General features: G+C 53.2%; 9 protein-coding genes and 1 long non-coding RNA gene across 22 annotated transcripts; 3 read left to right on the top strand and 7 right to left on the bottom strand.

Annotated features, from left to right (window-relative positions):
• Window positions 1-2479: 2479 nt before the first annotated feature.
• Window positions 2480-9414, bottom strand: EMC10 (ER membrane protein complex subunit 10). Of its 2 annotated transcripts, XM_057533635.1 has the most exons (8): window positions 9226-9414; window positions 7729-7801; window positions 6769-6878; window positions 5745-5849; window positions 5246-5427; window positions 4984-5077; window positions 3884-3970; window positions 3546-3662 (listed from the first exon to the last, which is right to left on the bottom strand). In XM_057533635.1, exons 1-7 carry the CDS (start codon window positions 9337-9339, stop codon window positions 3884-3886), a joined length of 765 nt encoding a protein of 254 aa, XP_057389618.1. In that variant the 5' UTR covers window positions 9340-9414; the 3' UTR covers window positions 3546-3662. The 2 variants fall into 2 exon arrangements, with proteins under 2 accessions (XP_057389617.1, XP_057389618.1); XM_057533634.1 differs by lacking the exon at window positions 3884-3970 and having other exon boundaries at window positions 2480-3662; window positions 9226-9411.
• A 57-nt stretch (window positions 9415-9471) lies between these two features.
• On the top strand, window positions 9472-14963 carry GARIN5A (golgi associated RAB2 interactor 5A). 3 transcript variants are annotated; one of them, XM_007179926.3, is made up of 5 exons: window positions 9473-9751; window positions 9927-10045; window positions 10373-10503; window positions 13442-13722; window positions 14393-14963. In XM_007179926.3, exons 1-5 carry the CDS (start codon window positions 9682-9684, stop codon window positions 14431-14433), a joined length of 642 nt encoding a protein of 213 aa, XP_007179988.2. In that variant the 5' UTR covers window positions 9473-9681; the 3' UTR covers window positions 14434-14963. The 3 variants fall into 3 exon arrangements, with proteins under 3 accessions (XP_057389611.1, XP_007179988.2, XP_057389612.1); XM_057533628.1 differs by having other exon boundaries at window positions 9472-9751; window positions 13442-14963; XM_057533629.1 differs by having other exon boundaries at window positions 9473-9724; window positions 13442-14963.
• Window positions 14964-15064: 101 nt separating this feature from the next.
• Window positions 15065-39812, bottom strand: MYBPC2 (myosin binding protein C2). Its single transcript, XM_007179925.2, has 28 exons — window positions 39706-39812; window positions 38474-38563; window positions 37867-37953; window positions 37568-37716; window positions 37132-37249; window positions 36267-36315; window positions 36020-36079; window positions 33683-33876; window positions 33303-33435; window positions 31293-31417; window positions 31097-31202; window positions 29393-29565; window positions 27718-27883; window positions 26532-26638; window positions 26263-26292; window positions 25665-25804; window positions 24394-24553; window positions 24199-24303; window positions 23574-23762; window positions 22987-23121; window positions 21311-21478; window positions 21067-21155; window positions 20769-20964; window positions 20352-20491; window positions 18848-19007; window positions 18349-18485; window positions 16637-16823; window positions 15065-15188 (listed from the first exon to the last, which is right to left on the bottom strand). Exons 1-28 carry the CDS (start codon window positions 39722-39724, stop codon window positions 15178-15180), a joined length of 3423 nt encoding a protein of 1140 aa, XP_007179987.1. The 5' UTR covers window positions 39725-39812; the 3' UTR covers window positions 15065-15177.
• A 1508-nt stretch (window positions 39813-41320) lies between these two features.
• Window positions 41321-49133, bottom strand: SPIB (Spi-B transcription factor). Of its 4 annotated transcripts, XM_007179927.2 has the most exons (6): window positions 48363-49133; window positions 47329-47356; window positions 45671-45743; window positions 45171-45382; window positions 44614-44764; window positions 41321-43384 (listed from the first exon to the last, which is right to left on the bottom strand). In XM_007179927.2, the coding sequence occupies exons 1-6, from the start codon at window positions 48383-48385 to the stop codon at window positions 43086-43088; spliced, it is 786 nt and encodes a 261-aa protein (XP_007179989.1). In that variant the 5' UTR covers window positions 48386-49133; the 3' UTR covers window positions 41321-43085. The 4 variants fall into 4 exon arrangements, with proteins under 4 accessions (XP_007179989.1, XP_057389614.1, XP_057389615.1 ...); XM_057533631.1 differs by lacking the exon at window positions 48363-49133 and having other exon boundaries at window positions 47329-48264; XM_057533632.1 differs by lacking the exons at window positions 47329-47356; window positions 48363-49133 and having other exon boundaries at window positions 44614-44729; window positions 45171-45355; window positions 45638-45736.
• Window positions 49134-49269: 136 nt separating this feature from the next.
• POLD1 (DNA polymerase delta 1, catalytic subunit) lies at window positions 49270-72522 on the bottom strand. Of its 2 annotated transcripts, XM_007179929.2 has the most exons (27): window positions 72421-72522; window positions 64287-64489; window positions 63811-63924; window positions 62943-63089; window positions 62732-62857; window positions 62493-62661; window positions 62321-62402; window positions 62115-62244; window positions 61426-61592; window positions 61061-61165; window positions 59579-59719; window positions 59389-59499; window positions 58835-59026; window positions 58648-58736; window positions 58463-58579; window positions 58162-58275; window positions 57685-57832; window positions 54320-54415; window positions 54066-54203; window positions 52400-52575; window positions 51960-52112; window positions 51717-51819; window positions 50780-50912; window positions 50586-50699; window positions 50214-50266; window positions 50042-50139; window positions 49270-49456 (listed from the first exon to the last, which is right to left on the bottom strand). In XM_007179929.2, exons 2-27 carry the CDS (start codon window positions 64486-64488, stop codon window positions 49351-49353), a joined length of 3324 nt encoding a protein of 1107 aa, XP_007179991.2. In that variant the 5' UTR covers window position 64489; window positions 72421-72522; the 3' UTR covers window positions 49270-49350. The 2 variants fall into 2 exon arrangements, with proteins under 2 accessions (XP_007179991.2, XP_057389454.1); XM_057533471.1 differs by lacking the exon at window positions 58835-59026.
• Window positions 72523-75283: 2761 nt separating this feature from the next.
• Window positions 75284-81460, bottom strand: NR1H2 (nuclear receptor subfamily 1 group H member 2). 2 transcript variants are annotated; one of them, XM_007179931.2, is made up of 10 exons: window positions 81335-81460; window positions 81071-81209; window positions 80519-80580; window positions 80316-80435; window positions 79705-79995; window positions 79363-79622; window positions 78970-79149; window positions 78208-78307; window positions 75923-76131; window positions 75284-75607 (listed from the first exon to the last, which is right to left on the bottom strand). In XM_007179931.2, the coding sequence occupies exons 3-10, from the start codon at window positions 80559-80561 to the stop codon at window positions 75461-75463; spliced, it is 1350 nt and encodes a 449-aa protein (XP_007179993.1). In that variant the 5' UTR covers window positions 80562-80580; window positions 81071-81209; window positions 81335-81460; the 3' UTR covers window positions 75284-75460. The 2 variants fall into 2 exon arrangements, with proteins under 2 accessions (XP_007179993.1, XP_007179994.1); XM_007179932.2 differs by having other exon boundaries at window positions 79705-79986.
• Window positions 81461-90303: 8843 nt separating this feature from the next.
• On the top strand, window positions 90304-97651 carry NAPSA (napsin A aspartic peptidase). 2 transcript variants are annotated; one of them, XM_007179934.3, is made up of 9 exons: window positions 90304-90634; window positions 93800-93941; window positions 94035-94158; window positions 94350-94468; window positions 94795-94994; window positions 96067-96189; window positions 96397-96541; window positions 97087-97185; window positions 97385-97651. In XM_007179934.3, exons 1-9 carry the CDS (start codon window positions 90561-90563, stop codon window positions 97574-97576), a joined length of 1218 nt encoding a protein of 405 aa, XP_007179996.2. In that variant the 5' UTR covers window positions 90304-90560; the 3' UTR covers window positions 97577-97651. The 2 variants fall into 2 exon arrangements, with proteins under 2 accessions (XP_007179996.2, XP_057389583.1); XM_057533600.1 differs by lacking the exon at window positions 97087-97185.
• On the bottom strand, window positions 97483-100461 carry LOC130705676 (uncharacterized). Its single transcript, XR_009006033.1, has 5 exons — window positions 100358-100461; window positions 99531-99633; window positions 99113-99157; window positions 97680-97747; window positions 97483-97605 (listed from the first exon to the last, which is right to left on the bottom strand). It is a non-coding gene; the product is annotated as an uncharacterized LOC130705676 (long non-coding RNA).
• Window positions 100462-101988: 1527 nt separating this feature from the next.
• Window positions 101989-113850, top strand: KCNC3 (potassium voltage-gated channel subfamily C member 3). The gene is given in 6 exon segments (XM_057533497.1): window positions 101989-102893; window positions 107025-108132; window positions 109318-109509; window positions 109746-109774; window positions 109776-109872; window positions 113645-113850. Coding segments are annotated over 6 exon segments (2460 nt in total). The 5' UTR covers window positions 101989-101996; the 3' UTR covers window positions 113782-113850.
• Window positions 113851-117600: 3750 nt separating this feature from the next.
• MYH14 (myosin heavy chain 14) lies at window positions 117601-210371 on the bottom strand. 4 transcript variants are annotated; one of them, XM_057533464.1, is made up of 42 exons: window positions 210308-210371; window positions 204727-205137; window positions 199842-199998; window positions 196791-196818; window positions 196561-196663; window positions 195858-195881; window positions 194186-194278; window positions 193751-193814; window positions 191002-191100; window positions 189929-190069; window positions 179323-179418; window positions 176916-177034; window positions 175509-175661; window positions 175148-175321; window positions 174664-174837; window positions 172483-172597; window positions 168912-169099; window positions 165838-165959; window positions 163061-163130; window positions 162763-162923; window positions 161530-161638; window positions 158610-158741; window positions 157574-157780; window positions 154856-154993; window positions 152921-153044; window positions 152170-152341; window positions 149989-150201; window positions 149262-149406; window positions 148405-148611; window positions 143577-143681; window positions 143332-143484; window positions 141853-142101; window positions 136946-137158; window positions 133666-133878; window positions 132300-132461; window positions 129906-130034; window positions 129207-129295; window positions 128998-129121; window positions 122313-122521; window positions 120463-120571; window positions 118629-118801; window positions 117601-118472 (listed from the first exon to the last, which is right to left on the bottom strand). In XM_057533464.1, exons 2-42 carry the CDS (start codon window positions 205132-205134, stop codon window positions 118313-118315), a joined length of 6024 nt encoding a protein of 2007 aa, XP_057389447.1. In that variant the 5' UTR covers window positions 205135-205137; window positions 210308-210371; the 3' UTR covers window positions 117601-118312. The 4 variants fall into 4 exon arrangements, with proteins under 4 accessions (XP_057389447.1, XP_057389446.1, XP_057389448.1 ...); XM_057533463.1 differs by lacking the exon at window positions 210308-210371 and adding an exon at window positions 208698-208817; XM_057533465.1 differs by lacking the exon at window positions 210308-210371 and adding an exon at window positions 208107-208127.
• Between the last annotated feature and the right edge of the window lie 6884 nt (window positions 210372-217255).

Genomic DNA, 217255 nt, shown 5'->3' with positions numbered 1-217255 from the left:
GATGGGCTAAATAAAGAAACCTCTAGAATTGTTTCCAGAAGCTACCTGCTACAATGCCCAATTTGGGGGTGGCAAAGATTCTTTAAAAATACTAAAATTAGTCTTATATATTTTAAAAGACTGCTTGTCAAACAACTCTGTTTTAAATACGCCCAAATGACAATATGAAAGCCCAGGCTGGGAGAGGCGAAGTTTCCTCAGTGCCAGGGAACAGGTGACATTTTGTGGGGCAGAGAAGGGCATCCAAGAGGTGAGGCAGGAAATTGGGGAGGGGGGCATTCCTTTCACTGAGCATTTACCTTGCAGGTGCTCCCCTGTCTTAGACCAGAGGTCAGGAGGCTAGGGTCAGGGAGCAGGAGGGGGAGAGTGAGGGCTGAACTCAGTGGGGACAGAGAGGAAGGAACGTGGCAGGAAGAGGAGGGATGGGGCTGTGGAGGGGTGGAGAGGGGGAGAACGGTGCCTGCAGCCTGGCCCGGTGGCATCTAACTGAATCATTAATTGAGGCTGGGGGTGGTAATTCATGAGGCCGAGGAGGAGGAAGAGATCGGAAACCAATGGGCCTCACAGGCCAGGCTGAGGGGCTGGGACTTTGCCCTGACGGCACTGGGGAGCCATGGGAGGGCTGGGAGCAGCGGAGTGGGGCAGCGCTGGTGTCAGAAAGCCCTCCATGAGGGGGATGGAGTGGAGGGGGCACACGGGAGGCCAGGGAGGAAGTACAGGTGGGAGAGGACGAGGCCAGGGCTGACGCCACGGGGGCAGAGATGAAAGGACAAGGCCGGGAGGAGCAGTGGGCAGGGCAGACCAGCACTCTGGCCTGTGAGGCCGGGTAGCTGGAGGCACCGCTCACGGGGTAAGGATTCCCGGGTGGCACCAACTTCCCCGGTGGTCCCTGAGGCACATCCTGGGGAAGGAGCCTTGGGTCAGGAGAAGCTGGAGGGGAGTCTGGGCTGGAGACGGGCTTGGGAGCCACCAGGGAGGAGGGGCTGTTCAGAACCTCCAGTGTGGATGGGCGGCAGTGAGACCCTCCCCCAGGAGGTCCCCAGCCGGGGGTGTGTCCTGCAGACAGACACACGTGTGAGGAATAATGCAGGTACACAGGGATTCCTGCAGCACTGCCTGAAACCCAAAGGTAAGACTCCACGCTCCCAATGCAGGGGGCCTGGGTTCGATTCCTGGTCAGGGAACTAGATCCCACATGCCGCAACTAAGAGCTCGAATGCCACAACTACGCATCCCGCGTGTGCAACTAAGACCCGGCACGGCCAAATAAATAATAAATAAAAATAATGTAATCAGATTGACAAAGACCTCAAACCTCGAGCCACTAAAAAATAACAAAATGGGGACTTCCCTGGTGGTGCAGTGGTTAAGAATCTGCCTGTCAATGCAGGGGACATGGGTTCGACCCCTGGTCCGGGAAAATCCCACATGCCGCAAAACAACTAAGCCCATGCGCCACAACTTCTAAGCACGCGCTCTAGAGCGCACGAGTCACAACTACTGAGCCTGCGTGCTGCAACTAATGAAGCCTGCGCAATTAGAGCCCATGCTCCACAACAAGAGAGGCCACCGCAATGAGAAGCCCACTCAGCACAATAAAAAGTAGCCCCCGCTGGCCGTAACTAGAGAAAGCCTGCGTGCAGCAACAAAGACCCAATGCAGCCAAAAATAAGATAAATAAAATAAATTAATTAAAAAAAAAATACCAAGGCAATGTGAATCAGCGGGAGGCTTTGGGGCTCTCAGGCCGCTTGCCACTGTGCAGAGGGGCGTGGCTGGTGCCCCAGGGAGTGGGCTCTGAGCTCCCATGGGGCTGCAGGGAAGAGGTGCAGCAGGATCAGAGTCCAAGGGCATCAGAGGACACAGGTGGCACGTGAAGGTCTCAGCAATATCAGATGAATCACGAGAGGAATTCAAAAACACAAATACTGCCACGGAGCAAAGGACAAGAAGAGTTCTCAGAAAATGCCAATAGTGCTGCCACGCTCCACGGTCACGTGTGCATTTAGGTCACGTGTGCATTTCGTGAGAAAGTCAGTTGGAGGAGGGCGGGCTGAATGAGCTCAACGTCCCTTTCTGGTGGCACACGAAGGACGAGGCCACTCTCTGGGCAAGGACAGAACTGCAGAAGATACGGCGCAGGAGGAAAGTGGCAAGCACGGGACAGTGTACAACCTCGAACGTGTTACTTTTGCTACAAAGAGGGGGAAAGAACACACGTTCCTGTTTGTTGGTGCCTGCACAGACACTCCGGGAGGGAAAACAAATGGACTAAAATGATCAAGTGATCAGGGAGACAAGACTCCACTGCACACCTTCCTCGGCTGTTTTCCCTGTTCACAAAACATCTCTAATCTGCCTTGGTATTCTACTTCAGGTCATGAGTCTGCGGGAAGTCATGCAAACTCACATCAGAGGCAGATCAGCGACAGACCCGCGATGTCGCACTATTTATAACCACATAAAGCAGGAGGCAAGCTGAACGTTGAACGTTTGGGGGACCGTTTAATAATCTGCTACCCAGACACCGTGGAGCCTGATGCAGCCGTTACCATGACAATGGCAGCCATTTTTTGGTGTTTCTGAATAACACACACAGTGACCAAGGGAATTCAGCAGCACTGGTACATCCTGACTGCCTCTTAGCCAAGTCAACAGTTGCACTGGCTGCTGCAAGTTGTAACTTTCCAAAATGTTTACCTATTTCAATATGTTGCCTTGTCAATGTTTTTAAATAGACGAAAGGAGGAGGAGATATAGATAGCAAGGACCCAGCAAAGTCCCAGGGAAGATACCCAAGCCAGGAAAGGGATTCTATTTACATCATCTGGCCCCTGACTCCACTAAATGTTTGTTTTGACTTTCAACATCACTTCTTCAAGCCCAGAAGCCTATGGAGGGCCTGGCATCCTGATGGCAGGAATTCTCAACTCCCACTCAGAGCCGTGGGCAGATATAGGCCAAAACAGGGTACAGGGCTGCACGGAGGGATGGAAAAGGGGGCACCCGTGGCCAGCCCCCCACCCCCCCCGCTCTGTGCCAGCTCTGGGCTGCGAGGAGCCCAGGGTGCCCTCAAGGGCAGACAGACAGGAGGCTGGTGTCCCAATCCAGTGTCAGACAAGTTAGGGGTATCATCTAACCTGGCCAGGCAGGGCGAGAAGACCACAACAAAGGCACAGAGGCTGGAGAGAACTAGGCATGTTCCCAAACTGCAGGGCCTCAGGGGGTGGAGTGGGGAGAACCAGAAGTGAGGTCAGAGCTGGACCAGGAGCTTGGGCTCTACCCTGTGGCAAAGGGAAGCCTCTGGGGCTACAGCAGGGCCACAGGGGAGGGCGGGGTGCAGCAGGGCCCAGAACCCGCCGCCCTTCCGCCACCAGTAACGCCAAGGCCCAGAGGGAAGGGACTCCTGGGGAGGGGGCGCTCTCCTACCCTCATGCGACGGGGAGACAGGAGGGGCCGGCAAATCCTTCCTGTGATGACCAAGGACACGAGCACGCTGGGCAGGAAGGGCGTCCGCTGAGCGAAAGAGGATGGGGCACTCACGGGCCCTGGGCCCCTCACCGGCCACCACCTCCGCCGCCGCCGCCACCCCCGCCCTGGCCCCCGGCGTCCGGTGCTCCCGACATCATGAGGAACAGGACCACGGGAATGATGTACATCCACTGTGAGCCAGACAGGATGGCAGAAGGACAGACGGACAAACAGGGAGACAGAGAGAAGAGAGGGGAGAATGAGCAGTGTCCGGGCCAGGGTGGGGAAGGCGGGGGCCGGCGTGAGGGGAGGCGGTGAGGGAAGGGGGCCCAGGTGCCCTACTCCACTACGGGTTGGGGAAGGGCTGGCGGGGTGCAGGGGCGGGGGAGGCGGGAGGGGGCTCAGTCCTCACTCAGGCCTCGTGCGGTGGCGGTGCGAGCCCGGGGGCAGCAGGACGCAGGGCTGTGAGCAACACGGCCCCCCCCAGGATGAGGTGCCACTGAGGAGGGAGGGGCGCAGGTCAGGGCCAGTGGCGGCTGTGGCGTCCCGCGGCCATCAGGGAGGGCAGAGCCGGGGGTGGGCGAGCTCTCGGCCTCTCTGGGCCTCAGTTTCCCCGCAGCCCGGCTCTCCTGACATCTCCTGACATCAGGGGCTCCCGGCACACTAACCAAGGCCCCACGGTCACGGCGCCCAGCGCGGTCAGGCTCAGCAGCCTCCGACCCAAGGCCCCGAGGGCCCAGCCACACTGGCTTCCACTGCCCCCCGCCCCTGCCTGGGGGGGGACCACCTCCTGCAGCCCCAGCGCCGCCAGCGCCCCCAGAGCCACCAGCGCCCCGGCGCCAAGGGCCCCCCGAGCCGCCAGCGCCCCCAGCGCCAAGGGCCCCGGGCCTCAAGAGCTGCCCCAGCAGCAGCACAGGCTCACCCTCAGCTGCCGGCTCCCGGCCTCCTGGGCACCGCCCGGCACAGCCCCTCCACCCACCCCCCCCCCCGCCCGGTTGGCGGAGCCCACCCGCTCCCTCCTTTCCAAACCTCCCGTTCCTTCGAGGGCTCTGCCGGGTGCCCCCCACGCCCCAGCCTCCCAGCCTGGGTCAGGCCTCATCCTCTCCCCGAGACCTTGGTCCCAGCCTCCTCCAAGCTCGGACCCCGCCCCTCCCGTGACCACACCCTCCTCACCGCACTCCCTCCGGACAGGCAAGGCCGACACTGCCCCCAGCCCGGGCACCCGAGGGGCTGTCCCCAGTCCCCCTCACTGCCCAGCTCCGGGCCGGCCATTTGCGGAGACCGGATGCCCCGTGAGCACCACCACAGGCTGGCAGCGGCAGGGGCACGGGCAGGGGCTCCGGCCAGGGGCCAGGAGGACGTGCACAGAGACACCGGGGGAGCCAAGCAGGCCCGACATACAGGAGACCCAGAGGAGGGCCGTGGGCGAGGGGAGCAGGGCAGAGGGGGGCTCAGCATGGGAGGGGGCGAGCCGGGGGGGAAGCGGCCGGGGGCGGGCAGAACCCTACTCACGTATTTCGCAAAAAAAGACTTCTGCTCCTGGGGGTTCTTGGCCTTCTGGGCCTGCTCCATCTCCAAGCGCTCGATGAAGGCTGCCGTCTCGGGCCTGGGGGGTGGGGGTAGAAGGAGGAGAGGGGATGAGGGCCCGGGAGCCCCCGCGGCAGCCTGGAAGGGTGCGGGGAGGGGCGGGGCGGGGCCGGAGTGAGAGGCAGTGGAAGGCCGGCCAGCCGGGGACAGGGCTGGCTCTGCCCGCCGCCCCGCAGCCGCTCCTCACCCTGGCGCCGGGACCGGCGGCTGCAGCTGCACTGAGGTGTTGAACAGCTCCAGGTCCACGTCCTCCACCTCGTGGCCCCGGCAGCCTCCAGGGTACGTCACCACCGACACCCCCACCACGTTGCCGGCCACGTCCACGTGCAGGGTCAGCTGGTCCGAGAGGTGCGACTCTACCAGGGAGCACTGGGGGAGGAGGGGGGGGTGAGAGGAGGGAGGCCAGCAGGGGCTGCTGCCCAGGCCTCGCCCACACCAGCCCCCCCACCAAGCCTCCTTCCCCACCCCACAGGGCCCCCGAAGCATCTTTCAAAGCCCTCCATGGCCCCCTGCCCACCTCCGGCAGGAGCAACGGCCTCCCCAGGGCCCACCAACTGGATTGTCCCCCTCCAGCCCGGGAGATCCTTGAGGGCAAGGCCAGGTCCTTAAATGCTGGGGCATTTAAGAACCCAGGCTAGAGCGGGTGGGCAAAGCAAGGATGGGGGCTGACCTCATCACCGACTCACCGCGGGGACAAAGGAGGAGACGTAGCCACCGGCTTCTGGGCCGTCAGGGGCCCCAGGCCGCCGTGGAATCCGGACACGGTACAGGCCATTCAGCGCGGCCACATCCTGCAGGGCAGAGAGGAGAGGGTGGCGGTGAGAGGCACAGTGCCCAGCCCCCACCTGGTCTGGACACCCACTGGGCCCACAGCCAGAAGGGCCCTTCCCCAGTCTCGCCCAGCCAGCATCCCCCACTCCCTGGCCCGGCCAAGCCCAAGACTCCTCCCACTGGGTGCCCCACCCGGGGGGAGACCACCACAAGGAGAGCAGAGGCCAGCCCAGCGACAGAGTAGGTCCCGAGGACACTTCCCGCAGGTCTGGGTCCAGCCCCACACCCGGACTCCCCGGTTATATGAGCAGCTAGTTCTCTCTGTGGGCAACTGTGACAGGAATCACGCGGGCACCACGCAGGAAGGCTGGCCAGGGCGGGCCTCAGCCTGATCTCTCCCACAGCGCTGGCACCCACGGGCCCACAGCCGCCCAGAATAAAGCCTGCGTCCCCAGCTTCCCTTGCAGCTCCAACTGGCCAAAGGGACGGAGTGGAAGTGGATTGTGGCAGCTTTCTCGAGCTTTCCCCCAGAGCTGGCTGTTCCCTCTGGCCCTCCTTCTTCCCTTCCTCTACCTTGCTGCCTGGAACCTCCCCCCCGCCCCCGCCAGCCCCGCACCATCCCTAGGGAGGACCCAGGCGGACCTGAGGGGAACCCAGCCCTTGAGGAGGCCACAAAGCAGGGCGACAGGAGAGGTAACGTTCTCCTGCTTAACCCATGGCTACCATGGGAATCCATTTCTCCTCACAAGCAAATCTTGCACTAAGTGTGAAGCATCGTGGCTGAATCTAGAAGAGCAAGAAGAGCTGACCGTATGAAAACTGTGGGGAAGAGGGTGTGCTGCGCAGAGGAAACAGCTCGGGCAGAGGCCCCGAAGTACGCGTGCTGTGCTCTGAGGCACGTGCCCCCAGCCCCAGCAGAGCCGGGGGTCCCGTCCTCACCCGGAGCTGGCCCCGCTCCTCCTCGCTGAGCTGCCGCTGCGACAAAGACAAAGTGCCATCTTGCTGGTTCCAGAGCAGCGAGCCCCGCTTCCGGAAGTGAGCACTGTCATCTGTGCGGGAGCCTGGACGTCAACCTTCGCAGTGACCAGGTCGCTTCCCCATCCCGAGCCCCCATTTTCCCACTTAAAAACTGGGGACAGCCCCACGTGTCTCTGAAGCCCTGCCTCTGCCTTGCCAGGTGACCCAGAGTCGCTCACGTGACTTAAGTGGGCCTCAGTTTCCCCAGCTGCGGAATACAGGGGCTGCAGAGCTCAGGAGCTCCCAACCACCAGGCTTTCTTGGGCAGATGCCAGGGTCTGACTGGGGAGGTCTGCAGAGGGTCCGAGCTTCAGTGTTTAAAACAGGTGCCCCCAGAGCTTGGGGCCTCAGACTCGATTATGAACCCCTGGGCCACACTGACATCTATGCTCTGGGAGTCTGGAGGCCTGAAATGCGGCAGTTTAAGCTGGGCTTTAGAAAAGGTCCCACCTCTGCCATTCACTTGTAAAAGGAGCTTGTCTGGTATCCCTCTGCGCCTCAGTTTCCTCTTCTGGAAAATGGGGTTATCCCTAACACCTCCTATTCTGCTTGACTATGCTGAGGATGTCTGAGTTAATACAGATGTTTGAGTTAATACATCTAACCACTAGGGCAGGGCATGGGGCAATTGGTCAAAGTCTGCTCTGAGGTTATTACTGCCATACTGACCTTTCTGAAACTGGCATTTGTCTTACAGGTATGGGAGTATTCAAAGACAGAGCTTCTGTTCTCCGCCGCCTCCCACCTCCCCAGTGTAATGCAAACACACTCCCAAGTGCAAAGCTATAAGTGAATGGACGGCATGTCCCACGCTGAGTGGCACCCGAGTTCCTGACACAGGGCACTGGGTAAGTGTCCAGGTCAGGACGTTGCTGGACTCACCGATCTCAAATGAGTGCTCCAGCAGCAGCCCCACGGCGCCGCAGCCCTCACCCTCTCGACCTTCTGCCCCCGCCTGCAGGTCAGATAGAGATAGAGAGGGCCCCAGGTAAGGACCATCAGAGCCCTCAGTCCGGCAGGACCCGCGGACCCCAGGACAGACAGACCCGCAGGCTGCGGCAGGAGCCTTATTTTCATACCCATATCCAAACAATGACGCTTGCCCACTATTCCACCGTGAACTGCCCATTTCATGAAAATTCATGATCTGCACGGGCTAGAGAAAACCAGAGCCTGCAAACCAGCGGAACCTCGTTTCCAAGGCAACTATCTCCAGGTCACTTTCACACCTAGCATCATAACTATTTATGAGTTAAAGGGCATCCTTCCCAAGCTAATATCCAAGTGACCTCGTTTTCACCTTCACAGCACCAATAGCCACGATGCCGCCCGAGTTCCACCCCTCTCAAGCACATTCAAGATTCCATGCCTTCCTTTTCTCCAACTCTCCACATCTCTCCTAACTCTGCATCCTCCTCTCTACGCCCTCAAGCCTGCGCTACCTCGTTCCAGATTTTAATCCGCGAGCTCAAGATCCCGCCCTCCTCATGCATATTCGGGAGGCGGAACTCCTCCGAGAGCCACCCCCCCGACGCCTCTTTAATTTTAGCCACCCCGACGTCTGATTTGCCAGGATTCCACCCGGGCCACACCTCCTCAAACATATTCATGACTGCGGATCCCTAGCGTCCTAACGTTAAGGAAGTTCTTGCCCCAAACTTCTCTTTCGGTGCAGCCTCGTTTTCACCGCACCCAACGCCAAGGTGCCAAAGTCCCATCCCAAAATGGGATTAGGGATCCCATTAGGGATCCCCTTAGGTCCATCCATAACAAAAACTAAGGCCCAGGGCTTCCCTGGTGGCGCAGTGGTTGAGAATCTGCCTGCCAATGCAGGGGACACGGGTTCGAGCCCTGGTCTGGGAAGATCCCACATGCCGCGGAGCAACTAGGCCCGTGAGCCACAACTGCTGAGCCTGAGCGTCTGGAGCCTGTGCTCCGCAACAAGAGAGGCCGCGATAGTGAGAGGCCCGCGCACCGCGATGAAGAGTGGCCCCCGCTTGCCGCAACTAGAGAAGGCCCTCTCACAGAAACGAAGACCCAACACAGCGAAAAATAAATAATAAATAAAAATAAATAAATGTTTTAAAAAAACAAAAAAAAACCCCACTAAGGCCCAGAGAAGAGATGGCAAAATCCCGTAAGGAGCCCCGCCTCCTTATGCATATTCACGAGCTAGAGCCTTCCTAACTATCCTCTCGCTTTCTCCCAGTTGTGCGGCCTCATGCGTGCGCAGAACTGCAGCCTCGCTTTCCACGGTTCTTTTACCTCGTCTTCCCTCTCGGTCCTGCGCAACTTCGTTCCCACCTTAACCGACCTAAAGGCCCGAGACCCACAATTTCCGTCAACCCCGCCCTATGTGCACAGTGAATAAGCACTCACCCCCCGCACAGCGGCCCCGGACCGGCAACCACTACCCCGCGCCCGGCTGGGGGCTGCTGCCGCCATCAGCAAGAGCAGGAGCAGCCGAGTCGCCCCAGCGCCGGGCGCGACCATTTCGGCCCCGTCCCACCAGCCAAGGGGCTGGAGTGAGCCGGGCGCCGCGGAGCACGCCGGGAGGAACGGCCCACATCCCGTCGCCCGTGCGCCTGCGCCGGCTCTTTGCGTCTGCGCACTAGCGCCCGCCCGCTACCGGGGCCTGACGTCACGGGGCGGGCGCCGCTCCATCCGGGCCTCCGGGCACCGCCCCTTGGATGACGCCACAATCGCGGACGTCTCCTCCGTGACGCAGTCAAACCCGGTCCGTCGCGTTGTGACGTCACAGAGCCCCGGGGCCCCGCCCCCCCATTTTCTCCGTGGGCGCCTCCCTCCGCTCCTCACAAGGGGCGGGACGTTGCGATGAAACGGGGGCACAAACATAATTCGGCCCTTGGTGGAGCAGGTGAGGCGGGACCAGGTGGGATGGCAGGTGAGAGGCGGAGCCGGGCCTGGAGGGGTTGGACCAGGTGAGGGAACCAGGTGAGGGATGGAGCCTGCGATACGGAGACCGGTAGCCGGGAACCCTCTACCCTCAGCGCGGGGCTGACCCGGGGACCTTGGCCCAGCCTCCTGGAACTGACCTGCGAACTTTGCCACCCATGTAGAACGCCCCCTGGTTCCAGCCTGTCCCACGCGCCAGCCGGGACGGCTCCAACGCCATCTCCTGAGCGGCGAGTTCGACCAGCTGCGGGATTTACCCATCTTTGAGAGCAACTTCGTGCAGGTGTGGAGCCCCAGGGCCCTCCGAGCCCAAGCCTGAGCCCCGGCCTCCTGACTTGGGGAACCTCTGTTCGCCCTATCTGATCACTCCCCCTAATGCCCATCTCCTGAAATTCCTGCTTCCCTATGAACCCTGGCCTTTGATTCCCTCGGTCCATTTTCCCTGACTTCATACCCATATGACTCTTGACCTTTGACCCCAGGATCTCTGATCCCCATCTTGGTGGTTAACTTACTTGGTTCCTGATCCTTAACCCTACCAAAATTCCTGATTCCTCCCCAATCCCGCCCCCCATCTATCTGGCTTCTAACCTCTGACCCCCGGCCCCAGGTGACCCGATTGGGAGAAGTTGCCAACAAGGTCACCATGGGGGTGGCAGCCTCCAGTCCTGCCCTGGAACTCCCAGACCTGTTGCTTATGGCGGGCCCTGCCAAGGAGAACGGACGCCTGCAGCTCTTCGGGTGACTACCCCCACCCCAGCCTAGACCTCCTTCCTCCCCAGCTCTGGGCATCCTAGGCCCCCTGCAGCACCTCCTTTCACCCACACGACCTCCAGGGCCAGGAGCCATGAATGGCTGCTAGCCTTTTCTGGGCTACTGTCCACCCAAGAGAACAAGGACAGGGCCATCCACAGGGGCCAGGAATCAGGGATAGATAGACATGAGGGGGACTGTCCTCAGCTACACCCTGGCAGGGATCAGGAGAATGACCATTTATGCAGCACTTACTGCATGCCAGGCATCCCCTTGACCATGCACATCATCTCTTCTCTGATCTCCTACTGTCATATGGTGGGGCCCCTTAGGCCCCTCCATAAGAAAAACTGAGGCCCAGAGAAGGGAGCCACTTGCCCTGGGTCCCACAGTGGGTCAGGGGTGGCCTGGGATCAGAACCTTGGGCTCCTCAGGACTGCTGACCTCACGATTCTGGAGCTCCTGGGCCACACTCCACACTGCCGCCCCTTCAGGTCTTTGTTTTTTTCATTGAAAAAGTAATGCAAATACACTCCAAGGTACAAAACACACATAGCACAAAATACACCTTTCTTCCATCCTAGGCTCCTGTCTCCAACTCCAGCTGCAAATACCAAGACATTTACAGGCATAGAGTATATTTCCAGAAACATTCTGCTGGTGGCTTTCACTTTTTGGGCTACATCTCACAGTTAATGAAAGAAAGGGGGACGGGGGAAGGGAGGGAAGGAAGGAAGGATGGAGTCACATTGTCACATACACATGCACGCACGCACGCACACAATGCTTTGTCTGCAATTTTGGATGTAACTCATTTGGTGGTAGAATCTGATTCTGACCTGAACAAACTTGATGCCACTTACAGCCTTTATTTATCCACCCCCCCCGAATAAGTTTAAAACTTTTCACAAAGCAGTATTCTGATGCCGGAACCTTGTACTGGGACATTCTCTACCATCTTGCTTTTCTTTTCAATGCTAATTGTATCCCACCGTATGAGTCACAACCTGCAGTTGGAAGGATGCTAAGGATGGTGCTGAGAGGGGGGCTTTGACCCTCATCATCTCCTTCAGCACTCTCCCCTCCCAGCCCCAGAGAAAACATACCATCAAAGTAAAATCATTGAGCTTGCTCTGCCAACTCAGCCTCAAGACACATCCCCCAGCCCCTCACTTCTAACCAGCTTCCAGCCCTTAGTGATTCTGTGCCAGTGCACACAGATCCATTTTTGGACACACACAATTCAACAAACTCCATCCCCTTGGACACCTAGCTTGCATCCGGCCTCTTGCTGTGATGATGTAATAGGGAATGTCCTTGAACGAATGGCTGCCTTCAGACGGCCTGGTTTCAAATCCTGGCTTCACCTCTTCTTCACTGTCTTTGGCCAAGTTTCCTACCCGTCTGGGCCTCAGTTTCCTCATCGGCAACATGAGGATAAGAGGAGAGCCCACCTTCCAGGGCTGTCAGGGTCTAAGTAAATGTCTGTAAAACTCTTGGAACAGCAGCTGGCACAGAGTATGCGCTCTGGAAATGTCAGCTGTTATTCTTCCATTTGGGGAACATACTAATAGATCGAGTTGCCCACTGAGGGAGTCTGATGTGTCCTGTGCCTTGGGGTGACAACCAGTGTGGCAGGCAGGGGACATCCATGTGCTCAGCTGTGAGGGTGTCTGTAAGACCAGTTTCTAGAGGTAGTCTTGCAGGGCCTGAGGGAGGTGGTATGTGGCTACCCAGTGTTGTTAAGAACATGGGTAAGACTTGGGTTCAAATCCCTGCTGTGTGATCTGGGCCAAGTTACCCATCCTGTCTGGATTGTTTCCTCCACTGCCTTGTTGGACCTTGAATCCGGCTGGGGGCCTGAGCAATTCCTTTATTCAGATACTCCACAAGCATTCACTCAGCACTGACCATGGGTCAGCTCTGGGTACTACGGAAGCAGCACTGAATAAAATTGGACCAAAAATCTCTGCCCTCAAGCTCACCTTCTACTGGGAAAGCAGACAGATATCAATTTGTCCAGTGGGTGAGGTCTGTGGAGACAGATGGGGCGTGGGGGTGGGCATGGGGAGGTCTGCAAGGGCGAATGTGGTTGTATATAGGCTGGAGGTTGTAAACAGATCTTCTCTAAGAGAGGAAGGGGCCAAGCTATGGGGATGGCTGGAGGATGACAGAGGGAACGGCCTGTGCAAAGGTCCTGAGGTAGGACCAATATGGGACAGTGAGACCAGTATGGCGGGAGCCGAGTAAGCGAGGAGAGTGGGTGGGAGGGGAGGGCAGAGAGGGAACAAAGGGGGCAGATCCCGCAGGGCCTTGTAGTCAAGGCGAGGACTCTGCTTTTACTCTGAGCCACGGGAGGGATTTGAGCTAACGCGGGTGTTGATTGGCGCCCTCTGGCGGCCGCATGGGAACAGACTGGGCTGAAGGCGGGAAATTACGGTGGCTGGACGGCGGGGGTCGGGGGCGGCTGGTGGAGGGACTTAGAAATCATCGGACTGTGACTGCATTTTAACGGTGGAGCCATCAGGATTTGGTAGGATTGGCTAAGAAATGTGAAAAAGTCGACTCCCACGGTTTCTGACTGAGCAAGTGGGAGGATGTAGTTAAGATGGGGAAGACGAAGAGGAGCAGCTTCGGGGCTGGGGGAAGGTCAGGAGTTTGGCTGTTGGACATTTTATGTGTCCGATGTCGATCCAACATACAAATGGAAATTTCAAGTAAGCAGCAATCTGAGTTTCGCGTTTAGGAGGGAGGACCAGCGGGAGACACGGATGGGCTCTGTGTATGGAAGAAAATTGGGGATGGATAAAATGCAAGAGGCAGAGAAAGTGGAAAAGGATCCTTCCGGGCGGGGAGAGGGGCGCTGGGGTGGGCGCTGCGGAGCCGGGGAGGATCAGACGCTGAGGCTGCCCTTCCCGCCCGCCAGGCTATTCCCCTTGCAGTTCGTCCAGCTCTTCGTCCACGACGAAAGCCGCTGGCAACTCAAGGTCAAGTTCCACACCGGCCGCGCCTTCTACCTGCAGCTACGGGCCCCGCCGGAGACCCGCGACCGCGAGTTCGGCCAGTGGGTGCGGCTGCTCTACCGCCTGCGCTTCCATTCGGCCCAGGGAGCCGTACCCTTCACGCAGGAGTACTCGGCGCTGGAGGACGACGAGGAGGAAGACGAGGACGAGGATCTGACCGAGCAGGAGAAAGTGAGCGGAGGAGGTGAGCGGAGGAGGGCGGGGCTGCAAGGAGGGGGGAGAGGGACATGGGCGGGGCTGGGGGCGGGACCCCTGGGTCTGAGGCAGGAAGGGGGCTGGGGGCCTGTGCTCCTGGGTCTGAGGGAGGAGGGGCCAGGGACCTGGACCCCAGGGTCTGAGGGAAGAGGGGTCGGGGACCTGGACCCCTGGGTCTGAGGGAGGAGGGCCTGGGACCTGGATGCCTGTGTCTGAGAGTGGAGGTGACCAGGAACCCTGACTCCTAAGTCCTGACAGGGTGTGGCATCTGTACCCAGAGGGCAGGAGGCTCTCAAAAGCAGGGCAAGGTCTGCAGGACCTTGGCGCACCAGCAAAGGTGGTGATGGTTTCCTAACTGGGCATCCCCCCACCCCAGTCTCGCTCCCCTTGACCTAGCATGGTGGGATCTGGGGAGGGAGTGCCCAGGCCTTGAAGGAGTGGGGTCAGCCAGACAAGATGCCAGTTCCGTGTAAGGCCTGGGGAGGGGAAATGCCCCAGTCCTTGAAGGTGGGGACACTGGAACCTATGGGGCCTCTTCCTCTTGAGACACCCTGCTTCCCAGGCCTTCCCAGGAAGTACAAAGTGCCCACTCACCCACCCCCAAACGGCAGATACATCCGCAGTCAAGGCCTCTGAGACAAACTCTCTCTTGTACCCAGCTTCAAACCATGGAAGCCAGACTGGACCCACAGACCTCTGAACTCTGGGGACTCTGATTCCTCCAACATTCTTTTGAGGTCACTAAAAGACCAGAGATCAAAGTGTACCCTACCTCGGGGCCGGACAGATGAATTATTAAAGTTAATAAAGATCGGCCACTTAAGAACCAACAACCCGGTCACGAGCAGTTTCCCCATCGTCACCGATTCAACATGGCAGAAATAGCTCTTCCAGTGAGACTGCCCCAGCGCAGTCTTCTGTTCATGGCGTCTGGCTCCTCAGGCCACCACCGAGGCCCAGCGCCCACCATTCCATCATGGCTACCTTGCTAGAGTAGCCCTCCCCAGTCTGGCCTTTGGTTCTTCTTTGCCCGCTGCATCTGGCCCCTGCAGCCAGCCCACCTCCTCCCCACTCACAGTAGCTCGTCTAACAGGGCTGCCTCCACAGGGTGTCAGGTCCACCCGTGATTTTGTAGTTGCCACGGCAACGCGGTAGCCTCGCTAAAGTAGCTGTTCCAAGATGGCGGCCTCAATGTGGTCTGTTTCATCAGGGCTGCCTCATCGTGGTTGCCATTCCAACCTGGCTGTCCCCATCACCCAGCCCCAGGTGACTAAGCCCTACAGGAGGAGGAAGGCGGGGCTACAGACTCAAGAAGGACAGACATATGGGAGTCCAAGACAAGACTATGATCTTCTCATTGATAACTCGGGAAAGGGAAACATGTTGGGGGAGGTCCGGGTTAGGAGTCAGCAGCCAATTATCTTGGCAGGTGGAAGAGAGAGCTTCACTGCGGCACTGTCGGGGGAAAACAGAAAAGGGTGGTAAAAATGCTTGTCCCACAACCACCCGCCCCTGCCCCCGGCCCTCCGCCCGCTGGATTCGCTTGACCAGCATGGGGAGCAGGTTCTCCCTTCATCACCTAGCTCGGCACCTGGTCAACCCAACTCCATAGAGCCCTGATTCCTCTGGATTCGCTTGACCAGCATGGGGAGCAGGTTCTCCCTTCATCACCTAGCTCGGCACCTGGTCAACCCAACTCCATAGAGCCCTGATTCCTGTAGTTTTGAACCCAAAACTGGGACGTTCTTATTACGGAGCAGCTGCTGGAGACCAGCCGTCACTGGAATCCTGAAGTAGGGATATTTCTGAGCGGATTCAATGCTTGATAAGGGGGACGGCAGAACCCTAGGAATCATCAGTAGGTCGGCCTGGCAGATCAGTGCTTCAGAATGACAGGGAGTGCTCCCTCTGGACGCTTTGCTAAGGGTCTGCAGCCCCTTCTGTCTACTGGGCTGTCATCAGAGCCAGGGAGGGACTCTGGAAGCCCCTATGAACGTCAGTCGCCTCTGAGGGACTTGGTTAGCGGCCTCCCCACGAGTCTTGGCGGTGGATGCTTGTTGGACTGAAGCCCAAGGCGGCGGATGCAAGGAAGAGCATTCTGGGTAGAGGGAAAAGCATGTGCAAAGTCCCAGGAGCAGGAGAAGGCACAACCAGTTTGTCCAACCGCCAAGTGCTCGGTGTGGCTGGAAAATGGGGGCGCTTGAGGCTGGAGAGGGGCCGGGGGTGGCAAAGGCAGGACCATGACCCCAGGAGGAAGGGTTCCGGGGCTGCCGGGGAGCCCTGGGAGGGCTGTGAGCAGGTCAACTGTGGATATGGGCCAGGCACCCTCTAGGGCCAGGAGGTGGAACCGGAGAGAGAGACTGGAGGCCCTGAGGCCCGAGAGGAGGCTGGGGCAGAATTCAGGAAGGAGGACAGATGAGGCTGGGGCTGTGGGGCAGAGAGGTGGGGACAGGAGGGGGACAGGGACAGGCTTTGGAGGGGGCTCATTTTTCGGGGCTCCCACAACCCCCGTCCTCTGCCGCTACCCACGTTGGTTTCAGCTGTGCCACACACCTCCCCAGGCGCACTGGAAGCCTTAGCGATCATTTGCTAAGTTCGTCTCGCCCTCATCCACCTCTTATTTGTCCTTCAGCTCCTTTGGAAAACCTCAGACTCCTGCCCAGGCCGGGTCAGGCGCTCCCCTTCCCCCACCCCTACAATACCCTGTGCTGCCTTCCCTCCCCCACGTGTCGCCCTGAAACGTCCTGCTGGGGTCTGAATCGGCTTCCCAATCATACTCGAAGAGGGCGCGGGTCTGCCTAGCCTCCGGTCTCAGCCTGCTCAGCCCCGGCCTCCCGTTAGCTTGGTAAAGGGAGTGGGTGAGGGTCGGGCAGGCGCAGCACTGGGGCCCACCCCGTGCTCACTTCGGACTTCCAGCTTGCACTCGGCCAGGGCCTCCCCCAGCTCGTTGACGGCCCGACACGTGTAAGTCCCCGAGTCGAAGGAGGACGGGCGGCGGATGTTCAGCGTCAGGACCCCCAGGTAGTTGTTCATCAGGTACTTAGGATCTCCGCTGACTTCCACATTGTTCTTCATCCAGACCACCTTGGGCTGTTGAGGAGAGTGGGAGAGGAAGCCGTGTGACAGAGGGTCCCCTGGGAGATGGCAGAATGGGCCTTGGGAGGCAGATTTGGGTTCTCCTTTTGGTTGTGCCACCTCCTAATTTTGACTGGCTGACCTTGGATGAGTCGCTTCTCCTCTCTGACCCTCAGTCTCCTCTTCGGTAAGAGGAAGAGCCCGCTCCTTGTGGCAGCCCATAGGGCCCTGCACGATTTGGCCCCATTACTCCTCTGCCCTCACTTCCCACCCCCTCCTTCCATCTGCTGCACCCACACGGGCTGCCTTACTGTCCCTCAGACACAGGCAGGCTCCCACCTCAGGACCCGGCACTGGCTCCTGCCTCTTCCAAACTGCTCTTCCCTCCTCTTTTCACCTAACCAGTGTGTGCCTATCTTTCCGGTCTCAGTTCCCCTGTCACTTCCCGGGTCCTAGACTGGAACAGGAATGCCCACGTTACCCTCTCACAACTGCCTGCATTTCCCTAGCACACTCACCACCCTTTATAATTTTATAGTCATTTGTGTGACTTCGGATGAATGGCGGTCTCCCCCAACAGATGGGAACTCCTTGTTCAAATCACCAGCACATAGAAAGCCTCTGAAAATGTGTGTTGAATGAATGAATGCATGATGTAAATAAATGAAGCGAATGAATGAACTGAATAAATGAATGGATTGGTAGGGAAATAAATGAGCGGAATGAATGAATGGATGGAGTTAGTGAATAAAGCAGTAGACAGCGGTGATGGCGGAAGTGAAGGAAAGAATCCACGGGATGCCTACAGGAGCTGACGCTAAAAATTGGCAAAAAAATGTGTCAAAAGGGCCAGGCAGTCAATATTTTAGGCTTTTTGGGCTCTGTGGTCTCTGGGTCATGGACCACACGCAAACCATTAACGTGAAAGCAAAATAACAAAAAAGAAAAAGAAAAAAACGTTTTAAAAATTGTTTATCCCCTTGTGGTCCAGTGGTTAGGACTCGGCAGTTTCACTGCCAGGGCCCGGGTTCAATCCCTGGTCGGGGAACTAAGATCCCACAAGCCACGTGGCACAGCCAAAACAAAAAAAATCTTAGAGAAACCGGTGGCAGGCGGATTTGGCCCGAGGGCTGTAGTTCGCCAGCCGCTGGTCTACGTGGGTCCTTGGAGTTCAAGGTTGCAAGTGTCCACATTCCCAGACAGCAGTCTGGAAACCAGATAGGGCAGGAAGACGCTAAGGAGCCCTGCAGGTTTAGACCCCCTCCGCCCCAAAGGTTTCTGTTTTTGAGGGAAGTCAGAGTGTAGTGAGCTGAGACTTGGGCTCTGGTTAGAGCAGAGAGACAGGAAGTGGGTTAAAAGTGAGCAAATCCCACGAGCAGAGAGAGAACTCAGGGAGGAAGAGCCCGTGTGGCGGGCAGGCAATGGGGCTTCACCTTGGTGAAGATTTCCCTACAGGGTTACACATTACACACACTGCGCACGTGCGCGCGCGCGTGTGCGCACACACACACACACACACACACACACACACACACGGCACCTTCGGGTAGCCTCTGACGGCGCAGTTGAGAGCTGTAGCGTAACCAGCCACGACTACCCGGTCAGGTAGAGGCGTCAGGAACTTGGGAGGCGTTCGGAAGTCATGCTCCTTGTACTTAGGCATTTTGAAGGTGGCACCTGGGGGAGGGGTGACACACCTGTAAGGGGACAGATCCTGACTGTCCCCGGACCACCTCTCCTCCAGCACCAGGTGCCATCAACTTTGATTCCAGGGAGGGAGACTGTATATAAAATAGATAACCAACAAGGACCTATTGTATAGCACAGGGAACTCTACTCAATATTCTGTAATAACCTATATGGGAAAAGAATCTGAAAAAGAACGGATATATGTATATGTATAACTAAATTACTTTGCTGTACACCTGAAACTAACACAACATTGTAAATCAACTATACTCCAATAAAAAAAATTTTTAAAAACCGAGAGAGAGGCGGGACTGGGGCTGGCCCCCTCGGAGCGGTGGCAGTGGCCATACCTGTCTTGAGGATCCGGGCCGTGTTCTTGGAGACGCCAGGCGAGTCACTGAGCCCACAGATGTTCTCGCTGTAAACTCGGAAATAGTATTCGTTGCCCATGATGAGGTCTGACACGGTGCAGGAGGTTTGCCGGTTGTGTTCGTAGACGTTGAACCACTCCTACGGCATGGGGGATGGGGAGGGGCCGGGAGAGTCAGGGACACGGACCCAAGCAGGCGCCTCGCTCATAAAACCCACCGTTCCCCAGCAGCTCTGTTCACAATGGCCGGAAGGTGGGAACAACCCAGGTGCCCATCAGTGGATGAATGGACAAGCAAAACGTGGTCCATTCAAACCAGGGACTGGTAGGGGAATTCCCTGGCGGTCCAGTGGTTAGGACCCCACGCTTCCACTGCAGGGGGCACAGGTTCGATCCCTGGTCGGGGAAATAAGATCCTGCAAGCCGCACTGCGCAGCCAAAAACAAAAATCAAACAAAAAACCAGGGCCTAGCACTCAGCCGTGAAAAGGGCTGAAGCACGGATACCTGCTACAGTGTGGATGAACCTGGAAAACATGGTGCTGAGTGAAAGGAGCCAGACACAAAAGGCCACATAGTGTGTGACTGTGTCCGTAAGAAATGTCCAGGAGGGGCCAATCCACAGGGCCAGGAAGCAGATGGGGGGTTGCCAGGGACGGGGTGGGAGGGAAAGGGCAGTGGCTGCTTCATGGACGAGGGGTTTCCTTTTGAGGTGATGAAAATGTCTTGGAACTAAATAGGGTGTTGCACAACACTGGGAAGGTGTGACATGCCACTTGAAAATGGTTAATGCTAAATTTGGCTAGATGAATTTTACCTCAATAAAAAAGAAAGAAAAAGAAAACCTAGGGCTTCCCTGGTGGCGCAGTGGTTGAGAATCTGCCTGCTAATGCAGGGGACACGGGTTCGAGCCCTGGTCTGGGAAGATCCCACATGCCGCGGAGCAACTAAGCCCGTCAGCCACAACTACTGAGCCTGCGCGTCTGGAGCCTGTGCTCCGCAACAAGAGGCCGCGACGGTGAGAGGCCCGCGCACCGCGATGAAGAGTGGCCCCCGCTTGCCGCAATTAGAGAAAGCCCTCACACAGAAACGAAGACCCAACACACCCAAAAATAAATAAATAAATAAATAAATAAATAAATAAATAAATAAAAATTAAAAATAAAAGAAAACCTATTAAAGAGTTCCCTGGTGGCCTAGGGATTAGGATTCCAGGCTTTCACTACTGGGCCCAGGTTCAATCCCTGGTCAGGGAAATGAGATCCCTCAAGCCGCCTGGCACCGCCAAAAAAAAAAAGAAAAAAAATCTATTATGCACCAAATCTCAGCCAAAAGGCTTTCCTCCCTGTCCCGGCCCATTCTCCCACATTTCCCGGTGCCTCAGTTTCCCCAGCTGGGAAATGGGAACAACACACCTGCTCTGACAATCTGGCCAGCTTTTCTCCCCGCAAGCCCACTCCAGCCCGGGCCCCGCTGGTCTCTCACCATGGTTTTCTTGTCGGCTTTCTGGATGAAATACCCGGTGACCTCACTGTTGCCGTCATCCTTGGGGGGTTTCCACTCCACCAGCGCGTTGCTGCCCCACACCTCCTTCACCATCACCTTCTCCGGTGGCCCTGCCTTTTCTGGAAGATGGGGGGGCGTGTTGTAAGTCACCCCAAGCATCCCTAAACGTCCAGTGCCTCACCTCCTCTCCCCTGTCCATCCCCACACCCTCTGATCTCTCTTAGGCTTTTTCCCACTCCGCTTTCCTCCCCTTCTGCCCCACGGCCACCTCACACCCTCCCCGGCTCCAGTCTCTCCACTTTCCCCTGTCCTGGGTCCTCCTCATCTCCTCCCATCTCCTCCCCTCCCCCCTCATCGCCGCCTCCTCCATCCCCTCCCGGCCTGCGGGCCGCGCACCCACGACCCGGATGTGGATGGTGGCCGTGTCCTTCATGTTCTCGATCTGCACGCTGAGCTCGTACTCCCCGGAGTCTGAGCGGGCAGCCTGGCGCACGAAGAACACTGTGTCCAAGTCGCTGGTGTGCACGTGCACGCGGGAGGTGTCTATGGGCGCCCCGCCCTTCGTCCACACCACATGCGGCCTCGGCTTTCCCTGTGCGGGGAGGCGGGGAGGGCGGCGAGGTTAGCCCGGGTCTCGCCCGCAGAAGCTGACCCCCTCACCCCTGCCCCACCCCCCGACCCCAGCTCGACGCACCTGGAAGGGAATGACGAGGTTAATTTGCTCCCCCACTTTGCGGAAGTAAGTCTGGCGGAGGTGGCGGGGCAGCCGGATCTTGGGTTGCTCTGAGGGCACAAACCCAGGGAGGGGCTCAGCGCCGGGCCGAGGAACTCGACGGAGGGACAGACAGACCAGGGGCGATGAGGTTGTCGCGGGAGGCCCTAATGATGACACCAACTTGGTCTTTAGGAGAGCAGAGTCGAGGGTCAGGAGTCCTCACCCACAATCTCCTGGATGGTGACCGGCTGGGCCAGGGTGGCCGGCCGGCTGCGCCCGGCGATGTTGATCCCAACGACGCGGAAGGTGATCCTGGCTCCCGTGGGGAGGTTCTTGACAGTGAAACCACAGCGCTCCACCAGCTCCGTGTTAGCAGGGATCCACTGGTCAGCTACGAGAGAGGAGCGAGGCTGGGGACCTTCCTTCAAGACCTTCCTAGGTGCCCCTCCGTTTGTGTCCTTTCAGCGCCTGGGGCCCCACCGCAATGAATAGCTGCAACGGACATTTCTTGAGCATTTCTTATGACCAGGTTGGAGCTAATTAATGTTGGCTCATTAACTCCTGCCTCCATTCTGTTATCCCCATTTTAGAGACGAGGAAACTGAGGCTCAGAGAGGGTAAGGGATTGGGGGTGGTAGTTACAGACAGCTCCTCGGATTTCCTGCTTGAAAATGGGTGCTTTTCCATCGTGGTTTTATTGCCATGGGTTGGTGAACCAATGTGAGTCAGACCAACAATCAACAGGGTGAACTCTAACAAAAGTATAATAGGTTCTGAAAGACAGATTGGGGAGGGGTGGGCAAGGGTAGGAACTGGGTAAAGAGCGCTGGGAAGAGAAAAGGAAGAAATTGACCAGAGACCACCCGTCCATCATTTACATGCATCCCCAAATTCTGTCATCACTGTATCCCGTCAAAATGGAAACTGTTTTCGCCATTTTTAGATGAGGAAACTGAGGCTTAGAGGCTTGCCCAAGGTCACACAGTTACAAAGTGAAGGGACAGGATTGGAACCCACACCTGTCTGACTTAAAGCCTGGGATACAGTGTCAAAATGATCTTGTCTGTCTCCCCAGTGAGAGGACCATGTCGGAGATATCCCCAGAGCCGGGGCACTGGGCCTGGCATGGACTCAGTGCTCAATACGTGTTTGTTCCGTGGAGGATTGAGAGTGGGATGTGTGGAAATATGGATAGGTGGATGGACAGACAGATGGAGAAACAATGCATAATTAGACGGTTGGATGGTCATATAGGCAAACGGATGGATGGAAAGAAGGGAGGGAGGGAAGAAACATAGTGGTGAAGCGATAGATATATGGATGAAAAAAATGTTACTGGATGGATGGATAGTTAAATGATCCAAAAAATTTTCAGATGGATAGAGAGATGGTTGGATGGATGACTGGGTGGGCAACTGGAAAAAAAGAAGGAAAGAAGGGAGGGAGGGAGGGAGAAATAAGAGGTGAAAAAGAAGGAAGGAAAAGAAGGAAAGAAGGAAGGAAGGATACATGGATGGAAGGATGGATGGATGGATGGATGAAAGATTGGTTGGATGGTTAGATGAATGGATAACTAGACAGAACAGAGGAGGAGCAAAGTAGGTAGTAGATAAATACTTGGATGGATGGATAAAAAGGTATCACTGTATGGAGGATGGGTGTAGGGGAGGGAGGAAGGGAGCGGGGAGGGAGAGAGGGAGGGAGAGAGGACAAGCTGGTCACTGGGGGCCTGGCTTGACCCATCCCATCCCAGGGATTCAGGCAAGCGCAGACAGAAGGGCAGTTCGCTATGGCAGAGATCTGTCCCTGCACTGCCCTATTTGCAGTCCTCTGGACCGGACACCCACTGGGACTCTGTGTGTGCCACTGCCCCCCAGCAGGCCAGACGGGGTAACTCACAGCCCTCCACGCAGTACTCCACCAGGTACCCATCGATGCCACCTGCCCCAATCCTATCTGGGGGCCGCCACTTGAGGGTGGTGGTGGTGTCTGTCACGTCCTCCACTGTCAGGTGCTGGGGTTCACTTGTGGGCGCTGTAAGAATCCACGGAAAGGGGAGGTGGGGTAAATGAGGGCTCAGGGGTCAGAGCTGGAGTCACTGGTCAGGAAAGGGATCAATATGGTGGGCCAGAGGTCAGGGAGCAAGGATGTGGTATCACGGGTCATTAAAACAAGATCTCAAGGAATCGTTAGGTCTCCAAGGGCAGGGATAGGTGTCTGTGTGGTAGGTCAGAGGTCAATGACATATTCGGGGGACAGCATGGAGTCTAGGGTCATAGAGGTCGGTGGCTGTTGTACGGGGTCAGGAAGAGGTCAGGAGGATGCGTGGGGCTGGGGGGTCAATGTCTTGAGTTGTTGGATGAGAGGGGACAGAAGTCAGCGGAGTCAAGGGAGTAAAGGCCAGGGTGTAGGGTTAGAGATCAGTGAAGGGCAGGCCATGGGTCAGAGGTGGACGGGGGCTCGGTGAGGGTGCAGAGAGGAATCACCAATAGGCAAGAAGGGCTTGGTGTTGACGCTGGGCTGGGAGACCCCAATGGCGTTGACAGCAAAGACCCGCATCTCGTAGAGGATGCCCTCGATCATATTGGTGGACTCATAGGTGGTCTCCGGGAAGACCTCGAAGTTCACCTTCATCCAGCGCTGAGAGCCCTTCTTCTTCCGCTCCAGGAGGTACCCTGGAGGCGCCCGCCAGCGGAGAGAAGTGGGAAGTCATGGGGAGGCCTGGGCTCCCAGGTCAGTTGGGGCAGTCAAAGGCACATCAAAAGGTCACATGACTCAGGCCTGAGGCCGTGAATCTTGAGTTGATCTCAGGGTCACAGAGCGGTCAGAGGTCACCCGTCATGGGGTCAGGGATCAAGAAGGGCCACAGGTCATGAATCAGGGCATAAGGAGTCACAGAAAATCCTAGGCTGTTAGCCAAAGTGAGGATTACCAGGTTGCTGGGGAGTGAAGAATGCTAGGGAAGGCAAAAGGGACTGTGAGATATTGAAGACGGAAAACCGAGTTTCCGAGGGTGGTCATTGAGGATGCTAAGGGCTCTTGGAGGTCAAGGAGAAGTCAGGGGACAGGGGAGGTCAGAGGTCATGAGCACCGTGGCACACGGGCACTCACCGGTGACCGGCTGTCCCCCGTCATACTTGGGTGGCTCCCAGACTAGGGTGGCCCAGTCTTCTCCAACCGATGTGACACGCACAGCCTCCGGGGGGTCTGGGACATCTGGGGAAGGGGAGGCAGGGTGGTCAGAGGGCACCTCATGGCCTCGGGGCACCACCCCCTGGCTCAGCCCCCTTGCTCCCCTCTGCTCACCCACAACCTGCAAGAAGATGGAGGCCATGTCCTCGCCGACGGGGTTGGTGACCTTGATGGTGTAGTGGCCCTGGTCAGCTCGTTCCGCGCTCTCAATCACGAAGCTGTTCGTGTCTGCCCGCTTCTCGATGCGGACCCTGCCCTCGGTGCCTGAGAACACCTGAACACAGCCCACCAGATGGCCTTTTTCTACCCCTCTCAAAAGCCAGACCGGCCTCCACCCCTCCCCTGCCCGACAGTCTCCAAAGGCTCCCCGTGACCACACGATGCACAGGCTGTGGACCCAGCACAAGAGGACCTGCTGGGTCTGCCCCCAGCCTCATCAACCCCCTGCCACTGCCCTCCTTGCCTTCCAGACACCACCCTTCATTAAAAACACCAGCCTGTCTCATCCCCAAGATTTTGCAAAGCTGATCCCCAGGGCATGCAATGCCCTGACCCACTTCTCTATCTGCTATACCGTTACCCATCCTTTAGAACCCACCCAGAAGTCGCCTCTTCTGGAAAGCACTCCTGGATGCCCTCAGCTGAAAGTGACAGCCCACTTTGACTGCGATGACAGAATCCTCATAGCTTCTGGTACCTCCCTTTCTCTCAGCCCTGATCGCCCTGAACTGTGACTGTTTGGGCACGTGTCTGCCTCTCTCCAAAAGACAAGGCTCCAGGAAGGCAGGGCCTGCATCTGATTCATGGCTGTATCCTCAATGCCTATGCAAGAGCCTGACATACAGGAAGCATCGGGGGGTGTTTGCTGAGTGAAGGAATGAATGAAGATTGAGTCAAGTCTATCCGTTTTACAGAAGAGGAAACTGAAGCCCGGAGGAGAGAAGAAAAATTGAACTGTTCCAGGGCCTGGAACATACAAGATGAAAATATTTGTTGGATGGATGGATGGATAAGTGGATTGATTCATGGATAAATGGACAAATGGATTAATTACTGGATGAATTCATTAATCAATCAATGAACTGATGAATGGAAAGATGGTTCGATGGATGAATTGATGGATGGCTGGATTGATTGATTGATTGATTGATTGATGGGTTAATGGATGGATGGATGAATGGATGGAGGACTCATCATGTGCTAGGCCAGAACCATGTGATGAACAAATATAATCTCCAATCTTCACAACAACCCTCTGAAGAAGGAATCAAATTCCTCATTTTACAGACAATGAAACCGAAGCTCAGAGAGGGAAACCAGCTTGCCTGAAGTCACCCAGCAGAGCTGAGAGGGAGAAGTCAGGGCACGGGGGAAGCTCCACATACCTCGTCCTCCTTCATCCAGGTGGCGACAGGAGGGGGCTCCCCTGTGATGGACACGTCCAGCCTCAGCTTGTTTCCGGCCACGACCACAACTGAATTTTCTGACGTCTTCCCCGAGAAGTCCAGGTGGATCTTTGGTGGCTCTGGTGGCAGAGGAGAGACTCTGGGGAACTTGGGAGTGGGCAGCTGGGCCCTCCCAATCCCCTCCAGAGGATCTCCTGAGAAGCTGGGTTCCAACAGCCACAGAGAACCAGCAGTCCAGGCCCCCAGCCCCTCCTCCCTCAGACCCAGGAGTCCAGGCTCCCAGCCCCTCTTCCCTCAGACCCAGGAGTCCAGGCCCCCAGTCCCTCTTCCCTCAGACCCAAGAGTCCAGGCCCCCAGCCCCTCTTCCCTCAGACCCAGGAGTCCAGGCACCCAGCCCCCTCCTCCCTCAGAACCAGGAGTCCAGGCCCCCAGCCCCCTCCTCCCTCAGACCCAGGAGTCCAGGCACCCAGCCCCCTCCTCCCTCAGAACCAGGAGTCCAGGCCCCCAGCCCCCTCCTCCCTCAGACCCAGGAGTCCAGGCCCCCAGCCTAAGGACCACAGCAGCCTCTGGTCCTTACCTTGCTTGGGGACATACTCCACCGTGATTTCTGGAGGACAAAGAAGACTGATGGTTAGGTCTATGGGGTCCCTTATCCCACCCTCACACCCCATCACCCTGGGACCTGGGGGGTTGGGAGGTGGATTCAGGCCCATGACTGTCCCTCCTCCCACAAGCACCTGCTGTCACCCCCAGCGTACAGTTAGGGAAACTTAATCCTGAAGGGGGTTGGGGCCTGGGAGGGTGGATGCTGTGGCACCCAGGGGGAGAACAAGGAGGTATCCTCACCCAGGAATTTGAGTTTGGCCGAGAGGGACAGGGCAGAGCCGTCGGGCACAAATGTGTAGTCTCCCTCATCCTCAGGGTGGACATCATCAATCACCAGTCTGTGGAACCTAAGGGGAGTGGGGGGGTGCAGGGCAAAGGTCAGGCCGGGTCGCCCTGGGGACCACCATGGAGAAACATGCTCCTCAATGCGGTCCCCGTGCTCAATGCAATGCTAGTGCCTGGACCCACATCTCGCTCTGCCCCTTACTAGCTGTGTGGCCTTGGGCAAGTCACTTAACCTCTCTGTGCCTCCATTTCTTCACCTATAAAATAGAGGTAATGTTCACAATCTACAAGGGGGTTGTTGCAAGGCATTTAGAAGACTCCCTGGCACCTGGTAAGTGTCCTGTAAAGCATTAAGATTAGTTCTCGGCATTATTGACACCATCAGCAGGCAGGGAGGGGCCTTACACAGAACCCAGAAAAAGTCTACGTCTGCCAAGAGCTATTATCAGGAAATCCATGGGGGCACGATGTTCTGCTGGCATCACAGTGGTTCTCGGCATTCTGAAGATTACCAGGTGTTTATCTCAGGTGTCCACGTGCTACGCTTGGAATTCCAGCCCCGTTTCCCTAGGTAGGTGGCCTCCCCGCCAAAGTTGACTCTTTGCAAATATAGTCACAAGTTTCCCGTCCTGTAGCCGTGATCCTTGCAAAGAGACCTTGCCACCTGTGACCTCCTTTGCCCCATAGGATATAGTGGAAGTGACACTGGGACAGCACTCAGCCCAGCCCTCAGAGGCCCTCTTCGCTTCTGCTCTCTCTCGGGACACCTGTGTCGGCCACGTGAATATGCCAGGACCGGCCTCCTGGGGAATGAGGCGTCCCACGGACCAGAGTGGAGGCAGCCCAGGTGACCCAGATGAGGGCCTGAGGGAGCCCAGGAAGATGGCCATCTGAGATCAGCCAGCCTCCAACCAACCTTGAGACTCACAGTGAAATAAACCCTTGTGTTTTATTGTTGTTGTTTGTTTTGTTTTTTCGCAGTCCTGCATGGTTTGTGGGATCTTAGTTCCCCGACCGGGGATTGAACCCAGGCCATGGCAGTGAGAACAGAGTCCTAACCACTGGACCGCCAGGGAATTACCTAAACCCTTGTTCTTTAAACCACAGAGTCTGCAGACCACGTCCGCAGTCCACTCCGTACCTCCCGACGTGGGTTATGGTGATCCTCTTGCTGGGCCGCACCTCGACCCCGTTCTTGTACCACTTGCCCGTGACCTTCTCATCGGACACCTCACACTTGAACACGGCCTGTTCTGAGGCCTTCACCATCACATCTGCGATGTCCTGCAGGACCTCCAGCTGTTTCTCTGGATGGGGAGGGAAGGAGAGGGGGCCATCAAACTGCGGTCAGTCCACAAAGATTGGCGAACACCCATTATGGGCCAAGCAGTGTCCCAGGTTCTGGGATTCTGGCCGTGAAACAACCCAGAAACAATCTGCGGGCCTCGTGAGCTCACGTTCTAGTGGGGAGACAGGCAGTGAATGGGAAACACATAAACCAATAACTAGAGGGAGTGATGAGGCCTGAGGGATGGCAGGGAGGCCGCAGAAGGCTCCCAGGTAGAGGGCACAGCATGTGCAAAGGCCCTGCAGAGGAAAGCAGGCTTGTTGGTTTGGGAAACAGCCAGCAGGCTGGTGCAGAGCGAGCAAGGCAGATGTGGGAGATGGCACAGGCAGGACACATCCCATGGGCCACGGAGAGCACTTTGCATTGACTCTGAGTGAGGTGGAAACCGCTGGAGGGTGTTGGGAACATGGCTGGGGTCTGACTTACACTTTTTTTTATTTTAGTTTTTTAAATAAAACAATGCACTTGTATGGCTTAAAAATAAAATGATAAGAGTATGTAGATATAGAGCGGGAAATCTCTCACCCAACCACTTCCAATCGCACCAGTCTCGATCCCTTCTCCAAAGACACTATAGCCAGTTCATAGCCAGAAAAGCAAAGACGTACATACAGTTCATTCCCTTCTTTCTTTCTCTTTCTTCCTTCCTTCCTCCCTCTTCTTTCCTTCCTTCCTTCCTTCCTTCCTTTCTTTCTTTCCTTCTTTCCTTCCGTCCTCCCTCCCTCCTTCCCTTGCTTCCTCTCTTTCCCCTCCATACAAATAGTGGCATATTTGCTTCTTCACCTAACAATATATCTTGGAAACCCTTCCAAATCACTAACTAAAAATTGTCCTTTTTTATGGCTACAGAGGGAACTACCATCATTTATCTGGCCTATCAATGACTCGGGCTTTTTTTTTTTTTTTTTTTTTTTTTTTAACTTTTTATATTGAAAATATTACAGACTCACAGGAGTTTGTAAAAATAGTACATAGAAAAAAAAAGGGGGGGAAAATAGCACGTAGAGTCCCATGTACCCTTCACCCAGCTCCCCCAATGGTGACATCTCTCGTAACTGTAGTCCACTGTCCAAACCAGGAAACCGACATGGGTCCAGTCCTGTGAACTAGACCACGGAATGTGTTCAGTTTTCACCATCTGACATTTTGCAAGGATCACTCTGGCTGGAGTCGGGGTTGAGGCACAAGTGTAGAAACAGAGAGAGCAGTGAAGAGACTATTGCATCAGTTCAGGGTATGAGGGGGATGGAGACCTGGGCCAGGTGAGGGCAATGGAGGTGGAGAGAAGTGGTGAGATTCAGGATATCCTTTGAAGGTGAAGCCACCGGGATTTGCTGGTGAATCAAATGTAGGGTATGAGGCAAAGAAGGAGTCAGGGACAGCTCCAAGATTTGGGGCTTGGGCAACTTCGAGCGGCGTGTTGAAGCATGTGCAGTGCAGCTCCCTGCCCCACCGGGAGGCCCCCTACCTTCCACGATGAGCTCCGCCTCACACTGGCCGCCGTTGGTCATGACCTGGTAGTGACCACTATCCTCCAGGGTCACATCCGAGTAGATGAGGATGTGACGCTTCCCATCCTTCTTTAAGCGGTACATGGCCTTGAAGGAATCCTCCCGCGTCAGTTCCACGCCATCTTTCATCCTGGGTGGAGGGGACAGGAAGGGGAGAAGTGAGGGGCCCGCTTAGGCTGGAGTCTGGATGTCAGAGGTGAGTGAGGGGCCAGACAGACGGTCCTGAGCAGGAACCAGGGGTCAGAAGGGAGATCACGAAAAGGAGGAGAGACAAAGGTTGACAGAGGCGTCTAGAATGGATGGATCACAGGTGGGGATTGGGGAGAGAAAGAGGAAGAAGAGGTCACAGGCCACAGGTCTCAGTTGGAGGTCAGGAGACACAAAAAAGGGTCATGGGGAGAGGTCAGAACATGGAGGAAGTTCGGGGTCACAGAGAGATGTCAAATATTGTGGCCTCAGTAAATGGTGCTTCCCTGCTTGGGCCAGTCTTCCCACTTCACTTCTACCTCCTCATCATTCGAACCTCAACTCAATCATCACCTCCTCCAGGAAGCTTTCCCTGACCTCCTGAGTCCTTTTCTCCTATTAAAAAATGGTTATAGCATCAGTTATTGCTCCTCTGCAATATCAATACTTGTCAAAATAGAACTTTGATATTTATTTGTGTGATGACTTTATTAATGCCTGTTTCCGTCTCCAACACACACACACACACACACACACACACACACACACACACACACACACACTCCGCCCCAGCAGTTTGCCAGATCATAAACTCCACAAGGGCAGGTGCCATGTTAATATATATTCTCTCCATTTTCTCTCCAATACATAGAAGAGTGCCACCACACAACAGGTGCTCAATAAACACTTGTTGGATGGGGGAATAGATGTAAGAATGGACGAATGGATGGGTAGATGGGTGAGTGGGTGGACGGGTGGGTGGATGGATGGATGAATCAATGGGATGGGTGGGGAGATGATGGATGGATGGATGGGGAGCTGGGGAGATGGATGGATGGATACATGAATGAATGGTCAAAGGATGGATAATTGGTTGAATGGGTGAATAAATAACTTAAAGAATCAGAAATAGCAGGGATCAGGAAAAAGACCTGGAAGAGGATGGGATGGGGAGAGGTCAGAAGTTTCAGAAAGAGGTCATGGGTGAAGATCAGGATTTATAGAGAAAGGCTGAGGTCTCCTGGAAATTACCAGTTAAAGGTCTGAAATCTTCAAGAGAGGTCCTGGGGCTTCCCTGGTGGCTCAGTGGTTAAGAATCCGCCTGCCAATGCAGGGGACACGGGTTCGAGTCCTGGTCCTGGAAGATCCCATATGCCGCGGAGCAACTAAGCCCATGCACCACAACTACTGAGCCTGTGCCCCACAACTACTGAAGCCCGCGGGCCTAGAGCCCGTGCTCCGTGACAAGAGAAGCCAGGGCAGTGAGAAACCCACGCACTGCAAGGAAGAGTAGCCCCTGCTCGCCACAACTAGAGAAAGCCCGCACGCAGCAACGAAGACCCAATGCAGCCAAAAATAAATTAGTAAAATTAAATTAAAAAAAAAAAAAAAAAAGAGAGAGGTCCTAAAGATCAAGGCTGAGGTAAAGACGCTGTGGGCATCTGTATGGAGATCAGGGGTCAAAAGTCACTTACCACATGACTTGGGCACCCTCTTCTGACACCTCCACTACCATTTCTACCCGGTCGCCCACAAACACCTGCTGGTCCTCGAGGGGTGTGATAATCAAGACTGGGGGTTCTGTGGGGTGCGGGGCGACAGGAGGTCAGTAGTTTCAGGATCCCCTCCAGAGCCCCACTCCCCAAGCTCACGCCCAAATCCCGGCCTCACCTCTGACGAAGACCTCAGTGAAACACTTCTCATCTTTGACGACGACCTCATAAGCAGCATCGTCCGCCAGTGTACACTTGTTGATGGTGAGAATTCGCTTCTTACCAACGTTCTCAAACACGTGCCTGATGCAAAAGTCTCAGCTCAAGCCAGGGCATGGAGGAGATTCTGCATCCACCCATCTATCCTCAGGACAAGCCACTCCCTCTCAGAGCCAAATTGTGTGGGAGGAGATCGATGGTCCAATTTCTAGTATTTAAGTAACCACAGCGGAAATACTAACCGTCCACCCATATCCGTCTTCCTCCATTTAGCAGTGACACACAGCGACCCACCTAGAGAACTACATTTCCCAGCCTCCTTTGCGGCTGGGCGGGCCGCACCACTGAGCTTGGACCAACGGAATGTGAACGGATGTGATGGCATAACTGCTAGGTCATCCCTAATTTTGCGGTGCTTGTTCTAGACTTCTCTCCTTCCAGCTTCCTGTCTGATAGACACAGATGTGCCCATGACCCGCTTCAATCATGCAGATGAGGACAACACCACAAGAAATGGTGTAGCCAAAAAATATGGAACCTGCGTCTAGCTCAATCCGCCAGAAATATCTTTCTCTCTAAATTAATATGTTCTGGGGACTCTTTGTTACAGCAACTTAACCTGTATCTTAATTAACATAATTTTTATCTTATCCAAAATGCTCGTGATGAGAAATTTAGAAAACACAGCCAAGGGGAAAATAATAAAAATAGAACCCATCCATAATTGTATCACCAAGAGATAACAGCTACAAATATTTTGGCCTCTCTCTCTCCAATCTTTTTATATCTAATCTATATGTAGATTAACATTTTGTGAAGCAGAGATAAGCACTATGCTTCTGCACATAACACTAATCTTGAACAGCTTCCCATGTTAGTATAAATTTTAGAATATCTTTTTTAGTGACTGCACAGCACCTTAACATGGAATTGTATGTTTTGGTTATTTGACCTTTTGCTACAGCAGCAAATGCTCCAGTGAACGTCCTTGCAGCTAAATATGCATAACCATGATCATGCCCTTACGATAAATACCTAGACTTGCACAATCTAAAGGTTTTGGGGGGACTTCCCTGGTGGTCCAGCGGGTAAGACTCTGCTCTCCCAATGCAGGGGGCCTGGGTTCGATCCCTGGTCGGGGAAGTAGATCCCGCATGCTGCAACTAAGACCTGGCACAGCCAAAATGAAATATTTTAAAATTAAATAAAGGCTTTTGAATACACTGCCCTTTTGGAGATTTGCCGATTTACATTCCCACCAATAACATGTGGACCTATTTCCTTATGTCTTCTCCAGCTCCAGATTTTATCCGTTTTTGGGGGGGGGCTGCACCCTGGCATGAGGCATACGGGGATCTCATTTCCCGAACCATGGATCGAAACTGCGCCCCCTGCAGTGGATGCGCTGTGTCTTAACCACTGGACTGCCAGGGAAGTCCAGATTTTATCATTTTGTGAAGTTTTTGCCCATCTGGAGAGCAGAAAGACCGTTGGTGGGTTTTTTTGTTTGTTTGTTAATATTTATTTTATTTATTTATTTGGCTTCGCCAGATCTTAGCTGTGGCATGCGGGATTTTTAGTTGCAGCATGTGAGATCTTTAGTTGTGGCATGTGGGATCTTAGTTCCCTGACCGGGGATCGAACCCGGGCCTTCTGCATTGGGAGCGCAGTCTTAACCACTGGGCCACCAGGGAAGTCCCAAGACCGTTGTTTTGAATTGTGTTATTATTATTGGTGGTGGTGGTTGTGTTTGCAAGGTTGAATATGTACTTAGTGAATTAGCTATTGGGTTTCTTCTAACTGAATTCCTGTTCTTCATCGCCTTTGTCTATTTTTCTACCGAGGTATTTGCACTTTTCATATGGATGAGGGAGCGCCCTTCCTGGGTTAAGAGTGGCCAGTCTTATTTCTGGACTCCCTCTCTGGGACTTGGATACCCCCCAACCCAGGGACTGCCCCTCTCACATACTTGCTGCTTGATTTGATTTCCTCGCCGTTCTTGAACCACTTGAGGGGAAGGTCTGGGTTGCTAATCTCTACCACCAACTTGATCTTGTTGCCTCTGTCCACTTGGTAGGCTGGATCCAGCTTCTTCGTGAAGGCTGGAGATTGAGGGATGCAAGAGGGATGCAGCTGAGAGGTTCTCACTGCCTTGAGCTGTCAAGTCTCCCTCCCCAGACCACCAAGGTCAGACAGCCTCCTATGAACTTGGAGGCCCCTGAGAACTGGCATCTCCATTACTCCTCAGATTAGGACCTCCAAAAGATAAGTCCAGGGTTCAAACATCAGATACCTACGATGCTGGAGTCCCTGTGGACAGGGCCCATCTCCCCTCAGACCAGCACTGACCTGAACCCTCCTTGACCTCGACCTTGGCCTTCTTGAGCCGCTTCAGCATGCCCCGGAGGTCAGTGATGCCATACTGGAAGGCAATCCTCTCATACTCGCTCTTCTTTGCCCCTTTCAGGAGCTCCCAAATCTCAGGCGGGATGCCTAGATCATCGTCATCTTTCTTCTTTTTCTTCTCCTCCTCAACCACCTGCCTGAAGGTGGGGAGAACAGGCCGGGGCCACCAGTGAGTGAGGAGGTGAGGGTCTCCCTCTGCCTTCTCCACCCACTTGCTGTGTCACTTTCTCTCTCTGGGGCTGTTATTCCTTATCCTGTCCCACCTGAACCATTGCCCCAGCCTCCTCCCTGGCCTCCTGACCTCATCTCATCCCTTCCGCTCCAGTTGGTTCCCCACTTGGCCCCAGAGGGCTATTTCTGCCCCCACGTCAGATGCCATCCCTTCCCTGCTCAAAACTCCTCCATAGCTCCCCATTGCCCTCAGGAGGAAACCCCAGCAACTCAGCCTCAAAATCACAACCTCACCCTCTGTCCCATCAAACTCCCACCACTATCCAAACCACGCTACTTGCCTTTTCCTGAGCACTCTGGGCTCGCTCCTGCATCCCAGCCTTTGCACAACGTCTTTCCCTGCCTGGACGACCTATCTCCACCTGCTCTTCAATCCTACAAATGCTAGTACCGAAGTTCCCTCCTCCACGAGGCACCCCCTGTCCTGCCAGCAACATCAGTTGCCCTCACTCTGAGCTCTCACAAGGCCCTCGTGGGACCTTCTCTCTGACCACACTAAACAGTCTTGGTCTGTGTCTGTGTCGGCTGGACCAGACCCATCTTCCCAAGGCAATGAGTGACTCAATGTCAGGGAACCAGTCAAACTTCTCCCTGTCCCCTGATCAGGGCCTGGTAGACGGGAGGCCTCAGAAGATGTTTGATGAGTGAGAGAGAGTGAATCTCTGGAAAGAAGGAAGGAAGGGAAGGGAACAAAAGAAGGATAGATGAGTGGGTGAATTTGGGGGACATATGAATATCTGGATTGATGTACAGAGCATTAGGTGGGGAACTGGTAAATGGGTGGAGGGGTCCATGGATGGCTAAGCTGATGGATGAATGGGTCAATGGATGGGTGGGTTGGTAGGGGATGGGTGGCATTAAGATAGGTGGATGGGTTGATGGAGGATGGCTGGGTAAGTGGGTGGATTGATGAGTTGGTGGCAGATGGTTGGGTGAGCACAGTTGGGTGAATATGTTGATGGAAGATGCCTGGGAAGATGGTTGGCTGGGTAAAGACAAACAGATGAATCTATTAGTAAATGGAGTTGTTGGGGATTTGGTTATGGGGATAGTTGAGTGAGTAGAAGGATGGATCCATGGACCAGCAGATAATGAATAACTGAGTGACTGGACAAGCATCATGTAGAATAATATAAATTTGCCAATATTCAACCATTTTTTACCTACAGAATAGCAATTTCATATAGATGAGTCTAACAGAGAGCTATCTGGGAGGATGGGTGTGCCGTTGAAGAGGTGAACAGTTGACAGAGGAATGCCTGGCTAGATGGGGAGGTAGATGAGTAGATGGGTGGGATGTTGGACTCAGTTGAAAGAGAGATACAGGTGCAGATGGATACACAGGTGGGAAGGTGGATGCATGGTAGACAGATGGCTGGTGGAAAGGTGGATAGATGGGTGCCTCAATAGATGGGGAAGTGGATGATGCAGTAGGTGGGTGAAGGATGAATGAATGGGTGAATGAACGGGTGGCTGAGTGTAATGGCCGATGCATGGATAGACAAGTGGGAAGAGGGGGGTAGATGAATGGATATGTGGGCAGATGGATGGGCGGTGGGCAGGTAGGTGGATGGGTAGATCTGTAGATGGATAAATAGGTAGCTGGTTGCCTGAATAGATGAGTGGGCAGACTGATGAGTGGGTGGGTTGATTAGTAGATGGATAAATAGTAGCTGGTTGGATGGGTGGATGAGTGGACAGCCAAGTGGATGGATGGATGGTTGGTTGGGGGAACAGGCGGATGAGTGGGTGAATTGGAGCCTGAGTGGACAGGAAAGTGGATTTGAGGGTGATGGGTTAAAGGGTGGGTAGGTAGGAGAATTGATGGGCAGACTGTTGGTTGGGTGGGGCTGTGGGTAGGGGTGTGGGTGAATGGGCGGATGGGTGAATGGACAGGTGGCTGGGTGGGCAAGGAATGGGTAGATGGAGGGGAGGTAGAGTGTCAGGATGGCAGTGGGGAAGCAACGGGGGACAGGGGGGCCTCACCCACCATCCTTCTCCTCCTTGAGCCCCCACCTCCCCTTTCTGTGCCAGGCAGGGGGGACTCACCTCTTCTTCAACAGGCCGCTGAAATCCAGCTCACCTTTGCCTTCCGGTGTCCTTTCACCCCTGTGGCCATTGAGAGGGAGTGTGAACCCCAAGGAGGTCCCGACCCTCAGACTCACCCTGGGTCCCCACTCCTTGCCCTCCCTGATCCTCCGCTTCTCCCACAGCTGCCCCTCCCAAGGGACACCCTCCCATGGTCCTTGGCACCAGGACATACTCCTGCCCCTCCCCAGGGTCCAGGGTCACTTACGAACGCTTGAAGCTTTCTAGAGTCTGGCCAGCGGCGTCCTGATGGGGCGCTGGGGAGAGGCAATGGGGGAAGGGAAGGTGAGCTCGGAGACAAGGCCTGATCTAAGACCAAGAGCGCCCACCCCGGGCCTGCACAACCTCCCCCAGACCCCTTTTCCTCCATCTCTTGGGCCAGCACATGCTCTCACTTGGGCCTGGACACCCTCTGCTTGTGGATGCATTTCCCTGGCTGCCATGCACCACCCTCTCTCAGCGGCCTGTATCCCCCTCACACCTGGGCCGGCTGGCCCTTCTCCCTGGGGCTGGGCAACCTCATCCCCTGTGCCCTCCATGTTTAAGTCCCCACACATCCTGGGCTGCAGATGCCCCAAAACCTGTACACCCTCAGAGTTCCACACACATGCTCTCAAATCTGTGTAGCCTCCCATCAATCCTGTATACCCTCACCCTAAACCTGTCCACCCTTAGACCCCCCTGAAATAAACAGGAGACAATACAATGGAAATTATACTTTAAAAAACAAAAAACAAAAAAAACCTGGGACACCCTCACTTCCCGAGCCCTTACTGACACTTTCTCAAGCTTGTACACTGTGACCCTGGAATCTACATAACTCACCTCCTAAGCTCCACGTGAACACCCCCAAACCCTGAACCTTTTCACCCCCAAATCTACACCTCCTCACCCTCTAAGCCGGTAGACTGTCTCCCCAATTTTGAACAACCTGAGCCCTGCCTCTCTGCTCCATCTTCCGAAAACCCGTGCCCGCCTTATCCCCACATCAGTACACTCTCCCAACACCTGGCTGACAGATCCATCCCCCCAACCAGACCCAAGACCCCTGGCCCCCACCCCCGCCAGCATACCCTCCACATCAATTTTGAAGGCACAGCTGTCGCAGATGTCCTTGGCTTTGACCTCGAGGCGGTAATCCCCGCGGTCACCCAGTACCACCTTCCCGATGTGCAGCTCCAAGGCGTATACCTGGGGGCCAGGCCAGGGGTATGGGTGCACATGACCGACCCCCAGTGCCACCCCACCTCCCCCAGAGCCCACCTCACAACTCTCTCTGAGTGCCCCCAGGAAGGGCCAGCTGTCTCTTCCCATGCCTGGACAATCTTGACCTCTGGGGGCCTGCGTCCCTGACCCTGAGAGCTCTCTGGGCACGCACACGCCGTGCCCAAGTGCACCCTGCCCTGGCCCAAACATTCTTCCCTCCTGCCCGGCACAACCTCTACCAAGGAGCTCCACACGACCTCCAGCCCTGGCCCACAAGCCCTCGAGTCCCCACAGGGTCCTCACATTGCTGGCAGGGTCGTGGGACTCCTTGAAGGAGAATCGGGCCCCACTCTTGCTGACCAGCTCCAGCCACTTCCCCTTGAACCACTTGATGGTTGGTTTGTCCGGCAGCTCTTTCCCGTTCAACTTGGCCAAGATCACGGCATCCTTTCCTGGGTAGGGGTGGAGGGGTGGGAGGGAATGGCCAGGCAGGAGTCATAAGACTCCACAGAGAGGACTGGGAAGCCGGGAGACCCCAGCCCCGCCTCCCTCAGACCCAGGAGCCCAGCCCCCCACCCGATCCTCCCCGAGGCACCCCTCACCAGCCTCCACCGACACAGAGTCTGGCTTCTTCAGGAAAATGCCGGTGGGCTCCTCAGTGGTGGGAGACTGGTCCTCAGGTGGGGCTTCTGCTCAGGAGACAGGATTAGGGGGTCTAAGGCCGGCCAGGGAGGGGGCGACAGGCCACTTTGGGGGCGGGGTTGAGAGTGAATGAGGGACCCTCTGCTCAGCAGTCAAAGACCTTGGGGGCACAGTGGCTTCTCCTGACCTGGGAGAGATCACGCGTCATCCAGGTAGCTGCGTGACCAGGTTCCCCGCCCCTTTGGGCCTCAGTTTCCCCATCTGTGAACCGGATGGTCTTAAATGGGGCTTTGAGGTAGAAGAGGGTAGACTGGGGCGTTCAGAGCTGGGCAGGACTCGGTGATGAATCAGCCAGTTGCTGGGGGCTTGAAGGCCAGGCTGAGGGGCTAGGCTCTGTCCTGGAGGCACTGGGGAGCCAGGGAGGGCTGTGAGCAGGGGAGGACGGTCAGCACTGGAGCTGTGGGAACGGTGGACTAAAGGAGAGAGAGCGGGAAGGTGCAGAGGGGCCGGGGGGGGCTGGGGGATAAGGTGCCAGGTTCTGCCCGGCCCTCTGGAACACCATCTCACCTTTGCGGGGCTCTGCAAGAGCCTCTTGAGGTGGCGCTTCCTTGGGAGCCGGTTTGGTGGCATCTTTGTCTGCGGGGGCACCTTTGGCCGCTGTGAGGCAAGAGATGTTCACAGTTGAGCACCACGTGCTCAGCGTTCTCCTCTTCCAGAACCCAGGAATGCATGTCCCTGGGCCCCTCCTCCTTCAGAATCTGGAGTCCAGCAGTCCAGGTGTAAATTTATCTCTAATCCCAGAGTTTGTGAGATCCGGTTTCTCCTTGCCCCAGGCAGGCCATGCCCCATCTACCCAGGCCACCAGCCTCTGACCTTTTAGGACTTGGTGGTATAATTAGCTCTTCCCCTGGGCTGGAAACTGGATACTCGTGCTGACCACAGCATCTTTCACCCGCCCTGCCTGCTGGCGCCTGGCCCGCTGGGGCCCCAGCTGCAGCGAGGGGCTGGACCACCATCCCTCAGCCTGGCTGGTCTTGTGCCAGCGGACTGGACACCCCGGGAGGAGGGGTCCTCCCTGGGGGCTTGTGCCTCCTCTGTTCACTGCCTCATAGAGAGAAAGCCCCATCCCCATATAAAGAAATGCCTCCAGTCCCATTCAAAGAAGGGCCCCAAAACTGCACATAAAGAAAGGCTCTCCAGACTCTATATGGAGAAGGTCCCCTAATTCCTACACGGGGAAGCCCCAATTCCCATTGAAATGAGGTCCCCTCAACCTTGTACAGAGAAGTCTCTCCTCACCACACAGACAGGAACCCCTAATATCTAGGCACACAAGGACCTCATTCCCCTGCCGCGAAAGGCCCCAATCCTCACTCAGAGAAGTGACCCCAGTCCCTTCCCAGAAGACCCCATCCCCAAATGTAGAGGACCCCAAACGCCCTGCAAAGACTCCGCAGTCTACAACCACAGGACTCCCATCCTCAACGACAAAGAAGGGACACAAATTCATAATCAGAGAATCTCCATCTGCACCCAGAGATAAACCCCCAACTCCCTACAGAGAAAGGAACCCCTACCACCCCACAGGGGTGGGAGTCCCCTGTGGGAGCCCCTTGTGGGAGTCCCCCCCCTCCCACCTAACACAAGTATGGGACCCTCCCATCCCACGCAAGGAAGGGAGCTCCTCCCCACACAGAGAAGTCACCCCATTCTCCCAACCCCATGGAGGGAGAAGCCCCCAATCCCCATTCAGAAAACAGAATTGCATCTCCACATAGGGAGGAAGTCCCCAAATCCACCTGGTTTTTCCTCAGGCATGTCGGCGGATCTGCTCCCTCTCCTCTGACCGCAGCTGCGTCCCGATGGGCCTTAGGGAGGACAGGTGGGCCCCCGGGGGAGCCCTTTAAGGAGTCCAGAGACTCCCAGGAGGCCCTGGGAGGCATCAAACGCGCCTCCCCACCCTCCCCTGCAGCCCCACATTCCGCCTGTGTGTTCTAAAGGGCGAGAAATAACAGCTGGACAAGGAGAGATGGCTGAATGCCAGGTCCCCAGGGAGGAGGGGCTGGGGTTCCGACACCTGGGTCCGAGGGAGGACGTGCCGGAGGCGGGGGACTCCCGGGTCTGAGGGAAGGGGGCCTGGGGGCCTGGACTCCTGGGTCCAGGTGCAGAAGGGACCTGGAGTCCAGATTTTTGGGTCCCAGAGAAAGAAGGATGAGGGCCTGGACTCTTGGGTCCTAGGCGGAGGGACAGTAAAGGACTGGGGTCTGAAGTGGGTGAGGGCTCTGAGCCAGAACTCCCGGCATGGGGGTTGAGGATGGTGGGGAAGACAGGGTATAGAAAGCCATTCTTAGTATCTGCAAGTCAGGAGTTTTCGGGAAACCAGAGCCGGGAGGGAGGGTCCGGTTTCCCAGGGTAGGCAGGATGGCCGCGGGGGAGGCGGGGGGAGGTCTCTGTGCCCGCAGGGAGGGCACTGAGGGTCGGGGACTCCGGAGTCCCACCCCCGGGCGTGGGCATACATGATGGCTTGGGGCCCCGGCCACCTGGGACCCCGGATTGGCCGCGGCCCCTCCTGGGACCGCGCCCTGCGGGCTCCCCGCGATGGTTCCCGGAGCGGGCGCGGCGGGCACTGGAGGCGGGGGAGGGGGCGGGTGCCCCAGCTGGGGCGGGTGGGGAGACCGGGAAGGCCCTGGAGGGCTGCCCAGACATTGGCGCCCTTCCCGGCAGGGGTGCCTGTGGCTTTCCGAATGGGGGTAGTGGTGGCCGGACGCCGGGTGGGGGGAGGTGAAGGAGATGAGGGGATTGCGGGAGGAGAGGGTCTCCAGGACTCCAGGTGTTTCGGAGAGGAGGGCGAGGTGGGTGTGGCTCGGGGTTAAGGCGGAGGACGGGCGGGGAAGTAACGCCGGGTGGAGGACCCGGTGTCATTGACGACAAGTCCCTCACCATTTTCTTCCTGCCCATCGCCACCACACACCCCCCCCCCCCCACCATTCTTTTCCAAAACCCCCTAAGAGCCGGAAAATTCCCCGCCTCCACGGAGCGCGGAGCCAACCCGAAGGCAGCCTCCTTGTGACGTCATGGGTTGCCAGGCAGACTGCTGCGCGGCTCCTGCGGGCCCAGCCGGTTGGTGGAGCGCCTGGAGGGCCGAGAGCCTCGCTCGCTACCCGCGCGGGCTGTATCCAGCGAGAGTGGGACAGAGATCCGGAGGAGGGCAGAAATTCAGAAAGGGGGGGACAAGACCCAGACGGAAAGGGAATCAGGAAGAGGGTGGGGAAGAACTCCAATCGTCAAGAAGAGACGGAGACAAAAACTGAATCGAACCACCAATGCCTGCATCTCAAGCCCTGACCGCGGCCTTCAAGGCTCGGCCTGGTTTGGCTCTCACTGCCTCTTGCATCTCCTCTCTTATCTCCCCCCTCGCCGTCCCAGTGTCTCTGAGGGCCAGCAGGCCCGGATTGATGGGCAGCTTTGCGGTCCCTGACAAAGGGTCCTAGAAGGTCTGTCTACCTTGATTTATTTTATTCCACACTTGGGGTGATGATGATAGTTTTCGTGAAAGGTACCTCATTTGCAAGAGGAGGCCCTCCCAAAAGACATTTTGTCCCTGGCACCGCCCCAGGGAGGGGGGTGTGCTGTCCTCTTGAGGGCAGGTCGCAGCCTGGGCTCTGCTACCAGCTGCTGTGTGCCCCCCTCAAGGACCTCTTCCCTCTCTGGGTCCTTGATGCTCCTTCCTCATCTTCCTTCTGGCCACCAGTGGGCGGATGGGTGGATTTCAGGAGATGTATCAAAGGCTTGACAGGGCTGCAAGGGACTTCCGAGATCTTCCTCCTCCTCCTCTCCCCTTTCACAGAAGGTCCAAACTGGCCCAGAAGCAGCAAGTCTTTCACCCTAGATCCCCCAGCCACCCAGGCTTAAGGACTTGGGACTCTGGCTTCTTAGCCCACAGCCTCTGACACCCCCCGAGGGTTCCAATCAGAGCTCCCACAGTTCATCCGGGCTTCTGCTCAGGCTGGATTCACACGAGAATGGTTGGCACGAACGGACAACTGAGAAGCCACCGGGGTATGACAGCCAGGGGCGATGGGGACTTGAGCAGATTGGAAAACAGATTCCCCATTAGAAGCGGCCACCACCCTCCTCCAGACTCTCCACACCGAAAAGCTGGCCCACTGTTGCTGGACTGTGCAAAGTCTCTGGTTAGAACTGACATGGGGAGGGCTGCCACGGTCATCCAGAAATCAGTTGAGTGGCCAGAATTGATCCCCAGCATGGCCCTAGGGAGGGCATTACAGGAGGGGGAGGGTCCCCAGGAGAACTCGGAGCTGTTGGTGGGGTCCCCAAAAGGGCATACCAGATGAGGATCCCAGAGGGGCCTCAGATGTGATTGGAGGATTCCAGACAAACAAGGGCATCGCAGAGGTGGCCCAGATACAACAAGGTTCACTGAGGTCCGCCCTCCAGACCTGACAAGGGTGTTTTCAGACATGACAAAAGGATCCCAGAGGCACCGTAGATGTGATCGGAGAATTCCAGACATAAACAAGTGATAGCAGGGTGGTTCCAGAGAATTAGGGGATCTCAAAAATGACAAAGGAATTTGGGGGGACAGACAGAATGAAAGTCACAGATGGGCACAGAGACATGTATGCAAAGGGTTCCCAGAGGGACCCAGACATAACTAGATCTCAGATGGGACAGGAGGGACTCAGACATGAGAAGGGGATCCCAGAAAGACCCTGGACAGGGCTTAGGGGTGCTGGCAGAGTCCCCCTCTTGGTGTGATGATCTGTAGGCTCACCCTCCCCTAGATGAGATTGAGAGATCGCAGACACACAAGGGATCTCAGACATCACAAGGGGATCCCAGAGAAGCTCTTGGGATTCTGGAAGCACTGCCCTGCCCCGCCCCTCCACACAGACACATAAGTATAGTCGTCTCTGGGTCCTTCGACCCAAGACATGAAGATCTTGGGGCCTGTGGACATGACAAGGGAATCCCAAAGAGGCCCCAGACTTGACTGGGGGTATCCCAGAAGGACCCTGGGCAGGGCTTAGGGATTGTGGCAGCGCCCCGCCCCCACAGCCAGGGTGGGGGATCCGTGGGTCCTATGACCTAGGGTGTGGGGACGCCCACGTGACACAGGCGTGGAGCCCCTGAGAGCCCCCGAGAGGCCGCCCCGGGCTCAGGCCCGGCGGGCGGCGGGCAGCAGCGCACTATCAAACTGGTAGGTGAGCTTGCGCTTGACCTTGCGGATCTCGCCGGTCTTGGCGTAGTTGCGCAGGGCGCGCGCCAGCTTCTGGTAGGTCATGCGTTTGCGGTTGCCCTTCTGCTGGCCCCAGCGGCGCGCCAGGAGCTCCTTATGCTTCGAGGAGAACTGGAAGACCCCGGCGCCCGGCTCCACCCACCACACGCACTCGCGCATGTCTCCGCGCGTCAGCAGCCCCAGCAGGAACTGGTACAGGCGCAGCTTCTTGCGGGCCCCTGCAGCGGGTGCGGGGCGTGTTAGCTGGAGCTTCCTTCGGGCCCCGCCCCACCCCCTCCCCGCTTCACCCCGCCCCGGAACCGCGAAGCCTCTGTCTCCCCATCAAGAGAATTGGGGTGACGAAGGTGACTGCTAGGTACACCTGCCTGTCTCTGTCTGTGCCACACCCCCATCCGGGGCAAGTTGCTCCCCTTTCCTGAAGGTGTCACCCCAGAACCCCCATCTCTCATCCCTGCTTTATTTTTCAGGATGTGTGTCTGTCCTGTGTCTGCTTGGTGGCCAGCACATATCTGTTGAGTGCATGAATGAATCCGTGAAATGGGTTGGCAGTGCTCCTCAAAGGCTTATGACTGAGTTGACTTGTGGTGAAGAGATCTGGAGTGGGTTTGAATGTGGCCATTTCTCCAGCTCCAGGTCTCTCAGTGTGTCAGTTCCATGGGGACTGGGATCCTGGGAGAGGCCAAGGGGCCTGACTCCCGGGCTCCTATAAGCAGCAAGGGCCCCACAGAGTTGGGGGGTTCATAGCGGGCATTGGATACAAGAACCCCACCTCTGCCATTTTCCAGCTGTGTGACGTTGGGGTGGTGACTTAACCTCTCTGAGCTGGTGTTTCCTCAGCTATAAATGTGTGTGTGTTTTTACAAATCTTTCTGAAGTGCTTAGTACCAGGTGCTGCACTAGGCAGTGAACAATTATGAGCTCATTTAATCTTCATCATAACCCCACGAGACAGGGATGATAATAACAATGCCCATTTTACAGATGGGAAACTGAGGCCCAGACAGGGAAAGTAACTAATAATTCCAACTTCCAGGGGTTGTGAGTAATGGAGGTCGGGCACAGGGGCAGAAGCAGGGGTTGAATAATAGATGGGAGTTGATATTGTGATGATTTCTTTTGCTATTGTGTCCATAATGATGGTGAAGATTTATTGAGTGCCAAACTCTGTGCCAAACACTGCTATCTCATTGACACATATGATCCCCCCCAATCCTCCCAACCACCAGCAATAGACACTATTACTGTCGTCCCCACTGTACAGATAGGAGACCAAGGCACAGAGAGGTAGAGACAGTTGCCCAAGGCAACACAGCCAGCAGATGGCAGATGTGGGAACTGCCCTTAGCGCTGGAGTATATATAGTAGTCGCTTGGGAAGACACGGTTCCTTTAACCTCCCACCGCCATCTCCAGCTGGAGTCCCTCCCACCCCACTTGCACCCACATACCTGCCTCAGATCCCCTCCCCTCGGGGCCAGCCATGAGGGCCTCATCCGACTCGCTGTCCGAGACCTCCAGGGCGGGACTGTCCAGCAGGAGGTCCTCTTCCTCTGACAGCACGGGGCTGGGGTATGGGGCGTACGCCAGGGGGCCCAGGGTCTGTGGAAGGTCAGGGTTACCTGTAGTCCCAGGGGGAGGCCCCCCTTCTCTCACTCCCTCTGCTTTCGTTCCTTGGCTTCTTCCTGGCCCCTGGCCGTGGCCCTCCCCGCTCTGCTTACAGCCTGCACTCTGGCCTCGGTTCAGGTCTCCATGGCGTGGCCAGGGGATGCCCAGGCCACCTCCATGACAGCCTGCTCCACACAGATAATGGCCTTTGGTGCTGCCCCTGACCCACGTTTGTGCCTCTGTTGGCTCGATGGTGCAATGGAGTAATAATGCTGCTTAACCTTACAGGGTCGTCACAGGGATGAAGGGGTTCCTGTGTGCACAGGTTTTGATGCAGTGCCTGGCACCTAGGAAACCTCAGTCAAATGATGGGGATTTTCATGGTCACCCTGCCCCTCACCTGGCTTGTGAAGTCCTCCATGGGGTATGCTGGGAAACCAGGCCCCGGGGCCTCCAGGCTGGGGGCCGGGTCCAGGTTCCCCACAGGGCTGTAGGTTGAGGGTCCGTAACAGAGCTGGACACCCTGGGTGTGGCCGAAGGTGGCCACAGCCGGGTCAAAGGTTTCATAGGAGGCGGCTGGGACAGCTGGACTGAGGCCGTAGCTCCATAGATCTGGGGGGAAGGGCGCTGAATCAGAAGCTGAGAGGTCTGGCCTCGGCCCCCTCCCCCTTGAAGCCCCTGCACTGGCACAGAGGGGCCATTGTGGGCTGTGCAAATCTCTGACCCCAGGATTTGCATGGGCAAGCGGGTGAGTGGGAGAGGAAAGGGGAGGAGGTCTGGAGGCCTGGGCTAACCTTGTCCTGCTGTGCCAGGTGACAGCCTCCCCTGGGCCTCAGCTCTCCCATCTGTAAAATGGGCCCAAGGGACAGGTGGGGAGGGTGCTGGGCCAGGGTCACTCACCAGGAGCCCCGTCTGAGTCAGGGTAGCTGGAGTGCTTGCAGCTGTCCAGGTCATAGAAGACCCCATCTGGGTACTGGTAGGGGTTGGGAAAGAAAAAGGGTCAACCCAGGCTGCAGGGAGACCCCACCCCACCCTGGACCAGCGGGGAGACTATGACAGGCTGGGAGTGGGAGAGAAAGAGAGACACAGAGACTAGGCACCAGAGACAGGGGCAAAGAGAGGGACATTCAGAGATACAGAGTTGGGAGACAGATACAACACAGCAGAAACACACAAAGGCCCAGACCCAGACGCACGCACACACACACACACACACACAGAATGAGAGACACAGGCAGGGACACATAGAAAGAGACCAGGGTCTCGCAAAGGGACACAGCAGCCAGCTCCCACTAAGACTGTGGGCTCCCAGGAAGCCCAGCACCTCACCGATACACGGTTGTGACATTGTAGCAGCTGGGGAAGGTATAGATGAATTCCCCCAGTCTTGCCTGCCTGGGGGAGGGGGAGGGGGCTGAAGGGTGAGAGGCACAGAAGTGTTTTTAACAGAGGCAAAGATGCTCTCCATGCTTTTTTTATCCACCTCCATATCACTCCGATTCATCCCAAGAGTCATGTTGCTCTAGCAATTAAAGTCTAAAACTAGATATATGCCATCCTGATAAACCAGTGATCTCACTGCAAGGTATTTACCCATGAGCACTGAAAACGTATGTCTACGAAACAGCCTTGTTCAAGAATAATCAGCACAGCTTTAGTAACAGCCCCCAAACGGGAAACAGCCCAAGTGCCCAGAGACAGGAGAATGGACACACAAACTGTGGTGCGTTCCTAGGACGGAGTACTATACAGCAAGGAAAAAGGACCAACGTCTGACACACACTTGATATCGCGTGAGGAAACCAGACCCAAAAGGGGTCACCCTGTGTGATTCACTTTATATAAAGCTCAAAACCAAGCAAAACTAATCCGTGGTGGAAAATATCAGAGGGGTGTATTGATTGGGAAGGGACGTGAGGGAATCTTCCGGAGTGATGGTAATGTTCTATATCGCAGTCTGGTTCGTGGTTACACAGGTGTGTGCCTAAGTTAAAACCTCATTGAGCTGTACACAAGATTTGTCTCTTTCTTGACTTGTAAGGCAAACCTCAATTTTTTTTTTTTAAAGCAAAACTCTTCAAGTTGGAGGAGGGTGGGATGTGCTGGCGAAGGGGCACCCACAGGGGTTTCTTTCCAGCACGTGAGTGGGGTTTTATTTCTTGGACTGAGCTGTGGGTTTGTGGGGGTGGGGTATAGTATTCTGCGTGTCTGAAATAGTCCAGACTCAATTTTTTAAAATACGAAGTAAAGCAGAGAAGAGAAGAAGGAATAAGTAGATTTACTAAATGTGGGATGGACGGAGGAAGGGACACAAAGTCAAAGACACAAAGACCCACCCCTCCCCATTCGAGGAAGTGGACCAGAGTCTGAGAGAAAGAAAGAGATGTTAGAAAAACATCTGTGATGGAGTGGGTGGGAAGGGGGACCTTGGAGATACCGAGGAAAAGTCAGAAAGACAAAGGGACAGGAAGGAGTGGAGGGGGAAACTGAGGCAGGGAGGTCTCGATGGGCCACGTGGGTCCCCCCACCACTCCCTGACCCCCAGGGCCCCAACTCACCAGACAGCTGAAGTGTGGCCCATCAAGCCTGGAGGGGGAGAGACACAGGGGCATGTCAGGGGTCTTCAGCCTCCTGAGTCTCGAAGTGGTTGGGCAGATGGGGGATAGGCGGCTGCAGCTGTGACCACCACAGCTCGTTCACTGCTGCGTGTCTCTGTGTGAGACCAGCCCCACCACACTCACCCCCACCAGGACAGGAAGTGGGGGGCGGGGGCCAGGCAAATGTTTCCCCCTCCCCCGGGATTTGCATAGACAGAGGCTGGGCGGGGGCAGGGAAAGTGAGGGAGAGAAAGTCCCCGGAGAGATGTGGGCGCCCGAGGGCGGGTGGGGGCGGGGAGGGGGCCTTGGTGAGCGAGTCGGTTAAATGGGTCCATCTTGGACCGGAGGAGAGAGATGGACAGATGGACGCCGGGGTGGAGATGGAAAAACACAGAAGAGGCTCAGCAGAGGGGAGAGGAGAGGAGGGAAGGGAGAAAGGTGTGGAGAGACAATTCACATGGCATGGGATGTAGGAAGTATTTATTAAGCCCCACAGATAGATGAGGTGGGGGACAGATGGGGAGACAGAAGGAGAGATGAGACAAACTGGAGAGACAGAGAAAGACACAGAGACAGAGAGGGAGCAAGAGGCAGAGAACAGAGACCCAGAAACAGAAAAGATGTGCTAAGCAGCACAGTGAGCAGACGCAGTGAGTGAGCCGGGGATGCAGTGAGACTCCGAAGGAGACGGGGACAGACACAGAGATGGAGGGCCACTTGGGAGAGGACAGCAGGGCAGAGAGAAGCAAGCATCCCAAGGAAAAGAGATCTTTGGGGTCCAGGGGAGACAGGGATGGGACGGAGGAAGGAATCGAGGTGGCAGAGGAAAGAGATCCAGGAGGGGCAAGAGACAGTGTGGACCACCCTCCCCTCCCACCCACCTGCCCCCCGGGTGGGGCAGAGACCACCACCCCTGAGGCAGGCCCAGCAGAGGGGTCAAAGGTGAGGTGCAGGGCAGGGGTCCTGAGTACCAGTTTCGGGTGGCCCCCACTTACTGTGCAGCCTCTAGGGTGAGCATGGTGGTGCTGGGCTGGGCTTGCTGCCGCCTGCAGACACCACCCCTATTTATACCTTGGCCCAGCCCCCTGGCGGGGGGCAGGGGTGCCGGCCGCTGTGAGCTCAGCCCTCCTCGAAAATCCCCTCAGGGAGGGAGTCAGGGGAGGGGGCTGGATTGCACAACCCCTTGGTCACGTGGCAGGGAGGGTGGGCCCAGGGTCTGTCTGGATTTGGGGATCCCCAGGGTTGGGATGGGGGGATTGACCCTAAGGAGTGGAGATGGGAGAGGAGCCAGATTTGGGGGGACCCTGAAAAAGTAAAGGAGGGGTCAAGGGGTCCTGTGGGCAGGGGGAGGCTCTGGACCCAGGAACCAGAGGGGAGTGGGTTGCTGGGCGCTGGGGGCACGCAGAGACCACCGGCGGACGAGAGCACTGGGGTGTGTCAGAGGTGGGGGGGTGTCAGAGGTGGGGGGGGGCCCGGGCTCTCAAAGGAGACGTGGGTTGGGCTGGGGTCCCTGAGAAAAACCCAGGCCCGAAGCCGGTGGGGTCCCCAAGGTGGAAACATTGTGGGTGTGTGACATGGGAGGGGGGTCCCCCTGGTCGTTCTGGGGAGTGGGAGCCTCCAAGCCAGGGGCTGCCCCAGGCCTGGAGGAAACAGGTCAGCACCTGGAGGGCGGGGCAGCCGGGCCAGAGGAGCTTGTGCCCATAGATGCTCTGCTCACTGGGGCCTCGAGGGAGGGCTCGTGGGGGTGGGGGCGAGACCCCGTCCAGGGATCTTGCAGGGAGGGTGAAGGAGTCCGGTGAGGGCCTCCTGGGGGTCAGCGGATCCCACTGAGTGGAGCTAACCCATCTGGGCCAGAGCTTACAACAGTGGACCACGACCCCCCAGGGACCACAAAGCACCGGGTAACAAAAGGCCTGAACTTTATTAATTCTCCGCCCATCCCACGCCACAAGGCCCTTGTGGGAAGTCGGCCGAGGTCAGAGGTCACCAGGCCTCGGGGCCAGGGGGCCCGAAGCGCCTCAGAAGCTGCTCCTGGTCCTCCAGGTCCTTCCGCACCTTCTTGCGCATGTAGAAGATGGGGCAGTCCCGGCTGCGGGTGAGGACGGGGGTCAGGGCCACTGCCGCTGCCCGGGGCACACCAGAGTCCCGTTGCCCAGCCCAGTGGTGGGGCAGGGGCCGTTCCCAGGACTTTGGCCCCTGTATGCTGCCCACCCAACCCCCCTCCCACGATGGGCTGTTTGCTCAGCGGGCATGGGGGGAGCCGATAACAGCGGGTGCTCGCTCAGGCGCTGGGCCACCAGCCGTATATCACCTGGCACCTGGCGTGGGAACCCGCCCCGCCCACCTGTTCCCTGGGGAAAGGCTGGCCCCGCCTTGGCAGAGGGGGCCAGGACCGTGTGTGTGTGCGTGTGTGTGTGTGTGTGTGTGTGTGTGTGTGTGTCTCCATTTCCCGGGCAGATACTGGGTGTCCAGCGCTCCCCACTCAGCAGCCCCCAACCCCACCCCAAGAAGGCTGGGATGGGCACTGGCCCGTTTTGCAGGCCAGGACGCCGAGGGTCGGCGATGCGGGGGGCGCCAAAGCCTGAGAGCCCGGAGCCAGGGCTTTGGTCCATAGGCCTCGGCAGCTCGGAGGAACCTGGGCAGTCCAGTGCTGGGGCCCAACAGGCGTGCCCACCTGGTGCAGATGACGTCCTCGTGCAAGCTGCCCTGACAGCGCTGGCACTGGGTCCAGAGGCGCGAGAAGCGCTCCTCCAGGGCGTTCAGGTGGGACACCTGGGGATGGAAGGGCTGAGTGGGCGGCCCTGTGCACCCCCAGCTGCCCCTCCCCGCCTCCCCTGACCCCTCACCTCCTTCTGATACAGCTCCGACCCCCGGGCTTCGCAGAACTTGCACACGGCTCCTGGGGTGGGGGAGGGGACAGGTCAGCCTGGGCCGCCCCACCCCTGCCCCTTCCCCGCCCGCTGCCCATCCCGGCTTCTGAAAGTCCCCATCGATGAGAGAACAAGGGAGCAAGTGTGTGGAGAAAACTCCCTGGGGAACTCCCAGGGCGGGGGGCCCAGGACCCTCGTGGGGCTGCCTGCAGACAGGAGCCCCCCACCCAGGGGCCGGGGCCTATCCAGGTAGCCATGCCAGCTCGTGGGGTCGGTGCCGGGGACCTTGGGTGATGGCAGAGGTGGGAGGGCCAGGGGAACGGGGTCGGGGTCGGGGACGGTGCTCACCCTGGTGGCTGAGGACAGTGCGGCAGCCGATGCAGCAGTTTTGGCGTTTGGCGAAGGCCAGGAGGCCGCCCACCTTGCCCGTGAGCACTGTCTTGCAGCGCGTGTGGTCCCCGCCTGCGTGTGAAGGCAGGTGGTGGGCCAGGTGCCCTCCCCCGACCCCCACCCCGGTACCCCCGCCTGCCCCCCGGCCGTACGCAGCAGCACGGCCTCGGCTCGGCCCTCGCCCAGGATGGGCTCGAAGATGCGCAGCAGAGGCTTGGCGAGCTGCTGCTCCAGGTAGTACTGCGTGTCGATGGGCAAGCTGTGCTCCAGCACGAAGAGGGGGTCCTGTGGGCAGAGCAGCCGGTGTGGTCTCACACAGGGGCCCAGGAAGGGATGAGGGGCTGCGGTCCCTGCCAGGCAGGGGGGCAGGGGCTGTGGTCAACAGCGGGCAGCCAGGGTGAAGGGCACTGTGAACTGCCGTGGATCTTCCAGTCATGAGTGGGGGCAATGGTGGTGGGCAGTCACTGGGCCCAGACTGGGATGGGGTCAGAGGTCATGGGGGTCCCTGGCCACGGGCCCTGTGATCCATGCTAGGGTCCACAGGTAGGAGCCCTCAGGTCACCAGGGAAGGGTCAGAGTTCACGGTGGGGACAGGAGATGTGAAGGTGGATGTGAGCTGGAACTGAAGATTGGAAGCCAAGATAAGAGGTAGTGGGACAGGAACTGGGGACTGACGAAAGGGTGGTGGGGGTCAGAGGTCACTGGACATCCAGGTAGGATGGGGGAGGAGGGTATGAATCCAAGAGAATTATAAGTTGGAGAGCCAGGATCAAGGAGCCAGTAAGAGACACAGAAACAGAGGTGGTGAGACAGACACTCTCGCTCTGTGCAGTGAAGCTAGGCCCCCTTCTGCAGGATGGAGCCAGGAGGGGTCAGAATAAGGGGGGGGGGGGGTGGGGGCCTCTCCAGAGGGTACCGGGAGGCCCGGGAGCAAAGCATCACGGAGCCAACTCCCCGGGGTGTGTTGCGGGGCGGTTCTCAAGGCCCCGTGGGGCCTGCGGAGAGAAACACCCTCCCCGCCAGGCCTGGAAAGCAGAAGTGAGAGCAGAGGAGAGCTGGGCGGGAGCGGGCAACCCAGGTGGGCCTGACCTCGGACTTCATGTAGGCGGCCACGCCCTTGGCGGCACTGATGATCACGTAGGGGACACGGTCGCCCAGGCTGGGCGCGCTCCCGGGGTCCCGCTTCCTCATCCTGCGGGGAGACCGAGGCAGCGGGCCGGGTGAGGGCAGGTGGGATGGTGGGGGCAGGCTGGGGGGTAGGAAGTGGTGGGCCCAGCTGGCGGGAGAGGGTCTATTTCTGGCCGGTCCCGCCCCCTCCCGCGCTGGGCGGACCTCTCGGCAAGCTCCACATGGGCCTGCTTGCCCGCGTAGTCTGCGGCTGCGCGGGTCAGCTCCTTGGTGATGACCAGCTGGGAGATGTCGATGCGGTTACACAGCAGGTCGGAGATGACATCCTGCGCATGCGCCACGGCGCCCGCGGGGTCTCTGCAGGGGGGCGGACGGACGGACGGGCGTCACCGGTGGCTGCGCCGCCCGGCTAGCACCTCCACTGCCCTGAGGCTGGGGGACCGGGATGCGCTCCAGGGACGGGGAGGGGCCCTGCCCGGCCGCAGGCTGCCAAGTGGCAGAGGCAGGGCCGGAACCTGCAGCTGTCCGACCCCACACTCTTTCCACAGCTCCGCCACCGACGAAGGGCTGGGCCTGACACCTGTGTCCCCAAGGGGGGAGGGGCTGGGGGCCGGGCTCCAGGTCCGGGTGAGGGTTCCACACACCGGTCGATAAGCAGGCGGCGCAGAGAGGCGGTGACGAGGTTGGCCACTAGGGGGCAGTTGTCCCTGCGCACGGCCTCCAGGCCCTTGCAGTCCATGCGGTCATGGGCGTCGGACCGGGAGGAGAAGAGCAGGCCCGCGTAGCGCTTCTTGCTGATGAGCAGGTACGGGAAGTAGACCTGGGGGGAACCCGCGGCTGAGACCCCCTGAGGCTGTGGGGGCCAGCGCCCCATCCTGAGGCTTCCCCAGAAACAGACAGGGCCAGACAGGGATGGTCCCTGGGACCCAGGATTGAGACACGGGAAGATGGACCCCAAGACCCCAGCACCTCAGCTCAGGGGGACACCCTCAGCATTCCAGGGACCCCAAGTTGGAAATGGGCTGGGATAAAGCTAGACCCTAAAACCCGAGATCCAGACACTGGGGTGAAGTCTGGAGAGCCCCAAACAGGGGCCTGAAACAGACCTGAGGCAGACGGGGGAGACCAGGCAGCACCCCCACAAAGAGAGGAGACTAAGGGCAGGGAGTGAGCACTGGGGCAGGGACCTCCCCAAATGGACAGGCTCCAAATCTGAGAGGTGTACCCCAAGGCCTGACCCCAGCTTTGAACGCGGGGGATGAATCTGGCGTGAGGGCTCCCAGACCCAAGCCTGTCACACGCTGGGAGGCAGGGAGCACCGGGCAGTGGTGCCCCGATCCAGGAGTTGCCCCGTCAGGGCCGCTGCTGCACAGGACAGCCCCTGAAAACACCTGAAAACCAGAGACGCTCCGAGACCGACGGGGTCTTTAGGAAACAGACACCGTTCTGCGTAGCAAAGCCCAAGGCTTTTGGGTTTCCAAAACCAAGGTCCCCAAACTCAGGAGGATCCAGGCAACATAATACCTCAAAACTGGGGCTTGGGCTTCCCTGGTGGCGCAGTGGTTGAGAATCTGCCTGCTAATGCAGGGGACACGGGTTCGAGCCCTGGTCTGGGAAGATCCCACATGCCACGGAGCAGCTGGGCCCGTGAGCCACAATTGCTGAGCCTGTGCGTCTGGAGCCTGTGCCCCGCGACGGGAGGGGCCGCGATAGAGAAAGGCCCGCGCACCGCGATGAAGAGCGGTCCCCGCACCGCGATGAAGAGTGGCCCCCGCTTGCCGCAACTGGAGAAAGCCCTCGCACGAACCGAAGACCCAACACAGCCAAAAATAATAAATAAATAAATAAATAAATAAGAAAATCCTTTAAAAAAAAAAAAAAAAAAAAAAAAAAAAAAAAACTGGGGCTTACGAAAAAAATTTTTAAATAAATAAATTTTTAAAAAATAAGGGACTTCGCTGGCAGTCCTGTGGTTAAGACTCAACGCTTCCACAGCAGGGGGTGCGGGTTTGATCCCTGGTTGGGGAACTAAGATCCTGCATGCCGCACAGCATGGCCAAAAAAAATTTTTTAAATAAATAAATAAAACTGGGGCTGATGAACTCAAAGAATAGGATACCCAGGGCACCCAGATCAGCGCACCTCGAAATGGAGACATAAGCAACAATGGGCGTTCCTGGATGCTGACGCAGTAGGAGAACCCTACCCAAACGCACTCAAACTTTGCAGGCACCCTGAGAATCAGAGACCCCCCGAAAACTGGCAAGACCCCTGTCTGCCCACTCCAAGCGCTGGGGGGCCCCCACTTACTTTCTCAAACTCTAGCCGGATGGGCGAGGGGAAGTGGCCAGACACCCAGTCCGCAGCCTCCCGTCCCAGGGCCATGGCCTCAGCCACAGAGGAGACGCCAAATCGGCACATGACAGAGTCAGTGTCACCATACACCACCTGGGGAGGGGCACGTGTGACCCAGAGGGTTGGGGAGATGCTGGCGGCCCCTGCACTTCCCACACCAGCCCCAGGCCTGTCTCAGGCCAGCAGTGGGCAGGCAGGAGGCCCCTGACCTTGGCATTGGCACTGTAGCTGTTCTCCACCGTGTACTTGGACTCCACGAGCTGCTTCGTTTTCTCAATCATCTGGCGCCCGAACCCAGTGACGCTCTGTCAGAGAGAGAATCAGGCAGAGTGAGGGCCCAGGGGCCATCCCCAGGGAACACGGGCTTAGGGTCCCACCTCTGCTGCTTTCTGCAGGTGTGAGTATGGGTGAGCCACTGCCCTTCTGGGCCTCAGTTTCCAAATCTGCAAAATGCGGCTACTGAGCTGCTCCTTAATGGTCTGTTGGAAGTAGGTCCCTGGCCCAGAGCTCTGGGCACAGAGGAGGAACTGACCGCAGCAAATAGTGGTGGAAAGGCTGGAACCAGAAGAGGCCATCAGCTCAGTGTTTCTCTCCACAGAGGTGCTGAGAATCTGCAGACACTGCAGGCAGCTCTCCGTGGTGCAAGACTACTGACATTCCTGGTCCCATCCCCCTATCCTTGGGCAATCAGAAATGTCCCCCCAAAGGTAGGGTGCTATACCAGGGCCATGGAAAGACCATTCCTTTCCAAATAAGGAAACTGAAGCTGGGGGAGGAGAAGGGACGCACTAAGGAGAAACAGGCGTGACTCTTCTGTTTTTGTTTGGATCCACCCAGAAAACCTTTGTCTTTAACTAGAGCATTGAGGCCACTTATGTTTAGTGTAATTACTGATTATATCTGAGCTTAAATCTACCATCCAACTAACTGTCTTCTATTTGTCCCACCTGTTCTATGTTCCTTTTTCTTTCTAACTTCTTTCTGGAATGGCTCAGTATTTTTTTTTTTTTTTTATTCCACTCTGCTGCCCCCATAAGCTTGAGAGACAGAAATAGGGAAAGAGGCTAAGAAACAGAGACATAACAGAGACTGAGGGAAGGGGCTGAGAGGGAAATGACAGAGAGACAAGGCCAGGAAGCAGCAGCCGCTACAAGGAAGCCCCAGGGGAAGCAAAGCCACACCCTCCTGCCTGGCCTCCCCTCGGGGGCTGGAACCTGACAGCCAAACATCCACTTCTTTCCACCAAGGAGGATGGGAGATGCCCCCAGAGATTATGAAGGGCCAGTCAGAGCAGTAAGGGTGGCCTACTGTAAGAGATTAACCTCACCCAAAGAGAGGCCTGGCTCTTGGCTGGCTCCTGGGAGGGAACCTCTAAGCCAGGGGTCCCCAACCCCCGGGCCATGAACCAGTACCGTCCGTGGCCTGTTAGAAACCAGGCCGCACAGCAGGAGGCAGGCGAGCAAGTAAAGCTTCATCTGTATTTACAGCTGCTCCCCCATTGCTCCCATTACTGCCTGAGCTCCGCCTCCTGTCAGGTCAGCAGCGGCATTAGATTCACACAGGAGCACGAACCCTACTGTGAACTGTGCGTGTGAGGGACCTAGCTTGTGCGCTCCTTGTGAGAATCTAATGCCTGATGATCTGAGGTGGAGCTGAGGCGGTGATGCTAGCGCTAGGGAGTGGCTGCAAATGCAGATTATCATTAGCAGAGAGGTTTGACTGCACAGAGACCATAATAAATCAGTTGCTTGCAGACTCATATCAAAACCCTATCAGTGAGTGGCAAGTGAAAACAAGCTCAGGGCTCCCACTGATTCTGCATTACGGTGAGTTGCATAATTATTTCATTATATATTCCAATGTAATAATAATAGAAATAAAGTGCACAATAAATGTAATACACTTGAATCATCCCCAAACCATCCCCCCACCACCCCAGGTCCATGGAAAAATTGTCTTCCACGAAACCGGTCCCTGGTGCCAAAAAGGTTGGGCACCGCTGCTCTAAGCCCTTGGCGTGTCCTGCCTGACAAGTGTCTTTGTTCATCTGGGACCTTGGGTCACATCAGGTGATCTGTGCTAACGTGATTTACGGTGGGGCCTTGGGCCACATGGTATCCAGCTTGACGTCTGGAGGGACTGGAGACTGAGTATCTAAGGTCAGTCACGTGGCGCTCCATGCACCTGACCCCCAATAAAAACCCAGGACACCAAGGCTCAGGGGAGCTTCCCCAATGGGCAGTACCATGTGTATGGTCACACATCAGTGCCGGGAGGAATAACTGCTGTCTGCAGGACTACCCTGGGGAAGGCAACTGGAAGCTTCCACCTGGTCTCCCCTGGACTCTGCCCCACGTGCCTTGCCCTTGGCTGGTTTTAATCCCTATCCTTTCACTGTAATAAATCATAACCATGAGTATAACAGCTTTTCTGAGTTCTCGGAATCCTTTTAGTGAACCACTGGATCTGAGGATGGGCTCGGGGGCCCCTGAACTGTAAGTGGGTGTGTGTGTGCACAGGCCCCTCCCAGCATAAGGCCCACCCACTGCCAGTGCTTCCAAGTGTTCCACCCACAGCCATGTGAGGACTGACACAATGTTCATGAAGGGAGCTCCCTGTGGCTGGAGGTAACCAAGTCTGGAATGTGCAGGGACCCCAACCCCAGGGGAAGGGGCTAGACAGAAGACCTCTCTAAGAATCTCTCAGGCCATGAGCTGAGGCACTGATCCCAGCGTGGCAGAGCCTCAGACCCGGGCGCTCTGTGGTCGTGCCGTGGGTCTGTTTTTCTGTCTGAACAGCAGAGTACACAGGCCTAGGGTGCTGCTGTGGCGGGGAGGGAGGTAGCGGGCTTTCATGCCCACATTCCCTCAGAGCAGAGCACTGCCCTAGCCCCGGCCAAGCATCCTCACTGGGACGGGACGGGGGACCCTCGTGCCTGTTCCAACTGTGACCGAGAACACACCGCGCATCAACTGCCAGAGCCTGACTGTGCTGTTGGGTGACCCCCCAGCCCCGCCCCAGCCCCCCGATAGAGACACGGCCCTGTTCTCCCGTCAGGAGGAGGGAGGGAACTTGCTCTCTGCTTCCCCACCCTCATGGGGACCAGGGGAGGAGGTGGGCTGGGGTGGAGACTGCCAGGGACATAGGGGCTGTCAGGTGACTGTGTGTCAGGTGGAAAGAATGAGCTAAACTGCTTCCCTCCCTCAGTCCCTGGGCCTCTGCCTCCCCCACCCCGCCCCACTCCAGCCCTCCCGGAATTTATTTGTCTACAGAGTGCCAACTGCTTTCCCAAACACATTTACTGCTGTCACCATCTGTGTCCCCGTGAGGCTGGGCACCAGGGGAGGAACTCTCATCCACTGTGTCACCTGCTGGACCCACAGAGCACAAGGCCCAACCTACAGTGAACGGTCAGCAAGTATTTGCTGAACCAACAAATGAACCAATCGCACAAGCATCCACTCTCCAAAAGGTCGGCGGGTTGGGGCGATCTGGGCCCTGACCTCTACTACACTGAGCCCTGGTTCTCCCCACGGGGTGGTTGTCTGTCCCCTACCTGCCGCGGTGCACTCACCTGTGAGATTTCCAGGCACGGCAGCTTGCCCACCTGGGCACCAGTGAAGCCGTACACAGAGTTGGCGCTCACTTTCAGCGCCAGCTGCCGCCCGTCCAAGACCTGCCGCCGTAGGGGGTCTGTCTCCTTGGCCAGCTCGGCCTTGGCCCTGGGAAGAGAAGGAGGAGGGCGAAGCAAAGGCCATTCAGGTGGCATCTCAGGCCTCAGGGGCCGACGAGAGGCCCGGGCCTGGGCACTGGTCAGGGTGCCTTCCTAGAAAGGGGTGCCACACACACTTGTGCAGGTTGCCCACTGCACAGAGGTGCCCAGCAGAGGGGCTGGAGGGAGCTGCCTGCAGGGGGTGGCTTGTTCTAACTCCGGCACAGCTGCAGCTAAGGGCATCCATGACGGACAGGGATTGCCAGGCCGCCTCAGCAAGGCTGAGCTCTGAGCAGGGGCGGGCGGGGCGGGGGTGGGCGGCCGGGCTCAAGGGCCCACCTCTTCCGGGCGCTGAGCAGGTTCTCCAGGATCTGGGGCAGCAGCCCCTTCCGCACCGCCGTCTTCACAAACTCGTCCCCCGTGGGCGTCTTGATGAACTGATCCTCGGTCAGGCTGGGCCGAAGATGGTGGGGGTGATGCCTGGCCTCCCCGGCGCCTCCTCCTCCATCCCGTCTCAGGGTCCCCCCACCCCTTGCCAGTCCCCTCCCCTCCCCACTAGCTCTGGATCCCCAGCCCCAGCCCGCCTGAGGCCGGCCCCTGGGTGGTCTCAGGGTACACACGGCGAGGGGGGCCGCCATACCCCAGTTTCTGGGCAGTCCCGGGCCGCAGGAGCGTGGTGTAGCACAGGTTGTGGGCCATCATGATGGACGGGTACAGCGAGGAGAAGTCCAGGGTGGTGATCGGAACATCATAGTACCTGGGGGGCAGGGAGGAGTCAGGGCGGGGAGCCCCCCTGTCCCCACCAACCCCGCCACCAGGCCTTACCCTTTCAGGGGCTCGATGACCGTGGCCCCCGTGTAGTCCTCGCCGCCCTCCGTCTTCACCACGGGCATCAGCAGCCCCTGCCGCATGGCCTGGGAGGGGAGAAGGTGGGAACTGTGGGTGGGCGCGGGCAGGGCCCCTCAGCGGGGAGCGTGGTGGCCGGGGCCCGCCCTGGGCTCTGCCCGCTGACCTGCCGCAGCAGCTGGGACACGACCTTGACCTGCTGGCCGCGGCTGAGCAGGTAGCTGAGGGGCACGCCGGTGACGCGCGCCATCTCCATGGCGTTCACCAGCACCATGAGGCGCTCCAGCAGCCGCAGGGGCAGGAAGGCGTCCTTGAGACAGTACACGGCCAGGCGGCGGCGTGTCTGGTCGTTCCCGTTCTGGGGACGGGGGCGGGGATTAGGGGCCAGGGAGGCGACAGCGTGGGAGGGAGGAGGAAAGGAGGGCACAATCTGAGGACCCAGTGCGGCCCAGAGGTCGGGGCAGGGCAGCGGAACAAAGGTCGCCATGCCAGAGGTCGCAGGAGTGGGTAGGGACAGGGGTCCCATCTGCGGGGCGAGATCAGAGGTCAAAGGTAGGAACTAAAGGGGAAGGTCAGGAGAACAGGCGGGGGGCGGATGTCCCAGGCCGGGAAGGCAGATGGGCGCCGAGGGCCGGGGTCGGGAGGGTGGGGGGAGAGGAGGGGCAGCGGGCAGCGGGGCGGGCAGTGGGGCGGGCAGCGGCGCGGGCGGGCGGCGGGCACCTGCAGGTCGGTGATGATGCTGTGCTGCACATCCTCCTTCTGCTCGCCCAGGAAGTGGAAGCTCACGGCGTTGAGCGTGTAGGACCGCAGCTTGTACTCGCGCAGCAGCACCTGCAGCGAGCGGCAGCGAGTGGGCGGCGGCCCGGGGAAGTGGCCCCGTGAGGGCAGCCCCCGCCCGGCCCGGCCGTACCTGCAGCATGTCCATCTGCACGCGGCCCACCATGCTGACCACCTTGCTGTCCCGCCGGCCGGTCTGCCTGGACTGGAAGGACGAATCCCGGATGCCGGAGCGGAGGCCGGACACGCGGCCCAGGAAGGGGAAGGTCTGCACCTGGGGGCACAGCACGTGGGAGGGCGGGGGCTGTGGCGGCGGGATCCGCAGGGCCGAGACCCACGACACCCCCCGCGGTGCCACCCTCTCTTCCTGCTGGGAGCCCCGCGGGCAGGGGCAGCTCTGGGGCAGAAGGACCCTCTGCGGCTGGGCAGGCACGGATGGGAGGCTGGGACAGGGAGAGTCAGGGGCCCGAGGGCTGTGGGCGTGAAGGACAGTGCCCAGGGGCTGGGGCGCAGCACCTCTGGCTGCAGGAGCTGGAGGAGGAGCAGACTTGGGGATGGTGCTGAGCTTGACGGGGAAGCAGCGGGTGCTCGGGGTGGGAGGCCTGGGGGACGGCCAGGCGGGAGCGCGAGCAGGGCACGGTGTGGAGCGCCAGGTCTGCACTGGCGACAGTGAGTGAGCGGGGGCCAGGCGTGGAGGAGAGGCCTGAGCTGGGCTGGGAGCAACGAGGCTGGGGGTGGAGGGCAAGGGAAGGGAGCGGAGGCCGGAGTATAGACACCAGGCTGACAGGGGTGGGCTTCTCCCTGGAGCTGCTGGGGGCCTTAAAGTGTGCTTGTTTGCTTTTTCCATTATGAAACTGGCCAAACATAGAGAAAAGGAAGAAAATAATACAATATACTCCGTCAGGAGTTGAATTGGGTCCCCCCAAAAGATGCGGAAGTCCTAACTCCTGTACCTCAAAATGTGACCTCATTTGGAAATTGGGTCTTTGCAGGTGAGCAAGTTGAGGTCATTAGGGTGGCCCTGATCCAATATGACTGTGTCCTTAGAAAAAGGGGACATTGGAGCACAGAGACATGCACAGACGGGAGAGACAGGGAGAGTGCCATGTATACTCCAGCAATGTCTGAGGCGACCGGAAGCTAGGAGAGAGGCCTCAGAAGGAACCAACCCTGGGACACCCTGACTGGCCTTCCAGCCTCCAGACTGCGAGACGACACACAACCGCGGGGCTTTGTTACGGCAGCCCCTGCAAGCTCATACGCCCCGCTCCAGCCCACACCAGATTCAAGCATCAAGGTTTTGCCACCTACTTCAAGGACACCCCCTTTTTTCCTTATTTTTTGTTGACATATTTTAAAGCCCGAAGAATAAGGCACTGTACCCCTGCCCGCTTCAGTCTGCCCCTCCAAATACACAAGCCTTTTCTTACTTAACCACGAATGCTTCCTCGCCTCTGCAAAAGCCACAGAAACCTTCTGGGCTTTGAACGGGGCAGGGACGGGGCCAGAGCCGGGGTTTCGGGGAGGCCTGTGGAGCTGCTGGGCAGCCGCCCACACCCTGAGCCCTCAGTGGGGTGTCTGAGGGCAGCCCCATGCCCCCACCCGCCTGCCACACCTTGAGGATCTGGGCCCGGGAGATGAGGTACGGAAGGTCGAAGTTCTGGATGTTGTAGCCAGTGATCACGTCGGGGTCCATGATGCGGACGAAGGTGGACCAGGCCTGAGGCAGGAGCACACCGGGTCACCCAGGCTGTCATCCTGGTCAACCCCCTGCCATGGAGCCTCCCCACTCCTGGAATGTTCTGGAAGCCCCCAAGAGCAGCCCAAGAGCCCTCCCACCCGTGGAAGAAAGACTGGGAAGGTGCTTCTGAAAATAACGAATCCAGAGGGGAAACGGCTCAGAAAACGGCCTCGCGCCTGGGAGGTGCAGTGTGGGGGACTGAGGAAAATGGGGGTTGGGGGGCATGGAACGAGAGCCACCTGGAGCAGGTCCTCCTCCCGCTCGTAGCTCTGCACCTTGGCGCCCAGGATGGGGGCGCAGGGCCGTAGGGTGAGCGCCAGGCGCAGGAAGGGCTCTGGCTCGCCCCAGCGCAGGCCCAGTGAGCAGATCTGGATCACGGGGTCCCGCTCAGGCTCCGGAAAGATGCCTGCAAGGGGAGGGAGGAGGGGGAGGCGGGGGCCTGACCCCTGATGCTCCCTCGTGGCACAACGGGTGGGTGCACCTCTAAATCTCACCTGGCCCACCCACTCCTTTCTGTCCCCACTGCCTGCAGACCCTGCACAATCCACCCTGGCTCCCCCACTGCCTGCAGCTCCCGGCCCTCTTCCCCATCCCTCACAGACAGGGCCGGTCCTGCCCCAGCGCCTCTGCACTTGCCACTCTCTCCGCAGGGAATGCTCTCCCCGCCCCACTCCCCAGCCCCTCCCTCTTCACAAAGCTTAGTCCCTCGCCGCCCAAGGCCTCCCCTGCCCACCTGTCTGAAGCAGCCCTGTCTGTCTCCATCACCTTCCTCCTTTGTGTTGCGAGTCTTTTAATAACCTGTCTGCTTGTGGGTCTACTCCCTTCTCCCTGAGTGAGCTTAAGAAGTGCAGGGACTCCCGGGGCGAGACTGGCATATCACTAACATCCGGAAGGAGGGAGGGAGGAGCCCCAGGCCCCGGGGACACACCTTTGCGGCCAGCGCACTCGATATCAAAACTGAGCACCCGCAGAGGTGCGATTCGCTGCCACTGCCCTTCTGGCGGGTGACTGACCACATCCGACCACAGCACGTCCGCCTCCAGCTGACACAGTGTGGCCTGTGGGGACGAGGTGGGTGAGCGTCTGCAGGGTCCCGGCTCTGTGCCCCCCACCCCACCCCGGGGACCCACGCACCTTCCCCTCTGGCCTCAGGACGTATTTCCCAGCCGGGAGCTCCAGCCAGTTGCAGCCGACGATGTCCGTGTCCACCATGAAGCTGCAGGGGGATGAGGGTCAGTGGGCAGAGGCTGGCTGGAGGGGTGAGGTGAAGGAGGCGAAGGCTGGAGAAGCGAGGCGGGGGCCATACCGGATCTCAAAGTCAACGTTGGCCTCGTAGGGCGCGAAGCTGGGGGTGCCCAGGCCGGCCACACGGATGCCCTGCTCCAGGACGCGGCGGGCGGGAGCCACGAGGCGGGGCAGCGCCAGGGTGATGCGCAGAAACGGGGAGGGGCCGTGCCCGTGGTATCCAAACATGCCTGCAGACAGAGCGGGTTGGCACCGGCCTGGAGGGACCCCCACCCACCTGGTCCCTGGGGCAGCACTCACTCTGCCGGGAACACAGCTCCATGGCCAGCACGGCCAGCCCCGTGAGCTCCTTGCCCCCACGCTGGTCCCGGCTGATGGCCGCGTTCAGCTCCCGCTGCAGGTCGCTCAGGTGCTCAGGCCCAAACCCTGGGTGTGGGAGGGCAGGTCAGAAGTGCAGGGGGCCTCCAGGCGGTAGGGGCAAGGAGGGGTCTTTGGGGTCGGGGCCACTCACCGGGGGGTGCCGGGGTGTAGAAGTAGGGCGCAAAGCCGTGGATGTGGCAGCAGACAGAGACGCCCTCGTCGGTGACCCCGAAGGCGCGGATCACCGGCACGGAGTCCTGGGACGGCGGGGGCACCCCAGGCAGGGGCCGTGCTGGGCCTGGGGGCGTCACAGGGTAAGGCAGGGGCTGCTCTCTCGGACACCTCAAAGGTGTGCCTGCCTCCCTCCTGGTTTACGTGTCCACCCTTGTCCTCCTTACAGTCCTTTTCCCACTGCACAGCTAGAGGGAGCACCCAACCCATGACGCGAGGCCCAGCACCACCACCCTCCTCGATGCTCCTCGGTAACCCTCACCACCATCTCACGTTCCGCTTCCTTTTTTTTTTTTCCTGGCCGCTCCACGCGGCTTGTGGGATCTTAGCTCCCCGACCAGGAACCGAACCTGAGCCCTCGGCAGTGAAAGCAGAGTCCTAACCACTGGACCGCCAGGGAATTCCCTCCACTTCCTTTCTTATTCTGCCTCTCCTTCTAGAACGTGAGCCTCTGAGCACAGGGACCTGGTCTGCCTGGAACAGGGCCTGCCTCAGTGCAGACACTCATTTGTTCCCGACTAACTGGATGGACGAATGGATACCACGCCACATGCCTCTCCCCTCTGCGAGGAGCCAGCTCCTTCAGGCCTCATTTAGAAGATGCCCCCCTCCTCCAGGATGCCCCCACCCCAGCTCTGTCCCTCCCTCTCGCAGCCCTGGTCACCTGGGCGGGGACTATCTGTGTCCATCTCCTCCCACAGAGCCAGAGGGGCTGACCTGACCCAGCCTCCACCCGGGAGCCCAGGGCCCCTCCTCCCACCCGCCAGGCCTCTGTCCCCCAAACTCACCCACGTAATGATCGATTTCCAACTGCTGGAAGATGAGGGGCTCCGTCTGGGGGTCCAGGGTGGGTGGGGAGGGCCGAAGCCACCGGGCATCTATGGCTGTCGGGGAGAGCTGCCCTGGATGGGGGAGAGGGCAGCAGGGCTCCGTGGAGGTGTGGTCCTGCTTCGGAAGTCAGTACGAACTGCCTTCCCAGCCCCGCCAGTGATCCCTCAGGTGGCATCAGATTCGTGAAAAGAAAGTCAGGTGGAGGTCGTGGTCTGGACCAGGCTGGAAACTCGAGAGAGACTGAGGAGTCAAGGGTCAAAGGTAGACTGGAAGTGACAGGAAACAGAGGTGGCCTACTGACATGGGGTCAAAGGTCAGCCCCTTGTGGAGCTCAAAGTGAGCCGGGGGCTGGCAGTTAGAGGTTACAGGTCAGCTCCACGGTTCAGAGGCATGACAGGTGTGGGGTGCAAGGGGCTCCTGCTCTAGGTCTCACCGTCTGCAGCCCCCTCCAGGGCCGACTGCAGCTCCTCCTCCTCCTGTTCCTGCAGCCTGTGCTCTGCCTCCATCTCCTCCATCAGCGCCAGATCCTCCTCGAACTGCGATGGCCGATATGCCTCATCCTCATCCCAGAGGCTCCCACGGGCCCGCTTTGGGGGCACCCCAGACCCTGGGCCTGGTCGCCGCTTACCATCCATCCTGTGGGGCAAGTTGCAGCGGGGTGAGGGTGTCCATCCTCTCCATGGCCTCCCATGCACCCACCATGACCGTGAGCTTTTTAAAATATCCAGAGTGGGGAATTCCCTGGGTCCAATGGTTAGGACTCCGTGCTTTCACTGCTGAGGGTGCAGGTTCAATCCCTGGTTGGGGAACTAAGATTCCACAAGCCGTGTGGCGCAGCCAGAAAATAACTAAATATAAATCAATCAATCAATCTCCGGAGTGCCTGAAGAGTAACATGACTCTCCATCCCCCCACAAACACTCTCCCCACCCCAACCCCCCCCACAGGCTCAGGGGGTGCTGGCACCTTCCAGATGCTCAACAATCATCAGCAATGCCCAGCTCAGTTTAGCCCTTTCCTCACATGGTCAAGCCCCCACATAATTTTTGTCCTCGTTTGCTTGCCCCTTGCCAACCCCTTGGCACCAGCCGTGTGCACCCTCCACCCTCTCTCATCACAGACTTGGTCCTCAGATCATCCCTTTCCTTCCCATAGGCCCCTGTCCTCAATGCCCTCGCCTGCCCGTCTCCCCATTGGCCCAGACCTTCCTTCTACAAACGGCTGGGAAGCGCCTCCTTCAGGCCTGTAATTTAAAATTATTAAAAATGAAAATTTTTTAAATTAATTATTTATTTAGAAAAATAAGTTTTAAAAAAGTACACTTCTCCCAGCATCAGGCCAGGACGGAGGGGATTATGAGAACTAAGAGCAGACCCAGACCCGGCTGGGAGAGAGTGGGGGAGGGGACAGGTCAGCTGCCCTAGGTTCAAGTGAACACCTCTGGATCTTATAACTATCCCCCACATCCAGTCTCCCCTTAGTCCTTTTTGCAACAGACCCCTTGCCTTGGAGCTGCCACAGCCAGCCCAGCCTGAGACTACAGTTCCCAAGGTGCATTGCAAAGGGTCATCACATGATCGTGTTCTTTCTCATGGAATGGGGGTGAATGTGAGGTGTACAGCTTCTGGGACAGCCTGAAAAGAAAGCCTGCCTTCCAGCCTTTTCCCCCTTCCCCATGGCTGGAGCGTGGATGTGGCGGCAGTGAGCCAACCTTGACCACGGGGACAAGGACAACACTGAAGGGAATGCAGAGCTCCAAGATGGAAGGAACCTGGGCCCTTGACAACCTTCTGGAGCAGAGCTGCCTACCTTTGGATGGTTATGGGGAGACATAAACTTGTATCTTGCCTGGGCTACTGTGCCTTGGTGTTTCTTTGTTATAGCAGCTTAGCCTAGACCTTAACAAACACAGCACGGAAAAATTCTGAGCTGACTGGGGATATGTTATGGCAAATGTTGGTGGTATACAATGGTACACTTCTCAGCATTAAAAAGGAGGTGGCCGCTGATATACTCACAGGATGACCGAATTTCAAATAGATAGCTAGTGGGAAGCAGCCACATAGCACAGGGAGATCAGCTCGGTGCTTTGTGACCACTGAGAGGGGTGGGATAGGGAGGGTGGGAGGGAGATGCAAGAGGGAAGAGATATGGGGATATACGCATATGTATAGCTGATTCACTTTGTTATTAGCAGAAAGTAACACACCATTGTAAAGCAATTATACTCCAATAAAGATGTTACCAAAAAAAATGCATAAAAGAAGCCAGACACATGAGTATATGCTGGGGAAATGGGAAGTAACTTTTGGGGTGATGAAAATGTTCTGAAACTAGACAGACAGAGGTGATGGCTGCAGAAAATTGTAAATGCATTAAATGCCACTGACTACACACTTTAAAATGGTTAATTTCACCTCAATTTAAGAAAACAGTATATATTGTATGATGCCATTTACACAAAGTTATAGAATAGACTAAGCTCATCTATGGTACTAGAAACCAGGCTGCTTCTGCGGTGGGAGAGATTGACTGGGAAGGGGCATGAGGTTGTTTTGTGGTGTGATGGAAATGTGCCGTACATCCAACTGTACACTTCAGACCTGTGCATTTCACCATATGTAAATTGCACCTCAAGTAAAAGCAATAAAAGTGGGGAGGCTGCAATTACACATCTAGGGGTTTATGCTACAGATACACTATCACATAATGAAAACCTGCATTTACAAGGTTATTTCCGGCAGCATTGTTTGCAGTCGCAAAAGACTGGAAACCACCTAAATGTCCTCCCCTGGGGGACTGTTTAAATAAGTTACATGAATTCCGTTCCATGGAATATTATGCAGCTCTATAAAGGAATGAGGAAGCTTTCTATGTACTGAGACAGAGGACTCTCAAAGACCCATTGTTAGGCAGAGAAAGCAAAGTGCAGAATGTTGTACATAAGAGAACTTTTGTATATATATATATATATTAAAAAAAGGTGTCTAAGAAAATGAAGAAAATGTGTATCCTGATTCTAATCATTAGGAAACAATCAAACCAAAGACAAGACTGGCCTGCAAGATGGAATCTTCAAAAAATGTCAAAGTCACGAAGAGGGGAAAAAGGGCCAGGAAACTGTTTTAGATTAAAGGAGAGACTACGTAGTCATGAAAACTAAATGCAAGGTCAGATCTTGGATTATCATGATGACTACAACTTGCAAATAGTTCAGCCCAAAAAAAAAAAAAAAAAAAGAGGCAGCACATTCACAACTGGCAAATCCAGGCAAAGGTTCATGGGTGTTAATTGTTCTTGTCTTGGGACTTCTCTGCAGGCTTGAAATTTTTCAAAATTAAAAGTTGGAGGGAAACACATAAAATAAAAATAACATTTTCACAAGGTGGGTGGGAGAATATATCTAAAGATGTTGGCTTTTCATGCATAGTTCTGGCAGGATGGGTAATAAACTGGGCAACACTGGTTCCCTGGGGGGCTGGGGTGAGAAGACAGTTTGACCAAGAGCTAATTCATATACCATATGATTCACGCATTTCAAGTGTATAGTTTAACGGTTTTTAGTATATTCAGACTTGTGCAACCATGACCACCGTCCATTTTAGAACACCTTCAACGCCCCAAAAAGAGACCCTCTGGAGTCAGCCCATCCCCCTCCTCCCCCTCCCCGAAAGCACCACTGACCCACTTTGTCTAGATGGATTTGCCTATTCTGGGCATTTCCTAGAAACGGAATCTTGTGTCTGGCTTCTTTTCCTGTGGATGATGTTGTCAAGGTCCACCCACATAGCACGGATCAGTGCTTCGTTCCTTTTAATGCCTGAATATTTCCCCACCATGTCGCTATCTCACATTGTGTTCATCCACGAGGGTTGTTTGCACCTTTGGGCTCTTGTGAAGAGTGCTGCTATGACCGTGCAAACGCGGGTTTTGTATAAGGAGAGAATCTGAACCGGCTCTCCTTTTGTGCCCTCTGAAGTAACTGTGAGAGATGCAGAGTCAGGACCTGGGGGAGAAACCCGGGTGAAGCAGAGGAAGCGGAGCGGTTTCCAGGAGCCTGGAGGAGTGGCCAGACCTGGCCTGGCAGAGGGAGGTAGAAGGGGGCCGAATGGCAGCCCTGGGTCACTGGGCTGTGGCCAGGGGCTACGATGGGAGGGCAGCTGTCACCGGAGCAAAATCTAGGGTCCTGGACTAGTTCCCTATCCCAGGCGCTGCCCCTAGTGCAGTCAGGCGAGGCAGCATTAGAAGGAAGAAGGCCCCTGGGTGTCCCCCCCTCAGGGGCCCCGGCGCAGAGCAGGAGCTTGGCAAACGTTGTGAGCTTCTCCCTTTCTCGACACTTCAGTAGCAAATACTGAACAGCGAGCGAATCCAGCAATAACACACAACGATGAGTGTCTGCTTCGGGCCAGACACCAGTTTCTCTGTGACACTCACTCCCTCGAGGCTGTCATCCCATCCCACCCAACCTCACGGCTTTAAATGCCACCTCTACGCTTTTGTGTCTCTGGCCCAGATTTCAGCCCGGGCTCCAGACTGACAGATCCAACTGCCCACTGTGAGCATGTCCCTTCAGGCACCCCAGACTCCAAAGCCGGGCTCCTGATCTCCCCACAACCCTGCTCCTTGCACCACACCATCTCCGCCGATTCAGTAAGCAGCAGCTCCCATCACGCCAACAGCCTTGGAGTCACCCCAACTTCTCTTCCCCTCAGACCACACGCTCACTCCATCTGCAAATCCCATCAGCTCTGCCTTCCAACGGACAGGAGTCCCACCGCTTCTCGGCCTCCCAGTCTGGTCCCTCTGGCTCCCTAAAATGGTTGGCCTCTTTATTTTGTGCATTGCTGTTTGTCTGGCTCCCCCTGCTGGAAAATGAGCTCCTAGTGGGCAGGGATGCAGTTTCCTTCACTGAAGTATCATGGGTGTCAATAACAGCGTTTGGCCCATAGAGGGCACTCAAGAAATATCTGTTGGGACTTCCCCGGCGGTCCAGCGGTTAAGACTCTGCACTTCCAAGGCAGGGGGCGCGGGTTCCATCCCTGGTCAGGGAACTAAGATCCCACATTCCCTACCACAAGGCCAAAAAAAAAAAAAAAAAAAAAGGGTGCTCCCTGCCATCAGCATCCTCAGACCTCCCCTATCCCCCAAACTACTGCAACAGCTCTGATTCCTGACCTCTCCCAGCCGAACCAGCTTATAAAGCCTCCTCCCCCACACCTGGGGAATTTGTCTTCAGGGCTCCCATTCCCCTGTGAAAGAATTAAAAAAATTAAAATAAAACGACTATGATAAAAAAAAAAAAAGAAAAAAAAAAAAAAAAAAGAAATATCTGTTCAATGAATGAATAGCCTCTTCCCCCACCCCACCTCCATCTCCGTCCTTGCACCCTGCCCCCTCAGTGTTCTCCACTCAGGAGCCAAAGGGATCCCATACTAGTGTGTTGGATCACCCATTCCCTGCTCTGCTCGGACGCTGCCCCTGGCTCTCATCTCATGCACAGTTAAAAGCAAAGCCTTCATCTTGGCCCACAAAACCCTGCACAACTGCACCCCACCCTTCACGGACACCACCTCCGCCCTCTTTCCCTTGCTCACCCCAGCCACTTGCCTCCTCTCTGTTCCTTCAACACTCCAGGCTTGGTCCTATCCCAGGACCTCTGCACAAGCTGTTCCCGCTGCTCTGCAAATGCTCTTTCCCAGATCTTACCACGGCTCCCTCCTCCCCTCCTTCGGGTCTTTGCTCGGATGTCCCCTACTCAGTGAGGCCTGTTTAAAAATACAGCCCCCTGCCCCATCCCGATACTCTCCAACCCCTTCCCTTGCTTTACTTTTCTTGCTGGCCTTTGTCGCTGTCTGGTGCACTGTACCAGGTCTCAAGAGTTCTCAAAGCGTGGTGCCCTGGACCTGCAGCATGAACTTCTGGTGGGAACCTGTCTGAATGCTGATTGTCAGGCCCCATTCCAGGCCTACTGAACGAGGGCCTCTGGGGGCGGGGCCCAGCAATCTGTATATCGAGCCCTCCAGGGACTCCAACGCTGCTCAAGTCTGAGCACCACTGCTTATTCATTTTGTTTACTGTCTGTTCCCCACGAGGAGAATGGAAACACTGTGAGAGCAAGGATTTCATCTTTGTCTCCTGCTATATCTCATGTCCCCAGGAGAGTGCCTGGGACTGAGTACGTGCCCAATAAATATTTTCCGAATGCAGAAGGAAGGAAGGAAGGAAGGAACTCACTCACAGAATTTTCACCAAAACTTCTGAGGGTGGTGCTGCTATTAACCCTCCAACACAATGACTGGAACTGAGGCCCAGAGAGGTGAAGCCACCTGCCCAAGGCGGCACAGCTAGCTCAGAGGGGCAGAGCCAGGGTTCAAACCCAGGCAGGCTGGCTCCAGAGCCCCACCGGAAACCAGCGCTCCAGACTGCGGCCTCCAGGTGTGCCAGGAGAGGTATGGGGGTGAACTGCCCTCTGCCCAGCTGGGGAGACAGAATTAGGACCAGTTCATCAGCTTGCTCACCCCCGTATCCTGGCTCACACACATCTGCTGAGGGATTGATCAAATAATGACAGATGAACCTATTCACTCTTGCCCCCCAAAAAACGACACACTTTTCATCTTTGGTCTTGTCCCGCCTCTGAGCCTCTCTGATTCCCGCTGCCCTTGTCACAGGCTGGGGACCATGTGGGCTTGTGTCTGACTCCCTCACCAGACAGAGAACCTTCGAGAGTAGGGCAGGGCTGATGCTTCTCTGGGTCCTCAGCATTATCCAGCATGGAACGTGGTCTTGGGAAGTATCTGCTGGATGAAATCCTCCTTTTTCTTGGCCACCTAACTCTCTGCATCCTTTGAGACTCGGCTCCGGTTCAGCTCCTCCACGCTCATCAGCTGCCCCTTGGGGTTCTCACAGTGCCTTGGAGCACTTCCGTTACTGTACGAGCCGTGATGGCTTTGGGCTGGGAGGCCCTCAAAAACAGGGGTCAGGGGCTCACTCCAGTCTGGGTCCCCAGCAGCACCCAGCACGGCGCCTGGAACGCAGGCCACTTCAAGTTGTGTCAGTTTAGACTCCTCTCCAGTGTCACCGACTCCACAAGTCTGCACTGAGCCCCGGCCTTCTTCTCTTGGCTCCCAAAGACTAGCACTACCTCTTTATAGCTCAGGGCGCTCTGGCTTGAGGTTTCCTGTCCTTCCCCCAGCCAAACTGAATTATCACTGGCTCCCCAGTGCCTAACAAAGGCCCTGCCACACGAGCAGCTGGCTGAAGGAATGAAGAGAGGGAACAGCATTGCAGGAGGAGGGAAGGGCATGGCAAAGGCCCTGAATGGGACAGGAACCTAAGGGGCCTGGGTGGGGAAGTGCAGGAAGCAGGGGGAGAAAAGGCAACAAGAGGTTCCTGGAGTGGGTGTGGCCATGAACCTGAGACACTGACATCACCCTGCCCACTCACTCCACCTAAGCTCTGCCCTCAGGGTGGCACCCCCAAACTTGTTCCCCCTCAGCCTTCTCTCTCCAGCCTGCTGTTCAAACCGCAAACCGCAGTAATCTTGGGCTCCCCTTTCCTACCCTATCCCATCGTGCGGGCTCAGACCCCAAACACAACCTACGCCTGATGGATTCTCCCCGCCTGCACTGCAGACTGAGCCACCTACGGTCCCCTCCTGCCTCCTAACTGGCCTCCCTCCTTCCACTCTTGCTCCTGCCACAATCCTATCTTCAGTCAGCCGCCAGGGACTTTTTTTTTAAAACGCAGGCAAGAGTCACGTTGCTGGGATGTTTAAAACCTCCCCCGGCTCCCTATCGAACCTAGAATAAAAGCTAACCGCACACCGAGATTTACAAGGCCCTGCAGGATCTGGTTCTCTATCCCGTCTCCAGCCTCACCTGTTCCCTCCAGCTACAAGCACTACAAGTTCCTTTCTCCTTCGAGGCTTTTGCCCTGGATGATCCCCCTGCCCGGATCGTTCTTTACGTGGCCGACTTCTCTCTCAAATGTCACTTCCCCAGAGAGACGATTCCTGATCACCTTCGTTAAAGAAGCAGGCTACTCTGTTTTACTTCACTTGGGATAACGTATCACAGGCTTGAAAGCATTGCTTTATCGTTTATACTTATTATTTGTCTACTGTCTGTCTCCCCCTGAGACAGGGACCTTTTCTGACCTGTTCCGGTTGTAGCGCCTGCTTCTAGAACAGTGCCTGGCACAGAATACTCAATATTTAGTGAATAAAAAATGACGCTATGCCCCCACGTGCACCATTCAGTCCCCAGTGCATCCGGAACCGGTCGCCCCAAGGACCCTCCAGGGTGAGTCCACGGAGCCCAGCGCAAGCGCCCCCCGCACGCCGAAGGGGCGCCCCACCCTCTTCATCTTCCCGCGCGTCCCCGTGCACGCGCCCACAACAGGCCCCTGCCCCTCTTCCGCGCGCCCCCCAAGCCAAGGGGATTCCTCTCGCCGTCACGCCCCACGCGACCCCTCACAACCCTCTCTCAGACCCACGTGCCCGGCTCCTCAAGCCCCCTTCCCTGCCAGGCCGAACCGCCTGCAATTTCCCTTCTCCCGTAACTCACCCGCTTCAAACGGCGTTTCCCGCCACAGCCCACGCCGCCGTGACCCCTGACTCCGGCGCGCGCAGGCCCAGAGTAGAGGCACGCCGAGCCGGGCCACGCCCCCACCGCCCGAATAGGGGAAAGCCACGCCCTGTTTCCCCCACCTCTGGGGCACAGGCCACGCCCCCTCTTTCGGACGCGGGCTGTGGTCTAGTCCCCTTGCTGAAGAACCCTCGCCGAACCACGCCCTTCTGACGTATGAGGCTCAAAGCCACGCCCCCTCCTTGCCGAAGCGTCGCTACGTAGTGTTATCTGAGCGCGCGCAGCGGTCGTGGGCACTGGCTGTCACCACGACTCCGCCAGTTCTAAGGTGCTAGGCGCGCCTCCTCTGCTTCCCCACCTGCCTCCTGGCCGAGGCCTTGCTCGGTAGGACCACCTGGGCACTGTTCATTCTTCAGCTCGCGCAGCCTGACCTTTTCCCTCTCCGTGGAGGCTGGCCGGTTCGCGCTCAGATCCTGGCCTGGTCGGTCCTCCTGTCTCACAGCGACAGTTTCCCCATCTGTAAACTGGACTCAGCGCAGGGCGGGCACACCTGTAAGGCGAGGGGCACACTGCTTGGGTTGGGACCGTCTCTTGTAACTACTCTCACTTCCGCTGTTCCCTCTCCCCCTTTAAAAAAAACATAATGTTTTTCAGTACCCAACCCATCCCTCCAAGCAACACCCTCTTCACCCTCGACCAGGACTGTCCGTCCAGCTCACCTCGGTGTCCCCTCAAGGCATGGCGCAAGAGAAGGAGACATTAGGAGAACTCCACTGCCCTTCCTTACTTTGAACTCATCTGGGCCTTTTGTGAGGCCTTGCCGGACTTCCTCTTCCAGCTCCCACATTGCCCCGTGCTGACCCCATTAAAGCCCCTATTCCCTTACCTTCTAGCAGCCCTTGCTCAGCCCCCCATTACCCTGACCAGCCCTGACTGGTAGACAACTCCAAGGAGGGACTTGGATCTATTTATTTATTGTTTTATTTTATTTTTTAAATTTAATTTTATTTTTGGCCGCGCTGCCCAGCTTGCGAGATCTTAGTTACCCGACCGGAAATCGAACACGGCCCCCGGAAATGAAAGCGCAGAGTCCTAACCACTGGACCGCCAGGGAATTCCCTAATATATATTTTAGAGGTTACTTTCCATTTAGAGTTATTACAAAATATTGGCTATATTCCCCGTGTCGTACAACACATCCTTGAGCCTATCTTACACCCAATAGTTTTCACCTCCCACTCTCCCACCCCTGTTGCCCCTCCCCCCTACCGGTAACCACTAGCTTGTTCTCTTTATCTGTGAGTCTGCTTCTTTTTGTTACATTCACTAGTTTGTTGTATCCAGATTCCACATACAAGTAATATACAGTATTTGCCTTTCTCTCATTTCACTTAGCATAATGCCCTCCAAGTCCACCCAGGTTGCTGCAAATAGCAAACTTTCATTCTTTTATGGCTGAGTAGTATCCCATTGTGTATATATACGCCACATCTTCTTTATCCATTCATCTGATGGACACTTAGGTTGCTTCCATATCTTGGTAATTTAAATCATACTGCTGTGAACACTGAGGTGCATGTATCTTTTCGAAGTAGTGTTTTTGTTCTTTTTGGATATATACCCAGGAGTGGGATTGCTGCATCCTGTGATAACAGTTCTAGTTTTAGTTTTGCTTTTGGTTTTGTTTTTGTTTGGCCGAGCCGCGTGGCTTGTGGGATCTTAGTTCCTCGACCAGGGATTGAACCCGGGCCCTCAAAGTCCTAACCACTGGACCACCAGGGAATTCCCCTAGTTTCAGTTTTTTGAGAAACCTCCATACTGTTTTCCACGGTGGCTGCAAGGAGAGACTTTATCTTGTTCACTGATGTTTCCAGTGCCTAATATTGTATTTGGCACATAGTAAATACTCCACACATTTTTTAAATTAATTAATTAATTTATTTATTTATTTTTATTTGCGTTGGGTGTTCATTGCTGTATGCGGGCTTCCTCCAGTTGCAGCCAGCAGTGGCTACTCTTCATTGCAGTGCGTGGGCTTCTCATTGTGGTAGCTTCTCTTGTTGCGGAGCACAGGCTCTAGGCACATGGGCTTCAGTAGTTGTGGCTCGCAGGCTCAGTAGTTATGGCGTGCGGGCTCTACAGCGCAGGCTCAGTAGTTGTGGCGCACGGGCTTAATTGTTCTGTGGCATGTGGGATCTTCCCAGACCAGGGTTCGAACCCGTGTCCCCTGCACTGGCAGGCAGATTCTTAACCACTGCGCCACCAGGGAAGTCCCAAAATGCTTCACCCATTTTTGCTGAATGAATGACATCTGTGACCCCAGGATGGCCAGCACAGTGGCTGGCCCACAAGAGACTTCAGCCAATACTTGATTGAATAAAAGCCCCTTCTCCTCATCCACTTAAACCCTCCTTGTCCTTCAGGAGCGGGCTCCAACCACCGGGAGGTGACCGGGAGGTTGTCAGGGGCCTCTCCTGGGCACCCAGAGCGCCTAGTCACATCACCCTGAACCCTTCCCAGCTCAGCACCAGGTCCATGGGGGCTGGTGTCCACGAAGACCCTGGCAGCCCCTCCCCACCTCAGACTCACTCTGGCTCAGGGCAGGTTTCTATTCATACTTTATTTTCCTGTTTTTGTTTTTTTTAGTTTTTATTAAATAAAAGGAGCAGAGGGAGGGGGGGGCCTGTGTCTCTTGAGCTCTGGGGGAGCCACAGGCCCTCCCCTGCCTCCCAAGGTGCTCTGCGTGGTAGGCTTGAGGTGTAAGCTGGGCGGGGAGGGCAGCTGGGCGTGCTGGGAAAGGTCGGGATCTGTGACCCACCTACCCCTCCCAGGAAGACTCAGTGGGCGGGGAGAGAGGCTCCCGGCCCGACTGGGGCTCATCCTGAGGGCTGAGGGCTGGCGGGGCCAGGGCCTGAGCTCCAAGCCACAGGGCGGGACCCCAGGCCCAGCCCGGCCCCTCCCCACCCCAGTGTTCATTCACTGGAGGGTGCAGGGCGGTGGGGCGGGGTGGCCGGGCCCCTCATTCGTGGACGTCCCAGATCTCGGAGAGCAAAGGCGGCAGCTTCTTGTCCTGGAGCCGCAGGGCGAAGACCTGCTCCGAGTGCACGGAGCTGAGCGTGCGCAGGCTCACGAGCTTCATCAGCATGCGGGGGAAACGCAGCTGGTCCTGCGGGGGGCACAGGAGGGAGTGGGCGCGGGCCAGCCCCCTCAGACCACCGGGAGGGCCCCTCTGGGGGTCGAGCCACGAGAGACAGTGTGGCGCCCCGTGCATGGGCCAGGCCTGGCTCCTTGTGGAGGGGACAGGGGCTTGAGGACACACTCTCGCTGAGAGGACGCTGAGCAGAGCTCAGAGTGCTCTCGGGTGCCGGGGGCGGCGACAGAGCCGGGCTGGGACTAGGCAGCCGGCCCCTGGCCCCAGGCTGACCCCACACGGTCTGGACTTCCTGTCCCTCCCCAAGCCGGAGGGGCTGGGCTCTGGCACCTGTGGCCTCTTGATGCGGGTGTAGGACAGCAGCGCGTCCACGTAGGGCTGCTGCAGCGCCTCGACTCGGCTCGGCTCCTGCACGTTGGGCCGGTCGGCCGAGAAGATGTTGATGGCGATGAGGAGGGCGTACTCAGCATCGTCCAGGCCCAGGCGCCTCATGGCCCGCGAGAACTCGAAGATGGGGTTGATGAATTCCACCTGCAGGCCTGCGGAGGTGGGAGGCCCGGCCCGATGAACTGCCCCGACCCTGAAACCGGCCCCCATGCCTGGCCTCTGGCGCTGCCCACCTTCAGCAGGGGGAGGGAAACAGCAGCAGGTAGAGAGTGCTGGTCACCCTGTAACCCCACTGCCGGCCAGGGTGCCTGGCACGTGGTAGGTGTGCCACACCTCTCGCCCGAATGAAGGAACGAGTGATGGGCGTGAACACTTAACTCAGAATCTTCTGCCACCCCACCACCCCCTTCACTTCCTTCCTGCCTTCCCGGTTCCTCTCCTTGGGAAAACGAAAGAAGTTTAATCCTCGGTCACATTATGTCACCCCCTGCGGTGGCTTCGCCTGCTCTCGGAGTGAAGGGCAAACTCATTCCCAGGCGTGACTCATTCATTCATCAAAGTGGATTGAGCACCTACTACATGCCAGGCCCCAGGGTAGAGATGTTTACAAGACAAAGCCCCCTGCTCCCGTGGAACTTACCTTTGGGGCTTGAGGGGACAGATAGTAGATGAATATGTAAGCAAACTATCCACCCTGTGAGATGATTCTGAGTTCTATGGATCAAGGTAACACAGGGAAGGGTAATCGGGGCCCACGAAAATCGTGTCAACATCTTAGACGAGATGGTCACCATAGGGTGACATTGCACGAAGGCCTCCCTCACTGCAGAGTGTCTGACCCCAAGGAGGGGAGGGAGCAAGTGACCAGGATGTGTGAGTGTTCCAGGTAGGGCACCACCCGTCTGTTTTGCCTGGAACTAGACTTCCTGGGCCCTGAGACTTTTAGTATTAAAGCTGGGAAGGTCCCAGGCAAACTGGGACGAGTTGGTCACCCTAGTTCTGGACAGAGGGACCAGCAAGTACAAAAGCCCTGAGGCGGGAGCACATTTGGTGGGTTCCAGTAAGAGGGAGGCCAGTGTGGCTGGAGGAGAGTGAGTGAGAGGAGAGGGTGGGAGATGAGGGCTGAGAGGGACGGGGCCACACCCTGCAGGGCCTGTGGGCCAGGTGAGGACTTTGGCTTTTCTCCCAGTGAGATGGGAGCCATGGACAATTCTGAGCACAGGAGGGACATGAGCTAACTTGGTTGTTAACTGGATTCTTCTGATGACTGTGTGAACAAACACACTGGGTTGGGGTGGAGGTAGAAGCCCAGTGAGGGGCCCCTGCAATGTTCCAGGGAGAACCCACTGAGGTCCAGACGGCGGTAATGGCAGAGGATGCGGGGGATGTGATGTGGACCAACCCCCTCTCCAGCCCCATTGCCGTGCTCCAAGCCTCCTTGTGGTTCCTTAAAACCGCCCGGCTCTTCCCCACCTCAGGACCTTTGCACATGCTGAGCTCCCCGCCAGAAACACTCCCCCACAACCCAGTGCTCCCCTGCCAAGCTTATACTCAAAGGGTTACTGGGACTGTCCTGGGTGTTGGAAGGGCCAGGTGTTAAAAGGAAGATGAGGTTAGGAGCAGATGTCCAGGAGTATAGAGAGGTGCCCCAGGGAGAGATAATGGGAGAGAACAAGACTCACTGAGAAAGCCCAGAGGCCGAGGGAGCGAGGCCTTTGCACGTGCATTCCCTGGTGGCTAATGTTACTCCTCACCTCCCTTTTCCTAGGTGATCTTTCTCACTCCTCTAGCCTCAGTTCAACTATGCTTCCTCCAGAAGGCCATCGCCTAGGTTACATCCCCAAGGAAGTGCTCTTGGAGGGCAGGGACCAGGGCTGCCCTGTACGGTTGGGGAGGCTGCACATTTCCTGATGGACTGAGATCCAGCCTCCCTCATGTGAGACGAGGCTTGAGGAGGAGAGAGTGTCTTTTCTTAATTCTTACCAAGATGCCCTATGTGACAGCAGAGACCCCTCTGTTTCATCCTGCGCTATGTCCCACTGTGCAGAGTTGGTGCTCAATAAACGTGCTCTTGTCTCACTGCAAGGTGGGCTCAACCCTCACCCCACTTGGGAGATAAAGAAACAGAGGCTCAGACAGGGATGAGAGGGCCCCGCGTCTCCCAGCCAGCAGGGACCCAGCAGAGGCGCCACTTGTGCCCCCACCGCCCAGCCTGCACTTGGCCTTACCTGCGCGGTGGAAGTCATCCTTGCTGTAGGTGAAGTCCTTCAGGAACGTGATGCACTCGGTCTCGTGGTTGTAGCGTCTGGCTGTCTCCAGCAGCATGATCTGAAAGCGGTGGGGAGAGGGATGGGCAGGGGTTTGAGGAGCCCTGTGACCCTTTAGCCACCGTCCTTCCTCTCCTGGCCTGAATGGGGGGCCTGATCTTGCCGGGATCATCCCTCACCTCCCCCCACCCCCGCCCCGCCGTTCTCACGGCCACACAGACTGCGGTCAGCGTGTTGGACACTCTGAGCTCTCTCCCTCCTCCAGGTTCGGCACCCCCAGCCTCCTCCACTCAGGACACTCTCCCCAGGTGGTTAGGAGGCATGGGGCAGAGCTCTTTGCTTTGTTTACTACCACGCACCCAGCACTTGGAATAGGGTGTGGCATACACTAGGCACTCAATGCTTATTCATTACCATTGCTTGGTTCAAATGTCAACTCCCTAAATAAGCCTTTTCAGCACATTCCCTAAAGTGTATCCCTCCAGCCCAATCCTCAATTATTCTCAGCCTTAGGCTTGTTTCCTTTCTCTCCCTGCCTCGTGGGAGGCTCTGATGACTTGTTTAATATTTTGATCTTCTCCTGTAGGATACCATCCCCACCAAGGCAAGGACCGGAGTCTGGCTTGTCACTATGCTCCCAGCATCTGTCCTGGGGCTTATCTCTGGGGTTCCTTGAGGGCAGGATGGAAGGGCCTCCCTGAGGCTGGGCGGGCCGGCCATTACCTCAATGGTAGACGCCTTCAGGAGAGCGATCTGGTCCTCGCGACCCAGCTGCAGGAAGCCAGGCACCTGCTTGGCAAAGTCCACGATCTCCTGGACTGAGATGATGGCCAGCTCCGTGAAGTGGGCGAAACGCTGCTGGCGAGCATCACGGGACTGCGGGTCTGCGCCCAAGGGCCAGGGCTGGGGAAGTGGGGGGCCAGGTTACTCTCAGGACTTCTCCCATAAGCCCAAGGCTATGGGGGCCCCTTGAGGCAAAGCCTACACCCTCGGAAGCCCCCGTCTCAAAGCCCCTGCCCTCTGGAGCCTCATTCTCTCCCCGTGCCCTAGACTGCGGCCCTGTCAGCTTGAGCCTCCTGGGCCCGTCGCCCCTAAAGGCCGCGGAAGGGGCCGTACCGTGACTTTCGGCTGGTCAGAGAAGGAGCGCTTATTGCACTGCAGCTGGGCGGCCACCAACTGCTGGATCATTAGTTCCTGAGCGGCTGTTAACTGGACACCCTCGCCTTCCCCGGAGCCCTGGCCACCCCCGTCAGACCCTCCGGGGGAGGCCCCAGGCCCAGAGGCTGAGCTGCTGCCGACTCCCAGCCCTGTGGGTGACGACTGCTGCTGCTGCTTCCGAATCTTCTTCTTCCGGATCTGTTCTTTGGAGAGGACGCCTGTTGGGGAGACACAGGCCTCAGTAGAGGCCCCAGGCCTGGGCAGGGGCCAGGCTGGCACTGCTCCCTCCCCGGCACTCACACTGCTCCCGCATCCCAGCCTCCTTGCATTTTCGCAGCCGGCATTGCTGGCACTTGCGCCGCATGAAGGCATCCATCTGGCAGGTTCCACCGCCCCGGCAGGCGTAGCGCCCGGCCCCGCCTCGGATCACACTTCGCCTGAAGAAGCCCTTGCAGCCTTCGCAGCTGAGCACGTTGTAGTGGAAGCCAGAGGCCGTGTCCCCGCACACCTGGCACAGCTCATCGCCCAGCATCTTTGGAGCCGGGCCCTTCTTTCGCTTGCGCTCCGGCTCCTCTGCTGTGTCTAGGATGACTGGTGTTGGTGGACAGAAGCCATGAGAGACAGAGCCACAGAGATAAACGGCAGCCAGAGGGACAGGTCCATGAGAGATCGGAGGCAAAGAGTCAGAGTGTGGAGAGTGATCCAGGGAGATGGCAATTCACAGGGAAAGATGTGTATGTCAGTGAATCCCAAAGAATGGGTCAAAATAAGAGATGTCAAGGACTAACAGAAGAAAAAAATCAACAAGAAACTGGGGCTGCCCATCCCCATTTCTGATCTTTCTCCCTTTCTAGATCCCTCCCTAAGCCTCCATACCAACTCCCAGCCCATGTCCCTGGACCCCGTCTCACCCACGACGGAAGCTGAGTTGGCCCCATCAGTGCCTGGGACATCAGGATCAGCCCCTGGGCACGGCTCAGAGCCATCCTCCTTTCCATCAGGTGAAGAAGAGGGGGTGCTAGGGCCATTTCCTGGGAGAGGGAGGCACAGTGAGTTTCTCCTGACAATAATCTGCAGGCGGGGGGATGGCTGGGTTGGGAAAGGGGTCACTCACCAGGCAAGGGGGTGTCCAGGGAACTCGTGGCGGGGGTGGACATGGTGGGGTCACGGAGCAGCCTGCAGAATACAGGGGGACTGAGAGCCTTGCGGGGCCAGGGAGGGTCAGGTTAGGCCAGCCACAGGTTTTCATGGGGCTACCTCTCTTTCCTCCATCTCTCAGACTCTTCCCCTACTGCATACACACCCTAACCCCAGTCTCTGCCAGTCTACATACCCTCCCATCCAGTTCCAATAGGGCTTGCCCCCTTCTGCTCCAGGACAGCCTTCAGGTGGGTCTCAAGCCCCTCCCTCCTCTAGACTCTGCCCCTCCTTTAGGCTCCCTCCACTCCAGATCCCGCCCACCGGCTTCTTCCAGATACTGTCCCTTCTGCTTCAAGTGCTCCGCCCTCACTTCCTCGCCCCACCTCTGCCGAGGAAGCACCCCTACCTCTCATTCTGACCCCATCTCCTCCTCTTATGCTCCGCCCACATATCGTTTCCTTCTAGGTCCTTCCCCATCCCTTCCAGGTCCCGCCCCACCTCCTCCCATCATACTCCGCCCCCACACCTCTCTCCAGGTCCCGCCCCTCTCCGAACACCAGTGGGGGGCGGGGCTCATGGCTGCGCGCGAGGGTCTCGTGGGCGGCCTCTCGTGGGGGGGGGTCCCCTACTCCCGTTGCCCTGGAAACAGCCGGGGGCGGCGCGAGCTATGGAGGGGAGACGGTAGAAGGAGAGAAAGGGGCTGAGGCAAGCAGCGCGGGGAACATCGGGAAGCCCCAGGCCCAGGGGTCCTCCCGCGTCTCCCCACACTCGAGTGCACCTGCTTGCGTACCCTTGGTCTGCTTCTCTTCCTCCTCCTCTGTAGCCACTGGCACGCCGCCGCGACTCGGGTCCCCTCAAAACTAACTTCGCCACTTCTTCCGGCAACCCCACCGTGCGTCACTTCCGGGAGTGGGCGGGGAGTCAGGGTGACGGAATTCCGGTCGCTCTAGGGCTAGCCTAACCAGCTGCCCCGCACGGAAGTCGTATACCCACCGGAAGCTTACCTTTCCGGATAGCTCCACTGAGGGCTGGTGGAAGAGTTCCGCACCCATTCAATAAAGCGTTGGGCAAGAGGGCGGCATGGCAAGTCCCAAACCTTCCCGCCCCGGCCTGCGTGGCTTTAAACTCTGCCCTGTGCCTCTCTGGGCTTGCGGGTCAAAGATTTACTCTGCATCATCTCCACGACTACAGATCCTTTTCGCACACGGCTGATTAAAAGCATGTTTGTCCTTTTTTGGTTGTTATAAGTTTTCTGATTTTGGAGCTGCGCTGCTTATTGGTTTTAAATAAGTTAAATTACAAACCTAGACCTAGAAAAAACCTGGAAAAAATATATTTTAAAAATAATTTGGGGGCTTCCCTGGTGGCGCAGTGGTTGAGAATCTGCCTGCTAATGCAGGGGACACGGGTTCGAGCCCTGGTCTGGGAAGATCCCACATGCCACGGAGCAGCTGGGCCCGTGAGCCACAATTGCTGAGCCTGCGCGTCTGGAGCCTGTGCCCCGCGACGGGAGGGGCCGCGATAGAGAAAGGCCCGCGCACCGCGATGAAGAGCGGTCCCCGCACCGCGATGAAGAGTGGCCCCCGCTTGCCGCAACTGGAGAAAGCCCTCGCATGAACCGAAGACCCAACACAGCCAAAAATAAATAAATAAATAAATAAATAAATAAATAAAATCAAGTAAAACTAAAAAAAATAATAATAATAATAATTTGGTGATAGGAAGAATTCTTTTAAAAAGTAACCTTCCTCTACGAAAAAGATAAAAATAATAGCTTTTAAAGAAAACTCGGGAATTCCCTGGAGGTCCAGTGGTTAGGACGGGGCGCTTTCACTGCCGTGGCCCACGTTCAATCCTTGGTAGGGGAACTAAGATCCCGCAAGCCCTACAGCAGGGCAAAAACAAACAAAAAACTCAGAATACTTGAACAGGTAGAAGATGGAAATTGTTCCAAAGTCTTTCCACCGTGATAATCAGATCTATATTGAGCGAATATGTATTTTTTTTAATGGGGATATATGCTCCATACTCTTTTGTAGGTTGTTTTGTCCATTCCAGCGTGGCCTTCAAGCTGTGTAAATTTCCATCCAAGGATATTTACCAATAAAACGAGTGGCTAACATGGGCATGGGGGATGACTGAATGGGTATCTCTTCCACTTCCTCAATGTGTAATGTTGAGCCAAGCTATTTACTATCCCTGCACCTCAGTTTCCTCATCTGTAAATTGGGACCGACAAGAATTTGTTGTTGCATTGTCATTATGATTAAATGAGGTAAAAACCGTGAACCTGGCCAGACTCAAATAAGGAGCCCAGTATGTGTGAGCTATGTTTATTCTAGTGAAAATTATTTTTAACTTTTCACTGTTAGAAAAGTGCAAACGGCTGAAATAGACTGAAGATGGGCAACAGTTTTGGGCCAAGTCACGTCACTCTCAGTCTCAGTTTGTAACCAAGCAGGACTCTAACGGGCCTTCCCATGACAGACCCCTCCACTATATATCCTCTGCTGTAGATTCTCTCTGAAGTGAAACAGGAGGGAAGGGGGCAGGGCATAACCTTTAAAAGAATGACATAGCCCGAGGACACGACATAAACCTGATTAGAACCAAATAGGTCCAAGATGGAGGACAAGTCGACTTCCACTAGACCTTGAGCCTCAGTATACGCTCATTGTAACACATCAGCAAGCTAAATGACACACCCACAGGCACCATGACAGTTCCAAGTCCAACCATAAAGGTCAAAAAGTGGGCAATGGCTTAATCACTGGAACTCCCCACCCCTTCCCAAAAATAGCTGGACTACTTCTCCCACTTACTAGCCTATGAAATTACCCACCCCTATAAAAACTGACAACCCCATATCCTCGTGCCGCTCTCACCTTATGAGATGGCCCACACTCTGTCTGTGGAGCGTGCTTCTCTCTAAATAAATCCACTTCTTACTATCACTTTGTCTCTCACTGAATTCTTTCTGCGATGAGACATCAAGAACCTGAGCTTCATTAAGTCCTGAGACCAGGTGTGTGATCTCCGTTAAAAGACCTTGGGTTCAAGTCCCAATCTAGGTTTTGGCTGGGTTTGAGTCCTGGCCTTTGGGTTCAAGTGCCAATATGAGTAACACAGTTTCAGAAGTATAATAGTATCTCATGATACTATACCCAGATAATAGTATCTCATGCATATTTCCTGAGTTTTTCAGATGCTAAGAACCACCACCAAACGTAAGAAATTAACTACTTGATGATCATAGCCCCCAGATCTACTGGCACCTAAGGATTGATAGTGTTAACTGCCCTGTTACCTCAACATCAACCAAGCAGAGAACTATGCACGAGCTGATCACATACCCTGGGTCGCTCCTCCCTCAACTTGCCTTTAAAAATGAGGGGGGAGGGATAGATTGGGAGTTTGGGATTGACATGTACACACTACTATTTAAAATAGATAACCAACAAGGACCTACTGTATAGCACAGGGAACTCTGCTCAATATTCTGTAATCACCTAAATGGGAAAAGAATTTGAAAAAGAATAGATATATGTATATGTATAACTGAATCACTTTGCTGTACACCTGAAAATAACACAACATTGTTAATCAACTATACTCCAATATAAGATTTAAAAAAATTTTAAATACTCTGCTGAAACCCTTTGGGGAGTTCAGGGTTGGAACATGAGCCACCTGTTCTTGCATTACCCTGCAATAAACATTTCTCTGCTCCAAACTCCCATGTTTTGGTTTGTTTGGCCTCACTGTGGTCTGTGGGTTCGGGGGTAACAGCTAATCTGTAACAAAATGATATTTACATCAACAAAGGTTGGTGACAGAAAAAATATGGCAGCCAAATCTTACTTCAAAATATAGAATTACTGTGAATTTGAAAGCTACAGTGCAGTCTGACACAGGAATGCTATATCATCAACTCAGATGCCTCTGGCAGTGTTGTACTGGGTGATGCGATTTTTCCAAAATTATGACCAAGTCTTTTTTTGTTTGTTTAGTTGTTTTTTATTTTTATTTTTCATTTTGGCAGCACAGCTTGTGGGATCTCAGTTTCCCAACCAGGGATTGAACCCTGGGTCACAGCAGTGAAAGCGCTGAATCCTAACCACTAGACCACCAGGGAAATCCCCTGACCAACTCTTTTTTTTTTTTTTTAATATTTATTTATTTATTTATTTATTTATTTATGGCTGTGTTGGGTCTTCGTTTCTGTGCGAGGGCTTTCTCTAGTTGTGGCAAGCGGGGGCCACTCTTCATCGCGGTGCGCGGGCCTCTCACTATCGCGGCCTCTCTTGTTGCGGAGCACAGGCTCCAGATGCGCAGGCTCAGTAATTGTGGCTCACGGGCCTAGTTGCTCCATGGCATGTGGGATCCTCCCAGACCAGGGCTCGAACCCGTGTCCCCCGCATTGGCAGGCGGATTCTCAACCACTGCGCCACCAGGGAAGCCCCCCCCTGACCAACTCTTAATAAACTTATCAATAAGACAAGGTAGGAATACTTTTGGCTTCTTCTAAAACAGGCAAAGAAGGCCAGAATGGCTGGAGCTGTGTGGGGTGGGATGAAGATACAAGATAAGATCATAGAGGGAACACAGATCCAATCATGAGGACCTGTGGGCTAAATGTGTTCAACACTGGCTGAGAATTCACAAAAAACGGTCCCTTGCCCAGGGTGACACAAATGGACTACATTTCCCACCTGCCCTTGCAGCTAGGTGTGATCACGTGACTCCGTTCTGGCCAGTGGAACTCCAGCAAAAGTAGTAAGTGCAGTGACCGAAAGCCAGGCCTGGAGGCTGACTCCAAGGTGTCTGGAGCTTCAACCCACGCCCGCCCCCCCAACCCCACCCCCGAGTACAGCCTGCACCGCAGTTTTTCCCCTCTGTAAAATGTGGAGAATAATCCCTCTTTTACAAGGTTGCTGGATGATTAAATAAAATGGTAGGTTGAAAAGTCTAGTAGGGACTTCCCTGGCGGTCCAGTGGTTAAGACTCCAGCGTGTCCAGGGGGCGTAGGTCCCATCCCTGGTCGGAGAACTAAGATCCTGCATGCCACGCGGCGCAGCCAAGAAAGTTAAAATTAAAATTAAAAAAAAAAAGTTTTAACCAATATTCTTATTTTTTGTAATAAGCCTAACTTGCTGGTTAGATTAAAATGCTATTTTCTTTTCTCTTTTAACTTTTAAAAAAATATTTATTTATTTACTTATTTTGGCTGCGCAGGGTCTTTGAGGCAGCACGCAGGGATAGTTGCAGCATGTGGGATCTATTTCCCGACCAGGGATGGAACCCGGGCTCCCTGAATTGGGAGTGAGGAGTCTTACCCATTGGACCACCAGGGAAGTCCCCTAAATGCTATTTTCTAATGCTACATAAGTGCAGTACGTATGCAATTGAGCCCAAATAAAATTACCGTTTACGTTTTCATCAAAGGGTGAACAAGCTCATGAAGACAGTTGAAATGTAATTTATGATTATGTAAATTAAGCTACCTTCAGGACACTAATATGTAGATAAAGGAGACTTTCATTATTGTGAAGCAATATGTCATTAACCTTGAAAATTATATACAATTGTCACAAACATTCCTTAAAAAGTAAAAAAAAAAAAAAAAAGGACAATCTCCAAAAAGAAAAAAAGAAAGAAAAGAAGAATCTAGTAACTCTTTATCCAGTCGAATCTTGAGGCTTGATTGTTCTGAGTCTGGAGAAAGGTGTCAGGCCTGAGACTTACCTCGAGGGCTCCTGCTCTGGTGTTGGAGGTCGACCCTGTTACAAACCACTATTTGATAGAATAGGGGTGATCTAGGTCTCGTTTGCTGACTGTGTTCCGAAGACATCTCCCAGCTACGTTAGGCAGGGGGCAGTCAGAGAGGAATAACTTACCTGACTTCTTTGTGTCGCATTTCAGGCAATGGGAAACACAGGGACAAAAGCAGGCAGGCTTGAAAGAGACCCATGTGTTCCAGGATTTCAGCTCAAGAAACCAGGGAGGGAGGTAAAGTTTAAAAATTAAATTTTTTTCAGAAAAAAATGTTGCTTTGGGGAAGGTGCTTAATAAATACTTGTTGGATCTCAGTAAATTAAGTTGAATTAAGAGACTGGTTCACAACTACAAGAAAGTTGATCAAATATTATTGTCAATGTAAAAACGATGCGTGTAGAGTCAACCATTTTTGTAGCGTGTATACTAATTTTTAAAAACATTTTCGGGAAATTTATGTGGAAAAACAAATGAAACTGTATTATCAGAATTCATGTAAAATAGACTGATCAGAAAATATTTCTCAAAAAGAAAATATTTTCCCCCGTACTGAATAGAGAATAATCAGAAGGCTTTACATTTCTAGCTGTTAGGAGTATAATTCCTAGAGTTTGACTAAATCATAAACTAGAACTCTTTAAAGAAAAGAAAAAGAAAAGACACTGATTGGGGGAGGTGGGGGTGGGGAAAGAGCGGATCTTGGCTGAGAAAATAGGCCCATACCACCACCGTGTGAGCATTTACGGATTTGCAGGCAAGACCTTTCAGGAACCACTTAATCTTAGAGAGTAAGAATTGGGTCCGGGAACTTCCCTGGTGGTCCAGTGGGTAAGACTCCGAGCTTCCACTGCAGGGGGCACGGGTTCGATCCCTGGTCGGGGAACTAAGATCCAGCATGCCGCGCAGCACGGCCAAAAAAAAAAAGAATTGGGGCCGGAAGATGCAAAATCCGGGTTGGGGGGGACTCTGAGGGGGGACTCTGAGGTGTCAAGACTGAGTATTCCGGGCTTCCCTGGTGGCGCAGTGGTTGAGAATCCGCCTGCCAATGCAGGGGTCCACGGGTTCGAGTCCTGGTCCGGGAAGATCCCACATGCCGCGGAGCAACTAAGCCCGTGTGCCACAACTACTGAGCCAGCACTCTAGAGCCCGTGAGCCACAACTACTGAAGCCCATGCGCCTAGAGCCGGTGCTCCGCAACAAGAGAAGCCACCGCAGTGAGAAGCCCGTGCACCACAATGAAGAGTAGCCCCCGCTCACCGCAACTAGAGAAAGCCCGCGTGCAGCAACGAAGACCCAACACAGCCAAAAATAAATAAATAAATAAATTTTAAAAGAAAAGAAAAGGAAAAAAGACTGAGTATTCCAACAGCTGAGACAGAGGAGGGGGAGATGTGGGGAGAGTTACTGTAGAGAAACTGGCCCTCCATCTGCTGTGTCAGGGAAATCCCTCAGTGCAACCAGTGCTCAAAGTGGGTTGTTAAAAATATTTATTGACCCTTTGCAAGATGCCAGGCGCTGTCCTAGGTGCTGAGGACAGAGTGGCAAGTGAAACAGACCAAGATACCTGCCTTTGTGGGGATCAGATTCTAATGGGGACACAAATGTTAAAGATAATAAGTAAATTAGCAGTATAGAAAGTATCACTGGGACTTCCCTGGTGGCGCAGTGGTTGAGAGTCCGCCTGCCAATGCAGGGGACACGGGTTTGAGCCCTGGTCCGAGAAGACCCCACATGCCATGGAGCAACTAAGCCCGTGCACCACAACTACTGAGCCTGCACTCTAGAGCCCGCGAGCCACAACTACTAAGCCCGCGGGCCACAACTACTGAAGACCGCGCGCCTAGAGCCCGAGCTCCGCAACAAGAGAAGCCACCGCACTGAGAAGCCCGCGCACCGCAACGAAAAGTAGCCCCCGCTCGCAGCAACTAGAGAAAGCCCGCTCGCAGCAATGAAGACCCAACGCAGCCAAAAATAAATTAATTAATTAATTAATTAAAAAGTATCACTGATTCTAAGAAGCACGTGGTTTACTACTGATGGCATTAATTATGTCGTGTTAATTTCAGTTAATGAAATGTTAGAAGATGTCAAGTGCTATGGGGAAAAAATAGATCAGGGTAAAGGAGATTGGAAATTCCGGGGGAGGATGGTTGACATATTCAATAGGGTAGACAGGGTAGACTTCACTAAGAAGGTGGCATTTAAGCAAAGATTTGAAGGAGGAGAGGGAGTGAGTAAGGTTTTCTGGAGGGAAAACACTTGGACAGAACAGCCTGTGCAAAGGCCCTGAGGCAGGAGTATATGTCTGGGATGTTTGAGGAACAGCCAAGAGTGAAGGAGGGGGAGTGAGAAGAGATGATGTCAGGAAGGGGACGTGGCCTAATCATATAGGGCCTTTCAATTCCATAATGCCGTTGGTACCTCTGATCCTTTGATCCTACCCTTTTTTTCCTGTTTCCTTCATCTCTCATGTCCTCCCTTCCTTAGGCTGCATAGATTCTATGGTCAACCACCATAATCGTGCCCTTGCACAAATAACATTAACGCCCTTACTCTTTCTCCCTCAGTCATACTTGCCTGGCAGAACCCCAACTCTGGTTAAAATGAACTCGCTGCCTCTGTGTGCCTGCTCTCACCCAGCTGAGCTTGTGGGTGGACACACTTCAGATGTGTGACTGCAAACACTCAGAGCCAAACTGCAAGGCTGCCACAGTTTTCTTCTCCAGTCCCTAAGAAATCATTTTCTCATCTTCTTTCTCTAAACCTCTAGCAGCCCTCGCCCTTTTCATTCTCACTTCTTCTTTTGCTGAAAAAAATAGAAGCAATCAGAAAGAAACTTCCCCATGCTTGCCTTAGGGACACTACTAGCTCACCTTCAGAGGTACACTGCTGCCCCACCCATGACCATGTTTGGACAATCTGTAAGAAGCCAACCCCTCCACTTAGGCACTGAATCCCTTCTCCTCTCCCTGTTCAAAACTTTCCCTCTTGCAATGTTTCCTTCTCTCTCTTGCATCATTATTTGTGCAACGCTTAAGCCTTTGTTCCTTTAGGATTCCTCTTCACTGAATGCCCGCACTTCTCTGTGGCGCTGCTGAGGATGCTTCCTGAAACTTGGGGGTCCTAGGCCCTCCCTCTTTGTAACTGCACCCTGAAGATCACTTTCCTCCAGCATTTACCTAAGGGACTTTCCTGCTACAACATCCTAAAGGACACCCAAGTTCAAGAGGCGGGGCCCCAACCATTTTGAAAGCGGATCTTCTGGCTTTACTGAAGCCTTCAGATGATGGCAGCCTCAGCTGACATCTGTCTGCAACCCTATGAGCCAGAACTGCACGGTCAAACTACTTTCAATTTTTTAACACAGAAAGCCCCCCAAAGATAATAATAAATGATTATTTCTGTCTTAAACCACTCAGTTTGGGGGTGATTTTTACACAGCATTAACTAACTAGTACACTCTCCCAAGTTTGCTTTTCTCTAGGGCTACCCAGTCCTTGTAAATGGAAATAACATGAACACAGTTGTAATAATGTAAATGAATTGTTTTTCTGGCAGATTCTTGGGCTCCGTCTCAGGCCTTTGGAATCAGAATCTCTGAGGGTGGTACCCAGAAATCTAGGGCACTTTTAAACTGGGTTTTCAGGTGCTCCTCAATATTTGAGAAACTTAATTACGGAAAAGGGGCAGACAGAGAGACACTGCAAATTATTTTTATGCTTCTTCAATGGTGGTAGGGCTATGGACTTTTTGTGTGTGTGTTTCAGCATTTTCCAAATAAAACAATAGGAATCGGGGTCCTGACACTTTGGCAGTCCCACTTAATATGGGGCAGAAGATGTCTAGTCTGACCCTCTCTTCCTTCCCCCAGACCTTTCACAAACGCCCCGCCCATACATTTGTTTGCCCCAGAAAACTCTTGTGGTTAATGAGTCACAGAAAAAATGAAATGAAAGCTATAAGTAAAAGCGACAATAGCTAAAGAATGGGTGAGGGAGGGGCGCAGGAGACTCTCCACCACCACCGAAGTCCGGAGTGAGGCACGCCAATACTTCCGGCGACCCTACCAAAATATTTGGCACATTCCTCCCAAAATACCACCCATCACTCCCACATCACCCACCAAGAAACTTCGTGTCTTAGTCACTTCTCAAACCTGGAAGTGGGCAGTGAACAGGGCGCGGTCTCCGGGGAAAGAAAACGGAGCTGCAGGACGCCTGGGTCCACACGGGTCCCCAGAGATGTCTCCGCCACCGCTGCTGCTGCTGCTACTACCGTTGCTGACCATGCAGCCCACTGGGGCCACGTTGATCCGGTAATGGGGACCCCCACCGCCCCAAAACCTGGGACGGACTCTCTCCCTCTTACCCTTCAAGTCTGGGGCTCCCCAGTTCAGCGACCCCCAAACCTGACACCCCAGGATCCATGATTCCTATCTTTTTGGGTTCCCAGATCTCCAAATTAGGCTCTCACCCCTGAGGGATCCACCCTGTTATCTCCTAAGACCCAAGCCCTTTGAGTCTAAGGTCCTGCACCCTGAGACCCTTGGTTGGGGACCATCCCAATCTTCTCAGTACACATTTTTGGGAGAACTCTGCTGATCCCACCCTGAGCTTTGATGATCTGATACTGAGATCTCCAGACCTGTGACACCCGTCTTCCAACAGATCTTGGAGACCCAGATCTGTGACATCTAAATTGAGACTCCCCCAGATTCACATCTTCCAAATTGTTGAGGTCTCAAGAAGTCCAGTTTGGGGGACTCCTATGACCTCCCCCCCCACCTCTGGTGCCTCCCCCAATCTCTCCCTTCTTCTCCTCCCTTCTCTCCACTCCCTGGAACTCTTGATGGGGGGAGGGGGGTCTACTTTTCCAGGAAACACTTTTTCCCCACTTCACATTCTTAAGCCTCTCAAAGACTAAATCATGGGCGGTGGCCGCAAAGATGTGGGGGGCAGGGCCCCAAGGAGAAACTACAGGCAGGTACAAAAAGATTACTGCACATGATGTTTGCTAACCTACTTTTTGAACCTAAGAGGTCATAGCCACTTCCCAAGTCAACGGAAAGAGCAATGATTCTCTGAGTTGACTCAGGACCACCAACATCGGCTTGAGCATGCCCCAGGAACTTGTTAGAAATGCAGGTCCTCAGGCTCCATCCTAGACCTACTCAATCAGAAACGAGCAGTTCTAGGGACTTCCCAGGTGGTCCAGTGGTTAAGACTCTGAACTCCCAATGCAGGGGGCATGGGTTTGATCCCTGGTCGGGTAACTAAGATCCTGCATGATGCATGGTGTGGCCAAAAAAGAAAAGAAAAAGAAAAAAAGAAATGAGCAGTTCTAAATTTTAACTAGCCCTCTAGGTCAGGGATTGGCAAAACACTCGGCTCAAGAGCCAAATCCAGCCTGTCACCTGTTTTTGCAAATAAAGTTTAATGGAATTCAGCCATGTTCATTTTTTACATGTCGCCTATGGCTGCTTTTGTGCTATATTGACAGAATGAGTAGTTGCAGCAGAGATGGATGGCCTGCAAAACCTTTACAAAAAAACTTTTCCTATCACCCATGCTCTAGGTGATTCTGCTTCAAAACAACTTTGCAAAACCACTGGCGTAGAGAGCTACTTTCCCCTTTTTAGTGGTTGAATGGATTCCATTCTAGGCATCTTTTATAGCAGAGCTGAGATGTTCCCAGCGTTGGCCATTGCGTGCACAACAGTTTTCAGAATTAGGTACATGCTCATAAACACATCTTTGGGCACTTGTCTAATGATCTCCTATAGATGAAATTCCCAGAATTAAAACTAATTGGCTTAAAAGCTGCACTCCCAATTTTGACTCATGATGTTACCAAACTGTACTCCAGAAAGTTTGTATCAATCTACACCTCCTAACCTCCTAGCCAACAGTGAGTATTGGTAATTCTGTGCCAATCTGCAGGGGGAAAAGAAAAAAAAGAAAGAAAGAAAAAGAAAAGGTCTCTCACTCTTGTTATTCCCATTTCTTTGATAACTATTGGGGATGAACATTTTTCCATGTGTTTAGAAGTTGTACTTCTTTTGAAAATTACCTGCTTATTTCTTTTGACGATTTTCCTACTTAATGTCAAGAACTGTAAAGTTAATTTGCCACAGTTTCATGGCTGCTGGTGGAAGACACAAGATTCCCAGGTGTGAGGCAAAGGACAATTTAGTACTCCCGGCAATAGTCGTAGCCAGTTTTGCGCCAGATTTCTGAGCCTCGGTTCCCACAGGGTGAAAGGAACGGAGTCAGGTGATATGTGCACAAGCGGTGAGGTGCATTACAGCAGGGGAACCCTAGGCTTGAATCTTTTATAATGGATCATATGCCTGCCTGCCCTTTGCTCCAGAGAGAGACACTCTCTCTCTTCCAAGGCTGTTCATTAAACAAAATCCTTGAAAAGACACTCTGGACATAGTCAGTCTGTGTCTCTGCAGAAATATAAGACTCATGAATAAGTGCCTCCCAGCACAGGGTTGCTTATCTTATTTATTTGTAGAAGCTCTTTGCATTTTAGAGATACTAACTCTTTGACATACAACTTGTAATTATTTCCACTAGATTTTTTTCTCTTTTAACTTTGTATGTTGGGGGAAGGGTGTACAGAAGTTTAAAATTTTAGAGACAGCCTTATCAATATTTCTCCCATGATTTCTGATCTTCCCATCTTTTCTGAGAAAAGCCCTCCTTTTGCTAGAATTATTAAACACTTTACTTCCAGTGCTCTTATAATTTTACACTGCACATTAAGTGTGATGTACATTTGATATATCTGGAATATATTTTACTGTAAAAAGTAAAATTGGGATTTGGTGCTTACATTTTTCCCCCAGCGCTGAAAGTATGTAAGGGCTTTTGCAAAGGCTAGTTTTATGTTGGGGTTTTTGGCATTTTAAAAAGTTTGTTTTATTGAAGTATAGTTGATTTACAATGTTGTGTTAATTTCCGCTGTACAGCAAAGTGATTCAGATATATATGCTATATATATATTCGTTTCCATTATGGTTTATCACAGGATATTGAATACAGTTCCCTGTGCTATGCAGTAGGGCCTTGTTGTTTATCCATTCTATTGATATATACATAATAGTCTGCATCTGCTAATCCAAAACTCCCCATCCATCCCTCCGCCACCGCAGCCCCCCAACCCTGGCATATGTTAGGGTTTTTGGAAAACTTTGTGTATGTCCATTCCAGAATGGCTTACTTTACATAATTTGGAAGGTCTTTTATTGAAACCTTTTGGGGAAAGTCTGTTTGGAATGGTGCACTCTTGTAGAGTCTTTGGGGAAATTTGTCAACGTGGTTTGGTAGGTGTTTGGTAGGGTTTCTGGTAATGACTATTACTATAGGGCCATGGAGATGCTTACATTGTCGTTATATCCTATTTGGGGAAGTCTGTTATAGAGGATGTCCAGAAAGGGTAGCTCCTTAGCTGTTGGTATCTCCTTCCCCCACAGGACCCCACTTCGCAGAGTCTACACTGGACTCAGGGCCCTGAACCCACTGAGGGGATGGGATAAGCCAGCAGAGCCCCCCAGGTTGGGGGCTCCATCCCCTGGGGACAAGGACTTCTTTGTGCCTCTCTCCAACTACATGAACGTGAGTCACAGCCCCACACAGCCCCCCGCTGTCCCCAACCTTCCTGCCCTTGGTCAAGCTCTTCATCTAGGACCTCTCCTGTTTTGCCATCAGGTCCAGTACTATGGGGAAATTGGGCTGGGAACACCCCCACAAAACTTCTCTGTCGTCTTTGACACTGGTTCCTCCAATCTCTGGGTCCCGTCCGTGAGATGCCACTTCTTCAGTCTGCCCTGCTGTGAGCTGTCATGGGGGAGAATAAGGCTGAATGGGGGTAAAGGGAGAAGGGGGGCTGGGCCCGGTCTTCCCAAGGGTTTTTGGGGACCTGTTCTCTTCCAACGCATCCTCACAGGTGAGTTGGCCGGAGAGGCAGAAGGCACTGGGGAGACCTCTCTCCCCCAGTGACAGCTCCCTCACCTTCTGACCTAGGGGTCCACCACCGCTTCAACTCCAAAGCCTCCAGCTCCTTCCGGCCCAATGGGACCAAGTTTGCCATTCAATACGGAACTGGCCGCCTAGACGGCATCCTGAGTGAGGACAAGCTGACTGTGCGTGACCTTGGCCCCGGGAAGGCTTGAGCCTGGGAGAAGCCCATCTCTAAGATTATCTGGTTTAGGGAGGGGCTTGAAGAGGCGGGGCCTCCTGGGTAAACGGATGGGGCTTTTGAATTGCGAGGCAGGGCTTCCTGGGGAAGAGGGCGGGGCTTCCCAGGCAGGGGCGGGCCTCCTCAAGTTGCGAGGCAAGGCTTCCTAGGCAGTTGGAGTTGTTTACAGATGTCCCCAGACCTGGGATTCATGCCTTGGTTTGGGAGACTTCAGAGACATGTAGGTAATGTCCTCCCGGAAGTAACTTACTCCATTTGAATCTACCCCAGATTGGGGAAATCACAGGTGCATCGGTGATTTTTGGGGAGGCTCTGTGGGAGCCCAGCCTGGTCTTCACATTTGCCCACTTCGATGGGGTATTGGGCCTCGGTTTTCCCGTTCTGGCTGTGGGAGGAGTTCGGCCCCCGCTGGATAGACTGGTGGACCAGGGGCTTCTGGATAAGCCTGTCTTCTCCTTCTACCTCAACAGGTAACGGCGGAGGGTCTACCTTCCTCTGAGTCCTAGCCCCAAGAAGGAAGTTCTGCCCTCCTTCAGGAAGTCCCTTGCCCAATAAAGGAAGTCCCACTCTCCATTCAGGAAGTCACCGCCCCAATATAAGAAACACATGAACCCTATTCATAAGTTCCACTCACTAAGCAACACCTTAAGACCTACTAAAGAAACACCATCATTTAAAACGTTCCATGTTTCAATCTCAAACCAGGAAATTCCATGCCCTACCCAATCAAATACTGAATTTAAGAACCCCATCTTCACCATAAAGAAATCCCAATTCCATTTGAGAACACACGTCAGAAGTCAGGAATTGCCCATTTTAATCTAAGAAGTTACACCTACCTTCTAGGAAGCTTTAAACTTATGCTCACTCAGAAAGCCCAAGCTGTCATCCAGGTAGTATCCAGGCAGGAAGTTCTATGTCCCTTCAGTTATCCGGACGTCCAACCCAGGAAGTCCCGCCCACCTCTTTTTCCTTTTTTTTTTTTTTTTTGCTGCAACTTGTGCCCCCTGCAGTGGAAGGGCGGAGTCCTAACCACTGGACAGCCAGGGAATCCCCCCACCCACCTCTTAGTAGATCTTGACCTTCCACACTTCCAGGAAGTGCCCGCCCCCACCCCCCCCTTCCTATCACTCTCAGCCAACTGAGGAAGTCTAATTCCCCGGAAGTTCTAGACATGCAATTCAGAAAGTCTCATCATCCGCTCGGGGAGACTGACTCCTCACAATCACACCTTCCAGAGCCAATTCAGAAACCTCAATGCTCCACTCCCTGCAAAAGTTCTACCTTCTAGAGTCAAATCAAGAAGTCCTATGCCCACTTCAGGAAGCTCCCAAGACCCTAAAATCCTAACCTCCACCAAGAAAAGCCCCATTTCTCTTCACTTCTTGCCTTGCTTCCAGTCCCAACATCAAGGCCCTGCCTGCATCCCACTATCCCACCTAGAACCCAGACACCACCCCATTGGCAGAAGTCCCTCCCTTGGCCACTCCCGGGGCTGGCAGGAGAAATGCCCATGAGACATACAGCTGTCTGCCTCTGCAGGGACCCTGAGGCAGCTGATGGCGGAGAGCTGGTCCTGGGTGGCTCGGACCCAGCACACTACATCCCACCCCTCACCTTTGTGTCAGTCACGATCCCTGCCTACTGGCAGATCCACATGGAGCGGTGAGGAACCTGGCCTCCTAGGTCTGGGAGGAGTGGGCTAGAGCCTAAAATCCAGTGTCCTGGGGTGAAGGGAGCCGAGGACCCAGACTCCTAGGTCTGATGGAGGAGGGATTGTGGGCCGGGACTCCTGGCTCTGCAGGAGGAGGGGGCTGGGGGCCTGGCCTCCTAGGATGCTGGCTCTAATGACTGCCTCCTTCTGCCTCACAGTGTGGAGGTTGGCACAGGGCTGACTCTTTGTGCCCGGGGCTGTGCTGCCATTCTGGACACAGGCACGTCTCTCATCACGGGACCCACTGAGGAAATCCGGGCTCTGCAGGCAGCCACTGGGGGAGTCCCCCTGCTAATGGGGGAGGTAAGGACCTGGTGTCTGGTGGGTGTGGGCTGGGGAGGCTAATAGGGATTTAATCGTGGACATTGGGCAGGAGGCTCCAGCCTGCGGGTGGGAATCGCATGGCTAAGAGGTATGCACGGGCTGAAAGCACTGGACCTTGTGAGTGAGAGGCCGGGGGTTAGTGAGAGGAAGCAAGGACACCTCCCAAGTGTCTACTCTAAGTGACTCCGGGAACAGGACTGGATGAGAGTGAGTAAACTTATAATTAGTATAAGACTAATTACATACACCTATAGGCCCAGTATGGCCCGTGGGCCACCAGTTTTTGATTTTCAATTAGAGGAAAAGAGGTTTTGATCAAATGGGAGCCTAGGGGAAGTGGCAACAACTATACAGGAGTGAGGGAAAAGCCAATAAGGCTACAGAAGACAGCAGAGCCTGACCACACAAGGCCCTGAATACCTAGCTGCCCAAAATGGACATTTCCCTGTTGCACGGGGGAGCCAAGGAAAGAATTTGAGCAGAGAAGGAATCCCTCGTCTCTACTTGCTCCTCTTTGCCCTCAGTACCTCATCCAGTGCTCGAAAATCCCAACGCTCCCCCCAGTCTCCTTCCTCCTTGGCGGGGTCTGGTTTAACCTCACGGCCCAGGACTACGTCATCCAGGTAGGTGGCAGTCACAATGACGTCAGAGTGACGCGTTGAGAGGGTGGGGCTGGGAGTGAGACATCACTAGGGCCAAGCAGGGACCACATAAACATTTCTAGAGCCCACGGTAGTGGGCGGGGCGAAGCTCTGGCTCCTAGGAAGAAGGAACACCGGTGGGCGTGACACGACACCTGTGATCCGTCTTGTCGCCTTGTAGATTGCTCGGGGTGGCGTCCGTCTCTGCTTGTCAGGCTTCCAGGCTCTGGACATGCCTCCGCCCGCAGGGCCCCTCTGGATCCTCGGCGATGTCTTCTTGCGCAGCTACGTGGCCGTCTTCGACCGTGGCGACAGGAAAAGCGGGGCGCGAGTGGGGCTTGCGCGCGCTCGAGCTCGTGGAGCAGGACAGTGAAGGGGTGGGCTTGCGCAGCCGCAGTTCTCCTGTTGAGGCCCTGGTTACGCACATGCGCACCCCCCGATACTCAGTAAAAATCCACTATTTCTATTAAACTTACCTGGGTCTCTTCCTTTTTTTTTTTTTAAGCGCGTGATTTTTTTCAGAAAAAAGTTAGTGTCCGGCTCTCTGGCGTTGAGAAAGAAAGGAAGGAGAAAGGTATCACTCCTCTCCAAGGTGCACACTGGTGCGAGGGTCCTATACTACGAAGCCCATGAAGCCCCTCGCCTACACTGCCTCGCCCCAAAGGTACTCGACGCCGCGGAGCATCACGGACGTTGTAGTCTAGGCGGTGTTAACGTCCTGACGGGGGCGGGCGCAGCCACAACACGCGTGGGAGGCGGCAGGTCGCGACGCCAGCGACAGGTGGCAGTGGGGGGTGGCCGAAATCGTAAAGGGTTTTCCAACCCTTGTTCTAAGGGGAGGGGATACCATTCCCGCACACTTAATCTGTTCTTATTCTCTACCCTTGGGATTCCGGGACCCCTGGGTACGCCACAAAGGCGGGGCTTGAAGCCCCCGGGTTGGGGGGAGCTGAGCTGCCCCTCCTCCGGCGATGATGTCACTACCCCCCTCCGCAGCCTCTCGCTGCCCAGAGCTGCGGGGTTGGGTCACCCCTCCCCCCATCGCCAGTCCCGGATTCCCCCATCCCCGCCCCGCCTCGACTTGGGGTGAGTACGGGGGAGGGGGAGAAGGCACAGGGTCCGGGGGCGGTAAGACAGCCCAAATCCCAGTTTTGGAGGCGGGGGACTCGGGAGAGGAGGACTTAAAGGTTACAGCGGAGAGGTAATGGGAGGGTCTCGGGAGACCAAGGATCGTAGGCAGAGAGTCCCCACATTTTCAGCTTTAGTGCCTGGAAGATCGTCTTTCCTGGATTTAGAACTGATAGGAATGGGGGCGGAGGAACAAGGAAGGGGTCTTGGAAGTCAGGAAGGGGAAGACCCTTCCCCAATTCCAGGGCTTTGGGGAATGGGGGAGGGAGAGTTAGGAGGGGGCGCCAAGGATGACTGAGGTGAGAGTCTGGGGCTTTCAGGAATTTTGTGCCTTGAAGGCCTGAGAAGGGATAGACTGGGAAGGAGGAGGGAAGGGGAAAGGGTCTGAAGACGTGAACAGACATTGACCTCCCCTCCCCTGGTGTCCGTCGCCAAAAATCGAGTCCACGTCCCTCTGGTCTGTTTGCTGAGCTGGGTGTCCCATAACCCAAGCCCTCATTATGCCTCCCCTATGGGTGGAGAATTCAGGCTCACAAATCCCCGCATACCCTGGTGGGGCCTGGAGAGGGCCATGTGGGAGTGACGGCATCCAAATTTCCCAGGGCTTGATGGAGTCCAGATCATCCTTGACCGAGCCTCTTCCCCCAATCCCACGGTCTCTAATCCCGAGTCTCATTCCCTATTCTCCCCTATTCCAGCCTCCTCGCTCCTTCCTCCCCCCCATCCCTGCCTTCCCCCCTTCCCTCTGCCCCAGCCCGCACCTTCTCCCACATCTTCTGACCTCCGCAAAAACGCTGGTTTGGTAACTTGATCCCGTGCCTGGCTGCTATCAAAGGCAGAAGAGAAAAGTAGAGTTGGGTGGGGTGGGGGGAGGGTATAAGGGAGGATGGCTGACTTAGGTCCTTACCCTAGCCCTTACTCCCAGCTCCTAGTGCCTACCCAACCCCGGCCCCAGCATCCACCCCCACGCCCCACCTGCCTAGAAGCCTCACTCAACCCAAGCCCATTCCCTCACCTCAGGATTCACTGCTTCTGCCTGGGGATACACCAGAATCCGGGACAGAGAAGAGTAGGAAGCCCCGATGTCTTTTCTCTACCCTCCTGGGTCCCACGGGGGCTTGAGGACTGCCTGAGAACAGTGGATCAGGGGGAAGTGGGGGAACCCAGGTCTAGGGGTGGGGGGAGTTGAGGTAAACTACCTCCCTGGTCCGCAGGACGGGCCCCACTTCTGCAACTCTCTGCAGTGACGCAGCCTCGAGTCCTGGCCAGGTTGAGGATTAGAGACGGTGATGCGGGGGGAGCCTGAGAGAAAGGGACAGAAATCCAGAGGGAGGGACCGAGACTGAAGGACGGCAGGACAGAGCCCCAAAGAAGTGGGGACAGAGACCCAGAAAAAGGGGGACAGGGATTCAGAAAGGGGTGAAAGAGGCACGGGGTGGGGGTGGGGGATAGAGGCCCAGGGAAGGGAAAGAAAGAAAAAGGACAGAAAAAGAAAAGGCAGTGACAGAGGGGGAAAAGAGACGGAGGAGGGGAAAAAGACACGGGGAAGGAGGTAGTCAAAGAAGAAGAGCTAGGGGGACAGAGACCCAGATGGATGGGCAGAGACCAGAGAGAGGAGGGAGCCGACCCTGGGGTGTGTGTGGGGGGGTGAGTGGAGGACAGAGACACAAAGAGGAGGGGCAGAGACTGGAGAGAACGGAGACCCAGAGAGAGGCAAATCCGAGAAAAAGGTACAGAGGTCAAGATAAAGAGACTGGGGGTGGGGAGATCGAGACACAGTCGGGGGAGAGGAGACTGAGGCTTAGAGAGAACAGGGGCAAGCCTCAGAAGGAGGGGGACAGATTCAGAGAACAATGGGACAGAGAACCAGAGAGAGCGCAGAGAGTAAGGAGGGGCCAGAGCCTCAAAGGAGTGAGGGCAGAGACGGGGGGACAAATATTCAGAAAAGGGGAGAAAAAGAGACACTAAGAGGCACAGAAGCGGGAGGGGGGGTGGAGAGGGAGGCGATACCAACCAGCCGCCGTACCTGCAGAGGGAGGCAGCGGGCCGGGAACAGTGCAGACCTGGGACGCCCGCAGCCCCTGACCCGCCCACTTCCCTCCCACAGGCACAGCCTCCTGCCGCCGCAGCCCCAGCCGCAGCCGCTGGCCCCGCCCCAGCCCCCGCGCCTGCGCTCTACCACCGGGGGTCCAGTCCAGCCCAGGGGGCGGGGCCTGACCGGCTCCGGGGCGGTCCGCCTAGTTCTGGCCACGTCCACCATTGGCCCCGCCCCAACTTTCTGTCCTCCCACCAGGACTCTCTGAAACCTAATCCCGCCCAATTTCCTATTGGCCCCGCCTATTGCCTCAGCCTAGACTGTTTCCCGGCTTTTTGGTTTCTCCCCTCCGCCTCTTAAGGCTCTCTCCTTACCAGTTCTCATCCATCCCTTGGTTCTGCTGGCTGCAGTCCGCCGTTATCTAGACCTCGTCCACTTTCCCTCACCTCGTTCCCCCTTCTAAGGCCCTGCTGACCCTTAGAACTGTCTCCCAGGTTCTCTGGCCCCCAAGACTTCCCGTTCTAGGTCCCACCGCTCCGTCCATCCCGGTAGCTTTGTACTCTGCAGGTCTCACCTTTTCCTTAGCCATTCTCTACACTCTTAGCCCTGCCCCGCCCCCACCTAGCCTGGTTGCTTTCAAATCCCTTAAAGCCCCGCTCCTCCCTTAGTCTTGCCTTTCCACAGCCCATTCAAGACGGTTTTTACCATTCGTGGATCCCACCCACCTCCCGCAGTCTCTCCGCATCCTTCCTGACATTCTCCCGGCCCAGCGCCGGCTAATCGGGCCGAGTTTGCAGCTCCGACCCTGCCCCTTCTTTACCTCGCCTTCTCCCTTAGTCCTAGCCAGAAGCTCTCAGGTTTCCAGGCCTCCCCCCTTTCCGCCCCTTCTCACTGGGTCTCAGTCCCTGTTCCCCTTGCCGTGTCCCCTTTCAGTCCAGTCTAGTGCCACTCTCCATTTCCAGTTCCCGCCCCTCATTCAGTCCCGCCCCCTCACTCTCCCAGCCCAATTAGGACTGTTTCTAATTTCTGTGGCGCTGCCTCTTAAGATCCTCTCTGCCCCGTCCAATCAATGTTAGGAGCTCAACCCGGCAGTCTCCATCTGCCCCACTTCACCGGGTATTGCTTGCCGGCTCTTTAGGTCCGTCTCTATGCAATCCAGACGGCCGCCCCGATTGTGGCCCTGCCCCTGACTCCGCCAGTCACGGACAGTCAGACCCCTTTAAATAGCTCGGACTTGTCCCCTTTGCCCGACCCGCTCCTGTTTTTAGTTCAATCAGATCTCTGTCTTATATTTAGCCCCGCCTCCTCTGTTCTCCCAGTGCTGCCAAACCAGGCAACTTTAGCCTCCCATCCCGCCTTAACACCTCGCTCGGCCCCGCCCCTTATCTCAGAAAGACCCAATCGGTGTGTTCCATCTGCGGCCCCGCCCCGACCAGCTAGGCGGAGTTGGAGTCCGGGCCCTTCTCTCAGCTTTAGCCTCGCCCCCACCTCTTCCCAGGCCAATCAATTCGGTTTCTCCCTCCCTGCGGCCCCGCCCCTCCCTCCATCACCTCCTCTCACCCAATCACATCTCTCTCCCCTGCGGCCCCGCCCCCTGAGACCCCGCCCCTCCCTCTCCGCCCCCCAGCCAATGCTGAGCTCAGTCTGCGTCTCATCCTTCCGCGGGCGCCAGGGGTCCAGCAAACAGCAGCCGGTGCCGCCGCCGCAGCCGTCCGAGTCCCCGCTGCCGCTGCCCCCGCCGCCACCGCCACCGCCACCGCCGCTGCTGCAGCAGCAGCAGCAGCCTGCGCAGCCCGGCCCCGCCGCGTGCCCGGCGGGCCCCCCGGCACCCCGCGGGCCCGGGGGCCGGCGCGCCGAGCCATGCCCCGGGCTGCCGGCGGCGGCCATGGGGCGGCACGGCGGCGGCGGTGGCGACAGTGGCAAGATCGTGATCAACGTGGGCGGCGTGCGCCATGAGACGTACCGCTCGACGCTGCGCACCCTGCCGGGGACGCGGCTGGCCGGCTTGACGGAGCCCGAGGCGGCGGCGCGCTTCGACTACGACCCGGGCGCCGACGAGTTCTTCTTTGACCGGCATCCGGGTGTCTTCGCCTACGTGCTCAACTACTACCGCACTGGCAAGCTGCACTGCCCGGCCGACGTGTGCGGGCCGCTCTTCGAGGAGGAGCTCGGCTTTTGGGGCATCGACGAGACCGACGTGGAGGCCTGCTGCTGGATGACCTACCGGCAGCACCGGGACGCCGAGGAAGCGCTCGACTCCTTCGAGGCACCCGACCCCTCGGGCGCCGCCAACGCTGCCAACGCCGCGGGCGCCCATGACGCGGGCCTGGACGACGAGGCGGGCGCGGGCGGCGGCGGCCTGGACGGCGCGGGCGGCGAGCTCAAGCGCCTCTGCTTCCAGGACGCTGGCGGCGGCGCCGGGGGCCCGCCAGGGGGCGCGGGCGGCGCGGGCGGCACGTGGTGGCGCCGCTGGCAGCCCCGCGTGTGGGCGCTCTTCGAGGACCCCTACTCGTCGCGGGCCGCCAGGGTGAGCGTGCTCTCGGAGCCCCCATCCCCCTCCCCTCTCCTGGAGCTCCCAGACCCTCAGAAACGCCCCATCCTCGCCCTTAATCCCTAGCCCTTCCCAGCCCTTCCTGGTCTCTCGGCCTCCCAGCCTCTTAGTCTCCCGTACTCTGAACACACCCCCCTCTCCCGGCCATCCCCAGATCCTCAGAAGATCTCTCTGCAACCTTCAGAATAATCCAGACCTCTCTAAACCCCACCCTGCTTATCTAGGCCATCGTAGGCCCTTAGAAACTTCCTTTCCGACCGTGAATCTCTTAAACACACCCCCTGAATAACCCCACATCTGCCTTTCCTGGACCCCTCCTGAGACCCTCAGAAGACATTTCCTCAACCCTGAGTCTTCCTAGCCCCTTTTAACCTCTTCTCACCTCTCTTGGCCACCCCTCAGACCCTCAGAAGACCCTTGTCCAGCCCTCAGTTTCTTGGACCTCCTTAGGTCCTCAGAAGACATCTCTTCCTAACCCTCAAAGTGTCCCAGGCCCTGTGAACACTGTCTCCACCCCCTGCAGACCCTCTGAAGCCTGCTCTCTAGCTTCCAGCCTTCAGTCCTGCAGGCTCTCCCAACACCTCTGATTCTCCTTCTGACCGTCTCCACATCCCCTCCCTCTCTCCAAGTTTGAGTCTCCTGGTTATCTTTGAACCCCCCCCTGCTTATTCTGCCCTTAAAGTCTCAGAATAGTTCCCACCCCAATCTCAGAGTCCCCTGGACTCCTCTGAACCTCCAAACCGCTTGCTCTGGCTAGGATACTTCCCCCTCACTGCAACAAAGTCTTGGGGCATGTTCTCTCCTGGGACCCTGCTGCCCCCTCTGTGTTCACATCCCTTCCTGCATCCTCCACACCAACTCCCCTCCCGAGGATTTCCCTATACAGCTCCAGACTTCCCCCAAGGCTTTCACACTCCTCCTCAATGTCTCCAGAAGAGTCCTGAGCCCCCATGATATGCCCTTTCTCTCCAGAACTTCCCATATGCCCTCCAGAATAGCTTCTCTCTCATCCACAGATTCTCCCAGCTTCTTCCTTCATCGTTTAAACTGCATAGCCCACTCTCTATCTCTGGGACACCCTCTCCCCACCCTCAGCTTCCCAGCCTCTTTCCTAGTGGGTAAATGACTTTCCTTCCTGCTCCAGAACTTTACCTAATCTCAATCCTTGGGACGCTCCCCAAGTTATCAGCCCCAAAGCTTCCTCCTCAAAATAGCTCCCAGGTCTTTCTGACCTACCTTGGTATCTTTCCACCTGACCCCCCTCCCCAAGCCCTGCTCACTTCCCCTTTCCTAACGCCCCCCCCCCCACTACCCATTCCAAAGCACAGGACTGGGCCTCTCAGACCCCCCTCCGCCTCCCGCTAAGTGAACCAAAGAGCCCACACTCCAGCCTTCTCCTCTCTCCAGTCTTATCTCTCTCAAAATTCCGTATTTCCCCCAAAGCTCTCTTCGTCTCCCCCCCCAAAAAACTTTCCTCAAACATCTGTAACTTCCCAGGCTAAGTAGCTACCCTTCCCCCTGGTTCTCATTTGAACCTCTTCCTCCTCTTAACTTCCTCCCTGTGTTGGAGGAGAGGACAGTTCAAGATGGGGGGTGGGGAATTAGAGAGAGGAGGGAAAGAGGAGAGACTCCAGGCCCCTTTCTAGCCTCCTGGGGACCCAAACACCCGGAGGAGGCGGTCCGGCACCCTCCCCCCACCGTGCCGCGTCCTGGGCCGGGAAGGACGCGGAGGACCCGCAGTGCCGCATTTGCACCGGGGGAGGGAGCGAGGGGGAGGGGGGCCGGAGGCACCGCATAAAGTTTGGTCCCCGGGAAGCGCTGAGTTGGCAAGATTTGGGGTTGGGTGGGGGGAGGTGGGGGAGAAGAGGTGCAGAAAGGACGTGGCCCTATATGCCCCCTCAGGCCTCTGAGCGGCACCCTCCCCCATGGCCTGGGGAGCCCTTCCCTCTTGTGACCCCATTGAAGGGTTCTGAGGTGAAACTAGGGGTCTGGGACAGCTACGGGGGACATTCATTTACTTTACAGATGTGTTTTGAGTGTCCACGTAGTGCCAAGCATCTTCTAGCCGCCAAATGAGAGTTTGAGAGTTGAGAGTTGAGGCCAATGCAAAGTGGAGGGTCCGGCTCTACCTCCCCCTCACTCCTCTCCCCATAATCTCCCCTTTCCTTCTTACAGGGACTCCATGCCCTCCTACCCCTTCTGCTTTTGAAGCATCTCTGGACAAGGGGGTCCTGACGCTGTCCAGCTTCTAAGCTCCGCACTGCGACGGGTGCCCACCTTTCTTTCTGTGTCCTGGGAGGGAAGGAGTTAATCAAGCTCCTGGCCTGTGGCCTCCCGCTGTGAAGCGGCACTGCGGCTGCGCACTGCCTGTTTGGCAACGGCCTGGAATGGGTTAAGACAGCGCTCAGGCCTTGCGGCTGCGCACTGCTGTGGGGGAGCTGTCCGTGGTGCTGCCCCCCGCGCGCCCCGCCCCCTGGTCCGTCCGGCCCGCCCCCACTGCGGTGCCGCAACCTGCGCCCTGCGTCCGGCTCGGAGGGGGGCGGGGGAGCACCAGGCATGCGCTCTGCGGAGGCCTCTGGCCTCTTAAACCACTGCAGAGAAACGAAGAGGGGGGCGGGGCAGAGGGCCAGAGTTGAGCCCCTAGCCCACCCCAAGATCTAGGGTCATCTCTGAGGCGGACTCTGGCCCGCCTCTCGGCTCTGCACTTCAGATTAAAGTCAAGGTCTCCCAAGCCCGGACCTTGCCCCCCATCCCGTGGAGGAAAGAGAGTGCAGAGAGGGACAGTGCTGGCCCGGGAGCCAACTCTGGCTCTCCTCTCTTTGCACCCCAGGCCCTCTCTCCTCTACCCATCTGATTAAAGGCTCCTCTGCCTCAAAGCCCATCCCCTTCCTTCTCTAAGGACTAACCCCACTCCTTCGACCTCCCTTCTACATATCTGATAAAGCCAACTACAATTTCTAGGGGCCTTCTCCAAGATCTTGACCCTGTCTCTTCTCAAGGCCTTCATCAAAACCCACACCATTGGGCTCAGGACGCTGGTCCTTCCCCATCTTGAAATGAACCAGGCACCCCCGCCCCCATATCTCTGAACCTCTGACAAGCCCCTTCACCTCTCCTTGGACCTAGCCCTGCCCTCTCCCCTTCCCCTATGTTCAAGCCCCTGACATTCCCTTACTTTCCAGAGCCTTAAACCCCACCCCTATCATCTTCCCTTTTTGCAGTCTTGACCCTTCACTTCCTTCTTCCTTCAGGGACCTAACACCCCTCCTCCCCTCTGTGGGTCCAACTCTGCGCTGTTCTCTCTGGGTGAGGGCCTCACCCAGCCTTCTCCCTTTTCTGAGACCCAGTCATTAGCATCAAGGTCCTTAAACACCGGCACCTATCTGAGGCCTCAACCTTGGCTCCCTTTAACTGATGCCCCAACACCCTAATAACGGCTCAAGCCTTACTAAGTTCCAAACACTAGACCAAGCACTGGTTTTGGAGTCAGGCCCTTTGTATACTTATCTAATGTAATCCTTACAACAATCCTGTAAAAAATTTGAGGTTCAGAAAGCTTAATCTCCTTGCCCAATTAGGCAGGGAAAAAGCTGGATACAAACCCAGGCTTTCTTACTCTTAACCACCTCCTGGTTCTGCCTCCGACCCACCTTCTCCCCTTCGCCTTCCCTCAGCTCCAAGCTAAGCCCCAAAGCCTCTGAGACACAGGATGTATGATCTTAGCCTCCCTACCCACATCCCCCAGCAGAATGCTTGGACCCTGCCAGGGACCCCCTGAGATATGACACAGGGAACGGGGTGGGGGGGATGGTCTAGGAGACAGAGCAAGGAGCCAGAAATCACTGTTTCCAGGAAAGAAGTGGCCCATCTGCTGCTGCTGCTGGGGCCAGCTCTTCTCCCGAGCTGGGGGAGAGCTGCCTCTGATCCTTTTGCAAGATTTAGAGAGAACAGGATGCAAGAAGTGATGGAGGCATTGGGGTTGGGACACCTGGGTTTCCCTGGAGTTTGTGTCTGGGAAAGGGGCCACTGGGAGGGTCTCAGGGAGATGGCTAATTGACCAGATGCCTGGGTCACCTTTTGCCCTCTCTCTCCTGTCTTGCCCCGCAGTATGTGGCCTTCGCCTCCCTCTTCTTCATCCTCATCTCCATCACCACCTTCTGCCTGGAGACCCACGAGGGTTTCATCCACATCAGCAACAAGACAGTGACGCAGGCCTCCCCGATCCCTGGGGCTCCGCCGGAGAACATCACCAATGTGGAGGTGGAGACGGAGCCCTTCCTGACCTACGTGGAGGGTGTGTGCGTCGTCTGGTTCACCTTTGAGTTTCTCATGCGCATCACCTTCTGCCCAGACAAGGTGGAATTTCTCAAGAGCAGCCTCAACATCATCGACTGTGTGGCCATCCTGCCCTTCTATCTGGAGGTGGGGCTCTCGGGCCTCAGTTCCAAGGCCGCCAAAGACGTGCTGGGCTTCCTGCGGGTGGTCCGCTTTGTCCGGATCCTGCGCATCTTCAAGCTCACGCGGCACTTCGTGGGGCTTCGCGTGCTGGGCCACACTCTCCGCGCCAGCACCAATGAGTTCCTGCTGCTTATCATCTTCCTGGCGCTCGGTGTGCTCATCTTCGCCACTATGATCTACTATGCTGAGCGCATTGGCGCTGACCCCGATGACATCCTGGGCTCCAACCACACCTACTTCAAGAACATCCCCATCGGCTTCTGGTGGGCCGTGGTCACCATGACAACCCTGGGCTACGGAGACATGTACCCCAAGACGTGGTCAGGGATGCTGGTGGGGGCGCTGTGTGCCCTGGCTGGGGTGCTCACCATCGCCATGCCTGTGCCCGTCATTGTCAACAACTTTGGCATGTACTATTCGCTGGCCATGGCCAAACAGAAGCTGCCCAAGAAGAAGAATAAACATATCCCCCGGCCCCCGCAGCCAGGCTCGCCCAACTATTGCAAGCCCGACCCACCGCCACCGCCCCCGCCCCATCCTCACCACAGCAGCGGCAGCATCAGCCCTCCACCACCCATCACCCCGCCCTCCATGGGGGTGACTGTGGCAGGGGCCTACCCACCAGGGCCCCACACGCACCCCGGGCTGCTCAGGGGGGGAGCGGGTGGGCTCGGGATCATGGGGCTGCCTCCTCTGCCTGCCCCTGGGGAGCCTTGCCCGTTGGCTCAGGAGGAAGTGATTGAGATCAACCGGGCAGGTGAGGAGGGGGCGCGAGGGGTGGAGGTGGGGGGCGCAGGCAGAGGTGGGGAGGTTGTGAGGGGGGCAGGAGGTAGTTGCTGAGACTCCAGAGAGATGGGGTGGTCAGCAATAGAGACGGAAGAGAGCAAAGTGAATAGCAATTGCCGAGGCCAGAGAAGAGGCACGGAGATACACAGTGATGGAGAAACAGAGATTTCGTGTGAAAGAGAGTTTTGGGGAGAGACAGACTTACAGCCAAGGTATTCAGTGGAACCAGGGGGGCGGGGGGCAGAGTGATCAGCCATATGGTGAGAGGGACTCAGAGAAAGAGAGATGGGGGGCGGTTCAGAGCACAGGGAGAGAGTCTCACATGGGAATCAAGGGCCAGAGACAGAGGCCAGGGGACTGTTGCAGTGTCTGATGAAGGAGGTGAGGGGAGAGGAAAGTTGACTGAGCCTGTGCTCATCTCTCCCCCCAGGGGAGTCTGTGTCTCAGAGGCAGTGACTGGGGCATCAGTTCCGGGGAAGGGAGAGGCTGGGGGGCCCCACCCCCATGCCTTAAGTAGGTCAAGAAAGGGAGCTGGGCCGCCCGGCCCCCATCTTGCTCCCTCAGCCGCTGACCCAGTTTCACACCAATTAAAAATAGCTAAAGTCAGAGCCTGGGGGACCCCCACCTCCCCCCTCCCTCATCTGTCACCTTCCCAACGCCTCCCACTGTGCCCTTGCCAGCGTCCAACACCCCTCCCTAAACTACCACCTCCCAGCCCCCTGCATCCCTCCCAGCCATCCCTCCAAACCTATCCCAAACCATGCACCCTACCCCAGCTGTGCCCTATTCGGTCCACTTCAACCAACCGTCCCACCCTCCACTCTGTCTCAGCCTCCTTCCCAGCACCCAGTTCACTTCCCAACTACTTCCCCCGTCCCTGTCCCTCCAAACACCCGACACCCTACCTCAGTCCTGCCCTTCTCGGCACCCAACACCCCGCCTGACCCCCACTTCCTAGCCTTCAATGCCCTTCCCTACCCTGTTGTCCTTCCCGACACTCAACACCCTCCCCACCCATGACCCACTCCCCCAACCCACCAGCCGCATCCCCTAACAACCTGCACCTCCATCACCTCTCCTTGCTGACCTTGCCCTCTCCGTGAGTTCCCACACCTCACTGTCTCCTTTGTGTCTCTGTCTGACCCTCGGGACACAGATCCCCGCCCCAACGGGGACCCTGCAGCAGCTGCGCTTGCCCACGAGGACTGCCCAGCTATTGACCAGCCCGCCATGTCACCAGAAGACAAGAGCCCCATCACCCCCGGAAGCCGGGGCCGCTACAGCCGGGACCGAGCCTGCTTCCTCCTCACTGACTATGCCCCTTCCCCTGATGGCTCCATCCGGAAAGGTGAGGTGCCCTCCACTGGCCCCCTGGGACCCTCCCTCTCCTCCCCTCCTCCAGGGGAGGGGAGAGAGGGAGATGAGGGAGGAGGTGCTGGACTTCCCTTCCCCCATCTCTTGGCCCCAAATTCCCTCCCTCTTAGACGCCCTCCCCCAAATTTCCTCACCACTGACCCTTCACCTGTCTTTATTCCATCTCCATGTCCCTCCCCCCGACCCTCTGGCCTCTTCCCCCACCCCCAGCCACTGGTGCTCCCCCACTGCCCCCCCAAGACTGGCGTAAGCCAGGCCCCCCAAGCTTCTTGCCCGACCTCAACGCCAACGCTGCAGCCTGGATATCCCCCTAGTGGACGAACCCCCTCCCCCCAGGGTAAGTAGCCCCCACCCTCTGAACCCCCTCCCTCCCGACTAACCCATCTGAGAACATGCAGCCCCCATTGACTGAGACTCCTGTCCCCTAACTCCGAACAGCTCCATCCGATTAACCCCCAGCCCTGACACTGGCCCCGCACCCACCTGCCCAGGACCTGCGGTGCCCCTCACTAACCCCTAGAACTAAGCCCCACCCTCCCCACCATGTGCCTGACCTCCCTCCCCGCCCTTACGACTGACCCCCATTCTCAGCCCCATCCACATCTCTCTCCCTGCCTCCCCCCTTGGTTTTGCTTTTGTTTATTTAATCAAGAAAATGGGGTACACACCCAGGACATTCTTCTGGGTGCAGGTTGGGGTGAGAAAGACTCAGCCACTCATCCAGTCACTTGTGGATTGGCCAGCACTTACAAAGCACACACAGGCTCCCGGCGCAGTGCTAGGCCCAGGGGATTCAACAGTGAGCAATCCAACCGCACCCCTGCCCTCCACGAGCTCTCAGTTTGGGGGAGAGGCAGACACAGACCTAGAACTGAGGCCAAAAAGCAGGGCTGGGCTGAGGAGCCTTGTCCCGGGATCTGGGGAGGGGCGGGTCTGCTCTGGGACTTTGTGAGGGTGCACCGGAGTGGGGAGACTGCAGGTCAGGAGGCTGGGGAGGAGGCTGGGATGAGGGTCCAGGGGGAGAGGACAAAGCCTGAGCCGGGGTCAAGGCTATGCGGGTGGAGAAGAAGGAAAGAGACAGAGAGAGTCGGGGGGCCAGGGGTCAAGAGGGCAGGGTCAGGACTGGCCAGTTGGGGAGGTGAGGGAGATAGAGTGAGGAGACAGTAGATGAATTATTCAGCAAACATAACGAAGCACTTTCCACGTGCCAGGAATCTAACATATATTCTGTAATCCTCACAACAACCCCAGCTAACCCCTAACTTCATTCATTCATTCATGCATGCAGCAACTAATGATTGAGGGTAGAATTCCAGGCACTGGAGATTTAGCAGGGCACAAAGCAAGAATCTGCCATCACAGAGTTGCTACTCTAGAGCCTGGGTCAACATACTACAGCCACGGGCCAAATGTGTCCACCAGCTGTTTTGTAAATAAAGATTTATTGGAACACAGCCACTGTCTACAACCGCAGACTGGAATAGTTTCGACCGAGATGGTATGGCCCACAGAGCCCCGAAAATATTGACCATCTGGCCCTTTACAGCGAATGTCTGCCACTCCATGACTGGAGGAAGCAGAAAACAAACGAAAGGATAATTACTCTGGCCAGGTCAGATAAGGGGTCTGTGAGGGTCTTTCTGAGAAGGTGACATGAAACTTGAAAGCTCAAAAAGCTCCAGCCAGGCAGAAGAAACAGCAAGTGAAAAGGCCCTGAGGTGCTGCCTGAGGTGCTGAGGTGGGATGAGCTTGGTCTGTTAAAGGAACAGGGAGGAGGGAAGTGTGGCTGGAGCTGAGTGGCCTAGGGGAGAGGGGAGGAGTCTGGGGGGGAAGGTATTTTTGGCCATGGTGAGAGGCTGGATTTGATCTTAAAAATGATGGGAGGCCACCTGAAAGCATTTGATCCATCACTTATTCATTCAACACATGCCTGTGGAATCTCCCTACGCAATACAGAGATACATCCTAAAGAATCCCTACCTGCAGCCTAAGGAGATGCCACAGCAGGACTTAGGGAGCCTCCAAGGACAGCCGCATCTAAACGCCCTTGTTTTACAGAAGTTCAGGGAGGTCCATGGCCAACCCCCAGCCACAGAGCAGATGGGGGACAAGAACCCAGGCTTCTGGGCTCCTAGTCCAGAGGGGGCTGTCTGGCTCTTCTTGTTCCATCCCCGGACTTCTCCTTATTGCAACCCGCCCCCCACCTCCATCATCCTCCACTTTCATCTCATTACCAACCCCCTGCCTCCCTGCTCCCATCTCACCCCTCCCCCTGCTTGCACCCAGTCCTGTTACCCACCTCCCTTTGTTCCCCACCCCCAGGTCTGGATGGGCCCCTATGGAATTGAGGGGCAGGGGGAGGGGGGAGGATTCGGGAATGTGGGTGAGGGAGGACTGGGGGGGCAGTTGGGGGGAGTTCTCTGCTTCTCTTGCCTCGGATGCCAAAATCCATTCATTGAACTCAAATTATGGCTGGAGCTGATGGGGCTGACTGAACTCCCTCCCCCAAGGTCCTGGATCCCTCCCCCTTCCACGCGCCTCCCTTCCTCTCTAACCTTCCCCTCCAGGACCCACCCTCCACTATTCCCCCCCCAACCAAGATCCTTCCTCCTGACCTGACCTTCACCCGCCCCATGACCCCTCCCTTCTCCATCTCCCCTCACCAACCACCTGATTCCCACACCTGACCTGCGCTCCCGCGTCCTCCCCAGCCCTCCCCCTCCTCTCTTCCTTCATCCTTGCCTTCCCCCTCAGCCACCCCGGAAGCTCCTTCCATATTTGATGTCTCTGGCCGCCCCCATTTCACTGCTCCCCTCCCCCGGAAAACACCAGAGAGGAGGAAGAGATCTCGGCTTTTCTCCGTCCCCCCAACAGTGAGGCTGTGTTGGGGGGTTCCCCCTTGCCACCCTCCCCCCCCCCCCCGTGACTCTGTGTATTTCTGTCCCCAGCTCTTGTCACCGCCTGAGACCTCGCGAGACCCTCGGTCCCCCTCTGCCCCTTCCCCCCAGGTTAGCAATTGGGAATGGCTGGGAGGGGGTGTCCCCAAGATACTGGGTTTCCAACCTCCCCCAGGCCCTCTCTCCGACAGTCAGGATGCCCTCATCAAGACAGACCCCTTGGTACTGCCTAGCAAAGCCCTAGAAGAGCCCAGACACTGGCAGAACTCTTCAGACATTCCTAAGTTTTCAAGAAACCCCACATGTGCCCCTAAGCCTTAGATCCCTTTGACTATCAAGACATTGTCAGGACCTTCCCATCAGAAGGTTCTCGTTTAAAGGCTTCTTGACCCTTTAAAGATACCCCATTACAGCCTTCAGCTGAGTCTTGCCCTCATCAGACTGCTCTTGGACGTGTCCTCCCGCACCAGCCCCGCCCCGCCCGGGGAGGGGGCGCTGCCAGCTTGCACCCCATTCAGCCCCTCACAACGTCCCCACCCGCCTGTCCTCGTTCCTCTACATCTAGGTTAGCCCCCTACCCCCTGCGGCCCCACGCATTCCCTCCCAAGGCCTCTCCACCGGCTGCTCCCCTACTGGCATTCCACCCACGCTCCCTCCCCACGCCCGTGCTGCCCACCATCTGCCTCGCTGCCCCCCACCTTTTGCCTCAGATGAGGGGGCCAACAGGGGGGAGGGGCGTTGAGGGGGGCCGCGGCGGGGGTCGGGTGGGGGAGGCTCGGTGGCTGCCACCTGCCTCCTAACCCTGAGTCTCTCCCCCTCCCCATGTCTGAACCTTTCTCCTCGATGCCGATTGACTGTCCAATTTGTTCACTTCTCTCTCTCTCCGTCTCCTTGGTCCGCCTCTGTCCATCTCTCCGTCTCTTGCCATCTGTCACTCTGTGTCTTGGTGTCTGTCTCTCTGTCTCTTATCCTGTCTCCCTCACCGTCTCTGTCGCCTGCCTTCTCTCTCTGACTCGCCCTCTCCATCTCTTCCTGTTTCTTGCCTCTTCCTGTCTCTGTCTTCTCTCTTTCTCCATCTCATATCCCTTCTGTTTCCCTCCTGCTTCTCTCTGTCTTGGGGTTCCTCTGTCTGTTGGACCCTCCCCCTGCACCCCTATCTCCTTGCTTCCTCCCCGTGTTTCTGCCCTTCGCCCCCCCCCCCCCCACCACCAGGTTACGAGAAATCCCGCAGCCTGAGCAGCATCGCGGGCCTGAGCGGGGTGTCCCTGCGCCTCGCCCCCCTTGCCACTCCCCCTGGCTCTCCCAGGGCCGCCCGCCGTGCTCCCCCAACCCTGCCCTCCATCCTCTAGAGCTCCCCTCCTTCCCGTGGGGGGACTCGGGGGTGACAGGGAAGAAGGTCAAAGGAGCTGGGGGTGGGGGGTGGGGGAAAGGGTTAAAAAAAAAATCAAACAGTCATTAATAATATGCAACCGAGACGATGCCAGCAGACACCCCCGGGCCCCTCACCTCCACCTGGGCCCCCAGGATGGAGGTGGGGAGGAGCCAAAGGCCATTCCCCCAACTCTTCGCCCCTCCTGAAAAAAAGCCTTCTCAGGTCTCCATGAGCCATAGGAACCCCCCCCCCACCCCCCGCAATCGACTCGTGTAAATACGTCCAAATTATACCAATTACATTTTGGGGCGCCTCCCCTCTACTCTGCATGCCTCCCCCAAACTGGATCCCCGCCCTCTCCAACTCCACCTCAGCAATAAGCCGCCAGGGGCTGCATGCCGCGTGCGAGGGAAAGGGCATTCTGGGAAGCGGGTGGGGACCTCCATGGGGGTCGGGCTGGCCTTTAAGCTACCGGAGGGTCTCCTAGCCTCCTACCCTTCACCCCAGGAGGGCAACCCATCACCAAAAAAAAAAAAAAAAAAAAAAAAAAAAAATTAGCAGCAATGTGGGGGAAGGAGGAACAGTCACCCAAGCCAAAAACCGGAGCTGAGCTCAGACGGTAGAAGCGGAGGCACGGGGGGAGGGGTGGGCTGAGGACAGCTGCTCCCTCAGCCTTCAGGAGCGTCCCTCTGGTGAATTTCACTCTTTCATCCTCCTCCCCCACCCCCCACCCCACGCCCAGGGATCTGCTCGCCTCTATTGCTGCATGGACTCAGACCTCCCATCCCGGTATTCCTGGGATGTTCTGGCCGTAGCACACAAACTACCCCAACACCCCCTCCAGATTCCCATCACATGAGGCCTGCCCCCAGAATTCCTGCGACTGAGTCTGGCATCCCGCATCCTCCAAATTCCCACACGCTCCTGGGACTTAACCTCTGCACACAGATGCTGTCCGCACCGCCCCCCCCCCCCACCCCGGCCCAAGCCCCACCACCCACTCATTCCCTGAGCTGCATCCCAGCACCTCAAACCTCCAAGACTTGATCCAGCCTTTCAGCTCACTTTCAGCCTTTGGGATGCTCCAAATCCTTCCCACACTCTGGACATTTCCTGGACACCCCTAAATCTGACACCAGACATCCTCCTCAGGTTCCCCTGAGGGGAACGCTAGACGCTAGACGCTAGAATTGTCAAGACAGGCTCAACCTGTCTGCAATTCCAGGGAACCCGACCTTCCGGGGCAGCCCCCTTCTTATGCCTAACCCTGCCCCTCCAAGAGCCCCTTTCTTTAAATGGTGCCCCAAAGGCACCTTCTTCATAGACGCCAATGTTTCCCAGAGGGTCATATTTGTACCCCTGGCGATGTGCTAAGGTTTTAGGCAGTACAAGGACAAACACTTATTTTTAAGTTTTTGTCTTTCCTGGCATTTCGCACATAAGCCGGTTAAGTCCAGATATTGCTGCTTGGCCAGGACACCGTTTATTTAGGTTAGAGATGTTTACATTTAAAATGTAGAGGCTGTTCCCTAGTGGAGGGACGCTGGAATATCAGAAGCTTGGGAAACCACATATCCACCTGGGCTGGGATCCCAGCTCGCCCTTCCCCGGCGTTTTTCAACCCCCCATGTTCGCGGGTGCAAAATCATTTCTCATACCCCATCCTGGCTCAAGAAGGATGCGCTACCTACCCCAAGCCCAGGGACCACAGCGGTCCCAGAATCCTTAAGGGACTCCCCCTTTTGTAGCTGGGGGCCCATGGAATTAGCAACCTCCCTCCCTATGCTCCCACAGCCTCAGGAACCCCCCACCCCCCGCCCGAGGATTGGTGGTGGTGGGGTCACTGAGCACGATTCTTGATGCAACGATTCCTATGCAAGGGGCATTTTTGAGTCCCCCCATCCTTCCCTTGGACCCTAAACCCTGGCGAACCAGGGGTGAGGGGTGGGGCGGGTTCTGGCGGGAGCGGGGTGGGGCGGGGCAAAGGGCTAAGGGCTTTAAACACCAGGGTATGGGGTTGGAGACTGATTATATTGCCAAAGGGTTTAACTTCTTAAAGCAAAACAAAACCCCAGATACCCCTGACCCTCACGGGAACCGAACGGTGCAGGGAAACGGGGTGAGGATTTTTCTAAAGGGTACGGACCTCTTCCCAACGTCTCCCCCCTGCTCGCCAATCTGCCACACGTACCCAGCTTTTTAGTTCAGCTTTTAAAAATAGTCACAATCGTTATAAACCCCTACACACGTTATTCTCATTCCCCATCCCCCAACTCAACAGTGTGGGATTCGGGGAGGGAGAGAGAGAGAGCTAAAGGGACAACTTCCTAGTCCCGACTCCCCTTTTCCCCCCGGCCGCCAGGGTGCCTGCAACTACACGCATGCGCTGCATGACGCGCTCCCCACACGCATGTCGCGCCCCTCCTGCGCTCCGGGAACGCACGGACACGGGGCGGGGGCGGGGTGATTGGGGAAGGAATGAACGGCGGGGGTCTTTCTGAATACAGCGGCTCCTCCCCAACACACACACAGCAATAAGTTTCTCTCACTCAAAAGTGGGCGGGGCGGGCCTGGCCTGTTGTTGGGGTGGGGGGGAGTGGCAAGGGGGCGCTCTCAGGGATGGGGGAGGGTGCCCGGAGTCAGTCTGGGGAGGGGAGGTCTGCAAATCGTCCAACTCTGGTGCTAATGGTGGGTCTTCTCAGCCCACCCCCAGGGCAGGGAGGGAGGGGTCGGCACGGCCCCTCCCCCAAGCCTCCCCCACGCCCACCCTGGGTGCATGAACCGCCCGTTGCAGAAGCTGCCGCATGTCACCCCCCCCAAATAAAAAGTGTCATGCCCCCTTCCCACCCACCCTCTCACTCGCCACCAAAATAAAAGTTTCCTTTTCATTTAAAAGTTTCATCCTCTTTGTCTCCAGAGAAGATCTCCTGATGGGGCTAGGGGCTCTGGGGGCAGACAGAAGGTTGGGACAGAAGAGCAGGGGTCGTACTAAGATGGCAAGGGCCTGCACTTTGAGGGTCCAGACATCCCCCTCATCGCTGGCTCTCACCTTGTGATTTTGGCGGGGGCAAGTACCTGCTTCAGTTTCCCTGATGGTGAAAATGGGGATCCGCACCCCTAACTGGAAAGTCTGTGAGGGCACCTGGGTCATGTGAGCTCCTGGGTCATGTGCCGGTGACTAGTCCCCAGAAAAGGAGTGTGGGCTCAGGAGTTACCCACTCTGAAGCCAGACTGGGTTCAATTTCTTAGTAGCTGTGTGTCCTTGGGCAAGTCTCTCAACTTCTCTGGGCTTGTTTCCACCACTCTAAAAGGGCGAGCGGGGGTGATCTATTAATTCAGCAAACATACTAAGGCCAACTATGTGCCAGGCACTGTTCTAGACACTGGAAGGCAATGAAATCCCTGCCTCTAAGGGTTGTGCTGAGGGTTGAGACTAATGTACCAAGTTTAGCTCAGCTAAACAAATAGTACTCGGCAAACAGCTCAACAGTCACTACTATCATTGCTTTGCAAAGACTTGAGGGTCAACTAGAGTGCAGCACCCCTTCTGCCACTTGCTGACGGAGAGGCTTGGAGCAAGGGACACTGGAGCCCTGAGCCTCAGTTTCCCATCTGTATAATGCAGGGGATACTTTGGAGGAAGGTTGGGTGAGGGGAAAATGAGTTCTTTCACATTAAATGCTGGGTACACGTGAGGTCCCCCAACACTGGCCAGTTGGATTAGAACCAGCAGGCTGCCCCCCTCCACCCGCTGCCCCTTGCCATCCTGTCCCCCCACCCCTGCAGGAACACATACAGCCCCCGAGGGGTCCAGTCGGGGTTGGAGTTTATTTCTGCCAGAGTCTGGAGTCTGGAAGGGTATGGGCCCCCCCCCCCACCTCCTCCAACTCCCATGGGAAACTCCAACTGAACTGTGACCACACAAGAGCAACCAGAAGGGAGTATGGGGGGAGGGGGAATGAGTGAGGTCCCCTTATCTTGCCCCTCTGCAAGGGTCAAAGGCTGGTGGTGGCCTGGGGCTCAGGGTGCTGTTGCTCAGAAGTTCCGGGGTCAGTGGCTAAGTGGAGAAAGACACGGAGAGAGACGGAAAGAGGGAGCGGGAGAGGGAAGGGGGAGACTTAAGGGGGAGGGGGAGGAGAGAGAGGGAGGGGGAAGGGGCGTGGGGAGCCCTGGCTGAGGAGGGCGGGGAGCCGTGCTCCCTTCCTAATATAGATCATTCATAACTGAAGGGAGGATTTGGAGCTGGATGGGACCCCAGCTTGCCAACTACACCCGAATTTCTCCCAAGGGAGAGCACCCCGGTCCTTTCCTCCCTGCTTGCCCGCTCCTCTGTGTTTAGGGGTTCACGGGAAGTCTCGGGGACCCCCCGCCCCCCCGTGGGGTTGATAAGTGCTGTCATGCCAGAGGGTGGCACCATTTCCAAAGTGCAAGAAGCCAGAGGGTTGTTCGTGGGACAGGCACCAAGGGGGCCAGGGAGGGAGGGCCCGGTGGCTGCGGGCAGGGTAGGGTCACTGCGGTGGGGCCGCAGGGGACCCTTCGGGCTCCGCGGGCAGTGGCCCAGACCCCGGCTCCGCCTCCTCCGCCGCCGCCTCCTCGTCAGACACCACGCCCTCCTCCAGTCGGAAGACCTGGCGCACTGAGCGGGTGGTGAAGGTGAGGGGGCCGCGTCTGCGGGGAGGAGAGACCAGGGGGCAGAGAGAAAAGTGAGCGATAGGGAGATAAGGAGAGACAGAGTAAAATGGGGAGGGCGGCACAGAGAGATGAGGGGACAGCGAGATACTGGGGTTTATGGAGCGAGGGTGCGCATGTGCGGGGTGGCCTTACCGAAGCCGGTTCCTCAGAGTGTTTAGCTCCCGGTTCATGGACTCGGAGGCCTCTGTGACGTCCTCCAGCTCGTGTTGCAGCCTCCGGCGGACCGCCTGGGCCCGGGACGCCTCCTCCTCGGCCTCCTCCAGCTGCCGCTTCAGCTGCTTCACTCGAAGGTTCCCCTTCTCCAGCTTGGCGTGAGCAGGGGGGCCGGGTCATTTCTCTGGGTGCTACCCTCACCCAGCGCTCCCCACAGCTCATCCCTCCTACATCCTGTGCCCTGCCATCTATTCATGCTTTGTTCTTCTCTCCTAGGTCCTCTCACCAGCCTCCACCTCAGATTCAAATGTGAGGCCATCCCCCACTCGGCCTCAGAGGGATCTTTCTATGCTCAGGGCTGCCCCTGCCCCTTCCCTGCTCAAAGTCCTCCGTGATTCCCCAGCACCCCTGGGACAAGGTCTCAGCCCCTCAGCCTGGCATTCCAGGCCCTGCAGGGTCTTCTTCCCATAAACACACTGATCAGACCATCTTCACTGAGACCTCCCCAGACCCTGCCATCTCTCTCTCCATGGAGGGGACATACATAACCTGCCTCCTGCCAACTCCTCTGACCTCATTTCTTATCATTCAACCCCCCCCCCCAACCCCATTATTCTCTCAAGCAATACTGGTCTGCTCTTTTGCTTGGAACTCACCAAGCTCATTTCCATACCCCAGGGTCTTTGCACCTGTTCCCTCTTCCTGGCTCTTTCTCACCCTTCAGTATCAATTCAAATGTCACTTCCTTAGAGGTCTTGCTGACACCCCCAATCTAGGGGGGATTCTCCAGTCCTCTGTGTCCCCCTCTCTCTTCATTCTCTTTTTTCTTCATAGCCCCTGTCACAATCTGTAATTATCTTCGCTTGTTTATAGGTCTATGGTATCTTTCTTTTCCTATGTTGAAAATCTGAGCTCTTTGAGAGCAGAGTCCTTCTCTGTGTCATTCATAGCCACATCTCCAATGCCTTGCACAGTGCCTGGCACATAGAGGGTGCTCAACAATTGTTTTGTGAGATGAATGGTGAATAAAACACAGCTGAGCTTTTAAGGGCACAGCAACTAGACTCAGTCACATTTGAGCCTGGGGTGGAAGCTGGCAAGAGGATCTGATCCAGGCTCTCTCTATGGACTGTGTGACTCTGGGGCAAATTATATCCCCTTTTAAAGTTTCCATTTTCTCGCCTGTGAAATGGAGCTGATGAGGGAACGTAAGCATGTATTTTTTAAAAAGCAGGTAGCATAGTACTTGGGACACAGTAACTGCTCAATAAATAATTAAGAAAACAGACTCTGCAGCCAGAGTGCTGGAGTGTGAACTCTGGCTCTATCTCTTACTAAATAAATAATTGTGAGCAAGTTAATTCACCGTTCTGTCTCAGTTTTCTCACCAAAATTAGAGGGAAAATAATAGTTTAACCTACCTCATAGAGTTCGGATAAGAATTAAGTGTACTACCTGTTATGTCTTTAGCATAGTGCCTGGCTCGTAGAAAGCACTCAGTAAACAGCAGGTGTTATTATTTTAGCTGTGGCCTAGCCTCTGGGTAGGGTTTAACTTCTTCCCTCTCCCTGGCTGTCTAAGGTCCCCACCAGGGTCTTTCCTAGATTCCAGAATTTACGGATCACAAAGTCACTGATTCCAGCTCTCTACTGATGCACCAAGCCCCAGAATGGTGTCTGCACTCAGTTCCAGTCCAGCACCCACACATTCTCTTGTGATGGGAACTCACTGCCTCCAGAGATGGCATGTGCTACTTCTCTGTCAGTGGTCCCCCCACCACTCCCACTGCACCTCAATAACATCAGCTGCTCACCTGGTCCCGGAGCTGGTCAGCCACCCTCCGCTCCTCCTCCACCTGGAGCACCACCTCTTTAAGCCTCTTCTCAGCCCTGCGTACCAGCTTGCCAGAGAGGATGCGCTCCCTATGGAGAGGTATGAACAGGAGAATCAGGAGAGCTGCTCACCTGGGGCTCAGTCCCCCAAGCCTCGTCCAGTGGCTACCTGTTCTCAGAGTGGCCTCTGCCCTCTTTTCCACCCACAACTGGCTCCCACAGTCTACTCAGGCCAGACACTGGTACCCAGGCTCCCACCTGGGAACCTAGTCCTTAGCTTCTAGTAAGATGCCTGAAGGTCCTAAAAGTGTCTCCATGTCTATACCAGTTTTCCATATCCCACTCAGTCTCTCATATTCAACTGTATTCCCCCACCACCCCGCCCCCAGTCTTCCTCCTCTCAGGGGACTGACCCACTGACCACCAGTCCCTAAGTCAGACCACCAGGCATTGTCCTCACCCCTTCTCTCTCCTTTGCCCCACCCCCAGCCTGTTAGTAACCAAACCCTGTCCCATTGCCCCCTGGACTCTATCTTGTCCCCTCCTCAGCCTCACAGCCCTAGCCCCCAGTTCAGGACTCATCATCTCCCACCTGACCTTCCCTCTACCTAACCTGGAATTCTCTCTCAATTTCTTTCTCTAGCTTTCTGTGTTTGTGGAACAGTCTGGAAGCCCAAAGCTCCATCTCCAACCATCTCTGTTGTCTTCTCCCCTTCTCACTCACACACTTTCCCTGGACAAGCTCAGCTGTGCCCCAGGTTTCTACAACCATCAACAGCCTGGTGTCTGCTAAATCTGTCTCCTGAGCTCCAGCCTGGTTCAGCCCCCTGCCTCAGCTATTCACCAGACCCTGCACACCCTGCATTGGGCTCAATGCCTTCTCCCAAACCTACTCCTCCTCCTAATCCCCCATGATCCGCCTAGATACGCAGGTCAGACACCTGGGGCCATCCTTACCTCCTCTCTCCCCTCCAATCCTTTCCCTCCCGTCTCCTTAATTTCCCCATCCCCATGGTCCCTGCTCATCCACACCTGGGTGAAGTCCATGTGATGGGGCCCCTTACAATGGGCAGTGCTTGGCAGCCATGACTGGACATTCCCTTAAATCTGAGCCAGCCACATGACTTGCTTTTTTTTTTTTTTTTTTTGGCCGTGCCACGTGCGACATGCAGGATCTTAGCTCCCAGAACAGGGATCAAACCCATGCCCCCTGCAGTGGAAGTGCGGAGGAGCCCTAACCACTGGACCACCGGGGGATTCCCTACATGACTTGCTTTAGTAACAGGATGTGGCAGAAGTGACATTGTACCAGTTCCAAATCTAGACCTCAAGAAGCCCTCACTCTTGGAAACTTCACTTTGTCATGTGAACAATCCTGGGCCAGCCTGGAGCAGAGACAAGTTAGCCTAGTTGTCCCAGGCCAGGCTGGAGACATACGAGAGCCCAGCCAAGATCAGCAAATCCATCTAGCTGACTTTCAGCTGAGCAAAGATGCATGAGTGAGGCCCACCAAGCTCAGATCAGCAGAACTTACCAGCCATCCCAAAGACTCATGAGCAATAATAAAAAATTGTTGTTTTAAGCCACTTAAATTTTAAGGTGGTTTGTTATGCAGCTATAGCTAACTGCTACATTACTGTTTAAATTATATAGTGGGAATGCAGTTACTTGTAGCACAAAGCATCCTAAATGATATAGGAAATCATCAACCATTAATATTATGATGCCTTTTGGATGTTTCTAAACCATGTGCTTGTAACACAGCTCCCCTTCATCTCATTGACCAGAATGTGAGGGTTGCCCTCCAGCTGTGCCCTCCTCTCCCACCTACCTGCTCTCCTGCTCCAGCTGCTCCTCAGCCTGGGCCAGCTTAGACTCAAGGGCAGCGATGATCATCTTCTGGCGGGCCCGGGCCCCAGCGTCTTCCTCACCCAGGCGTCCCCGGAGCTCCTGGATCTGCCGCTCCAACTGCTGCCGCCCGCTCTCTGCCTTGGCTGAGAAACTGCGCTCAGCTGACAACTCTGTGGTCAGTGTTTCCACCTGCAGCAGTGGGAAAGGCAGGACTGTCATGGTGGAGTCTCAGAGGGAAGGTGGGAGGTAAATGCAGGCACCTCCCACAACTAAGTGAGCTGATGATTGTTAAATAAATAGCACAGAACCTGGTATATACTAAATACTCAACAAATGGTAGCGTGTATTTTTCTCCAATTGGCTTATCAGCCAACAGCAGTGCCAGCCCTGGGTTTTAATCTTTTAGATAGGTTTTTGCTATTTTAATAAGCCCACAAGACTATCACAAACTTGCTTAAATGCTATAACTTCTACCTTTGACTGTGAATGAGTCTATTCCAAGGGTTATCACACTTTTGTTCACACCAGGCTCATCTGGGGAGCTTGTTAAAAAATTGTGGACTGCAGGGTCCCTCCGCTCCAGAGATTCTGATTCAGCAGGTCTGGAATGGGGTCCATGAATCTGCATTTTCAACAAGCATCTCAGGTGGTTTTGAAACGAATGATATGCAGGACCGTTTTGAGAAATGCCAGCTCAATGAACAGGAGCTACTACATTGCGAATGTGTAAACATACCTCTAATAATAGTGCCTGTTTATTTATTCAGCTCGTACTCTGAGTGAGGTCCTATGCCAGGGACACAGAAATTAGTCAGATCCAGTCTGATTCATACTTTACTTCATTTAACCCTCAAAGGAAGACATCGACGTGGTGATTAGCATATGCTTTTTTTTTTTAAACCTTTTTTTGGAAAATAAAACCACGATATAGAAAAAGTAAAAAACAGATCAAATATATGGCTTAATGGGTTAATAAAAGGCAGACACCATTGTCACCCCTGCCCAGGTCAAGAAACAGAACTTTACACACCCATCCTAATAACAACCTCTTCCTTTTCCTCCAAATAGTATGTCATCCTGACTTTGGGGGTGATCACTTCCTTGCTCTTTGTGTTACTCAAAGATGCATCCCTAGATCCTATAGTTGAATCCTGCCCATTAAAAAAAAAATAAAAAAAAAAAAAACTTGTATGGACTTCCGTAGTGATCCAGTGGTTAAGACTTCACCTTCCAATGCAGGGTGTGTGGGTTCGATCCCTGGTCAGGGAGCTTAGATCCCACATGCCTCACAGCCAAAAAACCAAAACATAAAATATAAAACAGAAGCAATATTGTAACAAATTCAATAAAGACTTTTAAAATGGTCCACATCAAAAAAATCTTTAAGGGACTTCCCTGGTGGTCCAGTGGTAAAGAATCCGCCTTCCAATGCAGGGGACACGGGGTCAATCCCTGGTCAGGGAACTAAGATCCCGCATGCCACAGGGCAATTAAGCCATGCACCACAACTACTGAGCTCAAGCGCCTCAACTAGAGAGCCTGCCTGCCACACACTACAGAGCCCATGCACCCTGGAGCCTGCGCACCACAACCAGAGAAGAGAAAACCCACATGCCACAACTAGAGAGAAGCCCACGCGCTGCAACGAAAGATCCCACATGCCTCAACTAAGACCTGACACAGCCAAATAAAGATAAAAATAAATAAAAATTTAAAAAATAAAAATAAAAAAATCTTAAAAAGAATTTGTATATGACTTTTAAGTCTCTTTTAATCTACAGTTCCCTACTCCATCCCTTTTATTTCCTTACAATTTATCTGTTGAAGAACCTGGGCTGTCTGACCTACAGAGTTTCTCTGCATCTGTATTTTCCTGATTACACATTCACGGTCTAATTCAGCATGCTTCTCTGTTCGGTTTCCTTCAAATAGGCAGTTCGGTCTAGGGAATTAATTCTTTTTCTCCATGAGTTTTCAAGGTAATGAAATGGTTCCACATCATTTTATGAAGGTGACTCTACCGTGTTGAACAGCCGTCCACCAAGAACTCATGCCCATCTGGAACCTCAGAACGTGACCTTATTTGGAAAGACAGTCTTTGGAGGTGTAATTTGTTAAATGAAGATGAGGTCATACTGGATTGGGGTAGGCCCAAAATCCAATACGACTGGTGTCTTTACAAGAAGAGAAGGAGGCACAGACACATAAAGAAGACACAGGGAAGGCCGTGTGAAGATTGAGGCAGAGATTGGGCTGATGCATCTACAAGCCAAGGATTGCTGGCAACCACCAGAAGCTGGGAGAGAGACCTGGAACAGATGCTCCCTCAGAAGGAATCAATCTGATGACACCTTGATTTTGAACTTCTAGCCTCCAGAACTGTGAGAGAATAAATTACTGTTGCTTTAAGCCACCCAGTTTGTGGCAATTTGTTACAGCAGCCTCAGTAAATTAATACAGTGACTAATTAGTATTTTTTAAAATATCATTGTGAACTCATGTATTTAAACAGATTTGATGGATTTAAAGCAGTGCGATTCTGACCCTTGTTGAAGCTCAAGATGCTCCATTTGGGGCCAGTGGGAGCCTTTCCAGGATGACTTCTAAGTGCTTTTGAGATAACCAGGGTGTGTTATGGACTGAATATTTGTGTCCGCTCCAAATTCATACGTTGAAGCCCTAATCCCCATGTGATGGTACCTGGAGATGAGGCCTTTGGGAGGTAATTAGGATTAGCCGAGAAATGTGAGGGTGGGGCCCCTATGATGGCATTAGTGCCCTTGTAAGGAGATACCAGAGAGCTTGCTCTCTCTCTACCCCCACATGCACAAAAAGTCGAGGCCAGTGAGTGCATGACGAGATGACAGCCACATATAAGCCAAGAGAAGAGGCCTCAGAATGAAACCTATCTTACTGGCACCATGATCTTGGACTTCACAGTCTCTAGAACTGTGAGAAATAAATTTCTCTTATTGAAGCTGCCCAGTTTATGGTATTTTGTTATGGCAGCCTGAGCAGACTAAGGCATGGTATGACAAGATGGTCCAGGCTACTCTGATTCGTTTCCTGATTCAGATCTGGAACGAGCCATTTCTTTTTTTTAAAAAAAGCCCCATTTTCTTTTAGTGGGGGGAATGGTATTTCTAGACCACGATTTATATACTAGGGATGTTCATTGCTATTGGGTTGGTTATTGTTTAGAGGCCTTTTCGGTGGACAGAGATAGGATGGATCTATGTAGATTACCCCAAAAGTTCACATGAATACATCCAAGTCAAATTTGGGACTAGAGGGTTTTTGTGGGGGTTTTTTTGTTTTGTTTTGGCCGTGCCACACAGCTGTGGAATCTTAATTCCCCAACCAGGGACTGAACTCAGGCCACAGCAGTGAAAGCCCAGAATCCTAACTACTAGGCCACCAGGGAACTCCCTATTTGTTTGTTTTTAACTTAGCCTGTTCTCCATGACATCTATATCTTGGTTCTCACATGCTGATGATCCTCAGATTATGAACACAGGTAGAGATGATAGAATTAGAATATTCCATCCTTAATCATTTACTTTATCCCACACTATACACATAATATTACTATTACCAATATAATTACTGAATATAGTAATAAAAATTTTTTTTGCATATTTGCCCATTCTCTCCATTTAAAAAATAGTTGTGATATAAATAACTGAACATTTAGCCAATTATCCTTCTTACTCCTTTTCAGCCTTCACTTAGTTGTAGAACTATGGGCAGACTGTATGCTCGTTACTCTCTTGAGCTGATGTCTCTCTAGTGACCCTGATCATCTGCACCTGGATTTCCAGGGCAGTGGTTCTGACTCCTCATGCCTCAGAATCACTTGAAGGGCTTGTTAAAACACAGATTCCTGGGTTTCCCCACCTCCAGCATTCCTCATTCATTCGTTCCTCATTCACTTGGTTAGGGCCCCAGAACTTGCATTTCCAACAAGTTTCCAGGTGAGGCTGATACTGCTGGTCTCCGGGCCACACTTTGAGGACTGCTGCTCTCCTAGATTCTTCAGGAAGGGCTCCTGGGAATAACAGTCCCTGAATTCTTGCACGCTGACAACTTGTTTATATCCTTTATACATGAAAGTAAGTTTTATATCTTATAGATAACCAACAAGGACCTACTGTATTGCACATGAAACTATACTCAATATCCTGTAATGGAAAATAATCTTAAAAAGAATACATATACATATATATAACTGAATCACTTTGCTGTATACCTGAAATTAACAAAACATTGTAAATCAACTATACTAAAAAAACAAACAAACATATATCTGCACAAAAATAAAAAAGAAAGAAAAGAAAGTAAGTCTTGCTTGATACAAAATCCTTGGCTCAAATTTTCTTTCTTTGAGTATCATAACTATATCCCTCCATTTTCTCCCAGCATAAAGTCTCGCTGTGAAAAATCTGATGACAATCTAATTTTCTTTTTCTTATATATCACGTGTTCATTTTTTCCTGGATGGTTAAAGAATTTTTTCCCCCTCTTATAAGTCCAAGAGGTTTTATTAGAATCTGTCATGGTATGAGTTAGTATGGGTCAATATCTTCAGGTACACAGTGGCTACAAACTTTTCTGTTTCAGGAGTTTTCTTGCATTATGTTTTTTGGTTATTTGCTCTGACCCCTTGCTTTGATTTTCTTCTTTGGGGGCTCCTATTATCCATATGTTGGATCTTCTCTGCCTGTCTTCAATATTTGCCATTTTCTTATGAATTCCTTTTTGTGTCTTTTAAAAGTTTTATTTTGGGGACTTTGCTGCTGGCGCAGTGGTTAAGAATCCGCCTGCCAATGCAGGCGACACAGGTTCGATCCCTGGTCCGGGAAGATCCCACATGCCACAGAGCAACTAAGCCCGTGTGCCACAACTACTGAGCCCGCGTGCCACAGCTCCTGAAGCCTGCGCACCTAGAGCCTGTGCTCCACAACAAGACAAGCCACTGCAATGAGAAAATGAGAAGTCCACAGACCACGACAAAGAGTAGCCCCCACTCGATGCAACTAGAGAAAGCCCGTGCGCAGCAGCGAAGACACAATGCAGCCAAAAATAAATAAATAAAATAAATAAATAGGAAATAGGTTTAAAAAGAAAAGTTTTATTTTGATTTTTTTAAAAGGTTCTCCTTTTCACCAACAGCCAAAGATGTGGGCTGGGCTAAGTCACATCATTCTTTATATGACTGTAGTATCCTACGGGCTCTCCACTAGGCATGTACTGGCTTATTTATTTCATTTATAATGAGCACTCAGTACTGTTTTAGGTACTGGGGATAGAGCAGTGAAAACTAAGACAGAGGCCCTATGCTCAAGGTGCTTACACTCTGTTGGGAAGATGGACCATAGACAAATAAGTAAATATATAATAGAATGCCAGGCAGTGGTAAGTGATATGAAGAGATTAAAGCAGAGAGAATGGAGAGAAATTATGGGAGGGAGGGTGGCTGTTTCACAGAGGGTGGTCAGGGAAGGCTGTTTTGAGGGAGTGAGATGTGTGATGGTTTGGGAGAAGGGCTTTCCAAGAGGAGGAAACAGCAAGTGCAAAGGCCCTGAGGTAGGAATAAACTAGGCATAGTCAAGGAATAGTGAGGAGGCTGGTGTGGCTGAAGCAGAGTGAACTAGGGGAAAAAGGGTTAGAGATAACTAAGGTCTGAATTAGCCAGGGACCAGAGTGTGGGGCCTTGTTGGTGACTGAGATTTTACTCTGAGTGAGATGGGAGTACATCATCATGGTGTATGACTGCTTCTCCTACTGGTCTAGGGGCTCCCCAAGGGCTGAGCTGGGTTCTTACTCTTCTCTGAGTCCCCAGCATGAGAGGTCTCAAAATGTATCTTTTAAAATGAATGAAATAATATAGATGTAGGTCTCTCTTTGGAAATCTCATCCCTCTATTGTCTGCTTGGCAAACTCTTAACTTCCTACAAGACCTCTTAAGGCATCACCTCTATCAGGAAGTCTTCCTTGATAGCCCCCAGCCTCCAGGCTGGATACTGATCCAGTCTTCTCTACATTCTCACAGTGTCTTGTGCTTCCTCCATTTTCATTTGCATTTCTGTATTGGGATAGGCTGTTTCCTCCATCAGACTAGGATGTCCTTAAGGGCAGAGGCCGGGAATGATCCATCTCTAGGTCCCTAGCACCACCCAGAATAGGATATGGACCTCCAGAAGCCTCATAAAATATTTATAAATAAATATACAAATGAAATATGCTTTTGTCTGTCTGCCTAGCTCCTATGTATGCTTTAAAACCCCAGCCAAATGCCCCTTCTTGCAAATGCCTCTCTCTTGCAGAGAGTTCTCTCCCTCTCACTACTGGGCCCTGGATACTTACATTATCACACATGTCACTCTATAATGTCACGGCGTAACTCCCTGTCTGTTTCCCCAGGGAACTCTGCAGGATAGAGACCCCACATAATTTATCCCTGAATCCAGCCTTTGAGAAGCTTCAGAAATACAAGCGAATGAATGCATCAATGTCTCCCTCCACCTTGAGAACTCCTATTCAACCTTCAAAACCCAACTCAAATATTCCCTTTTCCTATGTCTGTTGAATAAGAGAACTGAAGGTGTTATGGTCCCAGGTCAGCAAGGACCCAGGCTGGCAGTGGGTGACCCAGCTGTGCTCACCTGCAGAAGCAGCTTGCGGTAGCGGTCATTGAGCAGCTCTGCATTGCTCTGCTCCTCCTCCAGCTCCTCTTCCATTTGCCCCAGGCGCCCCTCCAGCTGACGCTTCTCATCCAGAATGGCAGCCCTAGGGAGAACGGGCACAGGGGGCGGTGAGAGGGCAGGATGGCCAGAGGAGGGCGCCCTGCCCCACATTACCAGGGATCACTCACTTGCTAAGGCTGCCGTTGGCCACCTCATCTGCCATTTCGTCCCGCTCCTGCTGGGCCTGCCGCCGGGCACGGTCTGAGGCGGCCAGTTCCTGTGATGAGTGAGAGAGGGGGTGGTCAGCTGTGGTGAGCGGAGGCTGTCTGGGCGCTGGTCTCCCTGCCCCTCACACCTCAAGTCTCTTGGCCTTTTTTTCACTGCACTTGAACATGCTTCCCCTGGATAACCTTGGAATGAACTTCAGTCGATAGGCAGATGTCTCCTAAATCCGTCTCCGGAGCCCCTGGTCCGTGTCCACCTCTTGCTGCCCCTCAAGGCCCCTCACCCTCATGGCCTCCTCACTGAGCCCACTATCTCCTTTCAAGCCAGTTCCTCCTCCAGTCTCCCCCTGTCATCGGGCCAGACCCCCTCGACTCCTCTGCCCCATTACCACCCATAGCCCTGTCTGTCCTGCCCTTTTACTCTGCCCTGGTCCCTCCTCTGCGCCCCACAGCTCTGGCTCAGGCTTCATCCTCCCTCCCCAGCCTCCCAGCCTCCATTCTCCCCCTAGTCCACGCCCCACACCGCCCCAGAGAGGACCTTGCGGCTGCGGCTCCGGACCCTATCTGGGCTCCCAAGCTTCCCCCAGGCCCCGCCCACCCTGCCTTCCCCCACGGCCCCGCCCACCCTCCCTTCCCCCGCGGCCCCGCCCATCCTGGCATCACCTCCTGCAGCCGCAGCACTTCCGCCTCCAGCCCCTTGAGGCGCTTCTCACTCTCCCGGTTCTGGGCAAAGATCTCCTCCCGGGAGCTGCGCGACTCCTCCACCTCCCGCCACAGCTCCTTCATCTGGGCCTGGGAGGAAATGAGGGAGTGAGCGGACCCAGCCTGATCGTGACTCACGGGGACGCCCCCTACCCTCGCATCAGCCCTGTGGGGGCTCCCCGTGAGCAAGCAGAGCCCTGCGGACCTGGGCTTCTGCACCCCGCCCCCAGCCGCTGGCTGTGTGACCTTGGGCCAGCCCCTTCCCATCTCTGGGCCTCACCTCTTTAAAAAAGAAGCACATCAAAATTAAAGTAAGCTTAAAATGAGGATAATATTTGGGCTCTGCAGTAATAATAGGGATGGGAAACACCGGTCACTTACCTTGGGCCAGGCTCTATTCTACAGACACACTGACTCCTTTAAACCTCACAACTCCAGTTGGTGGGGACTATTTTCCTCCCCAGTTTACAGATGGAGAAACTGAAGCACAGCGAGGTTCAGCAACGTGCTCAGGGTGGTAAGTGGCAGAGCCGGGACCTGAACTCAGGCTGTCTGGCCCTGGAGTTCACCCTTTCAGCCACTTTGATACCTGGCCACGTTATTGATGATTGGTTGATTGGCCGCGCCAGGTGGCATGCGGAATCTTAGTTCGCAGACCAGGGATCGAACCCGCGCCCCCTGCCGTGGAAGCGCGGAATCGAAACCACTGGACGGCGAGGAAAGTCCCAAGCTACCTGGGACACATTATTAAGAGTGTGTAGGGATGACGGTAAAAGGGTTTTTCTCCTCAACGGTGCTTAAAATAAAGAAAAATAAAACACAAACGAAATGTCCATCGCCGTTAAAAAAAAATCCCCACTCTATATCTTTACAGTGGTGTAGCGAGTGATTGTTGACACCGTGAGGACAGCGGGCAGGCTTGGTAGTAGAAGGACAGTTACCATCACTGTTACTAATATTATTATTATCTGCTTGATAATAATAGGTTTTCAGTGTAGGGGTTTTTGCTCAGCGATGACATGGTTTATAATTTTTACTTTTGGGGAGGAATCTTCATACACCAGCGCTGCCCAACAGAAATACACTGCAAGGACAAACGTTCTTTAACATTTTCTAGTAACTACATTAAAAAGGTAAAAGGAAATAGGTAAAACTATTCTGAACACTATATTTTATGTAGCCTAATATATCCAAAATATTATTATTTCCATTTATAATCAATGTAAAAATTATTGAGATATTTTACTTTATGAAGTCTTCTGAATCTAGCATGTAACTTGGATTTTGGACCCACCCACCTTTTTTTTTTTTTTTTTTTTGGCCTCGCCAGGTAGCTTGTGGGATCTTAGTTCCCCAACCAGGGATGGAACCTGGGCCCTCAGCAGTGAGAGCAGGGTCCTAACCGCTGGACCGCCAGGGATTTCCCTTTTTTTTTTTTTTCCCCCTGCCACATTTTAGATGCCCAGTAGCCACATGGGGCTGGTACCCTCCGTATTGGACAGGCCAGGTCTATACTTAAAAAAAAAAATAGAGACTTCCATGGTGGTACAGTGATAAGAATCTGCCTGCCAATGCAGGGGACACGGGTTCGAGCCCTGGTCCGGGAAGATCCCGCATGCTGAGGAACAACTAAGCCCATGAGCCACAACTACTGAGCCTGTGATCTAGAGCCCGCATGCCACAACTACTGAGCCCGCATGCCTACAACCCGTGCTCCCCAACGAGAGAAGCCACCGCAATGAGAAGCCCCCGTACTGCAACGAAGAGCAGCCCCCGCTTGCGGCAACTAGAGAAAGCCCGGGCGCAGCAACTAAGACCCAATGCAGCCAAATAAATAAATAAATTTGTATTAAAACAATAGACTTTACTTTTTAGAGCAGTTTTAGGTTCCCAGCAGTTTTGGGCAGAAGGTACAGAGATTTCCCACACAGCCCCTACCCTCACACATGCACAGTCTCCCCCATTATTAACATCCCCCACCAGAGTGGGACCTACCTTGATGGTAGGTATCAATGATGAAACCTACCTTGACAAATCACCATCCAAAAAAAATTCTTTTTAAACAACCATGTATAAGTTTCATAATGGGGCTGCGGGGTGGGGGGGAACCCTAAGGTATTTCCACTTCAAAAATGAAATACAATGAGGAAACTGCACTTAAACATTACGCATTTTAAATAAAGGAAATAAAAAACAGAAAAAGAACCCAATGAGCCTTTGGGGCATGGATGTTTATAAAGCTGTTGCCTACGCTGGGTGCAGCTCCTGGGATCGAGAGGGCGGGGCCCCAGCTGGTTTTGGAGCCGGAGGGAGGTGGGGCCCTCCCCGGTCCGAAGCTTAAGCTCCACCCCTCACCTGCATCTTGCGAAGCTGCTTCACCGCCTCCTCCTTGCCCTGTCCGGTGGCCACGGTCTGGGCCTTCAGCTCCTCCAGCTCGGCCTCCAGCTTCTTGCGGGCGGCCACGGCCAGAGCACGCTGCTTGCGTTCCTCATCGCGTTCCACCTCTGCATCCCTCAGCTGGGACGGGGGAGGCCGGGAGGGGCGGGCTCAGGGGACGGGAGGCCCAGGTTCTCTCTACATGCTACTGACATAGACGTCTACCCTCCAGCCCTGGCCCAGGCCTCCAGCCCCGTTCCTCCTGCCCCTTGCCTCTCTCCACCACCGAACTCCATCATCCTCTCCGACCCCACAGCCCCAGCTCAGGCCTCATCCTCCCCCCTTGCCCCAGCTTCCTCTCTGCTCCCATCTTTCCCCGCCAGCCCATTCCCGATGGCTCCAGAAGGGTCCTTCTACAATCAGAGCTGACGCTGCCCCTCCCCTGCTCATGGCCCTCCTGCGGCTCCCCAGTGCCCCCAGGACAAAGTTTTGGATGAGCCCATGGCTGGATCAGTGCAGCCAGGCGAGATCAAAAAAATACCCAGAGACACCCCGGCCCCCCAGCCTTGGATCACGTCTTCATCTCTCTCTTGGGGCCTCCCAGCTCCAGTCTCCCCCGCTCCAGTCTGCTGCCCACATGGCCCCAGAGGGGTCTTTCTGACACTCAGAGCTGACCCACCCCTCCCAGGCTCAGCACACATCCCCTAGTGGAGAGCCTTGCCCACTGCAGACCATAGGAAATTCCTCCACTGAATGAATACTGAATGAATGAATGAATGAATGGTGCAGAGAGAGAGAGAGAGAGAGAGAGATGGAATGAATGAGGAAGCAGGTGAAGGAGTAAATGAATTCGGGAAGAAGGTCGTGGATGAAGTGGGGTGTAGATGAGCTGGTTAATGAATGAGTAAATGAGTGCTTGGGTAGGTTGTGGGTGTGGAGGGGTAGATAGCGGAGTGACTGGGGGGAGAGGAGGTTGATTGGAAGGGGGTATTGGGTGCATGGAGGGGAAGTCAGATGCAGAGTTGGTTATGTAGAAGTGCCGGTTGGTGGGGAGGCTGTGTATGGGCGGCTGGGTGGCTCAGTAGATGGGGTGGTAGCTGGGTGGAGGGTTTTGGCGGATGGAGGGTGTCTGAATGGGTCAACAGGATGTGCGTGTGGGTTCATGGGTCTTGATGGGTGAGTGGGTTGGGGAACAGGAGGCGGGCTGGCTAGCAGGAGGGACTTGGGTAGAAACACCGAGTAGCAGGTGGGTGGGTGAGACTTCCGGCCTCTCTTGCTGCCTGTAAGCACCAGGGCATCCCCCGCTGGACGGGCATCCCCCGCCGGACGGGCTCCCTGCCTGTACCTGCTTGGCCAGCTGCCGCCGCCTCTCCTCACCAGCCTCGTCTCGGCCCTGCAGGTCCCGCTCGTGCTGCGCCTTGAGGGCCTGCACGGTCACTTCCAGGCGCAGCTTGGCATCCTCAGCCGCCGTCAGCTCATCCTCCAGCTCTGTCACTTGTGTTCGCAGGTCGTTGGCTGCCTGTTCGGCCACCCGGCGGGCTCGCTCCAGCTCGTGCACCTGGAGGGGAGGGAGAGTGAGCGCTGGGGCACCTGGGTCACCTGGGTCACCGAGGAGTGGGGAGGCCAGGACCCGAGATCTATCCTAGGATAGAGGGGAGGGAAGCTTTGACAGACAAGGGGGGGGGTGCAGCAAGTTGACGTGCCCATCCTAGTTCGTTCATTCATTCACACGTTCAACATTTCCTGAGCACCTACTTACTATGTGTCTCATTCTGGATCATCCTAGAACATATTTTATTAATAACCTATGCACCATAATTCTATTATCTGAAGCTCCTGAGAGTCCAATTCCAGTGTTTGTTAGGTCGGCTGACTCTCACTCATGGTGGATTATTTCCTCGTAGGTTTTGTGATCTTTTTTTTTTTTTTTGGCCGGGACCTGCGCAGCTTGCACGATCTTAGTTCCCCGACCGAGTATTGAACCGGGGCCCTGACAGTGAAAGCTCAGAGTCCTAACCACTGGACCCCCAGGGAATTCCTGGTTTTGTGATTGGTTTGTGAGCTCACTTCGTTGTGGCTTCATCTTCAGGAATACCGTGTGGAAATGGGTGGAAGGCACGTAGCTCCAGAGTTAGCAGTGTTGGTTTCTGCCAGACTCCCCAGGATATTACCAACCCACTAGCGACTACTATTTTTTTCTCAGCGTGGGGCTTTCCAGACCTTTCAGGGACGTGTAAATGAAAACCCCAAATATCCCGTGAAAGCAGACCTGGGCTTTTGAATTCTCAGACACGCCCCCACGGCCTCTCCTTAATTGTTACCTCCTCAGAGAGGCATCCCCTGACCTGTCAGGGCCTCCCTGTTACCCATGCTCCTGGCACTGAGTCGCTGTCTGACTCAGCCCTAGTCACAGTGGTCCTTTACCATGTGCTTATGTGTCTTTTTGGGCAACACCCACCTCCCATGTTGGCCTGTGAGCTCCACAGGGCAGGGACTATATCTGCTTATCACCCCTGCCTAATGACCCTCATGAAAATGCTAGTCAGTGACAGTATCTACTTTCAGTGCTTAGAAGGGTCCAACTGGTCCCCCTTTTATTTGGCACCTGCCAATCAACTTGGTTGACTTGAAGGACTCAGACTTCTCCCATCAACATCCTACTTCCCACAAAGGCCTTTGGAGTCACTATATATAACTTAACACTTTTCCCAAAGGACAGACCTTAGCAGTTTGAGCATGAGTTGGATTATCCTTGGGGCTGCAGGCCAAGGGTGTGTCATGGGGATGGGGGTTCTTTCCATGCCTGGCTAAAAGCTCCATTGGATTAATGCCAGAGCATGCAGAGAAAATAAAGCCCTCAGCCATCGCACCCCTGGCAATAAGGAAGGATGCTGGGATTGTGTCTGCCCAGGGACCCAACTAAACACGCATTCCATCAGTGCCTCCCGTCATTAGCCGGGGTGGCTTGTGGCCCTGGGCCTGTTCTGGTTGATGCTCCACAAATATATTTATTGGGCAAATGAAAGAAGGATGGTGTGGAGGGTGTCTCAGACCTTTCAGAAGGCTAGGAGGCTGGGATACTGGCTGGGTGAGCGGGGACTGGGAACTGGCCTGGGAGACCCCCTCACAGGCCCTGGAGGGATGTATGAGCCGGGGGAAGACGGAGACCTGGTAGGGGAGACTGTGTGTGCTCAGTGGAGTTGGGGGGTGGCAAGGCGGGGTGTCTTCACAGTGTGTGTGTGTGTGTGTGTGTGTGTGTGTGTGTGTGTGTGTGTGTGATGTGTATATGTATAATGTGCGTGTGGTGTGTGCAGTATGTATGTATGTGGTGTGTGTATGTATATGTGCATATGTGCATATGTGTGTATGTGTGTGGTATATGTGTGTGTGTGGTATGCATGTATGCGATGTGTATATGTATAATGCGCGTGTGGTGTGTGCAGTATGTATGTATGTGGTGTATGTATAGGTGTGTATGTGCATATGTGTGTATGTGTGTGTGGTATATGTGTGTGTGGTATGTATGTATGCGATGTGTATATGTATAATGTGCATGTGGTGTGTGCAGTATGTATGTATGTGGTGTGTGTATATATATGTGTGTATGTGCATATGTGTGTATGTGTGTTGTGTGGTATGTATGTATGCGATGTGTATATGTATAATGTGTGTGTGGTGTGTGCAGTATGTATGTATGTGGTGTGTGTATGTATATGTGCATATGTGCATATGTGTGTGTGGTATATGTGTGTGTGTGGTATGTATGTATGCGATGTGCATATCTATAATGCACGTGTGGTGTGTGCAGTATGTATGTATGTGGTGTGTGTATGTATATGTGCGTATGTGCGTATGTGTGTGGTATATGTGTGTGTAGTATGTATGTATGCGATGTGCATATCTATAATGCACGTGTGGTGTGTGCAGTATGTATGTATGTGGTGTGTGTATGTATATGTGTGTATGTGCATATGTGTGTGTGGTATATGTGTGTGTGTAGTATGTATGTATGCGACGTGCATATCTATAATGCGCGTGTGGTGTGTGCAGGGTGTATGTATATGTGCGTATGTGCGTATATGTGTGTGTTGTGTGTGTGCGCGTGTGCACATCCGCATGTTTGTGGAGTGGTTCTCAGGCTGTATGTTGTGGTAAATTTTCTTCACTTTCTTTTTTCTTTCTTTCTCTCTGAGTCACATACACACAAGACGAGTGGTTCTCATGCTCTGTGTGTACACATGAGCAAGCGTGCTTAATGGAAGATTCGCCTCACATTTCATGAACACACAGGTGAATATGTATGTTTTGTAAGCAGCTCTCATGTTCAGCGTGTGAACATATACGTTTGCTGGAAGATTCTCCTCATGTTCTGTGCCCGTGAACATGCATGTTGATGACTGGCTCTCCTTACTGTGTGTGTTGTGTGCACGCGCCTGCTTGGTAGACGATTCTCCTCATGTTCTGCGTGTGTGCGAGAACACGTACGTCTGGTACATGAACATGGGACTTGGACGCTGGTTCCCTTCGCCCTCTGTGTGGGAGAGCACACACGTGTGCGTGTGTCCCCCAGCGTCATGGGTGTGTGCTGCTGCCACGCGCATGTCCCCGGACGGGGGGCTGCTCACGCTCTTGCCGACGTCATCCTTGCTGCTGAGCAGCGCCTCCAGCTCGGCCCGCAGCGCCCGGTTCTGCCGCTCCAGCTCCTCCCGCGCCTCCTGCTCCTCCTCCAGCGCCCGCGTCAGTGACAGTGCCCGGGCCTCGCGCTCCCGGCCCTCCGCCTCGACCCGCTCGCGTTCCTCCACCGCCCGAAGGACGGCTGCCTTCTCCTCCGCCAGGAGCTTCCGGGGTGAGGGAGATGGGGTGGGGGAGACAGGTTAGCTGAAAGGAATGTGCAAGGGGATGGGGAAGAGAGAGCAGCCAAGGGCAGACAGACAGACAGACAGACAGAGGCAGAGACACAGAGGGACGTAGAGGGATTAAAGTCACAGCTGTGTCCCAAACCAGCTCAACTCTTCAACGGATCACACTGTTGGTGGGAATGTAAATTGGTGCAGCCACTATGGAGAACAGTATGGAGGGTCCTTAAAAAACTAAAAACAGAGTCACCATATGATCCTGCAATCCCACTCCTGGGCACATATCCAGAGAAAACTACTATATGAAAAGATACATGCACCCCTATGTTCACAGCAGCACTGTTCACAACAGCCAAGACATGGGAACAACCTAAATGTCCATCGACAGATGAATGGATAAAGAAGATGTGGTACATATATACAATGGAATATTACTCAGCCATAAAAAAGAATGAAATAACGCCATTTGCAGCAACATGGAGGGACCTAGAGGTTATCGCACTAAGTGAAATAAGTCAGACAAAGACAAATATCATATGATATCGTTTATATGTGGAATCTAAAAAAATGATACAAATGAACTTATTTACAAAACAGAAACAGATCCACAGACACAGAAAACAAACTTACAGTTACTAAAGGGGAAAAGGGGGGAGGGATAAATTTGGAATTTGGGATTAACAGATACATGCTATTATGTATAAAATAGTTAACCAGCAATGACCTACTGTACAGCACAGGGAACTATACTCAATATCTTGTAATAACCTAAATGGAAAATTATCTGAAAAAGAATGTGTATATGTGTATATATATATACATATACACACACACACATATACATATATATATATACACACACACACACATATATCTGAATCACTTTGCTGTACACCTGAAACTAACACAACATTGTAAATCAACTATACCTCAATTTTTAAAAATTAAATGAAAGGAAATTTTGAGTAGAAAAAAAAATCCTCTTAAATGGATCAACTGATCAGCCCCTCATTCTAGATAAACAACTGAGGAAATGGTGTTCCTTTCTTCCTCTTGGGGTAATGGTAGGAACAAAATACATAAATTTTTAAAATGTACTTCAACCTTCACTGTTTTTTAAGATACAGCAATTGACAAACAATGAAACTTACAAGACATGCAAAAAAGGAAGAGAATGGGACTCACAGTCAAGAGAAAAATCAGTCCATGGAAACAGACCCACAGATGACCTAGATACTGGGATTATCACACAAGCACTTTGACTGTGTTAAGTAAGTTTCAGGACAAGATGGATACAATGGGTGAAGAGGCAGGGTTACTGCAGGAGGGATTTGAAACTGTAAAACAGAACCAAAGAAAAATGCCAGAACTTCAAAATACAATATCTGAAGTAAAAAAGTCACTGGATGAAATTGAGAGCAGAATGGACACACATCAGAAGAATCAGTATACTTGAAAACAGGTCAATAGAGATGATCTAAACAGAGCAAAGAAAAAATATTGTAAAAAAAACTTAGCAGAGCTTTAATAACCTGTGAGACAGTATCAAGCAATCAAACAAACATGTATTTGGAGTCCCAGAGGAAAGGTTCAAAAAAAAGGAGAGGAAGAAGTAAAATTGTCTTTAATCACAGAAAACATAATTCTAGAAAATCCAATGGAATCTATAAAACACCTACTAGCACCAAAATGTGAGTTTAGCTAGATCGTAGGATACAAGATTAATATACAAAATTGATTACACTTCCATATTCTAGCAATCAGAAATTAAATAAAAATAATATTTAAAATAGCATCAAAAATGAAATACATGGAAATAAATCTGACAAAGATGTGAAAGATGTCACTGAAAACTATAAAACATTTCTGAGATTAAATTAAAGAAGATCTAAATAAATGGACATATATACCATGTTCCTGGGTCAGAAAACTCAATATCATGAAGATGTCAATTTTTCCCAAACCGATCTATAGATTCAAAACAATCTCAAACCAAGGAGATTTTTTTTGCTGTAGAAATTGACAAATTGATTGTAAAATATTGAATACATGTGGGAATGCAAAGGACCAAGAAGAGGTAAAATAACTTTGAAAAAGAAGAAAAAATTGGAGAACTAATGCTATCTGATTTTCAATATCTATGCAAAGCAAGTCAGTGGAGAGAGTCTTTTCAACAAATAGTGTTTGAACAACTGGTATCCAGATACATATAAAATTAACTTGGAGCTATGATAGCACCGTATATAAAAATTAACTCAAAATGGATCATAGAAAATTAAAAGAAAAATGGATCATAGACCTAAAGGTAAAACCTAAAACTAGACAACTTTTAGAAAAAATCTCATAGAAGGAAACCACTGTGACCTTAAGTTAGACAAAGATTTCTCAGACACAACACCAAAAGCATAATCCATAGAATAAAAACTTCAAACACTGGACTTCATCAAAACAAAAACTTCTGCTCTTTGAAAGTCTCTACTAAGAGAATAAAAAGACAAGCCACAGACTGGATGAAAATATTTGCCAAGCAATATATCTAATAAAGAACTCATTCAGAATATATAAAGAACTTTTGAAATTCAATGATAAGAAAAGAAACAATCCTTTTAAAAAAAAAAAAAAAAAGGCAAAAGATTTGAACAGGGACTTCACCAAAGAAGATGTATGGATGGTAAATAAGCACATAAAAAGATGCTCAACATCATTGTTTATTAGGGAAATGTGAATTAAAACCACTATATCTATTGGAAAGGTTAAAGTTTTATTCATGACAGTCAAAAACTAGAAACAGGGGCTTCCCTGGTGGCGCAGTGGTTGAGAATCTGCCTGCTAATGCAGGGGACACGGGTTCGAGCCCTGGTCTGGGAAGATCCCACATGCCACGGAGCAGCTGGGCCCGTGAGCCACAATTGCTGAGCCTGCGCGTCTGGAGCCTGTGCCCCGCGACGGGAGGGGCCGCGATAGAGAAAGGCCCGCGCACCGCGATGAAGAGCGGTCCCCGCACCGCGATGAAGAGTGGCCCCCGCTTGCCGCAACTGGAGAAAGCCCTCGCACGAACCGAAGACCCAACACAGCCAAAAATAAAAAAAATAAATAAATAAATAAATAAATAAAATCAAGTAAAACTTTAAAAAAAAAAAAAAAAAACTAGAAACAGCAACTCAAATGTTCTTTTCAAAATGTGGTCTATAAAGGAATAATAATCAGCAGTTTAAAAAAAAAGGAATGAATTATTAATGCATGCAAAAACATGGATGAGGGACTTCCCTGGTGACACAGTGGTTAAGAAACCGCCTGCCAATGCAGGGGACATGGATTCGAGCCCTGGTCCAGGAAGATCCCACATGACGTGGAGCAATTAAGCCCATGCGCCACAACTACTGAGCCTGCGCTCCACAGCCCGCAAACCACAACTACTGAGCCCACGCGCCTAGAGCCCGTGCTCCACAACAAGAGAAGCCACTGCACTGCAACAAAGAGTAGCCCCCGCTCGCCACAACTAGAGAAAGCCCACGCACAGCAATGAACAAACACAGCCAAAAATAATAAATAAATAAAATAAATAAATTTATTTTAAAAATGGATGAATCTCAAAGTAATTTTTCCAAGTGAAAGAAGCCAGTCAAAAATGAGATTTATATAAAAATAATTTATATAAAACTCTAGGAGATACAAAAAAATTAATTCTTTAAAACATTTTTGATGATCTATAGAATGGTATTAAGCAGTCAAACACACATGTATTTGGAGTCTGAGAAGAAGAGGAAAGAGAGAGAGAATGGGGCAGAAAAACATTTGAAGAAATAATGGCTGAAGATTTCCACATCTGATCAAAAACACCACCCCAAAGCTGTAGGAAGCTTGGCAAGGATAAATACAAAAACCCACAGCTGGATATCATAGTCAAACTGCTAAAAACCAAAGAGAAAGAGAAAAAATTTAAACCAGCTAGAAAACCACATCACACTACCTGCAGGGAAACAATGCTTTGAATGACCACTAACTTTTCATCTGAAACAATGGAGGCCACAGATCATGGAATGATCTCTTTGAAGTGTGGAAAGAATAAAACCGTTTACCTGGAATTCAACAATCAGTGAAAATACCTTTCAAAAATGAAGGCAAAATAAGGACTCTCACATTCTGCAGATGAAGAAATTGAGGCACAGAGAGGTCGGGCAATTTGCCCAAGCCACACAGCCAGAAAGGGCCTCAGCTGAGATTTGAACCTCGGGGTTGCCTGATCTTAATGCTCTGGGGTTCTGAGAATTTTATTCCATCCTCAGATTGCCAGCCGCTTAATATTATGCCCATCTCCTAGATGGGCAAACTGAGGCTGAAATGGGACAAGCAGCTTGCCTGAGGTCCACAAGGAGTCAGCAGGAGAAGCAAGATGTGTTATTTCATTTCATCTTCCTAGTACCTTCTGGTGTACCTTCAGGACTCTTTTGGGAGTAAAAGTGGGTACCACCAATAATTATTTTGGGGCAAGACATAAGCCAGGATGGATGGGTGTCCTATTCTACAGAGGCTCAGAGGGAAGAGGCATCTGGCCCTAAGGTCCTCCCAAGTTCACAGCTGACCTGTGACATCACATGTTACTGATTGCTCACAATGACCATGGGCAGCGTGACCAGCGTCCCGCTTTCCCAGGTGGGTAACCCGAGGTGCCTCACCTGGTCGAACTTGCGCTGCTTCTTCTCTAGCGCGCTCACGAGCTGCCGCTGCTGCTCCAGGTCCACCGTGGCATCGTCCAGCTCTTGCTGCAGCCGCCGGCGGCCCCGCTCCAGCCGCTCCACCACTTCCGTCTTTTCTGCCAGGCGCTGGGTCAGGGCCTCAACCTCTCGGGCGGCCCGGCGCCGTGCCTCCTCCCCTGCCTCCAGTGCCCCTGCCTCCTCTTCCTGGCGCCGCCGCCACTCTGAGAGCTGGGGTGGGGGAGGAGAGAGAGGGAGGGTGTCACTCGTGGCTGCGATCCAGGTGTGAGTTGGTGGGGCCCCATTTCCCAGATGAGGAGACTGAGGCCTGAAGGGGGAAATAATTCACTCCATTGGGCACTTCTGCCTCATGAGTAGGGATGAGGTTGTGAGTTCTATGAGCCCCAGCTCCTCCAGGAGATTAAAATGGCTCCCACCAGGTCCCAGAAGATGAATCAGACCTGGGCTCTGTCCTGGGGAACCCCCAGTCTAATGGGGGAGACAGAACATCACAGCCAGGGTGATGGAGGCTAAGGTAGAAGAAGTATGAGACCCGTGGGAGTCCACAGGAGGGGTTCAAAAATCTATTTAGAACATTCAGGAGAGAATTCCTGGAGGAGGGGGCATTTGTGATGGATCTTGAAGTATGCATAGGAGTTTTCCAGTTAAAGAAGGATATTTGCAAGCATACGTTCATCACTCATTCATTCAACAGGCATTTCTCAAGGCCTCCTATACGTCAGGCTCTATGTTGGCCTATGCTGGGGATCCAGATCTAACTCTGATGGGGTCCCACTTTCAAGGTGCTCCCAGTCTGACGGGGGGACTCATGGGCAAAGACAGTTCCAGCCAGGGTGATTGGAGTGGGGACAAAGGAGAAAGAAGGGTTGTGGGAGCTCAGAGCCGAGTGGTCAGGGTTTTCCCAGAACAGGAGAGGCGGATGCTAAGTCCTGAAAAATGAAAAGGGTGTTCCCAAGTGAAGTGAGGAAAGAGATGAGAGATGAATACAGCTAAACATGAAGGAAGGACCAGAGAGTGCAGGGCCTCTGACACCCAGCTGAGAGGCATGGGTTTTGTCCGGGGGGAGCTGGGGAGCCATGGGAGGTCTGTGAGCTAGGGAAGGGCAGGGTCAACTCAGAATGTAGAAAGACCATGTGAAGTATGAGCTGGAAGGGGAGAGACTAGGGGCAGGGAGGTTTGAAGGGAGGCTGAGAGGAGGATCCAGGTGGCTGGGGCTGTGGGGACAGAGAGTAGGGAATGACACAGAGAGTTGGGGACAGGAGCGATGGGGGTCTGCACCTACAGGCTCTGGGGCTGAGGGAGAGACAGAGGTGAGTATGGCTTGCAGGGGCCTGGCCTATGACATGCTGGGCAATGGGGCCACCCCGGAGCGGGGGAACCCAGGAGGAACAGGTTGGGAGACTGGGCATCCCTTTGAGATCTCCCTGCAGGGCTGTTCACCTGGGCTTGTGCAGCCTGCAGCTCGCGGCCCGCCCGCTCCCTGGCGGCTGCCTCCTCATCCAGCTGCTCCCGCAGCCCTGCCGCCTCCGCCTCCAGGGCTCGTGCCCGGGACCCCAGGGTCAGCTTCGCCCTGGTCTCCTCCTGCAGCAGCTCCTGAAGATGGATGGGAGAATGGATGTTAAGTGTGGGCAGGAGGGTGGGGAGGCCTGCGGGGAGCCGGGTGGCGAGAGGTGGGCTGGGATCACCTGGGCATCGTGGAGCTGGGCCTCCGTGCTGGTCAGCTCCTTGCTCAGCCTGATGGCTCTGGACTCGGCCTCGCTCAGTGCTCCAGACACAATCTCGAGTTCAGCCTGCAGGGAAGGGACATCTTCTAATGGTGGCTTCCAGCCAGCCAACCCCTCTGATCCTCTGCCTCAAATCCCTACCACCCATTGCTGGTGAGGATGTAAAAAGGTGCAGCTGCCATGGAAACCAGTCTAGCAGCTCCTTAAAATGGTTAAATGCAGAGTTTCCATACAGCCCAGCAATTCCACTCCTAGGTGTGTACCCAGGAGAAATGAAAAGAAGTCTAGGCAAAAACTTGTACAGGGGTGTTCACGACAGCATTATTCGCAATTGCTGAAAGGCAGAAACAACCCAAATGTCCATCCACAGATGATTGGATAAACAAAATGTGGTCTATCCAGACAATGGAATATTATTTGGCCATAAAAAGGAATGAAGTACTGATACATGCTACAACATGGATGAACCTTGAAAACATCATGCTAAGTGAAAGAAGCCAGACACAAAAGGACAAATATTGTATGATTCCATTTCTATGAAATGTCCAGAATAGGAAGTCTAGAGAGACAAAAGGGGATTAGTGGTTGCCAGGGCAGGGGGTGGGACTGGGGCATGATGGCTGGACAGTACAGGATTTCTTTCTGGGCTGATGAAAATGTCCTAAAATTAGGTTATGGTGATGATTGTACAACTCTATGAATATATTAAAAACCATTGAATTGTACATTTTATTTTATTATTTTTTAAAATATTCATTAATTTATTTTGGCTGTGCTGGGTCTTAGTTGTGGCATGTGGGCTCTTAGTTGTGGCATGTGGGATCTAGTCCCCTGACCAGGGATCAAACCCAGGCCCCCTGCATTGGGAGCACGGAGTCTTACCCACTGGACCACCAGGTAAGTCTCGAATTGTATATTTTAAATGGGTGAATTATACGGTATGTGAGTTATATTACAATAAAGCTGTTCCCCCGGCATGCAAATCACCACCACAATGATCCTGGGTGCAGCTCCTGGTCTCAACGTTCCTTCGCTGTAGGAATCGGGCAGCAGTTTACCACTTTCTCCCCCCTGGACAGTTGCCTCCATAGGGTAGGACCTCATCTGCTTTGTTCCCTGCTGTGTCCTCAGGGCTCACAACAGGGCCTGGCACACAGTAGGTGCTCAGGAAATGTTTGTTGGGTGAGTGCCTCCAGCACATGTGTGTTACCCTGAACCTTCTTCTCTCCCTTTTTGAGGTTCACTTAACAAACAAGGTTGGGTTCAAATTCTGGCTGGTAAGAAAATTTATCTGAAAACTTGGAAATAAGAAAAGGCAGTGGTCAGGCGTCCTTTAGAAAGGACAGGACTGGGACTTCCCTGGTGGCGCAGTGGTTAAGAATCCACCTGCCAACGCAGGGGCCACGGGTTCGAGCCCTGGTCCGGGAAGATCCCACATGCCGCAGAGCAACTAAGCCCGTGCGCCACAACTACTGAGCCTGAGCTCTAGAGCCCGCGAGCCACAACTACTGAGCCCGTGTGCCACAACTACTGAAGCCTGCGCGCCTAGAGCCCGTGCTCTGCAACAAGAGAAGCCACCGCAATGAGAAGTCCACGCACCACAACGAAGAGTAACTCCTGCTTGCTGCAACTAGAGAAAGCCTGCGTGCAGCAACGAAGACCCAACGCAGCCAAAAATAAATAAATAAATAAATAAATCACTTTGTTGTACACTTGAAACTAACACATTGTAAATCAACTACACTTCTATAAAGCTTACATTTGATTGCCCTTTGGGACATTAACCAGCTTTGTCTCTGACTGAGCTATTTCGTTCCGGCATTCTCTCTTTTGCTGACTATACACACACCAATTTGTTGTTGTTTCTCTCCTTGAACATCTTTACATTCTGCTGGATCCCTCATTAATGCTTTTTTTAAAAAAATATTTATGTTTTTATTGAAGTATAATTGATTTACAATGTTGTGTTAGTTTCAGGTGTACAGCTAAGTGATTCAGTTATACATACATTATACATACATTCTTTTTCAGATTCTTTTCCCATATAGGTTATTACAAAATATTGAGTATAGTTCCCTGTGTTATACAGTAGGTCCTTGTAGTTCATCTATTTTATATATATTAGTGTGTATATGTTACTCCCAAATTCCTAATTTACCCCTCCCCTGCAACTTTCCCCTTTGGTAACCATAAGTTTGTTTTCTATGTCTGTGAGTCTGTTTCTGTTTTGTAAATAAGTTCATTTGTATCATTTTTTTAGATTCCACATATAAACGATATCATATGATATTTGTCTTTGTCTGACTTACTTCACTTAGTATGATAATCTCTAGGTCCATCCATGTTGCTGGAAATGGCATTATTTCATTCTTTTTTATGGTTCATTAATGCTTTAAATAAATCTTTGACATGGGCTTACTATGTCTTTGTATGACAGTCATGCTTTGAACTTGTGAAAATGATATTTTGAGCTGACCTTGGTACCTCCTGGCTGTGTGACCTGGGCAAGTGATTCCTATCTTTTTAAAAAAAATATATATATATATATATTTATTTATTGGCTGCGCCAGGTCTTAGTTGTGGCATGCAGGATCTTCGTTGTGGCATGAGGGATCTTTTAGTTGAGGAATGCATGCGGGATCTAGTTCCCTGACCAGGGATCAAACCCGGGCCCCCTGCATTGGGAGCATGGAGTCTTAATCACTGGACCACCAGGGAAGTGCCTGATTCCTATCTTTGTGGTCCTCAGTTTTTCTCATCTGTGAAATGGGGATGATAACAGGACCTACCTCCCAGGGCTGCTTTGAAGAGTCAATGAAATAATGAACGTAAAGTGACTAGCTCAGTGCCTGGCATATACCTGTGCTCAATATATAGGTACATCTGACAATTTTTTTTTTTTTTCATCTGACAATTTTTGAGAGCCTACTGAGAACTCAGGAACTATTCTAAAAGCTTTCCAAGTTTAGGCTCGCTGGATTCACACACCAACCCTATGAGGTAGATGCTATTATTAGTCCAAGTTTACATAAAGGGAAGCCGAGGCACAGAGAGGTTAGGCAATTTGCCTAAGATCACACAGCTACAAGTGGTGGAACTGAGATTTTAGCCCAGGCAGAATGGCTCTAGAGCTGCCCTGTCCAATATGGTAGCAACTAGCCTTAGGTGGCTATTTAACTTTAAAGTAATTAAAATTAAATAAAATGAAAATCCAGCTCCTCAGTTGTACTCCTCACATGCCAGGTGGATAGTGCAATTACAGAACATTTCCATCACTGAAGAAAGTTCTACTGACCAGTGCAACCTAGAACTCCTGCTATCAGCCACCAGACTCTACTCTTGGTGTCACTTTTATTTCTGTAATATGTAAAGTGCTTAGGACAATGAGCACTACGTAGCATAATTCCATAGGGGCAGACCCTAGCTGTCCCCCCAGATCCCTTCTCCCCTGGTCCCACTGTGACAGGCTGTTAGGTAGGCCCATGGCTGCCAGCTAGAAACTATATTTCCCAGTCTCCTTTGCAGCTAGGTGTGGTCATGTGATTACGTTATGGCCAATGGAATGCAAGCCAAGTGATATATGCAAATTCCATCCCATCCTCTTTTCCCTTTCCTAAGCTGGAGCACACAGGTGCCCACAATCCAGATTTAACTCTGAAGATGAGGTCAATGCCCTCTGGGATAATGGAGTGACCTCATGGAGCGTAAGTGTCCCGCCAGCCTCCACTGCTTACTCTGAGCCTATTTCCTGAGAGGGAAGACACATGTCTTTTATTCAAGCTGATGAATTCTGGAGTCTCTTTGTTATATCGACTTAACTTTCACCTTAATTATACACTCTTTTTTTTTTTTTTTAAACATTTTTATTTATTTATTTATGGCCGTGTTGGGTCTCCGTTTCTGTGCGAGGGCTTTCTCTAGCTGTGGCAAGTGGGGGCCACTCTTCATCGCGGTGCGCGGGCCTCTCACTATCGCGGCCTCTCTTGTTGTGGAGCACAGGCTCCAGACACGCAGGCTCAGTAATTGTGGCTCACGGGCCTAGTTGCTCCGTGGCATGTGGGATCTTCCCAGACCAGGGCTCGAACCCGTGTCCCCTGCATTGGCAGGCAGATTCTCAACCACTGCACCACCAGGGAAGCCCCTATACACTCTTTTAATCTTGAAATTAAAAATGGTAACAGTGTTTTTCCCCCCCTTGGGGTTGGGGAATTAAAAGTCATTCTTACCCTCTTTCTGCTTGTTTGTATTCTCAGTAATAAACAGGTATTGGTTGTTTAGTTAAAAAACATAATAAAATTAAAATTTAAAAAACCCACATTTCTTCTAACAGTCACAGTATGATATTGTCCTCACACAGGTCCAAGTATTCATGCTGGGTTTTTCTAATCAGACCATGGATTATTTAAGACCAGAAGATAAGAGGGTGGAGGGTGGGAGCTGTGGCAGGGTTAAGAGCTACAGGATCAGTCATGTCTGGGTTCACGCTTTGGCTCTGAGGGACCTAAGACAATCAACTTCACCTCCCTGGGCCTCAGTTTCCTTGTGTGTAAAATGGGAACAATATTAGCACTCCCTCAAAGGAGCATTAGGAGGAGGCTTTGGCAAAATACACAGGATGTTTGGTGCATAGTAATCACTCACCAAATACTAGCTATTAATGTGTGCTTATGTTGGAAAAGTTGGAAAGGACAGTAGGGTTGATGTGGACCAAACTGAAGTCCAGAGAGGGCAGGCATCTCACCCAAAGCCACACAGCAGAGACCACCCCCGACCTAGCCGCCGCACTCACCTGGGCTCGCTGCAGCTTCTCAGTCGCCTCTGCTCGTGCCCGCTCCCCATCGCCAGCCCGGCCCTGCACCTCCTGCAACTGTGACTCCAGGCGACGCCTCCGTTGCTCACCCTCCTGACGCGTGGTCTGCAGGTTGCTTAGCTCCGTCCGTAGCTCAGACACTTCGGCCTCCAGAGCCAACCGGGTCTTCTCCCATGCACCTTTGCTCTGGTGGGGGAGAGAGACAGCAATGATTTATGATTCCCTTTCTCTACAAGACCAGGCACGTGAATACCCCAAGTCCTTTGTACTGTCTATTCCCTCTGGAACTCCTCATTGTTCCTTAAACACGCAGGCACATTCCTGCCTCAGGGCCTTTGCACTGTTCCCTCTGCCTGGAACATGTTTCCCTGTGATGCCAGGATGGCTCACCCATCATCTCCCTCAGTGTTTTACTCAGATGTCATCTTTTCACTGAATCTCTCCAAGGCCTCTCTATTTCAAATCACAACAAGCCCCCTGGCCATTAGCACTCTGAAACCCCTTTCCTGTTCATCATCTTCCCATAGCACTTATGATCCCGCTATATATTATGAATGTGTTTAGATTGTTTACTCTCTGCCTTGCCTGCTAAAACGTGAGCTCCACGATGGAAGTGGGTATTGGTTGCTTGGCTCACAGCTGGGGCCCCCAGTACCACCCCGGGAATATACTACGTATTCAACTAACATTTGCTGAATGCAAGATGGATCAGGGACATGAATACGTGAGGAGAAAAGTGGGCTGGCCTAGAACCAGCCAGAGGTACATCCTCCAACCCAGCATCCTGCTTCCCCTCCCCATGGCTCCCCAGACACCCCTCCCCCATCTCAACCCACCCTCCGGGCTTGCTCCAGCTGCTCTGCCATCTCTCCCAGCGCCTGGCCATGGCGCTGCCGCAGCTCCTGCACCGCCACCTCATGAACGCGCGTCTCCTCCTCCAGAGTCTTCTTCAACTCTGTCACCTCCTGTTCTCTCTTGGACCTTGTATTGGGGAAGGGGAAGGGAACAGAATTTCAGAATAGAGGAAGGCTGGGACTTTGAAGGAGCCCCTGACTGCTGGTTGTGCCTCCTTTTATTCTTTCCCTCCAAGGATGGGGACCCTCACTCTACATTCCCCAAGGGATCTGGGCAGTGATGCTGCAGAAGGGTGGCTTTAAGGGTGAGCTCCTACGCATCTTTCAAAACCCTATTCAAAAGGCCCCTTCTCAAAGAAGTCTTTTTGGGCTCCCTCCCATAGAGTGATACAAGGGCCTTCTCTGATCATCCACGATGCCCTGTCGTACTCCATTAAAGCTCACTTTTTTCTGGACTGTGTCTGTCTTTGCTCGAATCTGCCTACCCCTGGACTGGGAGTTCTTGAGGGCAATGCCTGAGTCTTGAGTCTTGACTCATCTCTGTCCCCAGCTTGGCCCACGCTGGGCCCAGAGCCAGTGTCCGATAAACAATTGTTGAAAGACTAAACAACTGTGCAGATGGAGAGCTTGGACCCACATCCTTTTCCCTGCCCAGCCCCCGGCCCCCCACGTGCCCGGCCTGTGCCAGCTGCAGGCCGCCCAGCCTCACCGGAGCTCCTGCTGCGCGTTGGTGGAGTCCAGCGTGTCCTCCAGCTCGCTCCGCAGCGCCTCCAGCTCCTCGCCCAGGTCCCGGCGCTGCTTCTCTGCCTTGGCCCTGGCTGCGCGCTCAGCCTCCAGGTCCTCCTGGGCCTCGGCCAGCCCCGCTTGTGCTTCCCGCAGGGATTTGAGCAGCTGGGCCCGGGCCCCGCCCTCCTGCTCTGTCCTGGGGGTGGACGAGGACCAGGGGGTTGGTATAGGGGCAAGCAGGGGGTGGGGATGATTTCTAGGGGTTGGAGGGGCCAGACACGGCCAGTCCCAGGTTAAAAGCCCAGCTCTGCCCTTGGGCACGTGTCTCTAGTACTCAGAGCCTCAGCTTTCTTAGCTGTAAAATGGGGATGACACCACCAGTAATCACAGGGACACTTATTAAGTTCCTGCCACTTGAGAGCACTTTACTTTATCATCTTGTGTAATGTTCACGCCAAACGAGGAAACTCGGGCCCAGAGCGCGAAAGTACTTGCCCTGGTCACATGGTCAGTGGGTGGCTGACCCCAGAGTCCCTCCTCATAACCCCTATGGGATCGACCTCTTGCAAAGAGAAGCTGAATGGAGCGGCAGCGTGGACTCTGGGTTAAATGGCTCAGGGAGGTGGTCCAGTGGTTAGGACTCTGCACTTCCACTGCAGGGGGCATGGGTTCGATCCCTGGTCTGGGAACTAAGATTTCACAAGCCATGTGGCGGCGGGCAAAAAAAAAAAAAAGAAAGGAAAAGAAAAGAAAAAACAAACAAAAATTCCTGTAAGAATGGCTCAGGGAGATGCATTGACCATGGTCTGTATCCCCTGCTCGGCCACCTGCCCTGGCAAGTGACAGCTTCTCTGAACTGCAGGCTCCTGGTCTGTGAGAGAGCGTGACTGTCCCCCTTCACAGGGCTGCCGCGAGGATGGCAATGTAGCGCCAAAGGCCACGTATTATATGATTCCACTGCCGTGAAAGAGCAAGAATTGGCAAATCCTATGTGGACAGAAAGCAAATTGGTGGTTGCCAGGGGTTGAGGGGAGGGGGGAAATTGGAAGTGATCGCTTAATAGGATTTTTCTTTTGAGGTGATGAAAATGTTCTGAATAGAGGTAGTCGTTGCACAACATCGCAAACATACCAAATGCCACTGAACTGTATGCTTTAAAATGGTTAATTTTTTTTTCTTTTTGGCTGTGCCACGCATCTTGCAGGATCTCAGTTCCCCAACCAGGAACTGAACCCGGGCCACGGCAGTGAAAGCACGGAGTCCTAACAGCTAGACCACCAGGGAACTCCCTAAAATGGTTAATTTTCTTATGTGAATTTCACCTCAATATAAAAGAAAATGGAAAAAAATAACAACGGCAATAACAGAAGGTAAGAACAGACACATGCAGCAGCTAATGAGGGCTTAGGGCGTGCCAAGCATGTTCTCAGCCCTTTCTCATTTAATCCCTACACTAATCCTAGGAGAGTTTCTATAATCATGCCCTTTTTCCAGATAGAGAAACTGAGGCTCGAGAGGTGATGTCACCCAGGTGAGGTCACATGGCCAAAAAGGGGAGGAGCCAGGATTTGAACCCAGAAGTCAGGCTGGAGGGTGTGTGTTCTTAACCCCCCTCCACCAACCCCGTGTCCCATCGATTCTCAGATGCACAATTTCCCCACATCGTAACCTCTCTGAAATCAAGCTGCGCCCATACACAAGGGCACCTCAGGTCGCATGGAGCGCAGTGGGTGAAAAGCATTTGAAACACTGCGCATCATATCTGGCACACAGTAAGTGCTGAATAATTGTGAATGACTGTAATTATGATGATTATGATTCCTAAGATGGCCAGACCACCTATCCAATCACAGCGGATTCTGGGCTGTTTGGTTTTTAGAGGCTGGGGTTGTGGGAGAAGAAGAAATAGCATTTCCTTGCCTCTGTGCAAGAAACTGTGTAAGTTACTAGACACGTAGGGCCCGGTTTCAGTTTTCCCTTAACCAGGTGGGCTTGGAACTCTTGTGTCCATCTTACAGAAGGGGACACTGAGGCTCAGAGTGGGTGTGCACGGCTGGTGAGCGGCTCGGCCAAGCTCTGTACCTGCGGGAGGGTCTCGCCGGGCGCCCCCAACGCTGGCAGGCGGCGCCCCCGTGCTGTGCACCCCACCCGGCCCACCCCGCACCTGGCCAAGGCGACCTGCAGCTCCTCCTCCTTGCGGCCCAGCTGGGCCCGCAGCTCCTCCGCCCGCTGCTGCTGTTCTACCATCTGCTCCTGCAGCTCTGAGCCCTCCACGTCCAGCCGCCGCTTCAGCTTCTCCAGCTCCTGGCGGCTCTTCTCCTCCTTCCGGAGGCGATCTGGAGGCGGGAGGTGGGGGGGTGGGGCATGCACAAGGGAGCCAGACCCACACCCCCAGGGAGACCCACGGCCCCGCAGTCAGGCTGAGCTCAGCATCTCTTTCCACCCCTCCCCCTCTTTCCCAGCTTCCCCATCCCTGGGATCGCCCACTGGTCCCCAGACCCCCACATGCCTTCTCCCCTCCGGCCCCCAGTGACAGCCCCTGCTCCTGCTCACTGGCTCTCTCTGCCCTGTCCTTTCCTCCCTGCCTCCCCGGCCTCCTTCTGTGCTCTCTCCCTTCTGTTTCTGCTTCTGAGTCCACGGCAAGGGACAGAGATAAAAAAGTGTCTGAAACAGCTAGTGGGACCGTCAGATTGAGAGAGTGACCCAAGACACTTAGGAGAGAGTAAGAGAATTGGATGGAGAGAGACAGAAACAACTTAAGAGCTGGGAGGACACCTAACCTGTCCCGAGTCTTCTTTTCTGCCCCCATTTAACAGATATGACCACTGAGGCCCCACAGCACACGAGGGTCACCCGAGGTACCCCCTGACCCCGCTGGAGTGTGCACTGGCCCCCACTGAGGGGCAGGCGCTCACCCTCCATGTCTGCAATCGTGGCCTCGTATTTGAGTCGAAGCTTATTGAGGCTCTTGACTTTCTCCTCCTCCTCAGCCGCCTGGGATGAGAACTCGGCCAGACGCTCCTCCAGCAGCTTCCGCTCCTGAGGGTGGTGGGAGGTGGCGGTGGGGTGTCAGGGGCCCGACCCTCATCTTTGATATCATTCTCATCTGCGTTTCTGCTCATCTCCATCCTTCCCTGACCTTTCCTGCTCCCAACCCCCTTCCCTCCTTTTGCATCATTTAGGGTCTAGGGACCCGTCCCACCCCCACCGGGTTCACGCCTGTTAACTATGGAGACTCCCACTATTTGAAGGACACTCCCATTCATTAACCCATTGGCCCACAGATGGATACTGAGGTTGATTCAAATCAACTGCTGTTATAAACAACACTGCAGTGAACATCTTTGCACATGTGCTGCACTTATGGGTGAGTTCTGGAGCCTTGTGACAACTCCAGGTCCGACTCATAGACCAGCAGCGTCAGCACCAAATGGGAGCTTGCTAGGAACGGAATCTCAGGTTCCAGCCCAGACGCGCTGAATCAGAATCTGCATTTTAACAAGTTCTCCGTATAATTCCTGGACACACTGGAGTTTGAGAAGCACTGGCCTGGAGCAGCTCTTTTCTTTTTTCTTTCTGTTTATTATTTTTATTTATTATTTTATTTTTTAATTTATTTTTGAGCAGCACTTTTCCAACTGTTGAGTGGTTTTGGAAATCAAGGCAGTGGGTCGGCACTACCTCAAAAAGGAACAAATAGAACAGAGTAGAAGAGAAGAGCCACTGCATCCAAGGAATGCTGCAGAAAACTGTGCATCCTTGAGCTCTCGACTCAGGCACCATTGCCTCCAGGAAGCCTGCCCTGGCTACGCCTAGCACAAGTCAGGCCACCCCACTTCCATGGTTCTCTGTTCTTTTCTGACAGTTTATAATTAGTTCACGATGTGTGGTTATGTCGATTTCCTGGGGTGACTCATCTAGCTTCCCTCTCCCCCCATGCCCCTGTGAGGACAGAAATGGTTTTCTAGTTAGTTAAACGCCATATCCCCTGTGCCTAGCCCAGTCCTGGCTGTGCCAGGTTAAAGATGGTGGCAGACTCTTCACCATGTCCCCAGATAGAGGCAGAGTCTAATTCCCCAACCCTTGAACCTAGACTGAGTCTGCTCTAAGCTCAGTGGTCTGCAGACCACAGCCTGCAGGCCAAATATGGCCCACTGCTTGTGTTTATAAATAAAGTTTTATTGGGACACAGCCACGCCCATTTGATCCCGGAACATCTGTGGCTGCTTTCAGGCTACAATGGCAGAATTGAGTGGTTGTCACAGAAACGGCGTGGCCTGCCAAGGCCCGAATATTTACTATCTAGCCTTCTAGAGAAAATGTTTGCCAACACCTGATCTATAGAATTCAAGGGAAGTGATGCCGTGTCAGTTCCAACCTTAAGCCTTTCAGAGACCTGCCCACTTCCACTTCTTTTTCTGGGAGCCCTGAGCTGCCAGGTGAGAAACCCAGGCTCTCCCGTGGGCAGAGAGGTCATGCAAAAGAGCACCCGGACACCAGCCCTCCAGTGCCCACCACTACATCACCACGACTGCCTAAGGGGACCACAGCCCAGCCCACCCACACAACGATGGGATGTAATGAAAAGGGGGTTGTTTTTAGCGATGCGGCTTTGGGGTGTCTGATGATCCAGAGATAGATAATGACACACAATAGCTGCTCAATAAATACCAGCTTGAGTGAAGCTGGGACAGAGACGCAAGGAGATGGAAAGGGTTCAAAGGAGACACAGCCAAGACCGAGAGTTCGAAGACCCCTAGAGGTGGGGCACGCTGGGGGGGATGCAGAGAAGGACCCATGCTCACCAGTGAGCCCTCTCCCCCTGCCCTTGGGGCTCACAGCCCACCCACCTTGCTCAGCTTGCCGTTCTGATCTTCCAAGAGTAACAGATCCTCCCCCAACTTTTTCAGCTTTGCCTCCGTCGTCACTTTCTCCAGCTGCAGCTTCTGCCGGGCCCCTTCCTCAGCCTCGAGGTGGGTCTCCAGCTCCTGCAGTGGGGAGAAGGCAGGGTTGAGGACCCAGCGGCTGGGGACTGGCGTGTGGTGGGAAGGATGGGTGGAGGGGATGGTTCACAGATCTCCGGGGCTCGTGGCTCAGACAGGTCCACGATCTGGCTGGGGCTGGGAAGGATCCAACGCTTACTTTTCATTCATTGGGTTAATAAACACTGATTGAGTGCCTGGTGGGGGCCAGGCACTGTTTGAGGTATTAGGATAGATAAAAATCTTTGTCTATCACATTGAAATCACATTCTTGTGTGTGTGTGTGAAGATTATAAACATCATAAATAAACATATCACAGAGATGGGCACTGTCCACTACGGCAGTCACCAGGCACGTGTGGCGGGCGATTTGTGGTGTGAGACTGGAAATTAAGATTCAATATTTTGCAATGACATGGACGGACCTCAAGGGCATTATGCTAAGTGAAATAAGTCAGACAGAGAAAGACAAATACCAGACAACCTCACTTATGAGTGGAATCTAAGAAACAAAACTAAAACAAGAAAAAAACACAAGCTCAGGGCTTCCCTGGTGGCGCAGTGGTTGGGAATCCGCCTGCCAATGCAGGGGACACGGATTCGATCCCTGGTCGGGGAAGATCCCACATGCCGCGGAGCAGCTAAGCCCGTGTGCCACAACTACTGAGTCCAAGTGCTGCAACTACTGAAGCCAGCTTGCCTAGCGCCCATGCTCCACAGCGGGGGAAGCCACCTCAATGAGAAGCCTATGCACCGCAAGGAAGAGTAGCCCCCGCTCACCACAACTAGAGAAAGCCCACATGCAGCAACGAAGACCCAACACAGCCATAAATAAATAAATAAATAAATAAATAATTTAAAAAAACAAAAAAACACAAGCTCAGGGAATTCCTGGTGGTCCAATGGTTAGGACTTGGCGCTCTCACTGCCGAGGGCCTGGGTTCAATCCCTGATTGGGAAACTAAGATCCCACAAGCTGAGTGGCACAACAAAACAAAACAAGACAAAACCCACAGGCTCACAGATGCAGAGAAAAGATTGGTGGTTGCCAGAGGTGTGTGGGTAGGGAGGTGGGAGAAATGGGTGAAGGGGCTCAAACTTCCAGTTATGAAATAAGTCATGGGGATGTAATGTACAGCATGGCGGCCATAGTTAATAATACTGTATTGTGTATTTGAAAATTGCTAAGGGAGTAGATCTTAAAAATTCTCATCACAAGAAAAATTTTTTTCTAACTACTTAAGGTGCTGGATGTAAATTAGACTTATTGTGGTGATCACTTTGCAATGTATATAGGTATCGAATCATTATGTGTACACCTAAAACTAATATAATGTTATATGTCAATTACACCTCAATTTAAAAAAATTCACTATTACGTGTGGCCTTGATGGCTGGTAAAATTGGGAGTCCCTATAATGGCCTAATCACAAGTCCTTCTACCTGCCCTGCTACCAAAGATAAGGTCCCCTAACCAATAACCCTCTGTATCCTGGGGACCAGACAGGGTAGCTGCTTATCCCTATCTAGTAGGCTTCAGTTACCTGCTAGTCCTCGGAATTATTTAAACAAACCAATCGGGAATTCCCTGGTGGTCCAGCGGTTAGGACTCTGAGCTTCCACTGCAGGGGGCATGGGTTCGATCCCTGGTCGGGGAACTAAGATCCCGCATGCCGTGTGGCACGGCCAATAAATAAATAAATAAATAAAATAAACAAACCAATCACATCTTCCTGCAGGAACCAGGGGTCACCTCATCCTCTTGTTACTACTAAGCTTGCCTTCCACAGCTGCAGCTTGTTCATGCCATTCCTGAATGCAACCCCACTGTGACTCTCTGTGCCATGGTGTCTGCCTCCCTCAGGCTGTGAATACTTGTGACTAATAATGTGCTTTCTATCCCATCTGTACAGGATCAGGTGTGGTGTGTTAGGCCATCTCCATAACCACAGGGCAGGATCCCTGCCCCTCTCACCAATGGGGTCAAGAGGAGGTGATTAAAACACTACTGAGTTCTTAAAATGTGACCAGTCTGAGGAGCTGAATTTTCAATTTAATTCGATTTCTTTTAAATTTAAAACCAGTCACTCAATCAATCATTGGGGTACTTTTAAGTATGTTTGGATCAACTTGGGGATGTTAATCTACTTTTTTTCACTGAATAAGTTATGAAATACAAATGCAGATGAAGTCCTGCCAATGAAAACTTAGCATCTGAATTGAGATGTGCCTTAAGTGTAAAATACACAATGGATTTTGAAGGGGAACCATGGCAGGGCAGCCTGCCTTGGAATGCAGCAGCACAGAGGCAAATGGAGCCAGGCGATGGAGAGAGGCAGAGTACTGAAGCTACTGCTTGAGCACCCGGATCCAGCCATGCCTGAAGCTTACCCATTCTAGAGTCTCCCATTAATTTGAAAGCAAAAAAAAAAGTATTCTTTTTGCTTAAGACACTTTGAGCTGAGTTTTGTTTTGTTTCATTTTTTCAAATTCATGGCCAAAAGAGGCAGGGTTTGCTGAAGCAAAGGTGTGTGGGGTAAACAGAAGGGGTGGGGGGAGGTGGCCTCGGGCGCACGGGGGCCAGACCTGTATATGTTGCTGCAGCCTCCTCTTCTCGGTTTGCAGCTGGCGGCTGCACTCCTCCTCCTCGCCCACACGGGCCTCTAGCTCCGACACCACCAGTTCGAGCTCCTGCTTTCGGGCTGCCAGCCGCCCCCGGGTCTCCTCAGTCTCAGCACACAATTCTGCCTCTGCTCGCAGTTGCTCTGCCAGGCGGGCACGCTCCTCTTCCAGCTGGGGGTGGGGTGGGAGGTCAGCGTCCGTTAGGTGGTGCTCCCAGGATGGCCCTCACTGGAGCACCAGGTCCCTCCTGCCCCCTGAGTTACTTTGCCCTTTGAGGCCTGGGGGGCAGGAGGGAGGGATGGAAGACAGTCCCCCATCCTGCTCCTCAGGGTGACCCCTAGTCACCAAGTCAGACCCCTGGGTGCCTCTCTCTCCCTCACCTCCCTACAGCCCATCAGTCCCCAGCTCCATCCCTCCTGGCCCCTCCTCTCTCCCCATAACCCTAACAGGCTTGAGCCTCATCCTCTCCCAATGGACTCTCTTCCCTGTCTCCCAGCCTCCAGTCTCCCCATCTCCAGTCCCTCCTCCAAATAGCCCCAGGGAGGACTTTCTATCAGCTCACACTGCATTTAATACTCCTACGCCTAGAAATTTAACCAAAGGAAATAATTCTGAAAAAACAAACAGAAAAATGCTCAAGAAGGGGTTTGCTTCAGCGTTATTTTAAGATTCCAGAAATACTGGCAACAGTGAAAAGTCTACCGCCTGTGTACGATAACCCTGCCCCTGCCCTGCCCGATGCTGGACCAGCCTCCTGAGCATCTTGGCTCTGCAGCAACCAGCCCCACCCCCACTCAATACCCTGGCTACATCCCCAGGGCCCCGCTCCCAGCATCTCGCTGCTCAACCACACCAGTTTCCGCCCCCATTCAGCCCCAGGAAACCTCGGTTCTCCGCCCGCCCGCAACCTACCCCTGCCCCGACCCAGCTCAGCTGGAAACCCCGCCCACTATCGGCTCCTCCCATCGCCACGCCCTCACCCGGGGACCACGCCCCTTACCTGCGCCACCCGGCCCTGGAGCTCGCCCACCTCGCGGGCACTCTGCTGCTGCAGCTCCTGCACTTTCTGTAGTTCCTGCGCCCGTGCCTGCAGCACCTCATCCTGCCGCGTTACCTGCAGCAGTGGCTTCACCTAGGGGGACAGGAGGGATGGTGGGTGGCTGGCTCCCACCGTGGGAGGCCGCTGGGCTCAGGAGCTAAGAACTCACGCTCTGAGCAGGGCCGCATTCCTGGGTTTGCATGCCACCTCCTCCACTACTGGCCTTGTGACCTCATCAGTCGGAATGAGTGAATGACTTCACATTTGCCAACAGCCTAGAACAGTCCGGGGTACATTACAAGCAGCGCTAAATGTGTCCCTTTTTTGCTACAGGGTCCCTTTGCCTACGGGAGACACTGTGCCTCAAAGTTCTTAGTCCAAGGTCCATAGTGAGAGATGCACTTTACACTGTGTGATTCCAGGCTGGAGTGACAGGCCAGCCCCCCACACACATGAATAACCGAAATGAAAAGTTTCACCAAACCACACTCCCCTTTGCTAAGCGGGATATACTCTGCTCATGTCTGTTCTATTGCTTTTTCTTTGGTTCTCCTCAACTCCAATTCTTCTCAACTTCTCTACTGTATTTGATTCTTTTTCTATTTCATTATCTTCCTTTCTGAGCTAATTCATAGCATTTATCACAGCTATAACTTTGTTTATTTGTGGGATTCATTCACTGATGCCTGTGTGGACAAAGAATGTTGCCGGACATCGCCTGACATATCAGTAAACAGAGGACGTTGAGGCCATCAAGCCGTGAGCCACTGCAGCTGCCCCCAACGGTGCACCCTGAGGGGATTCAGGATGGAGGAAAACAGGATACTGGCCCTAGGTCATTAAGGTGCATATCAAAGGAATAATTTCATTCAGCCCAGACTCTTGCATCTTCCCATTCAGAGAAAAGCGCTAAATTCATTAACTCAAGATGGCTGGTTTTTCTTTAATTAGCAGTAATCTTGATGTTTGACTACCTGGTTTTGTTTTTCGTTTGTTTGTTTCAAAACTCCTATGTATCCTGGGTCCTCCCTTACTCCTTTGCAACAGTCCCTCAGAGCTATTTGAGGGGCGTATCCCGGGCTAAAGTCCTCAGTAAAGCCCCAAACAAAACATAATTCTCAACTTGTAGGTTGTGTATTTTTTTTCAGTCGACACCTGGCAAACCACACCTCCTGTCCCCAGACCTAGGATAGGCAAACTTTTTCTTAAAGGGCCAGCTAAGAAATATTTGAGGCTTTGCAGGCTATCCTGTCTCTGTTTTAACTAGTCCACTCAGCTGCTGTAACTCAAAAACAGCCACAGACAATACAGTAACCAAACCAATGGGCATTTACAAAAACAGGTGTCTGGCCCATGGGCCATAGCTTACCAACCCCTGCCCTAAACTGTGGGCTCCACGGGGCAGGGCACTGTATTTTTTTTTTTTAATTGAAGTATAGTTGATTTACAATGTTGTGTTAGTTTAAGGTGCACAGCATAGTGATTCAGTTATATATAACTATATATGTTCTTATATATTCTAATATATATATATATATATATATATATATATATATATATTCTTTTTTAGATTCTTTTCCATTACAGGTTATTACAAGACATTGGGTATAGTTCCCTGTGCTATACAGTAGGTCCTTGTTGGTGGGGCATTGTCTGTTTTTATTTACCATTTTATTATTGTACCCTCAAAATTTACTGGCACATAGTAGGTGCTCAGTTAACATGGACTGAGGGCATGTAGGCTGACAGTTCAGACATCATATTCAGAATTACACTGAACAGCTGTGTTTTTGCCTCCAAATCTCCATCCTCCTTCCTGCTCTCCAATTTCCCATTGGGAGAACACCCTGCCTCGAAGCTCACACACTTGGCTCTGCCCCTCTGCATTGGGCAGGCATGTGATGCCAGCCTGGCTCATCTGATGTGTACTGACTGGTTCTGGGATGGTCATATGACTCCAGCCAGGCCAGTGAGAGTGAAACCTGGGATTCTGGCTGGAGCTCTGCGATAAGAAAAGACCACACTGGCCTAGCTGGTGGCTGCCATGTGGGAAAAGTCTGCAGGGATCATCATGGAGGAAAGTCACATGGGAGGCACAGAATGTCAGATAACTAACACTGTTTGGGCCCTTGTGCAATAAAGGGTTAACTCAGCAGGTCTGGGTTGTTCAAACCCTGCACATTTCAAGGAAAGGACTGGCCCTTGGCTGGTTCCTGGGAGATATCTCTAAACCTTTGGATTATCCTGCCTGATAAGAGTCCTTTGTTTACCTTGACCTCTGGAGGGGCTGGAGTAACTAAGGTCAACCATGTGGACAGTCAAGGGGGTCAATCACATGCCTATGAAAACCCTAGACACTAAGGCTTGGGTAAGCTTCCTTGGTTGGCAATATTCCATATGTGCTGTCACACAGCATTTCTACAAGAATTAAGCCCTATCTGTACAATTCTACTGGGAGTGGACAATTGGAAGCTCGTGTCTGGTCTCTCCTGGACTCTGCCCTGTGCGCCTTTTACCTTTTCTGATTTTAATGTCCATCCTTTCACTGTAATAAACCGTAACCATGAGCATAACAGCTTTTCTAAGTTCTGTGAGTCCTTCCAGTGAATCATTGAATCCTAGGGGGTCTTAGGGACCTCAACTCAACCCTAGATCCAGCTGCACCTAAAGCTGTCCCATATCTTTTATCCACATTGGTTTGAGTCAGATTTTTTGTCACTTGTTACCTCAAGAATCCTGATGAACAAAAGGTGGGCTGATTCGTCCCATTTTACAGATGCACAAAACTGAGGCCCAAACCAAGAAAGTCACTTGCCCAAGCAGACCTGGCCCCAAGGACCTGTCTCCTTGCCACTTGGGCCACCTCTCCAGGTGCCCTCACCTTGATGAAGAGCCGCCACCACTGCCAGTGTCTCAGCTTGAGGTAAGCTGCACAGTTCCGCTGCATCACCCTCAGAGCACTTTGTTGCTGCTGGCGCTTCTGGAAGGCCCTGGGTGGGGAGATGGGTGGGTGGGACAATGGAGACTCAGCCCCTCCAGGACCTGTCAACCATTATTAAATGCCTACTGTGTGCAAGCACTGCTCTATTATCAGTAAATCTTGTTGGGTTCCATCTATCAGTCTCTCTGCCCTTGACTCTCTCTGCCCTGTTCCCTCCTCTCTGTTCCCACAGCCCCAGCCCCAGTTCAGCCCCAGCCTCATCTTCCACCCACTGGACCCTCACCCCAGCCTCCTCCCCAGCTTCCCAGCCTCCAGAGAGGGCTTTCTATGTCCACAGCTGGCCCATCCCTCCCCTGCTCCTCAGTGCCCCTGGATATGGCCCCTGCCCCTCTGCCTGGTGTTTGGGGAGTCCTTTATTCTCTGATCCTTCCTCTGGGCCAGTTCCAAGGGAGAAGGAGACTCTCCTGAAAACTCCCCGCATTCCTGAAATGTACCAGGCTCTCACATCACTGGGCCTTGGCACAAGCTGTCACTCCTGCCTGGAACACCTTTCCCATCCTCCTTCATCTACCTGGTCTGAAGGGTCTCTCGCTGTACCTGTATGACCCCCATCAAAGCACGTCTCGCCCTGGACTGTGACACTTTGTGCCCGTGTATGTCTCCCCCTCCAGATTGGAGTCCCTTGAGGAACTGGCCACTAAGGTGATCACACGGACCTGGCTTGCCTGGGACTTTCTCTGTTTTAAGCACAGAAGATCATGCATCCTGGGAAACCTCCAGTCCCAGGCAAACCGGGATGGTTGGTCACCCTATGGCTGAGTCTAGCTCTTCTCTGTGTCCCCAGCATTGCTCAGGAGCCTCAGGGACTGTAGAACCAAGAAGCCTGGGCATCTAGTGGCTCCATCCTTTTGTTTCTCAGCCCTTCTACCATCCTGGAGGCCCTGCCATCTGGAGCCAACTGATCAACTCCTCCCTGACCCAGCCTCTGGGGCCATCTGGTCAACTTCTTCCTGATCCAGCCTCTGGGGCCATCTGGTCAACCTCTTCCTGACCCAGCCCCCTGGGGCCATCTGGTCAACCTCTCCCTGAACCAGCCCCCTGGGGCCATCTGGTCAACCCCTCCCTGAACCAGCCTTGGCCAACGTGACCCCAAGAGATAGTGTGGAGCCGCACTTGCGAGCCAGGTATCCCCGGGCAGCTGCCTGGAAGGACACAATAATGTCTGTGACCTTCAGGTCCCGCTCTTCTTCTAGCTGGGCCAGAACCCCCGCCCGGAAGAAGATCTTGCTTTGTCCCACGCGGTAGAGGTTGGGGTCCAATTCCAGGGCCTGGATCTGTGGGAGCGGGGGAGGGGTCATGAGGAGGAGGGGTGATGAAAGGGGAGGCTCCAGCTCAACCTCCTCCACCACCTGAGACTGTGCACACACGTTCACACTCGTGCACACACCCTCAGCCTCCACCCCACACTCACCATCTTCTCACAGGCCTGCTTCCCATCCATAAAGCCCTTGGGGATGGCATTGGGTGTCAGGATCTCGTACCTGAAGTGGGTGGGGAGGGGTGGGGTGGGGGTGAAGAGTAACAGCAAACTGTCACCATGGCCAGGCACTGGGTTCAGAGTGACAAATAGCAATAACAACAATAACAATAGGAACAGTAAGAAAAACAAATATTTAAGTACTACCGAGGGCCACACACCAGGCTAAGAGCATTAATACCACCACCAATGGCAACATCACCAATATGTCCTAGGCGTGTCCACTCCTAGGACACACCATGTACTGATTACGAGTGTTTAATTACACCAACACCATAGGTCATTGAGACGTAAAAGAAAGGTGTGTCTCGGAAGTGTGAGAATAACAACAAATAGGGGCTGATGTTCTTGAACTTATTACGTGTCAGGTCCTGAGCTAAGTGCTTTACAGCTGCTTCTTTCACATTTCTCAGTGCAACTCCAAATTTTAAAAGTACGTTTCATAAGCATACATGTGTCTGTCCTCAGAGCCTTTCCCCTACTGTGCCCTCTCCCTGGATTCTGACATTTCATTAAAAATAATGCATATTAGATATACAACATATATATACACATATATAAACACACACATATACATATACATAATATTATATATTAATGTCATATATTAATATGCCATATTTTTTGACTGGTGATTGAGAAACGTACGTGTGTGTGTGTGTGTGTGTGTGTGTGTGTGTGTGTGTGTGTGTGTGTATCAGTTTCTCAGTCACCAGGGATCTTGTTAAAATGCAGACACTAATTTAGTAAGTCTGGGGTGGGGCCTGAAAATGTGCATACCTAACAAGCTGTCAGGTGATACTGATGCTGCTGGTCTGGGGACACTTTGAGTATGAAACTGCAAACCTGCGCTGTCCAATGCAGCAGCTACTGGCCACATGCAACCACTGAGCCCCTGAAACATGGCTGGGGCAACTGGGCAACTGGATTTTTAACTGCATTTCATTTTAACTAAGTGACATTTAAATTTAAAAACTGAAGCAGGGGGGACTTCCCTTCCCTGGTGGGCCAGTGGTTAATACTCTGAGCTCCCAATGCAGGGGGCCCAGGTTCGATCCCTGGTCAGGGAACTAGATCCTGCACGCTGCAACTAAGATCCCACACGCCACAACTAAAAGATCCCGCATGCCGCAACTAAGACCCAGCACAGCCAAATAAATCAATAAATATTAAAAAAAATAAAAACTGAAGCAGTGTAAAATATTTTTCTGTTCAACACAATTTCTTTCTTTTCTTTTTTTTTGGCCGCTCGTCATGGGGATGTTAGTTCCCCAACCAGGGACTGAACACGTGCCCTCGGCAGTAAAAGCAGGGAGTCCTAACCACTGGACCACCAGGGAATTCCCACAATTTCATTGTTTTGATAGGACTACATTTCACTTTGACCACTGGAAATTTAGTGTCGGAATTGAGACGTGCTACTGGTGTAAGACATACACCGAATTTCGAAGACTAGGTAGGAATAAAAGAATGCACAATGTCTCACTACTAATTTTTTATATTGATTACATGTTAAAATGATCTAATATCTTGGGTGTACTGGGTTAAATAAACTCTTTTTTTTTTTTTTAAATTAATTAATTAATTTATTTTTTGGCTGTGTTGGGTCTTAGTTTCTGTACGAGGGCTCTCTCCAGTTGCGGCAAGCGGGGTCCACTCTTCATCGCGGTGCGCGGGCCTCTCACTGTCGTGGCCTTTCTTGTTGAGGAGCACAGGCTCCAGACGCGCAGGCTCAGTAGTTGTGGCTCACGGGCTTAGTTGCTCCGCGGCATGTGGGATCTTCCCAGACCAGGGCTCGAATCCGTGTCCCCTGCATTGGCAGGCAGATTCTCAACCACTGCGCCACCAGGGAAGCCCTAAATAAACTCTTGTTATCATTAATTTCACCTGTTTCTTTTTACTTTTAAAAATATGGCTACTAGAAAATTTTAAATTGTATATGGGGCTCACATTCTCTTTCTATTGCATGGTGCTGCTATATACAGCTTGCATGAAGCATAATTTTTGTTATAATATTCACCATATTACTGGCTTCTTATATGTTGATATTTTTTTCTTCTCTCCTATTCGACTGCATTTTTTAAAAAATAAACTTATTTATTTATTTATTTATTTATTTATTTATTTATTTTTGGCTGCATTGGGTCTTTGTTGCTGCGCGCGGGCTTCTACTCTTTGTTGCGGTGCGCAGGCTTCTCATTGCGGTGGCTTTTGTTGTGGAGCATGAGCTCTAGGTGCACGGGCTTCAGTAGTTGTGGCACGCGGGCTCAGTAGTTGTGGCTCACAGGCTCTAGAGCGCAGGCTCAGTAGTTGTGGTGCATGGGCTTAGTTGCTCCGCGGCATGTGGGAATTTCCCAGACCGGGGCTGGAACCTGTGTCCCCTACTTTGGCAGGTGGATTCTTAACCACTGCACCACCAGGGCAGTCCTCGACTGCATTTTTATAAGAAATGCCGTTTGCGATATCCAGATCGCAACATAGTACTCTATGCCCTTTCTCTCGGGGAGCCCACTGAATGGGGGCATTGCTCTCCCATATCACAGAGGAGAAAGCTGAGACTCAGTAACCAAAGGAACGTGCCCGGAGGTCCCGCCCCTCCACTCGTGCTGAGGCCCCACCCCTGACCCCTCCCAGAAGTATCAGTCGGGGTGCTTTGGATGCAGGCGTGGTGGCTTCCAAACCCGAGCCCTGCCCCACCCCATGCCGCTCACCTCTGCCGGAATTCCTGGAAGAGGATGCGGTTGGGAAAGCCCTGGCGACAGATGCGGATGCCCTCCAGGACGCCGTTACAGCGCAGCTGGTCCAGCACCAGCCGCGGCTCCAGCTTCCCAGCCTGCAAAGAGCAGTCACAGACATGCGAGGTCAGTGGCTGCCACACGGAGGCGCCACTCATTGGATGGCAGCCGTCAGGGGAACTCAGGTGGATGGCAGTTTGGGCAGGTCAAAAATGGTCGGCAATTTCATCTGGTTCAACTTATAATTTACTGAGCACCTGCTACGTGCCAGGCAGAAATGCCTGCCCCAGGGAGCTCACTATCCACTGGGAGAGGTCGACAATAGATGAGGTCAGGACATCACTAACAAACGTCAGAAGTAAATGAGTACTAAGTGCTAAGGGGCAAAGAGCAGAGGGGAGGGAGGACGGGGAGTGCTGAATTTGCATAGGATAGTCTGGGAAGGTGACGTGTGAACAAAGCACGTACATCATTATTTTTGGTAGTTAACTTTCATTGCCTTTTCTTTCTTTTACCTGCTTTTTTTCCCCCCCAAAGTAATACACAAATGGTAAAAATCTAAACACTACAAAAAAATTCAAATTATACATTCTGAAAAACAACTCTTGCCTTGCACAGGGCCCCGGAGTGGTCAACACAATACCCAGTTTTTTATGGAGCCTTCTAGATCAGTTGTTCTTAACCCAGACTACACACTGGAGTCCCCTCACATGCTTGAAAAAGCAAAAACAAACAACAAACAAAACCAAAAAAAAAAAAAAAAAAAAAGCCCTGGCCCTGGGCTAGGGCAGAATATAAATATCTGGTGGGGAGGAGGGTTAAAAAATGAGAACCACCATTCTGTATCTTTTTCAAGGGCTATCTAAGCATATATGTATTTATTCATCCATCAAATGTTTATTGAATATTCACTGTATGCCACACAATGTGTTCTAGGCATTGGGGACTTAGCAGTAAAAAAGGAGATAAAAGCCCCTGCCCTCAGAATGTTTATGTCCCAGCAAAAAGGGAGTTTCTGTTTATTTATTATTATATATGTTCCCTATTCCTTGGTAATAACGCTTCCATTCTGTGGGAGGGAGGGCGCTATTCCTCCCCCTATGCTCTCAGTCCGTGAGTGGCTAGGACTGACCTCATCCTGGCTCCAGACATGGTCATGTGACTCAGGCCAGGCCAATCAGGCTGGTTCAAGGGTGGGCACAAGAGCCATCCTAGGCCAGTGAAAGCCAGCCCTGGGACTTCTGCTACATCCATGCTGCCAGAAGCTCTCTCTTTCCTTTAGGGTTGCTGAACTGAAAGAATGAAAGCCTGGAGCCACTGGTGGCTGCCAGAATGGAGACAGAATGGAGACAGAGCTTCATCAGAGAGGAGGCAACACATAGAAAAGCTGGGCCAAGCCAAGGAAAAAGATTCCTGATGTCACCGTTTGAGCACCTGGATCCAGCTGTGCCTGAACCTATCATGGAATCTTCAATTATGTGAATCTATACATTCTCACGTTTTTTTTTTTTTTGACCGTGCCCTGTGGCTTGTGGTATCTTAGTTCCTCAACCAGGGATGGAACCCGGGCCCTCGGCAGTGAAAGCGTGGAATCCTAACCACTGGACCGCCAGGGAATTCCTGATACATTCTCACTTTTGCTTAAGCCATCTTAGTGGCTCTCTCAAAAGAGCCCCAAGGAAATGGCTGAAAATAGCTGGAAATTGGAAATAATATATAGGATGGTCTCACAGTAACATTTTAGTTTTTTCCCTCCCTCCCTCCCTCCTTTCCTTCCTTCCTTCCTTCTTTCCTTCCTTCCTTCTATCCTTCCTTTCCTCCTTCCTTCCTCCATTCCACCCTTCAACAAGACATTTGGCAGGCTTGAGTGGGGAGGTGCCTAGCAAGGTCAGGAGACTGATTACATAAAAGGGGACTGAGAAAACTAGTAAATGTGTGCTATATTACAGGATCTCACTGTTGCTAAAAAGAGATGTTGGACTGGAACTTGACATACTGGTGGGAACTCATGGTTTTCAATATATACAGACAGTTATCGAAATAAACATAGATGTAAGTGTGTGTACACATATATGTGTGTACATGTGTATACATATGTGTATGCATGCATATACATTAGTGTGTACGTACATAGCTCTATTTACTGAGCGGTCCTGGGAGTGACACCTTGATACCACTGAGCACACCTAGCACCCAGATCTTAGACTGTAAGCACCATTCTCCACTTAAAAGGACCATGGTTCCTTGGAGAAGTGGCTGAGTCCATGTATGCCATATTTCATCAAATAAAAGCCGCTATCGATTGTAAAACACACTGTTATCTTATATACCACCAAGAAAGAAAAACTCTTGTCAATTAAACTCTGACAGGCCTTTGATTGTGAGCCACATCCCAACTTCAGAGATGCTAAGATGTCACAATAAATATGTCTTAGATTTGATAAAATATGGTATTTACAGCTATGAGAAAGGAGACACACAGACACACACAGATCCACCTACTCAACAACCACAGCTCCTACTTTCTGAGGACAGTATAAGCCCCAGGCACCTAGTTTCACCTTCTACTATGCTGACCCTTCTCTACAGGGCCTATTCTCTGATTTTCCCAACAAGAAAACTTATTGGTGGCCTGGGAGGCCAGGCATGGTCTCCCCACACTTACATGACACTCCCGGCTCCAAGGGTCTTTTTTCCATCCCTTGTACCTTTCATGCTCCAACCAACCACTGGGCTTTTGCACAAGCTGTTCTCTGCTTAGAATACCACTTATCCTTCCGAGCTCAGACCTCACCTTCTCCAGGGAGCCCTCCCTGACTTCACTGTATTCCCACTACCTGGCACTTAGTAGGTGCTCAGTAACACTTAAGTCCCATGAATGAATGAATTTTCCTAACAGGGCATTGAGCCTGGGAGGGAAAACAACTTGCTCGAGGTCACACAGCCAGTCAGAAGTGAGCCTGGGGCCAGACATGGTTCCAGCCACATCCAGCGACTGGGACTTTACCCACTGCCAGAGCTGCCTTCCCTCCCCGGGCTGGGTCACTCACCCTCTTCTCGTGGTTGGGGATGATACAGCGGACGAAGCTGGGGTTGGTGTTGCTGAGTGTGGCCATGAGGCGGCTCAGGGACTCCTTGTAGAGCTGTCCCACCGTCCGGAACATGCCCCGGCGTGGGCGGCCACCAGGCGGGCCATCCCCAAGGCTGTTCACCTGCTCCAGCCCCACGATGCCCTCCACTGTGGGAGGAGGAAACAGATGTAGAGAGAGAATAAAGTCAAAGGTCAGTTTTAGGGGGCTGGGTTGGCCAAAGGTCAAGGATCTTATTATTTATAGGACCTGGCACTTTACATATGAAACACCTCTCACAGCCTAGTAAGGTAGGTATTATCAGCCCATTGGACTGACCAGCAAACTGAGGCTCGGAAAGATGGAAGACTGTGCCCAAGGCCACACGGCTTAGGATCTGAAGACCCAGGATCTGAACCCGGGCAGTATGAATCTTCTCGAACCCTGGTCTCTGACCCTTCTTTTCCATTTTCCTTATCAGCAAATGATGATGATGAAGATAGCAAATGCTTCCTTAGCACTTATTCTCTGCCAGGCACTGCTCAAAGCACTTGACATACATCGGCTTATTTATAAGCCTATAAAAATCGTTCCCATTTTACAGATGAGGAAACTGAGGCACAGAGAGGGAAAAGGGCAATAACCACAGCTGCATTTTCAGGAACTTGACACAGTGTCACATTAAAAATGTAATGAAGTCTGGCTTTATTACGATATTTGAAATAAGGCAATATTTAAAATAAGGCAAAAAATTAAAAATACATAAATAAAAAGAAATGAAAAAACATACAGTAAAATAAGGCAAACTGCCTCCATAGTCACCATTTTCCCAGAAAGGCCTGATTTCATGATAGTTTTTTTTCCCTATTGTCATTTGATGCTGTCACTTCAACTAGTGAGAAATACGCACTCCTTTGTCTCAAATTCTATGTACTGAATCATTCCCAGTTTCTCAAGGACCTGCAGCTGGGGCAGAATCTGATGGCCTGCAATCCCCAATCATGAGGGTTATCAGGGTCAACTAGATAACTCGCTCTGAGGGCAGTGCCTGGCACACAGTGGGGGCTCAGATATGGCATTTTTCCTCCCCAGGTTCAAGTCTCTCTCCTACCACCATGCTCCTAGTTATTATCAAAAGGATAATTATCATTTATTAAGTTCTTATAGCACAGGTAAGAGCAGAGGCTCTGGGTTCAAATCCCAGCTCTGTCCCTTACTGGCTGTGTGACCACAGGCAGGTGACTTAACCTGTCTGTGCTTCCATGTCCTCATCTGTATAACAGGGGTAAGAGTACTAACAGCTGCCTGATTAGGTTGTTCGGAGGATTCCATGTGTTAATAATGGTAAAAGGGCTTTGCACAGTGCACAGCACATAGTACGGGTTCAATTAATGCCAGCTGATACTATCACAATTGTTTGTACTTTTACATGCGGTTTAGTTAGAAGAAGGCCTTGTGCTGTTACAAAGAGTCTGGAAACTGCTAAGGGAGCCAACAAGGGGTGCGGACGGGAAAGAAGAGGGAAAGATCTCTGTATGGCAAGGAAAGGGGACAGACGTTCAAAACCAGGTTACCGGTCCAAAGGGCCCACCCTCCTTGTCTGGCAAGTCTCACCCGTTGATGCACAGCAACACCCACCCCCTGACGGAGAAATGGCAGAGCCGTGCCTCCCTGAAGATCCTGGGGGCGACGGTGGGAAGGAGCCAAGGAAAGAGAACTGCTGCAAGCCCCCGTGTTCTGGGTGGGGGTGAGGACAGATGGGGGGAGAGGCAGGGAGATGGGATGGGAGATGCAAAGGGAGCAGCATGAGAAGAGGCAAGAAGAAAAAAGAAGAAAGGGTTATTAGTCAACAGCACAGAGCAAAGCAGGAGGAGAAACCTGATCCTGGCCATGAACTTTTAAAGCCAGGACGACTGTCCTGTTCAGCTTTATGTTGACTAGTGAGGGCATCAGTGTTGGCTGAAAGGGCGAATGTCCTCTGAGAATTTAATACCCGGGGGGAAAAAACCTCTCTCCCTAGAGGGTGAGTCTGTATCTGTTTTATTAGGTATCCCCTTTTGCCCTGGCCGCCAGGAAGCTCAAGGACTAACTCAAGGCTCCCACCCAGCTTGTTGTGTTTGCCTCTCTGAAGAGAGCTTGTCTCATTTGCCTTTTCCCCTGGGCTGCCAGGATGCTGGGTACCCAACTCTGGGCTGTCAGGATGCCCGAAAGCAAAGCCAACTCTGGGCTCAGGGCAGCTGTAGTAGAGACTGATGCAAAACTGGCCCCAATCCCCCACCCCTCTCTGTGACTTGCAGCTCCTTGAATCTGGGCTGGCCTTGTGACTTGCTTTGTTCAGGAGAATTGTGGAGGAGATAATACTGTGCGGGGTTCCAGTCTAGGACTCAAGAGGCTTTGCCACTTCTACTTTCTCTCTTGGAACACTTTGAGGGCCAAGCATATACAGGGTGGAGCATGTGAAGGATTAGGGGGAACATCATGTGCCCATGAATGTGGCACAAATTTTAAAGAAGTTGATGGGGAAGATTTTCAGTCTGAAGGAGATGATTCTCAGCAGAATCTGGTTCTGTTACTGAACATCAAACAATGCTTTTCAATCTCTCTTGTATAAACTATATGAGATACTAACATCAAATTTCTCTGTCTAAAATCAGCTCACTATATCAAGGTGTGCTATGCCCTTTCGCTCTGTGAGTTTGTTTTGGGAATGACTCATCTTGCTTATTTTGTTCTCTTGTCTAATTGCATGGGCTGGCGCTTCTACTACTATGCTTTTCACTTCAATAAAAGACTAAGGCAAACTGACAGATTCTGGAAACCTAGAATCAGGAAACCAAGATGCTGGTTCTGTCAGTTTTATAAAATCATCTCTCAAACCTCCTCTAAGGATGGAGGGCAAGAATGGACAGGGCTTGCTGGTCTGAAAGTGTCAGTCTGAAAAGACTGATGGCCAAACTCACGTGGGCCTTGTTGGAGCAGGAAAACTCCAAAACTATACCTCGGTTTTTGCTCCCTTTTTTCTTCCCTGAATCCCTGAAGGGAACTTAGGGAGAGATCAATGAAAGCAAAGCCTAGAAGTTGACTAACCTGTAAATACTGCCCTTCTGAGTTCTCTTGTTGTTATTAATTCTTTTTCAGTCGAATCTCTTGATTTTTTTTTTTTTTTTAGGGATCATATGCCATCTACAATTAATAACTTCGTTGCTTCCTTTTGAATATTCATATACTTATTTCTTTTTCTGGTCTGATTGCATAAACTATTATCGCCAAAACAGTGTTTCACAGCAGTGTTGACAGTGGGCATCCTTGTCTTGTTTCTGATTAAGGAGGAGTGTTTTATCATTGAGTGTGATGCTGGTTTGAGATATCAATCAATCAATCACTAACTGGAATCACTACTGTAAGGCTGTCTGGCCTACTGGCACCAGTTCTGCCTCTGAGCAGACAACTCAGGTTCAGAACTCAGACTCTGGAACAAAAGCGTTCACACTGTGAGCTGGGAGAAGGGATGCACAGAGCTCCAGGGGCAGGGCCTGGGGAAGCGGGTCCTCACCGTCTTTCCAGATCTCTGCCGTTAGCCGGTCTGCGCTCTGGTGAAGCAAGGCTGCGACACTGTCATTCAGAGGGTCCATGTTTTTCATCAGCCACTCACTGGCCTTGTAGTCAACCTGAATGAAATTGGGCAGAGGAGGGCGGTGGGATGGGGGGTTCACCAGCACTGCTGATTTCCCAAGGAGCCTCCCAGAAGCTCTGAGATTCCCAGCTCTGGGGCTCACCACTCAGGAGAGAGCGCTGGTGTCCGTACGAACACCTTGTGTCCGTATCCTGAACTGCACCCACCCGCAAGCATGGTCCCTCTCCCTTTCTGTACTTCCCGTAAGAGGACTCTGCCCACCTCCAGGACCTCATCCACCAACACTTCTTTCCTTATTCATTTAGCCACTCTGGTCCTCAAACGTGCAAGCTCGTTTCCACCTCAGGACTGTGACCCCTGCCGTTCCCGCCACCTGTGATTCCCTCTCCGTGGATTTTCACGCGGCCAGCTCCCTTCCACGGAGTCACAGTCTTGACCACCACGATCCCCTGCACGCGTTTCCCCCCCCCACCGGACGGTGGCTCCCAGAGGCCAGGGCCTGAGCCTGACTCACAGCCACCTGAGGACTGGGCACACAGGAAATCTTAGCAAATGTTCGGAAAACAACTGAGTTCTAGAACAGAACAGATGGGTCTCCTACCCCCCAGCCTTTGTGTATGCTGTTCCCTCCACCCGTTCTTTTCTGGCTACGGGTTACTCATCATTTATTTTATTATTATTTTTTAAAATATTATTTATTTATTTGGCTGCACCAGGTCTTGGTCGTGGCATGCAGGCTCTAGTTCCCTGAGTGGGGATCGAACCCGGGCCCCCTGCATTGAGAGCATGGAGTCTTACCCCCTGGACCACCAGGGAAGTCCCTACTCATCATTTAGACCAGGGATTGGCAAACAATGGCCCACAGGCCAAATCCACTTCCTTTTATAAATAAAGTTTTAGGGACCTCCCTGGTGGTCCAGTGGTTAAGAATCCGCCTTCCAATGCAGGGGACGCAGGCTCAATCCCTGGTTGGGGAACTAGGATCCCACGTGTCGCGGGCCAAGTAAGCCCGCCCGCCACAACAAAGAGGCCGCACAGGGTGTGGCAACTGAGACCCAACGCAGCCAAAAATAAATAAATAGGACTCCCCTGGTGGCGCAGTGGTTAAGACTTAGCCTGCTAATGCAGGGGACACGGATTTGAGCCCTGGTCCAGGAAGATCCCACATGCCGCGGAGCAACTAAGCCCGTGTGCCACAACTACTGAGCCTGTGCTCTAGAGCCTGCGAGCCACAACTACTGAGCCCGCACGCCATGACGCCTGTGTGCTTAGAGCCCATGCTCTGCAACAAGAGAAGCCATTGCAATAAGCCCGCGCACCACAACGAAAAGCAGACCCCGCTTGCCGCAACTAGAGAAAGCCCGTGCTCAGCAACAAAGACCCAATGCAGCCAAAAATAAATAAATAAATTTAAATAAATAAATAAATATTTTTAAAAATAATAAAATAAATAAAGTTTCATTGGAATACGGCCTTCATTTATGTGTGAACTTGTGGCTTCTTTCGTGCTCTCATGGCAGAATTGAGTAGTTGTGCCAGAGACTGGCCCACAGAACTGAAACTATTCACAGAAAATGTTTGCTGACCCTTGATTTAGAGTTCAGATCAAACATCACTCTCCTCTGTGAAACCTTCCCTGGGATTCCTCCTCTGGACTTTGACACTATCCGTAGCTGGCCCCATTAAAGCACTTATCGGCCTTATATCCCGATGGTCTGTTTTCATCTCCCTCCCAGATGAGGAACTTTGTGAGGACAGAATCATATCTGACGTGGGTCCCCAGCTTTGCTCAGCACAGGGCTGAGCTCACAAAAGGCATATGTTGGCCAAGTGAGTGAATAAAATGCACCTAATTCTCCAGTTCACCAGTTCTCTGGTGAACTCCTATCCATCTCTCAAAACACACTGCAAATATCCCCTCCTTGAGGAAGCCTTTGCTGACTTCATCAGACAGAGTCCTCACTCCTCCATGGGCTTTCCTACCCCTGGCCTGGCTGTGACTTGTCCCAGTGGACACCAGGTGGCCCCTGCTTTCCCTCTGCACCCTCCCTTCATCCTCACTCCCACCCACAGCCCCCAAGGCTGGCCCCTGCTCCCTACCTTGCCCGCATAATGCAGGACGCTGAAGTCGGCCTGATCCCGCAGAGTCCTTGGCCGCTGGAATTTGGGGTGACCACCCTGCTCTTGGGCCACCTTCTCCACAAAGGACTTGTCTGTGGCCTTCGGGAACCAGCACTCCTCATCCAGCAGAGCCAGGAGCCCAGGGGGGTTGGCCTGACCATTAACAGAGGAGGGCAGAAGAGTTAAGTCAGATCCTCAAATACTGGATACTTAGGTTGCTGCTAATTTTTAGTTCTTGTGCCACTTGGGACCTACAAGCAAACACGAGAACAACTGTTATAGCGATCGATTAGCGCTTTGATTCGAGCCACGCCCTATGGCAGGCATGTTCTGGGTTCTAATCATCCAGCAGCCACACAGATCTATGCCGTTTTCCCCCTTTAATGGAAGGAGAGGCCTGAGGCCGGGTGGGGTGAGGAGCGGGACCAAGGTCACGCGGAGGGTGGAGCAGCCGCGGGCTCACCGGCCGCTCGATGAGGTCGATGCAGGGCTGCAGGTCGAGGCCGAAGTCGACGAAGGTCCAGGGGATGCCCTCGCGCTGGTACTCCTCCTGCTCCAGGACGAACATGGTGTGGTTGAAGAGCTGCTGCAGCTTCTCGTTGGTGTAGTTGATGCAGAGTTGCTCGAAGGAGTTCAGCTGTGGGGAGGAGAGACACATGAAAGAGGGGTACAGGGACCCGGAGGGGGCGGGAACCTGGGGGGGACAGGGACCCATAGAGAGGGGGGCAGAGACCCAGGGGGGGGGGACAGGGACCCAGAGAGAGGGGGGACAGGGCCAGCGTGATGCAGCCCTCCCAGCCCCCAGCCAGGCACAAAGCGCAGACCTGGAAGATCTCAAAGCCGGCAATGTCCAGGATGCCCAGGAAGGAGGCGCCTTGGCGGGGGCTACGGTCCAGGGCTCGGTTGAGGCGCAGGACCAGCCAGCGGAAGAGGCGCTCGTAGGTGGCCTTGGCCAGGGCCTCCAGCGCAAAGTCAGCCTGCAGGTCAGGGCACACAGTGAGGGCCCAGCCTGCACATCAGTGCCCCCCGACCCCGCCCTGCCGGCAAGGAGACATGGGTGTGGACGGAGCCCCGTCATGGTTCATCAAGAGCAGTGACATTAACAACAGCAGATCATTAGTGATGCCCTACTGTGCATCGGGCACTGTGTGAAGTGCTTGGGGGCACATTAGTTCATGAATATTCCACCCAACCGTTGAACCAATTTCCACGGCAGGACAGGTAAGAGGGTGGAATCTGGAGACCAACACCTAGATTGGAATCCTAGCTCTGCTACTTAGAGGCTGTGTGACCTCAGGCATGTGAATAAACCTCTCTGTGCCTCAGTGTCTTCATCTGTGAAATGGATCCTATCAACAGTACCTTGACTGAGAGCAGAACCCAGGCCAGTGTGATCCCCAATCTCATATCCCTCACTGTGCCTTCTCTGTCCTAGCACCTCGAGAGCCCAGCCTGGGGTCAGGGAGAGGGCTCTGCCCCAAAACTGGAATTCTGAAAACATCTAGTCTGTGTTCACCTCTCCCCACCCCCACTGCCACCACCCTTCTCTGTGCTGCTATCATCGCTTGCCTGGACTATGGCAGCGGCCTCCTTGTGTCTCATGGCTTCCACTGGGGCCCCCGGGACCCAATTCTCCACACAGTAGACAAGGGAATCTTTATAAAGACAAACTGAACCAAGTTATTCCCTGGCTTAAATCCTCACTGGCCTCCTGCTGCACTCTGCATAAAACTCACCTCCTTATTGTGGCTCCTAAGACCTCGTGTGATCTGTCCCCTTCCAACCTCTCTGACTGCAGCTTCTACCACCCTCTCCCCCACTGTCTAGCCTCACTGATCTCCTTAATGTTCCCAACTCGCCAAGCTTGTTCCAGCCCCAGGGCCTTTACACATGCTATTCCCTTTGTCTTGAACCATCCAAGTCTCAACTCAAATGTCGCCTCTTCCGAGAAGACTTTCCCGAGCACCCCAATCCCCTCCTTTGAAGAAAGCACCCGTTTCTTCTTTTATTATCTGATTCCCTACTACAGCCTGAGCTCCCTGAAGGCGTGGTCTTTGTTTCCATGACTGCCTTTATTCTAGCACCTAGACCAGAGTCGGTAACTGAACAGACACTCAGCAAAAGTTTGTTGAGGGAGCGAGAAAACACGGGCATAAGCTGCTTAAAAATCCAGGGCCCTCCGTGCGCCCGCCTGCCGCCAGCCTTGCCCGCCTGCCACCAGCCTTGCCCACCTGTTCCTTGGTCTGTGCTTTCTGCACGTAGTCCCGGCCAACTTTGATGCGGGGGGTGAGCAGGGCGCGGGAGAAATCTGTCACCCCCAGGCCCAGGAGGCGGCAGAGCTTCTGCGCAGCTGAGGGCGAGAGGCACCAAGATGCGGTCAGCACTGGGAGGTGGGCACGGTGCAGACTGGGGGAGGGGGGAGAGGGTGTCACCCCCCACTGCTGGTGGAACACCAGCCTTTCCCCGCTAGAGGCGTTACGGGTCCTAAAGGTGTGTACATTCTCTGGCCCAATAATTCTCCTCCTGGAACCCTAAGTTGGCAAAAATAATTCTGGATGTGGGCAAAGGCTAGACTAGGAGGATGTTCATCACAGCATTGTTTACAATGGAGAAAAAACCAGGAGGCAACCCGAATGTCCAACAGCTAGGGGTTGGTTAGAGAGTCAGGGTGCATCCATTTGAACAAATGTTCTGCAGTCACTAAATACTATTATTATAAATAATAATTATTTATAACATTATTATTACTAATAAATAATATAAGCATTATAAATAATTATTATTTAATACATAAATAATTAGTATTATAAATTATTACACGGTACACTTAAGATGTATACATTTCATGATTTGTATGTTTCCCTTCAAGTCTGTGAAAGAACTGTAAACCAATATTGGACGCCAGTAAATGATACACAGGCTGAAGGGTCTATACCAATATCTGCGATTTTGAAATGCGCCAGAAAAGGAGATAGATGAACAGAGGATGGAAAGATATTCGATAAAGCAAGTGTAGTAAAATGTCAGGGGTAGAATCTTGGTGGTGGATCTGGGTGTTCGGTATAAAATTCTTTGAACTTTTCTGTATGTTGGAAAATGTCTCAATAAAATGCTGGGGGAAAACTCTTGGAATAAGAGGTCAGTGAGGTGGCCAAACCTAAAAGAAATCTTTAAAAATTCATTGCTCTTCCCTATTTTTGTAGGAAAAAAAAAATTGCCAAAATGTGAATAGCTGTTTTGGCAGAACATGGAGGAAGGGCTGTGTGGGCAGGTGTATTTCTTCTTTCGCCTCTGAATTAAAATGATCATTAAGAAGTGTTTTTGAGCCTCTATCACTTGCATCACAGGAAGATAGTTACTACAAATACTCAGCTCCAGCAAAAGAGAAAAACACTGTAGAGGAGACACATTAAAATGTCAACAGTGGTTATTTCTGAGAGGTGATGAGGATTTAAATCAATCTCTCTCTCTCTCTCTCTCTCCCTCCCTCTGATGCAATTGCAATTTCTAATTCTTCTACAGTGATTTTGCATTATATGGGAATATTTAAAAACTGAAAAAACAGCACGGAGTACTATGCTGCTAGTAACAGGGAGACTTAACGGGGTTCTAAGCCCTTGGTGTGTACTTTGCCAGCCGGTGGAACCTGGGGGCTGCTTCTCTGATTAATGTTTGCAAATGCAGAAAATGAAACACACGGGATTCCAAAGGAGATTAATTATACTGACATACAGTTCTCCTCACAGAACCCAGGTGAAGAAACCCCAGTAGAGTTCTAGTTAATAACCTTGAAAAGTTACCCCCATTGCATTAAGGGGGGGAAAAAAGCAGGTTTCAAAACAGTTTACAAGGTCTGACCCCAATTTTGTAAATCAAATGAATGAGTGAGTATGTACGGCACGCCTGCTGGGTGTGTGAACCTGGCCCCCAGATGTCACAGGGATAGCTCAGATCAGTGACATCGCGAGAGATGCCCCTTCCTTCATATGTTCTGTGTTGTACAGCTTTTGAAAATAGCCCATAGGGTTTCATAATCAGGACAGAAAGCTCTTCCCATCTCGAGGGGAAGGCGGTGTGAAGCACGATTCCATTTCTGTGATAATTATTTCCACATTGATACAGACGTAGAACAACAAAGCCCAGAGAGAAATGCCCCCAAAAATGTTAGCAGTAATTATGGGTAATTTCCCTGCCTTTATACTCCCCTGTCTTGCCATATTTTCTTTCCCATTCAGATTGTATTATTTTATAATAATAAAGAAGCAGAGCTATTTCCATTTTGATAAAAAAAGGAATATCAACTATACTTCTGCTGAAAGGCAAAAAAAAAAAAAGTATATATATGCAGAGCACAGAGGCCAGGAGGAGATATGCCCAGTGCTAATGGTGGTTTTCTGGGAGGGGCTGGGATGATGGAGGGCCCTGCTGTCCACACCCCCTTCCACCTTGGCACACTGGTGTTGTGCAAATTTTCAGCAGAGCTCACACTTTTTATAATCAAGAAAAGAGTGGACGGTGTTATTTTGGTAAAGATTCAGCAAAGGGCAGGAAATCAGGGTGGTCCTGGGTGGGAGGCGGGTCTGGCTGGGGAGGGAGGATGTTCTGTACGTGGGTGGGTAGCAGGCCATGTGGTGGTACCTGTGTTGTCAGGCATGGAGGCTTGATCGGTGTTCCGTTCTCTCTTCAGGACAATGTTGCCAAACTGGAGAACGGCCGAGACCATCCGCAGCATGGCTAAGGGGCAGCAGAAACACAGATCAGCGAGGCTCAGGGTCCTGACACGTGGTCTGAACTAGCCCCTTAGAAATCTAGCTTAAACAAGGACCTACTGTATAGCACAGGGAACTATACTCAATATCTTGTAATAACCTATAATGGAAAAGAATCAGAAAAAGAATAGATATATGTATATATATGTATAACTGAATCACTTTGCTGTACACCTGAAACTAACACAACACTGTACATTAACTATACTTCAATTAAAAAAATAAAATAATAAAAAAAGAAATCTAGCTCAAAAACCTTATGTCCAATTATACCACCACCTGACACCAAGCAGGTCTTAAATACATGAACGGATAAATGAATTCTGTATTTTATTCTATTTTTTAATTTTTTGGCCACACCGCGTGGCATGAGAGATCTCATAGAGCAATGCATAGAAGATTTAAAAGAACTTAGAGAGATGAATGAGGAAGATCTTTAGGAATATGGAAAGATTTCTAAAATATCGAGTAAAAAATTCGAGGTGCAGAATGGTGTATATGGCAACCACTATCTATGCAAAAAAAAAAAAAAGGCAGAAAATGTCAAGGTCAGTCAATTTTCCTTATTCTTGGTAATTATGTTCTATAGGGTCACCTGAAACACTGAATTATCGAATGTGAACAAATGCTCCTGTGGGGGAATACAGGTTTGGTTCCTGGGAGCCTCTGGTCACATTTTCATCAACTGATCAATGCATCACCTTGGTTTATGTGTGTTTCTGTTTAAAGACACCTTATCTGATGGGAATGTAAACTGGTGCATCACTATGTAAAACAGTATGGAGGTTCCTCAAAAAACTAAAAATAGAATTGCAGCAATCCCACTCCTGGGCATATACCCAGACAAAACTCTAATTCAAAAAGATACAAGCACCCCTATGTTCACAGCAGCACTATTTACAATAGCCAAGACATGGAAGCAACCTAAATGTCCATTGACACATGCCTGGATAAAGAAAATGTGGTACATATATACAATGGAATACTACTCAGCCATAAAAAAGAATGAGATAATGCCATTTGCAGCAACATGGATGGACCTAGAGATTATCATACTAAGCGAAGTAGGTCAGAAAGAGAAAGACAAATATCATATGATATCACTTATATGTGGAATCTAAAATACGACACAAATGAGCATATCAATGAAATTGAAACAGACTCACAGACACGGAGAACAGACTTGTGGTTGCCCAGGGGTAGAGGGGTAGGGGAGGGAAGGAGTAGGAGTTTGGGATTAGCAGATGCAAACTAGTGTATATAGGATGGATAAACAACAAGGTCCTACTGTATAGCACAGGGAACACTCTTCAATATCCTGTGATAAACCATAATGGAAAGGAATATGAAAAAGAATACACACACACACACACACATATATATATAGAACCGAGTCACTTTGGTACACAGCAGAAATTAACACAGCATTGTAAATCAACTACAATAAAATTTTTTTAAAAGACATCTTATCTGATATATAGCATTGATTCACATTGAACTCACAGCCAACGTTCGCTATAACTGGAGTCTGAAGGAAGCTCTTCTCACACACGTATTTTCTCTGTAAAGCACATCACAGCCTTCCTGCTCTTAGGGACACCGGACAGCATTAAGCACTACATTTAGGGGGACATTTCAGACAGTGAAATCACCAACCAAAAAGCACCCCAAAAGTGAAAAGCGTGACACTCAACAGACTGTAGAAAGGACAGTGGTTTACAGTGTGGGCTGGAACAAGAAGGCAGAATGTCCCCCCGTGAGACTTCAGTTGGGTGCACCCTGGGCAACTCAAAACTTTCACTCCTCTATGAATGACCGCAATGACCACAAAAGCACCAGGATTGTTGGTTTGGGGGTTACGAATAAATGTCGTGTGTAGGTGAATTCTCCAACTGGGACACCGTAAAAGAAGATCGATTGTATTAATATTTGCACGTCTACCCAAAGCGTCTAGAAATCTCGCCGTGAGTGGGCAATGCTGCCCCCTAGAGGACGTCTCGGGAACGTGCAGGGGTTGGTTAGCATAGGGATGGGGGCCACCCTGGCAACGTTTCTGGATGCCACAGAGACCGGGCAGGTGGGGACCAGAGGAGATGCCCTTCTGTATCACAAAGAGTTGCTCACATTCCGTCTGATCGCGAAACGTCCCAGAGGACATTCACGTCTGTGAAATCATGGTTTGGAATGCTCTGAGACTAATCCCAGCTGCTTTATGTATACACACAAAAGTGTTTTGTGTTTGGTTTTAATACACAGTGCATTTTCCAGGAGGGTAGTCACTGAGGAATCCGAGGGAAGGCTGGTCTTGGTTTTGTTCAGAACTTTATCAAGATTTGGTCATCCTGTCAAAGCCTCCTTGTCTCCACCGGCAAAGCTGCCCTCTGCTTGGAGTGGACCATATAACACGCCTACATCAGGCTGGGCTCGTGTCTGCTGCTTTCGTGGTGATGCTTCAGACCAGCGCCAACACCCAGCTACCTCATCCACGTTCCTCCTTGAATAGTCTTCACGATTTACGGATTGAAAAGGACACTGATCTATTTACACTTACTCCGTGCCAGGTCCTGTTCCAAACACTCACAAATGACCTCATGTCACCTTCGGAACAACTCACTGAGCCGAATCCTGCAATAGCATCTTGCGATGGGAAACAGTAAAACCCCCATTTGACAGACAGGGAAACCGAGGCACATTCAGGTAATCAACTTACCCAAGATCATCCAGCTCATAAGCGGCATGGCTAAGACACACCCGGCAGTCTGACCCTGGGGTCTGTATTCTTAACAGCTGTGCAGCCCTTTTCGTCCCTCTTTTAGCATAAAATTCGGATGTTTGTACGAACGTAGAGCACACACACAGAAAAGCACACAAATCACCTCCATCCAGCTCAGTGAGGTTTTACAAAATGAGCACACCAGTGGAGCCAGCCCCTCAGAAGCCTCCTTCTGGCCATTCACTGAACTCGTACAGATTTCACACTCACAGGATTGCAAGGAGGAAGCCAAGTTCAAAAGTGCACGGACTGTATGGGTCTGTTTGTTCCAAATTCAAGAGCGGGCGAAACAACTCCATGTTGTTAGATGCCGACATAATGGTGATGGGGGTTGCGGTGAGGGGAAGGGGCTTGAGGGGGCTTCGAGGTGCTGGTGATATGGGGTGTCACTTGCAGAAATTCCCCTGAGCTGGGTGCTTTGGCACCGCGCTCATTTTCTGGTGTCTATGCTACGTAAGCTTCTGCACAAAGTTTACTTAGGAAAAGGGAGGGGCGGAAGGTGGAGGGGGGAACCCTTCTGGGAGACCCATGCCAAAAATGCGTAACCCGAATCTAATCACGAGGAAACACATGCACATTGACAAAACAACTGGTCTGTAATCTCCCCAAGTGTCAAGGTCACGAACGATAAAGACTCAGGACTGGTTCCAGATGGATGGAGAGTAAAGTGTGACGACTAGATGCAACGTGTGTGATCCTGGACTGGGGAAGTGTGTGTGTGTGCGCGCGTGTGTGTGTGTGTGTGTGTGTGTGTGTGTGTGTGTGTGTTTAACTTAAAAAAAATTTTTTTTTTGCTATAAAGGACATTATTGGGAAAGTTGGCATAAGGTCTGTGGATTAGATAATAGTACTAATAGTGCCAATGTTAATTTCCTAATGATGATACTGTACTGTGTTTGTGTCAGGGAATGTTCTCAGGAAATAAGCACAGACAGATTTGGGGGGTGGGCGGTAAGATGAGTAATGCCCCCTCTCCACAAAATGTCCATGGCCTGAATCCCGTGAATGTTACCTAGCAGGGAAAAATAGACTTTACCGATGTGATGAAATTAAGGATGTTAAAACGGGAGATTAATCTTGCATTATCCAGGTGGGTCCGAAACGTAATCATAAGGGTCCTTATAAGAGGGAGGCAGAGGGGGAAGGCCACATGAGCAGAGGTTAGAGTGATGCACTTTGGGGTTTTTTTTTCAATTTTTTGGCCGTGCCACGTAGCTTTCGGGATCTTAGTTCCCCAACCAGGGATCGAACCCAGGCCCTGGCAGTGAAAGCGCAGAGTCCTAACCACTGGACCGCCAGGGGAGTCCCTAGAGTGATGCATTTTGAAGACAGAGAAAACAGCCACGAGCTAAGGCATACGGGTGGCCTCTGGAAGCTGAAAAAGGCAAGAAAACGAATTCTTCCCGGAGCCTCCAGAAGGGACCAGCTCTGCTGACACCTTGACTTTAACCAGTAAGACTGATTTTTGACTTCTGACCTCCAGAACTGTGAGGGAATAAATGTGTGTTGTTATCAGCCACTACGTTTGTGGTCATTTGTGACAGTGGTCATCGGAAATACGAAGGGTGAAGGGATCCCTGGGCTACACCCCTACTCTTGAACAGCTCAGAACAAGTAATTAGAAAGATAGACAAGGATAAAGCAGATGTGGCAAGATGGTAACGCTTGAGGAATCTGGGAGAAGGTATGCAGCGATTTTGTGTACTCTACAACTTTTCTGTAAATCTGAAATTATTCAAAATAAGGAGGTTAGGGATTCCCCTGGTGGTCCAGCGGTTGAGACTCACGCTCCCAATGCAGGGGGCCCAGGTTTGATCCCTGGTCAGGGAACTAGATCCCACATGCTGCAACTAAGAGTCTGCATGCCGCAACTAAAGATTCCCCATGCCACAACGAAAAGATCCTGCATGCCGCAACTAAAAAGATCTCACATACTGCAACGAAGATCCTGCGTGCTGCAACTAAGACCCAGCACAGCCAAATAAATAAATTTAAAAAAAAAAAAAAAAGAGTTTAGGGCTTCCCTGGTGGCACAGCGGTTGAGAATCTGCCTGCCAATGCAGGGGACACGGGTTCGAGCCCTGGTCTGGGAAGATCCCACATGCCGCGGAGCAACTGGGCCCGTGAGCCACAACTACTGAGCCTGCGCGTCTGGAGCCTGTGCTCCGCAACAAAAGAGGCCGCGATAGTGAAAGGCCCGCGCACCGCGATGAAGAGTGGCCCCCACTCGCTGCAACTAGAGAAAGCTCTTGCACAGAAACGAAGGCCCAACACAGCCAAAAATAAATTTTAAAAAAGTTAAAAAAATCCCTGAAAACAGAAGGGGGGGGGGTGTTGGTCACTGGCCTGACAGCTTCAAGAAGCCTTACTCTGAAGGACACACAAGAAACAGCTAACAGAGGTGGCCTCCTGAGAGCCCGGGACACTGGAATGATCATAGACTTTTAGTTCGTTTCGAATTTCATACCCTTTGAAATGTAGTCAAAAAAAAAGATCACTGCTGAGAAAAGACTCAGTTTCTGGAATTAGACAGTGAAATTGCAGTGATGATTCATACCACCTTGTGAATATATTACAAATACTGAACTGTATACTTGACAGTGGCGAATTTTACGGTCCATGAATTCTAGCCCCCCAGAGAAAAAAGGTTTTGGTATAGTTTTCGGGGCACGCAACAAATCTGAATTTTTCCTCTCCATCTCCAGGATCGTAACTCCTTGTGGAAAGTATCTGTTCCTTATTCACCTTCTAACTGTATCCTCTGCATACAGTAAGCACTCCATGACTGTGTTCATGAGTGAACTTCAGCTTGCCACTTTGGGGGGAAGAATTCCTTCCACAGTCCCCACTACTTCTGGGATTCAATCTTATCCCTTATCAAGGTCTTCGGCACCCTGTCCCGAATCCTCCCACCTGCTCCAGCCCTGGGTCCCCTCAGTTACTCCAACCAGCCAGGCCAACCTCTTTCATCTCCGCCAACACGTGACACTCTCTTTTGCCCCCAGGCTTTCGCCCTGGGAGTTCCCTCCCCATAGAGGCGGTCCAGGACCACCTACACCTGCTTAATTCCTGCCCGACCATCAGGGCTCAGCCAAGCGCCACCTCCTCCAGGGGCTGCCCCGCCCCTTCCGAGACCCCACCCCCAACCCCCTTGACCCACAGTCACTGCTCCATGCACCTTCCAGCCATCACTCTAACAGGGGATCAACTTTAATCCACTTGTGTGATTTGATGCTCCCTGGGTCTCAGCGCTCCAGGGGGCAGGGGCTTGTTCTGTCTTGGTCACGGTTCATTTCTCCCAGCGTTTGCAGGGGTCTGGCCCGCAGACTCCATCGTGTGTTGAATGAATCGATATACGAATGAACAAAATGGCCAAGAGTTAACTAGTGGGGGGTGCATTACTGAGGCGTGACCTGGGGCAAGCCAGTGGCCTCCTGGGCCCGGGTTTCCCTTGCTGGGCAGTGGGAGGGGCTGGGCGGGGGGGTCAGGGGTGTCGGGGGGGGGGACAGCCGAGAGTCCCGGAAACGCTGCGAGGTTTTGTGGCAGGGCAGCGAGGCATCTCCCAAAAGATAAATAAATGAGCACATCTCCTGATAGACTCACAAGCGCATCATCACCCCTAACAAACTGGATGATTATTCATCCTTAACATCAGCTCAGACCTGACCCAGACTCGAGTCCCCCCCCCCCCCCGTGGCCTTTAAAATGGCCTTTTACGGTTGGCTTCGGAACCTGCGCAGGTTCCAAGCACCCGGTGAACCTGACGCCTGAGGGGCTGGCAGTCAGCTCTGGCTGGTGATTTCAACCCAGCCAGCGGTAAGCAAGCCCCGACCTGCATGGGCGGAGGCGTGGGGCTGGCGAGGCTACGACAGCCTCACGTGGGCAGGAGCTCACCTCCCTGCGTGCTAGGCTGCCTGTTCCACCTCCCTGGTGGCATTTACGGCGCCAACGTGGATGGGAAGTGAGGAGGCGGGTGGAGGTCCTGCTTCCACTGGCCCTGAACGCTCTCTGCCCTGGGCTTCCCGTGGGTGACCCAGAGGCGCCCACCTGCCTCTCTGGAAACGGATCACGGGCTGGCTTTGGAGTCAGACCCGGGTTCCACCACCACCTCATCAAAGGCAGTGAGTCCTATAGGGCAGACACCCCACCTCCCTGGACCTCTGTGTCCTTTTTTCTTTTTGGCCGCGCCATGGGGCTTGTGGGAGCCTAGTTTCCCGACCAGGGATCGAACCCAGGGCCATCCCTAACCTACGAGTCCTAACCACTGGACCGGACCGCCAGGGAACTCCCCATCTCTGTCTCCTCTTTCTTCCAAAGGAGAGTCTAGAAAAAAAGGTGACCGGCTGGCTCCACTCCTTGGAAGTGAGACACAAAATCACACTGTTATGAGACCCCATCCACCTGCCACACCAGCAAAAGCAAAAAAGCTGACAACAGTGGTTGCTGGCAACCACGTCGGGGAACAGGTGCTCCAGAGACAGGGTGGGAGAAACTGGAAACTAGCGCCACCTTCTGGACGGCGGCGAGGTCGATTCAGTACAGTTTAAAAAAACAGAGTGGGGTTCGGGGAAGGGAAAGGGGCTGGGGGTTAGAGCTGAAACCCAAGAAGTCAAGAGCCCGTAACTGCTGGATCTGGTGCCAGGTTCCTGGGGGAGGGGTGGGGGTTCACGACTCTCTGCTCTCTACTTGCATACCTGTTTGAAAGGTTCCATAAGAAAAAGGTAAAAAGCAAAATTATTCAGCAGTAAAAAGGAAGAAAGCACGGATACATACGACCACATGGATGAAACTTCAAACCATCATGCCGAGGGAAGGAAGCCAGCCATAAAGGATGATATATTGTATGATTCCACTTATATGAAAGGTCCCAGATAAGCAAATCCATAGACACAGGAAGCAGATCTGTGGTTGCCAGGGGCTGCCATTGGAAAACCGGCAGACGACCGCAAAGGGGCGCGAGTTATCTTCTTGGGTCACTGAAAATGTTCTAAAATTGATAGTGGGGATGGCTGCATAGCTCTGAAGGTACTAAAAGCCACTGGCTTGTATTTGGCCTCACCACACGGCCTGCGGGATCTTAGTTCCCCGATCAGGGATCGAACCTGGGCCCTCGGCAGTGAAAGTGCAGAGTCCTAACCACTGGACCGCCAGGGAATTCCCTGACATACTTTAAATAGGTAAATGTTTTGGTACGTGAATGATATCTCAATAAAGCTGTTAAATTTCCATTAAAGCTGGATAAAACCAAAAATTGCACCTCTCCTTGGACTCAGCATTTTGTGGCTTAAGAGCTGATCCTGCAGTTCTGTTCACCCATGGGCACAAAGACCTACTTATAAGGATATTCTTGGCACTTTTGGGGGGATGGGGGTTCGTTCCAATAGCAACAGAATGCAGTCACCCGAAGGGTGTGTCTGCAAGGGACAGACAGGCTACAAGAATCACAGCTCATCTAAACAGTGAAACCTTCTGCAACCACAAAAAACCCTGAAATTCACCTATACCTACAAAACCAGAATAACTGCCAAAACATGCTGTTTGGTGGGAAAAGTAGGGGACAAAGCGCACGCTAGCACGGGGGTGATGAGCTATTTTACCCCAGTGCCATGCAGGACCCAGGCCAGGGTGTGGGGCCTGATATGCCAGGTGTTTTCATGGTTATTTGGTGCCTCTGAGCCGGTCCTGGGAGGAAGGTCAGGGAGGTGGGGCCCATCTGGATCAACCACTGCGCAGGAACTTTTAAATCAGGAGAGAAATACGGTAACATTTTTTTTGGAGGGGGTGGGTGGCATGCAGGATCTCAGTTCCCCCACCAGGGATCGAACCCGTGCCCGCTGCAGTGGAAGCGCGGAGTCTTAACCACTGGACCGCCAGGGAAGTCCCAGAAATACGGTAACATTTTGATCAACATTACAGCTGAACATCAGCCCTGGGGCTGGAGAATAATGTGTGTCTTTTCTTACATGTCTAAAATATTTCTGGCAGGAGATGCAGGAAGCTTAACAGTGGAAAACTAGGGCTCAGAGGGGCCCGGGGCAACTCGGTTTTCACACGATGACCTTTGATCATATTCAGATTATGTCACTACACGCCGACGGTGGTGCAAAATTTTTGTTTCGGGACTGGAAAAATCAGAGCTGCTACCCGTGCCCACCACACGGCAGGAGGGTTACTTGAGGTGACCTGTGTCAGGAGGGCAGGCGGCACCTGAGAGGCTCAGGCCCCCACTGTGGCCTCCATCTGAATTTGTTTGTCAGCTGCCCAGGGAGGAGCAGGGCAGTTACGCAACCCGTGGTTGGGAAATCTAGCAGGGAGGCCTGGGACCCTGTGTCAATATGCCTGAGGACGCTGGCCTGTTCGCTGCCTGGGTGGACAGCCAACCTGGCACTGACTGGGTCTCCAGCCCTCCCCATTGGCCCTGGAGCCCACAGTGGCTCCCGAGGCCTTCCACAGCCCCGGAGACCAGAGGAGAATGAGACCCAGGCCCGGCCCCGCTCAGAACTGGAAATCAGGGTCTCCACGGGACTGGTGAGAGGAATCACAATTCATCCAGACAATGAAATGCCAGGTAGCCAGAAATAAGACTGAGATTTCCCCCTCTATGTGCGCGTAATGGGTTGAATCGTGTCCCTCTATTCCCTCCAAAAATACATTAAAATCCTAATGCCTGGGACCTCTCAGAATGTGACCTGATTTGGGTATTGGGTCGTTACAGCTGTAATTATTTAAGTTAAGATGAGATCATACGGGAGTGGGGTGGCCCCTAATCCAAAATGATGGGTGTCCTATAAAAGGGGGGATTTGCATACAGATGCTTGGGTGGGGAGGCGGGCGCACCCCATTAGGCTGAAGGCGGAGATCAGGTGACGCTTCTAACAAGGAAACCACCAGAAATTATGGGGAGGGGAAGGGAACAGATTCTCCCAGGACCAACCAACCCCACCAACACCTTGACCTCAGACTTCTGGCCTCCAGACCTGGGAGATGATCAATTTCACTTGTTTAAGGCACTCGGTTTACGGTGCTTTGTGATGGCAGCCCTGGCAAACAAATACAGTACTGCAACGGAACTATCGTCAAAATGTACTGTTTGGTGAGAAAGGTGGGGGGCAAAGCAGAAGAACACGGGTAATGAGCTGAGTATTTCACCCCAGTGCCCCCCGAGCCCAGACCAACCAAGGAAGACCCCGGGCCAGGGGCAGGGTCCTCCCTGCACCCTCGCTTCAGCCTCCTCCTGCCCTACAGTTCATCCTCCACACGGCCCAGAGCTGCTCCTCCACGGCTCCCTGCCCTCCCATGGCTCCCCAGTGCCCTCAGGACAAATCCCAGCCCCTCAGGCTGGCATTTGAGGCCCCACCTGCCCCTGCGGTTCCACCTCCTCACTCCCCTGGGTCACCCACGAATTGAACCCATTCGAGAAGCTTCAATTCCTCAAACACGCCACGCCTTTCCTGCCTCAGGGCTTTTGCACACGCTGTTTCCCCCTGCCTGGACCGTTCTTCCCCCCCATAGCACCAACGCTCACACCTTCGGCTCTCCAGGCCTTTGCGCAAACATCACCAACACAGCGTGTCCTTCCCGATCCCCTATTTAAAGCTTCCTCCTTCCTCCATTCCCTGTTTTAGTTTTCAAACCGAGCAATGCATGGCCAGGTGTCCACCCCCATCCTTCATGGGGGGCTCTGGGCTCACGGCTCACTCACAGGTGATTTCCTCGTGGGTGAATCCCAGGACCCGCAGGGACTCCAGTGTCTCCTGGAAGAGCTCACGCTCCTGGCCCGGAGAGGATGATGGCCCGTTGGTCAGGAAGCGGTAGTGGGAGAACGGCTCCAGGAGGAGGTCGGCTGTAGGAGTAACGGGCGGAGGCCAAGGTCAAGAACGAGCTGTAGAGTCAGACTCAAGTCCCGGCTTCCTCAATAGCCACCCCGGGAAGAGCATCACTTCCCCACTAGGAACCTCGGTCTCCTCCTCTGTCAAATGAGTGGGGATCCATTCTTCAAGGGTTTGGTAGGAAGGGCCGGGCGTGAAGTGGGTATTTAGCACATATTAGACCTTTACTCTTCCCTCTTTCCATAATGATTCTCAAGTCGCAGAGTTGCCCAGAGAAGGCAGGAGCCGCCCATTGGCAGAAGCAACAGGGCTGCGGGTGCCCGAGTTAGCAGAAGCCATGGGACAGGAGGGGCCGGTGGCAGAGGGTTCGGAAGCCACCGCGAGCAGGAGGCTGGGTGCGGAGGGGCCAGGAGGCGGCCCAAGCTGCGGGGTGGAAGAAGCCAGAATGACAGCGAGCCACAGGGCAGCGGGGCCACCGTAGAGGAGACAGCCTTGGGGCGTTTCCACAGCCAGAGGGCTGGAGGAGCGCAGAGCAGGAGACAGGAGGCAGCAGGAGCCTACAAGCCACGCAAACCACCATCATCGGGAACCACGAGACGGCAAAGCTGGAGTTGTTACAGCACCCGCTGGAGTAAGCAGAGCCCCGGAGTTTCAGGAGAGAAGTGTGTGGGCAGGAGACACGTGGCCACGTAGCCGGCATGAGCAAGACCCGGGAGACAGCGGGAACCAGAGGGCAGCAGAGTCTGGGGGTGGCAGGAGTCGAGAGGCGGCAGAAACCAGGGGCGGTGGGATCCGGGAGGCGAGAGAATCCACCACCCAGCAGGAGCCTGACACAAAGCAGGTGCTTGACAAAGGTTAGTGCCTCCCATGTCCTCCACCCCGGGGGGTCCACACGCGGCTACCACCCAGACCCCGGGGAGGGGGTGGGGAGCCATCGGACACTAACCCTTGAGCTGCTCCCCGGCGCCTCCCAGCAGCTGGTAGAAGATGTGGAAGCTGCATTCGTCCTTGGCCTGGCGGATGGCCCTCGACTTCTCCAGCAGGTCTGGGTGGGGGGCGAGTCAAGGTGCCGCATGGAGGGGACCCCCCGGCTATCCCGTGGAACAGTGGAGTCACTCATAGCCCCGGCCGGCGACCTGGTCGCTAACTGGACCAGTGGCTTTGGACTTGTGTCACTTAAGCCTCGAGCCTTAGTTTCCTCATCTGTACAAGGGGCCCGATACTAATACCCGTCCGTGAGTCTATGAGGTGCTGTCGGGGTAAATGAGTTATCATGTGTCAAACACTGCAGCTGTGCCTGGTTTTTCACTACCAAGGATAAGAATACCTCCTGCTGTCATGACCCTCCCAGCCTCAGTTTCCCCGTATGACTACTGGGGCTCTCAGCTTCTCCCTTCTGGGAAAGCCACATGGCACGTTTACACACTGAAAATTGGCGAGACGCCTTAAAGGAAAATAAAACACCTGATAATTGGTGTAGCCGTCTGTGTCCTACACTCGTGGACCACCGAGCACATATTTTGCACAACTGTCATAATGCAGGACCTGCCTTGGGGAGCCTCGCCCAAGATGGACTGCAAACCATTGACCCAAAACCCTGGGGCGCTAACCTGCTTGGGTGAGACGGGGAGGATGCACAGGAGGGGGTCCCACAGGGCAAGGTGGGGTGAAGGGAGCATGCATGACCTGTGCGACCCTGGGTGATGACAGCCCCGAGCCTCGTTTTCCTCTTCTGTGAAATGGGATGATAACAGCGTCTGCCTCACAGGGTTACAGAGACGAGGAACTGAGTTAACATATGGAGAGTTCTCAAGACACTGCCAGGCACGCAGTAAACCCTCAAGAAATGTTGGACATGCTGACGCTGGTGTGAGGGGTCAGGCCAAGCCCGGGATCCATCTGTTTGACCCCGGGGGTGGCACCTGCCCCGCGAGCACCAATGACCACAGGCTGGTCATCGGCCCCGAGGCAGAAGACAGCCAGGCAGGAGAGCTGTGTCTGGTGGGGGCAGCCCCAACTGGATGGGGGGTGTGGATGGGAGAAAGTTAGCGCCTGGAAGCAGGCAGAGAAGACTCCCGGGGTCCGTGGAGGCCTGGGATGGCAGGATGGATGGGGCAGGGAGAGCCGTGAGCTCTAAGAAGTTGTGTGAGCAGGAACCGTGATGCAGAGGGGTGATGGGCCGCAGGAACGGTGGGGATCAGGAGCTGGTGGCAGCAGGGGACATGAGGCCTCGAGCCCAAGGAAGAAGATACCAGGTGGCAGCAGAGCCCATGGGGCCCAGCTGCTTGACAGCGAGATCCCTGTTTCCTTACTCCCTAAGCCCTCTTAGGAAAAACCCTTCACTGACACACTGCTTCTCAACCCTCCCCCAGATTACCGGGGGGAACAGTGAGCTTAGATACCCCGGGGATGGGGATATGATTTGTTATATCATCCACATTGCAATGAATAATTATTAACAATATTAACATTATAAGGACAGTGCTAATTTAATCATTCATTTCTAATAATGATAGCTCATTCTTTTTTTTTTTTTTTTTTTTTTTTGACCGTGCCACACGGCTTGTGGGATCTTAGTTCCCCGACCAGGCAGGGATTGAACCCGGGCCCTCGGCAGTGAAAGCACCGAGTCCTAACCACTGGACTGCCAGGGAATTCCCAGATAGCTCATGCTTGAGTGCTTACGATGTGGCAGGGGCCATGCTAAGAACCTGCCTCACTTCAGACCCTTCCAGGGTAGGTTCTACGATCCGTCCCCTTCTACAGAGGGGGAAACTGAAGCCCAGAGAGGTCAAATCACATGCTCAAGAGCCTCAAAGTGGCAGAGCTGGGATTCGAACGCGGGTGGGTGTGATTTCTTCGCTCGTTCTCTTAAGCTCTGCACTCCTGGAGCTTCTGGGTTTTCTCTCTTAAGTTCCTACCGAGCATGTGCGGGAAAGGTTTGACACAGCTGGCCTGAGTTAGCCGGCTTGCAAGGCCCGCCTCTGGCTGGTGTCTGGGAACCTGGATTTCGGGAGGGTTCCCAGCCTTCCTTGGCTGATAGGAGGGGCCCCCTGCACCTAGACTGTTTGTGCAAAACAACATGGTTTCTTCTGAACACCCGCTTTCCTTCGGGGACTCTGGAATTTGGGTACATGCCAGGGAGAGAGTGCCTAGGTGATCAGCCCCCAGTAAAAACCCTGGGCGCGGAGTCTCTGATGAGCGTGCCTGGTAGAAAACATTTCACACGTGTTGGCATAGCTGGGAATTAAGCACGTCCCGTGTGACTCCACGGGGCAAGGCCTCTGGAAGCTGGCGCTGCCCGCCCCCCCCCCCCCACTCAGCCCCACATGCCCTCCCCTTTTGCTGCCTGTGCTCGCGACCTTTCTCTATGGTTAAGTCATAGCCGACCCTCCGCCCCATAGCGAGGCTGGGCTGGCCTTCTCCTAAAAGCTCCGGGAGGCCCTGCCCTCCTCCCTTCATGTGGAGATGCTGTCTCTCTGCCCCTTCCTGAGGTTCTAGGATCCTTCCCCTTCTGCAGAGGGGGAAACTGAGGCACAGTTTCTGAGCTGCAGGGAGCCAGGGTTCCCGGCGAGTGCGGACGCCTGTTTTCCGTAAGCGGTGAGATCCCAAGAGCCACCCTCCTTGGCTGCCACCCTCCTTGGCTGCCACCCCTCGTCCCCCCAACCAGGCACCCCTCCGGGCGGTGAGGATACAAGTCTCGATGTTGGCGCCCACGATGTACCCGGCAACGTCGAAGTTGATGCGGATGAACTTGCCCTGCGAGGGGAGCGGGCGGAGGGACTTAGCCAAGGATCCCGCGGGCCTAGAGAGCACCGCCAACCCACACTCACCCCTCCCAGGGCCGGGGCTGCCTCTTGCTTTCTCCCTCCACTGAACCCCACTCCAATCATGAGGTTCCAGTGCGGGGGGGCAGTTCCCAGGGGAATTCAAGGTCCAGGCCCCTCTGACTTCTTTCCTCGGGACCCAGGTCCCCAGCTCCTTCATCTCTCAGACCTAGAAGTCACGGCCCCCAGGCCCCTCCTCCTTCAACAGACCCACACATCCTGCCTCCCCTCCACCATCCTCCGAAACTCCCAGCTCCTGTTTCACTGACTCAGGCCCAGGCACCGCCCTCCCCCAGCACTCACGAATCGGGAGGAGTTGTCATTCTTTACTGTCTTGGCGTTGCCAAAGGCCTCCAGGATGGGGTTAGCCTGAAGAAGCTGCCGCTCCAGCTCACCCTGCAGGGGCGCGGGGGATGGCGTGTCAGTGGGGGCAGGGGGATTGGCCCAGCTGTAGGGGGTTGGGTCTGTGCCACAGCTGGCTGAGTGCCTGTGTGTGAGGGGCCTTTGTGTGTCCGGGTGTGTGCCCGCTTTCCCGCATCTGGGTCTTGCCCTTCAGTCTACTGTGAAGGGAACGAGGAAACATCTGAGGAAACATCTCCAGGATACATTGTTAGTGGAAACAAAACAAAACAAAAAGCAAGTTGCAGGAAAATACCTACAGTGTGATCCCATTAATAAAAAATAAATTGAGGGAAAAGCACAGCACAAAACGAGACTCCTATTTCTATAAGGATAGACACATGTCTGTAAACATTTAGAGAAAGGTCTGCAAGGATACACACCAAACTGTCAACAGCATAAGACGCTCCAAGGAAGGAGGACTGAGAGAAGGAAAGAGGAATTTCACTTTATCTGATTTTTGTTGTTGTTGCTGTTGTTACAGTGAATATGTACTCATGTATCACTTGCAGAATTAAAGAAAAATCTATACCATCTAAGTAAAGTGCTTCAAACTGTTTGGAAGTTTGGTAGTTTCCTCCCCCAGTCAGGCTGATCCATGGGTGGGGATTTTTTATTTATTTATTTTTTTAAGACAGGAACCTTTTTTTAAAATTGAAGTATAGTTGATTTATAATATTGTGTTAGTTTCAGGTATACAGCAAAATGATATGGTTATACATATATATGTATATACCTATATTCTTCTTTTTCCGATTCTTATCCATTATAGCTCATTGCAAGATATTAAATATAGTTCCCTGTTCTATACAGTAAATCTTTGTTGTTTATCTATTTTATATACGGTAATGTGCATCTTTTCATCCCCTACTCCCAATTTATCCCTCCCCCCACCCCCATGGGTAGGGATCTTATTCTGAACTTCCCTACAGCCACCTCGGTGTCAGAGCCAGGAACATAGTAGGTGCTCAGTCAACAGCAATCCCCTTCCCCTCTTTCCTAGCCAGGCTCTCAAAGACACCAACTATTTCTTTAAATGCCCTGTGCGCCCTCAGACACTAGCCTGAGCTGGGTGTACACATTAAGCCTACCATAACTGTCAGTGTGGGTCTGTGGGTTGTGTGAACTCGTGGTGTCTGTGGGCTCTGTCTACATATATTTAGCAGATCAACAATAAATGGTAGTTGTGGCCTCTGGGTTGTTTCACATTGGGATCTGTGGCCAGTCTGCACAGACACAGTAGGGCTAACAGAAACGGCTGTGTGGTTGGGGTCTGCACATGTGCGGTAGGACCACACTAAATGGCAGCATGGGCCCTAGGTGTGTGCACGCAGTAGGGCTGCCATAAGCAACAGTGGGGTGGGGAGGGGCCTGTGTGCACACAGTAGGGTTGTGTGAAATGACAGTGTGGGGCTGGGCGTGCACACAGCAGGACTGCCATAAGTGGCAATGTGGCTTCCTGGCAGGGGTGACCATCAGTGCCTGAGGGGGCCCTGTCTGCCAGGAAGACTGTGGTCTGGGGTGACCCAGGTGGTATTAGGGGTGACAGGACTCGAGGTGATTCCCCACTACTCACATAAGACACGGTGCTGGTGGAGGCCTGAGGAAGTCACAGGACACGAGACATGGACCGGGACACGGACCAGGACACAGCACATGGAACGTGGACAGACACACAGGTGAACTGGTGGTCTCAGGTGGTGGGTGGGGTGAGGCGGAGAGACGAGGGGCTGGGGAAACTGGCCATGTGGAGCGGGGTGGCGTCGGGGGGGTACCCGCAGCACCCGGGGTTTGAATCCAGGCTAGCCCTTCCTGGGTGTGTGGCCTCGGAAAACCAACTCACCACAGCTGTGACTTTGGTTTCCCGTCTTTAACGCAGGAAGACCACACCCACCTCACTGGAGTGTTACAGTAATAGAAGCAAAGGGACTAGTACTATATAAATGCCCACTTATAGAGTAAACCTGGGCATTGCCGGAACCTAAACAGGCCTGACACACAGTGGATGCTCTGGAATGTAAGCACCTACTGTGCGCCAGGCGCTGTTCCAAGGGCCAATGAGGCCAAGGACTGGCCTCCACATTTTTGTGTCTCTGCTCCCAGCACTATATCAGGCACACAGTAGGGACGCAGGGGGCATGGGCAGCCAGGAGAAGGCCCACAACTGTGTCCCTCCATGAGGGAGGCAGGGAGTTAGTTATGGGCGGAAGCAGAACCTGAGATGGAGGGGGCCTTGCTGGTGGCAGGGTCCAGAGGACGTCCCAAGGCAGGTCACTTACCGGGACACCCGGCTCCTTCCTGCCCTTTGGCGATGATGCCACGTGGGCGAGGTACTGGATGACTTTCTTGGTGTTTTCTGTCTTCCCAGCCCCAGACTCCCCGCTAAGGGGGGGCACAAAGGGAAACAAAAAGGGTCAGCAATGTTCCAAGGTAAGCCCCGCCCATTCCAAGCAGAGCCACGCCCAGCCAGGACCCCGCTTCCTCCAGGAAGTCCTTCAGGATTACTCACGTGCAGAGAATGGACTGATCCTCACGATCTGTAGGGGACAGAGGGGGATGCGTCACCTGGGAGGATTTCTCCAGCGAGACACTGGCTACCCTCTTTTCAAAATCCTTCCCAAGGGCTAAGGAAAAGCTTGGATTTTGACGTGTGACCCTCCTAGATTCTAATACCTAACCCTAACTCAACCTCTCATTTGCTGTGTGACCCTGGGAAAGCAGCTACCCCTCTCTGAGCCTGTGTCCTCACCTGTAAAATGGAGACAACAAACTCCAACTGAACAGAATGTGATTCATTCAACAAACTTCAATTTGAGCCCGTACCGTGTGCTGCCTTGTGCTGAGTGTGTTAAATTCAGAGACATGAGAGTGAGATCCTGGACCCCAGGCTCAGCCTCTAATAGAAAACAGGCCACAGAATGGTAGTTATGGTGACTGGTGGCCCATTGGTGGGTCATCTGCCCAACTTGAGGGCAGAGAGCACAGCTCAGTCCTCACCATCTCCTCCTGCGCTCACCCTGGGCCCGACACAACCCTTCACACAATGCACACTGACCACCTACTAAGTGTCAGACACTGAGGGCAGTGGGGATTTGCAAGGTCCCTGCCCTCATGGAGCGTCCGCTTGAGTGGGGGATAAAAGCACATAAACTAGGGGAGTTCCCTGGTGGCCTAGTGATTAGGACTCTGGGCTTTCACTGCCGTGGCCGGGGTTCAATCCCTGGTCTGGGAACTGAAATCCCCGCAAGCCATGCAGCACAGCAAAACAAACAAACAAAACAACAACAACAACAAAACCCCATAAACTAAAAATGAAGATTTGACAGTTGGCAATGTCTGGAGACATTTTTGGTTGTCACAACCTGGGAGGGTTGTCCTACAAGCTTTAGTGGTAGAGCCCAGGGATGTTGCTTAACATCCTATGATGCACAGGACAACCCCCCACTCCAAAGAATCATCCAGCCCCAAATGTCAACAGAGCCAGGATTGAGAAGCCCTGGTCTAAATTCATAAGAAGTGACTGAGGGGAGGGGTCGAGGGCCAGAAGGCGTCTCAGAAGAGGTGCTATTTCATCTCAGCCCTAAAGGGCGAGGAAGCAGGGAAAGAGCATTCCAGGCAGAGGGCACAACCAGTGCAAAGGCCCTGTGGTGGGACCAAGTTGGAGATGTTTGAGAGACAGCAAGGAGGCCAGTGAGCCTGGGGGAGGGGGCAGAGCTGGAGATGATGCAGATGGGTTTGGAGACCACGATTAAAGGGTCTGGATGGTTTTTAAGGAGGGCAGGAGGTCTCTGGGTGGTTTGAAGCCAGAGACAGGGCTGCATTCAATAGGGCCTCAGAGTTAGCGGCCTGGTTTGGGAGCCCTATGGACACGGGTTCAAGGCCCAGCCACCTCCCCGCCTTGCTGTGTGACCTTGCGTCAGTCTCTGAGGTCTTCTGTGCCTTACTTTCCCCATCTGAAAAATGGGGCAGAGTGGTTAGGACTTGGTGCTTTCACTTCAGGGGCCTGGGTTTGATCTCTGGTCGGGGAACTAAGATCCCGCAAGCTGCACCACGTAGCCAGAAAAAAAAAAACAGCCCCTACCTCACAGGGCCATAGTCAGAACTCAGAGAGAATCTTCAAAAACAATTTTTTTTTAATATACCAGCTAGTATATAATACAGTTTTGTGGCCTGTTTTGTATCCAGGGCTGAACCTGGGATCCAGAATCTTGCTCTCATATCTTTGAATTTCACATGCTCAGCACAAGGAGGCACATGGTAGGGGCTCAAATTGAAGTTTCTTGAATGAATTACATTCTGTTCAGTTGGAGTTTATTGTCTCCATTTTACAGGTTGAGGAAACTGAAGCTTAGGGGGAATTCGTTGGTGGTCCAGTGGTTAGGACTCAGCACTTTCACTGCTGGGGCCCAAGTTCAATCCCTGGTCGGGGAACTAAGATCCTGCAAGCCTCATGGTGTGGCCAAAAAAAAGAAAAACAAAGAAACTAAGGCTCAGAGAGGGACAGCCACTTTCCCAGGGTTACACAGCAAGCAAGAGGCTGAGTCGGGGTCAGGTATTAGAATCCAGGAGGATCACATGTCAAAACTCACAGTGCCCAGCCCAGGATGAGGACATGATACACAGTGTGACCTACACGCAAGCAGCAGCTGGGGGCCTTGGGTTCGAATCCTACCTCAGCCACTGACCCACCCGTGGGACGGTGGGCAGTGAGTGCGCTGCTCTATGCCTCAGTTTCCCCATCTGGCAACCAGGCATAACGAGCACACCTCCTTCATAGGGTGGCTGTGACGTTAAATGTGTTCATCCCTGAAAAGTGCTTGACCCAGAGCAGGCACTCACTCTTATTTTCTTGAACATTTATTCCTAAGTTATATTAACTAGTATAAAAAATATGTAACAGATTATATAACCAAATAAAATGTTACCTCTGACTAAATACAAATTTATAATGTGACTATAAAAACATTATATATAAATATGTTTGAGTGCATAATGCAGTTATTTGCAGGTATTTTATATATATATATATATGTATGTATGTATACATAATAAATATCTAATGAGTGCAGTATGAATACTACATGGGAACTATGGAATTTTGGCAGAACTGATCGACATTGTCATGGGGTGAATGGCAGCCCCTCTGACGAACATCCTTGTGCAGTGCTCAGCCTGCCCAGCTGTACACAGTGACCCCATGCTGCCCATCGTCTAAGGGGCAGCCATTCACCCATGACAATGTAGATCATGTCAACAATATAAATGTTGAATGAATGAACACTCTTAAGAATCACTGTTTCAAGAGGAATTTTTGCAAGAGCTGGCAACAGTGAGGTCCCAAATGAGACTTGTTGAGGGAAGGGGTGAACAGAGAGACAGATAAAAAGGGGCCTGTCTGGTAGGACCCAGAGCCTTGCCCACTTGGCCCTCCATTTGTGTTACCTCCTGCCCCGCAAAGAAGCCTCACAGTGTCTGAAATCCTTGACCTGTCATCTGATCCTGACCCCCAGCCCAGTCCCCACTGAAGAGGCACCTCCAGCAGCCCAAGCCCCACACTCACCCTGGAGCATGCTTCGGTAGGCCCCCTCAGTCACTGCGTACACGTGGGGCGGCACTTCGTGGCGCTTTTTGCCCCGGTACATCTCCACAATCGCCTCCGTATAGATGGGAAGCTGCTTGTACGGGTTGATGACCACACAGAAAAGGCCGGAGTAGGTCTGCAGTGGGCAAGAAGGAGAGGGCCTCAGCTAGCTGCCTGCCTGTGGCCCAGAGGGCAGCATGGGGCTGCCGTGTACAGCTGGGCAGGTTGTGCACTGCACAAGGACATCTGGCAAAGGGGCTGCCATTCACACCATGACAATGTAGATTTGAACATTTGTTACAAACAGTTTCAGGCTGATGGTTGAAAAGAAGCTTTCCAAATTGCACGAAGGTGCTGTACAGATGAGGATTCACACACAGAGAGAGAAGGTAGGCTCTGTAGCCCTGTCACTGCTTGGACTCGTACATGCGTGAAAGGACCATGTGCAAGTTCATCTGTAGCATCATTTTTAAAACAGCGAAAGACTGGAGAAAATCTGGATGCACGGTCATACAATGAATTCCTATGATGCTTTCGGTGTACTGTATACAGGTAGAGAACTATCTCCAAAACATTATCACGGAAAGGAGACAAGGTAAGAACTGTTTGCATTGAAAGGGGTGCAAGAAGAATATTTTTATGAATTTGCCTGAATACACACAGAATATTTCTGGAAGGGTGCTCCCAGTATCTGCAGCAGCTGAAACACGACAAGAGCATGTCTGCAGTTTCTGTTCATAACAGACTCACAGGACCTGCTTCCACAACCGTCTTGGTGGTTCCTTCTTATTGGAGGAAATGCTAAACAGGTTCTCAAGGTGAGTGAAAATAAAGATGTAATTTTTTTTTTTTTGCATCCAAGTTCATGGACACCCTGAATTTGTCCACACAGCTGTTGGGCCTGAGTGCAGGACCCTGTAAAGGTTTAAGAACTGTTCCAGCTTGGACAGAGCCTCGGGTAGATAAGACGCACTTAGGATGGATAGAGGCAGTTAGACAGCTAGAGAGCTAGCTGATCACCTAGCTAAACCAACCCAGAGAGCTAACTAGTTAAGTTAGCTGGACTAAGCTAGCTAATCCAGCAGAGAGTTAGCTGCTTAGGGGCTTAGCTAGTTAACTGTGAAACTAGTTAGCTACTTAGCCAGCTAGTTAGCTACTTAGCTAGTTAAATGGCTAGCCGGTTACTTGTTGGTTGGTAGCAGAACTGCTTTAAGCTCCCAGATGGCTAGAGCTTCTCAAGCAGAGCGAGGGTGTGGCCACCACAGGTTGCCCGGCTCCCAGGTGCCAAGCTTTTGAGGATGGGAGGGTGGGTGCCCAGTCTAGAGCAGAACAACCGGTTTGCTGGGTGTCTGCCCTCCCTGCCAGCAGCTCCCAGGAGCTCTCGAGGGCAGGGCGGCCAGACCACATTCCCAGGGAGGGTATCTCATGGCTGCCGGCGCCCAGGCCCCCACTCCTGGCTGACAGAGGAGCCTCCCCGACCCGTGCCACTCCCCATCTCAGCCCCCTCCTGCCAACCATACCAGATGGAACCTGAGCTGGCTGCCAAGGCCAGGGGGCAAAGGGCAGAGGCTGGTGTGCCTAGAGAGGGTCGGGGACACCTGAGTGGCCGGGGCACAGCTGCGGAAAACCTGGCTGGAAGGGTCTGGGGTGGCTGCCCCAGCCCTCGGGGCTCTGAAGGCAGACCCACCGGTGCAACTCCCTGCCTCCCCCTCTCCTCAGCCCCGTGACTCTCCCCACAGTCTCGGTTTTCTCCCTGAGAAACCCTCCCCATCTCATTACAGAGGCTGTGGGGATTAAGGACGATAATGAATAAAAACGAGCCAGCCCAAGGCGGGGCCCCATAAAAGGCACTCCAGTCATGGGTCCCAAGACGCTCACGTTCCCATCCCACCTGAAAGCTAAGAGTTCACTCAGACTCGGATGCCACGTCATCCTGGGTTTCGAGCCCTGTGTGACTTAGCACGAGGGGCTTGCCCTCTCTGAGCCTCAGTTGCCAGTCCTGGTAAAATGGAGCTGTAACCCACCCCCGAGTCTAGAAGGTTCTGAGAGTGGCACGCCACCATGCACCTTCCAGTGCCTCACGGAGCACAGAACATGGCCAGTGCCCGGCAGATGGGTTCCCTTCCTGCCCCGAGCATCCCAGTGAAGGGACCGAGACCTTGAGCCACTCAAGGCCAAATAGCCTATTAGCGACAGAAACTGGGTTTCTAGAACCCCGGACGCCCCCCACTCCTTGCACTGGGAAGCGCTATCTTTCCCATCACCAGTTGGCCAGTTAGTATTTATTAAGCAGGGCCCGAGGACAAACAAGGTGGAGCTTGAATCGAACCTTCTAGCTGCGTGGCCTGAGCAAGCACCTTAACTTTTCTGGGTCCCATTTTCTCATCACACAGGGACGGGAACAGCGCTTCCACAGAGGGCTGCTGGGAGCCATCCGCAAGTTCCCGTTGCAAGTACAGGGCTCAGCGTGGGCCCTGGAGTCCTGTGCATGCTATCTATCTATCTATCTATCTATCAATCTATTTATTTGCCGCGCGGCATGCGAGGATCTTAGTTCTCCGACCAGGGATCAAACCTGCACTGCCACTGCAGTCTTAACCACTGGACCTCCAGGGAGCTCCCTGTGTGTGCTTAATATGTTAGCTGTTAGCTACTCCTGGGCTAATGGCTTCTCCTCTCCAAGCCGTGGACAAAGGAGGTGATAACCCCTACCTCACAGCCTTATGTGGAGAGGGGGGTCAACAGATCATATTGGAAAGAAGTTTAGAACAGCTCCTGATGGAGAAAGCAGGCCCTCACTAATTGCTAATGATTATTGTTAAGGCCCTATTTGCTTCCTGTCTGGGCTTCTGGAATCTTCCATCTCGCTTTCATTTGTCAGGTCCCAATTCCCTGGCTTTCGGGCCATAGCCTTAGCTCAGGCCTTACCATTTTTTCCCCTGAACTTTCCCAATAATCTTCCTAATGCAGTGGATAGGATGTAGGGTCTGGAGTCAGATGGCCTGGGTTCAAATCCCAGTTAAGCTGGTTTGTAGCTGGTGGGGCTTTGTCCAAATCCTGGCCCCTCTCTGAGGCTCAGTGTCCCCACCTGCAGAATGGGGATGATAGGAGATACCTCACAAAGTTGCCATGAGGGTTCAGAGTGTTTATTCACAGGAAAAGGGTGGCTCAGTGTTTTGGGTGCCCCACTGATCCCTTGTCTTTGGTGAGGTCCAGGGGAGTGGCCTGGACAGAGGTCTCTTTCCCAGGACTCGCAAAGGCTAGTGAGGAATCATAAGGGCCCAGTACAGCCTGGAGAAGCTGCCAACTCCATCCAGGGCCAGACAGCCCTCAGTTCAAATCCCACCCTTGCCACCAAAAGCTGAGGGCCCCTGAGCCAGCCACTGGCCCTCTCACAACCTCAGTCTCCTCCCCAAACAGGAATCAGATTTCATAAAAAATATTCTAATCTTGTGCTTGTGACCCTTAATGGGGTGGATACTTGGGCCAGTTTATTTATCTTTATTTTTTGATACACCTCATCATTTATTGAAATATTCTTTTATTACTTTCATTAAAGTTTTGTGGTTTTTAAAAAAATATAAAACCAGCACTTTTCCTTTTAGGGTTTCAGCAAGGTATTTTGTAGTTCTTCTTGTGGGGTCAGTTGAAATGAGTAAGGTAGTGAGACCCCAGCCCTCTAAGCTGGTGTTCGGAGCATGAACACCTGGGGCCAGCTGCCTGGGTTCAAATCCTTCATGTCCATGTGACCTGGGACCCAAGTCACTTAACATTCCTGAAACATCAGGTGATAAGAACAAGCTCCGCCCCAGAAGTGAGCTGATAACCCACATGCAGCACTTAGAACAGTACTTGGCACACTACAAGTGCTGGATAAACATTTGCTAGCCACCCATGATCATTATTTCTCATTATTATTCTCCACATTCCTTGTCACTCTCTCTAATCCTGTTTGCTCTGAATAACGCTTTGGCTGTCCCTTAGAACCACCCTAGAAGCTTATTAAAAAGACCAGTGTCACACCCTCAGAGAGCCTGATTTAAATGGGGTGAGGCGGGCCTTGAGCATTGGTATTTTTTAAAAATTCCTAACATGATTCTAACGTGAAGCAGAGTTAAGAACTGCTGCCCTACTCCACCTGTTTGCTTTTAACGTGAGACAGTGAATGCTTAACAGAGACTAGACCACAGTCGACATCACTATCATCAATCCCGTCTTAATCCCAAGAGGCATCAGAGCAAAGTGGTGGGGCCTGGAGCCAGACTACCCACGTCTGCCAAGTCCAACTGGGTGACCTTGGTCAAGGAACTTGACCTTTCTGTGCCTCAGTTTCTTTAGCTGTAAAATGGGGACAAAATGCTTTATAATTGTGCAAATGTATTGAAACAATATATTTTAGAGTGCCTAGTACATGCTTAATAAATGTTAGTTTTTATTGTTATTAAATCTCTCTGGGCCTCAGTTTCCTTTTAGGTATAAAACACTCTACTATTTGTAAGATGAAAGGAAACAAATGCACAGAGCCAGGCAGGCAGTTTTCCATACTCAGTGGCTCCCATTAATTACCACTACAGATCCATATCCCTTTCTCAAAACCTTTGGATGTGTTATATTTGAGGATTCAGAATTTTTTTAACTTAAGGAAAATAATAAGGAGCATCTACCCTGTAATATTACAGGACGCCCCCAATGGGGTCTGAGGCACTCTTGATATGCAATAGTTTATCATTTGGCAAGTAAGCGTAGGCAGAGTCATACGACATGGGATAAAGATTATAAATAGCCTCAGGTTGGTTCAAGTTGTGGTGCTGACACCCAGACCCGCACCCCGGGCAATGCCCTCCTGGGGAAGGAGGCCACTCACATAGATGAGGCCGGAGTAGTATCGCTCGCGGAGGTTGTGCAGCACGGAGGCCTCATTGAGGCAGGTCAGCTCAGCCATGTCCTCGGCCTTGCTGAACTTGGGTGGGTTCATGCGCTGGATCTGGTCCCGCGGCAGCCGCAGCCGCCGCCCGCTCTCCGCCAGCTCCACCTCGGCTTCTTCCTCGCCCTCGTCCCGCAGGGCCGCCGCCTCGAAGCCGTGCAACTCCGAAGGCACCCACACCAGGCGCCGTGCTGTCCACTCCACCTGCGGGGACATGGCCGAGCCCCCGGGCACGCTCCCCACGCCCGGCCCACGGGGCGCGAACAGGAACGGCTGGGCCGCCTCGGGCACTGGGCCCGGCCTGGGGGGCACCTTCCGCCCGGGCACCGACACGGTCACTGCTGCCATGGTCTGCAGGGAGAGAGCAGAGGGTGAGGGTCGGGGAGGCAGGGCTCCATCCCCACCCCAGATCCCCCAGGCAGTCGCCACTGCCTTTCTCCACCAGACCTCGATTTACACGTCTGCAAAATGGATCCACAGATCTTTCTTTACTCATTCCACCCATTCACCTCTCTATCCATTCATTCATTAAATAATTCTGTTTGTGTGTGTGTGTGTTTGTGTGTGTGGCCCCACTACGTGGCTTGTTGGATCTTAATTCCCTGACCAAGGATTGAACCCTGGCCACAGCAGTGAAAGCTCCGAGTCGTAACCACTGGACCCCCAGGGAATCCCTGATTTAATAATTCTTTAATAACAACCTAAATGTCCATCAACAGATGAATGGATAAAGATGTGGTACATATATACAATGGAATGCTCCTCAGCCATTAAAAAAAGAATGAAATAATGCCACTGGCAGCAACATGGATGGACCTAGAGATTATCATACTAAGTGAAGTCAGACAAAGACAAATATCATATGATGTCACTTATATGTAGAATCTAAAATATGACACAAACGAACTTATCTACAAAACTGAAACAGACTCACAGACACAGAGAACAGATTTGTGGTGGCCAAGGGGTGGGAGACGAGGGAGGGAAGGACTGGGAGTTTGGGATTAGCAGATGCCAACTATTATATATAGAATGGATAAACCGCAAGGTCCTACTGTATAGCACAGGGACCCATATTCAATATCTTGTGATAAACCATAATGGAAAAGAATATGAAAAAGAATATATATATGTATAACTGAATCACTTTGCTGTACAGCAGAAATTAACACCACATTGTAAACCAACTATACTTCAATGAAATAAATTTTTAAGAATTAATTCTTTAATAAGCCAAGCTGTGAGCCAGGCACTATTCAAGGCATCAGCCATATAGCCAAAAGCAAGCCAGAAAAAGATCCCCGCCTCCCTAAGGTGTTTACATTCTAGCCCTGCTCTGGCTATTTCAGCAGCCATAGCCCTGTGTGGCTACTGGAAAGCTGAAATGGAGAATCCAAACGGAGGTGGGTTCTGAGCATAAGACACACACCCAGTTTCAAAGCCAGTACAACAAAAAGCTCATTCGTGTTTTTTACATTTGACGACATATTGCACTGATAATATTTTGGATATATTGGGTTAAATAAAATATATCATTAACATTCATGTCACTTGTTCCTTTTTACTTTTTCATTTTTAATGTGGCCAGAAATTTTTAAATTACACATTTGGCTTGCATTGTATTTGTATGAGTTCGCACTGCTCTAATCCCAGGAGGTGGATTCAAAGATAAATAAGTAAATTATATAGTATGTTAAATGATGATACATGCCAAGGAGAAAAATGAAGCAGGGAACAGGAGATGTTAGGGTTGAGGGGAGCTGAAGTTTTAATTGGGGTGGCCAGGGAAAGTCTCTTTGATGTGGCATCAGAATAAAGATCTGAGGGAGATGAAGGAAGCAGGCCATGGGAACGTCAGGAGGAAAAGCATTCCAGGCTGGGAAAATAGCTCCGTGCAAAGGCCCTGGGGCAGGTGTGTGCCTGTATGTCTGTGGCATTGTGAGAGGCCAGTGTGGCTGGTGCCAGGTGATCCAGGCAGAGAGGGTGGTAGGTAAGGTAAGATTAGGGACCAAAGGGGTCAGATTGTGCTGTGATGAGGACCTTGACCTCATAGATGTGAGCCCTAGTAGGGTGTCAATCTGATTTCTGTAACTTAGGTTCCCTGACCACCTCTGGTGTACCCCAGAACAGACCTGAATCTCATCCCTCGGTTAGTGGCTTCCTTCCCTGTGACCTGACTTCCTTCTCTTTATAATGGGGAGACTGGCCCCATTCATTCACTTCTGCAGTCACTCAACATTCCCTGAGGCTGTTCAAGTACCAGGCTCTGCCCAGAGTGAGTCTGGGGACCCAGAGATAAGTCAGACAGGGCCCTGCTTTGAGGAGCTCCTGGTCTGGGGGTGATCTAGTCTCGGACAGTTCTAGTCTCAGACAGTCAGAACCCAAGATGAGCTGTGAGCTGACAGGGGAGGCACTGGGTGAGCCAGCCTGTGCTAGACCCCTCCCCGCCCTTAAAGGGGCTGCAGACCAGTAGTGAACAGACCACGGCAATTCTACAGCAGTCTAAGCACAGGTCAGGGAAAAAGTCGGCCTCTATTCCCTCCCACTGCCTCAAACGGCCACATCACTGCCTGGCCACCGCCACCCCTGTCACAGGAACCCCCCAATGTTCTGTCTCCTCCACCTCGGTGCTTCTGCCTCTGCCCTCCAGGCCCCCCCACCTCCGACATATCCCTGGAGAAGTCCCTCCAAACACCCAGCTCCTCTTGGGGCATCCTTAAATCTGGTCCCATCAGGCTCTTGTCTTCACCTCACCCGGAAACTCAGCTCCAGGCCACATGTCCCTCTTTCCCCCAGACCCTCTCCTCACCACCAGCAGTCCCAGGCCCCCAGCCCACCCCGTGACGTTTGGTCCTGATGCTCTCATTTGGTCCTGATGCTCTCGGGCCTCAAACCCAAGGCCCCTGCACTCAAACAGCAGGCTTCTCCCACCGCTGGATACCATTTCTCCACTTCCCAGGCCCCAAGTTGCCCAGGCTCACCCCAGGCCTACCGTGCGGCCCTGATCCATTCACAGCCAAGTCCCATCCCTGGGACTTTACCCCCACCCTCACCCCACCCACTTCCTCTCCAGCCTGCGGCCTTTGACCAGGAAGGGTTTGGGAGTTTTTTACAATCACCCAGCCCTATGCTTCCCCTCCCTAGAGCCAGGAATCTGGGCCCCCAGTCCCTCCTCCCTTGGACCCAGGAGTCCAGGCCCCCAGCCCCCTCCTCCTCCAGACTCAGGAGTCTGGGCCCCCAGCAGGCTACTCATCCAGGATCCAGGAATCGGAACCCTCAGCCCCCTCCTCCCTTGGACCCATGAGTCCGAGCCCCCTCACCTTACTGCAGGCGGGCTAGAGCTGAGGACGCCTGGGACATCCAGATTCTGAGGGCTGATAACAGCTCTGATGAAGTGGGCCTGCCCCTTTGGCAGCCCCACCCTCCTTAGCCTGCTGGAACACCTTTGCCAGGGCTCATTTCTGTCACCAGCGCAGGTGAAAGCACCTGCCCTGGGAGGGGCAGAAACTGCTGGGCTGGAAAGGAAAAGGAGCCAGGGATCCGCCCCTGGGGTAGGGGTTGGGGCCCTTGGCATCTGGCCCTCTGACCTTAGTCTAGTGCTTGGATTCAGGGGTCCTCTCTGCCCCCAGACTCGGAAATCTGGGCCCCCAGACCCAGGAGTCCAGGTCCCCAGCCCCCTCCTCCTTCAAGACCCACAAATTCAGGCTCCCAGACACACAGTCCTGGCCCCAGTGCCTTCCTCCCTCCAGACCTAGGAGCCCAGACTCCCAGAGCCGTCCTTAATCAGACCTGGGATTCCTGGCCCCCCAGCGCCTCTCCTCAGATCCCGGAATCCCAGCGCCCAACCCCCATCTCCCCGAGACCCAAGTGCCCGTGTAGCTGTCCCCTCAACCGCGGATTCTCGGGGCTACCTGGGGGGCGCCGGCTTGGTACAGGAAGCGGGAAGATGGGGAGGGGGCACGGGAATCCCCCGTCCTCTTCCGAGCTCTCAGGTGCGGCTACCTCCGCGGTCCAGCGCGGGGCGGGGCCACGTCACGTCACCGGGAGGGAGCCCGGCTCTGATGTCACCCAGCACCTGCCCGGCTTGGGAAGGGGGCGGGTCCTGGAGCTGCAAGGCTCTAGACAGGGGGATGGCGGGAGGCGGGGATAAGCCTGTTGCCAGGTGGGCGGCAGCGGCGGCAGCAGCAGTGCCAGGGGCCCCTCCTTCTGGCGAGCAAAGGTCAAGGACCCGCGGCAGAGAGGGCTGAGGACTCCGGGGGTTCACATCCCGCTCAAGCTTTCTGGGCATCGGCTTTCCTCTCCGCGAATTGAGGCCAATGAAATGAATAAGCCGATGTGGGAGAAAGTGCCCAGCCCAGCGCTTAAACAAGTAATGCCTCACGACATCATTTAATCTCGCTGAACTTCAGTTTCCCCGACCCTGGAAATGGGACCACACAATCCACAGAGAGCACTAGGAGTACCAAAGAAGACGACAAAATGTTTTTCTAGGCTCTGGAGCTTCAGTCCTCTCAGGAGTGAACTGAGGACTAAATAGTGGTAAGCGCACCTACCATGTGCCGGGTGTTTGTTTTCCTGCTTTTAGAACAGCTGTCCAAATTCATAGAATGATCTCAGAATCTCCACTTCTCTGATGGGGAAACTGAGGCATGGAGAGGTGAACGAAGTAAACTGCTCAAAGTCATACAGTCAGTAAAAGGGAGAAATGGGATTCAAGCCCAGACCATTTTCTGTCATTCTAAAGAGGAGATTTGAGAGCAACGTGTAGTAGGTCCTCAAAAATGTCAATTTCCTCCTCCCAACTGGTAATTCTCTCAACCTGCTTCCCCATCTATTAGAGACTACAGCCTTCCTTGGGGGACTACTGTGGGATTAAAAAGGTTAAGGAACTCAGCACACAGTTGGTCTCTGAAGTGTTGTTCTCAACCCTGTCCCCCTGCAGTCACCGCCTCTGTCCAGCCTGTTTTACCCTCCCTGTAAAATGGGTACAATATAACCCATCTCGAGTTAATATAATTAAAGGTAATTATTTAGTTATAAAAATAAAAGCGCCCAAGTACACCGTGGGGGCTCAAAGATGTCTTTCCCCGCCCCTCTGTTCCGCCAGTCATGATGATCCCTGTCTCTGGTCCGCAATTTTTACACGTGAAAATAGAGACACTGTCATCTGGGAGCGGGGGATTGAAGGCAATGACTCAGGTATTAAAGCGTCCAAGGTCCCAAAGCGAGCCTCAGTTTCCCCATCTGCGGAGTAGGCCTGGGGCTCCAGCGAGGACCCCGACCCGGCCTCGCACATAGTAGGAGCTCGAGTTGGGGGAGTGTAGGCGCCCCGCCCCACCCCCCTCCCTTCGACCCCCGCTGCCGTCCGGCTGCGCGCCCGAGGTGAGTGTCCGCGTCACCGCCCCTCCCCCACAGCCCGCGCCGGCCTCCGGAGCCCCGACCGGAGCCCCGAAGCTCCAGTCTCCCCCGGGCCCAGTCCCACTTCGCCGCCTCAGGCGGGCATCGGGCCCCGGGCACTCACCGGCTTCCAGGGCCGTCCAGAGGCTTCGGCCTGGGGAGAAAGAGAGGAGGGCCAGCCATGAAAGCCCCGCCCACACAAGCGCAGCAGGGGCCAATCGGCGCCCGCTGCGACAAGCTATGGACCCGCCCACGAGGGACGCGCCCGCCAATCAAGAGGAGCGGCTGGCGGGCGGGACCAATCAGAAGTTGCCGGAGTGTGCCAGCCGTGGGAAAAGAACGGCGCCGGAGCGTGGAGCTAGGCGGCGCGGTCATAGGCGGGACCCGAAGTCTGACAGGCAAGGGGTGAGACCAATGGCGAGACTCGGGGGGCGGCCAGGGGCGGGAAGCCCAAGGGACCCGGGTGAATGGGCCGCTTTGTGCGCGAGGCATGAATGAGGGCCTTTGTAAGGGTCGGCGTGGGGGGGCGGCCGGAGGCCGGAATGCCTGGGTCCCCCGGGAGCCGGCGGGCATGAGGGAAGGGAGAGAGAATTCACTTTTGTCGAACGCCGGCCGCGTACCACCAGGCACTCTCCCAGGCTCTCACCCACCCAGAGGTGTGGGCATTACTGTCAGTAATAATAATGATCATTTATTGAGTGCCCGATGTATGCCAGGAGCTGTGCTAAGCGCTTTACCTGCATGATCTCATTTAATCCTTACAACTACCGCTCCCCTTGGAATTGATGCTGTTAAGATCTTCATCTTCCAGGTGAGATAAACCGAAGCTTAGAAAGAAGGTGTTTAATTGCGGAAAGTCATGGAGCTGGCAAGTGGCAGAGCAAGGACTCAGATCCCGCCAAATCTGACGCTAGAACTTGCGCTCTTAACCACCAGACTACACCCAGACGTTAGTTAATGCTTCCCAAATTACAGATGGAAAAACTGAAGCTCAGGAGAGGTAGGCACCTTCCCAAGGTCACAGAGTGAAGGCTTCACTGAACCCCGAGGTGGTGCCCACGTCCGAAGCTAGCATGTTGCTGGAGAGCCCTGCACCACTGAGATGTGTCCCCATTTTACAGGTGTACATTCAGGCTCCAGGAGGAGTGAGCAGCTGGGCTGGCAGTGGGGGCGGCTGCTTGGGACTCAAGTCCCAGCCAGCCTGCCAACCTGGCTCTGCTGCTCAACAGCTGTGTGGGCTTGAGCCCGCTTTGCTGGCCTTTTGTGAGGGTCCATTTATTTCTGCATCTGTAAAATGGGGAGGATGGTGTCTCTGCCTCTACCTTCACCTCCCTCTCCCCCTCCCCCCACAGCCTGTTGCCCATGGGATCCTGTCAAACTTTATTCAGACTGTGCCCCTCCTCTGCTCCAAACCTTTCATGGCTCCTTCTCAGAGTAAAAGCAAAAGTCCTCACTATGGCCCACAAAGCCCTGCATGATGTGGTCCCCAGGGGCCCTGTGTGATACTGTTTCCCCTTCATTCAGCTCCAGTGATACAGGCCTTCTGGCTATTCCTCAATTCCACCAACACTCCCCAGGCATGGTGCTGCCTCAGAGCCTTTGCACTGGCTGTTCCTTTCACCAGGAATCTTTCTTCCCCCAGGTTTTGCATGGCTGCCTCCCTCTCACATCATCAGGTCAGATCCAATGTCACCTCCTTCAGGAGGTGTTTCCTAACCATTCTGTAGAAAACATTTCCCCTCATCACTGTCTCTCCCTTTGACTTTGCTTTTTTTTTTTTCCTCATAGCACTAGTAGAGGTTTGTTTGTTTGGTGTTTTTTTTTCTACTTGTTTACCTGTTTATCTTCTGTCTCCCCACTAGAACGTAAGCCCCACAAGGGTGAGGATCTTTGTTTTGCTCCATGCTGGCTCCTCTGGGCCTGGCACACAGTAGGCGCTCAATAAGTGTTTGTTGAATCAATAGTAGCAAGTCCTTGTATCGTGTGAATTAAATGAGTTAATACATGCAAAGAACTTAGAGCAGTCCTGGCCTTGGGGAAAGACTAAATAAACAAATTATGATTATGATTACTGTTGTTATTTATTGCTCTACAAATGGCCTTCTGATAGCATGCAGGAGAGAAACAAGAGAGAGAAAGTCCAGAACAAGGGAAAGATGCCAGAGAAAGGGAAAAATAGACAGGTAAGAGATGGGAAATGAAGAGACAGAAGGAGAGAGCTGGAGTTGGGCTGAGAGCAGACACAAGTGAGAGCATCCAACTCCCAACGCATTTGCTCAGCAATGGCAAAGGCGAGTCCTTGTAGGCAAGAAGCTTTGAGATTGCCATGGCCACTGCCCATTTCTTTGCAGACAGGGAAACTGAGTTCCAAGGAGGGGAGGACCTTTCGTAGGACATCCTCAGTGATAACACAGCTCACAGGTATGAAGCCTGACTGTGTGCTGGGAACATGACCATCATCATGTCAGTGCCTCCTCATGCCAGTCCTATGAGTTGGCACTGTCATTACCTCACTTCACAGTCCCACAATGTGCCCAGGGTCTTCCACCTACTCCTGATGGCAGATCTGGGCTCAGACTGCAGTAGATCAGGCTCCTGAGTCTGTGCTGTTAACCAAGACAGAGAGGAGAGCACCTGTTACTCTGGCCAGAGTGTCTACCATGGAAGCTTCCTGCCGTGAGGCTAACAGGAGCTGCTGTTTATTGAGTGCCGCCTGTGTGCTTGACATTGTGCCCTTTGTATGTATTTAACTCATTGGATTCTCTCAACAATCCTATGACATTGATACTTTTATTATCTGCATTTGACTGATAGAAAACTGAGGCTCAAATAGATGAAAATCTCACGTGCCCCAGGGAAGAGTATGGCCTGGGACACAACAGAAGTTCAAACAGGAAGGAAGCCTCTGTCATGCACATTCTAACCATTTTCTGTCTTGTAACTGGTGATGTCATCAACACCCTCTGGGATTAAATCTACCTGGCAACTAGTGATGTCATCATTCCAACCGAGGGTCTAAACTGGAGATGTTATTCATTCTGCTCAATCTATAGGGTAACTGATGACATCACCAAAGGATAATATTGAGCTTCCTTTTGCTGAGGGTGTTCTATGAGCTGGATGCCTGTACTAAGCACATTAATAGTTGCTGATATTTACTGAGTGCCTACTGTGTGCCAGGCACAGTTCTAAGCTCTTTATATGTATTAAATCCCATAATCCTCCCAATAACTCTAGGTGGTAGGTACTAGTGTCATACTCATTTTATAGGTGAGGACACTGAGGGAAAACTGCCCAAGACTGCACAGCTAGAAAGCTTGAGAGCCTGGATTTGAACCCAAGCAGTCTGGCCCCAGAGCTTGGTTTGTGGATCCCTATGTGAAACCACCAGAATGTAGCTGAGACCCAGGAAACCAGGTCAGAAGGAGACACTCTGCTGCCTCAGAGCCCTCCATCTGGCCTCCATCCAAGTCTGCCAGAGAGGGTCCTCAGGATAAAACTTCAAACTCATTCCCTTGACGGTCAAGGCATCCCCACCATGCATCCATCTCTTCACCCCAGGCACTGGGTTTGTCTCCACTAAATTGTGAGTCCTTGGCTATGAGGGACCAGGTCTGATTCCTCTCTGGGTCCCGAGGGTGCAGGATAAACTGCGGTAGAGAGGGAACTCGGAAAATGGGGATGGATAGAATACTGGGATAAATGTGTATAAAAAGAAAAGGAAATAGGAGTGTGGGAGTTTTCTCATTTCCCAGCGGGATTCCTGCCAGCTGGAACAGCCCCATTATTCGTAACTCATAACTACCTTGTTATGCAGAATGTTAGTAATGGGCAGCACAAGTGTGGGAAAAAAACCAGCAGGGAGCTAAGTTCATGTACAGAAACGAAACGTTGGAGCTGAGACGGGAGGAAACAGGAGAGTCAGGGAGGGGGGCTTCTCTATGGAAGAGGGTTAGGGGGATTTTTTTAAGTGAGAAAAAAATGGGGGAGCAGTTTCCATGCCTGGCAGGGGTTAAGGAGCCCCAAGTCTTAATAGAGAAAAAGAAAGGAACAAAGAGTGTGCCAAGTTTCTCTGTGGGTCCTGACTGTATTCCTGCCTGGGCAATTCCTCTGTGGCAAAGATGTGATTGGTTCCAGTATTTTATTTTTGGTCCCTGGGCTGTTGTTTTCCTGCATGTGACTGGAACTGGCTTTGAGACAAGAGTAATCTGGCAGCCTTGTGTGGGTCACAGATGAGTGACAGGCTCAGTTATGCGACAACAAATATTTACTGAGTGCCTACTATGTGCCAGGGCTTGTTCCTGACCAGGGATCTGCACACTTTTTCTGTAAAAGGCAAACAATAAATATTTTCAGCTTTGAGAGCCAGATGGTCTCTGCTATAACTACTCTACTCAGCAGCAGAGAAGGAAAGCAGCCATAGATAATATGTAAATGAATGGGTGTGGGTTTGTTTCAATAAAACTTTATTTACACAAACAGGAAGTGGGAAGATTTAGCCTGTGGGCTGTAGTTTGCAGACCCCTGTTCTGGAAGCCGAGGAGATGGAGTGAACAAAGATGTAGTCTCAGCCCTCAGAGAACTCAGATATTAATCTACTCCTATATGGCAGGCAGAGGAAAGCTGTTCACATCTAAGTTAGATCTTGTCCCTCCTCTGCTCAGGGTCCTCCCCTGGGTCCAGTCTCAAAGTTAAAGCAAAGTCCTCACCAGGTCCCACAGGCCCTATACCAACAGGCCCTCTTTGTCCCCTCTCTACCCACAGCTCCCATCCTCTCCCCCTTGATTACTTTGCTCCAGCCATGCTGGCCTCCTCAATGCTTCTCAAACACACAGGGCTCAGCCCTGCCTCAGGACCTTTGCACATGCCATTCTCTCTCTACTGGAATGCACTTCCCTTAGAAAACCACTTGGCTCCCTCATCTCCTTCCAGTCTTTACTCAAATACCACCTCCTCCATGAGGACTTCTCTGAGCAACCTCTCCTTCGGACCCCTGATACCCCTCACCATTTTCTCACAAAGAAAATGTTCTGCATTTTCTTTGACCACAGCACTCAGCATTCTCCAACCTGCCAGTAATTTACTTATTACACTTATTGTTTATTGTCTGAAGCCCCCGACTAGAATGTCAGCTCTGTGTGGGTGGGGATTTTTATCTGTCTTGTCCCCTGCTGTGTTCCCGGTGCCTACAACAGAGCCTGGCACTCAGTAGATCCTCAACAAATACTTTCTGGGTGGTGGACACAAACACCAAACAAGTGAACACATAATTACAGAGCACAGTGACAAGTCAGGGTAAGTGCTACAAAGAAATAGCAATGGAAGGTAAGAGAGGGAAGGGGTTAGGGATGTTCTTTTAGAAAGGGGGTCAGGGAAGGCTCCCTGAGGAGGTGACGTTTGGAGTGGAAAGATCATATGACCGTGGATACTGATGAATAAACACATGAATGGATGGATGTGTAACTGGTGGAATAAATGAATGAATGAGGGCATAGATGTTTGTTTGAATGGATGGATTAATAAATGAATGCATGGAGGTATACACAATGAATAAATAAGTGGGCAGATGGATGGAAGAATCAATTAATGCATAAATGGTGGAACAGCTGGACAAATGGACGGAAGGACTGACGTCCATGGATGGACGTCATGGATGGATGGATGGATGAATGGATGGATGGATGGATGGATGGATGGATGCCTCCGTACCTTTGCACATGCTGTGCCTTCCACTCATTACTCCTTCTCTCCATCTCTTCACCCCAGGAAACTCCAGGTCAACTTCTCAAGGCCCCCTCTGTGCTGAGTGTGTAGAGGGCTTCCTGGTCTCACTGCACCCTATGCCCCACAAGAGTTTGCTCACTCTCCTGTTGATGGTCTGATCACACTGGATGGGAATAATGTCTGCAGGTACCTTTATAGACCAGCATCCTCCAACTCGTTTCCCTAGCCAGATGTACCCCTGGTAATATTTTGGTGTGTGTTCACAAAAAGTTTACTATGTAATTTTATGAGTTTCCTGACCCACAGAAACTATGAAATGATAAATATGTGTTATGTTAAGTCACTAAATTTTTTGTTATGCAGCAATATAAAACTGTCTTGGGTATTAGGCTCAGAGAGGTGAAGCAACTTGCCCCAGATCAAGGGGCAATTCCTGCTCTGTCACCCAGCGCCTGGGGTCCTTCCAGTATAGCCTCTTCCCCAGGTGAGGGCACTCACCTGTCTATCTCCCCCGCTGGGCTGGGAACTCCTCAAGGACAGGGACCAGGGTCGGTTCCCCTCGGGTTCCTCAGAGCCCGACACGGCGGCCGGTGTCCCTCGGGCCTCCAGAACTATCTGCCCACCTGAACGAAATGCAGGTTGAGAGGGCAGATAAGGCAGGTGTATCATTAACGAATATATAGCAGGCTGTATATGATAATAGCCTGGTGACAGGGTGGAAACCATATATGCCAAGAGTCCCCATCTGGTTTCAACTTGCCTCCTGCCTCCTCGTCTCCCCCTCCTCTGCATTCCAGCCTCCTGGGGGCACACCTGTCCCAGGACCCACCTCTGAGCCCCAGCCTGAGCCCATGCAAGGACCTCTCCTTGGAATGTCCTTCTTTTCCCTTCTTCCATTCCCACTGTGACAGGTGATTCAGGCAATGCCCACACCTCACCCACGTGAGCTCACCTTTCCACACCAGACAAGCCTTCCTTTGTCGTGGATCCCTTCAGCATCTGATAAAACCTACGGACTCTTTCTCAGAATAGTTAAGTTGGGTTTATGGAGGTATAATTTATAGACAAATGTACAATCATATCATAGATATATGTATAATTTTCCTAGCAAAATTCATTCTTTCTAGTGTATAGTCTGTGAAGTTTTGACAAATGCTGACAGTGGTGTAACCACCGCCACGATCAAAATACAGGGCAGATCCATCACCCCTGAAATTCCCTTGCCCCTTTTGTAGTTTCTGTTGCCTAGTTCTACAGGCAGCGCTACATTTGATCATATGTCCTAAAAATTTCTCTGTGTCAGTCCATTCATGTCTTTCTCATTCAAAAACAAAAAAAAGGCAGCACA

The sequence above is a fragment of the Balaenoptera acutorostrata genome, chromosome 19, assembly GCF_949987535.1.
Source record: "Balaenoptera acutorostrata chromosome 19, mBalAcu1.1, whole genome shotgun sequence".
Taxonomy (NCBI): domain Eukaryota; kingdom Metazoa; phylum Chordata; class Mammalia; order Artiodactyla; family Balaenopteridae; genus Balaenoptera; species Balaenoptera acutorostrata.
The sequence above is the reverse complement of the archived record's forward strand: the minus strand, read 5'-3'. Positions and strand labels throughout refer to the sequence as shown.

Coding starts and splice junctions, on each gene's coding strand:
- NR1H2 (XM_007179931.2), bottom strand. CDS start 80,561: ATGTCCACCCCCGCCACGAGTTCCCTGGACACCCCCTTGCCTG. Junction 80,436..80,518: donor CCTGGACACCCCCTTGCCTG/GTGAGTGACCCC, acceptor TCCCTCTCCCAG/GAAATGGCCCTAGCACCCCC. Junction 79,150..79,362: donor CTGACCAGCCGAAAGTCACG/GTACGGCCCCTT, acceptor CCACTTCCCCAG/CCCTGGCCCTTGGGCGCAGA.
- NAPSA (XM_007179934.3), top strand. CDS start 90,561: ATGTCTCCGCCACCGCTGCTGCTGCTGCTACTACCGTTGCTGACCATG. Junction 94,469..94,794: donor TGAGTGAGGACAAGCTGACT/GTGCGTGACCTT, acceptor AATCTACCCCAG/ATTGGGGAAATCACAGGTGC. Junction 96,190..96,396: donor TGGCAGATCCACATGGAGCG/GTGAGGAACCTG, acceptor TCTGCCTCACAG/TGTGGAGGTTGGCACAGGGC.
- SPIB (XM_057533631.1), bottom strand. CDS start 47,382: ATGCCCCTGTGTCTCTCCCCCTCCAGGCTTGATGGGCCACACTTCAGC. Junction 45,383..45,670: donor TGACTCAGACGGGGCTCCTG/GTGAGTGACCCT, acceptor CCTTCCCCCCAG/ATCTATGGAGCTACGGCCTC. Junction 43,385..44,613: donor GGGGAGGGGATCTGAGGCAG/GTATGTGGGTGC, acceptor CACCCGCTGCAG/GGGCCCGCAAGAAGCTGCGC.
- GARIN5A (XM_057533628.1), top strand. CDS start 9,682: ATGAAACGGGGGCACAAACATAATTCGGCCCTTGGTGGAGCAGGTGAG. Junction 9,752..9,926: donor GGGACCAGGTGGGATGGCAG/GTGAGAGGCGGA, acceptor CCACCCATGTAG/AACGCCCCCTGGTTCCAGCC. Junction 10,046..10,372: donor TTGAGAGCAACTTCGTGCAG/GTGTGGAGCCCC, acceptor CCCCGGCCCCAG/GTGACCCGATTGGGAGAAGT.
- MYBPC2 (XM_007179925.2), bottom strand. Junction 24,304..24,393: donor CATCTTCTTGCAGGTTGTGG/GTGAGCAGAGGG, acceptor CCCCTTCCCCAG/ATGTCCCAGACCCCCCGGAG. Junction 18,486..18,847: donor GGCCCGGATCCTCAAGACAG/GTATGGCCACTG, acceptor CCCCTCCCCCAG/GTGCCACCTTCAAAATGCCT.
- POLD1 (XM_007179929.2), bottom strand. CDS start 64,488: ATGGATGGTAAGCGGCGACCAGGCCCAGGGTCTGGGGTGCCCCCAAAG. Junction 62,403..62,492: donor AACGTTGACTTTGAGATCCG/GTATGGCCCCCG, acceptor ATCCCCCTGCAG/CTTCATGGTGGACACGGACA. Junction 61,593..62,114: donor CGAGTGCGCTGGCCGCAAAG/GTGTGTCCCCGG, acceptor CTCCCCTTGCAG/GCATCTTTCCGGAGCCTGAG.
- MYH14 (XM_057533464.1), bottom strand. CDS start 205,134: ATGGCAGCAGTGACCGTGTCGGTGCCCGGGCGGAAGGTGCCCCCCAGG. Junction 190,070..191,001: donor CGCCGGGGAGCAGCTCAAGG/GTTAGTGTCCGA, acceptor TTACTCCTACAG/CCGACCTCCTCCTGGAGCCG. Junction 122,522..128,997: donor ACCGCAAGCTGCTTCTGCAG/GTGAGCACAGCT, acceptor CCACTGCTGCAG/GTGGAAACACTGACCACAGA.
- EMC10 (XM_057533634.1), bottom strand. CDS start 9,339: ATGGTCGCGCCCGGCGCTGGGGCGACTCGGCTGCTCCTGCTCTTGCTG. Junction 6,879..7,728: donor GGAGCACTCATTTGAGATCG/GTGAGTCCAGCA, acceptor GCTCCCGCACAG/ATGACAGTGCTCACTTCCGG. Junction 5,850..6,768: donor AGGAGCGGGGCCAGCTCCGG/GTGAGGACGGGA, acceptor TCTGCCCTGCAG/GATGTGGCCGCGCTGAATGG.